The sequence below is a fragment of the Tenrec ecaudatus genome, chromosome 2 (genome assembly GCF_050624435.1).
Source record: "Tenrec ecaudatus isolate mTenEca1 chromosome 2, mTenEca1.hap1, whole genome shotgun sequence".
Lineage (NCBI taxonomy): Eukaryota > Metazoa > Chordata > Mammalia > Afrosoricida > Tenrecidae > Tenrec > Tenrec ecaudatus.
The window spans coordinates 25237461-25525509 of NC_134531.1; the positions used below are offsets into that span (position 1 = coordinate 25237461).

The window sequence follows — 288049 nt, forward strand, 5'->3', positions numbered from 1 at the left end:
GTTTAATGTACCTGTAAAATAAAAATTATTAAAACTATGTTTTCTTTAATCCAACACAGCAAGACTTGACCTGAATTGATTAAAGATATTTGTCACACAGAGAAATATTCAAGTTTCATTTCACATGGATTAAAATGTTTGGCTAGGGGGTACAAAATCAATATGTGGTATATGCACTTAATAAAATTTCTAAAATACTATTTTACATGGAAAATATTTGCCCTTAAGAATTTTTAACAGTGAACATTAGACCAACACAAGTTAAAATTTTTCTAAAATACCTTATCCTTTCTTTGCAGTTTATAATTATAGCTTTTGAGTTCCTCCTTTAATTTTCTAATATCTGAAGTTGAGGGTGAGGGCAAGGTTAATAATGCCTACTTTAAAAAGAAATGATCTACATCTAACTAATTTCATATGAGCACAGGTATTAACCCCTCTCGACAAATATAAAGACTGAGAATGTGAAAGATCACATAGGTCGCTTACTGCCACATTGTTAAGTCACAGCTTAACCATAGCTCATGTCATTCCCTAGTGATCATATTACTGATTTCATTTTTCTCATCTCTCCTCTCTGTAGTATGCTGCTCAGATATAGTATTCTTAGACCTTAGAAATGAAGTCAAGCTGAGGTGTTAGCATCTGACAATAGCTTTAAAACATCGATATTTTAACAGCAAGTTTCAGTTGTCTATAATGTGATACCATGTCAACTCCCAAGGCAGAAATATATATATATATATATATATATCTTTAATGTTATTTCACTGAGGGAACTTACTAAACACCTTCTATATGTCCCAAATATGTTTTGAAAAAGTGAGTTTGTAAGTTGATGGTAGAATGGGGTTAGGAATAATTTCTGTGGAAATAAAAACCTGCACATGAATTAATTTAAAATGAGTGGTTTTACTTTCTTATAACTAATTTAAACAATAAAAATGTTATATAGAAAATTTTTAAAGAAATTGAGGAAATGTCAAGTGTGATAACTGTTACAATAGATTTTGGGGGAAAATTTAGGCACTTGGCTTAACATAAGTTCTGAAAATAATGTTCTACATTGGGAGAACATCCGGCCCCAATTGTCTCTAGTATTGAAGTTTAAGAGCAGCACCAGCTGAATTGCATAATACACAGGATCTATTTTGGAAGTATACCTGAGTAGTTTGTGAGGTCTTAATGACCTTTGAGTGGCCATCTAAGATACAACTTAGGATTTTTACATCTTTGGAGCAAAAGAGAATGAAAGAAATAATAGATTCAAAGAAGAAACTAGTCAACAGGACCAGTGACCTACTTTAACTACATCTCCTGCTTGAGACAAGAAATGTTCGAAAATACGAAATTACTTCTACTGACCATCTGAACCATCAAAGGTCACAGTAAACTAGAAAATGTGAAACAACAATAAAGCAATTTTTAAAAATGTCAAAACCACACCTAAAGGTAACTCTGAGACTATTGTCCAAAAATATCCTTTGAACTTTCACTGGAGCTATTTATCTGGGTCACTATCAGTCAAATTATAGATTGGCTTATCACACACATGCATAAACACACAGTGCGCATGCATGCACCAATAAGTAATGTGTTACCTTAAAACGTTTCCCATATAAGACCAAATAGTAAACAGGTAACCAGAAAAAGAGAGGGTGAGAAGGGAAAGAAAAAAGAGTAGGCAAATCAATGCAAACCAAAGAAGTAGAATATAAATTTTGAAAATGTTATAAAAATTGTAGGCAGTGGCATATGACATTTTCATTAAGAAATACTAAATGAAAGAATAATTTGCTGTTGAAATTTTCACTGAAAACACAATGCAATAATATTTCACTGATCCTTTACTTAATCCATCATAGTCTTTACAATGTTATCCACAATTTAATGTTGTTGTTGGTGGTGGGGGTGGTAAATAGAGGTCTGGAGTTCCTTTACTCCTGCAGGTGTGACTCCATCCCCGTCTAATGGTCTGTTCCACAAAATGAAACACTACCCACTCGTGTGTCAATCTCACAATATTTCAGCCTATTGTGTCAGTCACTGTGTCTATTCATCTCAGCATCATTTCCTACCATAGATGTGGTCAGTTTGATTTCTTTGCATTCCACATAAAGAAGTATATGTATATAATCACCATTTGTGCTGTTGAAAAATGTATTTACTATGAAGAAGTCATTGATTGTTGGTCTTACAAAACGTTATCATCTGATCTCTAGCTTCACTTCTGTCACAAGCACCATATCTTCCAACCACCGTTCCCTCCAGTTTTTTCATTCCAATCACCAATGGTTATCAATGCATCTTAAGTGCATTAAATGAATCAAATTCAGATTGAAGATGGTTGAATTCTTCAATTTCTGCATCATTACCTATACTGGTTGGTGTATATGTTTAAATAATGGCTACATTAATTGGATTTCCTTCTAGGTGAATATATATTATCCTAAATCACAGAACAGCATTGTACTTCATGAAAGAACTTGAACTAAACTTTTTGAAGGTGAATGCCATGCCAATCTTCTTAAATCTTTATTTCCTGCTAATCAGAAAAGTATATGGTTTACTGACTGAAAATGGCCAATGCAAGTCCATTTCAGCTCATGAATATGTAGAATATCAATCTTTATGTGTTCCATTTTATTTTTAATACGTTTCAATTGTCCTACTTTGTACTTTCCAAGTTTCAATTATTATTGAGGTCTGTGCTGCTTCTTCTCATTTTGAGTGATGCCTCATCAACAAATGAAGTGACTGGCGTTCCTGTACTCCTGCAGGTGTGACTCCATCCCCGTCTAATGGTCTGCTCCACATTGAGCAAGTAGCCCTTCCTCCACATTGAGAGTATTTTCTGATGTGAAGGATTCATCTTCCAGCATGAAAATGTTCTGCATTTATCCATGACATTTTCAGTACATGACAATGTTTTGATGCTATTCAGAAAGTTCCTAGTGTCTGATTCCTCCGAAGTGGACAGCCTATTCTTTCTTTGTAGACTGCTCTTAGTCTGGAAATTCTGATAAAACCTGTCCAGTTTGGATGACCCTGCTGGTATTTGAAATACCAGCATCACAACTTCCAGCATCACAGCAACACACATGACACCAGAGTATGACAAACTGACAGATATGTGGTATGTACAAACCAGTCAAAATCTATTGAATAGTCAATAAAAGACGGATAAAAATATTGTTTCCTTACTTTTAGTGAGATCTGTCTGAAAACAATAGATGTGTGTATGATGACATAGTGGTTACATGTTAGGCTGTGATCCACGTGAGAAGCAGGAACAGCCACCAGCAGCTCTGCAGGAGAAAGACTGGGCTTTCTACTCCTGTAAACAGTTACAGTCTGAGAACTCCACTGGGGGTCACTTTGAGTCAGCATTGACTCAAGGGTGGTGAGATGGTTTGTTTGTTTTCGTTTGATACATATCAGTACATGTATAAATATATAAAAATGAGTATATGTTTCTGTACTCATTGCCTTTAAGTCAATATACCCTCTAGTCATCTGCTGTGAGTTTCTGAGACTGTAGCTGCCCAGTCTTTCTCCCTCAGAGCTGCTGTCAGTTTAGAACTGTCAACCATGAGGATTGAAATCCCACAAGTGCTCCATGTGTTTAATTTATATATATATATATATATATATATATATATATATATATATATATATATATATATGAAAATATTGCTCAAGTATCCCATATGTAATAAAAATGATGGTCAGATGCATTGAGGAAATCATCTAAATTATTGATGATAGAATGAGGGGTTGGGTTGAGTATAGGACTTATACTCCAAGACTAATTGAGTTTTATGGCCTTTCTCGTCTTAACTCCGTTTGTGATGTACTATAATTCTGGACTCTATGCCTGTGGCTATAGTACTATTTTGGAGATAATTCTCTGCTAAATTAATGGAGAGAGTTTGAGGATGATGTTAAGTGCTGCCCTTAGTAGAGGGTGGAAACTAATTTATCCCTTTGGTTTCCTTGGATGTATCTTCATACTCTACTAAGGACCATAGGAATACAAATTCACAATACAGATCTCTGAAGTAGTGGAGGCAAGTACTTCTGCTTTTAAATTCATCATCAATTTGATCCACCTATATCTAGTCAATGATTTACAAACACTAAAGTCTAACTTGGAATTGTTACGCCTCCAATCACCACAACAAATTGATATGCCTCTAATCCCCTTGCCTAATCCTGTAAAAAAGAAGAAAGAGTTACTCTGGGTAGACTAGAGAAACAAATGCACAAAAACTCATATGTATATAAGAGAGAGTTTTATATAAAGGGTAAGTGTACACTAAGAAATTATCCCAACCCAGTGCTGCTCAAGCCCATAAATCCAACATTTTCCATATGTCCAACACCAATTCACAAAGTCCGCCTCAATTTCACAAAACACACACAATGACACTGACTTCAAGAGGAAAGCTGAATTAGTGAGTGGGTAAGCATGTCAGTGCCGGCAGGGGTCTCCGAACGGCTGATCCCGCACACAGGGCTGCATCAGGGTAGGTCCATGTGGCTTCTCCTCAGGGATGTCTCTCAGGAAGTAAGCCTTGCAAGCTGAAGCAGGGAATTGGTTAAGGCAGCTGCACCCTGGTCCAACCATCAGATAGCGAGAGACCCGAGAACTAGAAAGGTGAGGCTCACTGAGCCATTTATCTCTCTGCCCTTCAATTAATCCCACATGTTTATTGGCCAGTTTGACACAATAAGCCTTAACTATCTCAAAGAAGAAGAATATAATGATGTTACTTTCTGATTTTTGTCTTATAACTATACTCACAGAGCTTTCTCCCAGTATTCTTGTTTTCGTTTTGTGGACTCAACATTTGATTGTATCATTTAGATATTTTAATAAATTATACATCATCAAAGTCTAGAGTCATTGCTCTGTGACATGCTAGCATACACAATAAGATCTGAAGGACTCTTCATGCTGTTTACCCTAAGGAATTATGGATCAAACAATGTCAACATTCATGAATACATCTCTGCACTCTGAGACTTTATTGAGCCTTTTGCTTTCACTTCATTTTATCATCTGGAGCTATTTGACAGAATACCGTCTGTTTTTGCTTAACATCATAGAAAGTATACAGGTAATCCTCTTTCAAAATTCCTGAGTCACTTTAGGCTGCCAAATCTTGAAGATTAGTCAGGGAACCCTATTAGAGTATCTAGCATCTACACAGGCTCTGTCTTATATGACAGAGAAGAGGAGTCTTGGACATTGTGTAGATGACCAGCAATTTCTTGCACAACAGACTACCTTAAGCAAAACATTGTTCAAATTTGGTGGCATCACTTGGTAGTTTAGTCTGTAAACAAGACAAAACTGAAAGTGGTTCTTTGAGTAACTACATGCCCCTGAGCTCTTCAATGTTAAACTTACTAGATCACTTAAGCACCTACTTGGAGTATTTTGTATCTTTGAGGACACAATGTGCTTGTTTAATAGTTTTGTAACCTCCACTTATTTAATGAGAGGGGCAATGTAACTTAACCACTAAGGAACAGGGCCGTGTGTGTGTGTGTGTGTGTGTGTGTGTGTGTGTGTGTAAATCCCAGAGCACATCTAGTTAAACATTACAATCCTAGTTTAATGTTGTACGTTAACCATCAACATGTTTTCACTAAGAAAAGCCTTGTGGATCAGGGTCAGCTCTATTATAATTGAATTTGTTTTTCTGCACCATAAGTTAGAATAAAAGGTTTTAGAACAAGCAAGATGAGTGTGAGACTTATTGGCTTATTATAACTTTTTTTAGAATAGATATAAATGTGGATCTCTTCTAATCAATTAATCAAGTAGCTATCTTCCAAAAAGTTAGGGCTTCCAGGGCTTTGACAGCTTGTTGGAGTATTATGATTGGTATTCCATCAATTACTAAAATCTAATGTATGGCTAATACCAGTACAGAGAGGTGAGCCAGAAGAATGTTTAAACTATAAAATAGTATAATTGATATTTTATGCAACTAAAATTTGTAAACTAAAACAGTTTCAGTAGTACTTTAACAGGAAACTGCCAGAAGTTCAGGATGTATTCAAAAGAAGACATGAAACAATAAATATCATTGATGATGTTAGATGGCTCTTGGCTTGAAACAGAGTGTGTTAGTCAGGGTTGACTAGAGAAAGAAATTCATAGACACTCTGCTTGGTAATCCCGATGACAAGACACATGGAGTAACCCTAGTGCCCTGGAGCTGGAGGAGCTATGATAATAGGTGTAATTGTGATTTCATTAATGTTTTGAAATTATATATGGCTAAAGAATTGTGTACAGGTGCCAAATTGGCAAGGGGTAGACTATGATAGGTAGATCTATTGTGCCAACCTGGCCAATAGGAACATGTGGGATTTATCAGATAGCAGTTTGATTGGAGGGAAAAGTGATAAATGGCTTGGTAAGACCCAATATTAATAACATTATGTTAACTTTTTCATGGAACTGGGTTGAACTGAGCCCTCTGTACTGCTGTGTGGAGTAATTAGCTCTTATATTTCTTATATTTCTTTGCTCCGTATAAATCTATCCATATATATATTTATATTCCTACACATCCTGGTTTTGTTTCTCTGGAGAACCCTGGCTAACACACAAAGAGTAATAAAATATGTTTACTTTTGTTTTATAAACTATGCTGTGTCATTCAACTGTAGGGAACATAATAAACTCTGGATAACCTTGAGAAAGATGGGAATTCTAGAACGCTTCATTGTACTCATTCGGAACTTGTATATAGATTAAGAAGCAGTATGTGAAGCGAATAAGGGAATACTTCATGGTTTAAAATCAGGAAAGTTGTATGACAAGGTTGTATCCTTTCACCATACTTGATCAATCTTTATGCTGGGAAAATCATCAGAGAATTATAAAGAAGATTATACAAGTAGAACATGGCAACAGGATTGGAGGACGGCTTGTTAACAACTGTAGTATGCAGATGGCACAACTTTGCTTGCTGAAAGTGAGGAGGACTTGGAGCACTTGGTGTAGAAAATCAAGGATTTCAGCCTTCAGTATGGATTACAGCTCAATGTTAAGAAGACCCAAATCCTCACAACTGAGCCAGTAGGTGACACTGTGATAAAAGGAGAAAATGTTGAAGCTGTCAAGAATTTTCTCTTGCTCAGATCTACCATAAATTTTCATGGAGGCAGCATTCAAGAGATCAAAAGACATTCTGCATTATGTAAATCTTTACAAGACATCTTGAGGCTATTGGAAAGCAAAGAGGTTTCTTTGGGGGCTAAAATGTCCGTAACCCAAACCATGGTATTTGCCATTGCCTCAGATGCATGTAAAAGTTGAACATTGAATAAGAAAAATAGAAGAAGAATCAATTCGCATGAATTGTGGTGCTGGAAAACAATATTGAAAGGACCATGGACTGCTAAATAGATAAACAAATCTCTCTTGGGGGAAGGAAGGCCTGAGAGCTCCTTAGAGGCAATGATGGTGAGACTTTATATTATATACTTTGAGCACATGGACAGATGAGAAAAGTCTCTAGAGAAAGACAGCATGTCTGGGAGAGGGGCAGCAGAAAAAGAGGAAGGCCCTTAACAAGATGCACTAAATCAGTGGCTGCAACAATGGGCTCAGCTACAGGAATGGTTGTGAAGCCAGTGCATGACTGGTCAGTGTTCAACTTTCTTTGAGAATAGGACCACTATGGGTTGACACTTACTGGATGGCACCTAACAACAACAACAACAACAATTATGTCTAGTATAGCAGAAATGCCGTCCAAAATGAGATTATAGCCACAGATACAGAATCTAGAATTAAAATACACCACATAAGAAATTATATCAAATGAGATTGGGCTAGAAGGTTTATATTAAGTAATTAACTCTATCTCACTGGGCAGATGTGTAGCAGACTGTTAGAAAGCTATTCTCAGAGAGGTCATCAGGAAAATAGGTTAAGCCAATATTCAAAATGGTATGGAGGAAAAAGATAATAGTATTCATTATCAGTAGGGCAGTCTTACTAAATACTTTGTATTAGTAAAAATACATGAATTTTACTTGAATTATGCTGTGTGGTTATCTCTGAATGAGCATGGACCTGAGACTATTTTCAACCTGTTAATAATGGAATTAATGTAGAAGTAGCCATTTTAGTTAAAGGATATAGATTGAATTTAGAAATTCGCTATTTTCCTAATCTGTTCCATAAGTTATGCAGAGCCCTAGAGCAGAAGCATAAAGAATCTCGGCAAAGAGCTAAGGCAAGACAGAATAACGTGATAGCCCTGTACCTACAACAGTTAAATACTCAATCCACAAATGAACTTCAAATATATTAATGCACTAAGGCAAGGAACCCAGGGTTCATTGTAGCAGAAGCCTCTTTTACTATAAAACAAAACCAAAAAAATGGGTATTTTAAAACAGACTGGGTTTAAAACAGATTGGGTAAAACACAGGAATGGGCATTTTATCATCTACTGCTCTATCTCCTAAGGCCACAAAACCTTGTTCTAAGGCAATAAGTGATTCCCCCCCCCCACACACACCCAATGGTGGCCTTGGACCTTAAGTACCATTATCATTTTACATTGTTGAAAAACTTCTAAAATTATGAATTTAACTATGAAATATTTTGATCTATTAACAACAAATGAGTATTTCTTTTTTTCTCCCATTTTATTGGGAGCTCTTACAGACAGTATAACAATACATAGTTCAATTAGATCCAGCATGATTATACAATTGCTGCCACCAGCACATTCAAAACATTTTCTTTTTTCTTGTACTCCGTGATAGCGGGTCCCCTTTATCCCCACTCTCCCCCACACTACCCCCCACCCCAGGAACCCTTGTTGTTATATTAAATACTATTATCATTATTTTTATTTTTTGCCTGTCTTAGATCCTCCAAAGTATCCATTTGCCTACCATTCTGTTATTTGTTCCCCTCAAATGAGGTTCTATAGTCATCATTGCTATCAGTTTTCCCTCCCCCTTCCCCGCCCCTCTCTTTCTGTACCTTTAGGGAATCTTTACTCCTGTTACTATTTCTGAAGGGTTTATGTGTCTTGGATATCATTAAGATTTCAATCTTGATTAAATAAATGAATATACATAAGTCTAATGAGATTAACAAAGTAAGACTAAGACCATAATAGTAGGGGGAGGAAATATTATAGAACTAGAGGATAGTTATGATCTTCAACAGTGCTATATGCACCCTGGATCTATCATCCCTTCTGTGTGGTCCTTCTGTGAGGGACTGTCCAATTGTCTTACAGGTGGTCTTGGGTCTCCACTTTGTCCACACACCTTTGCATCAATTTGGTTGCTTATTTTTGAACTCCTGAGACCTCTTCCTGTTGACACCTCATGATCACACAAGCTAGTGTGTTTCTTCCATGTGGACTTTGTTGCTTCCATACTAGATGACCACTTGCTTAATTCAAGCCTTTAAGACCCCAGACACTATATCTCTTAATAGCTAGGCACCATCATCTTTCTTCACCATGTTTGCTTATGCACCTATTTTGTCTTCTGCAATTGTGTAAGGACGGTAAGTATCAGACATTGTTACATTACTAGAATGAACCATTCTTGTTCTGAGGTAAGATCAAAGTATATATATGTGTGTGTGTACACATATATGTGTATGTATATATATACAATACCCCTATGTTTATATATATATACATATCTATACTTATACCTACCTATATAGTTTTGCTTTCTAGTTATTCCTTCTATTTCTTTTCTCCTGCCCCATCATCATGCTTACCCATCATTCACCTCTCAGAAATTCCTCTCAGATACCTTTTAGTGAACAAACATGACCAGGAATGCTACCCTCTTCTTACAATCACTTTTAGATTCCTTATAAGGTGTGCCCCTCAGACACGAATGCTGAGTACTACAGGGGTATATGTGCTGTTAAAAAATGTGTCAGGAGACCCAGCCCATGAAAACATCACAGGTCAGCAGGCACAATTGTATGGCTATACTATATAAAGACTGTAGTAAAATCATAAAGAATAACAGAGATAGGAGAGAAAGTAAAATAAAGGAGTCAGACACATTTAATAGTAACATGCTCACCTCAGCCTCTCTTGATGGCCCATGTGGAGGTGCAGAAGGAGGAGAAGGAGCCAAAGAGGGAAGAGGGAAGAAGGAGAGCCAGAGGAGAGAGTTTTACTTCTAACCAAGGCTTGTATATACTTGCGGGCGGGCAAGCCCCCTGATTACAGGTAATGCCATATGTCACAGAAAGGGGTTGTACCATACGCAATGCAATACTTCAATGGGAGGGAGATGATCATGATGTGAACACATGATAAGAAGGGGAGGTATTAAGGGTACACATATAACAAGATGGGCAGATCCTAGATTAAGATGACAGTTTACCCATGATTGTCCTTGACTGGTGGTTTGATTTATTCTGAGCCCTCCAGGGAAAGCAATCCACTGTCCTCAACAACAGGGAGTGAGCCACACCTACAGTGGATCATGCAGTAATCTGATTGCTCTGGATGGCTGATGCCTTCAGGGAGGGAACTTGACAATCATTTACCATTAGTTGCAAGCAGTATCTGAGGTCTGACATATATTTGGGATAGACAAACTTGGGAAAGGCTTTTGTTATTTTCCACAGAAATGGGTCCTGGATATGGATCCCCCCCAAAAAAGGGGGGGGATGAATGCATTGATTTATCAGGGCCTGCTCACTATTAACAGAGGAAAATTCCTCTACTTGAGATAAGGACAATAGTTTGGCACAGAACCATTTGCATGGGCTCTGTTTTTCTTCCTCTTTTGGTGTCTATTAGTCAAGATAAGCAGGATAAACAATCCCAAGGTGAGGGCAACAGGACCAAAGTTTCCAGTTCTGGGGCGGGTGCAGGGAGTGGGTGTGGGTGAGGAGAAGGCTCAGTGGTGGATGGTGAAACAATGAGTATTTCTTTAAGAGAGTCTTCCATTTTACTTAAAAAAACCTGGCATACCTGTCAAATTTATTAGCTAGCGACTTGGAAATTCAGCCTCCAATTACAAAGGGTGTGAGAAATTGTGCAATATTCTATAAATAGTCAAACCTATTATTGTGACATTGATCAGGAGGGTTCTTTCTGCTATGATCAGAATGTATCCAAAATAGTATTCCTTTCAGCAGTGCCTCCTTCCACAAATCACTTTTGTATCCCAACATCCTTGAAGTCTGTGGGCAACGTCTTCTACCAGTTGTAAGATGAGTGTTTTTAGTTTAACCTAGGAAAATTCAAATGGATAGTTTGTTGGTCTGGGTTGACTAGAGAAACAAATTCAGTGACACTCCTATGTATACAAGAAAGAGTTTTATATAAAGAGCATTTGTATATTAAGAAAACATCTCAGCCCAGTCCAGATCAAGTCCATAGGTCTGATATTAGCCCATATATCCAATACCAGTCTATCAATTGCTCTTCAGACTTACTCAGCACATACAGTAACACAGAGCTCAGAACAAACACAGTCAGTGGGTAGAAAGTCTTGTGGATACAGTGACAATGGAAGCATCTCAGCACTGGCATGTGTCTCCATGTGGCTCTTCCAGCTCCAGTGTTTTGACTTCATTAGTATAGTTCTATGTGTCTTGTCAACAAGAAGACAAAGCAGTGAATGAGAGTATATCTTCCCTCAAGTGAGCCATGTATTTCTGTCAAATGAGGTCATTAAGGTGTGACCTGATGGGAAGGTTGGACTCCACCCTTTGACAAGTTGACAGGAGATTATGTAACCGCCACAGGCAGTTATAAATATGTAGAACAAATTATAATATTCAATATAGTATGGGGCCAAGGAATAGTTGATTTTCCTCAAAAAATTTTAGCCAGAAGACATATTGTTCCTTGAACTAGTCATTTTAGAACACCTGTTATTCCTACATAGAATGACAATAACCAGGAATGACAATTTGGTCAGTGGGTGTGGGCCATCGCTTAGATTTTGTCTATCAGGATTTCAGTTGTGCCGTGCTTGCATTATTCACTACCCTATGACCAAGACCAACTCTTGGAGATGATCTATTTCATTTACCATGGGGTTCTATGTCGCATCTTTTTTAGCATCCCTGAATTTGCTAATTATTGTATTTAACTTGGATCTGCAATCAATGATCATGGAAGCAGCAGTCAATAAATTGCAACGCATTGGGAAAATATAATGCATATAATCTATTTAAAGCTTTAAAGAGCAAAAATGTTATTTTGAGGACTAGGGTGGACCTAACCCAAGCCATGGTATTTCCAATTGACTCAAGTGCATACGAAAGCAGGACAAGGAATAGGACAGATGGAGGAAAAGTGATTCAGTTGAATTAAGGTGTAGGAAAAGCACAATGAACAAATCACAGAATGCAGGGATGACTAACAAATCTGTCCTGGAGGAAGTAGAGCCAGAATGCCCCTTAGAAGTGGCTATTGGAGAGTCAATAAACATGCACCAAATTCAGACATATCTTTGGGATTTTCCATGATTTTCGAATGCTTAAGAAACACTGAGTATTTATTACCTATTTTAGCTCTTTGGAAACCCTACTGCCCCCATTTGCAGTTATTATAGATAATTATAAGCATAGCGGTTTTAGAAAATACCCTAAGGTACACTAAATAAGTTGACTGATGAAACTGACAAACTGGCCACTCCAGTGGAGTTTCAACTGGTAGCAATATGTGCAGTTTCAGGATTGCGTTTGAAACCCTTAGATGGGAAGACTACATCTTTGTACAGGATGCTGCTTCTAGTGGCACAATTTGGCATAGTTTTTGCAGTCATGGAATATGATTGCCAGTGAGAAGGGTAGTGGGAAAAACAATGATGTTACTTATGCTCCAACACCAAAGTTTAGACCGGGTCTAAGAAGAACCTGATTTTATTCAAATATGTGTATATTACCTTAATTCATACTGTATACGCAGAAATATCAGAGAAGAGCGAAGCTAATTGACATTTTCTCTAAACTTTGGTGGGCAATTTCTTGAGTCACATTGTTCTATCTGCTCTCAGTTTAATGCTTGCCAAGCCTGCCTGGGAGTTATGTCTGACTTCTAAATTCATCAAGGAGAAGGAAATCACCGTTATCAACATCAGCTGCTTAAGGCTGTTTTTTATGTAGCTGAGGTCTGTAACAATTCTGACATCAATTGTTCCTCCCACACTTCTTGCTCCTCCGCTAGTTTTGATAACTAATTGAAATGGCTACACATAATTCTTCTAGTTTACTCTTGATTATAGTATCTTTACAGACGTAATTAGTACATTTAACAAGTTCAAAAAGAAAGTACTTAGGATGCATTTTTTTTATTAGACAGCCTCTAGGAAACTATGCTCCCAGCAGGCCTCTCTGATCTTTGGCCTCTCAGTTGCATATCCCCTGGGATTCTGTCTCTCTTATTCAATGTTTCAAAGTACTTTTAGGGTTGCCAATCAATTTCCCATGGCTATACCACTCTACTGTAAGCCTCAGCCTGAAGATACTTTACTTTCATCCCTATCTTTCTTATATGTTAGCCTTTTCTTTTCATCTTTAATTTCCATGACTTCCTGGTATCCAGACCTTCCTTCTAGTATCATGTAGATATTTTCCAGATTCTTTTATGTCTTTTAATTGGATGGTTTGTTTATTGTTATCCACTTTATTTGTCCTCCAGGTGTAGTTTGAATTCCAGTGTTTGCTCCAGTCTGTTAGGGTGCCTTGTACCATGTGTCTGGCAATTGTTTCTACAGGATAGCTTGGTGGTGTCCATCTGGTTGGTAATTTGGACAGTTTGGGGAACAATTGCCAATTGTCATAATCTAAGTCCATAACATAAACATCTATTTCTGATTTGTTTATTTTTGCACAAACCATGAGATACATGCCTAAATGTACTTTTAGGTTTGTTGGTTTGGAATTTTGTGACATTTAGCATTCTTGAGTCCATGATTGTATCAGAGCAGATGTGGCTTATGTTGGCACATTCATGGTTGCCTACGATTGAATGGATATTATTGTAGGTGAATCTGTGCTGTGGTCAGGAGCAGAGTGAAGGATCATGGGTGGTAGAAATCTCTGTGTCCTGTTGTATCTATATAAGTGGTCAGTGTAATACTCTTCTGGCATGAAGACATCATGCACCTTTTTTAGCTCATTCACTTCTGGGCACTTAATGTCTTGTTTAATACAGAAGTTTCCAAATGTGGAAACTGCATACTCATCTTTCATTATGTGATCTATTCTTAGCTTGTCCTGACCTCCTGGTCTCGCTAAACTTTGGTATGTTTTGAAGTATTGTTTTATCTGCCTCAGGGCTTCTTTTTGCTCTGTTCCCTAATAAACATCTTCACTATTTCTTGTGACTTTGTACATTGGTCATAGTAGCCACTGCAGAAATGGTATGTGTGTTTTCCAATACCCAAATATTCCTATTAGCCTCTGGGCTTATTTCTTGTTTGTTTGTTGTTTTTGTTTCCGGTTTGAGTTTTGTATCCATTTTCTCTAAAATCTTTTCTGGTACCTCGTGTCCCATATTGGTCTGTTCTATTCCTAAAATCTTTACGATTGTATTTGGTTTTTGGATTTTGTCATTTGTTGTCAACCCAATGCTTTTTGAAGTGTCTACTAGTTGTATGAATTCCTTCTTTATGTCTTCTATGTTTTCATTTGTCAACAAAATATCATCTAAATAATGATTATTTTGGATTCGTGGTTTAGCTTTGGAATGTGGGGAACCAATATTGTGTTTGCAGTGGCCAGACTATACTTGTGGTAGCCTTAAAAGCTTGTACTGTTTTCCTTCCCAAGTCAAAGAGGTGTATTCTTGGCATTACTCATCTAGAGGAATTTCAAAGAACATATCTGACATTTTAATTGCTGCATAATATTTACTCTTTTCTGCTGATAATAAATTTATTATTTCTAAGGGGTCTCGTAGATTACTTATAATCTTAGGTGATTTTTCATTTAAATGTCTGTAATCTATGGTTAGCCTAAATTGCCCATTTGGCTTCTTTCCTGGCCTAACGTCAGAGTGGAATTTGAAGGTGGGATGTTGCTTTAGTATTCCTTCCTTTTCTGATTCTTTTATTTTCTGGGTGATCTCTTGGCGGCCCCCCTTGCACGGGTATTGTTTAGCCCAGACTAAACCTCGGGATTTGGGTACTACCAATGGCACTGGTTTACCTTCGTTCATCATAATTGTAACTTGTTTTATCCTTTTCTGATTTACCCATCTAGGAATGATTTGGGGGTATAATATCCATTCCTATAATATTGTGTAGCCCTATTCCTCCTGCTATCTTACATTTAATGCCCTTATCATATATTCTCCAAATGATCTTTCTGAGTCATAGTTATTTTCTTTGCTGTAATTCCCTTAATGTCAACTGTGGTGTTTCCATTTACCCTTCGGTTGATTGTGCTGATTTGGGACCTTGTCTCAATGAAAACTTTTTCTAAGTATTCCCAGTTTTAGTTTATATAGGGTATGTTGTCTGGGGAAACCCAGTTTAGGGAAGGTCCATTCCTTGGGTAAGCCTCATTATCCCGGAGGGCCCACTTTATCTCCTGGGCTTCTGATTCAGTCTGTAACCTTGTTGGTTGGGGGTTTTGGGATCTCCAGAGTGCTGATTTGCCAGGTCAGAAACTTTGAGTCCGTCTACCCCCTGACCCTTGTTTCCCCAGGTTTCTCCTGGGGGCCTCCCCATTTTTGGAGGTGAAAGCCTGCTAAAGCTGTTGTAGTTCCCTGGTTCACTAGTAAAATTGAAAGGCCTCCGTGTTGGCTGTGTTTTCTACATGGTCATCCACCGTGCAGGTCCACCCCTCTGTGTTCCCACCGGTGGGTTTGTCCTTTGTGCCGAAAATGGTAGTTTTGATTGGCCTAGGCCTAGGTCTTTTGCAGCTGCAACTCTTTCATCATTTCTCCCACTGTTGGGCATCCTTGTAGGGCAGCCCTGTAGACCAGTTTTGTGTTTTAGGGTGCACCCATGAGAAAACTCCTCTTTAGGCGTTTATCAGCAGGAGTCACTGTGGGAGTTTTACAGTTTCATCATACATCCTCTTTAACAGTGCTGACTTTCTTAGTGTCTGAATTCGTTCTTTGTGAGTATGTCACTTTAGTTTCTCAGTATACCTGGACACAGCTATGTATGGTAGGCCAGGCACACCCAGGACAGCAGGGATCCTACTTCTGCCATGGGTCTCACAACATCTCCTCAAGGTATCCTGTAGCTCATGGTTCTCACATATTGAAATAATGTTTAATAATCCTCTTCTGCCTAAATGTATGGTACTAGCCCCTTTATCCCAAAGGGTTCCTAGCCATTCTATGTCTGTTTTTCCCTTTTCCCATTCTTGTCTCATGTTGACATAATCTTGTCTGGCATATTCTGATATTTCTGTTAGCCTTTCTTCAGCTTTGTTCCCCCATTGGTCCAGGTTTTCCTTTACCTTAGTGACTGTGCTTGGGTTACTTTCTTTAGTTTCAATCAGGGTGGTTTCCCTAAAAGGATTTTCTCTCCCACGTTTAATTTTTGTAAATGTTGGGTGACCAGTGCCTTTCTTTTTGTTAAGTCATTGTGCAGTTGGTCACTGACTTGTAATAATATGGAAGGAGCCTATTTAGGCTGGGCCCTTTCTATTACAGGATTCGTATTCCTAATGTTTCATAGGTCTATTTCTAGATCCCAAGGTTTATAAGCTTTCGTTTCTTTTTATGCTTGTTTTACTTCTGCCCAGGGGCTTCCTACTGGGTAATCTCATAGCTTCTCTTTCTTAAAAATGTGAAACATGGTCAAAAAGATTTTGAACCCACACCACTTTTGTAGTTTTCTCAAGTAGTAATCTAGTAGGGCTAGATTGTTTGGTGGCATTCACTTGATCATGTAATAATTCATATTATTATAATTTAATATATTTATTTGATCAGATAGTAATTTAATTTCTGCTTCTATTTTGTGCTTCATTGGCCGGGTTCATTCTCACAGGCATGAGAAACTGTCCTTATTGTTGCACCTGTCTCAGGGAAAGGCAGTCATTTCCAGCCACTCTTAGTACTATGGTGGAGGTATAATGTCCGTCCGCGGTGCCCTTTACAGGACCCTAAGTTCCCATATGAGTTTGCTGATCCTCTGTGGCTGGGGTGGCTGTTGCTCAGGCTGAGTCTCGCTCCCCGGGCTGGGTACCACTGGAATCAGCCATCTTATGAATGGAGTTGAACGACTAGAGACCTTTCAGACTCAGAGAGCCCTTCCCTCAGTGGGTCACAGCCCAGTGAGGCTTGATCACATGACTACATAAGAATTCTTGCCGGCTATGCCATATCTCATGAGCAGCCTGATCAATAAATACTTAATGCTCATGGGCATTTTCAAAGGCTCGGTTTATTCACTTCAAACACACATCAAATATTCTAGCAATCTTAAAATTAATTTGAGTCATTAACTATAAGGGTAACACAAGATCAATTCAGCATCATATCAGTTACTGGCACTTAGTCCCATTAGGCATTGTCTTCATCAGTGTACTCACCAGGGTAGAGTTAGAGAGAGCAGGAGCTGATGTCTCCTCCTCGATTCCTAGCTCTCTCAGTTCAGTCTCTCTACCCGGGCCTTTTATAGATGGTCTTGCTGGTTCTTTGACATCATTCTGGCATTCAGTCAAGGATTTTGCAGGGTCCCTTCTATGTGTCTGGGGAGCATCTAGGTGCTGCCCTCGTAGGTGGTTTACTTCCTTTCAGTGAGTGATTCAGCATTCCTTACTGGGCTTATAGTCTCCCTCAAAATGAAGTCACTTATGTTCATAGGTGGTATGTAATTCAGCATCTTGCAAGGCAGTTCCTCATCTTGTAAGGCAATTTTAACATGCTCTCATCAATTAACCAAAGAAAAAAGTGTCAGATAATATCTTCAGTGACATGAAAGAAAAAAAAAATAGCAGGGAAAACAGCCACACTGCTGCAATGAGGACATTTCTACTTGTGGTCGTCTCCTACATGCTAGAGTAGACCTGTGCTCCACAGGATTGTCGCTGGCTGATTTTTGGAAAGAGTACCTCACATCTCTTTCCAGGCATCTCTGTGTGAGCTGGGATCACTTTCATTAATTTATTTATTGTAGTATACAGCTATTGTACAATAAATTAACACTTGTCATCAACCAGTGATTATAGGAGAGTTAACCAATCAATAAGAAGGAAACAACACTAGAGTGATTCATAAATGGGTAACCATTTTTGGAACTCTGGTCTCATGAAAGCGAGAAGGAAAAGCAAACTTCCTGTCAATTTATTCTCTGTGACTTGAGGCACTAGTAGCAGTGTCTCAATTAGAGCTATAAAAATTGAATTTACACCTGAGCATAATAATCCTTTTTTTAAAATGTGTCAAAATATGAGTGAAATATCTAATCAGTAAAATGCAAATTAGTAGCCTTAAAGTAATTTCCTCCCTTTTGCCTTATATGAAGTGTTCTTTCCCCTGGGCAAAGGGCTGATTAATAAGAAGTAATCCCAGATTTTTTTTCTTTTGAAGAAAGACCTGGCACTCTACTCCCATAAAGATTAAAGTCTATGAAACCTCATGGGGAAATCCTACTCTGTTACATGGTCTTTCTCAAAGTCAAAATTGAATTTATGATACTGAATAATAAAAAAGTGTATAAGTGTAGCCATCTGAGAATAGTCTTCTTGATTATATACGCACAAATTTCTCTAACATGTTATAAGGAAAATTTATCCACTGCCATCAGTGTGCACCATGAACCTAGAACATTACAACCCCAGCACATGTGTTTCTAGAGATATTTTGAAGATTTTATTGAAAATTAAAATCCCATTTTCCTCTCTGGCTGTTAGAAAAATAAGAGAAATTTAGTATTTTAATTCTCAAGTTTAAGGGCTGTTCTGTAAACTGAATTTTGAACCAACCCTATGTGGTGGTTTTGTGGATAAAAATGGGGGAAAGACATGTCTTTGTTGCTTGTGGTAAATTGGAAGTTCTATGCACAAGAGTTATTTTATAAGGCAAATTGTCATGTTAATTATCTTCTGGTGAAATTGGGTTTTATTTAGTCAGTCCCTGCATGCTAAGGCAGAAATTTGCTAAGGACATTCCCAACCAAATTCCTATATGAACATTCATAGTTAATATTTTGAATACTTTAGAAAGCCTAATTAAATATAATCTAAAAAGGGATCTGAAACATTAATATAAAGGGTAACAGAGACACTAAATCCAAGTGTTGATATATGAAAAAACAAATTGATACGAGCACAAGCCAGTAGATAAAGAGCACATGCAAATATTCACAATAACACCTAAAGAAAGAAGTCATGTCATCTCACAAACACCAAGTCCACTCCTATTCAGTCGGTTTGGCTCATTTGGGCTTGAAACAGAGTGTCTGAAGTGGCAAATCTTTAGGGAGTAGATTGTGTATTCTGAACATACAGTAATATATCATTATAATGGATGATAAAATTCATTACAATGTTTTCCAGCAAAATAGTGGATCAGAGTAGGTTCTCTCCATGGTTAATACAAACACAGATTGAATGCTGTATCTTTAATTCCTGTTACTCCCAAAGAGAACAGCAGGGATTGGTAGTCAGCATTCAAATGAGTAAATTCGGTCTTGATGAATTAACCTGACTTATTATCACTGGAAAAACAAAGAGGCTATTTAACTGATTGCTTATATATGGTGGGGCTGAATAAGATATATGTATTTGAATATTTTACCTCCATGTACTGGGGCTAGATGTATAGTGGTTATGCTTTGGGCTGCTAACTGCCAGGTCAGCCCTTCTTTCTCCTTTGCAGACAAGGCAGCTACCTACTCTAGTCAACAATTAGAGTCTCAGAAACTCACATGGACAGTTCTATCAGCATCTGCTGGTAGTAGTGAGAGTTTATGTACTAGGGGTTTTCAAAATGTTTGATAAAAATGAAATTAATAGATAACAGAATTTTCCTACAAAATTTTAAAAGCCATATATATGTGTGTAGAAACAACAAATACTATATATATTATATAATTTTTATTTGAAATATGGACATGGATTCGTATTTATATATTATATATACATTTTATATTTCTGACTTGCAATATGGACATGAATTTTAAAATTATTGTAATATATAGAAACATGAAAAATATTCTAGTTTAAAATAGATGAGATGTTGATTTTTGCTGGCCTTCAGTTCCCTGCAGAGGTGCTTTTTAATTTTTTCCCCTTTCTCTCTCCTTTATGGTCGCGAAGGAAAGATAATGATGCTATATCCCTGAGCGAGTATCTCATCATGAAAGAGCACAAGATTATAGTTTTTGAATGATAATGAGTTTGAATTAAATTTTGGCACAGTAATGAGTTTACACCATTTCATTCTTTGTCCTTGCTTCAATCTTTGTTTTGAAAAGGAAGTGCAAGGCTGTTAACAGCTGATATTGTCAGCACCAATAATGGTAATATAGACTTCTTTTCTGATGAGTTTTGACAGAATGTGTGCCATGGAAACAATCTCTCAGCAGCAAAAGCGTCCAAATTGAGAAATGCTTTCCAGGTCTACTTATCCTTTTTCACTTTTACTTTTGTGATTTTCTTAAAGCTATTTTAATTTCTCCATTAAAGAAACAACAGGGAAAAGAATCTATAACTACATTAATACTGTGTTTCATTTGAATTAGAAAATCAAACCATGGAATCATGGCTTTGAATGTTCCCCCTGAAATAATCAAGAGTAGCACATTCATTTACAGCAAGATTCTGTGCATTGCCCACGGGCAAGGAACATGTGACTGGAAGAGCCTCAGGGGAATGCAGTTCTCCATTTTATTTCCAAGGGGTTATCTTCCTTAAACTGTAACCCATCTAGACTAGAAATGGAAATAACTATTCACATAATTTTGGATGAAGTATGCTTTTTTTTTTTTAACCGTCTTAATTCTAACAACTACTTGTGATCTTTTATCCACTGTGACATTTAAAAATCCATATTATTAAAAGTATAATACTTCTTTTCAACATTATAGTGAATAGTCCTAAAATCTATTAAAGACAGGCTCATTATATACAGCATTTCCTTTTTTTCCTCACTATAGAACAAAACAGAAAATAACTACATAAAGGAGGCATCTCTTTTTTATTGTAAAATAAACATGTCTCAAAATAAACCAAGATAACGAGAGTTGTACAATGCCTTAAGGACAAGTATCAAAAGAATAAATATATCTTCTATAGTGCATGTATCATTAGTATAGATCTACTTTGTTATATTTAAGTATATTTTAATTGTAACATCTTTATATATAAATAATATTTTTCTTATATGAACAGCAGTAATCTGCTTAAAAGAAAAACATTTTTCCCCAAAAAATACTCTTTCAGCAATTGATTGGAGCTACCTGCAGCGCCTTGCTACTGAAAAAGAAAAGAAAAAAAAAAGTTCAGTTATTTAAAATTTTGGTTGTTCCATTAGTTTATAATAGCTTGGTCTTTGGGAGATTACTATATATTTTATGTAGTGTTGTTAGGTAGCTAGTATAGGGCCTGGGATGTCCATTTTGCATGCTCAGAGGTTTGAGCTCCTGGCCAGGAAGGGGCGGTACACCTAGGGGGGCATTACACCTGGATTGGCCCAGCTAGGCCAGGTGAATTTTATTCAGCTAATGAGGTCGACCAGAATTGTCGACCACACCCCGCAAAGGGCCCCTGAAAAGACCATAGATTTTGCTCTGGCTCTCTCTCTTTCTCAGCTTCCGCTACACATTGCAGCACAGCCAGCCGTTGTGGTCCATGGTCCCGAGCAGCAAGGCCGCAGTTCGGCAACTGTGCTGCGGACTCTGTGCGGCTTGTGTTCCATTTACTGTAGAACTTGAATTCGATACTGCTACTACTCTCCCCAGACCCGCTTGGATCACAACCCAGGCTTCGGCATGAATTCTTTCTCAAGTGGAGCCAAGGACCAAGGTATATCTCTCCCCTGAGAAATTTGGTTCCGTTTACCGATTTTGGGCACCTCTGGACTCTTCTTCACTTCACCACCCTCAGGAGACAGCACATAGCTGGAAAGGAAGCCAGGCTGAACCACTCCCGCCAAGCACTGTGGAGGCAGACGGCTCTCTGACCGACTCACGGGGTCACTCGATGCAGTAGTACCGCAGCCCCATCCCTTTGTGGTTTCTTTTTTCGCCTATTCTTACTGGGGTAAGGGACACTATGTTTGCCTTTCTGTGCCTGTCTTTCCGGGAACCTGCATGCCTTCCACAGTCTGGATTTCTGGAGGGGGCTGGGACGCTGTTACTTGCAGAGTGGGAGGATTTCGATTCCTAAAGGCTTTTTGAGTCTCAGTGGTCTGCTTTGTTCTCTGGCCAGCTGATGGCTGGATGTACCCGTTTAAATCCTGCTGGTTTCTGCAGGACTCTGGCTCTGGTGGCTGGCCCCTGATGACTTACGGCTCGGCAGCAAGCTATGGCTGCCATTTTCCCTAGTAGGATGGGGTTACCAGGTGTCCACCATTTTGACTGTGAGGCAACAGAGCACGTGGTCCTGGCCAAGGTGGTGCCCACTGCTCCAAACACATGGAGGAGCGGTGCCTAGGTAGCTGATTGATTATGCCAGGAGATTAGCCACACCTAGTCCCGGGAACAAAATGTTGCCCTTTCTCCTTCCATTCCCTTTAGCTTGCTCTTGGTTTTACAAACAAGCTGCCTTAGTGTTCTACCAGTGTGGGTTTACTCCTTGCTACCAGCTGGTTTTCCATTGCCCAGGCCTAGGTCAAAGACATTCAGAAGTCTAGCCCAAGTAACTTAACTTTTGCCTTTCACTGAAGCTGCCCTCGGCACTTTTTGGGACAACTCTTAATACAGCTCCGCTGCCACAACGTTACAGCCAGAAATTCCAATTTCCCTAAAGGTTCCCCAAGCTGCTGGATAGACATCCTTTCTCTTCAGAGATTTGAGAGTCTGCTCCTGCCCAGCAGGCATCTTTGAAGGCCATGGGGCCACACCAAGCAGTGGCCCTCCTAAATTGGGGTCTAGAAAATGGTCGGACATAATGTCAGCTGCGGTGACTGGTCTTTGACCCCTTTCCTCAGGCAGGAGCACCTTCCTGAGGCCTCAGATCCACAGCTTCCCAGAGGTGTGCACTGAAGCTACGGTTATTGACCTTGAGGCATCAAGCTCTTGATAACCTCCTTGTAGTGTGTTTTCTGGATAGGATTTACCAGCTCCATACCCAAGAATTTCCCCCTCAGATGTATCCTGTCCAATTGGGATAGATTTCATCCAGAAAGGCTGGACAAACAGAAGCTGGTTTTGTTTTGCAGCTCTATTTGGCCACAATAGCTTTTAGCAAAAGGAGAATCATGGCCTGAGAATGGCACACTCTGCCTTCAAATATCCCTTCTGCTGGAACATTTCTGTGCAGGGATGGGGATGTGGGTGGAGCTCCCGTATGTTAGAGCATTTTTCCTTTCGAAGAGCAGTTGATACCTTCATTCCCAGTGCACCCAAGATCCCCTAAGGGACCCTGGATTTAGGGGCAACTCTTCCCCCAGCCCTGAAACAGCCCTGAACATTCTACCCATAGTTGAGGCAGCTGAGGAATTTGATCCCCAGACAGTGTATAAGCCTTTTACTCAAGCAAATTAAAAATGACTTAGGCAGTTACTCTAACAAACCTAATCCCAGCACCTCACCCTAGCCTATGATTTAACCTGGAAGGATATAGTGGTCATACTGGGACAGACTGACAGATTTTGAGAAAGAACGAGTGCTCAAAGGTGCTAGGAAGTTTGCAGAGGAGTTACATGTGTTGAATGGTAATTACCCCGTAGAGAAAACTGCTGTACCTTTAACTGACCCTGCTTGGAATCACAGTGAGCCTCAGGACAAGTGGGCATGAGAACACTTCCTGGTGTGCATCACAAATGGACTACACTCAGGCAGGCAAAAGGCCATTACTTATGCCAAAGTGACAGCGATTCACCAGGGACCTGCAGCGTCTCCTGTAAGTGTTTTAGAGCGGCTAACGGAGACCCCGAAGAATCATATTGCTATAGACATTGCTATGAGGGACAAGTCTCACTCAGGGATAAGTTTCTCACACAGGCTGCCCTGGATATTTGCAAGAAGCTCCTGCAGAAACCTGAAGGAGCTACCCCAGAGGAGATGGTTGCTCGTGCTAATACGGCCTTTTACAATAGGGATCGGGAAGGGGAGGTTTGGGCCAGGGAGGACAGAAGGAAGGAAACCCCGCATGCCCAGCTATTGGCTGCACTTACTAACCAATGCCCGTCGAATGCCTCCAAGCTTTCTCAGACCTTTGAACCAGGTACCAAGTGCTACATTTGCCAGTGACCGGGTCATTGGGCTAGGAACTGCCCTGACCGGAATAAACCTCCTCAGATGCCATGCGTCCATTGCAAGCAGACCGGTCACCGGGCTGGCCTCTGTCCTAATGCCAAAAACCTGGTGGAGAGGCACCCACAGGCCAACGTGCACCTGCTAACAGAGGATTGAAGGCTCCCAGACTGGATGGCCCAGCAGCAGGAGATAGCTGTTACTGGTCTGGAGCCTAGGCTTTCCAAATGTTCCTCCTGGTGGAGGATCCATGGGAACGAACCATAATTTCTGAAGTTTGGGACATGGACGTTCCCTGCAAAACTAATTATGCTACTCCTGTAAAGATTTTCCTCAAAGATCCTACCCAGTTTCCCCTCAGCGACAGTATCCTTTGAAACCCGAAGCCATAATAGGATTACAACCCCTTATTAGTAAGTTCCTTCAACATGGACATTTGGTCCCTGTTAACTCCTCCTGTATCACCCCCCCCATATTACTAGTTAAAAAGAAAGATGGGTCTTATCACCTGGCCCAAGATCTCAGGATAATAAATGAAGCAATGATCCCACTGCACCCAGTAGTGCCAACCCCCCGTGCCCCCCTAGGGGAAATTGTGAATGCTTTAACCCCATTCCTATGTTTACAGTGAACCAACACTCATGCCTATTATTCCTAAGATTTCTATTTATTTCCTGTGACACTTACCTAAGTCCAAGGCACTATCACCTCACAATTTTACCCTTGTCTCACTTAAACTGTTCGCCTGTTTGTCTGTTTATTTTTCTAGAAGTTCTCAGGTTACCAAGACCTCTGAACCAAAAGTGCCAGCTTCAGGACCACCATCTCTTGGACCAATTTAATCTTATCCATCCTGGGACTTTAATGGACAACCCCTTCCAACAAAGTCGAAAGAGTACGTACCCAAAGCCCCACAACACCCTGTTTGTCAGCAGAAAGTAGCTAGAGATGTCGTTGCCCAGCACTTCAAAGATGTGGGTCCATATCTCTTCAGGGGGAAAATGTTAGGTAACTAGCATAGGGACTGGGGCTTCCATTACACATGCTCAGAGGTTGGAACTTCTGGCTAGGAAGGGATGGTACACCTAGGTCGGCATTACACCTGGACTGGCCCATTTGCGCCAGGTTAATTTTATTCAGCCAATGGGGTTGGCCAGTATTATTGACTAATGGAGCCCCTGAAAAGGCCAGAGGTTTTGCTCTGGGCTCTCTTTCCCAGCAGCTGCTACACGATGTAGCACAGCCGGGCTGTGGTCTGGAGCGGCCAGGCCACAGTCTCACAACTATGCATGGACTCTGTCTGGCTTGTGTCCCATTTACTGTAGGACCTGAAACTGCTAGTAGTCTCTATAAACTCACTGGGATCACAAACCAGGCTTCAACATGAATTCTCTCTCACATGGAGCCAGGGACTGAGGTATATCTCTCTCCTGTGAGATCTAGCAGTGTTACTGTTCTACTTTAGGGTACAGTGTATTTTCATTTGCCATTTGTTAAAATATTTAGTGGGAATATTTTATGTACTTGTGTAGACATTATGAGAATTATTATAAGGAGAAGTATGCCATGTTCTTAATATTTCATGTATAATTTCAATAGAATGGATGACAAATATTAACAAGAATATACAAAGACATGAACATTATCAGCTCTACTTAGTGATGCTGTATAGTGCCAACATGAAAGGCGGTAAAAGGAAGAGTTAATCTATGCAAAACACTAAGAGGTGAAATTTAACTTAAATTTGAAAAGAATAGTACAATTTAGCTAGGTGGATGACCATGCATGGTACAGAAAGAGACATACTGTTAGATTCCTTGGATGGGAAATACCTCAATTCTTGGCTTCACACAAGAAAGAAATTCACATCAAAGCCTAATTTGTGATCGAAGTGAGTTTTTATAAAGGATAGAAGAAGTTTTAAAGTCATGAACAAGTGCATCCTGTAGCACTGCACACCCACACATGGCACTCCTGAGGCCAGAGATAGGAAGAAAGACCACAGCACTACAGAGTGAAAGGCAAAGGCACAGCGGGAGTGTGGTGATGTCACGTGAGTGGGGGAGGGGTGTCTCCAAATTCCAGTTTTTAGGTCCTTCTGCTAGGAGGCACGGTCGACAGTACTGGTTGACCCCATTGCCCGAATTAAGCCCACTTGGTGTAGATTACGCCAATCCAGGTGTATCGCCCACCTAGGTGTACCACTCCTTTTTGGCTCAGAGTCTGAATTGGTGCATGCCTGGTAGACACCCTGGTCCATTTTCTGCTACCTATGAAAACAATGCAGGGACAGTAAATTATTTAATATGGCCTTTCTAGCCAAAGCCTGTAACTGTCACCAAATAACGTTTTCCTGCATGGATCTGGTAAGAATCTGGAGAGAGATACTGATAGGATTTATGGGTTAGTAATTGCAAACAGGATTCCCTAGTGTACTGTGCTGAGGGAGGGGAAATGAGGAGCAGGAACCAAGGGCTCCAGTAGAAAAGAAATGTTTTGAGAAGGATGAGGGCAGCAGATGTACAAAAGTGCTTGACACAATGGTCAGACGTATGGATTGTGATAAGAATTGTACGAGTCCCCAATAAAATGATTTAAAGTAATGTGGCACAATTGTTAAGCCCATGGCTGTTAACCAAAAGTCTGCAGGTTGCGGCTTGGCAGTAGAATGAGCCCCTCTACTTCTTTTCAGACTTTGATAACCTAGGGAGCAGTTCAGCTCTGTCTTAAGTGGTTATTCTGATGCACAGAATTGGATCTACTACCACCAAAGGTTTGGTAGTTTAGGTTTGGGATTAAGAAAGTATTATAAATATTGAATGAAATAGACACATTTAAACACTTTTTAAGAGTCATGAATGGACAGGAAATGGTAACAATTTGAATAATGAGGGCCATAGATGTATGTATGTTTAGTACTCTGGTTTTAGATTTTTGTAACTGAATGAAAGTAGTTATTATTTACAAAACATGGTTGGCTGGGAGCTAACGACATTGAAGGTGAAAACACCATGGTTACCATTAGCTATGTTAACCTTAGTGCGTGCTCAGTAAGAGATTCATGGATTCAGACGTATTGTAGGTCAAGAGCTGAGAGTATTTTGTGATTAAGAGTCATGTTTAAGATGTTCTAGCTACAGAAAATGAAAAATTAAGTATTTTTTGGCTGACAAAGCAGGCTTGTGATGAAAACGTTCAGTTCATGCCAATTTAGTATAATCACATCCTTTCAAATATGACTGTTATGAAAATGAGCAATACTTCCTCTAGTGTGAAATTAGTGTTGATCTTCAAATTGCTCTTTAAGTATATATTAAAATTTCATGCAATTACAGTCTAATGGAAAGCAAACAAATAACAATATATGAATGAAAATCTCCCGTATACTTACAGATTCAATTATATGAGAAATAAAATTCATCACATAAGAAAGGGAAAAAAAGATCTGTTCTATTACTGAAAGTTCAGTCTTCAGAATGACAAATGACAAAATTGCTCTAAAAATATCATTGAAAACACTGTTCCTTCTATTCTAAATTTCTAGGCTTATGTCAATAGTTAAATTTGGGTTATTTATTAGATATTATTGTGTGAATTTCTTCATGTCTCAAGTTTATGGTGAGGCTCTAAAATGGTATTTCTTAACTGTAACTTCAGCATAGTATAACATAGCGGTTGTTTCTGATTTTTTAAAATAAAGCATATGTGGAGAGTATAATGTGATAGGCCTTGAATATTTCCCCAAATATAGCACATATCTCTTACCCTTGAGACACTGGCAGTTTATCAGAGTAAGAGCACTATATATAAAGTCAAGTGTCAAGGAGATGTTATAGAAGCAAACTGGAATTCAGGATCAAGAAATAAGACAAAGGTGATTTTAGTCAATCCTAGCAGGAAGTGAAGGTCTGATTCTTAAGGGCAGTGAAAAGAAGTTGCTGCTTTTACTTTAGATTTATTGAAAATTAAATAAATTTAAGCACAGCTATGGGGAAAGATGTACCCTCTTAGATAGCTACATTAATTATTTCTTTTAGAAGAATCAGCAAAAGTTTGGGCTCTTGAGGTAGAGGTTCAAGAAGTTCCAAATCCCTGTTTCCAAAGTGTGGTACACTAGGTTCATCTCTGATATCAACCCCCAGGAATCCTCTCAGTATGCTCCCTCAGATCTTGTTGCTAGACCCCTGGCAACCCTGCCTACAATGTGACAGAGCGCTGTCCAGCCCCGCACCATCCTCATAGTGGCGTTTGAGCTCACTGCGCTAATTCACTGCATTGTGTTTTCCTCTTTTTCACAGATTGCTCCTGAAAATATTTCTCAAGCATATGAGACTAAGTCTTGCCATCTCCCTGCTAAGGAGAATTTCAACTACAATCTTTTCCAACGCAGATGTGTTTCTTAGCTGGAAGTCAACGGTTCTTTAAATATTTGTTTGCAAGCACTATAGTTCAGATGCAGCAATTCCTTTGCAGTTTTCCTCATTCATTGTCCAACTTGTACATGCATATAGGCTAATTGAAAAATACCATAGTTTGGGTCAGTTGATTCTTAGTTTTCAGGATAAAATTCTTGTTCTGCAGCACTTTAAATATGTCTTGCTTATCAGATTTGCCTAAGGGAATGTGCCTTTTGATTTCTTGACTGTGGCCTCAATGAGCACAGATTGTGGATCAATGCGAAATGAAATCCTAGAAAACTTTCATACATTTATAATGATATTTTCTCAGTGCATTTGCGAGATGTTTTCTTTCTTTCTTTACATTGAGTTTCAGACTGTTTTGAAAGCTTTAATAGCCCGTGGTTCAAGTTCTCTTTACTCTCAGCAAGCAAGGTTATGTCATGTGTACACAGTTATGAATCAGCAATCCTCCATTTTTGATGCCTAATTCTTTTTCATATATTCAAGCTTCTGAGACATTTTTCCTTTCACGTTTTAGGTTTCCCTGATTCACTGCAACATCTCACAGAACTTACGAACCATGAACCTTTGGGAAATGACCTGCTCATTTTGACAGCTGGAAAGACACACATTCACAGTCATGTGTCCCTCTGGAGCAGTCTCCTCCCTCACACAGTTTCTTAGGCTGGTGAACCCAAACTGACAGAGCAGAGAGTGCTGCTGATTCACAAGTCTGTGAAAACTGTTGAACCGAGTCAGGCAGCGGGTGCCAGGTACGTGTGAGCCCGTTGCAGGATCCAGAACAAGAGGGAGAACTCTGCCAATGTATCCCCTTGTTTTCTGGGGTCTCACTCAGTCTGGTCACAAAGATGTAAAAGAACCAGAAGTTAAAGAAGAAGCACTTACCTAGTTGACCAACCAAAGACGTGGACAGGGATATAAATCGCCAAGATCTCTCTCTCCCCATTCTGGGCCAAAAGTCTTTTATTGGGGTTTTCTAGGATGTTAACTAATGTTTGGTTTTCGTCAGAAGGGTTAAACACTAGAACTAATCTTTTACACATCCTCAGTCAAGGAGTGTCAGAAAGACAGTATTTTACCCATTTCTGAGACATGGATGGAGGCTTTTTTCCCGCCTAGTACACCAAAAGACTCTCCATGAGCTGGATTGATCTCATTATTCATGGCGATGACCCTGTGATCAAGCCAAACAATACTAGGAGCAAGTTCGGGGGCAGGGAGCGTTAATTTCCCGTGTGCGCATGTCCACTCCTAGCTGGAGTTGATGCCAGCGTGCCTAACAGCCAAACAACACATTCCACTTTCCACTTATTATCAACGGTTGCAGTGGCTACTTCTCAAATTCAGCCAGGCCGTATTAACAAAGGAAAGTCCCTACAATGTTGCTCCATTCCTATCATTAAAATGAACTTTACTTGAAGATAACTTTCTTCTTCAGTAAGATTTTAAGTACCTTTTATCTAAAGGAGATTATCTTTTGACACTGTGTCAGAGAAGGTTCCTTGGCTATGTTAAGGTTTAATTGGCCAGCATTTCCAAAGTGTATGTGCAGGTTCTTCATCCGACTATCCTAGCCTGAAAGCTCCACTCATACCTGTGTACCAGGGGCGGCACTGCTGGCATTTGAAATACCAATGGCTTAGAGTCAAGCATTCAACCTCAGGCCGCTGTAGTACTGACAGATGTATTGTGGCTTGGAAAAATAGTCTCTTGAAATATGCAAACACATTTTCTTAATTTTATTCTGCTAGTTACATAAATATTGATAAATCAAAGATAATTTTAAAAGCTTCATATGAAATAATGTTGGCAAATCCTTGAATATTATTTTGCTTGGCATGTTATATTTAATTCACAATATTTATTGATACCTTATTATACTATGTAATTGATTATATAATTATTTTGTCTTTACTTTTGACTAGAAGATGAGATTAATGCACTAAAATATGAAGACAGCGCGTATATATATTATTACTAGAATACAGATAGGTTATCTAATTACAATCAAACCTGTCAAACTCGCACTATTTTTTTAAATAAACAAGCTATTGGTATATTCAATAATGGAATGAATAAATAATAGAAATTGAGTGAATAAAACTCCATAAATTTTGGGAACACTAAGAGGTTTTGAAAAATGGAAGTGTTAAAACATGATTTCAGAGTAAAGTTAGAATTTGCTGAATAAATGTATTTTATGTTCTAATTATTGTCTATTTCCACATAATTTGTTCCTATTCTCCCCAGGACTTTCTACAGAATTTAAAATATTGGGAATTTATGATTTTAAAAATGTTCTGTTATATTTTAATATTTTGAAGTATCTATCATACGTTTGACCTTATATTAAGAAATTTGCATATAATAACAAATTAATAAGACGAGATGCTGTTTACAATGGAGAGCAGCCATAATGTCATTTTGTGCAGAACAAGTTCTTTGACAGAATAAAAACAGAAATTTTATGCGACATTTAGCAGAAATGTTGTATACATTCTTGGCTTTGCATATTTACCCATTTGATAAATTAAACATTTGTTTAAAATATCAACAAGACAAATGTATCAGTTAAAAATGAAATTTATTAAATTCCTTGGGACCTTAAAAGGCCTCAGAAAAGACATTTATATTGTCACTAATCTCTTGCTTCTCTGAGTGGCACACATCATGAATGTCTTTAACCATATTTTTATAAGGATAAATCTACATTTTTAATGATATTACCATGCCTGCAGTACTGGGGCCTTGTGTTTAATGTTTATAACTATAGTCATCTAAAATCTGGAAAGAGCAATATTGAATGCTGATGGATCTAGCCATCTGCCAAAGCAGATATAAGATTATGTTGTATCATTATGTTTGTACATGGGAACTAAAAAGTTAAAATAAAATAGTCATTGTTATTCCATATATTTTCCATGACCCTTGTATCCTTCAAAAATATCTATCTATCTCATTCTCTATGTATCTATATTTGCTATCAAATCTTGCCAATTCAAATTCCCTCAAGAGGACAAAGCTGCCATATAGAGTTTTTAAAGATGTAGATTTTTAGAGAAGCAGACTGCTGCATCTTCCCCTCAGAGAAATGAGTGCCACCCACCACTTTTCAGTTATCAGCCCAGCTCTTCATCACTGTGCCACCAGATTACAGTGGCTAAAATTGAGTAACTTGAATAGATAGCAGTAAGTCCATATACAAGGGAGTTATTCTTACAAGAACATTTTAAAAAATGTGTTATAATTGAATGCAATCAGTGGATTTCTCTGTAATCAATGTAAAAATATGTCATAGTTCCACTTGCCAAAGCGAGTACAACAGGGATTCACAACATGTACCTGGGCAAAGTGATGGCGTCCATGATAGAACAAGTGTTTTACAGTGCTGCTAGTACTGTGACAAGTCAGGCAGAGGATGAAGAAGGGGCGGCTGATCAATAGAGGTGAAAGGGACATCCCCAGATAGCTAAGTAACAGTGTCAGTAGTAAATCACAGCATATAGAGAATTTACAATAGTCCTAGTGAATGGGACAAAAGCTAAATGAAATTACCATTTTTAGACATTAGAGAGGGGCAGAACAGAAAAAGTGTTTTCAAAGCATCCAGGACAAAGTGGAAGTTTATAAAAGGAACAGTGGAAATAGAGCAGAAAAAGGAAAGAGTCATCCTGAAATAGAACTCAGAGCTCCTTAGTGCCTAGATTGACAAAATCCCAAGAGCCTTTATTTGACCTACTAATATGGCTTTAAAAACTTTTTACAATGTTCAAAATTTCATATAAATACTTAATAAATTTAAATATATTTAATTGTACTAAAGTTTCTGCAAACGCATTCATAATACATGCTTATATGGCTTAAAATGAGGATATATGAATAAAATTGAGATAAACTGGGAAAATAAAACTAAAGAGGTCTAGTAGATGTGGCAATAGTTTTTTAAGAATTAATGCCAGACTAATTACAAGGAACTGGAGTTTAAAGATAACCCAAAGGTCTAACTCTTCCAGTATATTAATCTGCTCCATTTCTACCACTATTCTTCCCATGATATATTACCTAATATCCTTTGGTTCTACAATTCCTGCTACATCCCATAGAAACTCACGGAACTTTGAGGAAATGTCTCAAGTAGTAGTGGGTGTTCTTCCATCCAAAATCCTAGGGTCAGGAAGAAGAGACTCAAATGCAGGGTAAAGACCAAGAAGCTAAAAACATCTTAAAGACACAGCAGGTGTTCTTGCTTCTACCAATGGCAGGTCAGAAAGACAGAGTCCTGACTTCCAGGCGAGGCCACATGTGTTAGAACCAGTACTTTATGTACCACCAAAAATGATGGTTTAAACCATGTCCTCTTCTAAGGTAAAATCAAAGATGCCCCCACAGAAACAAAGGGGGTCTAGGCTGGTGTGCCCTAACCGTGGGTGTTCTTAGCGCCTGAGTGACATAGTGGTTATGCATTGATCTGCAATCCAAAAGGTCCACGGTTCAAAAGTACCCGGTACTCCAAAGGAGAAAGACAGGGCTTGCTATTCCACAAACAGGGACGGTCTCAGATACCCATGGGGGCAATTTACACCCTGTCCAATAGGGTTTCCATAAGTGAGAATTGAATCAATGGCAGTATTTCGTTAAAGTGCTTAAAGATATTCTCAAGGGAACCACGGCTGTGCGTTCATTCACCTTCTGTTCTATGGTGGAGGACTATGGACAGCCAAAGAGACAAACAAATCTGACTTGAAAGAAGCATGGCCAGGGTGCTGTTTAGAGGCAAGGATGACAAAACATTGTCTTCTTACTTTGGACGTGTTGTCATCAAGACCAGTCCTGGAGAAGGACATCATATTTGGTGAAGTTGAGGGACAGCAAACAGAGAGGAAGGCCTCACAGAGATGGATTGGCACAATGGCTGTAACAATGGACTCAAGCATAGGAAAAACTGTCGGGCTGACAGAGGACTGGCTCTCTGCGGGTTCTGTTCTTTTCTTTCTGTTATGCTTGGGGTAAATATGGGTTGCAATTGACTCAAAACCTAACAACAAAACACTATAGGAAATTATACAAGAGAGAAATTGTATTACTGTTTATTAAGGGCTGACAAACAATGAAACAAAAAGAGAATGATGACTAAGGTCAAGGTTTGTTTGTTTTTGGATAATGATATGCAAACCAACCCAAATCTGCTGTAATTGATCCAATTTTGACTCCCAGTGACCTCATTTCTTCAACTTCCCAAACTAACCATTTATGGGAGCAGTACCATCGGTTTTCTTCCCCAGATAAATTGGTGGGTCTAACTGTTGAACTTGAGGTTAACAACTGTTTGCTTACCCAGTAGGGCTCCCAGAGTCCCTAAGACTCCAAGTGGAGACTGATAAAGAATTCTGTGAATATTGGGGTTTCAAAAATTTCCTGAAAAATGTTATTAAAAGATAACAAAAATTTTCCACACACTCTTTGATTCTCATCTTAAATGAAAAGTCACTGAATCATACACTTAAATGGGTTGATTGTGTGGAATGTAAATTATGTTGTTGTCAGTATTATTGTTGTTAGATGCCAACAACTTGACTCCAACCAATAGTGACCCTATGCACAACAGAACCTTCAAAGACTGTGGCACACAGACTATAGAGCAGAACTAAGGAGCCAGGGCAAGACAGTGGTGTAGGCAAGAAACCTATTATCCAGAGCAGAGGAGTGGCCCTTGGACTATGGGACTGTGAGGTCGAACAACAGGCCGGCTTCCTGGTCCATGAAGGCAGAAGCCAAGAGACCAGGCTCACATGATGAAAATGGGAGAGATACTAGACTGTCAACTGAGGAGAGGTATTGCTGTGGACCAATGATTGCATCTTTAGTGGTAGCCTGTTAACTCTTCTGCTAAACCCCCTTAAGCATGAGTTGTCTGTGATTTCTTCAATTAGGTATTGAACACAGTTTAGATGTAAATGCCATAGAGGAATGACAGATATCAGAATAGGTAACAAACGATGGACCATGGAGGCATAGCTGACTCCTGCCTCATGGCAAATAGGGAAAACAGAGGATGTCAGCTGTAGCACCATGTTACATATTCAGCATTGGGCTGCTAAACACAAAATCAGCAGTTTGAAACCACAAGCCACTCCATCAAAGGAAGCTGAAGTTTTTTACTCCTGCAAATATTTGCAGCCTCATAAACCCACAGGGGCAGTTCTAGTCTGACCTATGGGGCAGCTATTAGGCCAAATATACTTGATGTGCATGAGTTATATAGATATAGTTTATTATATATAAAATATATTTTGTTTAATATAATATAATATATTTTGTTATATTTATTTTTATGGAAGAAAAGATCTAAAAGTTACCACAGCCCACAAAATTCCTAAACTGTGTGTTATTGGAATACTATAGATAAGTGTGTAGTATCAGCTCTTGTTCTTAGTTAATTTTTTACTTAAGACCACAAAACTTATACAACTTGTTTCTACAAAATTTTCTGCCTTATTAGTAATATTAATTCTTGAATTATCAATTCAATAGTCAGATGAGTCTATCTAGATACATTAAAGAATGCATTTAATTATTTTTTTCAGTGTTACATGAAATAGATATCTGAAAATGAATACTATCAGCCTTTTTTTCTAATCTGGGAAGTTTGTTAAATGATTTTAATCACGATCAGAATTAACTAAATGTTGTACTATTTTCATAATTTCAATGCATATTAAAAGTGAAAATATTTTATACAACAATTTTAGTAGATGTTGACCCTCTTATGAATAGAGAAGGCTGAAAAGAGAGTGGAGATGCCTTTGAACTTTAGTGATGGTGAAGAATAATGGAAGTCAAGAGCTATGGTCATATAATGGTTACATGTAGGACTGCTAACTACAAGATCAGGAGTTCAAAACCCTCTGAGGCTCTGAAGGAGAATGATAAGGCAGTTCCTATACCCGTGAAGAGGTACAGTCTCAGAAACCCACAGTGCTCTCCCCTTTTATTAGGGTCACTAGGAGTCCACATCCACTCGATGGCAGTGAGCATGGTTTCAGTGTGAACTACGAAAAGAATGAACAAGCCTCTTAGACAAGACTGGCAAGACGTCTCATATTTTGGGACATGTTGTCAGAAGAAGTCAGTCTCTGGAGAAAGGCATCGTTTTGGTAAAGTAGATGGAAACAAAGAACAAATCCTTTGATAAGATGAATTGACAGTGACCGTATTGATGGGTACAAACGTAAGAACAATTTTGAGGATAGCAAAGGACCAGACAGTCCTTCATTCTGATGTACATAGGGATAGTATGTGTTAGAACCAATTTGACAGCACCTAACATCAACATTCTAATATAAAGACATGACCTGAACTATTTATACAATACATGTGCATGTAAATAAATATTATTTATTAATCATGATCATGTGAATGGAGGTGCAGTGATTATGTGCTCAGCTGCTAATTATAAGGTCAGCAATTTGAATCTCTCCTCAAGAGAAACATGCAGCAGTGTTCTGCCACAGCAATTGTTGATGCTGATAAATGCAGTCTTGACTCAATAGCAACCCCATGTACAATAGAATAAGATATCTGAATGTTCAATACCCCATAATCATTGCAAGGTCAGAAGTTGGAAACCCCCCGATGATCCACAGAGAAAAATGGGGCTTTCCACTCCTGTTGACAGTTACAGTGTCAGCAACTCTCAGAGGCAGTTCTTACCCTGGAGGGTGGCTATCAGTCAGCATGGACTTGATGGCATGGGTTTGTTTGTTTTTGTATAATAATGGTTATGCTTGAGACCATTGTGCAGCCAGTGTCCCACTCCATTGGCTCTAGGGTCTTCTTGTCTGCTTACCCTCTACCAAGCATGATGTCCTTCTCCTAGAAATGGTGACTCCTGATGATGTGTCCAACACATCATCCCTACTTCTAAGGAAAATTACAACTGTACTCTTTCAAGATATCTAACTGCTAAAAGATGTCCATGGTGTATGAGGGACCTTCGAAAGGTATATGGGAAATTTATGTCCATTTTTAATTCTATATTTCAGCACCTTTTCAAAGTTCCCTCATACCCTTAGCACCTTGGCACAAGGAAACACAGTATTCATTCTACAATCTTGATTGCCTAACATTCCTGGAACATAGAAAATTCTGATATATTTGTGTAATTAATGTATCTCAGAGAGTGTGCTATGAAAGTTTGTACATTTACTTGTTTAGAACTATAAAGAACCAAACATTCAAAACAAGATTCCATTTAGTTGGCATAGTTTGTACTTGGCAAACTTAAATGCAAACTGGATCTGTCAGGATTCGAATGTTGGAACTGCCACTTCCTAACATTTACACACGTGTCTACGCCATGTATGCATATGCAGTAAATTAGAGTCAATAACTGTTGTCACTGTTAGGTGCCCTGGATTCAATTCTGAGTTAGAGACTCCGTGTATAAGAGAATGAAGCACTCTCTGGTTTTATGCCATCCTCACGGTCATTGCTGCATTTCAGCCCATTTTACAGCCAGGGTAAGCCCGCCTCATTGAGAGGCTTCCTTTGCTTTGTTTAGTTGACTATTGGATGCTATTTTGAAGACTAAGTTTGTGCCACGGTATTTTTTTTAAGGACCCGAGGCATGGTATATATATATTTTAAGATAGTTTTACTGGGGCTCTTTCAGCTCTTAAAACAATCCATACATCAATTTTATCAAGCATATTTGTACATACAATGCCATCATTATTTTCTAAACATTTACTTCTTATTTGAGCCTTTGGTATCAGCTCCTCTTTTTTCCCCGTCTTCCCCCTGCTTCCCACCCCCCCATTGTGACCCCTTGATAAATTATAAATTATTTTCATATCTCACACTGACTGGCCTCTGTTGGTCATCCCCCTTGGGGAGGTGGAGTGGTAATGTGCCAATCATTAGGATCTGTTCCTTCTTCCTCCTCACTACCCTTCTGCTCAAGCCCTCCCTCAATGCAAGAACACTTTGTTCTAACAACCTGGCATTCTGTGATGCTCACCCTTCCAATCCAATCACTGAAGATAAAACGGGTACATAATAAACAAATGTGATGAAGAAAGCTGATGGTGCTAGGCTATCAAAATATATAGCACTTGGGGCCTTAGATGCACGAAGCTAAATAAGTGGCCATCTAGCAGAGAAGCAATAAGCCCACATGGAAGAAGAACGCCAGCCTGTGCGATCATGAGGTGTTGATGGCATCAGGTAACAGACATCAGCAGATGCCCCTCTCCCCCACTGAAAAATCACAAACACATTAAAAATATATATTGTTGAGAATAAGAGGCTTTGGAGCAGAGATGCAAAATCCATTTGTAGACAATGGGCCATCCACTTACACAAGGGGCACAAGGAAGGGATGAGTCAACCAGGGCAAAGCATAGCACAGATGAAACACAATATTCCTCTGGTTCCTTAATGCTTCTCCCCCCCACCCCCACCTCCACTGTCATGACACTAGTCCTGCCTTTCTTTCCTGGCTGGACTGCGGCAAGTAGATGTACAGATAAGAGTTCAGTCACATTGCTGTCCTAACCTTTCAAATAAACCCTTCAGGAACAGAGAAACCGTGGTATGTTCATTTTCCCCATACACAGGTGAAAGCTGGACATTGAATAAGGAAGCCCGAAGAGGAATCCATGAATTTGAATTATGCTGTTGGAGAAGTATATCAAAGGTACCACGGACTGCTGAAAGGACAAGCTGATCTGCCTTGGAAGAAGTACAGACAGAGTGCTCCTTAATGGCAAATATGGCAAGACGTCATCTGTATATACTTTGGACATATTGTCAAGATATTGTCACCAGTCACTCTAGAAGGACATCTTAATTGGTAGAGGGGCAACAAATAGAGAAAGGCCTTCACTGTGATACATTGGCATAGTAAGTGCAACAATTAGCACAGATATAGGAAAAATTGTCAGGACAACTCAGGACAGGCCAGTGTTTTGTTCTTCTGTGCATAGGGTCACTATGGGTCTGAACTGATTTGGTAGCACCTGATAACAACATCATTAACAAGCATGATGTCCTACACCATAATCTAGTCCCTTATGTATGATAGCATATCTCAAGTACTTGAAATGGAGTCTTGACTTTCGCTTCTATGGAACATTCTGGTTGTACTTCTTCCAATATATAGTTGGCCATTCTTCCAGCAGTCCATGGAGTATTCAGTGATCTACTCCGTACGTCCAATGTATTCTTCTTCTTCTATGTGTCTTATGACTTACTCAGCTTTTGAATGTGTGGCATGGCTTGAAGGAGGCACGTTTTTGTCCTCAAGCAATGTATAAAAAAGTCTTTGCAGTAGATTGTCCAGTGCAATGTGGCGTGTGCTCGCGTGACTGCTGCTTCCATGGGCATGTGTTGTGGATCCCAGGAAAATAAGATTTTTGAAAGCTTCAGTATTTTATACTGTCATGACTGCGTATTTGCCTGATCACCTAGAGTGCCTATCACAAAGATTAGAAAAAGACGAATGCCTGCATTATTTTTTCCTACTGAATAACCGCAGGAAGTGTAGGAGTGCTCGCCATGCTGTAATTACATTAACATTCGCTGAAGCCGTCTTTATACCCTTGTTGCTTTGTGTTTCATTAACTTTTAAAATGCTTGTTTCCCAAGTCGATATGTTTCATACCATTTTATATTCCATCTGCTCTCACTGGCATATGATGGCAATGAATGCCAACTGGTGATTCATCCTAGTGATTTAGAGAAACAATGTTCTTCAGCTACAAAATCAAGTAAAACAGTGTCTCTGAGATCGATTTCTCGTGTCTTTCTTCGTTAACACCAGCCTTGTTGAGCAGGTCTGCCGCTTAGGAACCACTCAGAGACAGGGTTTGCAAGTTCTCTTTCATCTCAGTGAATGGTGTTCTACATTTGTATTCCAGAAGAGGAATACTCCTCACGTACCGGCTCACAACTCTTGTAATCTCCGTCACTCTCTTCCCAGACTCTTTCATAGTCATCGTTTTCCCGCTATTTTCACACTGACAAAGAACAAACAGGTAAGCGTTGGCTTAGTTGTCATTATTCAGTAAGTCTTTAGGGTAGTGACTGTCTCTTTGGAATGATTCTTGCTTGTCATTTAATCATTTCTCTTTAGTTTTCAAGATCATTTTCAACACTATAATATTTACAAGGTAAATTTTCTAGCCTGTTTTACTTCTTTAAACAAGGAATATTCATCCTAAAAATCTGCCAATTATATAACGTATACAAACATATTAGCTACTCTGCTAGGCACTAAGAATAAATGAGTAAGATAATGGGTGACATTTTCAAACAATAACGGAATTTATGTACTACACTAGGATGCTAATTTGACTGACCTTTGAACTCTATAAATGCCCTCTACTGTCAGTCACTGTGTTTTAAAATACAGCCTATTTCCTAGAAATAGGAATCAATTATTTTAGACATATGTGCTTCTTCTTTTTCATTTCCCTCCTACTAAAATAATGACAAGATGAATAAAACACAAAATCCCACTAAATCATCGAAGAGATCACATCATAAAAATTTATTAACTCTCAGACTTTAGAAATCCAATAATCTTTACATTTCTGGAGGTTTATTAATGTTAAGTAGTCACTGCCATATATGCTAAGGTCTAATATTTCCAAAATGACCTTTTTGTCTTCAGTATTGCTGTGTAGTTCTTTCTACCAAAATTGGACATTTTATGAAATAATTGTATATTCATAATTTGACCTTCAGAATGCTTTATACTAATAGGGTTTTATATAGAAAAATTGATTATTTTTTACATGTTTCATTATTAAAATGCTAATAAGGAGACTTGGGAGTAGAGTGATTCTGACTTGGGCTACAATATACCTGGTGGGCATTTCAAAACCACCACCAAATCCTGAGGAGAAAGAGTGAGATTTCTACTCCCATAAACAGTAATAGTCTGGGAAACCCACAGGGAGTCGCTATGAGTCAACATTGACTAGATGGCAGTGATTTTTATACCTCCAGTCATTTGGAATTAGAGACAAACTAAATTCCTAAATTTCTCATAAATGTCACACTCTTAAGACTGTATACTAATTTTGACAGTGCATACAAACCACCAACTCACTGTCATTGAGTTAATTCTGACTCATAACAACTCTAAGAATGATGGTAGGCCTGTGCCTTCATCCTCTGACTTCAAAAAGGGAAGATGAATCAAAGTCCACAATAGCCTGAGACTAATTCCACAGTGATTAGACAAGATTGGACCTTATAATTTTCTTTACTGATTTTGACATCAAGCTTCTCTCCCAATTCAAAAACCAGACTCACTGCCATCCAGGCAATTCCGATGAATAGTCATCCTCTAGGAAAAAGTAGAACTGGTCCTGTGGGTATCTGAGACTATAACTCTTTAGGGAGCTGAAAGCCTAATCTTTATTTCATGGAGCAGCTAGTGGCTTCAAACATCTTACCTTGTGGCTAGGAGCCTAATGTGTAACCATTCCAACCAATAACATTTTCCCAAAAACCACTTCCTATTTCTCCACTGAATTGAATAAGTAATTGCTCTGGCCACCCAGAACGCACAGATCATACTCCATTACAGAGTTTATTAGGGAAATGAACAGGTTACAAATCAGGTTAAGAGGTACTTTGGTTACAGTTCTTCAGGTCAGGAGTGCCTCTGCACAGTCACTCCCAATTTTAATCCTGGCCTCCCTCGTCCCTGGCCACATGGCCTCTGTCTTCGTAGGAAAATATTACATCATTTCCTGGGTGCAGCTGATAGTTGCCCGAGTCGCATGGCATTTAGTAATAAGCTGGAGGCATTTGGCTTTACCTCTGTGGTCAGCAAAACCGACTGCTGTGCCCTCCACCTCAGCACGCTGGCTTCCTGCCTGCAGGACTCAGCTTTATTCCCTGTGTGCTCTATCTCATGCTCTGGATGGTAGTTCTGCTGCCTTTGCTCCTCCACTCCTCTGTCATACAGCTTTGCCACCTGGATTATGGGACTCAGCCCATAGGAGTCTCAGGATCAAGAGCACAACTTCATGCCTGATACTTCTTTCTGGATTGTGGGGAGTAGAAGCAGGAGTTCCTGCTTCTAAGATGATCCATTGTATATTCAACAGGATGGTAACCAATACTTATTAGAGATTCCTATGTTATATTTGTATGTATCTGCCTATCATTAGGTAGGAATTACAGAGGCTCTGGCTTCAAGAATTATATCATAAAAATCATTGCAATATATAAACCTTATAACGGTTTCTGAAACTGTAATTTTATACTTGAATTTACAGTGTAAATCCTTAATGGAGCTGACAAAGTCATCCTTCTCTTTGAGAGTGTCTGGTGGTTCGAACTATTGGCCTTGTGCTTAGTAATCTAATGCTTAAAACAGAAAAACATCAGGGCTCCTCTTTTAGGGTAATATAACCCTTCAAATTTTTGAAATATGTTTCTCTGAAAATATTCTTTAATTCAATAACCAATATGGCAATTTATTATAAAGTTACTTAAGTACATTGCTCACTGCCATCCAGTCAATGCTGACTCATAGGGACCCTCTGTGGGTCTCATAGACTGTAACTGTTTACTGGAATAGGAAGCTCAGTCTTTCTCGCATGGAGCTGATGGAGGCTTGGAGCTGTCAAACAGCCCAATTCATAATAGTCAGGGTTCTGTACTCTGAAAAAGATTGACACAATGTTATTAAGATTGTTCAAAACCTTATGTGACAGAATTGTACTGGCAAGCATCAAATTAAAAACCTGAAACTCACTGCCATCTAGCTGATTCAATCCATAGGGGCTATATTAGGCAGGATGGAACTGCCCTGTGAATTTATCAGGCTATGACTCTTTATCTAAGCAGGTAAACACACCATTCCTCTGAGCACTTGCTGGTTAGTTTGCCCTTCACAGTTAAGAGTGAGCAGTCCCACACTTGCCCAGCAGTGCCACACGGGCTTCACAGAATAGATGGCAGAACAGTGCAAAATTACCTTCATAGCCATGTAGAAACAACAACAAAATTCTGAGAAATGCTTTATAGCATTAGTCACTATAATAAAGTACAATGAACCCGCAACAACCATATCTTCATGGTATGGCTCTAAATTATACACATTTCAAGCAAAAGGCTATACTGTAGATTCTCTTAATGTATATGGAAGGGTCTAGTGCAATCTCCAGTCGTTGAATGGAGACAGGTAATAGATTGTTCCCCATCTGACTGAGAACATGTTTGTTGGTGAGTCCTCGCCATTAAATGAGTCTGCTCATGTTTTGTATAGAATGAAAAGTATGCAGTGTATATATCCCTATGTGTCCAAAATAAATTTTTAAAATATATTTTACTTATGTCCATGCAATCCAGAATGCTAATTAATCCTAGGTTTCCAGTTCAGTCACTGCTGCATTGAGTCTACTTCTGGGATATTCTTCAGTTGTCTGCCGGTTATAGTGCTGTGGTAAGTTGGGTGTGGCAGTGATGCTGGTACTAGGTCAATGGAATTTCAAATACCAGCAGGATCACCTAAGGTGAACAGATTTCAGCAGAGCTTCCAGACTGAGAGAACACTAGAAAGAAGGATCCGGCTATCTATTTCTGAAAATTAGTCACTAGAAACCTTATGAACATCAGTGGAACGTTGTCAGACTCTGAAAGCATCATGGATAGTAGGGATGACATTGTCAGTTAGAGCCGGGAAGAAAGAGCCTCAGCTCTCAAGTTGGAAGGCACTCAAAATATGACTGAAAAAAGATACTTTCTCAAAGTAGAGTCACACGTAATGATCTGGATGGATTAAAGGTTTAGGCACCTCCATTTGTCAATTAAAAACAATTAAAGTGGGAAGAAACAGTGGTAAAAATCTGTTAATAACTAGAAAATTGAATGAATGTACAAAATAGGAATCTAGGAATATTGCAATTCTTCAAAAATAAAATAGAAATCATAATAATCTATAACTGAGGTACTAATGAACTTAATGAACTGAAATGGACTGGTGCAGGCTAATTTTAGTCAGAAAATCCTATGGTTTAATATACCAGAAATAACATTAATCACGAGGAATGATCATACATTCATAGTCAAAAAGGACATTTTAAGATCTATTTTTCAGTACAATACATTATGTGATAAAATTATATCTATCTGCCCATAAGGGAATCCAATCAATCTAACTATTATTTAAATTATGTACCAACCACTAAAGCTAGTCACCAAAGAAACTGAAGGATTCTACCAAATCTACAGTCTGAAATGTATCAAACATGAAATCAAGTGCATTTACAATTATTGGTGATTTGAATGCAAAACTTGGAAACAAAAGGGAAGGAACAGTAGTTGGAAAACAGGTCTTATTGACAAAAACAAAGATAGGGATCACATGATAGAATTTTGCAAGAGCAATGACTTGTTCTTAGCAAATAACATTTTTTCAACAGTACAAATGGTGCCTATAAGCATGGATTTCTCCAGATAGAATACACAGAACACAACTTGGTTCTATCAGTGAAAAGATGCAATAGAGAAGCTAACACCAGACCAGGGGCTCATATGTAATTTTAGATTGAAACTGAAGACAATGAAAATGTGAGTGTGCCAAAATATGACATTGAGTTTGTCCTCTCTGAAATGAGAGAATGTCTCCCAAATAGATTTGCTGCATTGCGGACAAATGATGGCCTCATTGCAGCCATCGTTGATGAGGTTTGGGCGGGGGGCGGGTATCAAGAACATCCTGCAAGAAGAGAGCAAAAGGCCTTTTCAAAGATAGCAAAGAGAAAACCCAAGTGAGGATCAGAAGACACTGAAACTTGCTCTCAAGCATAGAGTCGCTAAGGCAAGTGGAAGCAATGATGAGGTCAAAGAGCTCTATGGACAAATTTAAAAGGTCACATCAAGGAGATAAAGTCAAGTATTATAATAAAAATGTTACAAAGAAACTAGAGTTAGAAGACTAATAAAGAAGAACAACATCAGCTTATCTTAGACTGAAAGAACTCAAGGAAGAATTCAAGTCTTGAGTTGTAGTATTGACTGATTTTGAAGGATAAAATATTGAATGGTACAGGAAGCATCAAACAAAGATGGAAGGAATGCATGTAATCGCTACATTGGAAAAGAACTGGTCAACAGTGCACCATTTCAGGAGGTATCATACGACCAAAAAGAAATTCAAGCTACACTGCAAGAATTATCCAAAACCAAATTTCCTTTTATTTATGGAGTGCCAATTGAAATGTTTCAGCAAGCTGATGAAGCACATATTTGTACCTATTCCAAAGAAAGGTGACCCAAAAGAACGCTCAAATTATAGAACAATATCAGTGACATCACATGAAAGTGAAATTTTGCTAAAGATCATTCAATAATGGTTGCAGCAGTACATTCCCAGGGAACTTCCCAAGGGTCAGGCCAGGTTCAGGAGACAAAGTAGAACAAGCGATATCAAACCTGGTTTCCGATGGATCTTGACTAAAAACGGAGATTTTCAGAAAGATGCCAGAAACATGTGTCTTTTTGCTTTTCTGTTTTTTTAATAATCCAAGACTTTCGACTGTGTGGATCATAGCACACTGTGGGTACCTTATGAAGAATGAGAATTGTAGATCTCTTCATTATACTCATATGGAACATGTATACAGATAAAGAGGGAACTGTGCTAACAAGAACAATGGATATTGTATGGTTTATAATCCGGAAAATTGAGAGGCAGGGTTGTCTCCTCTCTCTCACTATATGTATTCAATATGCATGCTGAGCAAATAATCAGAGAAGCTGGCTTCTGTGAAGAAGAATTTGGCATTAGGAAGGCTTATTAACTGATGATACAACCTTCCTTACTGAAAATGATCAACGATTCTAATCTTAAGTGTGGATTAAAACTCTGTATAAAGAAGATCAAAATCCTCACAACTGGATCAATAGCTCACATCATGATAACTGGAGAAAACCTTGTAGTTACCAAGGATTTGTTTTGCTTGCATCCACAATCAGTGTTCATGGAAACAGCAGGCATGAGATTTAAAAAAATGTATTGCATTAGGTCAAGGTGCTACAGAAGACTCTTTATTAATGTTCAAAGGTAGGATGTTACTTCAAGAACCTAACATGTGCCTGGCCCAAGCCATAGTACTGTCAATTGACTCGCATGCATTTGAAAGTTGGACAATAAATAAGGAAGGCAGACGAACTGATGTGCTTATGTTGTGGTGCTGATGAAGATTATTAAAAGGACTGTGGACAAACAAGGGATTTTTTTCTTTCAGTTTAAGATATTATGATCATATTCTCCTCTTTTGGCTTTATAATTCTAGGTTTTTCTTTCTTTTTTTACATTTTATTAGGGACTCATACAACTCTTATCACAATCCATACATATACATACATCAATTGTACAAAGCACATCCATACATTCCCTGCCCCAATCATTCTCAAAGCATTTGCTCTCCACTTAAGCCCTTTGCATCAGGTCCTCTTTTTTCCCCTCCCTCCCCCCTCCCCCCTCCCCCCTCCCCCCCCTTCATGTGCCCTTGGTAAATTATACATCGTTATTTTGTCATATCTTGCCCTATCCGGAGTCTCTCTTCCACACCTTCTCTGCTGTCCCTCTCCCAGGGAGTAGGTCACATGTGGATCCTTGTAATCAGTTCCCCCTTTCCAAACCACTCACCCTCTACTCTCCCAGCATTGCCCCTCACATCCTTGGTCCTGAAGGTATCATCCACCCTGGATTTCCTGTGCCTCCAGCCCTCATATGTACCAGTGTACAACCTCTGCCCTATCCAGCCCTGCAAGGTAGAATTCAGATCATGGTAGTTGGGGAAGGAAGCATCCAGAGTCTGGGGGAAAGCTGTGTTCTTCATCGGTACTACCTCACACCCTGACTGACCCATCTCCTCTCCTAAACCCCTCTATCAGGGGATCTCCATTGACCGACACTTGGGCCTTGGGTCTCCACTCTGCACTTCCCCCTTCATTCAATATAGTATATATATACACACACACACACATACATATATACACACATATATATACACATACATACACACATACATATACATACATACACACACACACACACACACACACACATATATTTGCATGTTGCCTTATACCTGGTCCCTTTGGCACCTCGTGATCGCACTGGCCGGTGTGCTTCTTCCATGTGAGCTTTTTTGCTTCTGAGCTAGATGGCCGCTTGTTCACCTTCAAGCGTTTAAGACTTCAGACACTATCTCTTTTGATAGCCGGGCACCATCAGCTTTCTTCACCACATTTGCTTATGCACCCATTTGTCTTCAGCGATCCTATCATGGAGGTGTGCAGTCAATGATATGATTTTTTGTTCTTTGATGCCTGATAACCGATCCCTTCGGGACCACTCGATCACACAGGCTGGTGTGTTCTTCCATGTGGGCTTTGTTGCTTCTGAGCTAGATGGCTGCTTGTTTATCTTTAAGCCTTTAAGACCCCAGTCACTATCTCTTTTGATAGCCGGGCACCATCAGCTTTCTTCACCACATTTGCTTGTTCACCCACTTTAGCTCCAGCAGTTGTGTCGGGAGAGTGAGCATCATAGAGTTCCAATTTAATAATAGAAAGTATTCATGCATTGAGGGAGTGTTTGAGTAGAGGCCCAAGGTCCTTCCGCCACCTTAATACTTAACCTATAAATATAGACACATAGATCTATTTCCCCATCCTCCTATATATATTTGCATGTTCATGTGTTTGTCTAGACCTCAATAAATGCCCTTTGACTCCTAGTTCTTTCCATATTTTTTATTGTTTCCCTTCACAAGAAGTCCTTTGAAATTTCATGTTCAGCTCTTTCACTTCATTGTTTATTCAATATGCCTTTGCTACTCTAATTTTTTTGCGACTCTAATTTTAAGAACAAGTTTGCGTCTCTTCTAAAATCCATTTTTATTTTTCTTTCCTTCTTATATCGATGACCTTTTTATATCTTCATGAACGACGGTCTTGATGTCCTCCCACAGCACACTTTGTTTTTTTTCATTAGTGTTCAATGCACCAAATCTATTTTGAGATCGTCTCAAAATTCAGGTGGGATAGACTGCAGGCCATAGGTTAGCTCTCGTGGACTTGTTGTATTGTCTTCAGTTTCAACTAGAGCTTCCAGATAAATGACTGATGGCCTGTTCCACAGTCAGTCCCCAGCCTGGTTTGAGCTACTGATGGTGAGTTTCTACACCATCTCTTCCCATGTAGGTAGGCAATTTGACTTCTGTCTATTCTATCTGGAGAAATCCTGGTGAATAGTCACTATTTGTTTTGTTGGAAAAAGATATTTACTGTGAACAATCTTTGGATTCTGCAAAATATAATCATGTGATCTCCAGCCTTTCTTTTACCACCAAGATCATATTTTCCAAGTACTATTCCTTTCCCTTTGTTTCCAAATTTTGAATTCTGATAATCAATTATTATCAATGTTTCTTGATATCATGTTTGACTCATTTCACAAGGAAGAGTTGGTAGAATTTTTTATTTCTTCACTAGCTTCTGTGGTTTGTGCATACATTTAAATAATTGTTGAATTTTATTGTGTTTCCTTGAATATGGACAGATATTATCCTATCACAGACAGTACTAAACTTCTAGATAGATCATGAAATTACTCTCTCTTTTTATGATGATGAATGCATTTCAAGCCAAGTAAACCATGTGCTTGTCTGATTCATTCCTGAAGCTCCACCAACGCCTGCTGACATTTGTAAGACCAGTGGCCACTCTCTTTTAGCACGGCAACACAGAAGCACCACAGGTTGGCAAACTGACAGAGAAGCTGTTGCAAGACCTTAGATTATTGAAAAGCAGGGCAGTCATTTTGAGGTGTGGAGTACATCTGATCCAAGCCATAGTATTTTCTACAGCTTTATATGCATGCTAAGGTTGGCCATTGAATAAGGAAGACGGAAGGGTAATCAATGGATATTGAATCTTGGAGGCACCACGAACTGCCAAAGGAACAAACAGATTTATCTCATAAGAAGCATAGCCAGGATGCTTGCTAGAGACAAAGAGGATGAGACTTCCGCCTGCAATGATTTGGACATGTTGTCAGGAGAGACTAGCCTTTGGAGGAGGACTCTGTGCTCGGGAAGGGAGAGTGGCAGTGGAAAAAGAGGAAGCCCATCAATAAGAAGGGTTGGCACAGGGGCTGCAACAGTGGGTTCTAACAGAAGAATGATGATGAGGCTGTCATAGGACTGGGCAGTGGCATTCTGTTGTGTCACTAGTTGTCAGAGCAACTGGATAGCACCTGGAAACAATAAACAGCCCAAGGAGTTGGGGGTTGAAGATACCCTAAATATCCAACTCTTCCATGATGCTATTCAGCTCCACTTCTCCCACACTCCTCCCTGGAGTTCTTTCCTCATGTTCCCAGGTTCGGCAAATTTCTGCAGCGTCTCACAGAAACTCCTGAGTTCGAGGAAATATGCCATATGGTGGTGGTTTCTGTTCACTCCAATATGCAAAAGGGAGGTATGGACAGAGCAGATCCGAGGTTCAGAAGAAGTGCTCCACTCTTGGTTCTCGATAGTAACAAGATCCCACCCCTCCTTCTCAGAGGGCTTCTTTTATATGTAGCAGTGGCCTTGCAGGGAATCATGTCTGCAATCACTCACAGGACAATTCTGTCTTAGCAGACCTATGCAGTGACAGGTCATTCAGTTGGAGTTACACTGAGTATAAATAAAAACTCAGTGCTATAAAACCAATTGACTCATGACAACCCTACAACACAAGGTAGAACTTCCCCTATAAATTTCTTTGACTATAACTCTTTTTGATTATAGAAACTTCATATTTTTCCTATAATGTGGCTGGTGATTTCAAACTACTCACCTTGTGGTTAGCAAGTCCAACATGTAACCATCACTCCACCAGGGCTCTTATTGAATAAAAATAATGTAATATATTAACATATATACATCTTTTCACATTTAATCATGCCCCAATATAATAATCCATTCTTTAGCCCTGGACTGTATCTTATTTATTCACATATGACCTTGACTCCTCAAAGGATGTTTCCAGGACACCTTGGCCTCCTATTAGTCTGAATCAGACAGGCTTTTCCCCAGACCAACCTAGAAACAGCTTTACTCCTCCTGGCTGTAGCATGTCATTCCTTACATCCTTTAAAAACAACATTAACCCCCCAAAAAATAATCAATTAAAAAGGGTAGCCCAATTCACACCCTCTACAAATTTCAGGTCTTAATCTCATTCTATTTCTCTATGTTAGCATATGGTATCCTCTAAATGGACTCTAGCCACAGGTGTATGAAATGCAGAATTAAAATATATCATATAAGGGTAAACGACTGCAAGGGCCTTATTATTTAACTATAACGCTGACCATAAGTGTTATTGTTACTACTTTCACTGTTGTTGTGACCCATAATGGTCCTATACACGTATGAACAAAACACCGCCCAGTCCTGCGCTCTCCTCACATGGGTTCCTATGCTGGAGTCCATCATTACAGCCACTGTATCCACCCACTTCCTTGCAGGCCTTCCTTTTTAGCTGCACCTCTACTTTTCCAAGCATGTTGTCTTTTTCCAGAGAACAGTCTTCCTGACAACATGTCCAAAGTATGGAAGACTGAGCCTCGCCATCCTTGTCTCTAAGGAGAGCTCTGTTTGTACTTTTCCAAGACAGATTTGTTCGACTCTTTAGCAGCCCATGGTACTTTCAACATTCTTCTTAGTCGCAAACATTTTGGAAAGATTATCGAACAAAATCAAATTCTGTCCATTGAGTAGATTTCAACTTATAGTGACCTTATAGGAAAGGTTAGAATTGCCCCTGGGAGCATCTGAGACAAGAACTCTTTACCAGAGTAGAACGCCCTGTCTTTCTCTCATGGAATCGCTGGTGGTTTCGGGTTTCAGATCTTACTTGTAGTTCATCACTCTATGAATAAATCACCACTGTGCCATAGGGGATCCTCATGAGAAAAGACTAATCCTTGGAAAAGGACATCATGCTTGGCAGCTTTCAAGAGAAAGACTCTTGGAGAGATGAATTGACACAGTGATGTAACAATGGGCTCAAAAATTGTGAAGATGACTAAGGACCAGCAATGAATCATTTTTTTTATGTGGGGTCACTATGAGTTAGAACCGACTCTAAGGCACCTACGAAGAACTTTTAAGGTAGATCAGACACCAGGAAGGATTATTAACATTTATCTTGTTGTTGTTTGGGTTCATGATTATTCATTTTAGCTTACCCATTTCTAGCACAGGTATTGTGAATTTATTCTGGGGGACAAATGTATTAAACCATGTGTCCATGAGAAAAGTTACAATATAGTATGGTAATGTTTACCTTTGTAACTGAGTATTTATTTCCCCTGAACTTGCCCATTGTAAGACAATCATAATATTATAAGATACAACATATTATTCTGTTAACATTAAAGAGCAAACATATATTGATATATAGATATATGTAGACACACACACGCATGCGCGCGCACACACACACACACACACACACACACAGGCACACATATATTTCCCCCTGGAAATTTTACCTTTCCTATAAGGAAATGTCCAAGGAGCTCTCTTAGAGTGTAAATCCAAAATTCATTTTTTCCACATTCTGTTTAGAGAGCCCACATTATGTGCCTTTTTCTATTCTACTCATGCTAACCACTTTCCAAGTGGCAGATTAATTAATTGGCTGCATTAGTTACTGAGGATGCTCATGAAATTGGAACACTGGACAACTCCAAAAGAGGAAAGAGTAAAAATATACTTTTTCAAAGATAGGCAAGAAAATCCAGGGTGCAATGTGAATTCTTTGCCATTGTTCTCTCTTTCCTTGGTTACTTGTCTTTTTTGTTATCACTACTCATTTTTAACTATTGTTGTCATAAAATACATTAGCCAGGAAGATGCTGAATGCTCCCACAGCACATAGGATCTTTCATGTGAGCATATTATTCCTTAAATCATTGTCATTTTACTTCTCACTCGATTAGAAGTGAACTCATTTGGATGGTTGATTTTGCTCTATTTGAGTCTTAATATTATATTAAATTTTAATGAAGTAATTTCCTTTCCTTACAAATTGAAATAGAATGAGGATGAACTCTTCATTTTACCAGGGCATAATTCTTCTTAAATACTAACTAACACTACAACTTCCCCCTGAGATTGTTACATACTTCTTAACTGGGGGCTTTTTTCTTCTTTAGCCACATTTGCTATTTTCTCTCTTGGGCACTTTGGAGGAATGTGTAAAAATAGAGTTTTCTTCAAACAAGAACAACATTTCCACTAATCTGAAATTTACATTCTTTATAGGATTTCTGCAACATATTTATAAATCTATCAAAAATATATGCCTAAAATTGATAAATACACATTTGTTTTTCAATTTAAATAGTATTTTAATTATAGGCTTCTCTACCCTGGTGACATGCATATTTATTCTTAAAGCCAAGATTAATATACCTTTTAATGAAAAAATATAACATACTTTTTGGTTAATCTGCTGAAAATAAAAACATGTCATGATAATTAATTAATTTGTCACATATGAACTAACAACAAGCAGTTTACTTCTATTAGTTTCAACTGAAGTAGAGCATCAGTTTAAATAAAACTTTTCAAGAATTCAGATCACTCCTACATTTAACATGGATTTGCATTTAAATATCTTTTAGCATTGTTTCTAAATTATTTGTTATGCAGTGAGCAAAACTGATGGTTATTACATTGAAATTTTAATGAATAAAGGTTGAGCATATTTAATATAATTTCATGAGAATAAGTATGAGGGTAGATTAATAATGAAAAATGGAGAATACAATCTTTCTTTATAGCTGGAAGGTTAAAAAATTAATTTTAAGGACCATGAAATAGAAATAACTCTTCCACTATTTTATTAACAAACGCTTGGATCAGTATAATCAGCTCCTCTATTCGGAGCATGGCTATTCTCTTATTTGGTAGCCCTAGATCAACATTTCCATCAGTTCATTAGGTTAATATAATTCAGTGAATAATATCCAAGTAAGAACTAGGTCGTAAGAAATGATTACTTCTTGATACACGGCCTTACTTCATTAAGTACATAGATCAACAGTTCTGAAACTGAAACAAGTGTGAAATTGTAAGCCACAGTCTCTACAAGTTAGGTAGTTTGTTAGCGTGATAACATCAGCCTAGGAAGTTACCAATCACAAGAAAGCAGACAATATTTAGACTCCTGTTAAGTCTCCCAAACAGTTCTCACCTATAGATTGTCTGCATTGTGTTTTAAAATATATTTTAATAGAAATATATGAGAATACATATACAGAAGCAAATACATGGGCAAAGATAACATATACCTTATACATGTTCAAAAGATTTGTATATCATTATATGAATGTCAATCGCTACTAGGAACAAACATATGAACGTTTTTTAGCACAATGATATTCTAATTTTACTATTGAGAATGTGCATCATTGGGAAACTCACCCACCTCTAAGGACAATTTTGTAGATTTGACATATTTAAAGAATTTTTAAAAGATTATTTTATGAAGGTGTTGATAGAAATCAACAAAATATGTAAGGGTTATATAATTAGGTTTTCTTCACTGATGGGTCCAAGTCATCTGTCAGCGCAATGGACACTGCCAGACATTTAGCATTTGTTGAATAAAAGAATGCAGATAAAAGGCAGGACGTCATTGTGTATTTTGTTATGTATGAGAAAATTAAAGTAAAAGAGTTAAAACTGTTACCAGCTCATCTGTAATCCAGGTGGATCTAGATAATTACCAATTACACTGTTCTGTTGTACGCATAAGAAGCCCTGGTGGTACTATAGGTTAGACGTTAGACTGTTTGAGGTTGGTGGCTCGAACCCACCAGCTACTGCAGAGAAAAGCCAGCCAATCAGTCTATTTGTTTCCATATGGAGTTGCAACTCTAAGACATCATAGGGGCAGCAAAAAGCGAAAGGCCCCAGACAAGTAACTGCAACAATGGCCTCAAACGTGAGAACAATTTTGAGGATGGAACAGGACTGGCTAGTGTTTCGTTGCTCTGTTGTATAGGGTCCTTATGAGTTGGAACTGGCTTGATGGAAACTAACATCAACAACAAAGTATTCTACAGTGCCGCTATACATCAGGCACAATGGTTGCAAAAACGGGCTCCAACATACCATTTATGGGAATGATACAAGACTGGGTCATGTTTTTCTCTCTTTTACAGAACTGACTTAAAAGCACTTAGCAACAAGAGAAATAGGTGTTGGCATAAGGGTAATGGCAGCATAGCAGGGTAGAACTAATGATGGATGTATGCAACATGTATCTATTTGCCCCTCCAGGTAGGTTGATAAAAACAACCATGCAGAAAAGTGATTTTGTAGAGTTGATTCCCATTGATAACAACCCAATAGGAGATAGGAGAACTATCCCTTAAGATTTCCATTGTGATGTTCTTCACAGAAACTGACAAGACATATCTTTCTCCTCGAGAGTAAATGGCGGTTTCCGCCCTCCCTTTCTTCAGTCAGCATCCACTGCTTAACTTGTGTGCTGCTCATACTTCTGGACAATCAAAAGCCTGATTTGCCCCTTAAATTCGCCTGGATTGTAAAATTCAAACATTTGGTCTGCTATTTATTTTTGCACGTCTTTATGAATAGGCTAGATTCTCATTTTTCTTGGCTTAATGTGTTATAAATGCATTCATCTGTTCTGTATTTTGTGTATTTACGTCCATTGTATTTTTTATTATTTCCTGCAAAAAAACTCTTTGAGTGTTTCAAAAACTAAATAAAGAAGAAAACAAAGAAGACTAATGTATATGAGACTTGTACCACTTTCACAATCATATCGATATTTGAACCCAATGCTTCAGTCACTGTCTCAAGCCACCGTACTAAAGGTGTTCCTTCTTTTCTCTGACCGTTAGACGCACTTGACATTTTCTTCTCCATGGACTGGTCCCACCTGAAAACACATCCAAACATATCACTTGTATTCTAACAGCCCTTGCTTCTAAGGAACGTTCTGGCTGTTTTATAAAAGACTTGATTTAGATTTGTCTATTCTAACTGTATTTTATTTTATACATGAAAATGTAAGTATATTTTCAGTTAAAGTATATTTTCAGTTAATTTTTGTTTCAATTACTCATATGTAGGTATTTACCATTTATTTACTTTTTATAGTTGTTTTCAACATTTCAGTCTCCCGTGAGGATCATTTTCCCTTCTTACTAAACTATTGCCAGACCTATTCATTCATACAATTATATGATAGTTGATGCCTTAAAATTTATAAATTTTTGAAAATATTTATTTTACCTAGGTTTTATAATTCTTAGTTAACAACAACATATTGTGAAATTTTTGAAAGTATTATTTCTATTATCTTCTGGATATCATTGCTTTTATTAATAACTGTGGTAATTATGTAATATGCTGTCAATTTAAGAGGATTAAGAGTGAAGCGGTGGTATTTAGCCTGTCAATCAGGTCATAGCTTGATGACCTCATTTCGAGGTGCTAAGGAGATAAATAGCTTGCTGGAGGCAGGACGATGGCTCACTCCTTGGGAGACATACCTGCGGACAAGACATATGGATCTACACTAGTGCCCTGAACAGAAGTTGCCATGTGGAGATCCCTGTAAGTACTACGATGCTTACAGTGCCACTGGATCCACAAGACTTCCCACCCACTGGCCTGTGATTTTCCTGCATTTGAAGTTATTTCATGTGTTTCATGAGTCTGAAGAGAACTTTATAGATTGATATCAGATATATGGGCTAATATCGGAAATATGGACTTGATCAGGACTGAGCTGAGATATTTCCTAAATATATAATTACTCTTTATATAAAGTTCTTCCTTATACACATATGAGTGCCTATGAATTCATTTCTATAGTCTGCCCTGAAACAATAACTCATTTTTTCTCTTTCAACTTTTTTTTATCAATCTGCATTATGATTGTCTTTATTCTTGTTAAAGTTTTCATTGTTTTATTGACACACAACTCACATATAATACAATTTACTGGCTAAATATATTAAAAGTGTTCTGTTGTCACAATTAATTTCAGAAAAATTTATTCATGAAAAAATGTTAACAGTTCTATTGACATGGAATATACATCATACTACTCGATAGTTTAAACATATTAAAAAGAGTTGTATAATTTTCTTCATTTTTAGTATTACTAGCTTCCCACTTCCTTTAACCTCCCTGTCCATAACCTTATGAAATTATTAATCCAGTTTCTGACTGTACAGATTATTTTACTAGATTTCATATTAAGTAAATTATAACAAAAAACAAAACAAAACAACCATCATTATCACCACCACCAACAACAAACACACAGAAAAACCTCAATCCAAAGTAAAATAGTAAATAATAAGAGTTAGAACAAATTTAAATTGGGACAAATGAGAAAAGATGTTCAATGTTAATTTAATTATGATTCAATTGGTGTCTGCATTAATGCAATTTCCAATCACTTTGAGGGTAATACTAGTCACATCCTGGTAATGTTCAAATAAGACTCGATGGAGGAGGGCGTAGGGAGACAGGTAACAATAATTCAAAAATGGAAACTCAGTCCCTCTTCTTTGTCTAGAAACTCTTCTTGAAACCTCCTCACCTTGTTTACCTTGTTGGTATTTGAAATACCAGTGACATTTGTCTAACTTCATAGAAACATGCAAACCACTCCAATAAAACAAACTGACCAGAAACGGTAGCACTAAACATTAAGGATTTATTATTAATGCATGTATTCAGCTACTGGAGTTCTGATGGCATAGTAGGTTATGTGTTGGGCTTTGTTGGGTTACACTAACTTCTCTGTCAGTCAGTAGTTAAAACCCACTGGCTGCTCTGAGGGAGAGGTTGAGGGCATTTGTTTATGCAAATATTAAAGTCTTGTAAACCAACTGGTTGGCAGTGGGTTTGTTTGGTGTTTATTAAAGTTCTGAGGAGTCCTGGTGGCACTCTAGGCTAAGCATTGGACTTCTATTTGCAAGGTTGACAGTTACAAACTACTAGCTTCTTCCTAGAAAGATGAGGTTGTCTGATTCTGTAAACATTTTCAATCTCTGGGAACTTACATAGGATCACAGTGAGTTCTAATTTAATCAAAAGAAATTTTTTTCATTATTACTCTATAATTCAAAAAGGAAAGAATTTCAGCAAAATGGATTGACAAAAATCTACAATGCCCTCAAACATAAAAGCAATTGTGATGATGGAGCAGGAGTAGGTGGTATTTTGTGTCTTGGTACAGAAGGTCTCTGACTCTGAATTGACTCAACAGCATCTATCATCATCAATTCTGTAATAGATAATAAGATAGCCAGGAGTTCAATCAACTTTATAGTAATGTTTTGCTTGTTAAAAATAGCATGTGTCTATATTAGTATATATATATATATATTTAGGTGGCATCAAGAGGGTTACTTCTCATGATATGTACAATACATACTTAAGTATTTTTCATATAAATGTTGTTGCATTAGGTGCCATAGAGATGGCTCCTACCCATCACGACCTTATGTACAACAGTTGGAAACATTGCCCAGTCCTCCTAGATCCTCACAATTCTTATGTTTCAGCCATCTATTCAGCCACTGTGTTAATCCATCTTTTGGGAACCTTCCTCATATCCATTGCCTCACTACTTTACTGAGCATGATGTCCTCCTCCAGGGACTGGTGTCTCCTGATAACATGTCTCAAGTACAGGAGACAAAATTTCCACATCCTTGCTTCTAGGAACATTCTACATTGGACATCCCCTTTCAGAAGGTTCACAAGGAAGAGACGAGCCAGCCAGGATGCAGTACAGCACAGATGAAACATACAACTCTTCTTTAGTTTTTTAATGCTTCCTCTCCTATCCCCACCCCCACCATCATGATCCCAGTTCTACCTTACAGATCTGGCTAGACTAGAGCATGTACACTGGTACAGATTAAAGCTTGAAACACAGGGAATCCAGGACAGATAAACCCTTCTGGACCAATAATGGGAGTAGCGATACCACGAGTGTAAGGGGAATGTGGGGGGGAAAGGAGGAACAGAACAAAATTATCAACATATTACCCCCTCCAAGGGGAATGGACAACAGAAAAGTGGATGAAAGGAGACAGCGGTCATAAGACATGAAAAAATATATAAATTATCAAGGGTTCATGAGGGAGGGAGTGGGAAGGGGAAAATGAGCTGACACAAGGACAGAATTAGAAAGAAAATGTTTTAAAAATGATGATGACAACGTTTGTACAAATGTACTTGACACAATGGATGTAGGTATGGATTGTGATAAGAGCTGTAAGAGCCCCAAATAAAATGATAGAAAGGAGGAGGAGGAGGAGGAGGAGGAGAAGAAGAAGAAGAAGAAGAAGAAGAAGAAGAAGAAGAAGAAGAAGAAGAAGAAGAAGAAGAAGAAGAAGCATTTTAGCCATACTTCTTCAAAGGCAAATATTTGTTCTTTTGGCCGTTCATGGTACTATCAATATTCTTCATCAGAATGATCGTTCAAATGGATCAATTTTACTTCAGTATTTCTTATTCAATGTCAACCTCTACATGCATATGAGGTAATTGAAAATACCATCTCTTTGATCAGGTACAACCAAGTGTTTGCTATTCAACCCTTCAAAATATTTTGTGTATTTCATTTACCAAAAACAGGACCTATTTTGATATAGTGTCTGCAGCTACAATGAATATAAATTGTGTATCCAAGAAAGCAAATCCTTGACAGCCTCAGTCTTTTCTTCCTTTACCATAACATTACCAATTGGTCCAGTAGTGAGGATATTGATTTTCTCTGCTTTGATACAATCCACACTGAGCACTAAAATTCTTGATCTTAGCAAGTGCTTCAATACCTCCTCACTTTAAGCAATAAGACAATGTTATATGCATACAAAAGTTAATAATCTTTCTTAAATTGTGATGCACATTCTTCATATAAGGTATCTTCTCTGATTATTTTACCAGCATAGAGATTTAATAAGTATGGTGGGAGAGTACAGTCTTAATGCTCATCTTTCTGATTTTAAATTGCGCAATGTGCCCTTGTTTTGTTCCCACCATGTTTCCGGATTCATATATAAGTTCTACATGAGAACAATGAAGTGTTCCCAAATTCACATTCTTCTCCAGGTTATTCAGAGTTTGTTATGACCCCAACAATCAAATTCCTTTGCAAAATCAATGAAACACAAGTAAACATCTTTCTGGTATGCTCTACATTTACCCAAGATCCCTCTGACATCAGCAATGATATGCTATGTTCCATGTGGTTTTCTGAGTAAGATCTGAACCAGCTCCCTGTCCATGTAAGCTGAAGCCATTGTTGAGTGGTCATCTGCAAAATTGTGATTTCGTGTGATATTAATAATGGTACTCTCTAATTTAAGTATTCTTTTGGGTAACTTCTTTGCAATGGGTGGGAATATGGACCGCTTTCAGTTGTCCAAGAGCTGTATTTCACATTTATTTTCATAAACAAATGAGTGTTTCCAGTGCTTCATCAGCTTTTGAATATTTCAATTGCTATTCCATAGACTCTAATGTTTTAAGTGCAGCTTGGACTTTATCCATGAGGACCATTTACTCTTGCTCTTATTCCACCACTTGAAATGGTGGACTGTCGACCAGTTCGTGTTGGTCGAGTGACTGTATTCTTTCCTTCTTCTTTGGATACTTGGTGCAATATTCATTAATTTGTCCATAGAAGGTTTTGATAGTGCAAGTAGAGCCATGATTTTAATTTTGAGTTCTTTCTGTTTAAGATTTACTAAGCATATTTTTCCATTTTGAATTTCTAAATCTAAATTGTTATATACTTTGTACAGGCTAGGTTCAGAAGATATCTTCTCTCAGATGTAGTCAATTTGCTATCTGTGTATTTTGTCTGGGTAAATCAGCATATATAGTCACTATTTTTATTGTGGAAAAATAGTTTCGTGATGAAGAATTGTTTGTGTAGCAAAATTCTATCATGTAACCTTTAGGTTCATTTCTATCACAGGACCATATTTTCCAACTACTGATCATTCCTATATGTTCAAACTTTGCATTCCAATCATAAGTAATCATCAAAGCATCTTGATTGCATTTTTGATCAATTTCAGGCTGATGATGCTGGTAGCATACTCCAATTGCTTCATCACTAGCTTTAGTGGCTAATGCATACAATTGAATCATAGTTGTATTAATTGCATTTTCTTCGATGCGGATAGATTATCTCTCACAGACAGCATTGTACTACAAGAAAGATCTTCCTTTTGAATGATGAATGCAATGTCACTGTCCTTGTATCTATCATTCACCACAGAGTAAACGATGTTATCTTCTGATTTAAAATGGTCAGTCACAGACTGTTTCAGCTCACTAACATTCAGACTAACTTTATGAGGTCTATTTCATTTCTGACCATTTCAATTTTACTACATTCATACTTCATAAATTCCATATTCTGATAATTAATTGATATTTGCAGATATTTCTTTTCATTAAGGACTTTCTCCATCAACAAATCAAGTTCTTGGAGGTTTTATTCTAGCAGGCTTTACTCTTTGCAAGCGATTATGTTTGATCTATTTTGACAAGGTAGTTCTTCTTCAGTCATTGTGTGTCTCTTTGCCTGAAGGATTCATCCTTTGGCACTATCTCTGAAAATGTTTTGCTTCTGTCTTGAGGTTTTCAGTATTTGACAGTGTTTCCAAGCTATCCATAAAGTTTTCAGTGGCTAATTTCTCTGAAGTGGGTAGCCTATTCTTGCTTTGTAGTCTGGTTTTTTTTAGTCTAGAATCTGCTGAACCTGGTTCACTTTGGGGGACCCTGCTCATCCTTGAAATACCAATGGCATAACTTCTACTATCACAGCAACACATGAGCCACAACAGACATGTTGCAGATAGATACGTATAGTTACGTATACTTTGGATATGTTATCAGGAGATACCAGTCCTTGGAGAAATGTCAAGTGGAGGGGCAGTGAAAAGGCGAATGCCTTCAATAAGATGGATCGACACAGTGGTGCACCAATGGCCTCCAACAAAAGAACAATTGTGCAGATGGCCAGGGTTGGGCAGCGTTTTGTTCTTTTGTACACAGGATTGTATGAGTTGAAATGGAGTCTAATAAAAATCTATAGACTGTATATATAAAGAAAGATAGATGACAGATAGATTAGATAGATAGATTAGATAGATTGATAGATAGATGACAAACATGAGGGCAGTATATAGTGGTAAAGTGGCTTTTTTTATATTAGAAACTCAAAATCGATCTCTTGCCTATGCAAATGGAGTGGAACCACCATTTCTGACCATGGAGGTTTCTATATTTCTGTAATGCTTTTCAGTAGAGTTCCTGATTATGGTAATCTAGGGAGAAAGACTTCTGAGCTACTTCTGAAAATCAACAGAATTGTCAAGATGCTAGAAGTTGTGTCGCCAATATTTTAAATACAAGATCACCGATGGTGGGTTTGTTTCATTGGCTCTCTCATACATAGATTAGGAAGAAATATCTAGCAATCTGCTTTCAAGAATTAGCCAATGAAAATACTAGGATTTACAAGTAACTACTGTTTTACACCCAATCACATGGGAACTCATTACACCAAAAAAAAAAAAACAAACCCAAAAAACTTAAAATGGCAACATTTTCGAAAATAGCAAACGATTGGGAAATATTTTGTTATACACATGGTGCCACCGTGACTTGGAGTCGGCTTTGGTGCTTAAATAATCTTCTTCTTCATATTTTATTATATCAGTATCTATTGTTTTTCACTCACTTTTCTTTCATAAACACTATTATTTCTTTATATTCAGTTTAGTCATTTTAAAGTTGTGTTCTTTAGGATTTTGCTTCTGATCCTCCCAATTCTGGATTTGAATAATTTACCTAGTGCTTTGACTTTAGCATAGAGTCCTTGGTAACTGGAAATGTTTGCAATGCTAGGATGCTAACCAAAAGTTTGGAATTTAGAGTCTACTCAGAGGAACCTCTGAGAAAAGGTCAGACAATATCCTTTCAAACTCTCAGACTCTGAACATCTTTCTATTTTGACGTACATGGGGTCTCCATTGGCAACTGAAACTGTTGTACTTTGTCAACACCTCTATCTTTAATGAATTCCAAACTTTCAATAAAGACCACTGTTTTGAGTTCCATGACTGAAAATGTAATGATTTATAGACTATCTCCCTAGAAATGTATTACAGGAACCAAGAGCTCAAAATATCAATATTGGATTTATCATCTTTTGTATTTTGCCATGATATTGCCAGTATTTTCCCCTAATAACCATCCAATATACTTAATCCCTGAGACAGATGAGTTAAATTATTGTGTGTGCTGTTCTTCACGCATCACAAACAACAAAGTGAATGTTGTTGAATTTGCTATTAATTGATTAAAACCTAAAATTTCCTTTTCATTCTTAATAGATACATATTTTATCTCATTATTATATGCAGTCTATGGCATTCCTTTCATTTAAGCACTTTTCAATATCCAGTCATCATTCTGCTTCTATATCCAAATTTTCTTCCACATTACAAGAACAATTATTTTTAACACAGACCAAAAATAAAACTTGATTTTTCTTCCCCTTTATGATACACACAACTCAAATTTGTTTATTTAACTTTTGAAATTGCTCTAATATTATTTAGTGTAGCCTAAATCATATACCTACTTATTTTTTGTTTTTAAAATAGCATGTTCCATGATGCACACCTTCCCGACATGATCACTGAAGACAAATGTGTGCATAAGCAAAGGTGGTGAAGAAAGCTGATGGTGCTTGGCTATCAAAAGATATAGCTGCTGGGGTCTTAAAGGTTTGCAGGTAAACGAGCGGTCCTCCAGCTCAGAAGCAACAAAGCTCACATGGAAGTAGCACACACGCCTATGTGACCATGAGGTATTGCGGGAATCAGGTATCAAAGAACAAAAAATCATATCATTGTAAATGAGGGGTAGTGCAGAGTGGAAACCCAAAGTCTATCTGTAGGTAACGGTACACCCCCATACAGAAGGGTCGTAGGAGAAGAGTCAGTCAGGGTGCAGGGTAGCAAAGATGAAACATACAGCTTTCCTCTAGTTCTTAAATGCTTCCTACCCCCCACTATCATGATCCCAATTCTACCTCACATATCTGGCTATACCAGAGGATGTATACTGGTACAGATAGGAACCGGGAACACAGGGAATCCAGGACACATGATCCCTTCAGGATCAGCAGTGAGAGTGGTGATACCAGCCGGTTGGAGTGAAAGTTAGGTAGAAAGGGGGAACCGATTCCTCCCCCCTGGGGGACGGACAATAGAAAAGCGGGTGAAGGGAGATGTTGGAGAGTGTAAGACATGACAAAATAATAATAATTTATGAATTATCAAGGGTTCATGAGGGAAGGGAAAATGGGGAGAGAGGAGGAAAATGGGGAGCTGATACTAAGGGCTTAAGTGGAGAGCAAATATTTTGAGAATAATGAGATCAACGAATGTCCAAATGTACTCTACACAATTGATGTATGTATGGATTGTGATAAGAGTTGTATGAGCTCCCATTAAAATGATTTTAAAAATATGTTATCCCTAATACATTTTGTAGTCAGGTCACATCAAATTCATCCTGACTCACAGTGACCCAATATACAACAGAGCAAAACACTACACAATCCTTTATCTCCTTCATAATTGTTGCCATTTTTGAGCCTATTTGTGGCAACCATTGTGTCAGTCTGTCTTCTTTATCTTCTTCCTCTATTTTGCTGATTGTATAATTTACTAAACATGATTATTCTGCTGCAAGGACCACTGCAGGGTTGGCAGTTCAAACCCACCAACTGCTCTGTGGAACAAAGATGAGGGTATCTGCTCCCGTAATGATTTCGAACCCAGGGACACGTATATTGGGTTTATATATAAAACCTATATACTATGTAAGTGATAAATAGTAATAGACTCAAGGGCAGTAATTGTAGATGGAAATACTTCTCCAGGGGCTGATATATACTGATAACATGTCCAAAATATATCACAAATCTTTCATCCTTGATTCTTAGGAGCATTGTTGTCCTATATTTTACAAGACAAATTTGTTCATGGAATCTTTAATAATTTTTGGCATCACCATAATAAAAGAGCATAAATTCTTTAGTCTTCCTATACATTGTTCCATTTGTACATGCCTATGAGGCAATTAAAATACCAGTTGGTCACCTGACATCTTGGCTTTACATCACTTGATTTTTCCCCAACAGATTTGCCCAATGTAATATGTTGTCTGATTTGTTGACTGCTTCTTGCATAATCATCGGTTTTGTATACAAGTAAAATGAAAGCCTTAGCAAATGAAATTTTATCTCTATTTATTGCTCCAGTTATGATGGTTTTTATTTTCATGATTTTGAAGTGCAATCCACCCAGAAAGTTGTGTTATGTGATATTTATCAGTAAGTGTTGTATCTTCCCTCTTTTCAACAAGCAAGGTTTTGTTATCTGCATATTGCAACTTGTTAATTAAATTTCCCCAATCCTAAATATATTTTCTCTTGCAATAATTCATTTCCTCTGATTATTAATAAATTTGCAGATTGAACAAGTATTGTACACTTTATTTTATGATCCTTGGGGTGTTTTGGGTTTTTTTTACACAACATATCCCTTTGCTTTGTTTGAGGAGCAGGTTTGTTACCTTAGGTGCAGGTTCCATATGAGGACAATTAAGTGCTCTGGGACTCCCATTCTTTTAAACGTTATCCATCATTTGCTGTGATTCACTCAGTCAAAGACATTTGCATAGGAACAAAACATGAGCAAATATCTCTCTAGTCTTCTGTATCTTAGCCAAGATCTATGTGACCAGCAATGATCAACCTTTTGCTATATTCTTTTCTACATTTAGCTTTAACTTCTGGGTGGTTCATATCATTGTACTAATACTGCCATTTTAATGTTATTTCCGGCAATATTTTATCTGAGTGAGATACTAATGACTTTGTTTGCTAATTTCCACATTTGGTGGGATCACAGTTCCTTGGAATTGGCTGAATTGATCTCTTCTAGTTGGTGAGTCATATGAATGTCTTCCAAGTGTCTTCATGTGAACAAGTCACTGATTTCCAGCATTGTGTCTATGGTTTTTGAAATATTTTAACTGAATTTGTCAATTTCTAGAGTCTCACCACCACCCTCCCCCTGCCCCCAAACACACACACACACACACACACACACACACACACACACACACACACACGGTTTGTGCTGTTAACTCCAAGATTCACAGTTCCAGCAGCTCTCCTACTGGAAAAAGATGAGCTCTATCTCATAAATATTTAGTGTGTCTAAAAATCAGTGTAGGGTTACAATGCACTCGAACTGGTTCATTAACAGTGAGTTTTCTTTTAATGGATTTTTGTCTTTCATCATTAACTTTAGAGTAGCTTGGACTTCATTCTTCAATACCATCAGTTATTGATAATATGCTACATTCTAAAATAATTGAATTCTGATCTTTTTTTAAAATGCAGTGACTCTATGTATGTGAAGCATTCAAACATTTGATTAATACTTTGTGATTATTAAATTATTTTCCTAAAATATAGAGTTAATAACTTATATGTTCTTTTTCATATTTTAGGTTTTGTTTTAAAATACATTTTGATGATACTCTGATATGTAATCTGAGATTTATGTACTCCAATTTATTTTTACAAGTTATGTATTTTTTATACAAGGTGCTTTTATCTATCTATATTGTTAAATCTGTCTGCCCTGCATTGCCTTTACAGATTTACCATTTCCTTGAGATTCGTGCTGCTGAACACTGGTAATGCAGTATTCATTCCATTCCTGGCTCACCATTAGTGCTCAATAAATCTCTATGGCTTGTACATTACCGAAGCTACCTTTTTTAGATTACACTAGAAGATTTTCTTTTAATATATGTCATTTTTGAGACATTTTTGGTATATATTAGTAGACACTGCATGGCTTCAGATTTAGGTACTCTTTTTATTTAGACATTTTTAGTATAACTTCAGGTCCTTTGATTTATAATAAAAATATTTTAAAGTATTTGATTTATAATAAAAATATTAAAACATCTTTGATTTTTCAAATGCTAAGATTTTGCTGGATCTTATATGTTTATCTTTTTATTCCTTTCTAAGATTAAACATGATTCATAATATATAGTTGACCGATTCTGTAATCATTCAATCAGTTTTATTAAATCCAGATGTTTCAGTATAGCATATTGGTTTAAAGGGAGACCAACTGAAACTGTTGTATCAATAGTTCTTAGTGTTTCTCCCTTTGGAACTAAGACCTGAAACTCTGAGGAGCTTAGGGTTGAAGTGTGAACACTGTGGATGAATGAGCTTGCTCCTCGCTGGGCCTGGATCTGGCTCCTCAACCTCCAGCTTGAGCCAGGGACCTGCCAAAGTGACTGTTGATCTTGGTGGTCACCAGCAGCCCACCATCTTCCCCGCCAGCCATGGCTTCATTCATGGGGACAGCCAGAAGCCTGCCATCTGATCTGATAAATCTTGAGCTTATCAACTCCTGCAGTTACAAAGTCAGGAGAAGAATACAGCTGCCTTCTAATTCAAGGAGTCAGAGCATGCCTGTCTCTGGAATTGTGGAAGCTATTTCCTTGATATGAATCTCTGTATACATAGATAGAGAGCTTCACTGGTTTTATGTCTCCGGAGAAGGAAGCTGAAGACAGTAAGACAGATGTCTAAGACAATATTGTGGAAAAAATCTACAACTGTATGAAGTACGTTGAATGATTTTTTAGGAACTAGACAGTGAACATGTATTTAATTGATTTGATAAAAATTGTCAACATTGAAATAGAACAGAGAAAACATGAAGAAGCCTGTCCGTTCGCTGTATTGGGGTGGCTTAGATGTGCCGCAATGCTCCAACCTACGTTCCCACAGTCTCAGAGGCCAGCTGGATCACACAAGTTTAACCAGTTCCAGCAGAGCTGTCAGGTTGAATAAGGTGCAGGGAGTTCACTTTTGTGAGATTAATCACTCAAAACTTTTGTGTAACAGCAGAACACTGTCAGACGTCATGTTAGAAGTTGGGCATTTCCAGTTGTAAGGCACTGAAATAATGACTGCAGGAAAGCTGCCTTCTCAATGTATATCCAGAGTCCCTGTACCAAAAAGAACTGGATGAAATGTAACCATAGCAAGAAGAAATATATGATCAGGAATCAATGATGTTGAAGGAAATAAAAACAACCTGCACTGAAAGTATTAGCAAATACTAATGATAAACTAAAATATCTCATTGTCATCAGGTCAATCCAACTCTTAGTGACTCAACAGCACAAAGTAGGAGTTCCCGTGTGGTTTTTTGAGATTGTAACTGGATACAGAAGAAGATGTCACTTTCCTCCTATAATGTGGCTGGTAGTTTGAATTGATTGCTGACCAGCAGTGAGCAGCTCAATAATTAACCCTTTATGCCACCTAAAGTGTCCAGAAATTGAAAAATATCAATTGGAGTGTTTTTACATATATATAGGGTAAAGATGATTGGGCCATTTTTTGCTGATGATGTATTACTCAATATGAAAAGAATCAACTGCACACATCTATTAAAATTTAATATGAAGGTGTGACTTATGAATCTAGGGAACATGGATTTACTAAACATGAAATGGAGCCACAGAGATAGATCTTCTAGCCATTGGTGAACTGAAATGGACTGACATTGGCCATTTTGCATCATAAAATCATGTGACTTATATGTCTGGAATGTCAAATTCTAGGGAAATCATATCACTATTGTCATCAAAAAGAACGCTTCAATATATAGCTTAAAGCACAAAGTTGTCTGTGGTAGGATAATATCTTTACCTGTGCAAGGAAGTCTGATTTATTTATACATTTACTATTCTCAGATGCTCTTGCCAATCACTAAACCAAGTGATGAAGAAACTTAAACATTCTACCAACTTTTTCAGTATAAAAATTGATCAAATATATAATCAAGTTGCATTCATAATTATTGGTGATTTTATATGAAAGTTGGAAATAAAGAGGATGGACCAATAATGAAGAAATATGGCTTTGGGGAATATGGTGATTAAAATGAAGATGGAGATTGTATGATAGAATTTTGCAAGACTAATAAATTTTTATTACATTACAAATAACATTTCTCAACAACACAACTATTAGCTATCTATGTGGATTTGCTAGATGGGACAGACAACAACCAAAATAACACCATGGCTGACTGTACAATAGACCATCATAGGTAATTTCATGTTTAAAATAAAGAAAATTAAACAAGGCAACAGAAGCAGAAATACAAAATTCCATATGTTCCACGTGAATTTTGAGAGCATCTCAAAAATAAATTTGGTGCATTGAACAATGATGATAGAATATCTGACCACATGCGGGATAACATGAGGCTTGAAGAGAGCAAAAGGTTATTAAAAGGTCAGGAAAGAAAGGAAATAGCTAACGATGACAGAAGAGACTGAGAACTGCTTGGATCATAGTACAGCTATAGCAAAAGGAGGAAATGAGAGAGTGTAAGAGTTGAATAGAAATTTTCATAGGGCTGCTCAAGAAGACAAAATATTATAATATAAAGTGCAAAGTGTCAAGTTAGTTAGAAAACCCAAAAGAACAGACTCAACATATCTCAATTTGAATAAAAAGTGGAAATAAATAAGCCTCAGTATTGAAAGTTGTAAGTTGCATTATTCAAAGATTCTATGGGTAAACTATTGAATGATGTAGGAAGCATCAAATAATATGCAAGGGCTACACAGAGTCACTACCAAAAGAACAAGATGACATCCAACCATGTCAAGAAGTAGCATATGTTTAAGAATTTATGATACTAAAGAAAGAAATCCAAGCTGAACTGAAAGCATTTGGAAAAAACATGCGTCCCCAAATGGACAAAATACCAATTGAAATGGTTCAGCAGCTGATGAAGTACTGGAAGTATTCACTCAACTGTGCCATGAAATCTGAAAGACAGCGCCATGGTCAATCAACTAAAAGATAACTGTATTGTGGTTCATTCCAGGGAAAGGTGTTCCAAGAGGATGGGATAGAATAATCTCATCAATATTACATGTAAATAAAGTTTGCTAAACGTCATTTAACAATGTTTATAAAATGTGTGCATAAGCAAATGTGGTGAAGAAAGTTGACAGTTCCCTGCTATCAAAAGTTATAGCATTTGGGGTCTTAAAGGCTTGAAGATAAACAAGTGGCCATCTAGCTGAGAAACATCAAAGCCCACATGGAAGAAGCACACTAGCCTGTCTGACCATGAGGTGTAGAAGGGACCAGTTATCAAATATCAAAGAACTATACATCATTTCAATGGGTGCCCACCTCCCTGATATGATCAATAAAGACAAACGTGTGCATAAGCAAATGTGGTGAAGAAAGCTGATGGTGGCCAGCTATCAAAATATAAAGCGTCTGGGGTCTTAAAGGCTCGAAGATAAAAAAAAAAGTGGCCATCTATCTCAGAAATAAAGCAACAAAGCCCACATGGAAGAAACACACCAGCCTGTGTGACCACAAGTTGTCAAAGGGATCAGGTATCAAGCATCAAGGAACAGAAAAGCCTATCATTGAAAATGTGTGTGAGTGCAGAGTAGAGACTCAAAGCCCATTGGTAGCCAATGTGACACCCCTTACTGAAGGATTGTGGGGAGGAGATGAGCCAGTCAGGGTGCAGGGTAGCAATGATGAAACATAACTTTCCTCTAGTTCTTAAATGCTTCCTTCCCAATTATCATGATCCCAATTCTACCTTACAAATCTGGCTAGACCACAGGATGTACACACGTACAGAGAGCAACTGGAAACAGCAAATCCAGGACAGATGATTCCTTCAGGATCAGTGGTGAGAGTTGTGATGCCGGGAGAGTGGAGAGAAAGTGGGGTACAAAAGGGGAACTGATTACAAGAATCTCCGTACAGCCTCCTCCCTGGGGGATGGACAGCAGAGAAGGTGGGGGGAGACATCAGACAGTGTAATATATGAAAAAATAATAATTTATGAATGATGAAGGGTTCATGAGGTGGGGAGTGGGGAGGGAGGGGGAAATGAGCAGCAGATATTAAAGGCTCAAGTAGAAGGCAAATGTTTTGAGAATGATGCTGGCAACAAATGTACATATGTTCTTGACACAATGGATGGATGTATGGATTGAGATAAGAATTGTATGAGCCCCCAATAAAATGACTTTAAAAAATAACAAAAAACAATGTTTATAGAGTCCATATAATTACAGAGTTCAGAAGGATTTTTACTAAAAGCAGAGAACACCAAAAATATGTGTCCTTGTATTTTATTAACTCAGAAAAGTAAATGAGTGTGAATTAGAACTATCTATAACTAGAATTGAGCACAATGGGAATTACGGAACACTTCATTGTGCTCCTGATAAACCTCTACATTAAACGAAAGACAGCCTTTTCAATTGTTCTGCCATTGTTAATGAATGTTAAAGGGAACTGTACTCTATTCAGCAAGTCCCATTCTATATGTAAATAGTGTCCAGTCACTTAAGAGTTTAATCTCTAAAAGTCAACAAAATATATATTGATGTTTGTGTATGTGTTTGATTTTTTCAAAAGCTTTTATTTAATTATTATTTTATTGGAGGCTCTTACAGCTCTTATCACAATGCACACACATATCCATTTTGTCAAGCTTCTCTTTACATGTTGTCATCCTGCTTTTCAAACCATATTTTTTGCTACTTGAGCCCCTGGCATCAGCTCCTCATTTTCCCCCTCCTCCTTCTCACTTCCCTCCTTCCCCCATTCCAACTTCATAATTTATAAATTATTCTTATTCTCCATGTTTTACACCAACTTCGGTCTCATTTCTCCCACTTTTCTGCTGTCCATCCCCCTGCGATGGGAGCCATTCATCGATCACTGTGATTGATTCCCCCTTACTGCCCTCCCCACTTACCCTCCTAGTATGACTGCTCCCCTTATTGGTCCTGAGGGGTTCATCTGTTTTGGATTCCCTGTGCTCCGAGCTCTCATCTGTACCAGTATACATATTCTGGTCTAGTCAGATTGGTAAGATAGACTTGGAGTCACTGTAGTGGGGGAGCAATAAAGAACCAGAGGAAGGTGGTGTGTTCCATTGGTGCTAGACTGCACCCTGCCTGGCTCTTCTCTTCCTTGTGGCCATTCCACAGGGGTGTGTTCAATTGACTACTACTCTCCTCCTCATTCCCATTCTTTGCTGATCTACAATAATATAATAAATTTTTCTTAACAGTGTTCTGTACCTTTGACTAAATTAATGACACTATCAATAGAATTAATTTCTACCCAGGGAGAGGATTGATAATATTTTCTAACATAAAATGAAAATGATGCCTCCAAATTGATATATATATGTATATATCATAGATATATTAATGGATTAGGGGCTCACACTTAAATTTAGCCTCAATCTGAGAACACATTAGTTTGGATGACATGTACTTGCTTCGTGCTCACCCACATGAATAAATCTCTGAAGTTAAAGATGGTATAGCAAAGATAAAGATGAAGAAGCCAGACAATGCCTAAGTATTAGAAATAATAGATCTGGGATCTTAAAGGCTTGCCTTTGAACAAGCAGATATCTGAATGAAGCATCACCTGGGCCCACATGGAAGAAGCATCCCAGGCTATATGATCCAAGGATTATGAATAATAAAACCTCAAAGCAAAGGGAGAGAGAATGGCTGCAGAACTTAAATTGTGACCTCCAGTTTTGTGGAAGGTGACAGACGATAAAGGGAGCTTGAAATCACACTTGGAAGAAGCCTTCACTGAGTTCCTTCAGCCCACATACCAGATGCGAATAGTTTTGCTATCATACAGAGTTCAGTGGGTTTGTTTGTTTGTTTGTTTCTGTTATTCTGCATATGAAATCCAGGATGGGTAAAGCTATAGAAGCAGTTAATGAATTGATGGTTTCTTGGTGGGGAAGACGGGGGAGGGCGTGGGGAAGAGGGAACGTGTGGACAATGAGGACAAGAGAGAAGAAAATCATCTAAAATGTGTTGTGAAGACACTTGCTCAGCTCTTTATTATAATTAAATCATTGAATTGTATTTTTTGCTTTGAGACATGGTCCATTGGACATCCGTAATGATTTTCTTCTGAATCTGGCCAGTTCTCTGTTCGTGTAGTGCTGTGGCCTCTTGTTGGATGAGCTTCAGCAACATTTTGCTTGCAGGTGATATCAGTGATATTGCTCGATAATTTCAGAATTCTGTTGGGTCACCTTTATTTGGAATGGGTATAATTATGGATCCCCTACAGTCAATTGACCAAGTAGCTGTCTTCCAAATTTTCTGGCAAAGAGTATTTAAAAGCAAGTATGTAACAATGAGGACTAAGTTGTGCCTGATCCAAACCATGGTATTTCCCATTGCCTCACGTGTGTGTAACAGTTGGATACTGGAAAAGGAAGACGTGAAGAATGGATGCTTTTAAATTATGGTGCTATCAAAAAATATCAAAAGTACCATAGACTGCAAAAAGGACAAACACATCTACCTTGAAGAAGTGAGTACTCCTTAGAGGGGAATATGGCCATATTTCATCTTTCCGCTTGTAGATATCTTGTCAAGAGAGACCATTCCCTGGAGAAAGACATCATTCTTGTAAAGTAGAGAGGCTCTGAAAAAGAAGGCTCTCAAGGAGATGGACCGACACAGTGGCTGCATGATGCCCTTCTCACGGGACTGATCTCGCCTCACAAAATAGACAATAAGAGCAGCTGGCGTCATTAGAGTGTCACCCAGCATCATCTAGTAAGTCATAGCCACCCACCATCGTGGACTTCTTCCAGTTTATTATAAATGTTAACCATGGTTGTAAATTGCATAAATGTAATATTTTGAGATTATACGATCGTCCTTGTGGGAAAGTGGAACTCCCTGAACTGCAGAAGCACCAGGCACTCTGTGGGAGAAAGAGGAGGCCGTCTAAGTTTCTAGAGTGACCGCTCTGAAGCCCACCAAGGCACTCTGTCCTGCAGGGTCTGTGTCAACTCAATGACAGTGACTTTGGTTTTGGTTTGAATAGCGAAGTTATTTTTGTAAAGTATTCTTACAATCGATGATAACATGACTATTGATGACATGACTAGAAGCCTTTTTTGTCTTCACATTCCTTTCCTCGAATTGCTACTTCATTCCCCAAAATGTTCTTGCTATTGGTTCAAAATACTAATCACCACAGTCTTGTATCTAAAACACCAGGCAACGTGACAAAATCATTGAAAAAATGGGGGCAGTGAAACAATAGTGCATGCATGTGGAATGCACAAACAAAATCATCTGGTTCGAAGCATCGTGATAAATTGGTTATGAAATTCTCACAAAAGCATATTAGGAAGTTAAACATGTATAATAGCATAGAGTATTAGGCATGTAATTCTATTAAATATGTAAAACTAGCTTTAGGACAATGATTTTGTTATAATCAACTTCAGAGATAGTTTCCTAAAGAGAAATCATTTTGCTATTACCCTCGGCCGACAGTGTTCTTTTGTTGATGTTCACCCCCAGCATCTAGTGATGCCACCGAGTACAGGCAAGTGCTAGAAAAGATATGACACATTGCGACGATCTCCATGCGCTTTTCAGTCTGCCATTACACAGTAGAGGTGATGAAAAGCCCTTCTAATTTGGTTATATGTTACAGATCTAATGAATGGGACTTTCTAAAGTACTAGCTTTGGAGGATAATAGAATGAAAGTGGTAAAAGATAATGGCAAGATTTTTGGCCTGAAACTAGAAGAGTCATTCTTCAGCTAAAATGTGTTAATTTGATGTTAGATCAGATTTAGGGGTGTAAGCAGGAGTTCAATTTCGTACATGCTACTTTGAAATGTCTATTAGATAGTCTAGTGGGAATTAAGAGTCATTTGTTAAGTACATCTTTAGATTTTAGTTAAGAGGCAAAGATGTGTGGTATACATATTTCAAATATCAGTATTTATTGGGAGTTACAGACTGGGAAAAAGAATAGGGTCGTCAAGAAGCAGAATTTAAGTAGAGAAGAGAATATCTATTTCACTGTCATTAATTATTCCAATACTAACCAAAACAAAACAAAAAACTCACTATTATTGAGTCAATTTCAACTTACAGTTTCACTGTGGGACAGGACAGAATTGCCCTGCTTGATTCCTAAGACTATAGGTCTTTATTGGTATAGAAAGTCCCCTCTTTTTCCTGCTGAGAAGATGCTGGATTGAACTGCTGACCTTGTGGTTAGCTGCCCAATACATTATAGTAAATACTAGTAAAGAGTAATAATAATGATAAATACTTATGCAAAAAACTTAAATTTTATTATACATACTATATTTATATTATTTCCTTTTCCAAATGTGTTTCATATATTGATGGACAGACATCAGCAGTTCAAAAACCATTCATGCTAAATTATTGAGACAGAAAGTTACAGACTTTACCAAAAGTTTGTTTTGTTTTTGTTTTTATAGTTCCACCGTATGCTAGTTTCAAATCCAAAAGAGTAACTTCTTAGTTGCTCCTTCCCTGAGTAAATCATAATTTGTATTTAAAGTTTTAAAATGTCAGCTTAAAGTGATATCAGGACTGTCTTTAAGAATTAAATAAAATAAAATTTATTTTATAAATACCAGTTTATTGCATAAAAATACAAAAATATAAATATACATTTATAAAAATATGAATGAATTAACACAAGGGCATTCTTCAACAAATAAATATGGCAGTAATAGTCATTGCTAATCCTTTAGGGATATATTTTTATGTCAATTTACAAAGCAGTTGCACAACGTTTCATTTAATAGTAAAGGCGGCTATAAGTCAGTTAGGAAAACATTTATAAAGTTATTATATCTAAGAAAAGGCACAAAAAGCCTTTTTAGCATTTTTATTGATTATTCATGTGATATATTTTCCTTTTGAGATTGTTAGGCAGAGAGGGTGAACTGGTTATTATTATTGGTATTAATATCTATATCATTCATATTCATTCACAGAAACTTACTGATTAAGTAAACCTTTACTAAGACAACACCTACGTATTGTTTGTTATTTTGAGTTTGTTTTATTTCTTCCCAGAAAGAGAATGCAGGCCACTCAATCTAGTAACAAAGACAGTACGTCCACTCACATTGATGAAGTCATACAATGCTCTTAGTCTCGGTCACTGTCATCACCCCCATACATATCTGCCAATTTTTTAAAACGTGGTCCCCAATCACTGAGATAGTCATAATCTTGGTTACAATCTGCTGTGAGAGATTCCAAGGAGCTGAGTGAATCTGCTATGGAATCATCCCCTTCATAAGCATAGGTTGCCAAAGAATCGTAAGGAGGTGCACTTGGGTCTGAATCATTTTCTTTTAATCTTCGATGGATAAAATCTTGAACATCAATATTTTCCCACAGAGGCCCAGTCCTCCTGATCTGAAAAATGGCTTCAGGCATAACATCCCTTCGGAGTTTGCTGTCTTCTCTGGCTTCAGGGTTCCTTAACGTGCCAATGTCAAAGGCTTGAGTATCCTCTTCCCCACCGCCCTCGTCGTTGTAGGTCACGACATTGTCCCTGACGTCATCTTTGGAAAGTATCAGAGGTTCCTTTTTCCTTTGTCTCTTCAACGCAGCAAACAGCACAACTAAAACTAGTGAGGGAGAAAAAGAAAAATCGTGAGATTCCATCATGCTCCATTAAATTAAATATGGTATACTTCTGTGAAAATGCTCTGTCCATGAAGTTTATGAGGTGTAGGTAAAGATTATTATGGATAAAAAGAATGTCTTGGATGAAGGATTGTACACACCATACTGAGGGCGAAACACATCAAACAGCACTAATAATTCATTCTTAGGACTCACTCTCCTATGAAACATTTTACTCGATAAAAACTTATGCTTTTATTCAACTCAAATCCTTTGACCCTTCACTGCTCCCAAGTGTACCTTTGTTTCCAAATATTTAAATGCTAAAGATGAAATTGGTGTCTCAAGAGAAATTAGGCTCCAGTATGTATTTTTTGACTCCATGGAATGTATGCAGCGCCATCCATTAAACCTGCAAAAGCCAAGCATGTATGTGCAGAAACCTATCAGAGAAAGAAAACACTTTTTACTTTCTCTCTTTCCCCCCACTAAAGTGAATGACTACATACTGCAAAAAGCAACCTGCATAAGACTTTGAAAAATGAGGCAGTCGAGTTTATATCTGGCTCTCACAGATTTCACTTTATATGATAAGTCAGGATAATCTTTGAGATGCTTTTTTAACTATTTATAAACATGAGACATACTTGTCTCCTTGTTGAAGGATGAATATAAAGTCAATCCAGAGCAGACAAAAATATCAAATAGTCGTATATCACATTTATACCATGAAGTAGAAAAAGCAGGTTTGTATTAAATATGGAATGCATTAATTTTAAGCGCACTACTTTTCATAAGTAAAATGGCACTAACAAAGTGTCATTATTGTGTTATGTGACCATAATCTTTATGAACTCTCACAAAGGAACCTTAGAATATGTTGTGAATTGTTTTTCCATGCACTCATCTACTGCGATCTAGTTGATGCCGACTCTTAGCAACTCACCAGTGTAATCCTGCTCTGGTGTATTTCTGAGACTGTACCTGTTTAAGGGATTAGAACAAGTCTTGTTTTTCTCCCATGGAAAGGCTGGTTTCGACCTGCAGATTTAGATCACAGCCCAACACGTAACCACTATGCCACCAGGATCGTGTTTGTCCACGATTAAAACAAAGCAAAACAACAAAAAAATCTTGCTCACTCTATATATACTGACATTATCTAGCTAGCTAATGTGAACATGATTCATTCAGACTAGGACAAGGGTAGAAACAAGTTCATTCTCTTTAAAAGTAAACCGAAACTTAAATTTAACTTTTTGTTTTATTTTGAATACCAGCAGCAGGCTAGGATTGTGACTGTTTGCTTCACCGTTAAACTGAGAGTAATCACAGGTTGTTCTCTCTGTGATGGACACATTGTCAGATCACCGTTCAGTGCAATTATGGTAGTCACGAGCCTCGTCTCGGGTACGTTCAGTCCTTCACAAATAAGCTCAGTATGTTTCTGTTTTATATGTTTGAGATAATTTTATTTATATTTTGTAGATGAATTCTATTTTTATTAATATAGAGTATTGCCCTGAGACAGAGTTACATAAACTTTGTCAAACTACCAAAAATGTTAATGGATCTAAAAAAAAAATGTAATCGCTCCTTTTTGCCTACTAACATAGATTTAAAAAAAAACACACTTTTAAATGGAATATGGTAGCACTAAAGGATTATTCTTCATGCTAGTTCACTATCTTGCAACGAGCATGCTGTCTTGGAGAAATGCAATAACTATGTTCAATCATGAATATATACAGTCAACATAAGAGCAAGACGGCCTTAGTTTCACTTGGTAATGAAACTCTTTGAATTAGAACAAATTTTAATGAAGAAAATAGAAAATAACTCCATATGTAGGTAGTGAATTGCAAAGGTTAAAAAAACAAGGTTATGCATGCCTTCAAAATTGCCCAGGACAGAAAATCGACACTTTTCACAAAATGAGCTTTCTGGATTTATGTATAGAGAAAAAGAAGTTACAGAATTCAATTTGCTAGTCCTGTACCATCTAAACTTATTTTTCGCCTGGTGGGTGGCACCATTCTCTTCACCTATTTTTGACTGTATAGGCGTTTGGTGTGTGAGAGGGGAATGTTTACAGTAATGCAGAATTTTAAAAAAATTAATTCCAGCATATTTTTTATATTCTCCTATATTAGAAAAATATTGCTATGAGCCAATCAATAACATGAAATCTGAAACATTTAACTCAAAGAATAAGCCAAATTTGAATCTCCACAGGGATCAAAATATTTACCAGGGAAGTTGAACATTCTAGCAGCAGGTGGGGGTAGGCACCGATGATGGCATTGACCATGGTGTGTGTGTGTTTTGAGTGTTTTGTTGTTTACACCAAAATAGTTGGCGTATTTCTACTGAGATGAACATTTTGGTTCTCTCTCTCTCTCCCTCGCTCTTCACTTCTATCAATCCCCTCACTGAAGTCCTGAAGGATATCAAGCCAAATGAATTTCCTCCAGATTGCTTGAAAGGATTGGGAGGGAACAGGAGCCAGCACATAGTAGCATCAGGACATAAGTTTGGCGAGCTTCCCTGCCCTGAGCATAAGCATTTTTGGACGGATATTTGATGGAAGCGATTTTTAGAATTTTTTATAGTAGAACAACTGTTTAATTGAATTAAATATTTGTTCTGTTAGGGTATGCTCGATAAAACATTTGCTATTGGAAGCATGACATCCTTTTGAAAATAGTGCTATGGTGAGATTTAAAAAACTAGATTTTCAGTAGTGAAACTAGAATTTTAAACACTTGGATATGTTTTATATATATATATATATATATATATATATATATATATATATATATATATATATATATATATATATATATATATATATATATATACCAATACTGTAGAGAACACTTAATTTTGGCCACTTCAATCCGTTTGTCCATTGGACATTTGATTTACATAATTGAGTGTGTCATAAATGTTTTGCTTTAAAGATAAAGGAGTCTTTTGAGAATCATGGCTAAGAATTGTGAAGTAGGACACTCTAGTTGAAACCTGGCAAAGGCACTTTCTACATGAGTGATTTTTCAACACATTATTTAACTTTCTGGGTAAAAATCATTTTAGCGTAGAGTTAATGCAAAATTAAATCCATTATTTGAGCCAATGACTTTAGGACAGTCAGCACGGTTACATAGCGCTGAACAGTTCAGATAGTCAATGTATTTTAAAATACCACTTAGCTAGATCATATGCATAACCCTTATTATTCTGCCTTCAGTTCTAGCCTCCGGAAAGCTAGGCCCACCTCCATCGTGCGCGTATTGTTGAAAGAACAATTTCCTGAACAAGTTAAACTCTTGCCATTTTGAGCGACAGAGAAGTGTTCTTCCCTGGACAAAGAGGGCATGGATTTTCTAGGTCAAATGAGCACCGGCAGCGCTCTTGCTTACTCAGCAGTATGAGGACACACAGAAGAATGGCCACCAGGGCCCCGGTGCTCAGCCCAGCAGCGAGGACCAGGGCCTCCGCGTGGCAAGACTGCAGGTTGCCGTGGCTGTCGCAGGCGCACACCCGGATGGTGAGCGTGCCCGTGCTGCTTTGAATAGGATAATCGTTGTCATATATTAAGATTGGCAATAGATAGGTGCTCATTTTGCTCCGGCTGTACCCGTCTTTTCGAGTCATGATTCCTGCAGTGTTATCTGGGGGAGAAAAAGAAAATCAACACACTCAGGCCAGCATTTCATGATATATTTTACAGCCTGATTCATATTTCTTTTCAGAAATGTGCTCTACCTTTATTGTCAACGATGGTGAAGTTGGGGTTGTGGGGGAAGTCTGGCACGGGCTCAAAGAAGAATTTGTGGCCTCTGGGAGGGTCATCCCTGTCCATAACACTGATGGTCTGAATCAACTGGAACAAGCAGTATCAATAAAACAAGACAAACAAAAAGAAACAGTAAATATAGTAGTTCAGTGAAGCACAGGGGGTGGGATGTGGAGGCCTTGTTCAGATAATTCTATCAAGGTTTGTAATGCTTGTGTCAAACGTAACTCACTTAGATAAGAAGTAAAAAAAAAAAACATGATTATTGGCAGAGCCTCACCATGCATCCTTGTCAGGTTCTCTGTTTACAAATATCCCCCAGCCTTCAACTAGATCGGACCCATAGGGACTCTAGGACACTTTGGGGAAGCAGATTGCCAACTCCTGTCTTTCGTGGACGGCAAGAGGGTTCCTTCCGGCAGCTCCCACACCTCCCTTAGGTTAGCAGCAAAGCATTAGAGCTCAGGGGACTCCAATAAGAAATTTTATTTTATTATAAATTGATATCAATTTCTTGCCACTACTAGGGGACCTTTGTCTCAAAGTCAAAGAATTCTTCATTTTTTATTCCACCTGGTTGACACTGTCACCCTCACAGTTTAAGAATGTCATTAACTAATAGCGGGGTGGGTGTAAATAATGTAGTTTATTGGTAGGCAACATAATTGAAAGATAAGATGCAATATTGCTATTATATATTTAATTTGGCTACATACATTTTATTAAACTAGCTTGTCTTTTTAAAAGTCATTTACAAAGTTTAGATAATCATATAAATTATTCGTATTACGGATGTGGCATATCATCAACACTGAAATGCTGCGGCACATCTTGGCTATGTCCACTACAGGTCAGCTGTGTGCTAGGTGACATACGTGACTGTGGTCAATGACTCAGAGTCACCCCATTTCACAGGGAGAAAAGCACTGAACTGCCCCTCACGACGCCTGTTTATCTAGTCCTGGATCTGCAGTTTCTGTGATTTGAAATGGTTGTCATTTAATTACCGGTATTTTCAAAGTTCCCTTCTACAAAATCAACATTTCAACACTTCCAGGTGTAATCATCCAACATTTTGTGCTGAGAAATTACTTGAATCTCACAGCACTTTAATCTAATCAGGAGCTTTGGGGGCAGAGCGAGTTCATGTGTTGGGCGGCTGGCAGCTGGCACCCTCTAGCCAACGCTGCTGGAGAAAAATGAGGCTGTCAGCTGCCCTCAAGAATTGCAGCCTCAGTAACCCTAGGAAATACTTCTACGCTCGCCTAAAATCTCAGTATGAGTTGGAATCAACTTGATGACTGGCTTGTTTAGGTCCATCTGCCATTTTCTTGATTTAGCCACCCCTTGTATAGCTAATACCTTTCTGCATATTCATTGACTCGTTAATTTTGTATTGAAGTCGCAGGCATTTTGTTGACAGAATGGCATGTGTTTCTCCACGTAATAGTTCTGAAAGTGTCCAATTATAAATGAAATTTAATATCCTTATATAAATACATAGCCTTAGAAAATTGGAGCATAACATAAGAACAAAATGTAAAATATCTAATATTCTCACTCATTTGCTTTCTTATTTTAATTAGAAAATTCCAAATCTAATTTAAAGTACTATTTTAAATTTAAAAATGATATTTTTACTTTTTTTTAAACACTCTGGATTTGAAGTGATTACATGGGCTCTTGTTTAACCATACTTTGAAAAAGTATATATTATTTCTTAATCTATTTGTTTTATTTTAGCCCTGTTCAATTTAACAGAAAACATTTTCTCCTCCAACTATATGAATTTGGCACATATGAATTTAATAGTGATGTATTCCAAAATTGATTGTGGTAACGATTATACAATTCTTGATATTGAAATATTGAATCATATGATATGGAGATGAAGTGCCAATAAGCCTTTTTATTTTTTAAAAGTAACTCAAATAGGTCAATAAAAAGTAAGCACACTAATAGACAGGTATGTAATAACACAAGCATATAGTATAAAGATTTTTTTCTCATCTCCACACTTTTATGAAAAAGAATTAGCCTCAATGGTTTTGAGAAAATTCAAATTGCAGCTATCATAAGATATGTACAATTTGGTAAGCAATCATGTATATTGGTGAGAATACATCTTACAGTAGGGGCCTGGTGTAGCAGGGATTAATCTCTAACCTGTTCATCAGAACATCACAGGTTCAAACTAATCATCTGCTCGCTCAGGGAAATGTACTGGCATTGTGTTTCTCTAAAGATTTACAGCCTTCACAACCTACTTGGTCAGTCTTTGTTGTCCCACAGGGTTATTGTGAATTGCAATCAACTCAAAGACAATCGATTTTGATCACTTTGTAGATATGTTTAGAGAACTTACTTGACAACATTTTTAGTATTTGTAGCAAATATATAATTCTTACTTTGAGGATTGTGTCTAAAGAAAATAATGCCCGGCGCCATAGAGGTGTAAACACAGTGTACTCTTCACTGCAATCTGGTACCCTCCGGCCATATCTTGTTGGGAAAGCAAATAGTAGGGCAGTTGAATGAAATCGCTGTTGTGAGGTCATGACAATAGAGCATCAAATTAAAAACCATGTAGTGAATGGAGACAGTGTCAGCTGCTGGAAAGTGTGTGACGGAAAACCCCCAAATCAGATACAATTGTCCCTCAATAGCTAGGTAAGACTTCACACTGGTAAGAAACCCAAAACAAATTTCTATTGTCTTTGTATATCAGAGGATAGTATCTAAAATGGATCCCGTCGGCAATAGAAGAGTTATATTTCCATTTATTTACTTTTGAACTTAAAAGGGTATGATGGATTTCTGTGTATGTGTGTATATTGTAATAGTAAAATACTACACTATTGTTATTGTCAGAAATGTTCATTATAAATTTACTTTTAAAGTGGTTTAGTGATGTCTGGTATACAACTTTATAAGAAGCTTAATATCAAAATTAGAGATACATATGTAGTGTCACAAAAGTGTACTGACAAAGCTATTTGAGCTAGCAACATGTAATCAACCAAACTGTGACACCCTTCTTGTTATCAGAGACCCATTCATCAAGGAATATGCATTATATTTTATTTTATAGCTTATTTCCATTCTATTCATGAGTATAACTCAGCATCAGCCTAATAATAGATAATAAACCTTTTTATATGCATGATTCCATTTACATATCCAGTATATTAAATCACATGATGCAATTTTCCCTGTTGTATCAGGATTTCTTTAAAAACTTTAAAAAATGTCTTTTGTAAAAAATCACAATCAAGTATTTGGCACAGGCAGATAAAGAGGTGGTAAGGATGAATGGCAAGTCTACATGGAAAGAGTAGAATAAATAAATTCATGCATTTCCCTCTGCTTTGTGTAGAAAAGTGTCAAGCAAGTTTATAATAATTTTATTTACCTGCCCAGGTTTTGCATTTTCACATACAAATGTTTCATAGTACATGGCAAATTCCGGCGCATGGTCATTTATATCTAAAATTCTGATGAAGACTGGAATATGGCTACTTTGTTTTGAGTTATCTGGAATGAGAACATGTGTAAGATTTTAGTCTCACATACAGAGAAGCAGTGATGTCATTTGTTCCATTTGCAACTTAGCAACGGATAGTTACTGTGGTATCCACCCTCGGGATGGGTGGTTTAAGAATATTTCTAGCTTACTTACATGGTCCAAACAGAAGCAACAGTGAAAAGAGGCAGAATATAACTGAAAACTAAAGTCTCTATTTGTACTGGGTGTAGTAGAGAACTTCCTTTGCCTATATCATTATTTTCAGGACGTTGTTATATTTCTATCGTATAGCAAAATGGAAAAAAGATTGAAGGTAAAATAAATGAATGAGTTGAAGATAGTTATAGTAATATAAAAATCTAACTTACTCTAAATTATTTCTATTAGATTTTCCTAAGGACAAAATAAAGTCACTAAAGATAAAGAGGCTACGTACCACCCCCCACCTCCCGTTTTGTGAATTGCAATATGTTCAGACGGGTTTATCTCCAACTTACTTATTTCCGTGGCTGTGATGGTGATATTGTGCCAAGGGTAGGATTCCCGATCGAGGGCCTTCAAAGTGAAAATAGAGCCATTTTCTGAGTGGATGTTAAAAATCCGGTCCATATCCGTGTGCCGGTCCACAGTGTATCTGGCAGAAAACAGCTTCGTTAGGCCAACATTGTCTTCTGGTCATTAGTTCTTCCATTTGTCCTTAAAATTATAGGCTATGTACATAATGAGCTGAAAGACACACAATCTGGAAAACGCCACAAACTTTCTTTTATATTTAAATCGAATGGTCACTTAAACAATTGGTTACATTTTACTCCTTCCATCATTTCTATCCTATGATTACATACAGTCCGGTTCTTATTTTTACTCCTGAGCCCTTGGCGCAGTTCTCACGTTGACTTTTGAATGGCATTGGATTTGCTTATATCCAACTGAAACTACTGCAGTGCTTGAGACATGCTAGCATCGGTAATCACTGGGTGGAGTCAAAACAGCATTGAGTAAATAAAAATTATATTTTAAAAAGAAAGGGTAGAGGGGAAGTGGGAACTTGTAGCAATGGTGGATGTATAATGCCCCCCCCCCCAAAGGGGGGTTGAATAACACAAACATGGCGGAATGGATATAGCAGAAAGTATAAGATATGAAATATATATATACAAATAAACATAAAGTTTATCAAGGGTTCTTGAGGGTGGGAGGGTGGGGAATGGGGGATAAAAGAGGAGCTGATAGTTAGGGCTCAAGTAGAAAGATAAAGTTTTAAAAATGATGATGGCAACATATGTACAAGTTTGTCTTGATACAAATGATGTATGGATTGTTACAATATCTGTAAGAGCTCCCAATAAAATGATTTTTTTTAAAATAAAGGAAAGGAAAAAACACATACAAGAAGGTGTGTACAGTCCTATTGAGTATACATGAATACGGAGAAGCTTTAGTAATATATATTGCTCTTGAATTAATGTTATTAAGAAAACACCTCAGCTAAATCATAGGCTTTTTCCAATTTGTCCCTGAACCTATGCTAAAAAATAAATAAAAGAAAGCAATGCTATCAGAGAATTCTGTGATTATCATCATATGAAATCAGTTTCTGGAAACTTTTTCTCACTCTGTGGAAGACAAAAACAGTGACCATCATGACCCCAATTCCCCAAAGATGCCGATAACTTAACAGCCAAGCCGAGGAACGCATTCCTTTGTACGGCATCTGCCTTTGCTGATTCAGGTAAGGTTAAGGCCATAGACATGGAAGATTGTCCTTGATTACTATGATCGTCTCAGTGGAATCTCATGAGTCATTAAAAGTAGCAGACGAGAAAGAAAGTCACAAAAATATTACAGAAGGAAAAAAAATGATAGATTTAAAGGTTGAAAAGGATGGAGGCCACCATTGGTGGATTTGAAGATGAGAAAGAACCAGCAGGCAGCAATTGAAGGCAGCCTGTAGAAAACAGGATGGTCCATTAGCACATAAGCCGGCGAAGAAGCAGGGACATAAAGGCTAAAAGTGCTAGAAACAGTTGAGAGCACAAAGTGGATGAGCAAGGCAACTGTTCCCTGTCTACTTGTCAGAAAGGTCCCGGGAGGCCAGGTGGCATTTCAGGTACTTCGGACATGGGATCAGAAGAGATCAGTCCCTGGAGAATGCCATCACGCTTGGCAAAGTATAGGGGCAACGAAAAAGAGGCAGACCTTCGATAAGATGGATTGACGCATTGGCTGCTACAAGGGCTCAAGCATAAGGGCAATTCTAAGGTCAGCCCAGCACTGGGTGGGGTTCATTCTGTTGTACCTAGGGTCACTATGAATTAGCACCCACTTGGCAGCACCTGGCAACAAGGCAGTCAAGGAAAGTGTGCGCTGGTGCTGCTGTGCGTTACATGTTACTGCTACCCACAAAATTAGCGGTTCATGGAAGACAGATGAGGCTCACTGCTCCCTTAAAGGCTTGGAAACCTACATGGGCAGTTTTCTGTCCCATAGAGTTGCTAAGGAAAGGAATTGACCTGATGGAAGAGAGTTTGTTTATTCGTGTATTGATTAGTCCTTTGAGCTGTCAAACAGCTGCACGTTGACTTCAGAAAGGCTGTCCCAGTATCTCCGACCTACAGAACTATACATTTATGGATTTTTGTTGCTTTGAATACAATTGCTTATGGCAGCAGTGGAAGACTAACATGCTTTCGAGAAAGTGGTATATTTAAAGGCTGCTTATATGAACATCTTTCAGTTAGGATACCAAAAGCGGTGAGATGGCTCTGTTTGCCGGTTCTTGTATTTTGTTATCTGTTGGGGTTCTGTAATGGAACCATATAGGAAATGAGTGTTACTCACCTATTTATGTTCATATGTATCACAAGAGAATGTAGTTAAACATAGAAACCACTGATTCAGTAGGTTTATGTGGGAACTGGGATTCTAAAAGTTTCTTTTCTCAAACTCAGGTTGTAAATTCATTGGGCAGGGTTTGTGTGGGTAAGGCTCTAGAGCATGGAATAAAGTGTTTGCACGAGGGCCAGAAAAAGAAGGAGACATAGAGGACAACAAACAGACTCATTCAGATCTAGTCCATTTCTCACTCTACTAGATAATCCAGCATGGGGATTTATACAATTAAAAATAATTAATAATTCAGACATCCATGCTCACATTGACACATTTGGAACTGATATGGAACCCAGCACTTTTGACTGACCTAGTCTTAATTTTAAATTTGATAGGCATTTTTCTTGCAGTTAAAAATTTAGACATGAGAGTCACTTTAATGACTTAGAAATAGTTCACTTAACTTAAAAGTGGCAAATGCCCAGGTCTATATTCTGATATCTTGTCTCAGTGCAAGTAATGTCTCACAAGTCGTCAAGGCCCCCCAAATGTTCCCTTACTTAGCAGTCAGAGTTCTATTTTCAACATAGAAAAGGATACCCTAGTTTACCCGTTAGTAATGAATACACCGAGTTCCACTAAACAACCAGAGAACATCTAATAAATACTTAACACAAGAACAAAGCCATCTTTCTGTCCCGGCAGATGGTCTACTATAACAATATTTAATTGATCTCTCCACATTGAATTTTAAAAAATGATAGCTAATGTCACTGGCATAGTTTTTGCATGAAGACCTTCTGCAAGAAGAGAATAAAAAATATAGCCAGCAAATAATCACTGAGAAAGGAAACAGGAGAACTGTCTCTGGAAGCAGACCTCTGTTTTGTTTGCTGTTTGCGTTTCATGTTTATGTTCTTTAATTAAGAGCACCACACATATCAGTTCCCAGTATTTTACTCACTCCAAGAAAGCATCTAAGTTAAATTGTAAGAAGATAAGCAGAAGTATGTCAATAAAAATAAAATATGTCTTAATTGAATTCTAAGTATTTCTTTTCACTGTCAGTCAACTTATGTAGGAGGTTCAAAAAGTTCATGGAAAAATGGAATTAAAAGACATACCCCCTCATAGTTAGATTATCATTCTATTTAGATTGTCATTCTATTTCTTTTGCAGATCCTCCATCCCATAAATGTGCTTTCGTCAGCTATGGAAGCTAAGACAAATAAGTAGTTCAAATAGTTTTCCCTTCATAAAGAGATACTTGGAATTATTTATTATTGCCATTATCTTACTTCCAGCCATCAAACATTGCATAACTATTACAGGGTTTCATAAAGTTTATGTTAAATTGGAATTAAATATTATGCAATTTTATAATATTTTGAATATTAGTAGATACATTATAGATATGGGAGCATTTTTCTGAATCAGCTGAATGTGGGAGAATATGCATTTTATTTGTGGATTATTCGATTTCTTGCAGCAACTGTGCTTTTTTATTTTCAATGTGTCAGTCATAGAAAAGGTAACTTCTAAAAATAATTAAACATTAAATATTTTGAGTAGAAAGGAAGTGTGAAATGAAACAGCATGTTCTTTCAGAACCTGTAAAGCTATAATGAGCCCTATAACTTGGGGTATCCATGATTACTAGTGAGGTGAAGCAGAGGTTACAACAGCTGCTAATTGTGACCAGAATCTCTAGCTCCAAGTGCCAGATGGACTTGTATTACCGAAAATATGTCTGATGAATAGGTTTCTGGTGAGTAGGGAATAGTTCTTAAACTCTGCATTTAAACGTATTACTCCATGTTTATCATAGCTGGTTCTGCTTCGGGGATCAGACTTCCTTTTAAATTCCATCAAAGCATACCAAAAAGATTCATGTTACAATGTCACACCTTGCTGAATTGTTACTCATTTACCTATGTGCTATAATTGATTTTAAAGATCATTTTCCCCATTACTATTTTGCCTGAATTTTGTATGCTAACTCTTCTTTGTGTTTGCAGGTATGGCCTTATTGACTGACAGAATTTGCAGCATAATATAAGGAACATAATTTGTTCTCATTATTTGTTTTTGTTTTACTTAATTTTGACATTTTAAAGCTGAACATACTTTCTATTGTTTCTTCAAAGGTGGAATACCTTATTCAAACACCTAATCGAGGGTTGCTATAAATATTGTGTTTTTGTGTATATATATGTATATATATGCATACATGTGATAGCTACTTTTATTAACTTGGAAGCAAGATTGAAGGTTTTACTATCAATCATTCACCCAGAAATGCTACTATGCTACTCTTTAAAATGTATTCTGAGGACAGATGTAGGAAAGGTTATATATATACATATATATACACACACGCATATATATACATATATACATACACACATATATCATTTGCTTTATATCTATAGCCACTGCTATCAAGTTGATTCTGATTCAGTTAGTGTACAAGTCTACAGAGTATAACTGCTCCTGTTTTTTTAGGCTGTAAGTCTTTGCAGGGACAGATAGTCTTATATTTTTACTACAGAGTGACTGAAAGGATTGAACTACAGGTCTTTCAATTAGCAGTCTAATATCTAATCCATGTGCCACCAAGACTCTCTCTAATACATATATCTTCATAGAATCACAGCAATACACATGCCACCACAATATGACAAACTGACAGACAAGTGGTATATATATTTTTTTCATTAACTCTTTAAAAATTATTTTATTGGGGGTTGATACAACTCATATCACAATCCATACATACATCCGTTGTGTGAAGCACATTTGTACATTTGTTGCCATCATTATTCTCAAAGCATTTGCTTTCTACTTGAGCCCTTGGCATCAGCTCCTCTTTTTCCCCTCCCTCCCTGCTCTCCCTTCGCACACGAACACTTGATACTTCATAAATTATTTTCATTAATTTTTTAGTGCCTCTAAACACAGAGAGAGAGAGAGAGAGAGAGAGTGCACGCACGAGAGAGAACCACAAATGACTCTGAAAATGCTCCTTGAAAAAGAGGGGTAAAAGAAAATTAAATGGTCTTTGAATTTTCTGAAGCTGCCTGGTATATCCAATCTAAATGTTCCTTTCTGGTATATCTCCTATGTAAAAGTGTGCTATTTATAAAACAGAAGTGAATTAACAGTTGTTGGCATTGTCCAACATTCATGAATATTAAAAATCATAGACCTACATGTACTTAATCTCAAGCAAAATAATTGATTTTAAAATTGAAATATTTAATGTGAAATGACACTGGTATATCTGCTGAGGAAGAAATTATGTTATTTACTAAAAAATTATTGAGACATCATGTTATTTAAAATAAATTACTGTGAATATATCACAAAAAATTTAAAAATATTTGTTTCAAATTTTTTCCTATGAAAAGTATAAAATAAACAATGAATGCAAAAATCCTCCAAAAAGGACAGCAGATGTGTGCAAAACTGAGTTTTCAAAAAACATTGTACATTAGAAAACAAGAAGAGTAATTTTTTAAGAAAAAAAGAACGTGAGATAATCCCTACAACTTCCTGACCATGTTCCTTGGAAAGGGTTTCCAGAACACAAGGCTAGAAATGGGAAAGCAGACGGAGCCACTCAACCTGCTCGAGTTCAGAAGATGCCGCTGAGGGCTCAGTGAGGCGAGAGGGACTGGAATCTTCATACCACTGGACTGAAGACAGGAGAATCTCACAGAGTGAAAGAAATGCCAGGAACCAAAGATGGTCTCACTAAACTTTTCATTAAAATAAGAACCCAAGTAAGCATGGGAACTCAGGGCATGAAGGGACCAACCACAGGGTGGGATTGAAGAGAAGTATGAACTAGAGTGTCCTTAAAAATAATTCCAAATATAAGTGAAAAATCTCAAAATTCAAAGGAATTTGGATAGGTTACCCAGAAATGTGCTGCTCGATTAATGGCCTAACTAATCTTAAACAGAAGATTACTAGATTTGCAGCTAATGAGTTACCATAGAGTCAATTTGGAATCGTGACTATTCCAGATGCACAAAAGTTTAGTCTATGTTCCATACGGTTTTCAATGGCTGATACTTTATAAGCAGGTGATCAATTTTATTTTTACACATCTCTGGGTAATCTCAAATAACAGTTTTTTTGTTATCAGTCAAACATAATAATCATTTGTAGTTCCCCAGGACTTCAGGTTGCAAGTAATAAAGCACAAAATAAAGATCTAAAATGATCACGCTACCTCAAGCTCCAGAATACTGATAAAAATACAAAACAAAAATTTACAATGTCTGTAAATGATACCATCCGATGTCATCCAATAATATATGAATGGAAATAAGCAACAGCATTAGAGTGCATCAATAGAAGAAACATCAATCAAAACCTAACAACTATTTACACAGTTTGTAGATTTAGCAATAGATGGCACTTAAAAAATCCATTTTAAGTACATTCATACATTTAATAAGATAGAGGTATTTCAGGTAACTAAAATACTGAGTATTTTACCTAGGGAAATACATATATTTCAAAACTTCTAGAAAATAAGTGATAATGTTTGGGATGAAAAAATATCCTGGATGAAATTAACAGAAGCTTTTTAAAATTTCAGAATATAAGATAAACTTGAAGATGAAGAGTTTCCAAAAAATATATGAATTTGAAAACTAAAATCAACTTAATGTCAGTAAAAGTGTTTCAATTATCACACATAATTGAATGAAATGTTCTGAAAGAAATGAGTGGAGACAAAAAGGTCAGTAAGTCAGTCAGGCATTCACTGCCCTAGAGTTAATGCCGACTGATGGTGAGTAGTGACTTTACAGGGCAGAGTAGAAGTGCCCCTTTAAGGTTCCAAGACTGTTTATGAGAGAAAAATTTTTTTCACTTGAAAAATAATAGAGAAGCTTAAAATTTTCCTATGTTGATCTATCTTAATCTTTCACATTCATAAATTTGGTGAACGCCAATTACAAGGGAGTCATAATATAGCAGAGCACATTGTAACAAAATTCCTAAAGACAGGAGAAAAAAATTAAAAGAACCCTCAGAACAGTTAAGGGATTAGAGATGATAGAGAAGGGCTAGGGAATAGAGTCTAATTATAATTATACTGAAATAAAATCAAACAGAAGTTCTCAAATTAAATTTCTTTTCTAGCAAATAGAGACTATATGCCTATAAATGAAATCACATGGATTTCCCCAAACACACCCCAGCAAACAAGATTAAATTTTAATGGCCTAAAAAGGACAAAAATAGATGGATCAATACAGAAAATAGTTATAATGTGGCCTTTTAAACTTAACCATATCAATATAATTACCTTAAAGATAAATGATTCAGTATTTCAATAAAAACATTGAATGTCTACTTGTATATAAAAATCTTTTTTAATATATACATGCTGCCTACAAGAAATAAAGTTTTATATAAAGGAAGAAGGAGGTTTAAAGTAAAAAGATCTAAATACTTTGAGTCAATATATTATAAAGTAAGCCCTAGATAAACATTACACACAGTATATATCTTAGTAACCGAGGATGCTGATAGCAAAATATAACAAAGCAGGTTACAAATGAAATACCACCGGTAATGAAATTCCACAAATGGACTAGAAAATTATAACCTACTGTTTCATAGTCTGCGTGCCAGAAGTTCAAACTAGGGTATCAGCTGTTTTGACTCATTCTGAGGACTTTGAGAAGGAAAATGCTTTCTGGTCTTTTGCTAGGTATAGTGGCTAGGTTCCGTGCTTTACAAATGTCTCCAGAGGTGTTTGGCCACCATTCTGACTCTCTAGGGCTATTCTCTTTTATAATTTATGATTCAAATGAATTAGGACACATCCCACTCTGCTATAAACTCCTGTTAACTGATAGAATCTTCAAAGAGCCCCTCTCCAAACAAAATCACTTTCTTTTTAAAAAATTTTTTATTCACGCCCCCCCCTCCAAAATCACTTTCTTAAGGAATATAATAGCATGTTTTGGTGGTTCATAATTCAAGCTAGAAGAGTAACTTTCAGAGCAAAGAAAAAAATCTATAGATAAAATAAATGATTCCATAATGAGGAAGACTTTAATACTTCAACTTTCACAACAATCATAGACATTTAAGCATCCAAGAGTTTCAAAAACTTTAATAAAAACTTAAAAATCAAGAAGAAAGACTTTTATAAATATTATTGGAGATTCCATTGTACCTCTATTAATATCTAATAAATCATAGACAATAACTCAATAAAGATATAGATATATTAAATAATACTTTCAATCATCTTGATCTAACTTTCAATCATCTTGATCTAACCCTGGTAATAGAAACCAGGGTGTAGCACGAGAATTTCCACTCTTTACAAGAAAATACAATAGATCTACGTAGATATTTTTCTTATTCAAGGGGAAAAAGTTTAAGTAAATCTTGAAATAATAAGTAGTGTCTTTGTGTGTTTCTAAACTAAGAAAAAATGAAAAGCTGATTGATTCTATAGTTGCAACAACTGTTTAGAAATTCAAATTATATGCTTGCAAAAATTAATAATTAATAGATCACAAAGAAATAAAATAGAAATTGGGAAGAATAAGGATTGCTCAGGGAATACCCATAAAAAACACAATTTATACAACACAAGACAGGGCTCAAATTCATGACTTCAATTTCCAACTGCAGTAAAATACAACAAAAGAAAACAAAGAAATTCGAAAGAGAAATCAATGTAATGCACAATAGAAACAATATTAAAAGCAACAAAAATAGTGGAGGTAAGAAAGATACTGAGAAATTTGCAAGAGTTGAAGGAAACAGAGGCAAATAGAGTTATATATACACTCCTACAATAATAATAATAATAATCTGTTAATAAATTCTAGAACAGAAACCCAGATGAATAGGTATATGAAGGAGATTGGGCCTATACATATATGTATGTGTGTATGTATGTGTTTTAAAGAAGATATATGTTTTCATATATTTATCTTCATTGCAATAGCCATTAATGTGGTGAAACAAATGGCGGGTGTGTTCATTATGAACTCGCTTGGGGTTCAGGCCCATATTCTCAGGGGATGCCAAGGTCAACTGGCATAACATAGTCCACAGAGGCAATGGTCTACATTCTACTCTGACAAGTACAAACCAGGATCCTATTGGTCTTTCTGTGTCCAGAGAATAGAAAGGTGTTTAAATTTAAAGACATTTGGAAACAATGAGTGCAATGACATCATCAGTGTCCACACACTGAAAGAAGAACTAGATGGTGCCACAACCAGCTGAATTTTAAAGGATCACGCAAGAAGGTCCTCAATAACTTAAATCTCACTGACATTGAGTTGATTCCAACTAAGACCTAACACACAGAAAACTGCATTGAACTGACCCGGTGGGTGTCTGAGACTCTCTATTAGAGTAGAAAGCCTCATTTATCTCCTGAGAAGCAGCTGGGGATTTCCAAACTGTTAACGTTGAGGTTAGACGCCTAATGTGTTACTCACTGGGTCACAAGGGCTATTTGAACGGGAGGAAAATGTGAGAAATAACTCAAAACAATAACTGAAAGCAGACTTAGGTATCAGAGAGAGTGGTAGGGCCCTTAATATTTTTCATATCCAGTCAGCCTACAGGTCTAAAGTGAATTCAACTCTATGTTAAAATGAATCAACTATCGAAGAGTAAAATCTCACCATTACCAAGGAAGAACAATTAAAGGGGAAAAAAGAGGGAAGGGAAAAGGAAACATGAAGAGAAATAAGACAAACTCAGGCCCATCGAACGAATTGGATTGGATGAGTAGAAATAAAACATGGATAATCTATTGCATGTAGAACTGATTATGTGTTCTAGAAACTGTAACGCTAAAAGTTAGTTTTTGAGAAGTTAATAAATTAAAATTATTTAACCACTCTATTCATGACCAAAACTGGAAAATGAAAATAGAGAGAGGGAAAAAAAACAGATATCAATATGTTAGAGGGATGCGATCATTATTGGCAAAAAGAGATTATGTTTAAGTATGTTAAACAACCTTTATCAATACAATTTAGTTAGATGAAATGTACAAATTTCCTGATTGGTAAAAGTAAAGTGAAATCTGAAAAGGAGTGAGAAAAACAGTACACACAATTATTATAAAGAATCCATAACCAGGGTATACTGAATAAAGAAATAGAAGTGTTTCATCATTGCTACCCTGCACCCTGACTGGTTCATCTCTCCCCACAACCCTTCAGTAAGGGGTGTTCGGTTGGCTACCACTGGGCTTTGAGTCTCCACTCTGCACTCACCCACATTTTCAATATTATGATATTTGTTCCTTCATGCTTGATACCTGATCCCTTCGACAGTTCGTGGTCACACAGGCTGGTGTGTTTCTTCCATGTGGGCTTTGTTGCTTCTGAGCTTGATGGCCACTTGTTTATCTTTGAGTCTTTAAGAACCCAGATGCTATATCTTTTGATAGCTGGGCACCATCAGCTTTCTTCACCACATTTGGTTATGCACACATTTGTCTTCATTGATCATATCAGGGAGGTGGGCCTCTATTTCTTCCTTCCCCCTTCTATCATAATCCCAATTCTACCTTACAAACCTGGCTAGACCAGAGGATGTACATAGGCACAGATAGCAACTGGAAACACAGGGAATCCAGGACAGATGACTGCTCAGGACCAGTGGTGAGAGTGGTGATGCCTGGAGGGTGGAGAGAATGTAGGGTGGAAAGGGGGAACTGATAACAAGAATCTACCTATAGCCTCCTACCTGAGGTAGAGACAGCAGAGAAGAATGTGTGGGGAGACATTGGACAGTGTAATATATGACAAAATAATAATAATTTATGAATGATGAAGGGTTCATGAGGTAGGAGGGAGTGGGGAGAGAGTGGGGAAATGAACAGAAGATATTAAAGGCTCAAGTAGAAGACAAATGTTTTGAGGATGATGCTGGCAACAAATGTACATATGTTTGACACAATGGATGGATGTATGGGTTGTGATAAGAATTGCACAAGACCCCAATAAAATGATTAAAAAGAAAAAAGAAATAGAAGTGGTCATAAGAACCACTGAAAAAGAAGTACTCTAGTCCAAGATACTGTCATTTGTTGATTCTACAATTATTTGAGAAAAAACAATGCCCATTTTACAAATACCTTTTTGTAAATTAAATAAGACATGTTGTTTTCTGTATTATTTGAGATATAACATTGATATCAAATTAGAAAATCATGTAGCATTATGGCTTTTATGACAATTTTAGCAAGAACTGTTTTAAGATGAAATCATGACCAAGTAGATTTACTCCAAAGAATGCAGAGACAGTTCAACATTTGAAAAATCATCAAATTAGTTCTTCATATGACAAACCATGTGTTATCACTTGACAAATTCAAAATTTCCTTCCTGAAAATAATTATCAATATACAATGACAAAACTTCCTCAACCTTATAGCATTTATTAAATTATGGGGAAAAAGACTTTCATAAAGCAAGATGTCACCTTAAAAACTAAAGTACACCCCACTGAAATTCATGGTATTTTCAATCACCACGTATTCCTGGGGAAAGGAGACAATGAATAATAAAAGCCAAAGAATTGATGCCTTTGCATCAATGCACATCACCTTGTTGGTGAAGAATGCTGGAATATACTGAGGGCAGTCAAAAGAAATAATAAATTTATTTTGGAAGAAAAATAGTCAGAATGTCCGTTAGAAGCAAGGGTGGTAATGTTTTTGTTTTGTTTTTGATTTTCCCTCATATATTACAGACAAGTTATCAGAAGAGCTTAGCCTTTGGAGAAGTTCTTCATGAATGGTAAAATGTAAGAAATCAGAGAAAGAACCTTAACAAGACAGATTAACATGTGGGCTTCAACAATGGACTCAAACCTAGGAACTGGTAGAATCATAGACAATGCACAATGTTTTGGTCTGTTGTACATAGGTTTGATATGAGTAGAAGTGACTTGATAGCACAAAACACAAACAATAAATAATATGTTACATTATACTTAATGGAAATGTTAAATTTCCAATAAAATGTACAGAAAGGTAAAATTAATATTTTCATCATTTGTTTTCATTATTTCTGGATTTCCTTGACAATGAAATAAAAGAAATCCAGAATGGAAATGAAAAATAAAACTGTTCTGAAACTAAAATGACATAATCACTCATGCAACTCATCCTATTATAAAATCTGCAAAATCAAAAATGCAAATAACTAAGATAAGCAATTTGTGAGCTAAGCATAATTATGAGAAAAATTATATAAAATAAGTTTTTAATACAAGCAATCTACTAGAAATTATATATAAAAGTCCATCAAATTAATAGCATCAACAGGGGAACAAAAATATTTATTTTTGTACAAAAAACAAAACAAGACAAAACTTGGGAGAAATAAAATTCCAAATAAGTGGAGTGATAATTCCTATTTACACATTTATATATTCACTCGCATATATTTTCAATTTTGCCTATATTGGGCTTTACATTCAATGCAATCTCAATAAAATTTCCAATGGCTTCTTCCATTGTTGTGGATGTTACTCTGTTGTCTACAGTTCCAACTCAAAGCAACCCTATGTACAACAGAGAGAAATAATGTCTAGTCCTGTATAATTGTCACAATCATTTTGTGTCCTTTATCAAAGCTACTACATCATGTCTTCTTCTTTATTTATCAAGCATGGGGTTCTTCTTCGGAGACTCGTCATTCCTCGTAGTTGAGTTAAAGAATATTCCCATTCTTGCTTCTAAGGAACATTCCAGCTGTACTTTCCTTTATAAAGAATTGCTGGTGCCTCTGTCCGTCCATGGGCTGTTCAATATTCTTCACAAACAGCATAATTCAAAGGCATCAGTCATTTTTAGTTTTCCTTCTCCATTGTTGAGTTTTTGCATGCATAGGAGATAATTGGCAGTACCATGGCTTGGGTTAAGCCTAGCCCCCAAATCACTGCCATCCCATTGATATCAACTCCTAGTGAGTGACTCTATGGCGCAGGGTAGGACTGGCCTTGCGCATTTCCAAAAGGAGCAGCTGTTGATTTTGAACTCTTGACCTTGGTGTCAACTTTGATCTTATTTAGACACAGACAAATGCAAACTTTCCGCAATAAAAAGGTTCGTCATTTGAAAAATATAATATACTACCACTATCCATAACTTTGGATGACTTTACTTGAAAGATGTTACAAGCAAATATTTTTTCAGGAATATAGGCTTTTACTCTAAGAATTTTTGCAACAAATATTATGGAGGAATGAAAGTGGAGCCACAGTATCATCCTGTTTAGAATTTACTGGGCTTTTATATATTAGCATTTAAGTATTTTAAAAATACAGCTGAGACTGTCTTCCCATGTCAATATTGCAAAGAGCCTTAAATTTTTTTTGAACTTATTTTTATTGTTATTTCTAAGACTTTCAAGATCAGGCTGCAAATTATTCCCAAATCAGTCTGTCTTATATTGTTTGAATAAAATACAAATAAATAATGTTGAGGAGTGACCTGAGCAAACAAATAAACATAGACAACTGGAAAACTAGATTACTTAATGATTTCATTTTTAGGAATTGTGCATTAAATAATGTAGATAGTATAAATTAATACTTTATATATGTTGATAAAATCCAGTTAGAATAAAATGATTTTCTATTGATTGATATTAGAAATGGTGTTTTAAAAATGTTAAATAATATACCACTATATTTTATTTCAATCTAGCCATTTACTTTAAAAGAGAAAATTCAATGTACTATATTATAATTAACTAAAACTTTCCAAATAGTTCAAAGTAATATAAATACTATTTTATCAACAGATTAAATATTTATGGGTTATTCTTTTAAAAGATTAACATGCACAACTGTATAGTAATAGGATTGTTGAAGGAGAAAGATGGGCTTTCTACTCTACAGCTATACCCCCTGGACCTAGAGAAGCAGATCTACCGCTATGAGTCCGAATCGAGTCGATTACAGTGAGTGAGTTTGACCAATTTAGGTAAGCAGATATTGTTGTATGAGTTAATACACTTTAATAGTAATTATATGCAAATTAAAATTAAATAGTTATTAATATCATCTAACCAAAAGCAAACTAACTGCCATTTCATTCAAAAAAGAATTCCGGGAATAGTTACAGTTAAAAGTTTAAAATGTAAAGATTATCTCATGGCAGAAGTTTGGATTTCACCTATCATCATGTCTCTGTAAAGTCTGGATTACACTGAGATTTTGAAATTCAATTCCATATTCACCTTTTGGGCCTGTTTTCTGCTATAGAATCTTTGATCAAAATGTTCAGTTTGCTAGTGGGTACTAGAGGAGAAAGTGGGAGAAATGGAGTCATTTGGGGAAGCAGTGATTCAAATTTTGACAGATTAAAGGCAGTGTTTGCACAGACAATTAATTTAGAGGGTGTCACTAGCTGCACACCTAAATGTTGAACTGACAAATAAATTTTAAAAAAGAGAAAAAGAGATTTTGAGACTGCTTAGAACCATCAAACATTTCATGGGATTTATATTGTTGGTTTGGAAGTTTATCATCATGATTTCCAGGGTGATCTCAACAATTGGCCTAATATTGTTTCTCAGTATTTTCTTCCTAACTCCTAGGTTGTTGTGTGGTAACTGGTTTGAAAACAACTGATTTCCATTGGTCTGTGTCAGCAGAGGAAGGAGAGTCAGGAATCAGAGGAAGAAATTGAATGCGTGCCTCGATGCTTCCATAAACAACCGTCTCCTTTGCCAGGAGAAGAGAACTGGATTGACCTAGGCACCATGACTGGAGAAGTATTTGTTTCATTTTCTCAGACTACTTCAATTATATTTTAAGAAAGAAACTGTGAATAATACCAGCGCTAAAGGGATTAACCTACAGACTTTGGAGTCAGGATGCCTGGTTCTAAAACACAGCTTCTTCACTCGCGGACACTTAAATAGTTCCTTTAAATGCTAAGGTAGATAAATGAGTAAGATCTGACTTTTGGAGTAGTAATTAGAGGCAACTAAAATAATACATCCCAAATACTTAGAAATTGTACTACAAATAGCTTTTGCTAGGAAAGTGCTGGTATCACTATTGGATTTGATCATGACCTGGGGACCTTTTTCATAGTCTGTGTGTTCAATGTCCTCCTGAAAATGATAACTCTTCTCAAAGAAAACATCTTCCCCAAATACTTACTTTATTAAATTGTTCATGGCATCTGGGTCATATGCTGTAACCTGACCAATGATGCTGCCTTCTTTTACATCTTCATCTACATCTATCAAGTAAGACATTTTGCTGAACACAGGAGGCTCATCGATGTCTTCCACAGATATTCTGACCACTGCTGTGTCTTTAAAAGATCCCAGGTGTAAGAATCTTGGATCAGGGTGAGTGTTACTTGCATCCACTCTTAGAGTGTACAGCATTTTCTTTTCAAAATCTAAATTCTGGAGTTCACAAAATAATTTAAATTAGCATATTGCAGGACAGGTTGATACAACACAATTGCAAAATTTGATGACTTGTTCTCCTAATAATGGCAGAACTATGATAGAACAACTCTCTTAATTATTTTTCAAGATGTCAAATAAATTAGTAAACATTTGCTTTGCCTTTCACTTATTTAGGGAGTGTTAACCTAATGCAATGATAAACACATTACGATTGACTCCCACTTAGTTCAGTTTGTATGTGTTAAAGTATAAATTAAGCATTATCCATGTGGTATAAAGCTATGTGTTGTTATTCAATTAGACACATTCAAATATTATAGCAAGAAGAATATAAGGACATTAGAAAACTATTTATAGGGTTTGTTTGCTTCCTTAGGTTCTGCTCTCCGGAATCGGTATTCTTTTAAAAGTAATTTTTATTTCATAAATTTGAGCAGCTGTGGAGGGTAAGATGTGTATGAAATGACAGAAAGTGAGACAATTGAAAAGAATCAATATTATTGAATTGTATGCAAATTACAGAATACTTTCTCATTAAAATAAAGCACATAATGCATCTTGCCTTCAGTTTCATCTATTTTAAAGGATTATTATATATAATTTTAAAAGTTTATAAGTACAAGGCATGATAGGAATGACAGTTTTTCTTCCATGGAGAAATCACAGAATATACTGTTGAGTTTAGATAGTTCTTACTTGCTCGTTGCCTACCTTCTGCACAGAGAACAGAGCTTTACAGAATTTTTGCGTGTGACACTCCGCACCTTATTTGAATTGCAAACATAGTGACTATTCCGTTATAGGAGAGGTAGAAAGCACATGAGAGATAAGGAAATTAAACACTACACTCTCCCCCCTTTAACGGAACAACAACAATCAACTTTAGAAGACTAAGTGAAGAAAGTGCAAAGAAACCTGTTTGACAGTTATTATCCCTTCCTGTGTGTCCTTGTCAGTGATGACTTCGAACATGTCTGTTCCGTCTCCTTCGGCGATGCTGTATTCCACCTCTGCGTTTTCCCCCACGTCAGGGTCATCGGCTTTTATTCTTCCGAGCTGGGTCCCCAGGGGTACAGACTCCAGTGAATTAAACTGATAGGAACCTGTAAATCAAATATTGTGTGACTTTTCTTCTTTAGATAACAAAAAAACTTCCATTTACTCTGTCTTCTTCACTTCAATAAATGTACTTGAAATCAAGAGAATGTTTCATCATATTGAAATATAAACTCAAAATTATCAATTTATTAAATTGAAAAATACCTTATAAAGATACAACACCCTTGAGTTTTTAAATGAAAAGCTTAGCTCCCCAAAAAGTCAATGTCCCAAGGTCAATATATTTGGAATAACTTTGCTACACAACTGGAACATTTTGAATTGCCAAATATCATGCTGCATACATTTTTAAAAAGAAAAAAATGCTACTATTGAGACTTATGTACAACCAAACGTGTGTGTGTGTGTGTGTGTGTGTGTGTGTGTGTAAAGCTTGGTAAAATTGATACTAGCATCCAGAACTAGTGACCTAAAAAGGCAAAGATAAATAATTAATTAAATAAAATTACATACTGCTGATTTCATATTTGGCATTACTTTCCCTAATATCGGGTTATCTAAAAGATTGTGTATTTATTATTAATTTCTGTCAAGAATAGAGACATAAAGGAGAAAATATCTTTTAAAAGACCAAAAATATAATAATATTTATTTTTTAATAGACGCTACATACATACATTTTGGGGTTGTTTTAATTTTACTAACTTTTATTAGGATATAACTTCTGTGTTCCTCATGATCAACTATTTATTTTAAGACATACCGATTTTCAAGAAAAAATAGTGACAGTCATACAAAATTGCTAAGAAATGTCAGAAATATTTTTCAATGATGGTTATGTGAAGCACTCCATACAAAGCCCAAAGCGTTGTGTGCTAATTTTCCTAATCCTTTCAATTGTGCCAGATAAGTATATTATCCTCAAAGGCAGGGCTCAAGGAAATCCTGTAGTCATGAGAAAAGTGGAAGGTAAAACGAAATCCCTCTGACCCTGGAGTCTATTCTGTTTCTAATTTCTTGGTGGTTAAAAATAGGGGCTTATAAATCCTTGTGCCTTGATTGAAGACTCCCTACTGGGAAAGTTAACTTCATCTCAATTTCAACTCTCAGTGACTGGATCATCAGAATGAACTTTAAATCCCCTATTACATTTCTTAGTTATAAAATGTAGATGAAATGATATTAGCACATAGGGGTTTTGTTGTTGTTTGCTTGTTTTGGATTTTTAATGAGAATTGCATGTCATTATTTCTGTAATAGTTGTGGTAGTGTCATGTGTTCCCATTGGGAATCTCAACAAGTATATTGTTTTCAAGCCTTCCTAAGATTGTATTAGATCACAGAATTGCAGTGTGGCAGGCCAGTTTTGAATTCATCAAATCATATTCTTTTAGTTTATATTTAAGGGAACTGACTGCAAAGTTTAATATTATACTTTTTAGACTTACTAATCATTTTCTAAACAAAGCCTTTGTTTATAGTTTGTAATATGCATCTATCTGCCAGCTCGAGTTCAATCATCAAATATGTTTAAATTGGGCAGTCTGGAGCAATTCTTTATCAAATTCTAGTTGATGGCATAAATTTCAATATTAGACCCATTAGTCAACTATTTTAAGATAGGGCATTTAAAACTTTTTTTTAACTGTATTAGCAATTGGAATCTATTTTTGTAGAACTTAATGGAAGGCAAAGCATTTAATTTATTTATGACTTTAAATGATGTTAGTTGAAAAAGTATCAACATTTCAAACTTTCCAACTTGGTAAAGTAGATAAGATCACATTTTACTATACCTTAGCAATCCTCATATTTGAGACCATCATAACTATGGGCTCATAAAGAGGAAGTAATCAAAGTTGCCATGGTGACATCGTGGATTATAGGAACTCTAAGGTTAGCTGTTTGAAACCACCAGTGGGCTCTGAGCATGAAAGATGTGGCTCTCCACTCCTTTAAAGATTACAGTCTCTGGAACCCACATTGGCAGGTATGTTTTGTCCTGCAGGATTGCTTTGTGTTGGAATTGACCCAATGGCAGTGAGTTTTGGTTTAGTAATGACTATTATAAACTACGTAATTTCAGATAATAAAGCGCCAAGTCCCTGTTTTAGATTCAGTAAACTAGGAATCATAAGTTCTTATATCTGGAATAAAATAAGTAAGATAAAAGCCAATGTCAGGTACAAGTTTCAATTTAGACATGTGTAATTCAGAGCCCCCACAAAAGGAAGAGAGAGAAAGGAAAGAGAGGATGAGGAAAGAGAAGGTTGGAAAAGATATTCTAAAAACATCCTAACTCCTGAAAATGTTGGACAAGATTATTACAGTTGGGAAAAAATCCTTGTCCTTTTTATCTCCCATCACCCCCTCAAAAATGTACAGAGCTGTCATTGCCATTTTCAACCCGGGGGCAACTGGTGAATTCTGTTTTGTAGATTTGATTGTGTGTTTTCTCTTAAGCATGGCAGTGAAACAGTGTCCTAAGTGCCATATCTGTTAGGAGCGCTGAAGAGGTTGCACAGTGAGTAGGAATCACCAAAACGTCCCTTACTCTGGGGGAATCGAGGAGGATTGTTGTTGACGTCTGTCAGGGTGATGTTCACTGTGGTGGTTCCCGAAAGGCCTCCCATCTGGCCGCCCATGTCTTTGGCCTGGATCACCACCTGGTATTGCGCTCGCTTCTCTCTGCTCATGTCTGGTAATGCGGTTTTTATTATTCCTTTTGGAAAAAGAAGACACATGTTTTGCAATGTATTCCCTAATCTATCTCTATATCTATCTCTATCAATACCTATACCTATATCTAATCTATATCCATATCCATATATATATATCATCTATCTATATCTATATATACAAGATCCATTTTACTGAAGTTAATCATAATGCATATGTGTTGATGGATTTAAATTGCTCACTCAAACAGTAATTTAGCATGCTTCATGAAAACAAAATAATTCAACCATGGCCACCATTCATGAAAGAGGTTTTATGAAATCAGTATAATTAGTAATTTGATACAAAGCAAAATCTTCTATCAAAAATATTGCAAACTGATCAGCTGCTTTAACGTAAATGATTTAATATCCAGCTTAGAATAGTGCGTATGTCTTTTTGGTGAAAATAGTTCTGTGACATTTAATGTTTCTGCTGCAGTGTTTCATATTAAAACTTAATAGATAATTGGTGCAAAAGATGATCATTTAAATTGTTGTAAGTTTACTTCTCTTTCCATGAAATATTTCTGGGTTACAATTTGAAACCAATTTCTCAAAGGATACATTTTAGACTGTGTAAAATTCTATGAGGTAATTATGCATCCAGATATAATTCAGATAAAATATAATACATTCCCACCTGAATCTGGATCCACTGAAAAATATGGCTGTCCTTGCAATATGCTATAGACCACTTTGGCACTATTTCCATAGTTGGCATCATCCGCATCTGTTGCAGTCACTTGTATAACAGATGTACCTACATAAAATCCCACCCAAATATAGACAATTAAATAAGTATAAATTTAAAATTATAGCTTACTGAAAAATCAGGGTCAGAAGAGTGATATGTTAGTAAACAGTATATCATATTAGATCAAAAATATATAAATATTCTCTTTGTTAAAAACAAAATTTAATCACCGTTATCAATTTACTCTACTTTTTTAAAATTTGAACATTCCTTTATTGTACTGTTAGTGTTAAATTTTTAAGGTGACAAATCTCATGAATATTATATCACAATAATATATAGATTGGGAATAATGAACTACATGTTTAAACAATTAGAGATGTCATGAAGGCCAGAAATATTCCAGTGAATAAAATACATGTGTGATTTCCAAGTAATGCATTTATTCATAATTGTAAAGATATATAAAAGTGTAACATTTGTAGCTTGAAATTGCCCTGTGAAATATTTTATACACATATTATAGCTGATCAAAGCACATCTGCAAATTTCATTAAAACATAGATTATACAGATATGATTATGGTTCCTTTTTCTCACATCATCAGTTATTTCCTAAGCATAAACAAATGAACAGATAGATTAAAAATATAAGAAACTCTGAAAATATGTCACCTTAAATAATAATTTGATATTCTTTCAATTTATAATTCTATTTTATGAAATTTATTTTATTTTTGCTATTTACTTTTACTATTATACATGTTATCAGGAGAAACTACTCCCTGGAAAAGGACAGCCTGCTTGGCAGTGAAAAACAGTAAGGCTCTTGGTAAGATGGATCGACACAGTGGCTGCAGAAATAGACGCAAACCTAGAAACATTTGTGAAGATGGCATAGGATAGGGAGGCATTTCGTTCTGATACGTAGGGTCACTGTGAGTCAGAAACAACAACAACAAGACCAAAAGTAAAATAGCTTTAAAGGAGTTAGTTACAGATACGAAATGAAATGAAATCTATTGGTGGACCTTTTCTTATGTTTCCATGGGGGTTCATAGACTCAAGGAATACTGCTAAAGCCATTGTCAACTGAAGCCTGGTGAGTATATGAGTTTCTTGGACATTTTCTCATGGATTAATTACAATTGTTTTCAAGTTTGTCTATTGCACAGAATTCTACATTTCTTAAAGAAAGGACCACTTCATACTTTATTATTACCCACTTTAATACCCCAAATATTAAAGGGGAAAATCAAACAAACAAACAAAGCACTGCCATTGTTTTCATTTTGACTTATATTGTCTGGTATTACATGTGCAGACAACTTTGTAGTTCTTTTTGGTTCAAAAATCAGTGCCTAACACTCAGCATTATCATATCATATAACATGTTAAATACGTTGTATTTTAAGAACAAATAACCTTTCTAATTGAATTTTAGTGTATGCTTCTCAAACTGTTTGTCAGTGCTTATATAAAGTACATACATTAATATATTGTACATTGATAATAAATAACTCATTTCTCACAAGTGTATTTAAATATGAAGAAACATACGTAGCAACAGACGTGGTTCTGAATAGCATGAGTTCTGGTGGCATAGGAAATTAAGAGCTGGGCTCCATCTGCAAGATTAGCAGCTAGACCCAAAAGCAAGTCTTCAAGAGAGAGAGGATTTCTGCTCCCTAATGATTTATAGCCTTGGGAACCCACAGGGCCAGGCCTACTGGGATGCTGAGTCAGAATCAACTTGACAGCAGTGAGTCATAGTTAAGTTGTACCTGAATATATATGAATATTCAAAGAGATATCAACATGAGATTGTTGTTAGATGCCATTGACTTAGTTCTCACTCTTTGGGCCATGTGTACATCACAGGAAACATTGCCCAGTCCTGGGCCAGTCACATAATTGATGTTAGTTTTGAGCCCATTGCTGCAGCCATTGCATCGAAGAGGATGGGATTAAGCTCTTCCTTATGAGCCTTCTCCTTTCTAAAGTGCAGCAGAATGGACTTACCATGTGAGATGATAGGCCACACAGTCTCTCGTTCTATACAGGCTATAATAGTTGTTAACTTACAATCCTGTGCTAGTAACACAGAGACAAAAGCATAAGTGATAAAGTTCCTTGTTCCCCACAATAGCACGAAATCCTTCAACTCTAAAGGCGTTCTCTGGTTTACATTTATCAGAGCTCCCTACCTAAACCACACTCACTGCTGTGGGGTCAATTCTGACTCAGAGAAACTCTACTGAATAAAGTAGAACTGTCCCTGTGGGTTTCTTACTGCCACTTGTTATGGGAGTAGGAAGGTTCATCTTTCTCAGTCATAGTGGTTTCGAACTACTAACCTACTGGTTAGCAACCCAATGTTTAGTAGCCATTATTTCCCCAAGCTCCTTAAATAGGGAACTATAATAAAAGAGGAAGACTATTTCAGATTATAAAATATCACACTGTATTGATTAGTGACTCTGTACTTTTCACGGTCTTGTTTATGAGTTCCCTAAGCTGACAAGAGAAGGCATATATACGAGGTCTAAATGCTTTTCCTAGTTTGTTAAAATTCTAGTTGTAGAGGATACCCTAAACATAAAAAAAAAATAGAGGAAATACAGGTTTTCTGAGGTTAACTATCAATATTGTCTAAAAGAACGAGGTTTTTAAAATGAAATAATGCTTTAAATTATTTTAATGGTATCCATAAATAAGGGTGAAATAGAAACAAAATTTTTCATAATCAAATATTTCTAACATCTTCCTTGTGCTTTTTTTCTGGTCTTTTCCATGACTATTTATTTTTTCTGGAGAAACTAAGTTGAGGTGTTTGCTGATAGTCGACAAAACCTCAGGCAAAGTAACACAACTATAAGAAAAACAATGTCTTGCAAAGGTTACAAGTGTTAACCAGAGAAACAAATCCCTCTGTATGCACATTTATAGAATGCCAAGTTAGAGAGTATAATGTAAGTTGAAGTCTCAGCTATAATGCCAGGCAATCAAGAGCCTGTGATGTGTATCTTAATTAGCTCATGACAAAATATTATGGATCAATCTAGTACTTTCCATGAAACTGTACATGGTAAAGAGACATAATTCAATAAATAAAAATTTTAAATAGATCTACCATATTCTTTATGTTATTGCAGTATTTTATGACTTTACAATTATCTTATATGACTTGATAAGTCATTTCACATTTTTTGACTGAATACATGAACTAGTAATAGACCTGTGTGCTTCCCAAATAAGAGTTGATAAGAGATTGATAAGATTGACAAGAGATTTAAGGGAAAACACCTTTGTTTTCATATCCCTAAGTGCTTCAGGCTGGATAACATGCACAATTACAAAACTTCCTTCCACTAATAACCCAGTCACGTTGTATATAAGTTTGATTATCTCAATATAGACATTATCTCTGACTCAACTATATTAATCATGACCATGTTGAAATCATATACTTAAAGATTTCTTTTTAAATTCAAGTAAAGTGATTATCAGTTTTGGAAAACAATATATTTAATACTATGTTGTCACTGTTGAGTGCCTTGTAGTTTATTCTGACTCAGCGAGACCTAATTGGACAGAGTAGAACTGACTACCCATAAGGCTTTCAAGGGTGAAATCAGATGTTTTTAACTTGCTCTAGACAAGCAACTGGTAGCTTCAAACCACTGCCTTGTGGTATAGAGTTGAGCACTTGGCAACTGTGCCGATAGGGTTTCTTGCATATTATACTGTTAAAATCACCATCGAGTAGAGACATGAAAGTTTTAAGAGTCCGTTTCATTATTGTTAATAAATATATACCTTTCACATTAGTAAAGTTGAAGTCTGTCACAGGGAGGAGAATGTTTTACATAATAAGTGGTATCTCAGGAAGTAGCTATCCTTAAAAAAATTAAACAATTTATTTTGATTTGCATGAAAACCTCAGTGTTCAAGAGTGACATGTGCATTCTAATATTAAAACACCTTGAAATCATTTTATGATATAACCAGATCATTTGATTCTTATTTATTTGCTTATATTTTTTCTGAATCTTAGGTTCCTAATTTTAAAAAGGGGTGTGGAATTCTATATTTTGTGCTAACTGCATAAGGTTATTTCAATGATCAAATGATAGTGTTTCAAAAGAAATATTAAAATGCCAGCAATAGACATTATTCAAAATAATGTATGCAAAAATTCCCCAAGCTGCTGACATTGTTTGCATAGCCTTTTGATTTCAGACAGAAATATATTTCAACTTGACTTCCATTTGTCTGCAGTGAAGTAGGGGTGAGGACACTGACTGTACTATAATGGAATAACTACTCTCAGAAATCATCTTATATACCAGCCAAAAGATAGCAAGCAGCATTAAGACACATGGAATGGAAAATAATGAGACGTGAACTGCTTAACTCTGACTGGTTCCCATTTATAGCTCTTACCTTAAATGTTATCACGTATCGTATTCATCTACTCATGATAATTGCTTTGGAAAACAAAGGAACAGTTTTGCTTAAACGGATCATTTTATACCCACCGACTCCAGACATTTCGGGAACACTAGCAGTGTAAACTTCTTTGGCAAACTTTGGCTCGTTGTCATTGATATCATGGATTTTAATAATGAATTCAGATTCAGGCTCCACCTGCCTTCCAGTCTTCCTGTCGATAGCCTTGGCTCGAAGAATGTATAGGGATTTTTCTTCTCTGTCTAATTTCTTTGCAGCGTGAATATCACCTGTGTTTTCATCTATAACGAATAGATTGCCAGCCCCATCTCCTGTTAATATGTATTTTAAATTTCCATCTCCTTTATCTTGGTCCGTGTGAAGCTTCAGATAGTAGAAAAGAAAAAATGTTGTAAATACATGCATCGTGATTACAGAGACAGAAATGGTGAAAGTATGAATTTGTCTTTACATACATCACAGTAACAATATCCCCACCCAAGGGTTATCTTAGTGTTCTCTGAGTAGAAACTATATGTTTCAATTTTGATTATGCGACAACAAACCAACCAGCCAGAACCACCACCAACCACCAAGGCGAAAGAAAACCCTCTATACAATTGTATTTGCATACAGTAAACACCAGCTTTTAAACAAACTGAAAATGAAGAGGTTCCCTCAACATAGTGTTTCAACGATATTTCTAAATGGGATGTTAGAAGGATCTAATCCTCTAAAGTAATGGAAAAATAATAACTTATGATCCTAGACCACGTGTGAAACCTTGATATTATTATAAAAAAGAGATCTAAAATTCAAATAGCATTTAAAGATATCCATTTATTAACACTTAAAACAGATCAAAGGACAAAGCAAATCATTGATGTGAGAACGCTCATCAGCATGGCACCAAATGGTGCCCCAGGATTCACAGTCATGAGGAGTAGAAGACAAAGGAAACTGCAATCAGATCAGGATTGGCAGCAGATCAATTCATTACAGTGATGGGCAGCACTATTGCATTGACAGAATTACCATGCTTGGGATAGATACAATATTGTAGACTAGAAAAACTTTTAATACTAGTTCAGGACTCGCTTTGTTAGGGAACAATCACCATGTGAGCTCAGAACTTCAATTTTAGCAAGAGTAGTCCCAGGTGAGTTCCTGAAGGCAAGATTGCCCCTTCCATGGCTGCACAGAAAGGAGCCCTGGCAGTATACTGTTCGTTATACCACCAGGATGGGCTATTGATTAATAAAATGCTATCATCCATTCCTAGAGAGAATGATGAGGCTTTCTGCTCCTTTAGGTTTACAGCCTTGGAAACCCAAAAGTAGCAGTTCTGCCCTGTCCTGTGGAGTCACTATGAGCAAGAAACTCCCCAAGTAGTTTAGACTTTGGTGTTATGCTCTGGCAAGAGTGGTCACAGCAAACTCACTAAGGGCCAAAGCTATTTTGCACTGCTGCTCAATTGCGGAACTCACTCAATGAAGGACGGATCTCTGTAGGTACTTAAAATGAATCTAAAGCACAGCGGGCCTTCCCTCTCTTGGCCATTAATTAATTTCTTAAGAAAATAATTAAGATACACACACAAATTATGTTCCTTATTTGATTTGTTCGCATCTATAACACTTGGCTATTGAAGTAGAAGGCTGATTGTAGCTAATGTTAGTTTACTTATTGTAGTTAGAAAGATTCTACTTACTAAATGCAGTTAGCCAGAACTACGTTACATAGTTAACTTTTGTGGAAATTTTATAAATTGCTCAAATACAAACATTTGCCTGTGGATGTTACCTAGAGGAAGAGCAGCCATACAACATCGAGAGTCTTCCCTTATCCCCTTACACGTAGTAATGAAAAACTTGGCCCTGATATCGAGCTAGTCAACACAGACATCCAAAACTTGAAGAACCATATTGTTCTGTTTGTGTGTTCGTGATCAACAGTGGATTTGCATAGTCACTCTAAATGTGAATTAATGTAAGTGATCTATATGTGTCTCCCCAAATTGTAAATTTCAAAGAGAAGGATATATGTTTTCTATGTATATTTAGTTAACTCAGGACACAACAAAGAGCCAGTGATACCATTGCTGGTACCTTCTAAATAAGCTTCTCTTTCTTCCTCTAACTCAGGGTGAGTAAAATTGGCTGCTTTGCTTCAGAGTAAAATACCTACATTTCAGGTGACATGATTGATCACTGAGTACATCAAATAAGCAGACTAGCCATACAACCATAGGAATTGTGAATTTGAAGAATTCTTTAATTGTACACAACTGTACAATTCAGATATTACTATAAAACTAGTTTCTTAACCAGCCAATCTTTGATATGTTGTCTCCATCTGTACACTTCACAAAATGCCTTTGATATCATAGTTTCCACTATTTGTGTGTTGTTCCATTCCATCATTGAATTATTTTGAGTGCTTGGGTGCCCTACTTTTTTGTTTGCTGGTTGGTTTTCCATTGTAAATGGAATTTTAATCATCCCTTCACCTTGAACGCTCCTTCACATTCAAGCCCAACCTCACAATATTAATCAAGATAGCTTTTACTTCTGTGAAATATTTACCCCATACCTGTACCTATCTCCATCCCCCTGACCACCACTCTAGTATTGTCCTCACTATTATCAAGATTTGGACACTGTAGAAATGTCCTGCTGCCTCTACTCTTACTTTATTTTAAATAACTTTCAGCACTGCACAGAGATTACGTCTATGCATTGCATATCTGTCAATTTACAGTCTAGATTAAGTATATTCATTAAAGCAAGCACAGTGCTTAAAATACCTGAGTTTATAAGATTTTATCATGCAACTTTCTATGTTAGAATTGGGAAGGGTATTTATTATTCTAAGCCTATTTCAAAAAGGAAATAACAAAAATAAATAAGAAGAAATGTTTACTTTTTAATCATGGTCACAGAAATTTTGAATGGCAGCAAATGTTACAGCAAACAGACTCCTAATTGCTTGAGGGGTGACACACCTTCGGTAGCCTTACTTTGTAAGTCCCTGATGATCTCACTAATCACCAGATTCATTTCTGTCCCATTTGCTGGTTTGCTTGCTTTCTGTACAGACCAATGGATTTGTTGGCTTGATGTCCATCACTTCTCAAAAGGCCCGTTCCAGCTCTATTTCCTAATGCATCTGTTCCACGAATACTTCAATATTCTTCTACTGGCTCTACACTTTTCTTGAACTAAATGCTATTTTTTATCATATAAAATGTGCAAGTTTCATTCTGAGGGACTCCCATTTTTTGACTGTCTGTATGAGGGTACATGTGCTTGTGCGGTAATTCTTAGCAAACTTTCCTGCCCTATCATAATATGTTGTACATTTTATGTAATTGTTTGCCATCCTCAGTAAACTGTAAAATATAAGATAAAAACTGATATTCTTTTCATGTAAACTTCATCTATAGAATTTCAAAATAGTGTACTTAAAACATCAAATTTTCTCCTTCTGTTAACAGTATACTTTTACATGCATGTATACTTTTTTGTCAAAGATTATTAAAATAAGAATCTCAAAAATACAGCTTTTACTGAAAATGCACATCAGATATTTCTGTATAAAATAACATTATATTCTTGACTGCATATTTTCAAAATAAATTTTTGGACAATATTATAATACATATTTTCATATTTATATACATTCATTGATCATTTTATAGAAGTGAACATCAATAAAAGAAGGAAACCATAAAATAAGACAGATGTGTAGATAGATAATATGCATTAGAAGGTCTATTTAATTTATTAAAAAATGGGAAAGCATTAGAAATATAGAAAGATTTAACACTATTGGGTTTGATTAGACCAATTAATATACCACAGAGTCCATTTGCAGCCACTAAACTGATGGTTTACTTAAATACCTACTTCCATTGAGTGTTTTCCAACTCACAGGGACCATACAATTCAAAGTAGGTCTACTCCACGTCATATCTGAAGTTGACAGTCTTCATGGGCCCTGACAGTCTCATGTTGGTCCTCAAACCAACTGTTGGGTTTGAACCTAAGATCCTTGGTTGACAGCACAAGGCTGAACCATGGTGTGTGTGTGTGTGTGTGTGTGTGTGTGTGTGTGTGTGTGTAGCCATATTTTAGATTCATACTCATAGTGATCCTATGAAAACAAAATAAAGCACTGGTCAGTCCAGGGCAATCCTAAAAGTGATTATGTGTTAGCCCTTTGCTACAGACAATCTGTCCTTATATCCCTAATGATCTTCCTATTTGATGCTTCCTTTACAAAGTATGATGTCCTTTCCTGCCATTGTCTCCCCTGAACACATGTCCAAAACACATGAGATGAAGTTTCCCCGTCCTTGCTTTCAAGCAACAGTCTGGCTGTATTTATTCAAAGGCAACTATGTTTGTTCTTCTGACAGTTCATGGTACTTTCAATAGTATTCGCCAGCAAGCTAATTCAAATGCATCAATTCTTCATGCATTATCCAACTTTCACATGCACATGAGGTGATTGAAAATGTCATGGCTTGAGTGTGACGCACTTTAATTCTAAAAGTGGTATCCTTACTTTTGAACACTTCAAAGAGATCTTGTTTGAGATAGTTAAGATTTACTGAGCCAACCTAATAGATAAACGCATGTGGGATTAACTGAACGGTAGAGAGATAAATGGCTCAGTGAGCCTCACCTTTCTAGTTCTTGGGTCGTTTGCTTTCTGATGTTTGGACCAGGGTGTAGCTGCCTTACCCATTTCCCTACTTCAGCTTCCAAAGCTCACTTCCTGCAAGACATCCCTGATGCAGCCCTGAATGCTGGAGCAGCCTTGTGGAGTCCCCTCCAAGTGCTGAGATGCTAACATGCTCACTGATTCGGCTTTCCTCCTGCAGTCAGTGTCATTGCGTGTGTTTTGTGAGATTGAAGAGGACTTTGTAGATTGGTGTCAGCCATATGGCCTGATGGTGGACTTATGGGCTTGGACAGTACTGGGTCGGAATGCTTTCTTAATGTACATTTACCTTTTGTATAAAACTCTCTTTTATACATATGAATTTCTGTGGATTTGTTTCCCTAGTTTACTCAGATTAACACATTTGCCCAAAGCAATATATCCTTTGATTTACTTAAAACTGCTTCCATGAAAGTAGAGTAGCTAAGCAAATGGAAGAAATTATGATGTAAAAAAAAGACTTTAAAAATTTCAAAGGGCAGCACTAGAAGAAAAAAATGAATTGTGCAAAGACATGGAACTAGAAAATCAGATAGGTAGATCACAGTCAACATTTTGTTAGATGAAAGCACTGAAGAAAAATCCAATCTTATGTTACAATATCAAAGGACTCTATGAACAAATAATAAACACAGGAAGAATTCAAAGATGATGAAAGGGATGAACAGTCACTGTACCAAAAAGAAATGGTGGACCTGCAACCATAGCACGGAAAAGAATATTAACAAGAGCTGATGGTACTGACGAAAGCAATTCAAGCTTCACTGAAGGCAGTTTTGCATGAGGGCCCAGGAATTACAAAATACCAATTGGATGTTTCAACAGATAGATGAAGCATTGAAAGTACTCATGAGACTATGATAAGAATTTTGAAAGACAGCTAACAAACTCAATGAGATCCATATTTATATCCATTGCAAAGAAATGTGACCCAACAGTGTGTGAAAATGGAATAATATCCTTAATATTAAATGCAAGTAAAATTTTGTTGAAATACTGTTGCAACAGTATATTGACAAAAAGAGGTCAGAAATGCAACCAGACTTCAGATGGGGGATATGAAGAAGGAAATCATTGTTGAGGTCAGAAGGATCTTGAATTAAAGCAGAAAATACCAGAAAGATGCCTAGTTGAATTGTATTGACTATGTCAAGCCACTTGACTGAGTGCATAATAGTAAAGTATGACTAGCCTTGAGAAAAGTGAGCCTTCCAGTATGCTCTCATCAAACATGTACTTGAACAGAACAAGGAATGATGCATGAGTAAAAACCAGCAATAGTGTTAATCAGGGCTGTATTCTTTCATTATACTTATTCAATGTGCATGGGGACCGAATGCTAGACTATACGAAGAACAGGGCTTCGGGATTGGAAGATGCCTTAGAAATCTTTGCAGATGACACAAACTTGCTTATTGAAAGCAAGGAGGACTTTAACAATGATGAAGATCAAGGACTGCAGACTTCAATATTTACAGGTCAAGGTAAAGAAACAAACATTCTCGCAACTGGACAAAAGGAATAAAGAAAGAATGAAGACTAGATTTGTCAATGATTTCATTTGCTCTTGTATATGGCACCAGTGTGGGTCAGAACTGATGGAAGGTACCTAATACAAGGCTAGATAGCTAGTATGAGAGATAACATTTGAGCTCATTGTTGCCTGTTTTGAAGGCAGTGTTCGTTTTTAGTCAATCTAGGAGTGATTGCACTCACATAGTGACTAAATATTTTAAAATGATAACCCTAAATTTTGCAAGTACAGCTAAGACATGTGAACGATTTTCTTAAAAAAACAGGAGCAAGATATCAGAGGGAATTTTTTGTTATGTTTTCTTGTTCACTAAAATATGTTACTACAAAACTATGTCAAGATGACCAACATATACTATCCAAAACCTTCACATTTACTCAAAAGAACTTCTGGAGTTTTCAAAAACTTCTATAACTCCTTAATGGTGAAAATAAAAAATAACAGTTGGTGATCATTGCTTAAGTAACAGTTAAAATTCAGAGGTATGGGTATTTAAAAATTGTTACAATAAACAATCAATTCATCCCCAAGTATATGATGTTGTACTTTATCCTTAAAGTTAGATTATTTTAGATATGTGTGAAGGTTAGCATTTATGCCAACTGAACACACCTGTGTGAAGGTAAGGGTGGAGTTCATTCAATCAATCAGGTTGTAGCTGATCACCTCTCCTTGGGGTGAGGCCTTTTTATGAGAGAGATCTATGACAGAGGTGAGTACTCTTGCCTCTTTGTCTTTTACTAAATCTAGATTCTGTGTCCAGTACATAGACTTTCTGTTTCATTGCCTATGATACCAGGGATGATCAGCAGACTGCTAAACTTGGATTTTATTTCAACAAACTTTAATTCATTTCCTTCTGCATCCACCAGCCTGTGTCCTTCCAGTTTCATCATCTTGCTTCCTGCTCATCAGTTTCCACATCTACACAGTCAGGAGAAGCCTCCAGCTGACATCTAGCCTAGGGATTCACACTAAAGTGGATTAACCTAATTCTACCAAGATGCAAGTAAATTCTTGATATAAATGTATTTTTATAAACAGACTAATTTTGCTTCTCTAGAGAACTTAACCTAACACAATATATGTTTACTATCTTTTATTTTCTTGAATTTGCTACTGGCTAAACAATGAATAAATATTGCCTGAGCTAATATTAAGGAAAAATGGATATAATGCTACAGATCTTCAAAATATTTGTAGAACACATATTGGATAAAGTAAACATAAACTATGTGAAGAAGTCTTCCTAGGGCTTGAGTAGCAGAAGAGAAACAACATGGTAGCTGTATCTCCATCTATGTAATCATAGGTGTCTGTCTTGAAAATTATTATGCTGTACAGAAGTGTTGTACGTGGAAACAGTGGCAATCCTGGCTTGTTCAAGCAAATAGAGATTCGAGTTCAGGACTGCTATTGCAACATCAATTTACTAGACATGTAGAAGCAGGATTTGTAGTAGAATCACAAGTGTGCGTGTGCACTGGTGCCCAGAATAGAAAGCAGATGGAAAGCATAGGGGGAAAAGCAGGAGTTTTGATATAATCAGACTTGTTCAATCTTAATTGAACAAAATTCATTTGTTTTTCATATCAGAATTTTACTGGTCAGCTAACATGGATTGGCATTGGTGATTTTTTATTAGAAAAATGAATGCTTTACCATGCCAAGGATATCAGATTGAGGAGGAATGCTGCTGTATTCACTGTCAAAATTAGGAAAGGCGTATGCCAAGCTTGTAGCTATCAAGATACGTATTCAATCTGCATGCTGAGCAAACAACCAGAGTGGCTGGATTATAGGAATGAGAATGCTATAGCCACACATGGGGAAGGCTGTGATGTGTAGATAACACAACTTGGGTTGTTGAAAGTGTGGAAGAATTGAAGGTCAAAGATAGAGGCTTGCAGTATGAATTACAACTCACCATCAAAAAACCAGATCCATCATAACTAGACCAATGGGTGGTATGATAAATGGAGAAGAGATTGAAGGGGCATCAAAAGACAGGAAGGCCCCAGTAAGATAGTTTAACACAATAGCAACAACAATGGGCTCAAGATAGGAACAATTGTGAAGAAGGCACAGGACTGTGAGGTATTTCTGTTGTGCACAGGGGTGATATGAGTCAGAACCCACCCAATAGCACTTGGCATCCATAACAATTGTCATATTTTTAGAAGGTCTCATTCCAATGTGTTTCCTTTGGTAGTGTGAGTGGTTTATTTATTTATTTTTAGTGTGGGCGTTTTAAAATATACTTGACACGGGGTTTATGCTTTGTATTGATGTCTTTAAGTTTCAGAGTTCTAGAGTTTATATTCATATTGATACCCTAAGACCTGTTTAGAGTGCTGAAAAGCAAGGATATTACTTTGATTACTAAGGTGGACCTGACAGATGCCATAGTATTTTTCACTGCCTCATATGCATGTGCAATTGGACACTGAATAAGGAAGACTGAAAAAGAATCCCTGTGTGTGAGTTGTGGTGCAGGTAAAGAATATTGAAAGCTCTGTGAACTGCCAAAAGGACAAATCTTGGCAATATCGAGCCAGAGTGCTTACTAGAGGCCAGAATGCCAAGTTTCAATCAATTCCAGCCATTTTTAAAATGAAACATTGATGATTCCTATACATGAAATCATATCACCTGCAAACAGTGAATTTTAACATCTTGTCAATGTGGATGCTTTTAATTAGTTTATGTTTTAGAGCTCTGGCTATGACTTCAGGATTATATAAAATAAAAATGTTGAAAAAGGAAAACCTGGTTTGGTTCCTATTTGGAGGAACAATGTCTTCAGTTTCTCTCCATTGAGTGAAATGCTTCCCATTGGCTTTGCATATATGGACTTTATTATGTTGAGGGATTTTCCTTCTATTCCTGTCTTATTGATAGTTTTTACTTAAAAATGGATGTTGGATTTTGTAGAATACTGTTTCTACCTCAATTGATATAGCCATATTATTTCTGTGATGGTTAGGAATTATGTCAATTAGACACTCCTTTCTGTTTAAGAGTGAGCACCCCTGGGAGCTCTCTCTCTGCCTTTGCCCTTTCCGCTTGCTGGGAGCCGCCCTGCCTCCAGGAGTGACCCCATCTGGCCTGCTCAGTCCTAAACACTGTTGGCAACCTAAAATGCTCCCATTGACAAGACACACCCAACTCTGCATCCAGTAGCCTGTGACCTTCTTGCTTCACCTTTCTGCCTCAGTGTGCAGCTGAGTCCAGGGAGGCCTTCACTTGCATCAAAATTATGGATTTGAGTTTGATTGAGTTGGATGCTTTTTTATCATGATTACTTCTTAATATAAAGTTCTTTCTTATACATATATGACTGTTACTGGTTTTGTTTCTCTTGACAACCCAGCCTAATACAATTATCTTTTTTTTGTTTCTGTTATTTTGTTTGTTTTTATTTTTGTGATGATTACATTTACCGTTTTTCTAATATTGAACCATATTTTTATATGTAGTATAAATCTCACTTGATCATGATGCATTTTTAAAATGTGTTGTTAAATTCTATTAGTCAGGAATTTGTTGAAGATTTTTGCATCTATGTTCTTCAAGGATATTGTTCTATAGTTTCTATTCTAGAGATTTCGTCTTTTGGTATTGGTATCACGGTTGTAGTTGCTTCAAAATGAGTTTGTTAATGTGTTATCATTTTCTATGTTCAGATAGTTTACATAGAAGTAACATTAACTCTTCTCTAAATGGGAGTCCTAGGGGTGTAACGATTATGTGGTCGGTGGCTAGCTGCTAGGTCAGCAGTTTGAAACCACCCACCACTGAGCATGAAAAAGACAGGACAGTCTACTCCTGTAAGGAGTACGTTCTCAGAAACCCACAGAGACAGTTCTATAGGGTCACCATCAGTTACAACTGACTCCGTTGCAAGGAGTTTTGTTTTTTTCTAAAAATGCTTCATAAAGTTATAAAATAATATCATCTGGTACTAGATATTTTGTTGGTTTTATTTTAGTTCCTTGATCTAATTCTTCTTCTGTTATATGTCTGCTCAAATTTCTTATATCAATCTGTGTATATATAATATTCTAGAAATTTTTATATTTCTTCTAGGTTTCTAAATGTATTAGGGTACAGTCATACATAATATTGTGCAATTATCTTATTAAGATTTTCATTGGATCTGATGTAATGTTTCCCATTTCATTTTTCATTCATAATTTCAGCTGCTGCAATACATTTCTTTTGCAAAATTAGCTAGTGGGTTATCAATTTTTAAATACTTTCAAAGAATTAGCTTTTTGTCTTATTCCATTTTTTTCTAAGTCATTTATTTCTGCTTCAAACTTTATTATTTCTCTTCTGGTGGCCAAGGGTTACATTTGTTGTCTTTGTCCTAATTGATGGAGAGGTTCAGTTAAATATTTTATCAATCTTGTTTCTTTTCTTTTGGAGCAGTACATGTACTGCTAAAAATTGTTTTCTGCATCCTGATTTTGCTATGTACATGAAGTTTCAGTGTGGTTTATTTTGTACTCATGTGTTCATTGGAATTTTAAAATTATACTCTATTTTTTTGGACTCTTTATTTCTTACTCAGTGGTTTTAAAAGATAATTATCATTCAATTCCAATGTGTTTTGTTGCTTGATCCACCTATTATTGACTTCTAGCTTATAACATTTTGATCTGAAAAGTTTTTTTAGAATCTCAATGTTTGAACATTTACTGATGCTTGCTTTGTGATATAACATATTCTATTGTGGAACCATTCACTATGTACTACAAAAAATTCCATTTTCTTAATATTAAGAGATCAAGTTGATTAACTGTGCTATCTTGTTCTTCTGTATCTTTGTAAATTTTCTTTCCAGTTGTTCTGTCTTTCCTTGTTGATATTATATTTAAGGGTACTGCTATTATTGTAGTCTGGTTTAGTTCTCTTTACAAATGGTTTGATTAATATATTATATGGATCTTTCATTGGGCACAGATATGTTTATTATGGTTCTTTTCTTATGTTGTGGCATTAATCAATATACAAAAACATTCCTTATCTATCTTGTTGGACTCTACATTGATGTCTATTTCACAGCAATAACTATTGCTACTTCTGCTTTTTGTGGCTACCTAGAGCTAGCTATATTTTTTCTATTCCTTGATTTTTAGTTTGCTTTTGCTCTTTGTGTAGGAGGTTTGCTTCTTAAAAGCACCATATTGATGGGCACTGCTTTCTTATCCACTCTCCTAGTCTCTTACCTGGTGACCTAACACATTAACATCAAATATCTTTACTGACACGTATGATTTTATAGTTGTCATTATGTAAAACAATTTAATGGTTTTATTCATTTGTTTGTTTGTCATGGTTTTCTATGCTGATTTCATTTTGTTTTTTGGATCTCTTGTCTTTTCCTTCCTTTGCTTCTTGATTTCATTATTACTGTTCAAGCTTGATTTATAGTTTTTCTTTGTTTTTGCTTTTGTTGAGATTTTACTATTTTCTTTGAAGTTAATTTAATTTTCCCCCTAAATTTAAAGACATGTGTACTCTTTTGTGATCTGTTTTGTTTCTTCTCAATTCACCCATTTTATATTCAATCAGTTTCCTACATTGATGTGTTGTGTAGTCACAGCAGACTGTTTGTAACTGCTTCCTGATTTTGAACTTTGTGGCTTCTTTTTACTCTGTGTATTGCTCCAGTCCATGACTTCACTATCAGTTAGTTGCACAACGGTGTGGCTTCTGTTTTGCTGTGCTGCTGGAATCTGCGCCCCTATAGTTTTACTGCTGTCCTTCTGTAGGATAATTTTAATGGTTTTATTGGTTCATTGGTTTGCCATGACTGTCATTGCTGTGTTCATTTTAGTTTTGGATTTCTTGTCACTTTCTTTCAGCAGGGTCACCCAAAGTGAATAGATTTCAGTAGGATGTATAGACTGAAACTGAGTACAACGAAGGAAGAGGCTGTCCAGTTCATAGAAATATACCACTGAAAACCTTACTGATGGCATCAAACAATGTCAGATACCGAAAACCTCATGAATATAAGCAGAACATGGTCACAATTATTGCCCTAAAATGAGAACTTCTGGTTGGAAGACAATAAAAATATGACCGTTTAGGGCCTGCCCTTTCAGACTAGAATCAATGATAATGAAGTAGATGGAATAAAGCATGTGTAAGTAAATATTTGGGGAATACATAATCACTCTATCAAAAGGAACTAGGTTGGTAATCATTTAAAGAATTAGCATGTAAACAAGAATCCATGTTTGAAGGAAGAATTTTAAGCTCTACTGAGAGTATTAACAAACAAACAAACAAAAAGTCTTCAAATGCTAATTGATGAACTACCAACTGAAATATTTTAACAACCTGATGACAAACTGGAATAACTTCCTCATTTATGCCAGAAAATTTTGAAGACAGTCATTTGGCCCAATGAGTACCAACATGTGTACTCATTCCAAATAAAGGTGACCCAACAGAATGTGCACATTATAAAACAATATTGAGGGTATCATTTGCTAAAGCTCATTCAACAATGTTTGCATTATTACATTTATAGGCAGCTGTCAGAGATTCAGGTGGCATTAGGAAGAGGACCTGGAACAGAGATATAATTGCTGATTCCAGATGCATCTTAGCTGACAACAGAGAATAGCAGAACTATATTTATGCAAAGTCTCTTGACTTCGTTGATTAAAACAAATTCTGGATGGCCTCAAGAAGAGTGGAAATTCCTGAACACTTCATTGTGCTCTTGTAGATGTAGAACATAGATCAAGGGGCAGTTGTGTCAAGAGAACAGGGAATACTGCCTGGTTTAAAAAAATTTTTAAAGCTTTGTGTCTTGGCATTTTTTTCTTCAGTTTTAAATTATCATTTTCCATTGCCTTCTTCCTTGTATCAAGTTTACTGAAAAACCCAAGTCTATTCTAATTTCCCCACCATCCACACCCAATTTTCTCTCCACATATTTATGGACAGATATATAGATTTCCGTATAGATCTAAAGATAGATATAGATATAGTACAGAAAGTGTGACTATGATGTATCATATTGATTTTCTTTTGGGATAATTCTATTTGGGTCTTTTTGGGGATTCTTAAATAATTCTTTTTGTTCTTTTATGATATTAGGAAAATTTTATCTCAAATCTTTGACTTTTCTCTGTTGTTGTTTTTATTATTATTTCTTTCTGTTAGGTGTGTTTAGCAAAATGTTATTCATTTTTATAGTGTTGGAAAGGGTTTTATATTTTCTGCTCTTTTCTTTTTTTCTTCTTCATAGACTGTTCTTGCAATTTTTACTCATGAGACTTATGTTTGAGCTCACTGTTATTCCCTTTAATTATTTCAGTTTTGCTCTTTTTTATTTCAGAGTGTACTGAGTGTTGGCTTTCTGGATATCAATTTGGATTGTTAAATTATTAATAATGCTTTCAGTTGTTTTGTGAATATATTCCTTTATTGCTTTCCTGACTTCTTCCATTTTGCCTGTTTTGGGGCATTTGTTGAATGTTTAATCTACCCACTTAAAGCAGTTGAACATCATTCATCAGAATTCATTCAACAGAGGAGCTAATGATTTATCTTGATCTATTAAATGAAGGTTCATGTCACTGCATAGGGTAAGGTCACTGCATTGTGACCATGTTTGTGCTAACTTTCTTGTTGTTTTCATATGCACTGAAATTGATCATTGGTTCTGAGATATGATGATGTGTTTATATTGGTTTTTCATTGTTAATTGGGAGATATTGCGATGAAAAATATTCTCTATGCAAAGATTATAGTTACTGGAGTTTCAAGGATGTTGATTCATATTGCAATGTCTTATTCTGAGCAGGTGTTGATAATAGATGAAAATTATATATTTCCGTTTAGGTTCCAGACTTGAGGTCAGATTTCTGGCCCGAATAGGTGCAGACTAAATACTGATACAAGTGCTATGATGGGAAGGAACATACAGTTAAAAACAAAGCCAACTGATTGAACACCTGTTCATCGGATTTGAATATCAGAGTAAGACCTAATTTCAATTTCAATTATCCTTTACTCGTAGGCTCCAATATGTGAACTGAGTCTTTGTCTACTCAAAGGCTTGGAGAAGTTCATGAGCTTTGATTTCTACACAGCCCTCTCCAAGTGGCTTCAGCCAGGTTTTCCCTGCATGAACATGTGTTCAACCACATCTACCCAGTTTGGTCTCTCTCTCTCCATGCAGGTTGAGAGAGAAATGCCACTTTTTTCCTGTAAAATTAGATTAAGTCTCGGGCTTGGGTTGCCCTGTCTTGGCATGCACATTTTACTCTTAGAACTCACTTATTACTGTGGAGAGCGGGGATCAACTCATCTCTTCCCTTCCACAACTCCCAAATTGCTAGCAATGGGAGGAGGAGTTGTAGTGTTTTGTCCCAGGAATGCACATCATTTTTGGAGTTTTATGTGAAAATTTCCTGAATCTGAGTTGTCCACGTGTGTCTATTTATGACTTGTGCTCTCCTAGGGGATTTTAAAAGAGTCTATATAATCTGTGTCTACGTTGAAGTTGTTAGTATGAAGAGGCTATTATAAAGTACTCTGTTACATGTGGATGTTGTCCCCTTCTCATTGTTACATAATGAACATTGGAACGCTTTAGTTAAGACTGGAGACAAATCACTAACTTAGGAGTCATAATTTAATTCTACGTTTAAAAAGTGCTTCCTGAGATAAGGGTAACAACGACTTTTCAGCTAAGTAACAATATAAAAGACTTTTAAGGAGTTTCAATCATCTACAATTTCTAGAATACAATGATAAAGTGAACAATACTATGCTTCCATAGCAGGAAAATATGATCTGAAGTTACAAGGAACAAATCAATAGAAATAGACTAACATTAATTAAATAAAGTAATAACAGACAAGTGCAATTGAAGTTAAGTTATATACATATACTTAATAATACAGTATATATGTAAAAATAAAATATTCTAAAAATGATTGTTACAATGATTATAAAACTATTGTTGATATTATGAACTTGGTATTGTATGATATGTGGATTATGTCCTAGTGAAACTATAAAAATTTTATGAGTAAACAGTAGAATATATTTTTGTAATGTTGTCTTAGGTAATAAATTCTTGCATATGGTGTAAAATACCAAAAATTATAAGACAATTTTAAACATGTATACATATATGAGGGGTTATGCAAAAAAGACAAGAAAAGAGCTTTTCATAGTACACATTTTTTGAGCATGGAGAAACTCACTCTGAGTTAGTGCAACCATTGGGGTCGTCTGGGGAGGTTCTCTCTAGTCACAGTGAATTTATTTGTAAAAGAGGTTTCACTCGAACCGTGTTTTTGTGATGGCCAATTTAAGTGAACAGCATATTGCTGTGAAATTTTGTTTCCTGTTTGGGAAAAGTGCCAAAGACACTGTCGTGATGTTGAACACGGGTTACAAGGACAGATGTATGGGAAAAACTCAAGTACAAGAGTGGTTTCCTCATTTTGAAGAAGGAGAAATGTTGATTGATGACAAAATCATTGTGGACATCAGTCAACTTCCCGAACGGAGGAAAATGTCAATTTATGGTGAATTTAGAGTCAGTTCTACCTGGTCAGATTGTTTATCAAGTTTTTTATTTAGAAGTCCTGAAAAGATAGCTTAATATTGTGTGACCAATAAAGGTATGATTAGAGATAGATTGGTACTTGTTTGTAAAAAAAATTAAATACATAGCTTTGAAAAAGATTCTGGATTTTTTTTTAGGTAGCACCTCATGTGTGTATGTGTAATTTTTCCAGTTGACACACTTTTTCATGGTACTCAGAACCCAAAGCACAAATTTTATAGCAACCATTCCCATTCCCAAATCTTTCATTAAAATTCACGGAACTGAGTTTCAAGATAGTCCAGATAACGTTGCCATCTCTTTAATGGCTGTCATTTGTCTTCAAGCACAAGTGCATTGTTTTTGTCAGCATTTCATCCATTCAGGAAGCGACATATGTCCAGAATGAGGTTTGTCATCAATGACCATTTCACCTTTTTAGAAATGAGAAAAACACGTGTACACTTGAGTTTGTTCCATAGTATAGCCCTTGTGAGCTGTGTTCAACAACGGATTTTTTTTTTCCTGATCAAGAAACAAAATTTCACAGCCGCAGGTTGTTCTCTTAAATCAGGGATCACAATAAAACAAGTTTTGAGTGAAACTGCTTTCATGAGAAAATACACTGTGATTAGAGAGAATCTTCCCAGGTGAGGCCACTGGGTGTACTAACTCAGAGTGAATTGCTCAATGCTCACCTTGCAGAAGAAATGTATGCTATGAAAGCTCCACCAATTGGAGTTTTTTCTGCTTTTTGGGGTGTATCCCCTCATATATACATAAATGCTTGTAGTAGCAATGAGAAAGATTAGCTTCCAGGTAGATGGCAGTGAGGTATGGGGAAGAGCGTCAGGAGCACCATGGTATTGCTGGGTTTGAAGCCTGGGAGGCTGAGTGAGAGCTTGGAGACATGAAATAAGGGGTCACAGCATACTACGGGCATCTTGGGCCATTCCAGCTTGCACCACCTACATAACAGGGTTTATCCCAGTGGCCCCTTGCTGCACCAAAAGTGTCCCTTGAAAGCCCCTGCACTGTGTGGAAAAGCTTCCCCAAATGGCCTCCAAGCCACGCATAAAAGTCTCTTTTGGCAGCACTTTCGCCACACAGAGTAGCTTCCCCTGGTAGCCTGCACCATGTGCTTCTCATGCAATTGACCTGCCAACACCACTCTCACTACCATGATCACCCTGTCTGTGCTGCCTGAGAAGGCCACCCATTCTGCCCTCCAAAAATAATCGTGGCTATCTCGGGAGAGAGTAAAGAGAAACAGTGAGAAAGACACACAGCTCTATTCCACAGTGCAGTTGAGTCCAGGAATTCTTAGAATCATTTTTACTGCCCTGAAGGAGAGAGAAAACATAGGAATCCTGGGCTCCCAGGAAAATGGCACCAAGCTCCATTAAAATGTCAGACCAATCCATATCACCAACCACTACAATAATGCAAAAGAAACAAAACATAATGTCTGAAGAGGACCAGAAGCTAGCACCACACAAGAGCAAACAGACTTTGAATGGCCACAGAAAATAAGACTTCAGAATGTTGCATACCCATACAGGATATGAAGGAATCAATACAAAAAAAAGAAGTAATAGACAGGATAGAGTCCACATACTGAAGGGAAATACAAGACTAAAAGGACAATACAATAGAATAAAAGAGTATGGTAACTGGCCACTCCCAACACTGGAAGAATTGGAGAACCATATGAGCGAACTAGAAGATAACCAAGCAGAATTAAAGAAATGAGAAACAAAATCAAATAAGATAACCCAATAAATTAAGGAAAATCTGAGAACAATGATCAATGTTATGAAGAGGAACAATATTTGAGTGATTGGGATACAAGGACAAGATATAGCAAACAAACTAATAGCTAAAATAGTGAGGGAATTCCTGGAAGAAAACTTCATTAATTTAATGAGTGAGAACCCCTACAAAATACACCAAGGCACATAGTAGTCAAATTATGCAACTTTGAGTAAAATCAGAAAATAAATATTAGCTAGAGAAAAAATATGCAATCACATGTAGGGGTAATCAGAAAAGAATATGCTCACACTTATCAGAATAAACCATGAAGAAGAGGAGAGAGTGGAGTAGCATCTTCCCGAAATTGAAGGAGACTGACTGAAACCCAAGAATCCTCTATTCCAGCAAATACTCCATCATAATAGACAGAGAGGTAAGTGATCCTGGTCTCTGAAAATCTTAGAGAATACCTTAAAACAAAACAAAAGCACTACAAAAAATTATGTCCAACTCAATTTGTATAGAAAACCAAATCCACATAGCACAACCATGAGAATACCACTTAGTGTAACCCTATCCAGAAGTCAACACACTGAAAGTAATGCCCAAAATATGATTGAGCCAAAGGTGAAAAGAAGGCAAGAATTAATAATCCCCCACACACACTGCTAAGGAGAGAGGTAGAAAAATATCTAATACAAAAGGGACAAGATGGTACCAAAGAATCCCGATGGATATAATACGTCTGAACATCAATGTGCTGAATACATCCATGAAAAGACAGTCTATACAAATGTGCTTGACACAATGGATGTATATATGGACAGCGATAAGAATTATATGAGCCCCCAATAAAATGATTTTTAAAAAAGACAAGAAATAAAAAAATCAAAGTGGAGGTCAAAAAAAAAAAAAGACAAAGTCTAGCAGACTTGATTAGGAAACAAAACCCATCAGTCTGCTGTCTGTAAAAGACAAATCTCAAACTCACAGACAAAACCAGGATGAGGATCAAAGGCTGACAAAAAGTATATCAAGCTAATGGCAATTTAAAAAAACAATAATTCCTATTCTATTCCTTGACAAAATTGATCTCAAGGTGCAGGACATAAAAAGAATTAAGGATAGGGACTATATAACATATACATGCCCAGTGACAGACCCATGCTATTCATCAATCAAATCCTTCAAAAGATGAAAAAATAAATAAAAGGATCAACAATCATAGTAGGAGACTTCAATATATCACACTATGAGATAAACAGATTAGTGGGAAATATGCTCAAGAAGGAGACGGCAGAGCTAAATTCTTCAATTAGACAACTCGACCTAATAGATATAATCAGAGCTCTCCACCCAACTGCAAAAAAAAAAAAAATTCTACACGATCTCTTCCAGAACATAAAAAAGAATGCCAAACTCCCAAACATAGTCTATGAAACTAGTATAGCACTGATATCAAAACCACGAAAATAGAAAACTACTGATGCCAAAACCTTAACAAAATGTTGGCCAATGGAATACCCAAATATATAAAATGAATGATTTATCATGATCAAGTGGGATTCATACCAGGGATCTGGGATGGTTCAACATCCAAAACCCCATCAACCTTATCCACCACATTGACAAGAGCAAGGACAAGAACCAAGTGATAATATTAATACATGCAGAAAAAGCATTAGGCTACATTCCAATATTGGAATTCAAGAGCACTCCATTGGGCTGGAGAAACTGGATATCTACCTCCAGAAAACTGAAGTAAGACCCACACCTCACTACATAGACAAGAAAGAACTCAAGGTGGATCACAGACCCTGAGGTAAAATCCCAAACCATCAATATCATCAATAAGAAAATTGGGACAATGGTAATATTATAGCACAGGTAATACATGTCCTATCAGAAATAAGAAAGGAAACACACTCAGACGAAGCAGAAGTAGATGAGTAGATAAACATTTGTGTGCCTCGAAACATTTCATCAAGAGTAAGAAGATTGCTCACAGACTGGGAAAAATATATTTAGCAATGAAATATCAGACAAAGGGTTTATTACTAAAACATACAGATTTTTCAAGCTTACAATAAGGAAAAAATTGTCCACTGAGGAGGGAGGCAAAAGACTTGTATAGAAGATTGACAAGGGAAGAAAACAAATGGTCAATGAACATATGATAAAATGTCCCCAATCATTAGCCAAAAGGGAAATGCAAATTAAAACAACAAAGAGATATGTCTCCACAGGAAAGGAGGAGAAAGTCTTTGAGGGTGATGTTCCTGCTTGGAGCAGCACTTTCAGAGAGAGGACTGTAGGGCTGGCCTCAACTTGAAACAAGGCATCCCCTCCTAGTTGACAGTGCTACAGAGGACAGTACTAAAGAGTCAGTTCAGGGCTAGTGGCTGGTCTGTCTACCCCACATGGGGGCAAATCAAGAAGGGAGTGCAACAGACCAGCAATGGGAGGAAAGCCACAGAATCCCTGAGGAATCCTGATTGACATTCCTGACTCAGGGGCAGCATTTGGCACCTCATCTGAACTGGTGGGAGTTACTCACAACGGGGCCACACTGAAAGTCCAAAGGTGTAACAGCATGTCGGGGGGCGGGAGTGGGGGAGTGATCCTAGACTGTTCCATCCTTGATGGCAAAAAGAGCAGTGCGTCTTGTAGAAGGCATGCCCCGCATCAAAAATGCTGAAGACTAGAAGGTAGAAGTTCTGTTAGATAAGCGGTTCCTGAGATATAGATCCCCGAAAGAAAGAAAAGGATTGAATTGATGGATCATAACAGGGCCTGCTTGCTATTTAACATAGAGATGATTTACTGAACATCTCAAGAACAGATTTGCTTCAGTGAGCACTGAGAGAGCACCTGCTGAGCTGTGGGAGGACATCAAAAAACATTCTAAAGAAAGAAAAAGTCACTAAAACGACAGGAAAGAAAGAAAACACCAAAGTGCATGTCAGAAGAGATGCTGATGCTTGGTCTTAATTATAGAGTAGCTAAATGAAGTTGAAGAAATAATGGAGTCAAAAAACTAAATTAAAATTTCAGGTTGTGTAAAGAGCTTTGAACTGTCAGTAGGAGGACTGATATTCACTTACTACATCAATGCTCTACTTACTGTATTGAGATATGTATTATCCTGGCAGTCCTGTGTCTGATTGTCAGTGACTATTATTGTTTAAGTTTTGCCTGACAACCAGCTTCTGTTGTTTGTGTAAACAGTGTGCAGTCATGTAAGGATTTGTTCTACATGCATTGTAATTTGTAGTTAGCTTACACTTGTTCAATATCCCATTCACAATAGTATTTAAAAATGATTACAATGAGGAAAATCAACAACATTCAAAAAAACAAGTCATTATGTGCCAGGGAGATGATTGATAAGATTCTCTATAAAATAACAAGGATATCTCTAAGGTGAAACACAGGAAGACATAAAACATAGATTCAGGAATGGCTTTGTGGTTCACACGTAATCTTAGCTCCAATCTAAGAACATTTACTTCTTATGACCTGGCACTGCTCCCTACTCAACCTATTGAAGGAAATATGAAAGGTGTGGGTGCTAGAGCAAAGTGTGGTGAATTAATCAGATGGTGCCTGGCTATCAGATATACCAGCATCCAGGGTGTTAAAGGATTGTTTTCAAATAAGCAGCTGTCTAGGTAAGACTTCAACTAGGCTCACTAACTTCTGTGACCCAAAGATTGTAAATTACATACCCAGATGTGAAACAATACATAGTGTGTTGTAGGTATTATGAGTTTCCCATTTGCAGGAGGCTATGGATGACAGTGTAAGCCTAAAATATATTTGCAAAATCAACACAGAGTATAAACCTCTTGTGATTTCCCTCTGATCAGAATAGAGTAAAAGAAATAACCTGATGATTAGACAGATTATTGTAGAGATTACTAGAGCAGATTAAAATGATAAATGTGAAAAGATTATTTTTAAAGGGCAGTGTGAGAAGGTTAAATGAATTATTAGATTTAATATGCAAAGGCTTAGAGTTACAAACCAAAATTGAAGAATACACCGAGCATAGCAAACTGAAAGAATTCCAGAAACTATATCCAGGCTCCAGTGAGAATAGTGAATGATTCCATGGGAAAACTGGTGAGCGATGCAATAAGTATTGAAGGAGATAGAAAGAACATACACGGAAAGTACCAAACATAATGTGTCAACATTCCACCATTTCAGGAGGTAACTTATTAGCAAAGGATCAATGGTGGTGAAGGGAGAAGTTGAGCTGCACTGAAAGCATTAGTCAAAAGCACGCCTGAAAGAATGGATGGAATACCAAATTAAATATTTCAACAGGCAGATAAAGCAATAGAAGTCCCTAATCTTCTATCCCAGGATATTTGAAAGACAATTCTGCAGTTAACTGACTTGAAGAGATGTATATTTTTACCCAGTCCAGAGAAAGGTAACCTCCAAAGAATGCTCTAAGTATAGATCAATATCATTGGTAACACATGTATGTAAATATTTACTTAAGATAATCCAACAATGGTCGACATAGTATTTTGGAGGGAGCTTCCAGAGATTCAGACAGGATTCAGAAGAGATCACAAAATAAGGGACATCATCACTTATGTTAGTTGGGTCTTGGCTGAAAGCAAAGACTACCAGAACATATTGGGTTTTATTGATCATACAAAGGCAATGTTACTGTGTAAAACATAACAAACAATGGAAAGCCTTGAGAAGAACTGGAATTTGTGAACACTTCATGGTGCTCAGAGCAACTTTTACATGGATCAAGTTACAGTTGTTCAAACAGAGAGAGAGAATACTGCATGGTTGAAATCACAAACGATGTGTGTCGTGATCATACGCTCTCACCAGGCACTAATCTATATGTTGAATAAATCATCAGAGAGACTGGATTGTCTGTACAAGAATGCATCATCAGACTTGAAGCACTTACTGATGAAGATAAAGAAGTTCAGCATTCTATATGGACAATAAAAAAATGTGAAGGCGGCTAAACTTTTCAAAATTGGACCAGTGGGTTACATCATGATAGAGAAAAGATTGAAGTTGTCAAGGACATTGTCTTGCTTGGATCCACAATCAATGCTCCAGGAAGCAGCAGTTAAAAATTCAAAGGACACATTGCATGGGGTAAATCTCCTGCACATGTCCTTTTTAGAGTATTGAAATACTCTGTTGCTTTTTTAAGGTGCACCTGAGCCAAGCCTGTATTTGAAATCCCTTCATATGCATGTGAAGCTCAACATTAAATAAGGATGATCAAAGTAGAACCAGTGCATGTGAATTGTGGTGCGGGTGACAAACACTGAAAGTATCATGGATGGCTGGAAGGACCAGTAAATCTGCTAGGAGGTACAGCCAGAGTGTTGGACAAGTTGTCAGGAGAGACCAGTCTCTGGAGAAGTACATCATGATTGGTAATGTAGATGGACAGCAGAAAGGAGGGAGGTTCTCAGTGGGATGCAGTGACAAAGTGGCTGCAACAATGGGCTCAGATATAGGAACAATTGTGAGATGGCACAGGTTTGGACAATGTTTCCCTCTGTGGTGCATCGAGTCCATAAGGGTCTGAACTGACTCCCTGGCTCTTACTAATACAATTAATTGGAAATACAAGGGGGCAGTCCATTCTAAGAGACAGAGTTAAGTCAATGACATCAGGCAGTCTATGTGTGTGAGTTAAGATCACACACAGAGATACTTTGAGATTTTATCATATAAGGGTACCTCTTTCCAACATGAACTGTCACTGTAAGGTTAATGATCACTATACTGGTTTTGGTTACATTTCTTCTATAGTCGTAATTAGTGTTTTCTGCATTGCAATGGATACACAGAACTCAGAATTTGTGATTGAAGTGATTTTTACGGAAGGTAGCAATTTGCAACACCATTGAGAAATGTTTAGGCTTGAGTTGTGATCAATGTTACAAAGTTTTGTCAAGTTGCCTAAAATATACCCAAAGCATACTACTATAAACCTCAACCAGAAAGCGTTCAATTTAGGCTATGTGTGTCAGCAAACCTAGCTCCCTGAATTAAGTGCCCAGAGGCATCCCACTGCAGTCAGCTTCAACCCAAAACTCTGAGCTCCACTTCAGTGTGCCAGTGAGTTCAACCTCCCCACGGCAGTGCTTAGAGACACCCACTCTGCAAGTCAGCCTCCTGCACCAAAGCTCTCAGTCTTGCTTCCTCCATGAGATGGAAAGTCCGTCACTTAAAAAAAGAAGTCATTTTATTAGGGGGCTCTTACAAATCTTATAATAAGCCATTATCCAATTGTATTAAGCACACTTGTACAGATGTTGCCATCAACATTTCCAAAACAATTTCTTTCTACTTGAGTGCTTGCTGTCAGCTCTTCTTTATCCCCCACCCTTTCAAAACTTTGATCAATTATATATTATTATTGTCCTTTGCTGTCTTACATTGTCCGTTTTCTCCGTTCATCCACCTTTCTGTGATTTGTTCCCCTGGGGGTAGGGGGTATATATTCAACCTTGTGATGGGTTCTCCCTTTCTTCCCTTCCTCCTGTCCCCACTATCCCCCTACTCCCATGATATCGCTACTCCCACTACTGTTCCTGAGGGTTTTAGCTGTCCTGAATTCCATGTGTTGACCGTTCTTATCTTTATAAATGTGTGTCCTCCACTCTAGCCAGATTTGCAAGGTAGGACTGAGTCATGGTAGGGAGGGGGGAGGAAGCATTCAGGAACTAGAGGAATGATGTGTATTTCATTGGTGCTATGATGCAACCTGGTTGAATCATCCCTTCCCTAGAACCCGTCTATAGGGGGGTGTCCAATTGTCTACAGAGGGGCTTTGGGTCTTCACTCCAACCTCCCCCCCTTTACATAGATATAATTGTTTGTTTGGGATCTTTTCATACCTGATATCTGATGCTGTCGACATCTCATGATCACACAAGCTGGTGTGCTTCCTGCATGTGGGTTTATTTGCTTCCCTGCTGGATGGCTGTGTATCTTTTGATAGCTGGGAATGATCCACTTTCTTCACCACATTTGCTTATGCACCCATTTTGTCTTCAGTGATCGTGTTGGGAAGGTGAGTATCAAAGAGTGCCAAGTAATTAGAACAACGTGTTCTTCTTCTAAAGGAGGCTATGAGTAGAGGCCTGAAGTCCATTTACTAACCTAATATTTAACATATAAATATATGTACACTGCCCTCTATCAGTTTCATTATAAATTAATATATTTACATATATACATGCCTACAATTATACCTCTATAAATAGTGTTTGCTTTCTACTCCCTTCCTCTATTTCCTTTCACCTTCCTCCTATCCCACTATCATGCTCACCCTCTATTCGGCTCTCAGTAATTCCTCTTGGATACATTTCACTTGATCAAACCCCGCTATGCATTAAACGGCCTTCTTGCCATCAATTTTAGATCTTCTGTTATTCCCTTATCCCTGACTTTTTATCATACTTTGGCTCCTGGCTCTGCTGCTGCTTCTCTAATGGCATAACTATTCTGGATCCCGGAGGTTCACGGCACAAGGATCTAGGGTCCAGAGCAGGGACTCAATTCCTGGTTATTGCTGGTAATGAGCTCTCTCCTCCTATTTCTCAGAGGGCTCGTGTTATACATAGCAGGGTCGCACTACAGGGAATGCTGAAATTACTTGCAGGTGCATTCTATTAGTTTCTTCCTCCACCTTCCAGACCTGTGCAGGCAAAAGTCTTTGATGGAAGTTAGAGTCTTTGCTTAGAAGAACCACATTAAACAGTGCACTGCTTCTGCACTTCTCTCCTTTTAAACGATCCTCTTTTAAAGGAAGTCAAAATGTGTTGACAGAGGACTGAAGTTGTCAAGGACTTCATGTTGCTTGGATTTATGAATAAAGCTCATGGAATCATCAATCAAGAAATCAAATAATTCACTGTATTGGGCAAATGTGCTGCACAAGACCTTTGTACAATGTTGAAGAGCAAGCACATCACCTTCAGGAGAAAGGTGTACCTAACCCAAGTCATAGTATTTACTATTGCCTTATACTCATGTAAAAGGCTCACAATGGATAAGGGAAAATGAAGAAGAATTGATATATTTGAGTTAGGGTCTTTGTTAAGAATATTGAAAGAACCATAGATTACCTGGAGAGCAAATAAATGTGCCTCGAAGGAAGTACAGCCAGAAGGCCCCATGGGAGCATGGTGAGACATCTCATGTTCTTTGAACATGTAAGCAGCAGAATAGTTTCAAGTAAAGATACACTCAGTAAAATGGAGGTTCAGCAACCCTCGGTGGTATGGATTGACACACTACCTGTAACAATGGACCCCCAATTGAAAATCATTGTGAGGATAGTGCAGGACCAGGCAGTATTGTGATCTGTTTATTACAAGGTCACTATGAGTCTGAAGAGATGCCAGGGCACCGAACAACATGAGTGACCTAAAGCTAAGGACTAAGGCATTAATACCTAATTCTCTAAAACCAAATATCAAGCCCACTGCCATCAAATCAATTGTGATTTATAGCAATCCGAAGTGATAAATTCTTTTAGGAACATATAGCCTCAACTTTCGCCCTAAGAGTGAGGTGTGTGATCGAATCACTGACCTTGATTAGCAGCCCAGTACTTAATGGACAGCATCACCAGGGCTCCTTTGATGCCTTTGAAGGCATAGTATATAAAATAATTATTTAGATTCTTCCACACAGGTTGTTTTTTGTACTTTCCTACCTTTATTTATTAGCATAATCATTGGTGGATCCTTGCACATCTGAAGCAAGTCTTTTCAGTCAGTAATTGTGCCATTTGGATGTATTATTACTATCATTGTGTATGCGTGTATTTGATTTTATTATTTTGACTCAACAAAATTCCAAACTTGTGCATTTCCTGTTAGAATCCTAGATTCTGAAATTTCATTATATCATAGCATTGTTATTGTTTCTGTTGTGGTGGTGGCTGTTAGATGCCATCTAGCTGGTCCATTCTTATGTACCATTCTTATGATTGTTCCTATGTTTGCGTCCATAGTTGCAACCATCGTGCCAATCTATTTTGGTGAGGTTCTTTCTATCTCTGTACCTCTACTTTACCAAGCATAGTGTTATTCTCCAGAGACTTGTCTTGCCAGAGAGCATGTCCAAAATGTATGAGTTGAACTACTGCCATCTTTTTCTAGAATTAGAGAGAATATTATTGGGTGGGGAGAATGACAGGTGCCATAAAATTAACAACAACAAAAATAAAAACTATTTGGGTGCCTTATGTGCTCATGGTCACCAGGAGATAAGAGTTACATACTTGGAAACTTACAAGGGCAATTCTACCCTACCATGTATGGACCCTATGAGGTGGCATTGACTGGAGTGAGTTAGCTGACTCAGCATGGAAATGCATACAGTTAAATAAGGCTATAAACAGGAAATCCCAGGACTATGATTAAATTCCATTCCTAAATCAATATTTGAATTGAATTTGCACATAAGTCCAAACATTTTGGTATGATTTGTATCTAAATACAGTTCATCAAATGATTTGTATCTAACTACAGTACAGTTGACACGAATTAAAAGTATATATATAAAAACATACTTAACATGGCAATATACTGATAAAGTAATATTTTGATGAGTGTTGCAAAGTAGTGCTTGTTTGTTTTGACAAACATTGTATGTTCCTTGAATTTTTAATATAATTTACAGGGGTGGGTTCATCATTACTGATTATGCATTCATTGGATATTTATAACCAGGGAATGCCTCCATCTACATATGTTGTTGATATTTTGTGCCATCTTGTTAATTCCAATACATAGTGACACTGTGGTCCAGAATAGAACTATCCCATATGGTTTTCCAGACTGTAATCTATATAGGAGCAGATAGCTCGTTTGTGTTGCCTGCAAAGCAGCTGGTGTCTCAGAACTGCTGGCATTTGGTTAGCAGCTAAGGGGTTAATCATTATTTCACCAGGGCCCCTTGCATATGCATATTTCCATAATATTTCTATATATGATTATATTATGAATATTAGGTTAAACAGGATGTCAGAATGAGAACTATTGTTGGATATTTTAGCATTCAAATTTCAGAATTGTTAGACCAGCACACAGATATGATATAGAATACATGGACATTATTAACCAAATCAGTGTGACTGACATTTTGCAGCACAACACCTATTACCTAAATAATATTTTCCAGTCTGTATGTTTTTATAATCCCTTACTACACTGACAGTACTACATGCAAAGTACTTTCCAGGTGTGCCTGGAAAAGTCACCGTTATATTATGTTTTGGGTCAGAGTTAAGAAAATCTGACCGACCAACTGTTTTATGAGATTATATTATGCTTACTCTCTCTAAATAAATATATGGTGATAATTAACTTTCTATCAAAATTTCAGAAGGCTATGTATTTAAAGTAAGTTGACAAATAAAAATGAACAATTAGTCTTAGTATCCCACATTAAACTAAAATATGAAAAGCAAACAAATATAACAACACTATCCAAGGAAACTAAAGCAAATAAGGATGTTTAATTATAATTATTAATCAGAAGTTATTGAATGCATAAGGAGATAGGAAAGCTGACACATTACTAGTTGTCCTGCAATGACGGCAGCAAATAAAAAAATTAAATTAACCAGATGATTATAAAATAATACATAAAATTAAATTAAGTTGGAGGCTCAATAAAGAGAAAATGCAATACTTCCAAGATGGAACAAAAATGATCTGCATAGAGACACAGGTTTACTCTGTTATTAGATATAAATATTTTATTTGGTACCTATGTCTACATATCAAATTAATTTTAAATTGTGTGTCCTAAAGTTATCTAAGTTATATTTAAGCTTGAATCTGTTCTAAATTTGGGGATAAAAATAAAATCAGCTACTGTAATCTAGAAAATGCAAAAAAATAAATGCAGAAAACACAATTTAGTGAAATGTACACATATTTACATGTACAAAAAAGACTGAAGTGTTTGATATTTTCCTTTTACTTAGATCTATAATCAATACCCAAGAAGCTGTAGTCCAGAAATACAACAATGTATCAGGGAAATTTGCAGCAAAATATCTCCTTTGAGCATTAGAAGTCACTGACTAAGATGCACCTACTGAAATCATGTTATTTTCCATCAATTCATCTTCACATGAAAGCTGAACATTGCATGAGTAACAATGAAGATTTGATGTATTTTGTTGATGGTGCAAAATATTAAATATACTATAAACTACCCCGCCACCCCCAAATGAAAAAGTCTATCATGGAAGAAGTATAGCTAGAATGTTCCTTAAAAGTGTGGATGGTGAGACTTTGAAGGATATCACACTTGATAAAACAGAAGTTCAGCAAAATATAAGATCCTCATGAATAGATTGACAAAGAGCCAGAACAATGATTGTGAAAATAAAGCAAGATCAGGTAATGCTTCGTTTTGTTGAACATAAATTGCTCTGAGAACTACCAGACATTTTGGCAACTAACAATACTATATATATACAGACATAACACTGCTGCTATTAATATAAAATGATGTTTCACATAACAATAAAAGTGTCTTGTTAAAATGGATTAATCACATTTCAAAAAATGGGAGACAGAATAAGATGGTGTCCAGTTAGAATTTACTCGCCTGGAGCTCCTGTTGCCAGATCAGAAAATTGGGAGGTAAGGTGAAGGAGACGGTGGTGGCATCCTGAAATTTGAATCAAGGTACTAACAGGTATCTGGAACCCTGCTTGTTATGCTTTTTGCTCACAAAGTGAACTGAGAATGCACTCAGTCACTCTAGGGGCGGTGCGCTGGGCTCAGGGTCTCTGGCTGAGCAGCTACCAGCACCCTAGTTTGACAGTGAGTACTGATTTCCCCAGGGTGAGACCCCAAAGCAGACATGATCCCTGACTTGAGGAGAACCTCTGAAAGCTAGTCACAGGACCCTACACCAGAGCTCCCCATGCCGTTCGCTGCCTTGAGCTCAGAGCCTGGGGGTTGGGGTCAGCAGGTAGTCATAGATTTAGAGCAATTGAAAAAACGCAAGGAAATTTCCCTGAGTCAGATCATGGAGTGGCAGAAAATAAACCAGTGGTCATAGGCCAGGGGGAGAATTCAGTTCCAGTTTGCTGAAAAGAAAACAACCTTTCTGATAAGCTAGATATACTCTCTGGGGGTCAGTGTGACAGCCCTGAAATCAGGGTACCCTGTAAACCCAATATAAAAAAGAGAGAAAAATATTTTCTCTGTAAAAATTGCAAATCCCAGGCTCATTTTTTAACTTCAAGACAGCCAGTAGAAGGAGTCATTAAACCTGCTAGGATAATAAGGGAGCTCAGGCTAAGGAAGGCCAGAAGTTAGCTACTGAGCCCAGAGGCTTTCAACATAACAAAGACCCCATGCAGCAAACCTCCTTTTCAGAATAAATGAATCCAATTCCAGCTGGGGCTGACTATGAAGCACAAAACATAAAGACCAAGCAGTCAGGGCTCCTGAATCAAATTATTGGCCCCTTGAGCATCATAAGACAATTTTGCTTTTCTGGGTCTCAAGCACTGGTGGTGTAATGGTTACTTTGGGAGATGCTAACCACGGGGTCAGAAGTTTGAAACCATCAGCCACTCTGTGAGAAAAAGACAAGCCTTTCTATTCCCATAAAGAATTTCACTCTGGAAAACATAGAGGAACAGTTCTACCCTGCCCTTTAGGGTCCCTATTAATCAGCATCTACTCGATGGCAGTGATTTGATTTTTGATATCACTGAGTCTTGGTGGTATTCCCTCAGAAATTTGTTTTCCCCCAGCATGTCAGGAAGGATTTCTGGTGATACTGGGGCTAAAGTGCTCCACTGCAAACAGAAAGGTCATCAGCTTTAAACCCACCATTTTTTCACTAAAAAGAGATATGGTGTCTAATTCCATAACTATGAGGGGTAAACCCAGCTCTTCCACCCCCCCCCCAAAAAAAAAAAGGAAAATGTTCTGCTGGGTGGAGGTTGTGTGGCATGCATTTTCCCCAGGCAGTGAGCATGAGAAACTATCTCTGATTTGTGCATGCAGTGGCATCCCTGGGAAAGTTCTCTCTGGTCACAGTGAATATTTTCATAAAAGCAGTTTTGCCCATATATCATTTTTTTTGTGATGGCCAATTTAAAAGAACAGCATGTGGCTGAGAAATTTTGTTTCCTGCTCTTGAGAAATGCTGCAAACAGAGTGGACCATATGGCTGATCCCACTATGAGACACGATGGCTCTTGCTGACCCCTGGCCCTACGGGGAACAACACTGGAGACTCAGTGTCAGCATTGGCCCGGTCTGACCCTACCACACCAAGGCAAAACACTAAGGTGTGCATGAGAACAGTGGTGGAGCAGAGCAGGGAGCTCCCAAGGGAGTGAAAAGAATAAATTGGGGGGGGGGGTATGGCACCCCATCGGACTTGACTGGAGGACACTCCTAGAGGTCACAAATTAGTTACAGGTTTTTCTTTTTAAACTGGAGATCCCCTTATAGAGGGGTTTAGGAGAGGAGATGGGTCAGTCAGGGTACGAGGTAGTACCGATGAAGAACACAGCTTTCCCCCAGATCCTGGATGCTTCCTCCCCCCAACTACCATGATCCGAATTCTACCTTGCAGGGCTGGATAGGGCAGAGGCTGTACACTGGTACATATGAGGGCTGGAGGCACAGGGAATCAAGGGTGGATGATACCTTCAGGACCAAGGGTGTGAGGGGCGATGCTGGGAGAGTGGAGGGTGAGTGGGTTGGAAAGGGGGAACTGATTACAAGGATCCACATGTGACCTCCTCCCTGGGAGAGGGACAGCAGAGAAGGGAGGGAAGGGAGACTCCAGATAGAGCAAGATATGACAAAATAACGATGTATAAATTACCAAGGGCACATGAGGGAGGGGGGAGCGGGGAGGGAGGGGAAAAAGAAAAAGAGGACCTGATGCGAGGGGCTTAAGTGGAGAGCAAATGCTTTGAGAATGATTGGGGGAGGGAATGTGCAGATGTGCTTTATACAATTGATGTATGTATATGTATGGATTGTCATAAGAGTTGTATGAGCCCCTAATAAAATGTTTAAATTTTTTTTCTAATTAATTAATTTTTGGTCGTTTGTTTTCTTCGTTGTTGTCATCGTTGTGTTCCCTTTATCGCTTTTTCTTGCTATGATTTTTTGTGTGCATGTTATTGTCTCTGCAGGTCTATCTAGATAAGATAGGCTGAAAGAATACTCTGGAGAAGAAAACAACAGGAACGATGGTTCCAGGGGGACATTAGAGAGGGGGAGAGGGGAAAGGAGATGGTGTTGACAAACCCAGGAACAAGCAAACAACAAGTGATCCAAAATTAGTGGCAAGGAAGATGTGAGACGCCTGGTAGGGATTCAGCCTGGGCAATGTAAGTGAGAGAAATTACTGAAACCCAAATTAAGGCTGAGCATGATAGGGACAAGAGGAAAGTAAAAGGAAATAGAGGGAAGAAATAGGAGGAAAAAGGCATTGACAGAGGTCTAAATAAAGGCATGCACATATGTAAATATGTTATATAAGATGATGGGTAAATAGATCTACATGCATATATTTGTAGGTTTTTTTGTATTAAGGCAGCAGATGGACACTGGACTTCCATTCAACTACTTCCTCAATGAAGGAACACTTTGTTCTGTTAAATTGGCATTCCACAATGCAGACCTTCCCGAACATGATCGCTGAAGAAAAACATATGCATAAGCAAATGTGGTGAAGACATCCGAAAATGCCCGGCTATCAAAAGATATAGTGTCGTGGGTCTTAAAGGTTGCAAGTAAACACGCAGCCATCTAGCTCAGAAACAACAAAGCCCACATGGAAGAAGCACACCAGCCTGTGTGTCCAGGAGTTGTCTGTCTAAGGGACCAGGTATCAGGCATCAAAGAATAAAATATCATATCTTTGTAATTGCAGAGGAGTGCAGAGTGGAGACCCAAAGCCCATCTGTAGGTAACGGAACACCCCATTTACAGAAGGGACGTGGGGAGGAGACGAGTCAGTCAGCTTGCAGTGTAGCAACAATGAAACGTACAACTTTCCTCTAATTCTTAAATGCTTCCACCCCCACCCCACTATCATGATCCCATTTCTATCTTAGAAACCCGGCTAGACCAGAGGATGTACACTGGTACAGATAAGAACTGGAAACACAGAGAATCCAGGATAGATGGATGATCCTTTCAGGACCACTGGTGAGAGTGGTGATACCAGAGGAAGGAGGAAAGGTGGGGTGGAAAGGCGGGGACCAATTAGAAGAATCTACACTACACATAACCTCCTCTCTGAGTATGGACAGGAGAAAAATGGGTGAAGAGAGACATTGGACAGTGTAAAACATGACAAAATAATAATAATTTATAAATTATCAAGCGTTCATGAGGGAGGGAGAAGCAGGGAGGAAGGGGGAAAATGAGGAGCTGATACCAAGGGCTTAAGTGAAGAACAAATATTTTGAGAATGTTGAGGGCAACAAATGTACAAATGTGCTTGACACAATTGATGCATGTATGGATTGTGATAAGAGTTGTAGGAGCCCCCAATAAAATGATTAAAAAAGAAAAATTCTGCAGAAACCGTTGTCATATTGAGAATAACTTACAAGGACAGGTTTATGGGGAAAAACTCAATTGTATGAGTGGCTTTGTTGTTTCAAAAAAGGTGAAATGTCAATTGATGACAAACCTCATTCTGGACTTCCATCATCTTCCCATATGGATGAAAAAGTCAACAAAATCGGTGCACTTGTTCTTGAAGATCATGAAAGGACAGAGATTTGATAGCATAGAAAGGTTGAAGGAAAAAACGAGGGAGGTGCTGTCAGCTATCCAAACAGATGAATTTAAAAAATAAATGCTTCCCCTTTGTATTACAACCTTATAATCCTCTGTGATATAGATTAGGATTTTACTCTACTGCAATGTATTTTGTTTGAGGTTTGTATACCATACATATTTGTTTACCCATCTTCTTACCGTTATGTGGTATAGAGAACATGAATAAGACTATATTGCTTCCTAGAGTAGAGGATGGATGGCAAAGTACTCTTACACTCTACTTTGAAGTCTCCAAAATCTTTTTGAGGTGTAGTATTCTGAATGCAAGCCTCAAGTCAAAATTTAGTGGAATGAGCCCAAGAATGAGAAGCTATTATGACACACCCAAATTCTATTCCTTTCTCAAAGAGCTCCTTTTATTTGAGCAATGGTCTCTGTAGGTCTGAATTATAAGATATTGCAGGGATGACTGAGCTCCCTTACATTCTGTGCACGATTTTACTGGTAAGTTTGGACAGACCTATGCTTGTCTACAAGATGCTTACAAGTCTGCCAAGGAAGTCTAGTCAACAGAAGATGAGAGGGCCTAGTTATTGATTTATAATATGCTGCTTAAATTTGAAATTACCCTGGAAACAGGTTCAATTTGTTTACATTATTTAGCACTCTATAGATAGATGAATTTCTTTTGGCTTCACTGGTTATGCAGGCAGGGTGCCTTTGCTAAATTACCAGTGAAATATAAATGACTCTGCCCTTAAATTATTTAAACCTTGTTGTTGATTTATAATGTGACCAAGATGTTGGCACTTTATTGTAGTTTGTTTTCTTTGCCTTTTAATAATCTTAAGGCAAATGTTATACTCTTCCTGAGTAGAAGTTCCTGCAGCAGGTCTGTGGATAGAATTAAAGGATAGGGCTAGCGCTGCAGGTCTATGGATAGAAATGAGGGAATGCTAGCTGAGGGGCTGTATCAATTGACATGCTCTGGTGTAAAAGAAAAGACAAAACCAAGCCACATGAACAGGGATGCAGCTACCCTTTCCACAAATATGCCATCAAAGTTGGCATGACACACTGGAATGGAAAACAAGCACGCAACCAAGCAAACAAATGTGGTGAAAATTTACTCCTGACAACCTTCCATAAGGAGCTCTGGTGAAAACGATATGAATTTCAAGAGTGCCAATAAAAAGCCTCACAACTGGCCCAATAAGTAACACCATGATAAATAGAGAGAAGATTGAAGTTTTCAAGGGGTTTAGCTTGCTTGGATCCACTATTAATGTTCATGGAGGCAGTAGTCAAGAAATCGGATGAAACATCACATTAGTCACATTGTATTTGACACATTGCACAAAACAAGACAACTTAAAAGTGGTGAAAGTATTGGTATTACTTTCAGGACATAGGTGTGCCTGAACCAAACCATGGTATTAACAATTACTTCATACACAGGTGAAAGTTGGACATTGAACAAGGAAGAGTGAAAGAAAATGGGTGCATCTGAATTGTGGTACTGACAAAGAATATTGAAAGTACCATGGGCTGCCAAAAGATTAGTGTGTGAACAAAAAGAACCAAAAATGTCTCAGAAGAACTGCAGCAAGAATGGTGCTTAGTGGCAAGGGTCGTGAGACTCGGCCTCAAGTATTTTGGATATAATGCCAGAACAGATTAAACTCCAAAGAAGTACAGCATGCTTGATAAAGTAGAGTGATAGTGAAAACCAGGAAGGCCCTCAAGGAGAAGGATGGACACAGTGGCTGAACCAATGGGATCAAACGAAGTAGCAATTGTGAGGATGGCAAGGACCGGGCAGCATTGCATTTTGATGTGCGAGTCTGAACTTACTCGATGGCACCTAACAACAGCCAAAAAGTGTGTGGGGGGGTGGGGGTGGGGTGAATGTGAAACTATCTGCTTTTACAAAATTTTAGTCTCCAAAATCCACCAAAATAGGTTGCTATGACATGGAATCAACTTGAATGACTGAGTTTGAAAGGGTTTTTTGGTTTGTGTTGCTTTTCGCTTTGGAACCCAGACATCTGAGTCTAACCTATCAACTTGACAACTACTTTTCAAAAGAGGGCTTACTGCCACAGAGTTGATGCTGATTGGTTGCAATCCGGACAGTGTAGAAATGTCCCCTGTGAGGTTTTGAGGCTGTAACTCTTCCCTGGAGTTGAAAGCCCTGTCAGTATCCTGCTGAACTACTGGTGCTTTTACACTGATGACCTAAGGATCACAGCCCAATGGGTAACCGTGGGCTCTTGGACTCTTGTGGATGCTTCTATTCTGTCCTATTGGTCATTATGAGATGCGAATGAATTACTAGCTCTGATAAGTCTCCTCATATGTAACAAGTGCCAACCCACCAGGATGAGTGTGCGTAATAGACTCACAGGAATATGAAGGAGCTCAGAGGAAGTAGAATATCTTGGGTGAGAACGGGCTTAGGAGGGAAATCGGCCAGAAAAGGACGAGAATAAGTCAAAATCAAGAGGAAAACTATTTCAAACAGAGATTTCAACAGAAATTTTGAGCTTATACAAATAGATGTACATTTACAGCAAGTGATATTAGAAAATAGCTGGGATATGGGAGCAGGCAGGATGATGTGAACAAGAAAAGGAAAATTGTGTGATGTACAATATATGCTCCTGCAACTGTTTTTAAGAGACACGTGAATAGAGTTAAAATGACAATCGGGTTATATTAATTACTTCCCAACCTTAATTAAAGTTTAAATTGCATTAAATTTGTTCTTCACATGTAAACTCAGACCTTCATATATAGCAAGTGTTCAATAAATAAGCATTCTATAAAAGTCCTCTCTTCATTTTCACATTGGAAGTTGCCTATTAAAGTTTATTACAACTACATTTTTTAGGTTTTTTTGTTTTCTCAACCCAAATTCTATTCTCCGAATTTCTCCATATCACATTTGTTATTTTCATGTTTTATATCTTTGATGTCTTTTTTACCCTCTGAAGTTATTACTTTTTACCTCATCTAATGTAACATTTAGAATTTCAGTTGATTGCTGCTTTATTTTCCTAATTTTCTATTACCTTTTTGCTTTAATTTTATGTAGCTGCTTCTATTTTGTAACTTGCTTGATTCTTTTTAGTAGAGAAAGTTTTCACCATCTGGAAACCACTAGCCATTCTATAGGCAAAAGATGAGGCTTTCTACTCCTTTAAAGAACTACAGTCTCAGAAACCAACTGGGGCAGTTCTACTCTGTCTTCTAGGGTTGCTAAGAGTTGGGATCTATTTTATGGCAATAAAAGAGAATATACAAATGGGATATGATTCCTTTATTCTTTAGTCAGGAGTCAGTCTTCACATAGCTCTAATGGGAATTTTTGAATAATTCCTCATTAATGTAAAATATTAAGCAAGCCTGTATTATGAGAGTTAACCAATAGGTCAGTACTAGTATGACAGGGATCTTTGGGATTAGTGGTTTGATTCTAATTAAGTCAGGTTTGACTCAACTGAACTGAGTTTTTTGAGAACTCTGAAGCTGACACAGGGAGCATGCAGTAACTTCACTGTTACTCAAAGATTCACTATGAAATCAAGCTGAGTTGGACAGTAAGGATAGTTTGTGGATGTTAAAAAGAGATTATTAAGTATTAATATTATAAAATATTCATGGATATTGAAGAGGTGATTTTTTTCCAGATTTTTGATGTTTCTGAGTTGACTCTGATATGTTTAATATTTTTTCACTTGAGCCTGATATAAAAAAATAATAAAAAGTGATCATCAAATTGGCAATGCCTTCTTTTTATCTCAATTGTGAAGGCCAGTCAGAAGTAATCTGAGTTCTTCTTGAAGGGCTTTTGGTATGAATTTTACAGTTTTGTTTTAGAGATAGTTGAATGCTATGCTCTATTAATGATAGGCTCCAGTGATGGTTTAATGATACTACTGTCTCTAGTGACTACCACCATCAAAAGAAGCATCTCTGAATGATTTTTAAGTGTTGGAACCAACCATATGGTAAAGATACAGTGACTCATCACTTGAGTAACATTGTAGGTCCATGAAAATCTATAAAGTTCCTGAGAATTATGCAATTTGGAGCAACCACAAATATTTTTCAAATAATGGGAAATAAAATACTATTTCCTTCATAGTCTTCTAATGTTTAAGTATCTCAGAGACTCGTAAAATTCACTGGATTTTGTCATAATCATAATTTAATCCAGGAATTATATTGACTTCTATTCACAAGAAAGACACAAAAACTGAGTGAAACCCTGAGCAGAGAAATGTACTTAATTGTTTATTGAGGATCACAGCACAGACAGTCCAAACGAACCTTGAAATTCAATGACTTAGCCATAGTGGAATTATCTGCTACCAAAATATACAGACACTGAAGGCTCAGGAAGAAATCAGTCAGATTCTTTAGTTCACAACTAGTGTGTTTGGGCCCCAAAGTCTGCTTAAAGAAACTGTTTGTTCTCAATTATTTGAAAGACAATGGTTAACATTGACTAAAGCCCTCCCATAATTGAGTTTCATCAATAATTCTGAGACTTAAAAATACAGATACTGTCTTAAGTAATGACAGAGTGACATTGAATTAATAAGGAACAGAACACTAAAATTAACTTATGAAGCAAACTTATGAACAAGTATTAAACTGTATCCATTATAAAAGGAGGTTCAGTAGGAATCTACAAGGTTCCCTGCTTCCTTAGCCAAAAGCTGAAGCTACCATCTCTTAACAATATCCTTTCCTTGTCACTGAGGGATACAAACACCTTGGTTTAATTCTACCAAACAGAGTAGGTTTCATTCTAGCCAAACACTGTGATACAAAAACCTTGGTTTCATTCTACCAAACAGTAGGCTGCCTAGTCCACTTTGGAAATCACATGAATTGAAGGTGGTCTTGTTGTTTGACAACCAACAGAAACACTTCATCAGAAATGTCCTTTACTGATGATAAAAACCCATGATTGTCGAAGGCAAAGGCAATTCTCAATAATGGGGACAATTGAGAGTTATTGATTGAACAATAACAATATTCCCAGATTTTCATTTTCAGAAGTGTTTAAATATCCATCAATTCTTAGAATGTGCTCTATTATCAACCTAATCTAAAGAAAAAATTAAAATGATCTATCCTATAATGAAGCTGTAGAAAGAAACATTGAATAAATTAAAGAAATAGACAAGAGACAAATGACAGATAATAAAGACATTGGAAGGGCATTGCCAAGGAAAAGCCTTAGTCAGAACTCTACATCCAAATGGGTTTTGTAAAATGTAACATCAAGCTGAGAAATAACATATCCATAGCACCTAATAAAATAGCTAATTGGTAAAGAAATTCCCTCAGTAGCAAGAAGAAAAAAATGCTTCAAATTTTACTAACATCCTCAGAGAATAATTTTAAAGTAAATTACACTTAATCTCTACTGGTAGTCATATGGGTTACAAATGGGTATTTCAGGTGTGGTAAGAATGTAGCACAATAACATAAAAAAGTGCATTAAAATGTAAGAACCGTACATTATCTGTCATAAAATATAAGAACAGTACAAGTATGTCATTGTGGTCATACTTCTTCTATTGACGTTCACCCTTTACTGTTACCACTGTACTGTTAGCAATGTACAAAAGGAACCAAGGGAAAGAACACTGACCATACAACAATATTTATTACTCTCCTGTAAATGCTTGATTGAAATTTTAGGTGGTGTTTAAACACTTATTGAAAAGAAGAAACTAAAAAGGTTCTAAGAGTTGGCTCGGTCACTTGAACAAGTATGAGAAGAGGTAAGGTGAGATGTTCACTTACGGGGAGAATGAGGTGGTGTGTTAGTTCAAGTCTGCAATTCTCCATATAGCCATCTATTTTTAAGATTTTATCATTCCTTAATCTAATAGTGCCAGGGCAATTTTAACAGTCTTATATTTACAAATTACAAATAAGGCTGAGTTTTTATGCCCTTGAATTATCCACTCACATTTTAAAAGTCTTATGGTATGAGTCATAACTACATCCCTTGTGATCTAATTAGGGTTACCAATAAATATATGTTCATTGCCAAAGAACAGAGGCTGCCCTATAATTCTGCACCTTGGTAAGTCTCAAGTCTGCTTACACATGGGCCTGAGAACTGTTAATAAGACTGCTCTTATTACCAGCTCTGTGGGTAAATAATGTGTGTGTTGATCGTACAAGCTAATCATAAGGGGAAAGCAAGGTAATAAAAGGAAATGAGAAGATTTTAACAACTAGAAGAGGCACTAATAAATTAATTATTATCCAGAGAGGGTCAAAATAAATAAATTCCAACATAGTGCCTCAGAGAAGAAAATAATACTCTTAGCTATCTCTCCCAGATATTTTGTTGACTAATGTCAGGTCGTGGGATAAATTTCAGATTCCCCAAGTAACAAGGAGCTCCTTCTGCATATATCATAACAAGAACATATGAAATGCCTTGAGTAACACAGATGATATTGTTTTACATTTTCTCTGGGATGTTAAAAGCTGATCTAGCTGATCAAAGACCAAAAAAATCGTATCATTGTGCATGAGAGGACTGCAGAGTGGGAACCAGGGCCCATCTGTGGGAAATTGGACATCCCCTTACGAAAGCCTGCGGGGAGGAGACGAGCCAGTCAAGGTGCAGTGCAGCAATGATGAAACCTACAATTTTCCTCTAGGTCATCATGATCCCAATTCTACCTTACAAATCCAGCTGGACCAGAGGATGTGCCCTGGCACAGATAGGAATTGGAAACACAGCAAATCCAGGACAGATGAACCCCTCAGGACCAGTGGTGAGAGTGGCAATACCAGGAGGGAAGGTGAGGGAGAAAGAGGGACCAGATTACAGGGATCTACATATAACCTTCTCCCTGGGGGACGGACAACAGAAAAGTGGGTGAAGGGAGATGGCAGACAGTGTAAGATATAATAAAATAATAATAATTTCTAAGTAATCAAGGGTTCGTGGGGGAGGGGGGTGGGAGGGAAAAATGAGGAGCTGATACCAAGGGCTGAAGCAGAAAGCAAATGTTTTGAGAATGATGAGGGAAACAAATGTACAAAAGTACGTGACACAATGGATGTATGTTTGGATTGTGATAAGAGTTGTACAAATCCCCCATAAAATGATTTAAATATTTTTAAAAAGAAAAAGTCATTTCTGTCTTCTTCTGTATATTGAGAGGTAACCAGAGACGACATTGCAATGTTGCCCGAGCAGAGAGTTTTATCTCGGGAGTACGCGGTGCACCGGCAGGGCCTTATTTCCTCTGGAGACGCCAGGGAAGGAAGGCATTGCGCCTCATCCCTCCCCGCTTCTGGAGTTGGACAGCATCCCTGGGCCTGCGGCTGTGTCATTCTGATCGTTGTCACATGGCATTCTGCTCTTCTGTACATGTCAAATCTCTAGTTTGTCTTTCTTGGATTATTTTGATTGTATCTAGGGAATACTCAGAACACCCAGGATGATTTTCCCTTCTAAAGAGTCCTAATCCTTCTTTAAGATCATTGATCTTAAAAATATATTAATAGTTTTTCAGAATGAAATTCAAAACCAATAAAACCAACCTGGTGTCACTGCATCAATTCTGATTCATGGCCTTGCGATTATTGCCGCATGTTGCATCTTTTCTGCGGAGGATCTGGCAGGTTTCAACCACTAACCACCTTTCCTTTAGCAGCCAGGTACTTAAACATGATAGCTGCCGGAGTTGATATATTTGAGCGACTTTTATTGTTGGATGCTGCAAGTTGAATTCTGATTCATTGTTAACACATATGACGGAGTGGAAGCTGCTCATAGAGATCCCTGGTCTATAATCTTTACAGAAGCAGGCTGTCATGTGGAGCCTCGGGCTATTTTCAAACTGCCAAATCTTAATTTAGCAGTCAAGCACATAACTCTTTTAGCAGCAAATCTCATCAAATTCTGTTCTCAACAGAATGTCCAAAGTTATATCAATTCTTTCATCCTGTTCAATTGGCATAACGGGGTCCACAGAAACAATGTTCTACATCCTACTTTGGTGAGTAGTAACTGGGGCCTACAAGTGTCTTGAACTGCTACATAAAGTATAACTGTTGGTGTCTCCCTGTCAGAAAAAACAAGAGCAACGAAAATGGAAATAAGAGCAACACATGGAAACAATTAGTCCAATGGACTAGCAGACCATGGAAAATTCCGTCTTCACCAGCTGAATACAGAGGATCTACATGGTACCTGGTTACCACTACCAACTGATATGAAAAAAAATCACATAAGAACATCCTAGAGAGTGTGGGAGACAATGTGGAACAAAATTAAAAATCATAAGAGAAACTAAGTTTACCATTCTGATAAAGATTGGGTGAACTCCACAGACCATGGCCCTAGTCATCCTTGAAGTATTGAAATAAACTTACTCAAAACAAACAAACAGCCATAGAATTGATTCCATTTCCTTGTGATGCTGTGGGAGAGGGTAGAGCTTCCACTTAGGGGTTCTGATATGGAGCATCTTTAAGGCAGTACAAGGCTTCATTTTTCTCTCATAGACTGCCTGGTGGTTTTGAACTACTGACTTTGTGGTTATCAGCTCAATGCATAAACCATTATGCACCAGGATTGCTTACATTTACTCTAATGGCTCTATTTTCAGCCTGAAAATTAGACTTTTAATAGAAATAGAAGGTCTTGTGGTATAGTGTGCTATACATGAGTTGCTGACCACAGAGTTGGCTGTTTGCACCTGCCAGCAATTTTGCGAGAGGAAGATGAGGTTGTGTCTTCCTCTAGAGATTTTTGGTCTCAGAAACCCAAAAGGGAAGTTCTACTTTACTCGGTAGCATCACCGATTCAGGATTAAGTTGGTGGCACACAGGATTAACTAGCATGTACATGTTAGGATAATCAACTGTTGACTCAAGAACTAAATTCAGAAGGATTAGAGAGGATAGATGAGTGGAAACGAGGCTACATTACCGACTCTTCTTAAAACCAAAATATATACTTCTGGTATACTCTAATCAAACGACGTGCCCTTGCAGAATAGTAGTTGCTGTTATTTTATTAGGTGCCAGAATCTGTTCTAACTCATGGTGATAATATGTTCAACGGAACTAAACATCACCCAGCCCTGCAACATCCTCGCCATGTTTTTATGTTTGACCCCATTGCTGCCGTCGCTGTGTCAATCTGTCTTGTAGACGGTCTTCCTCTTTCTCATTGCCCTGCTACTTTACAAAGCAAGAGGTCCCTCTCCTGGAACTGGTCTCTCCTGACAACGTGGTCAAAATATATGTTGTGTGGTTTTGTCATTCTTGTCTGTAAAGATCAGTCCGATGCTATTTCTTCTAACAGATTGGTTTATTCTTATGACAGTCTCTCATGTTTTCAATACTTTTTCACCAGCACCATAACTCAGAAGCAGCAATGCGCCTCCATTTAATCTTATTCAATGTCCAACTTCCACATGCATATAAGGCAATTGAAAGTAGCATGGCTTCTTTCTGGGTTACGCTAGTCCTTAAAGTAACATCCTTAGTTCTTAACACTTCAAAGAGGTCTTATGTCAAAGATTTACCCAATGCAATGTGTCCTTTGATCTCTTGGCTGCTGCTTCCATGAACATTGATTGTAAATTGAAGCAAAAAGAAATGTTGACAACTTAAAGTTGTCTCCATTTTTCTATCATCTCTGCACATATGTAGGTCTGCATTATCTATCATCTCTCTATTTATATATCTATATACCAAAGATTGATCATCTCCATATGAATATGAATAATTTTGCTCAATTTTGCCCAAAGTACATAAAATGTTTATTGCGTTGCAGAGGATTTTGTATGCTAGATGAATGTCCTATAATAATATTAATATTAGAATTACAAAAAAATCTAATACTGTATGTTCTTGATGTTAAAGTACTTTTCTCTGTCAAATGCCTAGAATTACTTACAGAACCTATATTGATATGTTTTTACACCAATGGGCTTTTGAATCTCTGTTTTTTAAATGCTCGTGTTAGGTGCCTTTGAAATGATTCTGAAACACAGAGATCCCACGTACAAAGGAGAGTAAACAATGCCTCTTTGTGTTTCAGTCTCACCCTCATTCCTGTCTTTCAGTCTGTTGTTCCTGTACTCATATGGGTATGATTTTCTAAAGATATTTTTCATTGGTTGGGTTTATATCAGCATCATTGACATTTCATTTTCTATATAAACAGTTTATCAATTTTTATAAGCACAATGATTGCCATAATGAAATGGAAACTGACAACTAAGTCAATTTATTTCCCTAGTAAAAATCTAATTTCTTTGAACAAGTTAAAATGTATTCTGATTTCACAATAATAAAAAAAGCCAAAAATTACTCATGTATGTTATTTGCCAAATTAATAACTATGCTACAGATGACTACCTACAATTGATCAGATTTTATCACAGTAGAATTGATCACTTAGAATTCCAACAATGATATAATGTTTTGTTTATACAGCCTAGAATTTTTTTGGTTGGTTTTTCAGATGAATAATTAGAAATAGAATAGTTGTAGCATAAGGGATAATGATTATAACATATTTATCTGAAGGACATCAGTGGATTTAGATGTTGACTTCTGTGCCTTTCAGGTCCTCTGCCGACCTGGATCATGAAAAAGCCAGTTATGTACTAGACACCCTCAAAGTGGAGACATAAATTAAGACTAAGCCCACAGTCGGTGAATCTCCACTCCATCGTTCCTGATTTCTGGGGAACTGTCCATTGCTGTCACTTGAGCCAAAGCAGAAGGGTACAGAAAATTAATTATTCTCCTGTTAAAAGTAGTCAGTCAAATAAGTAAACAATTGAATGAATCACCACCACTAACCCTGCCTAAAAGGTTCTGACATAGAGAAAATAGGTTGCTTTTGCTTCATTATTTTCTTTTTATTTTCCTAGACAAAACACATTATTTTTTTCCAAAATAAAACATTTCTGACCTGTCGATTTGACTTATGGCCACACAATAGGGACCCTGTGGGGTGTAGTGAAACTGCCTCATAAGGTTTCCAAGGCTGTTGTATTCATGGTAGCACACGGACACACCTTTGTCCTACAGAGCAGCGATCATTTGAAGCCACGGACTTTTTAAATGGAAGCCTCGCACTTAAACATTATTACAATGAAAGCTATGCACATGGCTATGTATAACGTATAAACAGTATGGAGGGTCATATCCGACCTCCTCTTGCCTTCCCTATTTGCAAAAGGCACTATTCTGACACCAACTGTTCTTCCCACAGCACTCTGCTTCTACATGGGTTCAATAATTTGTATTGGCCACATCGAACTCACAGACAATAGTCAAAACTCTAAGGATTTATTAGGGAAGCTAATAGGTTATCACAAGTCATTATCACTAGGTAAGAAAGACATAGTCATTGGTCCTAGCGATGTCTCTTCTTGGTCAACAGCTGAGTCTCTCTCCTGTCTTCAGACTTTCTGTCAGGTAGTCTTGGTTTCTGCCTCCATGAACTAAGAAACCTGGCTGTCATTTTGCATCACAATCCCGTAACCTTGGTGCCCCTCCTAAGCTTCTCTCTGGTCTGAGTTTAAGAATTTTGCTCTATCACGCATTCTCCTTGCCACAGTGTCCCATTCCCTGGACTCGACCTCCACCAGTTCAGACAGATTTTGTGACGGTGCCCTTCCTCTGATGATCCTGGTCATTCTTTCTGCGTTCAAGAGGGTTTGTATACACAGAGGACTGATTTTGCTGGAGGTGTGATTTTTGTCTTTTAGCAGGTCATACACCCAAAGAACCAAAAGGTGTAATTTTATTTACATCCCTTACTAAGGTCAGAACCTAATCCCATTCATTAGCATGGCAGAGAACTCCCTTCGAAATGGAATTATAGCCAGACATGAAATCCAGAATTTTAATACATCATGTAAGAAATTATGACTATAAGAACTGTATTAATTGACTACATTTCAATACTTGTGTCATTCGTTAACGAATGATACATTATTATCATACAAACAATCTTTATTGCTATCGGTTGACTCTGTCTCATAGAGATGCTATAAGACAGACTGTCACTGCCCCTGTTGTTGGCTGAGACTGTAAGTCCGTATTGGAGTAGGAAGCCTGAGCTTTCTGCTGTGGACTTGCTGTGGTTTCCAGACGACCGACCTGGTGATTAACAGCTCAATGCATTATGCCATTAAGGTTCCCATTTACTAATGAACACTGTGAAACAATGCCTATATACGAGGTAGCTCTTTGAATGGTCATTAAATCACCAAATAATAAGTTGGAAAATTTGCTTATAATTGAATTTTTAAAGATTAATACAAAGAAATAAAAACACTAGTTAGGAATGAAAAAATCTGTATACATATTTGCATATGCTTAGAAAACACAGTTCTTTTTTCCAGTAATTTGAATATATTTTTACCAAGTGATTTTAAAACCATACCTTTAATAATATTATTTTTCATGAAATAAAAATAAAAGCATATGCCTATACTAAATATAATAAATATAATATGTATACAGATATTACAATAAGGCTATCATACTTATATTTTGAAGTTTTGTTCAAGAATAATTATTTTTCTTTGTATATAAGAAAAATCTCCTATAAGTCAGAAAATAGAATATGTAATGCATAGTTCGGGAATAATTCTTATAAAAATGTCCATGAAGAAAAGCATTCACACATGTACATATATTAATTTTAAATCATGGAACTTGGGAGGTCATTTTTAATTATATTACACACACAGAGTGAGAGAGGGAGAGAGAGACAGAGGGACGAAGAGACAGAGAGAGAAAAAAAGTGAGTTTATTTTAATACAGACACTTCATTTGGTGATGCCAGATAAAGTTTCATGGTTCAAGGTGCATCATGTTGCCCATCTCATGAGGCTAAAAGGTAGTGGGAGTAATGAAATCGCTACAGCAACTTCTAAACAGTTGTTTTGTATGGGACTATTGACTTGTCTTTCACTCATGGGTAGCCTACTGATCCAAATCACCTGCTTTGAGTCCTGAGCCCTTGTTTCAGTCAGTGTATCAATCCCCTTCCTTCTGGGTGTTCCCATTTCTTACTGAGTTTTTCCTAGCATGTCCTAAAGGGACGGATTCCTCCTGATCATAATTCCAAAGTACGAGGGACAAAGCCTCACCATCGTAGCTTCTAAGGAGCATTCTGGCTGCATTGCTTCCAAGACAGATTTGTGTATTTTGGCCCCAGTTTAGCCTCCATCCAGCATCATACATCATATGCATCTTTTATTTTCCATTTTCCTTATTTATTGTTTAACTCGCACATGAATATGTCATAGTTGAAACTACCACTGCTTGTGTGAGGAGCACTTTCCTCCTGAAAATGACCTCTTCGCTTGAGAATACTTTAGAGTTCTTAACAGCAGGCATTACCACTGCAGTAAGTCGATCAATCTCCTGTTTCTTCCACGAGCATTCATTGTGGATCCTAGTAAAATTAAATCCTTGAGTTCTCCAAACGTTCTGTTTATCATGATGCTTTTTGTTGATTCAATTGGAAGGACTTTAGTTTTCTTTCCAGTGAAGTATAATCCAGGCTGAACTCTGCAGTCTTTGATCTTAATCAGTAGGTGATTCAAGTCGTCTTGGTTTAAAAAGTAATAATGCACCATCTGTAAACTCTAATTGTGGGTTGTTAACGAGTCTTCCTCTAATGCTGATGCTGCTTTTCTTCCTGATGTCATCCATGTTCTCCTATTATTTGCTGATCTAAGGAGAATGGTAAAGGAACACACCTCTGGCACACACTTTGCCTCCTTAAAAAACAAAATCTATATCTCCACGACTCGCTTTCTTCTCCCATGTAGTTTCCACATGAGCAAAATTTGAATTTGCTCAGTTTTCTAAAATTCCCATTCTTCCCAAAGTTTTCCATAAGTTGCTATGATCTGCACATTCTAAAACCTTTGCATAGTCAATAAAACACAGGTAACCATATTTCTGGTGTTCCCTATTTTTAGCCAAAATCCATATGACGTCCACAATGGTAGCCTCGTTCCATGCATTCTTCTGAATCCAGCTTGGATTTTGGGAGTTGCTGTGAACATACAGCCATAGGTATTTAAAAATTTTCTTCAGCGAAATTTTACTAGCAAGTAATAATAAGGATAACTTCAATCTTTTGTATAATGCTAGCATTTAGATTAGAAACAGATCTGGAACACCTACAGTTGTTTGGCAAGGTAGATTTTTCCCAAATTTCTTTGCATAGAGATGTGAGGGCTGCCAACTTTTCACCCTTTTGTTTGAGCAATTCAGCTGGCCTTTCTAAATTTCTGGGGAATTGTCCTTTAGGAGTGCCTTCCCAGTACTTTCCCCATCACTGCCAGTACCATCAGTAATTGGTTTAATCCGGTCTCCCTGTTTTCTTACAACTATAGAGTAATGTCTGTTCTGTAGGGCTCGCTTTATATGGGATTTTCCATTGTGCTCTAAGTCACACCTCTTGAAATGACTGAACATCATCCAATTATTTTGTACCTTTAAACTTTTCATCTTCTTTTGATGCTTACTTCGTCTATATTGTTCGCCCAAAGACACTATCAATATGGTAACTTGAAGCTTTAGTGTTTTATTCCACACTTTCAGGATGAGAAGTGACTCACATGTCCTATTCTTTGATTTGCTAATGTTGAAGTCGCTTCCTGAAGTTTGTGCAGTTTTAATCAGAACCTGCATGGCACTGCCTGAGCTGAATTCCTTTATGTGTATTCATAGAGACCGTAATTACTTATAAACATTAAAGCACATTTTTCAAAATTGGTCTTGTCCAGTGTGGTTGTTAGGTGCTGTTGTGTTGGATCTCATTCATAGTGACCCCAAGTACAGCAGAAAGGAACACTTCCTGCGCCTGCACCCTCCTCACAATTGCCATTGTGTCTGTCCTGCCTGGGGTGGCCTAGGTGTTGCTGTGCTGCAGAAAGCATGTCACTGGTATTTCATACACCAGCAGGGCCACCCAAAGTAAACAGGTCTCAGCAGAGAGACTGTTTAAATGTTTAGACCTCTCTTAGTCTTCCGGTCTGAAAAGACTCCTAGGAAGGAATGAGCTGTTGAATTTTGAGGAACTTGCCACTGGAAACCTTGTTCTGTACACCTAAATAAATACAAAACGATTTTTCTTACAAGCATTGCATGTTACTATGATTCACAGGTCTTGTGTGACTATTGTAATGAATGGTCCTGGTATTTTTGTATATAATTCAAATTGAATTAAAACATAACCTCTGCTTTCACCTACATTTTCCATTTTCCTATCCAGAGTGTGTGTGTGTGTGTGTGTGTGTGTGTGTAGGGAGGACATGGTATTAGTAATAAAAAAGGCAGACATGTTTCTGACATAGAAGAGGCCGCTCTTATCACCATTTGCATATTTCAACTCCCTTTTATTCCATGAAGTTCTCTTTGACATAACTGCAAACCCTACTTCTTTTCAACCTTTATGGAAAGCTAAAATGGGAGCCCCTAATCGTGGCCTTGACCAGCACGTCAGGAAATAGAATGCCTTCTCCATGATGCTGACAGTGCTGCCCATGAAAATGGTCAAGATGAAGCACACATACCAGGAGTCAAATTCATTCACGGGCTGTGGGATCTCTTACAGACTATAAATGAAGGTTATAGCCTTGGACACATCATTTTCGAGAGGCAATTTATACACTGTAGAAAATGCTAACTACAATAATTTATTATTGGTCTCACTATTTTAATCCAACTTTAGAGCAATACCTGTTCAGTAGGACTGGCTTTACGTAGGATTTTTCTTTGTGCTCTCTGTGCATAAAATTCATTAAATATCATGCCTGCAGTCAAGAGGACTGAATCGTTATCATGCAATATATTATTTGAGCATGTTGTTAAAATCAAACACATTGTTGAAATATCTTTTGACAAGAGGATTTCTTTTTCCCATATTTGCTTCTGGAATTTAATCTCTTTACAATAAAATTGATTCGAGTGCTTTAACTCACATGCAGTGAGCTGGGGCACTTGAAATGCAAGGGGATTATATACTTTTCATTTCTCAAAACCTGCACACAACTGAACTCATACAGCTATATGATAAGTAGTAACAAAAATACTAGAAATTACATAGCAGCAAAGCACAAAGGAAACAGGAATTTTTTAATAAACTTTAACTTTTAACATTTGAACACTGTAGTTTTCCCAGTGTTGAATGGAAGGAGGGTATAAAGAAATCCTAGTAAGTTGTGTGGATTAGTAAGAAATTACAAATAGAAAATATGATGTAATTGTGATGTGGAGAACAATAACATCATATTATAAAGAACTTTATTAGAATTGTCATCTTTGCATATTTAGCATTTTTCCTAAGAAATACTAACTGTGTTAACGGATGAAAATCTTGGTGCACAAAGTAGAAAAAGTACTCTAGTAAAAGTATAGGAAGCAATATTTGGAATAAAACAAATAAGCAAGTCAGAACAGTGGTTAAAATCCACTGTCAAGGAGTAAATTCCAATCCGTGAGTCTGCAGAGGATTTGTGAAACTTGAGTTGTTTATTGGAACAGAAACCTGGTCTTTATCCTGCACAATAGCTCTCGATTTGCATGTCAACCTTGAGGTTAACAGCCAAATGCCTAACCACAGTGCCATCGTGTCTTTAATACTGTAATGTTACAAAGAAAATGGACAACAATGAATACTTAATTACTTGCAGAATCGACCGATAGGTAACCACAAATATGTATTTAAAAAGTAACTCAATGTATTCAGAAGATTAATCACATCAGAAGAATGAACGAGGTGCCAAAAGTAATAAACCCAATACATTTTTAAGATCATTTTATTTCTGGCTCTTATATCTATTGTAACAATCCACACATCAATTTATGGATTGTAACAATGCATCAAGCATATTTGTACATATGCTGCTATCATCATTTTCTAAACATTTACTTTCTATTTGAGCCCTTAGTAGCAGCTTCCCTGTCCCCTCAGTATCCCTAGATAAATGACCAGTTATTATTATTTTCATATCTTACACCAACTGCTGTCTCCCTTCACCCACGCTTCTGTTGCTCATCCCCCTGGGGGCGGGGGACCGATCATTGCAATCGGTTCCCCCTTCCGCCCTCTTGCGGCCATCTTCCTCCCACGCTCCTGGTACCCCCATCCCCATTTCTGTTCCTGGAGGTTTATCTGACCTGGGCTCCTCGTGTTATGCGCTCTTGTCTGTACCAGTGTATAGGCTCTGGCTTAGCCAGAACAAAAGGGCGGGACTGGGTCAGGATAGTGAGGGGTGAGGAATGGTATGTTTCATCGGTGCTATACTAAGCCATGGATGACTCATCCCTTCTTTGTGACCTTTCTGTGAGGGGATATCCTATCGTCTTTTCTTGAACACATCCCTCTCTCTTCTTCTTTTTAAATACAAGGAAATCTGTTCAAGCCATAAATCCCCAGGACCGTTTTTCATTTTTTTTCTTTTCTGTATTTCACTTCTCTTGTCTCGCATAATATGCAGCTTTATCATTTCTCTAACAGGCTCTATTAGTGGGAACTATTTTGAGTTTTCCTTCTCTAGCAGGTTGACCTTACACAGGTTTTACTCACTCTTCCCCTCATTTGGCTTTAGTGGTTTTGTCAAACAGAAGTGGGAGAAAGATGAGAGGCCATCTCGTCTCGTAATGATTTGTAGCCTCATAAACCTTAGAGAGCAGTTCAACTCTGCTCTACACGGTCTCTCTGAGTCAGAAATGACTTGATGGAAGTTGGTTTTCGTTGATTTGGAGAAAGTAAAATATTCATATAATTGCCGTAAAGATGTTGTCAAAAATTTAAAGTGTCGTCTTGTCCAACACTTTATTTACAGCCAGCAGGTACGAGAAAGAACGCAGATAGGGAATAACTCGTCATCCTTGTGATTGCTAAAAGAATCCATATCTGTTTTTATTAGCTGCCCTCCATTTGGCCCCTACTTGTGGTACCTTATTTATAAGAAAAGGGCATGTTGTGTGGTCCTGCTCTCTCCTGCTGGGTCCATCTTTGTGCCTGTTGTATTCATCCTTCTCCTTGAAGGTTTGCATCTTTCTTGCTGACCCTTTGATTTACCACACAGCTTGTTTCCAGCAGTTGTTCTTTCCGGATATTGTGTCCAAAGAAAATTAATCAGTCTTACCATTAACCTTTTAAGAATCATGCTTTCTGTAATTTTCTAAGAAGGATTTATACATTCTTCTGAAAGTTGATGTATACTCACTATTTGAATGCATGAAATCCTCTGTCTTCCTCTGATGCTCATGAGGTTATTGAAAAGACCACATCACAAACCAAGTACACCTTCATCATCAAAGGCATATCTTTGCATTTGGAATTTTAAATAGGTTCTTCAAAGCAAATTTGACCCAAAATGTATTGTTTGATTATCAGTTGTTTTGTAGTTAAATGATTATATTTATATGACAATTATGTAATGTTTTCCCCTTGAGGTCATCTGATGTGTTGTGCTAATCTGTTGTAAATGGATTAAGAGTGAATGAGAGACAACACACTTAATCTCAGTACAACCGTGATCGGTTACAAAGACAATTTCACTAGGGGTGGCCGACGATATTTTTGTCTTATAAGACACAGAAGGAGAGAGAAGGGTGTAGATAGGGATCTACTAACCCAGGAACATAGTCTGATGCAAAGCAGATCCTTTGGAACCAGGTTCCTATGCCAGGAATCTCCAATATGTAGGAGAAAAATGGATTCTAAGACACAGAAGTTTCCAAGGAATGCTGGGCTTACAGATGAGGAATCAAAATAAGGGCTGTCTTTTTAAACTGTGAATTTGGACTTCTAGCCTCCTAAACTGAAAGATCATATGCAAGTAAAATGTTTCTTAAAGTCACCACCCAACAGTGGTTTGCAGTGACAGGACAGAATCAGAAGAGAACTGAGAACAAGGAATCGCACAATTGATGTCTGGTGTACCTTGGTTTATAGCAGAGGATACCAAAAAGATGTTTGTGTTTTATCCACTATGCCACTGGAATACACGTAGTGCAGATCATAACAATCTATGAATAGCATTGAGAAGAACTGGGATGCCACAATATTTCATCATGCTCGTGCACAGCATGTCCATGGATCAGAAGGCAGTTGTGCAAACAAAGCAGAGGGACATTGCCTGGTTTAAAACCAGGACAGGTTGTAGTCTCTCACCATATTTAGTCAATCTGTATGCTGAGCCAATTGACTCTCAATTTTAAAAAAATGGAATTTATCTACCTGTAAATAAATTATTGAACTAAATAAACTAAATAAATAACAAAATAAGTTAAGTAAAATATTGAACAAATACATTTACATAATTAAGAAATAATTATCACACTGTTCCGCTTCCTTGCTTAACTAAGATTCCAATGTAATGACATGAAGAAAAAACTAAGAAATTATATGACTATATTCAAATTAAATCGAATTGCAAGTAAAACTGTGAGGAGCCTAGTGACATAGGAGTTACTAGTTGGGCTGCAATCCTCAAGTTCAGCAGTTTGAAACCACTAGGCCCTCTGCAGGAGAACAAGTGGGCTTTCTACTCCCATAAACAGTTACAGTCTCAGAAACCCACCGAGGCAGTTGTATCTGTCTCATTAACTGGAGACTCCCTGTTAGTCTTCATTGACGCAGTGGCAGTGAGTTGAAAAGCAAAGCCATAGCTAATTAATAAGCAGAATAGAGCACGATGGAATATAATTTATATAGTAGGTACTTTTGTGGTGTAAGGGTAGTTGCTAACTAAAGATCTGTAGGTTTGAATCTAGCCAAAATTATCTCCCAGAAAAGGGCTAGATAACTTCTTCCAAAAAGGCAGCCATTGAAAAAGACCAAAGTTCTTCTCTCACATCCTTCTCACCATGAGAAGTGAATGGACTCATTGGCAATTGTAACACAAGTAAGGTCACGTAGAAAAAAATCTATTGTAGTTGTATTATTTTGGGGAGAGACAATGTTTAATATAATTGAGCTTTTTATATAGAATTTAGCAAGTCTTCATAACATTTTCATTGATCACATGAGACATTTCAGGGCCACCATAGTCAGCTAAAAATGATATGGCCACACAATGAAGTTTCAGCATATACACACATGAAAATATAGACATTTGAAGAAAAATGCATTTGAAATAAGAGAAGAAATGTCAATAAAACAAGGGAAATCTAGAACATAGAAAAAACTGAAATGCCCTCATTTACATACCAGTCAGATTATTTTCTGGCAGAAATAACATTATGAATGAAATAAAAGTTGGGTTTTTTTTTAGCACAATTGCTCCTTTCTGCCTAAACTCTCTTATGAGAGTTTGCAATGCATGATCACATAAAGTCAGTACCTATAAAGAAGGGAAATCCAGCTGTATGGCGTCATGTATTGAATGTATCGGTTTAATCATTTGAAATAGCAACCGTAGCAACTCAATGACTATAAAAAGCAGGTAGTGCAGCCCCAAATGGCTATGCTTGATGGAAGCTGACAACAATGTTGCTCTCCCAATGGATGTAATGCCTAACTACTTATTTTGGAACATCGTGACAATTCCTGCACTTCATCTGTATGAACTCATTTCGTTCTCATAATAGCCAAACAGGTTACTGTAGGCACATTATGGATTGTTGTGTGTCCTCTGTAGATATATGCTGAAATCCTACCCACTGGGATCTCTGGATGTGAGGTTGTTTGGAAGTAAGACCTTAAAGAAACTGGCAGTTACACCTGGAGTGGAATGTAGACAGATTCAATCTAACTGGTGTCCTTATTGAAGAGGAGAAGGAATGCAATACGAGAAAGAAATGACGGGCATATGAAGATGTATCCAGAAGCCAGGAACACTTAGAACTATTATAAATTGGAGGTATAAAAAAGATCTGCCCACAATGAGTTAGGGAGGAGAAAGGAGCTTAGCATGACAATTTGGCTTGTGTCCTACAAAATGAAGACAATCACTGTGTTCTTTAAGTCACCTAGCCTGTGACAACTCATTAGGGTTGTCCAATCCAAGAAATATACTCTTCAACATCATTTTAGAAATTAAATCGAGGTACCAAGAGAATGTGTAATCTTTACTTATACAAAAAGGTGCAGCGTGCATGTTGTTGTTAGGTGCCATTGAATCAGTTCTGATGCAGTCAGCCTATGCACAGCAGAACTAAACACTGCCCTGCCCTGCATCATCCTCAGCATTGTTCTGATGTTTGAAGCCCTAGAGGTAGCCACTGTGTCAATCCATCTCGCAGAAAGTCTTCCTCTTTTTCACTGTCCTGCTACTTTACCAAGTGTGCTGGTCTTCTCCAGGGACCGGTTTCTCCCTACAAGATGCCCAACGTACTTGAGAAGATAGGTATGTACCATGCACATCTGTCTAAAAAGTGAACAGATTTGGAGTTTTAACTTAGGTTTTCTAATGCCAGCACCATTAAAGGAGGCAAGATTTTCTGGTAAATACTTGAGGATTTGTGCTCCCCAACGCAACTCGTCAAAACTGCCTTTGTAGCATGAAATCAGCCATAGGCGATATGTAGGTATTAGTAAATGATTGTGTTCCAATAGAATTTTATTGGTGGAAATCAAAAGTGAACATAATCTTTTAGGTCTAATATTAATATCTTATTCATTATAAAACATGAAAGCATAAGGAAAATTTACTCCTGTTCTATGCAAAATGAAGCAGATATTCCCCAGAATCCTGATGTGTCAGCATATATATGGAAGTATGTGCAAGAAGTCCCACAAGCAGGTTGAAGGGTATAGACACTTGGACTACATCAATTAATCAAGCCATGTTGAATATTTTACATCTTGAAATAGGGTAAATATATTTTAACAAATGTATACCTGCTAAAGCTCTTCTAATGAAAGTTAACATATATTTTTATATTTTTGAAATTAGGAAGGGAAAAATAATTTTACATCCCTTCAATGTACCAAAATCTTAACTCTAAGAAGCATTGAGGAGATTATTCACCATATCACTTATGCTCTCAGATATTCTACTGACATAAAATATCAAGAAGCAATATTATAATTTTGAAAAATGAAATCATTATTTTTATCTAGATATTAGAAACACTTATTATGTAACAATAGTAAAAGCCTCAGTAGAGAAAAAACCTACATATCAAGTGCCTTGTGCTCTTCAAATCAATCTGTACATGCAGCTTTTATTTATAAACAAGAAGCTACATTTGAGTTGGGTACATGGTGGAAGCACTGACAAAAGTAAATGATCAAAAAAGGCAAACATAGAAGCAGAAAGATCAACTGATGACGTGTTTCAATCAAAAGGGAAGGAATTACTGAAGATGTGACTTACGTTGTGCTTCTTGTGGCTTTGAGCATTACTAGCGTTTTCAGTTACGGGGAATAGAGACTATCTAGATTTGACAACAATGAGAGCAAGACAGTTTATTTGGGTGGTCGATACAGAAGAAATTGAATGAACCAAGCCTGGAAGAGAGACAAAGAATGGATCCCCCAAATCTCTTGTTTAAAAAAGGGCTAAGGAACTGAGAAGAGATTTCATCAATAGTAGAACGAAGTTAGAGTTCAATCCCTTCCAAGTTAGTGTAGGTTCACAAGGACCTCATTTCTTCCGTTAAGTTCAAGAAGAGTTCTAGATGTAATGGAAAATAAAATGGCTTTGCCACATTAAACCTTCATATTGACACAATAATAGAGCAAAGGATCACTACGCAGAATAGAATCATGCACACACATTAAGGCAGATACACACATACACATACAGGTGCCTGGATTACCAAAAATTTCCACTAAAATGAGATACAGAAAGAAAGCTGTGCAGACACCAAGGAACAAAAACCATCATTGTGTGATCACCTTCCTCGCATAAATGCTGAAGACGAAGGTGTGCATAAGCAAGTGTGGTGAAGAAGGCTGATGGTGCCCGGCTATTGAGAGATATAGCGGCCGGGGACTTAAAGGCTTCAAAGTAAACAAGTGCCCATCTAGCCCAGAAGCAACAGAGCCCTCATGGAAGCATCACACCAACATGTGTGATCGTGAAGGGCAGAGGGGACCAGGTCTCAAACAACAAAGGCAGGGGTAGGGTGGGGTGAGGTGGGGAAATCACATCACCGTGCATGAGATGGAGTGCCTGATGGGGACCCAATGCCCATCTGTAGACAGCTGGACATCCCTTGCAGAGGGATATTGGGGAGGAAATGATTCACTCAGGGTTCAGTGTAGCAACAATGAAACTCAAAACCTTCCTGTAGTTCTTGAACGCTTCCTCCCCTCCCAATTATCGTGATCCCAATTCTACCTTGCGGGTCTGGTTAGACCAGAGGATGCACAGTGGTGCAGTAGGGATCTGGAAACACAGGGAATCTAGGACGGATGAACCCCCAGGACCAGCGGTGGGAGTGGCGACACCTGGAGGGAAGGAGGTGTAAAAGAGGAGAACAGATCTAGGAGATCTATGTATAACCTCCTCTCTGGGAGATGGGCAATGGGAAGGTGGGTGAGGGGAGACGCCGGGCAGTGTAAGAGAAGATAAAATAATTATTTGTAAACTATTAAGGGGGTGGGAGAAGGGGGGAGCGGGGAGGGAGGGGGAGGGAAAAAAAAGGAAAACGAGCTGATTCGAGGAACCCAAGTGGAAGGCGAATTTTGAGACTGACGAGGGCAACGAATGTATAAGGGTGCTTTACTCAATTGACATATATATGGATTGTGATAAGAGTGTATGAAACCCAATAAAAAGATTTATTAAAAAACATAGGCAACAAAAAAAGAAAGCTGTTGAAAAATTATAGAGTACAAATTACAGTACTGTGAAAATGTATCAATGTGAATTGAAGTCCCTAAAGTGATGCTCTCTTGATAGTCATTTAAGATGAAACAAATGACACATCATCGCTATGATGCAAAACATTTTCTATATTTCATCTTAAGCAGTGTAACACGTACATAATGTAAGCCTTCCAGAAGGCTTGCAAGTGATATATGAATGTATATTTTTAAGCAATTGTGATAGACAATATCTCAACTTTGCTGGGCCAGGATTCTCAGTGGTTTGAGAATTAAGGCCTTGTAATTTCCTGTGGTGTGACCTAGTAAAATGAATCAATTCTTAATGGAATCTGCTGCAAGCAGTCAAGTTATGGTGGGAAATTAGGATGGAGCATAATCCCTTTACTCACACCCAAATCCTCATGCCACAGTCTCTGGCCAGCATAACTCTTCTTGGACTGGATTCACTTGTGCACTTCTCTAGAGAGCTCAGCCTAAAACACCTAGCAATGTAGGCATTTCTGCACATATGTACATATGGATGCACACATGGGTAAACCAACATGTATTTCTACAAAACCACAAATGCATTTTTATGTGAAAAACTGATACCTCGGTTATCAAACTCAATTTGTTTCAAATTTGTGTTCAAACACTGGAAAGTTCCAGGATCAAACATGTTTTTCTCATAAGAAATAATGGAAACCAACAAATTGGTTCTGAGGCCCCAAAAATTACACTTATAAATCCATTTTTTCCCTGGCTTTTAAATCACTATGGAGGCTGATACCCTTTGGCATCTCACTTCTCAGATAACACTATTGCCATCTACTTATTTCTGATTTATCCAAATTAAAAGTAACTTCTTTCATGGTCTGGGTTCTTTGATTAATGGTTAGCAAGTTTACACCTTTTACTACATTAGATGCTTTAATCACACTTTTAAAAAGTCTTATAATGCCGAGTTAGTCATGTTGTAGTCATTCACCAAATCAGACATACAGTGACCTGATTCACATTTCTCTGTGATTGCTTTCTTTAACACTGCGGTTGTTCTCACAGGTTTCCTCTTAGCCTTAATCCTGGTATCACTCATTTTCCTTGGAACCATGGTTCTGATATTTTGCACAAACAAAGCACAACCCAAAAAAGCACAATGACATGTTTTAGCACACTAACAAGCAACATGTGATTCACTATCAACTCACAGAGATTTTCAAATTGTATTTTCTTTGGAGTACAACCATGTCTGCACTAACTGGAACACTAGTAACTGTATTTTTAATAACCGCAGTGTGTATGTGGTTATATTTAGGAACATGCATTCATAAAGCCCATATTAATTGATTCAGAATTACTTATATGTGATAGTTGGGTAGTTTTCTGTGCACTTGAAGATATATAAAAATGCCGGGGTGGTAACAATCTGTTAAGAAGGTCACAGCCTGATGGTGCTTCCTTGTGGGCATGGCCTTCTCATAAGGAGGGCCCTCTGGCTCGCGCTCTGCCTTCACTCTCTGCCCGCTGGCCACTCTGAGAGCTACCAGAGACCTGCCCGGTTCACACCGACTTTGGATCCATACAACTTTGCACCCACTGGCTGTGAGGTTCCTGCCTTCTGCATCACTGCATGTGAATGTGAGTCTGAAGAAGGACTTAGGGACAAATGTAGGACTTATGAACTTGAGTTGGACTTGGTTGGGATGTTTTCTTAATATGTAATTACATCTTGATATAAAGCTCTTTCTTACACATATATGAATGACTTTGTACTTGTTTCTCTAGTCAACCCAGTCTAACACATTATATTCACTGTCATTTATAAAGTGCTTCTTAATAACAGTAGTTTCTATCTGACAATATTTCATACCTTTTTTAATCTTTCTAGAAAAAACATTTTAAGAACACAAGATATGATCATACTTCAATCATATTACAAAAGACAGGACAATATGCATGGGGTGGAATATTAATTTTGTAGATATTTACCACATATACACTTTATGTCAGGGAAATATTACAGTAAAATTTATCATATACTAAAAATAATTATTGATGAGCTGTCAGATCAGATATTTTATATTATCGTCTTTACATCATTATTACTTCCTTAATGTTTATTATAAGTGTACACTTAATTTTTGCATGCATGTTTTGAATAAAATAGTGTGTATTATATGAAAAATGTCATTTCATTATTATTTCATTATTATTTTAATGTTTTAGTTCTATTTTTTCATTCCAATCCCATATATTCATATTTTATATTCTTGCCTTTTAACTTAGACCTTTAATACATAATCAAAGCAAAAAGTGAAAATGACTGAATCGTCCACAGTAACACAATTTATATGACAGAAACTATAACGCCAATTTCCTGGGATTGGCATAGTTAAGAGCTGTTTTTTAAATGCTATTTTTGACTTGTCTGGACTTCTTTCAATGTTCATAAAGCTCCTAAGAGATGGTCAGTAAATCACCCTATAAAATTAATTCTAAAATGATATAAGTGCTCAGAATCACTCCAGTGCTATCATCTTGAGCTTAATGGAATTCTTAATGTCACACAGTTTCAGTACTTTTATTACTATGACATTTTCCATGACTTGGGCACAAAAAGCACTAGGTGACTGAAGTCCTCTAAAGAGATACATGCCAGGTACTTACTAAGAAGGTGCCTCATCTTTGGACTCTGTCTTCAGAGTAGCTATAATTGGTGCGAGAAAATCCAGGAATGTAGATGCCACCGAAGGCAGCTCAAAAGCCTGCCTAGCTAGCCTCCGTTGGCTACATTGTAAATAGATTGGGTGAGAGTCCAAGGAACCCCCAAAATGAAAAGGATGACAGTGAAAATTGATCAGATATTTTAGTAATGGCCAGGTACTAGGAAAGAGTTTCTACTTGAAGCTTTCTTACATAGTGTGCTTGGTAAAAAAAACATTGGGTTTACTAAAGAAACACTAAAAGGGTGATCACTTAGTGAGATAAAGTTTATTGTGTCAACCTGGCAGATAAACACATGTGGGGTAAATTGAAGGGCCTTTCTCGTTATCGGGTCTCTTGCTCTCTGATGGTCAGACCAGGGTGCAGCTGCCTTAACCAGCTCCTGCTTCAGCTGCAAGGCTCACTTCCTGCAAGACATCTCTGAGGAGAAGTCACATGGACCTACCCTGATGCAGCATTGGGTGCTGGAGCAACCATGTGGAGACCCTTGCCAGCGCTGAGATGCTTACACATTCACTGATTTGGCTTTCATCCTGCAGTCAGCATCACTGTGTGTGTTTCATGAGATAGAGGGGGGTTTTGTAGATTTGTGTCAGACATATGGGTTAATGTTGGACTTGTGGGCTTGAGCAGCACTGGGTTGGGATGTTTTCTTGATGTGCACTTACTCTTTATATAAAATTATCTCTTATACATATGAGTTTCTGTGGATTTGTTTTTCTAATGTACACAGACTAACACACTTAGGGAGATATATTTAGGAATCATTTTACAAGGCATTATTTTGAGGGGGATCAAATTCTACTTATTTAACTTGTAGTACATCCTGAAATATGAATAAGATTGTGAAGGGTTTTATAATTATACAAACAAATAAAAAACCTGAAATCAAATAAATATGACATGTGATACAAAAATAAAATACTATAGAGGATGATGAAATAATAAATTAGAATGGAATTAACAGAAATATACAAATTCATGCACAGAGAAAAATAATGGAAAATAAGTTTTTTAAAATGTCACAGAAATACGGGATTTTTTCATTTAGCCAAATATTTAAATTTGGAATACCAAATGAAGAGTGAAAGTACAGAAATTTTCATTGAAAGGCAAAATACAAGAAAAATTTGGATATACAAGGAAAAATTGAGAAAAGCGATGGCACACTGGAGGGAATTGCTCAATAAACAAAAATTGTATGAATTGTTGAATGTAGTATTGATGATTTCCTCCTTAAACCTTCACCAAATTCACAATAAAAAACATTTAAAAAATACAAAAAACTGTACAGCCAGAGAAATAAATATCTTATGTAATGGGGGAAAATTATAAGAATAATTCCTGGCTTATTATGACAACTAATTGAATTCAGATGACAATGTTACAACAGTTTTACAGTACTAAAAGAGAATACAGGCACAAAGAAGTTCACGAACATGCACAATTTTCAAGTCAAACTAGATTTTGATATCCAGTAAAATTATATATCCAAAATTAAAGTAAAACTTTTTCATATAAACAAAAGCTAAGAAAATGGATATTCAACAGACCAACACTACAAAAGGAAATTGAGACCTGGTGGCATAGTGGTGACACATTGCACTGCTTGCCTCAAGAGAGAAAGACTGAGCTGTCTACTTTCATAAATAAGTTATAGTCTTGCAAGGTAGTCTAGATAGAGCAGAGGTTGTACACTGGTGCAGATAGGAGCTGGAGGCACAGGGAGTCCAGGGTGGATGATGCCTTCAGGATCAGGGGTTTGAGGGGCGATACTGGCAGAGTAGAGGGTGAGTGGGTTGGAAAGAGGGAACCAACTACAAGGATCTACATGTGACCTCCTCCCTGGGGGACAGACAACAGAAAAGGGGGTGAAGGGAGATGTCGGACAGGGAAAGATATGATAAAATAATAATTTATAAATTATCAAGGGCTCATGAGGGGGGAAGCGGGGAGGGAGGGGAAAAAAGAGGACCTCATGTAAAGGGCTTAAGTGGAGAGCAAATGCTTTGAAAATGATAAGGGCAATGAATGTACAGATGTGCTTTACACAATTGATGTATGTATGGGTTGTGATAGGAGTTGTATGAGCCCCTAATAAAATGTTTAAGAAAACAAAAAGAATAACAGTTCACTAAAAACAGAAAAAAAAATTTATAGTCTTGGAAATCCACAGAGGCAGTTCTTCTGGATCTAGTTCAATTTAGAGCCCGGTCTACTGGATCACTATGAGTCAGAATGGAAACGACGACATTGCGATGCTACAAAACATGCTGGTGAAATGACTCAGATTGAGGGGAAATAGGTTTTGTTAGGAATACACCATACCACCACAACATACCACACTGATGGACACCCTAGGAAGGAATGACAAGCACTGACAGGAAATATAAATCACATTTTTAAAGATTTAAAGCAATAAACAAATATTTAAACAATACAACTAACATACAATGCCCCCCAATACAAACAAAAAACAAACAAAATAAACAAAAATGGCAATTAACCAGATTCCAACATAGGGACATTGTAGTACAGACCACTGGCTGGGTGGAATTAGCAAAGCTGTAGTATTTAAAGAACCAGGTTCCCACATATTTCTCCCACAGAACAGATCAGAAGTTTTATCCTGACTTTAGTTTTGTAGCTAAGTGTGTAACCACTGTACCAGCACCATTCCTTCAAGTAATAGAAATAACAATATGCCCTACAATTTGCTATTTTATAAAGAAGGAAAATATATGACACAAATAAAATATATGTAGGAAAAATGAAAGTAAAGTTTTGTCCACTTATTTTGTGCTAAGATAAGTAATATTAGTGATCCAAATGGTTACATGCTCCATGACAAGCCAGATGTTAAACCCACCCAAGAAGGCCACTGAGACAGCCCTAGCAACCTTCTTTGAAAACCGTCTGCACTATTTTATTCTTCACTCAGGAGGTCACCAGTACCCAGAACTGACGTAACAACAATGGGCAAAAATAATGTATTTTTAAAAGTCAAGGAGGAGCATAAACTAAGATAGTAAAAACTGCTTTACAATAAAAGATAGTAGAAAAGCAGAAATAAAGATTAAATGACAACATAAAAACAGCTACAAAATTGTAGGCTTTAAAACTAAGTATATCAGTGTTACAGCTCTTTTAGAAATTGTCTGGCAGGTTTTCTGTTATTTCCAGAAAAAACCAGAAAAAAAGTATATCAATAATTATATTACTATAAATGAAAAGTAAGAGTTCCTGAATGAGATGGATTGACACAGTGGTTGCAACAATGAACTCGGACATAGCATAATGGTAAGGCTTTTGCAGAACTGGGCAGAGTTCACTATATTAGTGCATAAATTCACTATGGGCCAGAACCAACTTGGCACCTAACAACATACATGTCTGGATGTTATCATTTCAATTAAATGGTAAAGATTATAAGAGCAGATTAATAAAAAATCAACCAAATGTGAACAGTTTGCAAGAATTCCTGCTTCCAATAAAATTCCATAGAAGAGGCCTGGAGTAAAAAAAGTAGGAGAAATGAACAGACAAATGCATCATAAGAGTCAGTTGGTGTTAAGACAGTTTCAGGCAGACTAATGTATTTTGACAGCTATTAAAGTGTTTCAAAATAATAAAGGCTTAATCCAGAGAATATGAACCACTCAGAAATGTAAGTATAACTGAATATCTACCTAATGACTGTATAAAAGGTTTTTTTTAAGAAATCAACAAAGTTTAGCAAACATTAAAATTTTAGATATTAAAATGCTTCTCTAAGAATTAGAATGAGTTAAAAATATGTAATGATTCAGCAGTAAATGATACCATCATCCATTAAGATTATCAGAATATTCTACCATGCACATTTTTCTCAAGTACATATAAACATTCACCAAAATATGTTTAATTGAAGTTTTTATTAAAATATTTGCAAAAGAAAATGTTTGAAATAAATTATAGTTATAGAGTAAGAGAAATTAAATATAGAGTGTGGGAGAATATAATTTTAATTTTCCAGGGGAAAAAATGCTCACAGATGAAAAAATGCAAATGTATTAGAGTTATTACTGTTGTAAAATGATTATTCCCACATATCTGCCTTCACTCACTTATTCATTAAATTCTGCTTTGAATCTAAATATTGGGATAAAACTTCCTAAGTTGTGAATAAGATGATTTATTCAAATTACTACTGCAAGAAATTCTGGAAATTAAATAGTTACCGTGATAATTCAACTAAACGCATTTTGAGTTGTTTATCAAGAGCAACTCCATTTGCCCTATGGAGTCAGCATAAAGAGTGCTAGATAATTTTAGAACATCTTCTAAGCATAATTCTGTGCAAAATGTATATCATAAATACATAATCTTAGTTATTATGATACACTATGGACAGATTTGACTTCCTGTCATTTGATGGTTCACATATTACTAAGATGATAAAAGTGCAGCAACTGAAATTTTTAATACTAGCAGGACCATTAATGCTGGTCAAGTTGCAATGGAGATTCCAGAAGAAATAGACTGAAAGACGCTAGATATTCACTTTTGAAACTAGTCCCTGAAAACCTGATGGAGGCAACAACCACTTTCTGATACAGTGCTCGATTGGAAGATGCTATGTAATAGCTTATTAATGAACTTAAATAACAATGATTATGAAGATGGTATGTGACTAGTTAATGTTTTGATATGTGATAAATTAGGTTCTCCTGGTGAATGGTAGTTCATGAAAACAAAACTAAACACAATAACATAGACAGATTAGAAAGGTTTGACACAAGGAAACAGAATATTTGTAAACATCCGTGGTACATTTTTACAATCGTTGCTATAGAGAAACGTTTTAGGTCTATTAGGTACGTCAGCTCTGGCTCCTAGAAACTGTCTCTAAAACTGAGCAAAACGCAGCATAGTCTGTGCCAGTCTCACAATTATTGCTGTGTTTTAGCCCATTTTGGAAGCCACTATGCAAACCCATCCAGGGTCTTCCTCTTCTTCTCTACTGCTTTACAAAGCATCTTGACCATAGTTTGTTAGGATATAGAACGGTGACTGACTTTGCTTACTTTATAAAACAAGAGTAAATATCATTCTGGTAATTCTTACTTTTAGACAAGAGCCATGTGTCATCAGTTATGAAATCCCTTGTGCCACCTTCTCATCTAGCTGTACCCTGTCAATGTACAGGGTACTGCAACCAGTTTTGGATAATCTTTAGCAAATTTTTACTTGTGTGTGATATTGGTAGTATTCTCTTATAATATTCACATTGCATATGTTACAAATATTTTGATAGCAAATATGAATCGCTTCCAGTGTTTAACAAGTCAACTGTCTTACAAATTTCTTGGCATTCACAAGTGAATCTAATCTATCAACTGTACATTTATTAGTTTAAGCGTGTCATTTGGTATTTTGACAATTACTTGAAAGTGATTTTTCACTAATTTCTTCAGTGAAGTTCGGACTTCTCCCTTCAATGCCATCAGTTATAAGAGGGGGTACCCCCACAAAAAAATGCAATTTTGCTGGGCAGGGCAGAGCTTTTACAGTACTCATGTTTCCCACTAAGTGAGTATCCAGAAACTTTCTCAGAGTTAGTGCACCCAGTGGTGGAACCTGGGAAGTTTCTCTCTGGTCACAGTGAAGTTTTTCGTCAAAGCAGTTTCACTTGAACCACATGTTTTTGTGATGACCGATTTAAGAGAACAAGGTACCGCTGTATAATATTGTTCCCTGCTCCAGAAAAATGCAAGAGAAACTGTGGTGAGATTGAACAGATTTTACAAGAACTGCACTATGGGGAAAACTCAAGTGTTCAAGTGTTTTTCTCATTTCAAAAAAGATGTAATGTAGATGGAAGACAAACCTCATTCTGGATGTTCATCAACTTCCCAAATGGAAGAAAATGTCTACTAGCAGTGCATTTGGAGTTTTGTTCCACCAGGTCAAACTGTCAATCATGCTTTCTATTTGGATGCTCCGAAAATGTAGCATAGCAGTGTGCCACAAAAATGGCCTGTTTGTGGTAGATGGAGAACTAGTTTTGCCACCACAAAAATTCACCTGCTCATGCAGCCATCTCATTGCGCCAGTTTTGGGCAAAAACCATCATGCCTTTCTTGCACCACACATTACTCACCTGACCTTGTTCTGCTCAACTTCTTTTTGTTTCTGTGGATGAAGAGGGACATGAAAGGATAGTGATTTCATGATTTAGAAGAGGTGAAGAAAAAGATGAGGGAGGTGCTGTCAGCCATCCAAAGAGATGAGTTTGAAAAATGTTACCAAGTATGGGATTGCATATTTTCACACACATATTAAGTATAATGGAGAGTACTTTGAATGTGATAAGGTTGCTTTGTAAAATAAATAAATAAATAAATGCATAGCGTTGAAAAAAATGTCCAGTATTTTTTGGGGGGAGAGCCTTGTATAACATGTCCTAACCCCTGAAATGTTTGGCCAATTCTTGTGGGACAGTGGCTTAATGCACTTTTTCACGGAGTCAAGGAATGACCGATTATTTTTGCAATAGGAATTGTTTACTCTTTCCATTTTATTTTGGTACTTCTTGCATCTTTTATATTTTTCCTACAGAATGCTTTAGTTTTTGAACCTGAGGTATTACTTCTTTCAAGTTCAGAAATGGCAAAAGTGTTCACTCTTTTTAGCTTTCTCATTTTAGGTCTTTGTACATTGTATGAAAGTACTTTATTTTGTCTTCTAGAGTTTTATTTTGAAAATTTATGTTCAGTTCCATGTCTTAATCATTTCTTTAAGTCATTTTAATTTCATTATATTTAAGAGAAAGTGAGTCCCTTTTGACATTATTTTGCTCTTTTCTTTCTTGATTATCTTTCACTGACATGTTGGTGTTTCTGGCATTCTAGATAACCGTTTTTATAGTGGTCACTAAATTTAGATGAGCTACACTCATTGCTGTATCTCCTGGGTTTTTAAAATTTTCCTGCAGGTTAAACTTGAATTTACTTTCTCTGACTGATGACATTGAGCTACCCCACTGTGTTTTTCCACATGTGTAGTCATTTGGCTTGCTTTGCGTTACATCTGGTGAAGTTAATGTGTGAAGCTATTATGGTGTTTTTTAGTCCACATATATAGTTATCATTTATTTTGTTTTACATGTGGTGAGGTACACATGTACAGTGACATTTCATGCTGATTAAAAAAAGTATTTTCACTAAATAATTGGCTTTGCAGAATTTTATAATGATTTCAAATTTCATATCTATTACTGTACTCTTATTTTTCAAAAACTGACCCTTTTTATTTCCAAGATTTTCATTCAAATGGCCAGAAATTATCAATACACATTGAATATATGTTTGATCGATATCCGAACACTGAAGGCAATAGAATTTAACAGCTTGTTCTTTGTTAGCTTATGAGAACAGAGGGTCAATTGGACAATATTGTGTTAACTGGCATTCCTTTTAAATAGATAGGTATTATCATATCACTGACCATTGTACTTCAAGATTGATCCTGACATATTCTTTTTGACAGTGAATAAAATGCCATTACACTTCAATTTTCCCATCCGGGCATCCTAAGTTATACGATTGCTCAATTCAAAATGGTCAAGAGCAAACCATCTCAGCTCACTAATGCCTAGGGCAGCAGTCTTTTTGTGCTCCATTTCATTTTTCATTCCAGTTTCCTAGATTTATACCTTATAGATCCAACTATTAATCAGTGTTTAATAATAACAATGATAGATGTCATGAATGCATATAATAATAAAATATAATAAAAGAATAATTACTTCTGAATCCTAATCTTGCTTAATTTATAGTTCTATACTAGGTCCTTTATAATATTTATTTATATCAGTGAGGAGTAGGGTAAATTTGAAAATTTTGAAGTAGCAGAAGAATAGATGGAATTTAGAAATAGTTTTGCTGCCTGCAATGCAGTGGAATGTTTCAGAAAATATCACAAATATTATGTCAACGTGATTTTGACATAATATTTATAAACATTCTCCTCCACATTTTTAATTTTGAAAAATAGTTTAATCATCACTTAGAAAGCAATAAATATTTTAGTTAAATTGTATAAGACACAGGAAAATTTTGTCTAGGATGGTGTCAAATATCACAGTCAGTCAAAATGTGTTTAATTTAGTATTTCAATTCTTAGGTCAAGCAACATCTATGTTAAGAACATAGGTGTTTTAAAATTAGAAGTAAGTTTAAATCAAGTGATATTTGAGAATCAAAGCACTGTGAGTCAGAATGTGTTAATTTAGTAGTTTCATTCTTCATGCCAAACAATATCTATGTGAAGAACATAGAGATTTTTAATTGAAAGTTTGAATCAAGTGATATTTGAGATGTCAGAGCTAAGTAGCAGGGCCCTGGTGGTATAGTTCGTTTTCTCCCCAGGGTAAAGACTGGGTTTTCTACTCACAAGATCAGGTACAGTTTTGGAAGACTTTAAAGGCCGCTATGAGACTGCAGCAACGTGATGGCAATGGGTCTAGTTTTGGAGCAGTGGCTTGGCTGCAATTAAGTCTCTAATATTAAAGAAATATAAGAAAGAAAGGGGAATAACAGGAGAAATATATCACATATATCAGTACAAAGACATTTAGAATTTGATTAGAAAAAGAATGCATTTTTTCTTGGCTCTTTCTTTTTTTAAAACTGTCAATTCTTCAGAGTCCAGAATATTGAATCTTTTAGCTTATTTATTGAATTATTTGCCAAATTGTTATCCTGAGTGAAAGTATGTTTTCAACTTTGGGGGGGAAGGGAGGAGGTGCTGTAAATGTCATATTGTCTGTCATTTATCAAATATATGACATAACTTGTAGACTTTAATAAATAGTTTTATTGGGGGCACTGAGAGCTCTTATAACATTCCATAAATCAATTATATCAAACATAAATTTGTACATATGGTGCCTCATCATTTTCTAAACATTTAATTTATATTTGAGTCCTTGCTATCAGCTCCTCTTTTTCTCCCTCCCCCACCACCCTCATGACCCCTTGATAAATTATGATTTATTATTGTTTTCATATCTTATACCGACTGCTGTTTCCCTTCACCCACATTTCTGTTGTTCATCCCACTTGGGGATGATTACAATTGGCTTTCCCTTCCTCCTATCCTCCTAACACCTTCTCCCTACTCTCCTGGTACTGTCACTCCCATTTCTGTTCCTAAGGGGTTTATCTGACCTGGATTCTGTGGTCGAGAGCTCTGATTCATACCTGTGTTCTAGCCAGAACTGAAAGGTAGACCTGGGGTCCATGACAGTGGGAGTAAGGAAGCCTCAAGGAACCAGAGGAAAATTGTGTGTTTCATTGGTGCTAGACTGAGCCCAGGTTGACTCAACCCTTCCTGTGACCCTTCTGTGAGGGGATGTCTTATTGTCCGCACTTCCATTGTAGGTCTCTGCACTGACCCCCTTCATTCTCAACAATATGATTTCAAGCATTTATTGGAGAAAATAACAAAATAAAAACACAAACCTAAAAATCACAGATTCTAGAAGATGAAATAAAGGATTTACCAATATAATGAAATGTCTGCCAAGTATAAGACTTTGACAGATGATCTCAAATGGTAGGAGGCATTGTAGTTGTAAAGATAAAGATAGATTATTTGTAAGAGGAACTATATATGTGATGGGGTAAATTTAATGAGAGATTAAATTATGAATAAGAGGCTGGGATATTCCCTAGGAAATGGCCTGTATACAGGATGCACTAGAGACCAAATTAATGGGAAAGTGTTGTATTTTACCCAGAAATAAGGCTACAGCCATTGGAAATTAGAAGGTAATCTTTCATATTCAAGGATAATGAATACTTTGACTTCTACTTAAATAGATTTAAATAATTTTCAAATAGATATTTTGTGCAAGTCATTGCTGTTATTCAAGCAACAAGGTGTGATTTTTGTTTTGAGAATTAAAAATAAATAGAAACTAAGATTGTAGTTCGTAAGTGTATTTAATAATCCAGAGAATGGGTAATACAGTAGTATTTGGAGTATAAGTATACAAACTCAGATTCATATTGTGAAAGTAAATTTCTATAAAACTCAGGGCAAATGCAACTTTGAAGACTACAATGAGAACCTAGTCCTATCCTTAACATCGAAAGATATAATTTACATCTATAAAGTGGAAAGACACTGCTGAATAGTGCTGTAAATCATAGCATTCAAAAACTTCCCTAGGGACTTTTTTTTTTTAATCATTTTAGTGGTGGCTCGTACAACTCTTATCACAATCCATACACCTATTGAGTCAGGCATGTTTGTACATATGTGGCCTTCATTCTTTTCTAGACATTTACTTTCTATTTAGCCCTTGGTTATCAGCTCCTCTGCCCCCGGCCATTCTCCCCGCACATCCTCATAACCCCCTGATAGATTGTACATTGTTATTATTTTCACTCTGACCGCTGTCTCACTTTCCTCATGTTTTCTGTTGTTCTTCCCCTGTATAGGGGTGTGTTGACCATCGCAATCAGTTCCAGAGACATTTCTTTTAGTACAGAAAATGCTATAAAAAGTCACTAAACATTCATCAGTAAATTTGAGATTTTATTTATCTGATTTATCTTTTGTATATTATTTGTGCAGATAATACTGTCATAACTTAAGGCTGAAGGAGAAAAGAAATTAATTAAATACTTTTTTGTTTTAGATATGGTTCTGGAGAACATATTTAGTGAATTGCCTATGTATCAACCTAATTAAATGTAAATGAGGCAATCTGAATGCACAGTTGAACAAAATACAGACATTTATAAATTTTAAATTTGATACTTGTTTTTTCCCTTGTTTCATTGCTGTGAGAGACTGATGAGTTGGCTCTGACTCAGACTAGAGCTATCTCCAGTAGAATAAAATGCTGCACCATCTTCTAGCATCCTCACAAAAACGGCTATGGTTGATTCCAATGTTGCTACCTCTGTGGTAATTCATTTCCTTGAGGACATCCTTGTTTTAATCTTTCTTCTTAACTCTGTACTTCAACATACTTTAAGTCCTTACACTTCATATGAGACATGGGTCCAACATGCATGCATGCTCCATTGTTCTTTACCTATTCTGATACTAACCTTCCTCCCTCGTCACTGTACATGTAAGATTGGTTCCAGAATTCATTGCAATAGCCAGTACTCAGAGTTCACAGAACTCATTATTAGGGAGTTTATTAGGGGAGTTATCAGGTTGTCACAAGCTAGCATCAGTAAATACTTAGGATACAATCATTGGTCCACAACACTGCCTCTCCTCAGCAAGCAACCAAATCTTCCTCTCTGGTGCTCAGTCTCTCAGCCATATGGCCTTGGCTTCTGTGAACCTATCTCTCTGCCAGATGGCAGAAAATGCACTTGACACTGCCACTCTGAGCATGTTTGCTACAATCTCTGGCGCCTCTGATTTTGTCCTTCAGCACTTCAGCGATCTGAAACATGCTCTCTGATGGCATTGGGGATTTTATCTCTGTGTCTGAAATTGATTTTATACAAAAAATAATCACTTTAATGTTGGTGTAGCTACTACTTTTGGCATATCAAGTACCAGGACACAAATGGTGTGACTTGGTTCACCCCCACTACTGAGGTCAAGACTTAACTGTCCCTTAATCCTGGCCTTAATTATCATAGCTGAGAAGTCCCTCCCAAGTGAGATTACACATACAGGCATAGAATCTAGGACTATAATATATCACATAAGGCGGTATGGCTATTAGAGCAATATTAGAAAAATATACATCTCAATTGTCTTCTCAAGTCACCCTCTGCAATCGCTTCACTGCTTTTTCTTCCTCGTTTTAGCAGTCATTTTACATACGTATGTTCAGGAACATTTTGCCTAAGGGTTGTATCATCTTCTCATACTGATTCAAACTATATGCTGAGCAAATAACCAGAGAAGGATTGTATATGGAAGAATGTGTCAGTATTGTTAGAAAGCTTATTACCAACCTGTAATATGCAGAGTTCTGGTGCCCAATGGTGCTACCTTGGGCTGCAATCAGCAAGGACAGCAGTTCAAAGATACCACTTCTCTGATGAAGGTGGGGCATTCTAATTCCACAAAGTTTACAGTGTCAGGAACCCAGCGACAATTCCACCCTGTTCTAGAGGGCCCCAAATGTCAGCTTCGACTGGACAGTGAGTGACAATGAGCTAATAGCATGACCTTGCTTGCTGAAACTGAGGAGACCTTGCTGATGAAAATCAAGGACTTCAGCCTTCAGTATGGATGACATCTCAATGTGTAAAGAAGACCAAAACTCACAACTGCACTATAATGTTTCATAGAGAAAAGACTGAAGTTGTCAAAGATTGTGACTTGCTTGGATCCACAATCAATGCTCATAGAAGCAGCAGTCAAGAGATCAAAACATGCATTAAGTTGTGTAAATTTGCAGCACAAGACCCCATTAGAGTACTAGAGAACAAGGTGTTACTTTGAGGACTAGAGTGTGCCTGACCCTAGCCATAGTATTTTAAATGGCCACTTATGGATATGCAAGTTCAATAAGGAAGACCAAAGAATTGATGAATTTGAATTGTGCTGCTGGGGAAGACTATTGAAAGTGCTATGGACCACTAAATGGACAAATCAATCGTTCTTGGAAGAAAGACAGCCAGAATGCTCCTTAGAGGATATGATGGTGTTGAGACTTAATCTTACATACTTAGGACATGTTGTCAGGAGAGTTCAGTCCCTGGAGAAGGACAGCATGCTTGGCAAATTAAATGGAAAGTCCAAAAATAGCTCTTGAACAAGATGATTAATACAGTGTTTGCAACAAGGGAATCCAATATAGGAACACGTTTGAGCATGGCACAGGACAGGAATGCGTTTCATTTTGTTGTATATACCTAACAACGGAAACAACAATTTCAAAGGGACTTTTATGTGCGATAGAGAAACTGATGACCTACATCTTAGAAAACACAATAACAAAAGCAGCAAAACTGGTCAGTTAAAACCTATGAACAACAGTGAACCATGTTCAGACACAGTGTCAGCCATGAGGACTTTCAATATGACTTGGAAAGAAGTACCTCCCCAAATCACAGTTGACCTTAATGATGTGACTGGAATAAAGCAAATGGGACCTGACTCAAATGAGTATAAATGGCTTCAAATACCCAATAACTGCCACATGGACTGTGTTAAATATGAATCTAGAAATATTGTAGATGTAAATATATATATATGATTAGAAGATAGATATTGTAAACATTATTAAGTTGAAATGGATTGATACTGAGCATTTTGAGTTAGGTAATTATATGGTATGCCTAAAATATTAAATTGAAGAGGAATGGTAGCCCATTCATTGTCTAAAAGAAGAACATTTTAAGATTTACCGCGATAAACACAGATCCACGTGATAGTTTAAGTTCTAAATGATAGTTCAAGATGCACTGTTAATTATTGGACATGGGGTCTCAAAAGTTGTAAATGAAGAGGAAGGAACTAGAGTTGGAAATTATAGACTCAATGAGGGAAAGGAAGCTGGGGATTGCATGATAGAATAATGAAATTTTACTAGCTATTTGTTAAACAGCTAGTAAAATTTCATTAAATTCTATTTCATTGTCTATAATTATTGATATCATATCAAATGATTCTTGTTACAGGATAACAATAAATATTTTAAGACAGATTTGACACAAAGAAAAAGAAAAATACATGAAAATTGTTTGAGACCAGTAGGAGTATTTACTAAGATTTTTGTTAAAATTATTTTAATTCCTGTACAGCTATATGGCAACTCTGTTTCATTCAGCCTTATGTGTTTATTCAAACTATAGAGAAGTTTGGTCAAAATCTTTATAAATGTGTAATCCTCTTGAGCAAGAAAAAATTATTTTTATTATTTAAAAACACAATTTGTGGCAAACAAGTGACCATCTAGATCAGAAGCAACAAAGCCCACATGGAAGAACCACACCAGCCTGTGCAATCGGTATCAGGCATCATCAGAACAAAAAATATTATCACAGTTTATGAGGGGAGAGTGCGGAGTTGAGATCCAAAGCCCATTTGTAGGCCACTGGACATTCCCTTACAGAAGGGTCTCAGGGAGAAGATGAGCCAGTCAGTGTGCGATGTAGCAACGATGAAACATACAACTTTCCTCTAGTTCTTAAATGCTTCCTCCCCACCCACTATCATGATCCCTATGCTCCCTTGCAAGTCTGGTTAGACCAGAGGATGTACACTGGTACAGATAGGAACTGGAGACACAGGGAATTCAGGGTGGATGATCCCTTCAGGATCAGTGGTTTGAATGGCACTAATGGGAGGGTAGACGGAACATAGGTTGGAAAGGGGGAACCGATTACAAGGATCTACATGTGACCTCCTCCCTGGGGGACGGAGAACATAAAAGTGGGTGAAGAGAGACGTTGGACAGGGCAAGATATGACAAAATAATAATTTATAAATTATCAAGGGTTCATGGGGGGGTCGGGGAGGGAGGGGAAAAATGAGGAGCTGATGCCAAAGTCTTAGATGGAGAATAAATGTTTTGAGAATGAGAGCAATAAATGTACAAATGTGCTTTACGCAATTGATGTATGTACGGATTGAGATGACTTGGTTTTAGTAATCTGAGACCAATCAAATCTCATAGAGTATTATTATAAGAACCAAACTCAGATACTAAGTTGAACATTTTCCTTTTTCATTACAAATATATATATCTATTTTTAATGTTTAAGAATCTACAATGCTATTAATGCATGATATTAATTAGTTTACTTAGTTCTGCAGCTAAACTAAAATGAAGCAGATTGTTTTGTTTTTTAATAGTTATTAAAAAACAATGGGGAGCACAACAGGGTTTCACTCCTGAGCACTGCCCAGCAAACAGCCCCCTCTGTCAGTGGAGCCTTGCAGACATGTTCAACAGGTGTCCTACGGGTTGCCGGACTAAAGCAAGCTCCAAAGGTAGTGCTGGCCACTTACTTCTGAAAATAACAGCAGACACAAAGCATCGGGATCACAAGGCTTGATGCTTTACGGATGGAATTTTCATGATGGAAGGCCTGATTGATTGTCACTAATAAAAACCGCTCTATGCCCTATCAGTTTTCTAAAACCAGGTCCTGTGAACTTGAGGACTAAGATGTGTTTAGCCCAAACCATGATATTTTTTTAATCATGTAAGAAGTTGAACAGTTAATAATGAAGATCAAAAGGAATCCGTGTATTTAAACTATTATATTTAGAAAAAAGAACAAACAAATCTGTTTGGGAGGAAGTACGACCAGGATGCTCCCAGGAGTGAACATTGCAAGACTATATCGCACGTGCTTCGGACCTTGGATCAGAGGAGAATATTCTCTGGAAAAGGATATCAGACTCGGCTAGCATAAAAGAGGAAGTTTGAAGAAATGAAGTGGTACAATAGATGCAGTAATGCACTTAAATATAGCAATTGTGAAGATGGAAACAGGCCAGGCAGAATTTTGTTCAGTTATACACGTGTCCTCTCAGAGTGGGAAGTAACTTGATAGCCCCTAACAACAGCAGAACAAAATTGTTAAATTAATTTCCTCGTAAAGAAAGTAAGACTTTCTTTTGGTTTGTTGGTTTAGTTTGTTGAGCTTGAGATTCCCAAAGGCATTATTTTACAGCTAGCAATAAACATTTTTCAAATTGTGGTTTCCATTTTTGTCTTCCACCTCAAATTTTAATGACAGTGATTGGTTTTTCATTCTAGGATTGTCCTCTCCCTCTCAATGATAAATATCCATAACTCAAAATTCACAGCCATAGAGTGAATCCAGACTCACAGCAACCTTATAGGAGAGGGTAGAACCATCCCTGTGAGTTTAGGAGTCTGAAACTCGTTAAAGGGATAGAAAGTCTTGTGTTTCTCCAGTGCAGAAGCTGATGGCTTCAAACTCCTGACTTTGCAGTCGGTTGGCAACCATGCCTAACTATACGTGTGAGCTCCTATCAAAAATAAATAGGAATAATCAATTGTACATATTTGATATATCCTTGAGTGAAAAAAGTATTGTGTTCCAAAATAATAATGCAATTCTGTATGAAATGTACCTAAGTAAAAATATGTACACATATTTTGACTTTGTTTATTATGAATCAAAAAGTCCTATAAAAATTAAGCAAAATAGCCCCCAAATAGCTAACATGCAATTTGCATAACAAAAGTTCAGTTCATTAATGGTAGCCATTTGGGGAAATTAATAAATATACATGAAAAGTTTAGAATACATAATTTTAACAAGAAAAATAATATTTGGATCGGGTTTGAGTTTCTTAAAATTGTATCTCTTTTTCTCTGTGGCTATTATTTTGTATCTATGAATATCTGAAGATAAAACACTTATGTAGGACACTGTGACCTGAAATTGTTCTTATAGAGTTTCCCAAAAAAGAATCATGGGCAATTTCCTGTCCTTTAGACAAAAATGTTTTACAGTTGAAGTTGAAATATCCTCATGTTAGTTATTAACCACAGTGTGAAAATTGATGTTAAATGAGGGATGTTAGAGGATACCCTATGACTAACTGGAGGAAAATAAGAGAGAAAAATAGGTAAGTGAATTGTCTGGGCCAAAATGAGAATGACCTATGAAACTAGAAGGGAAAATATCAGAATAGAAAAAATAGGCTTTTTATAAAGAAGGTTGCATTTGAAAACTATATTGTATCACCACATGCAATATTAGAAGAAAATATGCTAGGGAAAGGAACTGACAATTCCACAGAATAAATATATTTCTGTTTTAAAAGCTACAGACATACTGTGATTTACCTACTGTGATTTACATTTGCATTTTGGGTCTTGTCTATTTTATTTTTTCAATAAGACTAATGGATCAATAATTCTACAGCTACTTCTGGTGCTTAAGTGTCAAGAACCAAATAACAACAAGGGAACTTCAAAAAGTCCCAAGAAAAATGCAATTAAAAGATAAAAGTTTATCCATGGACATTTCGGACCCTCCGTTCATGATCTGCAGACAGTAATAGTGTTCATAATTATCTATCTCCCCCTAGATTTTGATAATAACTGTCAGAATTGGGATTATGCTGAAGAAAATTCCAAGTATGACTATTGTGCAGCATCATAAAAGGATAATAAATATTAGAAAATCATTTAAGTTGGAAAGATTATTGCATATGCTTGAGCAAAACTGAGTTCAAGAAGAGAATTATTTATTTACTATTTCCACTTGACCTTGATTGCTAACAAACAACTCTTGCCTTTGCATCTTACAATTATAAATATGCTTTCTCCTCTTTGTTTGCCTAGAGCTCTTGAGTCTAAAAAAAAGGCAGGAAGTAGTCAAGTTTGGTTATTATTAAGAAACAGAAATAGCTAGCTATAGTTATAATCATTCTTTTATCTCATACAGAGCATTCTAAGTATAATAATAAATTGATACCTAATTGAGTGTTGGTGAAAATATATTTTAGTTTTTCACGTGTTTTTTAGTACATTGCAGTTGGATATTTTTTTGCTTCCTGTAACATACGGTTATTAATGACCCACTATTTTCAATTAAATTCAAAATCAATTATTTTTTATAATCTCTAACATATATACACATATAATTAAGCCATGCCAGGTTGATTAATAATCAATTCCATATATCATTAATTTTATTGCTTATCATAGGTTTTGACCCATATCAAATATTAATTATTTACACCCGTAAAGTAGCATCAGAAAAAAAGGCTTGGAGATATGTGTCCATAAAAATTACAGTCTAGGATACACTATGTGGCTTTACTACTGTCATTTCAGGTCCCCACGAGTCAAAAAGCAATGAGACAGCAGTTTAACCACAACATAGATTCTGAGCTAGCATCAATGATGCAAATAGATCACATCCTCACCTTAACCAAACTGCAACACCACACTATGATATTAGTCAAGCGTTTTTGCAGACACATTGGTCATGTAGCTTCTGTAAAAACATAAATAACTCTTTGATTCAGCTCTCATATTTCTTATAGAAAGACTTACCTTGCCTACATATTGGGTGTCTGAACCTGTGTACTCTTCCAGCAAGAAGAACTGATTCCACATCCAACCTCGTTTGCGGCGATGTAGCACGTTTTCATTCTCTTTGGTCAGATCAACTGTCCTTTTGCTTGGTAAGTAATTATTCGCTCTTTCTTCTAATGGAAAGGCATCAAGTGTATAGCACGCACAGGTCCAGATGAATAATGGTAGATAAAAGTACGTCCACATTATCTTCAATTTCAACAAGATGTCAAGTTCCATATATTTTCTGTTCCCCTGAAAAATAACAAGGAGGCAAATTAGTTTCATTGGGCGGTGGTCCAATTTCATATTACCTGTAACCTGTAGATTTTGCTAGAGCTTATTAAAATTGGATAAACACATATATATATACAAATTTTAAATATGATGTGTTGTAAGTGACATTGATTTTGCATCACAGCGGTGAGTAGTAGACAGAGGACAGGTGAAGAAGAGCAGACATCCTCAGTTGACTTTTCATCACTGCACCATGTGTATTACATGGGGAGCCTGGGGGTAGAGCGGGTTCTGAGGTGCACTACTAATCACCACATTAGCATTTTGCAAACACCAGCCATTCACAGGAGAGAGAGGACGAGTTCTAATCCCATAAATCTCTAAGAGAACCAACAGGATCGGCTCTAACCTGCCCTTTAGAGCACAATGAATTGCAATTGAGTCAAAGGTAAAGATTTGGGGGGGGGGGGAGTGTTTAAAAATATATCCATCAAATGTGGACATTTTAAATTTAAACTTCTAAATATAAAAATTACCCTCTACAATCCACAAGTTAACTTTTAGTTTTTGCATTGAGACTCCAAAGGCTCTATTATCAATGAAAATAGAAAAGAGTTTCAGATCTGCAATCTACTTCTCCCTGTTGACATCAAGTTGATTCCTTTGAATGTTGTTGCTTCAAGTGGCATCGAGTCAGTTCCAAACAACAGGACAAACCACCGTCAGGCCCTTTACCAACCTCACAATCATAGTCTTTGAATCCATTGTTGCGGCTACTGTGCCAACACATCTCTTTGATGGCCTTCCGTTTTAGTTGACCTGGTACTTCACTGAGCATGCTGTCCTTCTCCAAGGACTAGCATTCCTGATAGCATATCCAAAGTACAAGCATTCCTGATAGCATATCCAAAGTACATAGGCCAAGTTTCACCATCCTACCAGCTAAGGAGCATTTTGCCTGTATTTTGTTCTAAGCCATTTTTTCTTCTGACACTTTATGGAACTTTCATTGTTTTAGACCACTACCACAATTCACACATTTAATTCTTCTTTTGTCTTCCTTATTATATAATTTCTATAAGCACATGAGACAATTAAAAATACCCTGGCTCGCACCAAATATACCTTAAAATTTCAAGGTGGCATCCTTGCTACTCAAAACTTTAAAGAGGTTTTGTACCGCAGATTTGTCCAATATAATATGTCCCTTGATTTGTATTGATGCTTACATAAAAACTGATTTTAGAAGCAAATAACTCTCTCTCTCTCTCTCTCTCTCTCTCTCTCTCTCTCTCTCTCTCTCTCACTCACTCATTCTCTCACTCTCACTCTCTGGGGATCGGAGCACATTGGAAAAAAAGAAAAAAAAAGAAGCAAATAAAACAAAAGTGATAACTCCAATCTTCTCTGCATTTATTATCTATTGTCTATTGGTTCAGTTGTGAGAATTTCAGGTTTCTTTACATTCACTTTGAATCCATACTGAATGCTGAAAGCATTGATCTTCCTTGATAAGTGCTTCAAGTCCTCCTTATTTCAAACCAGCAAGATGGTGTCATTTGCATATTTCTGGTTGTTAAGAATCCTTCCTCCTACTCTGAAGTCTCATTTTAAAATAAAATTATAAAAAGTAATAGATTGCAAAGATTCTTGATGATACAGTGGGGTAAATGTTGTAATGTTAACAAGTTAATACCCACTGAGACTGTCTGTTCCCAGGTTTTTACAGTTGCAAAAGTCCTATATAGGATCTCTGTGAATGAGAAATTTTATTTAAAATACAAGAAATAAAAGTATGAACACTGAGTATGTAAAGGCAATGGAAGACATGCTTGATTAAAACCTTGAATAGAAAGTTTTAAAGGGCAGTTCCAGAATGCCAAGGAAATCATTATAGTGACATGTACAAAGACCAATGTTAAAACACCAAATGGGAAGTCCATAGTCAGCATATCTTAGTTGTCTAGCATGTATGCTTCATTTTCTTCTCTTTAGGGTTTGTCTTGGCCATTGCCTATGCTGGTGAGCCTTAGGAAGGAAATTGAAAAGCATTCCTCTTTTCCTGGAGTCTTATATAGCATGTTTAATCTCTCTGTTGGGCATGTAGAACTTGGAATAGAAAATGGAATTGTACATTATAGTACCAGAGATTAAAGATCTTAAAAGACCCAGAGCATTTATGTATGAGATAAAGCGCTCATTTTCACTTCCGGTGCAATGGAAAAAATATTGGTTCTATCATGGCATGATCTGAAAGTTTATAGAAATGAACAATCTTGCTACTGAGTTTGACTCGAGGGTAGGAAAAGATTTCACTAAAGAAAGTCTATATGGAGTCTATTGCTGTCACCAATAAGAGATAATGCTGGCATATTGTAACGTGGTTTAAGGATAAGGAATTATATGGTTAGATTGATTTCAATCATTAATATGGTCACAGACACATACATGAATATATATATGTACCGTGCATGCATAATAGTCACCACCTGCAATTATCTTGGGGGGACATCCCTTGTCACTAATATCCATTTTGCCTGCATCTTTAGAAAGACTAAAGTGCCAGCAGATTTACAGTACAGACATAGTCTCCCCTCCAAACTCCATTAGTCAGTGCCTAGCAGGTGCAAATATGAATATTCTACAATGTTTAAAACTGAGAGCACCCCTACAGACCATGTTATGGTTCAGATGTTGTCAAATGTCATACCCCTGTTCAACTTCTTCCCTTCGCTTCCATTCCTATTTCCTACTCTACTTCCTTACCTGGGAAACATTCTCTAACCACCAAGGCCAGAGCTTGATGTCCCTGCATGAAAGTGCGAGAGCACTCAGAGGACAGTAGGGTTGACAGCAGCTGAAGACACAATGCCCCTCACTGGAGGAGCCTACTGCGACAGAGGAAAATACTGGGGATACACGACAAGGAGTTAGTCTGGTCTGAAACCCCCACATAAGGGCAAACGGGAACATAACATCAGCAATGTGAGCAAAACAAAGTCACAAAGTCCCTGAGGAACCCCCAAAATAAACTTCAGGCTAGGAGGAGAGGTTCCCAGAATTCCCCTAGAACCAGTGGGGAGATAGTCATAAAGGTCACCCGATAGACCTGGAATTATGTATGTTTGGTTCTTTTTCCTACTTATTATTATGCATTTTCTTACTCTTTTTATTCAATATTTTGCTTTCTTTTTGTTTTGTCTCCGTTATTGTTGGTTTGCCTACTTATATAAGATAGTCATGGGAAGTAAGCTTGAGGCAAAAGCAATGGGACCAACGGTTCTAGAGGCACTTGGAGGGAGGAGGAGAATGAGGAAGGGAGCAGTGAGCAAACAATGCAATACACAGGGGAACAACAAGAGAATTAAAATCAGCAACAAGGAGCATGTAGAGATCTTGGGGGTGTTGTGACAACAGCAATCTGGCCGAGAAGAATTACTAAGAGGCAGAATAATGGCAAGCATGATTGTGGGGCAGGGAGAAAGTAAAAGGAAGCAGAGGAAATATCTAGGAAGCAAAGTTATGAATACAAGCTATAAACAGAGGTGTGTACATATGTAAATACATTAATTCATAAAAAGAGAGGTATTGGCCTATGTACATATATTTATATGGCAATACACCGAAGTAGTGGATGGACTTGTGCCTCTGCTAAAACCCTGCTGCAATGCAAGAAAATTTTGTTCTAATAACCTGGCATTCTTTGATACTGACCCCACCCCCACCCCCAGCATAATCGCTGGAGACAAAATGAGTACACAAGCAAATGTAGTGAAGAAAGCGGATGGTGCCCAGCTATCAAGAGATTTAGCATCTGGGGTCTTAAAGTTAGATATGTGGCTATCTAGCAGAGAAACAACAAGTCCACATGAAAGAAGCACACTAGCCTGTGTTATCATGAGGTGTCGACAGGATTGGCTAACAGGCATCAGTAGACCCAAAACAAACAAACAAACAACCATATATTGTTGATAATAAGGTCAGAGTAGAGACTCCAAGCCCATCTGTAACCAGTGGGACATCCCCTCACAGAAGAGTCATAAGGCAGTGATAAGTCAACCAGGACTGAGCCAACCACAATATTTCTCTGGTTCCTCAAGGCCTCCTCACCCCCCACTATCATGACCCCAGTACTGCCTTTCAGTTCTGTTACACTGGAGCATGGACACAGGTACAGATAAGAGATAAGAGCTCATGACACCTGAAATCCAGGAACAGGAATGGGAGTAGCAATACCAGGAGGGTAGGGGGGAGGTAGAAAAAAGGGGATGAAGGGGGAACAGATCACAATGATTGAAGCATAACCACCACCCCTCCCAGGGGATGAACAGCAGAAACCATGGGAGTAGGGAGGCAGGCATTGGTGTAAGATATGAAAATATCAATAATTTACCATTTAACAAGGGGCACATGAGTGGAGGGGGCACTAGCTGATACCAAGGGCTCAAATGGAAAGTAAATGTTTAGAAAATGATGATGGCAACATATGTACAAATATGCTCGATGCCATTGATGTATATAAAAGTTGTAAGATACCCCCAGTAAAATGATGTTTTAATTAAAAAAAAGAAAAGTAGATCCTCAGATCAATAAATTGTTTATGGACTTTGAAAGGAAAGTGAAATAAAATATGACCCATAGAATAACAGTTTATGACCTATATTGGTGACTGAAACATTTATTGAATGATATTCATTTTAGGAATGAAGGGGATTGATTAGAAAATTGGTAAACAATTTCTTCTATATTCTAAATCCAAGAAAGTATTGGTTCTTATGCTGCTGTTGCCAATGGCCATTTTGAATAATAAATGGAAAGGAGCAGTACTAGAAGTGATTCACTGCATAATGGCATTATATAAATTCATTAATATATTTACTACAATCTTTTAAGACAGATTCTCCTTTACTACCTCAAAGAATTATTATGAGGAAATGGAAGCACAGGGAGCTTAATAATTTTCTTAGATTACCTTACTAATGAACAGAAGACAGTGATTTAAATCCAGTCATGCCTAAACTCTTCGTCTTTACTGTTACTGAAATTGTCTACTAATCTCAATCATGTTAATAAAAAGCAAAGCACTTTTGTGTTACTTGTTCTCTATATTGTAAGGACTGCTGTAAATTTTAATGTTCCTCTATACAACACTTATTTAACTTTTTCCCTTGCAATATTATAAAGACTATTTAATACCATTAGTCAGAAGGCAAACAGGCAATTAATTGAAGTAATCTGCGAATAGCACAGTGTGAGCCACCAGCCATCTGTCAGCTCATCACACTCTGGTAGTTTGCACATGGCTATTCCGCTGCCAGCTATGCCACCAGTATTTTAAACTCCAGCTTGGTCATCCAGAGTGGAGAGGTTTCAATGGTACGTCCAAATTAGGAAATAAATGGAAGATCTAGGAATCTGCTTTTGAAAATTTGCCAAATGAATCTCAACAGAATATTATCTGATCTAAGGAGGGAAGATGAGCTTCTTAGGTTTGTAGTTTGTAGGCACTACACAATAACCACAACAATGAGCTGAAACATGACAGATGGGGCATGATTTGGTAATGTTTTGTTCTGCTTTGCATAAGGTCCCCGTATGCCAGAGCCAAATCCAGGCAACTAGCAAGTAGTGGGGGATGGGAGGAATTTATGATCTGAGTAATGTAAGAATGGAGGGCAACTACAAAGAAGAAGCCACTCGATAGAATGCGTTGGCACAATGGCTGTAATGATGAATTCAAATAAACATGTGAGATGCACCTGACACAAGGCATGGTATTTGCATGTGAAAGTTGAACAATGAATAAGGAAGACTGAAGGAGAGTAGATGCATGTTAATTATTGTGTTGGAGAAGAATATTAAAATTATCCTGGGCTTCCATAAGAAGAAACAAATCTGGCTTAGATGAAGCATAGCCCGAATGTTGGACTTTAGACATGGTATCAGGAGAAACCAATCCCTGTAAAGGGACATGATGCTTGCTAAAGTAGAGAGTCCATGCTAAGGAGGAAGACTCTTGATGTGATGGATTGAAACAGCTATTGTGACAATGGGCTGAAACAATAATAATTATTCAAGTAGCACGTGATGTTTTGTTCTGTTTAACAGAGGGTTGAAATGAGTCTGAACTGACTGGATGGATCCTAGCAACAACACAATGCACAGCTCAGGCTGCTTACTATATGGTCTGAAGTTCAATGGCACCAGTAGAAAGAGGGGTCTTTCCACTCCTGTAAAAAGTTCCAGACTCAGAAACCCACAGGGGCAGTTCTATCTTGTCCCATAGGTTCACCGTGAGTCAGCATTGACTTGGTAGCAGTGAGTTTGGTTTTTTGGAGTTTATATCCCTGGTGGGTAGCATTGTCCCACATATGCCCCCCTAAGGCTCTTTTACGTGCATTAAACAATTGTCTAATGCAGGACTTTTGCTTTACTTACACTCTGAGCTGGATCATTATTACCAAGACCACTTATAGTCCTCTTGTTATTATTTTTTGTTATATGTTGCAAATATATACCATAACCTACAGAATATATATTTTGCTTCCTTGAGAAATCATATCATATTTTGTTTCCTTGAGAAGTCTTCTATAACTATTTCCAAATTCATTCACTTCATATTCAGTAGCTACTGCTTTCTATATCATCCACTTATTTTCTCTATATTACAAGAAGCATTTTAATTATCTATTCCATTTACTAGTTAATATATTTTGACTATTTTTCCCTAAATGAGAATGTAAGTTGAAAGATGTGAGCTGTTTTGTAAATCATTCTGTCTTGTATAAGACCATGATTGACACATAGTCAGTACTTGCTATGTAATTATAAAATTAATTGTCTAATTGGTGAGTGTCTGATTTGAATAATTTGTAATGTGAACCTGGGGTCAATGATGAGATTGAATTATTTTCCCATTATGTAATGAAGTTAATAGATGTATTGTAAATAGTTCAAATGGAAAATAATAGGCAAATAATTTGAAATTGTACAATTATATTCAAACAGATGGTATATTAATAAGAAAATTAATATAATATTCATTAAAATGTGCATTGAATGAAGTTATATTTAACAATCATATAGGTAAATAATACATATTTGTATGAACTTTGAAGTCTTTAATTAAATATCTCCTTCATCTTTCTCTTAATTCTGGCCACATTTCTGGATCATTTATGGAATATACATGCAAACCTCCTGTGATCAATTTAACACCATCGAACACCTCTACTCTTAGACAAAGTGCATATTTTAATCAGCATTTTTAGTATTTTATTTTATTTTAAGTTAGCAAGCTTATTATATCCCATGGGGTTTATTACAAATTCTTCAAATCCGTTATTCCTTCAATGGCAACAAGCTGATTACTAAAATTGCATCCTTAATTATCTCTATCAGCCTTAAATGCTCTGCATTTTAAACACATTTTGTTGATAAATAAAACCATCAGATGCATTATAAAGTACAATATTTTAAATTTGGTTTAGCTTTGATTTTGTAATCAGGGAATTCACTTGAATCTTGTAAACTTTAAAAACTGAAAATTGTTTTGCTATTATTCCCTTGTTCCCTTAATTATATTTCAATAGCATTTGAGAAAAAATGTCTGTTGGCTATTTGTGAAAGATGAAAAATATGCATTATTGTAATTAAATAGAATGGTACAGAATACAAATTCACATCAAAATTAAATTGTGCCTGTTTTCTGATCTTTATTTCTATCTATACACATAAAAAATTAACTCACATAAGGCATTTTAATGGCTTGAATCTTATTAAGGCAAAATTTCTGAGATAAACTACATGTGATACATAAGTTTTATAAGATTCGTGTGCAAATAACAGCACACAAATTTGCTGTTTACATGGCATGCTTACAAAAATTTGTTGGGGAGGGCAATGTTGGAAAAAATGTTCATGCGCATTATTTGTTCAAAAATTGCAGTAATTCAAACTATAGAAAATGCTGATGTAATTAAATTCTTTTATAGGTGAGAAAGCAGAGTTTTGGGAAGATAAAAAAAAATAATTTATGATCCACTGTTTATTTTAAGGTTTTGTCAGAAATCAGACCTAGTGTGTAAGTCCTTAATCAGTGATCTTTATACTGTCATGTTTTTCATGTGAGTTGGAGAGAAAATTCTAATAGTGTACTTAAGTATATTACACGCATATAAAGTTTATGTCTTGTAATATGGGAAAATACTACATTTGGGCCATTACCTACTCAAGAAAATATTTGGAGATATGTACCTTCAAAATATATTATTCATGCTAATTGATATTTACTTATGTTTATGATATATTTATATGTGGGTACATGTTATACATAGCATATGTAATAATCACTTTGATATTTTCATTTGATAAGAAGTGGTCTGTGAAATTATCTACATATTCATTTGTTTTAAGAACTATAAGTTTCACTATTGTCATGTTTTGTTTGGGGATTTTATGCTTATCTAAGTAAATGTCATAAAAATAATTCCATAAAATAGAACTAGAAGGTACAAATATCCACTAGTATAAAATGGTATCTTAAACCAGGTTTAGCCAATACCCTAACAAAATAACAGTAAAAATATACTTGCTATTGTCCGAATCTGGGGGAAACAAAACAAAACACCCACTCTTTTTAAGAATAGTGTATCCAAATTAAGAAAATAAATGATCATTGATGAATTTCCTTGGCATGTAAAGAACATCTACTTTCAATAAAAAGGATATTCATTGACTTCATGAATGGGCTAAAAGTAGCAACAAATGACAAAAACCTCCTATGCCTCCTCTACGGCACAAATGCTCCCTTGGGAGGTGTCCAGGATGTTATAGACATTCAATTATTGGACCACCTAGAAAATCGAATACAACAAACAAGAAGAACAATGGAGGGGTGGTTTATTTTCAAGATATTTTAGTTTGGGTACATGTTTTACAAGTGAATCATTTCAATCAATGTCTTAAATGGAACAAACACTGCTGAGAGAAAAGTGTATATATTCCATGACTTTAAGAATGCTCACTACCCCAATTTTACTTCTTTGTGATGTGGGAGGGGGGGAGGTAAGGAGAAAGTAAAATTTAATATTGCCACCGATGGTGATGTATTCATGAACTGAATTCTTAAACAAATAGAGAGCAATCGATTGCCAACAGAGTCAATGTAGTATATTTAATTGGATGATACAGAAAGCCAAGAAAAATCCATGATTAGCCTATCTGTGTTGGCGATATCTGCTTGAGGAAAAAAAAGATTTACGGTCTTAAAAACCCCCTGGTGGGTCCCTACAGGTGGAAATCTACTTCATGACAGTAGATTTGGATTCGTTTTTGTTCTTTGACAAAACAAACAAACAAACAAAGCAAAGACAATTCAATTGAAAAGGATGTTCTTGGCAACAAAGACTGGAAACAATTGGACATCCACAGGTAAAACGATCTGAAAGATAACCTAAACCCAACCCTAACACCTTTCACACACACAAATAATTTAAAATGGTAAAACTATAAAATTGTTGAAATAAAGTAGAAGGAAATCTTTTATTTTGATAATGTTTCAGATCTATTATTGAAAGCACAAAAGGAAAAGATGGATACGATCAAGTTAATAATAATGTTTTCATTATAATCAATTCCTTGCAGAATGAGGAGACAAGGCACAGAATAAGACAAATGTGTGCAAAGCACATCCTAATAAAGTGTCTGTATGCAAAATCTACAAAGAATTCTTATTACTCAATAATAAGAAAAACAAAATAATGAACAAAGGATCTGAACAAACAGGAACCCTAAAAAGATATACATGATACATAAGCATATAGAAATAGATTTAAATTTTTTTCATCAATTAATTGCAATATCAAACAATAAAACAGCTCACATCCATCATGCCAATTCCCATCAACCCCTTAAGACAAGTGTCTGGAAGTTTTCAACGGCTAACTTGCGGTTAGCAGCCCAACTCGTAACCTCTACACCACCATGGCTAAATGCAGACATAAAACAAAATGCCTAGCAATTATAATTCTGTTGAAGGTATGACACAATGAGGACTCTCTTTCATTGATAAAATGATTATAGACTCTACTATCATGTTGGAAACTGGTGAGTTTCCTACAAAATGAAGCACATTCTTCCATCATAATTCAATAATCATGTATCTGATCATAAGTTCAACAGATTTTAACAACTATAAACATAAACTTGTATGTATATGCTTACAGATTAGTTCATAATCATTAAGCACTAATAAAAATGAAAATAAATAATAAAATCCTCTTCCTAAAATATTAATTAAAAATGAGAGACACATAAAACTCTACCAGATTAGTGAATACAAAAGTGTGGCAAATACTCACAATGGAATATAATTCCAGGATAAAATAAAATGAGTCATAAATTAAAGAAAAGACGTGGAAGAACTTTAAAAGCGCATTACTAAATGAAGGAAGACAATCTGAAAGATTAAAGACCAGATGATTTACTTTGCACTGCATTCTGAAATAGGGAAAATTACACAGACAATCCATGTATCAGTCTCTGGAAATGTGGGCGGAAATGAGCAGGTGAAGCACAGGAAACCTGAGGGACAAAGAAATCATTCTGCATATCAGTTCAGTGTTCAATGCATGACATCAGTACTCTTCAGGACCCATGAACTTTACAGGACAAAGAAGGAGTGGATCTTAGTATATTTTTTAAAAAAAAACATCGAAAGGCATTCTAAATTTTGAGGATTCTAGGAAAGATAACTTATTCTGACAACAGAATCTACCCTTGCAACAAATGTTGAGTCCTGCTGGCATGGTGGATTCAGGGTAATGCTGATAACCACAAGGACAGAAGTCCAAAATCTTATAAGCTACTCTGCAGGATAAAGATGTTGCTTGCTAAACTTGTAAAGAATTTGTCCCAGAAACCCATATGGGCAGTTGTACCATGCCCTATAGGGTGCCTAAGAGTTAGAATTGACTTGAAGGTGGTGAGATGAATGTAAAAAGATAGAAATGTATGAAATGTTAACAGAGGATTGGCAGTGAGGTGAGGGTAATTCTATAAAATAAGTGGAGTCTCTAAAATGAAATACAGAATGAACAGTGTAGAGATACTGTAACCTGGGTGATGCAGTTATTTCCCACAAGGATAGTACAGGTTGATTTAACCTGTACTGCATGCATACTGAACTTGATGAATTTTAAAAAATGGAGGGTGGGCATTAGGTTTCTGACTGTTAACGCAGTAACTTACAGCAAAAGGAGGAGGAGGCTGGGATGCTCCATAATATAAGTTTCTAATAACATTTTCCATTAAAATATATTAAATTTCTTGAGAAGGTGATGATAAGAGCATATTCATACAAAATGAGCCTGGAAAATCTTGCTGTATCAGAGCAGGAAGTAAGGAAGTATTAGAAAACAGAAATAACTAAGTAAAATGTACATGCTCTATACACGTACAAATATTATTCAAATTTATGGACCAACCCCAAAACTAGTGATGATGAATTTGAAGAATTCTTCCAACCACTTCAGTAAAAAGTGATCAAACATGCAATCAAGATGCATGGAAGATTATTAGCCTCCAGAATGCAAAGTTGGAAATCAAGAAGAAGCAACTGAGGTTGGAAAGTATGGACTTGGTGACACAACAAATTTGAGGATCACATGATAGAATCGTGTAAAGCCAATGACGTGATCACCGCACATACCTTTTTACAAGACAAAAGATGACTATACACATGGACTTCTCCAGATGAAATACACAAAAATAAAATTAACTACATTTTTGTTAAAAGACAATGGAGAAGCTCAAGCTTAGCAGCCAAAACCAGACTAGGGACTGACTATAGACCAGATCACCAGTTGCTCATATGTAAATTCAAGATAAAAATAAAAAAATTAAAGTGAATCCACTATACCATCTGAATTTCAAGAATACCTCAAGAACAGATTTCACATTGAACACTAATGACAACAGAGCTGATGAGCTGTGGGAGAATCTCAAGAACATCGTTCATGGAGAAGGAGAGAGATCATTAAAAAGAGAGACAAGAGAGAAATGGTCAAAATGGGTGTGAGAAGAGAGTCAAAGACTTACTCTTGATCCTACAGTAGCTAAAGCAAGTGAAATAAGTGATGACGTAGAAGACCCGAGTAGAAAATTCCAAACAGCAGTTTGAGAAAGAGTAAAACATTCTAATGAAATGTGTAAAGGCCCACAATTAGAAATTCAAAGGGGAAGAACAAACAGCATATCTTAAATAGAAAGAACTCAAGAAAAACTCCAATTCTTGAGTTGAAAAAGAAAGATTCTATGGACCAAATATTGCACGTTACCATAAGCATCAAAAAAAAGATGTTAAGAATACAGAGAGTAACTATAGCACAAAGAAGTATTTGGCATTCCAATACATCAAAAGTTAGCATGTGCGCAAGAAATAATGATGCTGAAGGAAGATGAAGCTGCATTGAAAGCATTAGCCAAAAAGAAACCTCCAGGAATTGATGGAATACCAATTGAAATGTTTCAACCAGTTGATGAAGGGTGGAAGCACTCACTAATCTATGCCAGGAAATGTGTAAGAGAGCTCCTTAGCTAAGTAACTGAAAAAGATCTGTATTTGGACTTGTTCCAAAGAAAGGTGGCTTAACAGAATGCTCAACTGATAGAACAATATCATTGAAATCATATGCAGCTAAAATTTTTCTAAAGATCACCCAAAAATGGCTGCAACCGTAAATTGATAGGAAATTGCCAGAGGTTCCGGCCTGATCCAGAATAGAATGTGGCAGAAATATCATAGCTGATGTCTGATAGATCTTGGTTGAAGGCAAAGAAAACCAGAAAGATGTTTACTTCTGTTTTATTGACTATGCCAACACATTTGACTGTGTGGATCATAAAACAAACAAACAAAAACTACGGATAACCTGAGAATTGGAATTATAGAACAAGTGTTCTGAAATTAACAATGCTTGTGCAAGACTTGTACCTGGATCAAGAAGCAGTTGTGCAAATGGACCAAGGGAACGTTGCATCTTTTAAGATCTGGAAAGGTGGTGTGAATGTTGCATACTTTCACCACACTTATTCCATCTGTATGCAGAGCCACGATTCAGAGAAGCTGGCTTACATAGAGAGGAACATGGCATCGGGATTGCTGAAAGGTTTCTTAACCATCTTCACTATGAAGATGACATAGCCTTGCTTCTTGGGAGTGAGAAGGACTTGAAGCACTTGACGAAGATCAAGGATTACAGCCTTCGGTATGGAGTATGACACAATGTGAAGAAGACCCACCACCTCAAACCTGGACCAGTAAGTAATGTCATGATAGATGGGAAAAGGGATTGAAGTTTTTAAGGATTTTGTCTTACATGTGAATCCACAATCAATGCTCTTGGAAGCAGCAGCCAGAGATGACGGCTGCAGACACATTGCATTAGGTAATTCTGCTGCTCAAGACCTCTTTAGACTGTTAAAGGGCAAAGACATTACTTTGAGGACTACTGTGTGCCTGACTCAAGCCCTGTTATTTTCAGTTGACAAATATGCCTGTGAAAAATTAGACCTTGAAAAAGAAGGCTGAAGAAGAATCAATGCATTTTAATTGTGGCGCTGGATAAAAATATTGAAAGCACCACAGACTGCTAAAATGACAAACCCATCTTTATTGAAAGAGTGTGCCTTGGAGGCAAAGATGGCCTGGTCATTCTAACTTACATATTTTTAACACAATGTCAGGGGAGACCAGGCCCTGGAGAAGGACATCACCTTTGGTAAAGTAGATGGGCAGTGGAATAGAGTAATTCCCCTAAGGAGATGGATTGATGCCGTGGCCACACATTGAACTCAAGCTTAGGAGTAATTGAAAGGATGGTTCAGGACTGAGCAGTGTTTCATTCTGTCATGCATAAGGTAGTTAAGGGTTCAAATACGCTCATTGGCCCCTAACAACAGCAGCAACTATTGCTGGGGATTCCTAAAGGTCACAGTACACTATAAAAGAGCTCTAAGCGATCAATGCTGAAGAATTTTTAGCGGTGAAGTGAAGATGTATAGGAATATAATCTAATTTATAAAGTAAATATCCAGGACCCCATACATATTTTCATAAATTATTTGAGTTAATTAAAACAGAGGGAAGAAAATACAAACACTTTATGTAGATAACGCACCTTCAAAGAGATTGGTAAATCCCCACCTATTAAGTGTTCTATGCACTTAATGATTTCCATCCAAAAAGGGCAGTGTAGAATAAAAAAATAAACAAGTAACTTCACAGTGAATATGCTTAGCAAATACTCCTCCACCAGGTAGTCAAGGGCAACAAGAATATCATCACATCCTATTAGTGGTAAATACATATTGTGAACCCTTATCTAAGTTACCTTCCATCAAAATATCTGTACATTAGGAAGATTCCAAGTGAGTAAAATCCTGAAACTGCATTTATCATCTAGTATTCTTTATAACTGTCAAGGGCATCCAAAAGTAGAACAGGCAGAGAAACTGTTTTAGCGAAAAGAGCTTATGAAGAAACGACGCCCAAATAAAATATGGTATCCTGGATAGAATCCTGGAATAGAAAAAAAAAGTCTTTAGACATTCACTAACGGAATCAAGCTCCACTTGTCAGTCTGTTTGTCATACTGTGCTCGTTTGTGTGTCTGCTGTGATGCTGGAGTTTTAGTGAGTGATATTTCAAATACTGGCAGGGTAACCCAAACTGAACAGATTTCAGCAGAACTTCCAGACACATAATGGATTACCAAGAAGGAATAGACAGTCCACTGAAAATTGTAAAGATAGCATGTAAACATTGTCAGCCATAGTGCCAGAAGATGAGTCTCCATATTGAAAGACACTCACAACATGACAGTGGAGATGAAAGCCTTTGGGACCTTATTGCTCGTGGGACATGATTCAAAAGGAGAAGAAACAGCTTCTCACATCAATTAAAAATTGGAACATGGAGTGTATCAAGCATCAATCTAGGAAAATATTAAATTTTTCAAATGAAATAGAACACATCTTTTTTATCCTTTGATCTTGCTTTTGGTCCATTTTAAAGCTGTTTTAACTTTTAATATTTTCTGCTTTGTTCTTGATAGGGGTTTTCCTAATCTTTTTCTTTTTTAAGTCATCGTTGGTTATGTTTGTCTACTTCTATTTTGTATCATTTTCTGTATATGAAATTCAGGATAGGTGGGTTTATAGACAGGAACTAGATTGATAATTGCTCACAGCATAGCTGAGGCTTAAAGAAGAAATGAGATGACAAGCAGTACCAGAAGAAAATGTTCTGAAATTATTCTGAAATTGACAATGATTACACAAATCTTCTGAATATAATTTAACAATTACCTTGCATGAAATGTGAGGTATAATCCAATAAATTATTAAAAATAAATAAAAATGAAAAAGTAATAAACATATATATATATCACAAAATATTTGCCATTATAACATTTTCATGTGCGATCCAGTGGCATTATTTATGTTCATAATTCTGTGCAACCACCAATATTATCTTCGTCCAAATTTTCCTTTATCCCAATGCCTCTTAACTCAGGGCAGTAATTCTTTCCCTTCAGTGAACCCTATATTTGGTCTCCATGTAATTGTCAGTTCTAGATATTTCATAGGAGAAAAGATGGGATTTCTACTCCAGTAAACAGCAACAGTCTCAGAACCTGACAGAAGTGGTTATACTTTATTCTATAGTCACTAGCAGACACCATCAACTAGATGGCAGTGATTTTGGTTTTTGTGAGGTAGAGCTTCATGAGAGATTTTTTTGGTGAGAAAATTGTAATTTTGGAGAAAAATTTTCTTAAACTTTTAGGCAAATATTTTTATCTGATGTATTCAAAGAACAAATAACAAAAGAAAAATCAGAAATGAATGCTTTTCAAAAGACAGTAAAGCTAAAAGTCGATGTCAGAAGAGACTAGAAAGCTTTCTTATTGGTATAGAAAAGTTCAAGTAAATAGAAAAATGATGAAGTCAGAGTTGAACAGAAAATTTTAAAGGGCAGATTGAGGATATACATTAAAATATTATAATGAAATATGAAAGGTGTAGAGTTATAGAACCAAAGGGAAGGACATGCTCATCATGTCTTAAACAAAAAGAACTCAAGAAAACATCCAAGCATTGAGTTACAATATTGGAAGAAAAAATTCAAGCGTGGAGTTACAATACATGGACAACATAGTGAATAGTTCAGAAATCTTAAAAGAAGTAAAGAATACACAGAGTCACTGTACCAAAAAGAAATAATCGACATTTAACCATGTGAAGAGACAGCATATGAGCAAGTACCACGGTACAGATAAAAGCTAAGTTAGCACTGAAGGCATCAGCCAAAAACAAGGTCCCAAGAACTGATGGAATGCCTACTGAAGTGTTTCAACAAGTTGATAAAGGATTGGACGCACTCACTGATTTTTGGAAGAGATCTACTAGGCCAACTGACTAGAAGAGAGCCCTATTGGTACACAGTCCAAAGAAAGGTGACCCAACAGAATGCTCGTTATAGAACAATATCATTAATATAAAACACAGGAAATTTTGTTGAATATCATCCCATAATAGTTACAGTACACTGATAGGAAACAGCCAGAGATTGAGGCCAGGTTCAGAAGATGACATGGAAAAAGGGATACCATTGCTGATATTAGATTGATCTTCATGGTGCCTCCTTGTGGGTGTAGATTTCTCGTAAGGACGGCCCTGGAAACCTCCCCCTCACTTTGCCCTCACCTTCCTGCTTGCTGACCCTATGATCCATTCGAGCCCTGCCATATTTCCACCTCCATTGGGACCATGCAACTTTTGCACTCACCAGCCTGTGACACTCCTGCATTCTGCATCTTTGCACATGATGGCATGAGTCTGAAGGATGACGTAAGGACTAATTTGGAACTTACGGACTTGCTGACTGGGGTGTTTTCTTGATATATAATTACTTTTGATATAAAGCCCTTTCTTGCACTTATATGAGTGTCGCTGAATTTGTTTTTCTAGTCCACCCAGCCTAATACAAGGACTAAGATAACCCTGAGCCTGGCCATTTTATTTTCGTTTGCTGCAAAGGCATGTGAAAGTTATGCATTGACGAAGAAAGACTAAAGTAGAATAGAGGCATTTATATAGTGGTGCTGGCTGATGAATATTCAAAATATTATTGACTGCCAAAGAACAAACAAATCTGTCTTGGAAGAAATATTGCCAGAATACTCCTTTGAGGCAAGGATGATGAAATTTTGTCTCGCTTCAGTTGGATAAGTTGTCAGGAGAGACCAGTCCCTGGAGAAGTGCATCATTCTTGGCAGAGTGCAAGGGCAGGGAGAAAACCCCTGAGGATATGGACTGACACCGTACCTGCAACAACGAGCTCCAATGTAAGAACAAGGTGAGGATGGTGCAGGACCAGGGAGTGTTTGATTCTGTTTGATGTAAGGTCACCACGAGCAGGAACCAACTAACGAGTACTTAGGAACAACGACAAATGAACTCTAAAATAAATGGTTATTATATGAAATGTAATATCATGGTAACAATGTGAGTATATATGTACATAGTTAATAATTATTACTTTTGTTTCATATGTTACTACAACCACCATTGTGGCTCTTATGTAGATCCAATTCCTAACTCATGATGACCTCAAGCAGCACAGGTGTGGACTATTATGATCAGTAAGGCTTACACTGACTAATTTTCTGTGCTAGATCACCAGCCTTTCTTTATGAGGTCCTTTTAGCTTGGGAATTATATCAAAACTTGCTAAGAAGATCACTTTTATGGTGACATTTGAGTAGAAAGATGAGAAGTGTTCACTGTCTGGATTTCACTGGTAAAAGCATTCCAGAATAAGGAAACCAGAAAATAAAGATCATTAAGTACACTATGCTAGAAACCTTGAATGCACAAAAGAGACATTGAGTGTATTACTTACAGTTAATAGCACAAGGGGGGAAATTCATAGACAATGAATTCAGACAAGCATAGGTCTTTAAGAGCCTTGCAAGCCATGAAGAGTTGTAATCTTATTAATACAGAGATCATTGGAATCTTTGTGTCAGAAGAAGATCATAATATGACTTACATTCAAATGGACTGCTTTATGAAGAGAAAACAACATCACAGGGAGAATAATTATAAGTGATTGGAATAATCCTGATGAAAGAATATGTTCATTGAGATTGTTGCAATAGATAGAGTGAGGGATAAATTAGTCATTTAAGATAAATATACTCTCTTTTTTTAGTTAAAAATCTTTCTTCAAAAGCGTTTTCCTAGGTTAATAGAACAGACCCCTAAAGGCATGTTTCTTTCAGAAATATAGGTCTATATAAGAATAAATTTATGATATGTTTATGAATAGAATAATGTCATTCAAAGTCATTTATTAAATGATATTTAATAGACTATTAAAATTAAATATTAACTTCCAGTTAGATAATAAAATATTTATCAGTGGATAAAGGCACATATGAAATTTCACTCTTTGGCTCCATTTCAGTTTCCAGAACCAGAAATAAATGATAGAATTTACCAAATAAATCCAGTGTCTCACATTAAACATAAATAAATAAATAAATTCCCCAAACAAATTCATTACCATTAAGTCAATGCCAATCCACAGCAACCCTACAGGACAGGGTAAACCTGCCCCTATGAGGTTCCAAGACTAACTCTGGAGATGGGCAGCCTTGTCATCTTCCTATGGAGAGGCTGGTGATTCTGAACTAATGGCTTTGTAGTTAGCGGTCCAAAGCACCAACTCATGTCAAATATCCCAGGGGAGAGTATGGGTTGTGTCCCCACAGAACTGGAACATGCATACAGACCCCACCATGACATATCAGACCTTGAGGGCAATGTAATGTGTGGAGGAATCCATAAAGAGACTGGACCATACGCTGGCCTAACCAGAATTAGCCCGACCCACACCATTGAAAGAAGTACCACAGAAAATGAAAATACATTGTCGGGTGTGGGAAAGGAACTGACCCACCACACCACACCCAGAAGGAAACTGAAGCAAAGGAAGGAGGAAGAATGGAGCGGAGCACACCTGGGCCCACCAAGCTCAGAGGACCATAGCCCAGCTCAGAGGGCCCAAAGAGGACCATATAGTCGGCCCCACAGTGAAATGCGACATCCTGCACTGACCCTTGGCCTTACACGGGATAGCACCTGAGACACAGTGGAGGATGTGTGACTGTGCTGACCCCACCACACTGAGGCAAAACACTGGGGGCATGCAATGGAGCAGCAGGGGAAGCAGAGCAAGGAGGTCCTGAGGGAGTATAAAGGATGGACTTTGGGGCCAGGATACAGCACCTCATCAGACTGGTCTGGAAAGCACTCCTAAAGCTCAACAAACAGACCTTGAACTACTAACAAGCTTTTTTTCTCTTTCTTTCTTTCTTTCTTTCTTTCTTTCTTTCTTTCTTTCTCTCTCTCTTTCTGTCTCTCTGTCTTTTTGTTTTGTTTTTTTCTTTTTTTCTCTTCTTATAAATTTTGTATGACAGTGGCTTTTTTGTTTGTTAGCTTTTCGGTGTTGCTGCCATCGTCACCATGTTCTTATGTGGCACTTCGGTGCTGTCAAAGCCATCCCAATTTTATGCAATATTCATATATCTGCAGGTCCACCTAGATAAGATAGGTTGGACAAATAACATGAGGAGAAAATAACAGGACCAATGGTCCCGGAGGGACATGAGAGTGTGGGAGGTAGGGGAAGGGAGGAAGTGTTGGTCAACCCAGGGACAAGGGAACAAGGAGTGGTTCAAAACCAGTGGCAGGGAGGGGATGGGAGGACTGGTAGGGAGTGACCAAGGGCAAGGTAACTGAAAGGAATTACTGAAACCAGAATGAAAGCTGAACATGGTAGTGGGACAGGAGGAAAGCATAAGGAAATAGAGGAAAGGAGTAGGAGGCAAAGGGCATACATAGAAGCCTAAATACAGACATGTACATATGTAAGTATATACATGATTATGGGGGAAATAAACCTATGCACATATAATAATGGGTTTAATAGTAGGGTAGCAGGTGGACATTGCGCCTCCTCATGAGCATCCCCTTAATACAAAGCAACTTTCTCAGCTAAACGGTCATTTTATGATACCCACCTCCCTGTCATGATAGCTGAAGACAGACGTGTGCATAAGCAAATATGGTGAAGAAAGCTAATGGTGCCTGGCTATCAAAAGATATAGCATCTGGGTTCTTAAAGGCTTGAAGACAAACAAGAGGCCATCCAGCTCGGAAGCAACAAAGCCCACAAAGAAGCACACAAGCCTGTGTTAACACCAGGTGTTGAAGGGATCAGGTAGCAGATGCCAAAGAACAAAAACCATCATTGTGTGATCACCTTCCCCACATAACGCTGAAGCCAAATGTGTGCATAAGTAAGTGTGGTGAAGGAGGCTGATGGTGCCCGGCTATCGAGAGATATAGCGTCTGGGGTCTTAAAAGCTTGAAAGTAAACAAGCGGCCATCTAGCCCAGAAGTAACAAAGCCCACATGGAAGCAGCACACCAACATGCGTGATCATGAAGGGCCGAGGGGACCAGGTTTCATGCACCAAACGAGGAGGGCTGGGGAAATCATATCATCAGAATGAGGGGAGCACATGATGAGGACCCAATATCCATCTGTAGACTACTAGACATCCTTTGAAGAGGGGTAGTGGGGAGGAGATGAGTCACTCAGGGTTCAGTGTAGCAACAATGAAACTCACAACCTTCCTCTAGTTCTTAAACGCTTCCTCCCCACAACTATCATGATCCCAATTCTACCTTGCAAACCTGGGATGCACAGTGGTACAGATGGGAACTGGAAACACAGGGAATCTAGGACAGATCAACCCCTTAGGACCAGCAGCGAGGGTGGTAATACCGGGAAGGAAGGAAGGAAGGGGGATTAGAAAGGGAGAACCGAACACAAGGATCTATATATAACCTCCTCTCCGGGGAATGGGCAACAGAAATGTGGGTGAAGGGAGACGCCGGGCAGTGAAAGATAAGATTAAATAATAATTTATAAATTACTAAGGGTTCATGAGGGAGGGGGAAGTGGGGTGAGGGGGAGGAAAAAGGGAAAATGAGGAGCTGATTCCAGGAACCCAAGTGGAAAGACAACTTTGAGAATGATAAGGGCAACGAATGTATAAGTGTGCTTTACACAATTGATGTATGTATGGATTGTGATAAGAGTTGTATGAGCTCCAATAAAATGATTTTTAAAAGGCAGGAGTATGTAAAATGTGCACATTTAAAGCTATTAGGTGTGGTTTTAGTATTAGATTTGAAAATTTTTTTTAATTAGTCGTAAAAAGGAATCATTCAGACCAAAATTGTGGCCAATTTATTTCTGCTGGTTTTGGTGGGAGAGAACAGGGGTGGAAAAATGTATACACTGCCTTTGTTCTGAAAAGGGAGAAGAATGTGAGATTTAGTCAATTAAAACATGGCCTTTCGAGCCCAAATTCCTTATGTGCTCTAACTATGGTTATGATCTCATTTTGAATGGAGTTCTCTGTTATTGGGTCACAGTGATGGACATAGTCAGGCCACTGTTTGCCAGTGAGTCGTCTGCATGGCAATGTGATTGGTTGTAGAATTAAAGTGGGGTTATGTTCTGTAGAGTTAGAGGTATCTTTACAACTGCTTCTATAGATATAAGGTGTGTTCACCCACTAACAAAGACACCATTCCTCATTTTGCTTAGTATTATGGCTGGCTAAAATGACAGAAACTACATCTCGATCAAAGTCATTCTTCTGTGTACAAGAGCTACCTGAGATGCAAAGAGAAAACCAGGGACCATTGGAAAAGTATGTCCAAGATCTCTGTTCAAAGTGGCAGAGGTTGGCAAGACCAGATGAACCGGGCAGAGATTGAGGAGAGCAACAGAGAGACTATGAAATGCCTTCTCTTCGTTTGGCCCAAGACTATGGGATTGTGAGGCAAAGCTAACTGCATCCAGCCCATGAAGGCCAAGAAATCACACAGCTGATAAACTGTGAATCAAAGAGAGGAGTGCCGGATTGTGTGGACTGATCACTGGATTCTCACTATGCACTGACCCTTCTTGTAGTGACCTGTTATGTCCTTAAGAAATTCCCTTAAACGTGAGCATTGTCTGAGTTCTGTGTGGCCATTGCAGTGAATGCAGGGTCGTCCACGCCAGCATAAATGCAGGGTGGCATGGGAGGCATGGTTGGTTCGGAATAGTCTACAGGATGGACTGCCAGAGGAAGTCAGACACGCCCACCCCCTGACATGTATTCAAATAGAATGGCTAAGCATGGGCAATAATAAAATGATACCATCTTTCATCGTAAGCCAAAGTAGACATGTGAATACAAGCAATAAATAATACTTTATATATTTAAGTGATAACTAATGCTTTAAGTAGAAATATCAAGGTATAGTTTGTTCCATGAGACATTTTGTTAGTCTGGAGACAAAATAATGTTTTAAAAGTACAAGGTACATATAGAATTTCAAAGGAAATGAATTTTAGTAAGAAACAATTAACAGTTTTAAATGTGGCAAAATAGCATATGTGCTGCTTTACTGATTATTAAAGATCAACTGAAGATTTGCTTATTACCATAATTACAAATATTAATGAACACACAAGATAATTACATTATATGCAGTATCGACAATAAATTGACAGACACTGCTAATTCTCCTTTTGACAGACACTCATAGTCATTGGGGGATATGACAACATGAAGTAGACATTAGCACAAACATTATGCAATGTTTTTCAATTCAGATGCATGATCTCCAGATTAGAAAGCCTTAGATAGAGGGGACAAATTATGAAAATTATGCAATTTTATAACAGGATCACTGATCTCTTCTTGTAAATAGGAAAGTGGAATGAACACTAGAGCTGGAATAGTGTCCTGGGTTAATATTCCATGTTTGCCACTTTTGCAATGTGCTTGGGTAAGTTAATTAACTGGGTTTTATTTCATTAAGCCCAGACTACTCTTAAAATTGCCTTATAAGAAAATAAAATAAGTAAGTAGAAAAATATAGAGAAGTTATTTAATTATAGTAGAATCATAATATGTGATTATATTATTTCATTTAAACTGTTTCAAACTGAAACTATTGATTAGATCATTATGTAATTATACTCTCTTAATGTAACAAAACTTTACCTTACACACTTTGGACATATGATCAGGAGCGACCAGTCTCTGAAGAAGGACATCATGTTTGTTAAAGTGGAGGGATGGCCTAAGAGAGGAAGGACATGAGCAAGTTGGACTGACACACTGGCTGCATTAACGGGCTCAGGCACAGAACAAGGGTGAGGGCGGTGCAGCGCCGGGCAGTGTTGAGGTCTGTTGTACGTAGGGTTACTATGGGTCAGAGCAGACTGGACAGCACCTAACCAAAGCCACAATGTAATAAAACAATGCACATGTCTATGAAACAACACATGAGGTTTCAGAAGTTATTTAAAACTATTAACCATTTTAAAGGCAGAAAACATCGCTTATAGCAAGACTCAATATGGATTCTACAGTAGGCACCATGATGGTCCTTGCAGGTCCCATTCACCAAGTGAATGCATCACTGACTAGCTGCTGGGGTTTAGCTACAACTTCCTCATAACTACCTGCTTTTGAAAAATATTTCTTCTTAGTTTATGAGAACAGTTAAGTGATGTTTTAACCAGAGATTCAGTGCTCGACTTACTGAGTGACACAATAGAACTACCCGCATAGCATCCCCGGGTGGTAATCGTGTTACAGTCAATCACTCAGCTTTTCTCCAATAAAGTGGCTCAGTGTGTTCAAGTCATGGGCATTTTAATTAGTAGCCAAACACATTAAGTTTGTACCAAGGAGGGCATTGGAGGGGACTGATTTTGTAAGACGCTGTGTTTCCAACACATAACGACCCTCAGTCCAAATGCAACAAAATTCTCATGGATCTGGCTCAAGAGTCACATTTTTTGTAATACGGGAGCCCATACCTGTAGCTGCTGTGTCAGCCCAGCTCCTAGAGGCTCTTGCTCTTTTAATGATAGCCTTCTACTTTACCAAACACATCCTTTGCCAGCGATTCATCTCTCCTGATAAAGTGCTCAAAACATGAGATTTATCTTATCATCTTCATTTCTAAGTGGCATCCAGTTGTATTTAACCTGAGATAGATTTATTTGGTCTGCTAACAATCTATGTTACTTAGTGTATTCTTTGCTGTGGTAGTTACATAATCTGATGTCAGTTGGGGACTTGAGAGGATTAAGAGTGAAGGGGTGGAGTCTAGTCTGTCAATCCGGTCATAGCCAATAGGGCCTCTGTGTGGCCATGGCCTTCTCCTGAGAATTCTGGGAATTCCTGTATTTTCCTTCTTGGAGGCAGGAGACTCACACTCTCTCTGGACTCACTTCCTTGGAGACTCTCTACTGACCAGGCTGACTCTCTGCGAGACATTCCTGAGGAGAAGCCACATAGACCTACCCTGATGCAGCCAGAACCCTGGTCCTGGAGAAATCACATGGAGGCCCCTGCCAGCATTGAGATGCTCACAGTGCCACTGGATTTATAAGACTGCTCACCACTGGCCTTTGATCTTCCTGAATTCAGCATCATTACATGTATTTCATGTGTCTGAAGAGGTCGTTATAGACAGTTATCAGATATATGGCCTAATATTGGACTTAAGGGCTTAGACTGGACTGGGTTGGGATTCTTTCTTAATGTACAATTATCCGCTATATAAAACTCTCTCATATACACATGAGTGTCTATGCATTTGGTTCTCTAGTTTAACACGTTTGCCAATATCATCATTTAAATACATCAATTATTCTGTGCATTGTCCAATTTTCACATGCATATGAGGCTGTTGAGATACAATGGTGTGGAACATCAACATTCTGTGTCACATTGGATGGATAAAGTATTCAGTGATTTAGTGGTTAAGTCACAAATAAACTCCCTGTTGAGATCTTCTTGAAGGTGTGATCTGCTTCCAAAATAAATGGATGCTGCAAAAAGTTTGTGTGTGTGTCTGTTTGCCAAAAATTATTTTTTTAAATGTGTAATGACTCCAATTTGTTTCTAGGAGCACTTGTCCTATTGCAAATATCTTGGGTAAAATCGGGACAGGAGTCGAAAAAACTCAGTTCTAGAGAACATTAAACACATGGTTTGGACAAAGTGTATCTTAGTCTTGAAAGTAATTTCTTTGTTGTTTTAAACTTTAAAGAGATCTTGTGAAACAAATTTGCCTCCTTTGATTTCTTAAATGCTTCTCCAAGAGTGTTGATCAAAATAAAACCCTTGAAAATGTCAATCTTTCTTCCATTTATCAAAGCTTTTGATCTTGTGAAGATTTTATTTTTCTGTACATTGAGTTGTAATCCCTACTAAAAGCTGTGGTCTTTGATCTTTATCAGTGAGTACTTCAAGCCTTTTTCAGAGGCAATAAGCAGTCAAGACCTCTACATATCCCAGGTTTTTGCCTTCTTTTCATTTGATGTAAAGTTCTTTGCTATATAGTCCAGCTTCTCAGATCTTTTGTTAGCATACAGATTGAATAAATACAGCGAAGCAGTACAACCTTGAAATATACCTTTCCTGGTTTTAAAACACATAAAAGTCATTTGTTCTGTTCAAATGATCACCTCTTGGTCTATGTACATATTTGTTTGTTTATTTTGTGTGTGTGTATGAGCAAAATTCTCATGGTTTCTTATTTTATCAATACTTTGTTATGAAACACACAGTTGAATGACTTTACATAGTTAATAAAACAAAATATAACACCTTTCTAGTATTTTCAGCTTTTAGAAAAGATTTATCTGATCACAGCAATGATCTTTTATCCCAAGTCCTTTTCTGAATCAACCATAAATTTCTCACAATTTCCTGTTAATGTATTGCTGTAAACATTTTTTAATTATATGCTCAACAGAATTTTACTTGCATATGATATTGTTGATAACTTCCACATTCTACTGAGTCACTTTTCTTTGGAATGGGCACAAATATAGGTCTCTTCCAGTCAGTTCATTGTGCTCATCAGAACTTGTGCACAAGGAAGTTATGCAAATGGATTAAGGGCAAATTGCACAGTTCAAAATCAGAAAAAGTGTGCAATAGGGTTCCTGCCTCTCAACATACATTTTTAATCTGTATGGTTAGATAATCATCAGAAAAATGATTATATGAAGAAGAACGTGAGATCAGAATTGAAGGAAAGTTTATTAACAATGTTCAAGATGCAGATGACACAACCTTGCTTGCTGAAAGCAATGAGGACCTGATGCACTTGCTAATGAAGATCAAGGATGTAGCCTTCAGTGTGGAACTGGAATTCAATGTAAAGAAGACCAAAATCCTCGCAACTGGATGATTAATATAATGCCATGATAAATGGAGAAAAATATTTTTGTTTTCAAGGATTTTGTTTTCTTAGATCCAAAATTAATGCTCATGGAATCAACAGTGGTGAGATCAAAAAGCAAGTTGCCTTACATAAATCTGCTACTTAATATCAGTTTAGAGTTTTAGGATGTTACTTTGATAACTAAGGTGCACCTGACCCAAGTCACGGTGTTTTCAAATGCCTTATATGCATGTCATGTGAAGGTTGGACATTGACTATGGAAAACAAAGCAGAATTGATGGATTTTAATTTCAGGGCTGGAGAAGAATAACGAAAGTACCATGGTGTGCTAAAGGGACAAACACATCTGTCTTGGATGATAGAGTGCTGCTAGGGGCAAGGATGGTGAGACTTGGTCTTATACACTTTGCTCGTGTGGTCAGGAAAGATCAGTCCCTTGAGATGGAAATCCTCTTTCATAAGGTGGAAGGTCAGTTGAAAAGAGAGAGGCTTTCAAGGACATGGATTGTCACAGTGGCTACAGCAATGGGTTCCAGCGTGCGGATGACTGAGGATGGCGAAGGACCCAGTCATGTTTCATTCTATTGGGAATTGGGTTGCTTTGGGTGGGAACTGACTCAATGGTACGTAACAGCAACAATAACTTCCAGTCTGTTGTCCAGGAAAATGTCTTCTAAATTCCTTGGCATAGATGAACATATGCCTCCCATTTTATAGGAATTGGTTGACACACTTCCATGTTTCAAATGATTGCTAATACAGCTTGCTTTTTGCCCCAGCTTTCAGTTGTAGCTCCATTACTCATTGGAATGTGCAATGTATGGAACATGAATTAGTAATATTGGAAATTGTGGAAAATTAAATGATACACATAAATTGCACTCACAATTTATTAGGCACATATTTTTAAATGCATATAAGGTAGAAAACCCTACAATGAAATCTTGTCTTCCTATTTTTTGTTTGAAAAGACAAGAAGCCAGATGTGTTTGATGAACTATTTTGATTGCTGTTTCACTAGTATATAAAAGTTCCAATTAAACGTTAATATTTATTATCTGGTTAAAATCCCTCTTTGTTTTATTGGATAAAAATGGGAGCTTCTTATTCTATTCTTTAGCAATAGTGACCTCATATAATTATGATAGAGTGTTAATGTGAGGAGTTTCCAAGAGACTGTAAACTCAGTATTGTTTCTGAGGAATTTCCTACATAATAGTTGTGTGGTAAGAGATTAACCTCTCTGTGCCTTTGCTTAATTTTAAAAATGGGGTATACTACAGAACAATAATATTCATGAGAATGTTGATAATTCATTTAAAAGAGTTATAACAATAAATACTTAAGGGATCCGGAGCATTTGTGAAGGTAATGGAAAAATTTGGTAATGGATAAGAATTATGATTGAACAATATTATGAGCACTAGTTAATGTCCGTGATAATCATTGTTCTTAGAAGATTAACACTAGGCTAGACCCACAGATTTGGAATGTAAAGGTGTTCCAAATGTCCACCTCTCCCAAGACGCTGTTCTGCTCCATTTCCCCAACTCCGTCTTTGAGTAGAGGTCCGACTCTCACTTGGCTCAACAATTTCCTATAACATCTAACAGACACTCACGAAACTTTAAGGAAAAATTTTCAAATGTTGATGAGTACTGTTAAATCCCAGATTTCACACTCAGGGAGAAGCAAGCAAAATGCTGGGTTCCCGAGCCAGAAACCCCAAACGTCTAAAAGTCGAAGGATGCCTTCCTGCTTCTAAGGAAGCTCCGTCAGGAAATGGAGGATGGCTGTGGCTGTGTCTTTTACAGACGGTGTCAAAAAGTCGCACCCTCAGGTGTACTCAAGTGTAAAGATGATCCCAAGGAAACTTGGTTTCCACCCGCTCTGAAAGTCCGTTCTTAATCTCACCGCAATCCTGTCCATTACTGTAGTAGAGAATGCCCTTAAGTGTGAGTAGAGCCACAGCACAGAGTTCAGAATTATAGTACATCATATAGAGAATTATAGAATATAGCTAGAAGGGTCATATTAATTGATGACAACCAAATTTCATTGGGATACTATATATTACATAAGACATAGTTTTACAGAGTACACCTAAGTGTTTTAAGATTATGTTTAAAGGAAATAAATAGCTTGGCAAACTTAAAATACTTAATATCAAGTATGCTTACATAAAATAGTGGGGGCTCATTTTTTATATTTCAATTAACATATGCAATAGATCCTGATATTCAAAGTAGTTTTATAATTAAATCACGAACATTTTCACTTGAGCATTTATATGTATTTTTCTTCTTTTCCACACACCGTATATTTGAAAGCACAAACAACATACAATTTATATTCTTTCTGTGTACTGGGAAATAAACCCTATTGTTAGATTCCAACTCTGAGAGACCCCGAGAGCAGCAGGATGAGACATTGCTAGAGCCTACGCCACCTTCACCACAGTTGTTCATACTTGAGTCCATTGTTGCTGCCACGGTGTCCTATTAGATCAATAGTAAAGATTTCCTGGCATCAATACCAATTTAAATGTTACTATAGCAATCACCATGGTAATCTTTTGAATTAGTACCAGAGAGACCAAGGCATAATGAACCTAGTGTGCCACTTGGCAATCAGTTAATTTTAGCAGCCAAACAAAATCTAAAGAGAGTGAATGTTCATCTGGAGACCGCCACGAACGTTCTCCATATTTCAGTTCCTTGTGAGCCAGTGTGCACGGACATTTAAAATATCTCATTGGAAAAATAAATTGGCATGATTCCCTTTGTAAATCTCTCATTAGGATGTATTGGAGTAACAAATAATATTTCCTTAATATATTGATGAGAAATAATAATATTAAATAACCAGTGCTTATTTCAGCTAGAAAAACCCACCCGAAAAAAATTAACATACATGGATAAGGCATTCTATCAGTGAAGGAGATAGTTGATAATGACAAAGTGATCATCTTTTAAAACTGCTTACCAATTGCCTGTATTAAGCATAGGTTATGGACCAGCACTGTCTTAACTACATCACAGCTTGTGGCCGTCACTTGTTTTACCCACAAACAGCTTTATGTCCCTCTCTTGCCAGCACATGGGATCATGCTTTGATAACATCTTTAAATTAACCTTGAATTATGACCTATGCATCTATATGTGTTGCATGCTAGAACTGTACTCCATAGGGGTTTCAAGATGCTGATATTTCAGAAGCAGAAAACCAGGCCTTTCTTCCATGATGTCGCTGGGTGGAATTAAGCACTGCCATTCTCTCAATTAGTAGTTGAATGCTTAGCTACATGGACTATTCTGGTGGGCTTATGTATTTATTGTATGTACTCGTGTATAAGCCGAGTTTTTCAGCATATGTTTAATGCAGTTGTTGTGGCAAAATTAGGTGCCCCAGCTGACATTCAGGTTGGCTTATACTACACTATATATATGGTACATAATCTGGTGTCAATTTGGGACTTGAGAGGATTAAGAGTGAAGGGATGGAGTCTAAACTGTCAATCAGGTCATAGCCAATGAGTCCTTTGCGTGCACATTGCCTTCTCCTGGGAATTCTGGGAAATCCAATATTTCCTTCTTGCAAGTGGGAGACACCTCTCTCTCTCTCCTCTCTCTCTCTCTCTCTCTCTCTCTCTCTCTCTCTCTCTCTCTCTCTCTCACTCTCTCTCTCTCTCTCTCTCTCTGCTCACTCCCTAGGAGGCATTCCAGCTGAAAAAACACATAGAACTATACTAGTGCCCTGAGCTGGAGGAGCCGCATGACCTACCCTGATGCAGCCCTGCCATGGAGAAGCCATGGAGACCCTCCCAGCACTGAGATGCTTCCACCGCCACTGGATCCGAAGACTTTCTACTCACTGCCCTGTGATCTTCCTGCGTTCAACATTATTGCCTGTGTTTCATGGGTCTGAAGAGGACTTTATAGACTGGTACAGACATATGGGCTAATATCGGATTTATGGGCTTGGACTGGACTGGGTTGGGATGCTTTCTTAATGTACAACTACCCTTTATATAAAACTCTCTCTTAAACACATTTGAATTGCTATAGATTTATTTCTCTAGTCTACTCAGACTAACACATGTTCCTACTTGACAAGTGGAATGTAAGTGAATGGATGTTATTTCTAAGAAGAAAGTCTATGGACAGCTGCCTGACACGGCCACTATATATTTTTTCTCTTAACTGCAAAGAAGCAACATTTTCCATTTCAGGTACCAAAAGGTAGCATGGAGCCAACCTGGGTCCCTTGCCAAGAGGCTTGTCATGAATATATAGTAAGAGCGAAAAATAAAACAAAACAAACATTTTGCTTGTCATAATCACACTGAGATTTCTACACTCGTGTTATCATTGCATTAAGAGGATCCATTATGATTGACACATGCAGTAAGTTATATAACTGCAAAAAATCATCAACTTGATGAAGGTACTATTATTACCACTTTATATGGGAAAGTATTGAAAATGTAAAATGTTTAAATGTAGTGTCCAAAAGAGCAGCTATATTAGGTGGTGTGTTAGGTCAGGTTGACTAGAGTACCAAATCCCTAGACCCTTGTGAATGCATAATAAATTATAGATCAAGAAAACACCCCAGCCCAGTCCAACGCAAGTTCTTAAGTCTGATACTAGTCCATAAGTCCCTCTTTAGACTCACACAGTAGCCACGTGCAATGATGCAGAATGCAGGAGTCTCACATGTTTGTGGGTTCACACTTGTGTAGATCCAGTGGCGGTGGTAGCATCATAGAGCTCTGGCAGCCACCAGGACAGCTACGGGAAGATGATGTCAGAAAGAGAGAAGGCGAGGCCCTCTAACCCTCCATTAAGATTGCCATGCTCACAAGAAGGCACCATCAGGCTGTGACCTGAGTGACAGTTGAATACCACCCTATACTCTTATATATCTTCAAGTTGACGTGAAATTATGTAACTACCACAGGTGGTGAAGAAGAAGAAGATGAAAAATACATTAACCTCTTAACTAACAGCTGTTGTTGTTGGGTGCTATCTAGTCAAATCTAACTCAAGGTGAGCCATGCACAACAGAATAAAACAATGCCTAAACCTGAACCCTCATCAAAATCATTGCTGTGTTTGATCCCACTGTTGCAGCCACTGTGTCAATCCATCGAGGCCAAGCACTCCACATTTTGCCAATATAAACAGCATGCCTCGCTGCAGAGAATAAATGCACTTGATATGGTTTGATTTCCACTATGTTCTGTGAGCTTTTGGGCACTTTTTCAGCTTTCGTTCTTTTTTTCCTCCAGCTATAGTTGAAATTATAGTCAGGAAATCTTTCTAAAATATCCATAAAGTAATCATTAGGCTGTAATACAAATAAAGCACCCTCAATTACACTCCCAATTCATAGGCCATAATGAGTGTTAGTACACACAAGGACCTTCCCTTGTTTCATTGATTTATTTTTATCCCCATTCATCACTCCCAATCCCCCCTACTTCTTTTTAAATTTTTTCAATAAATAAGAACTCGTTAAATCCAACATGTTCTACTCTTAAAATTAATTGTCCCCATGATGTCCTCAGAGGTTAGCAAAGAATTATGATCTGTTTTTGTAGCAGGAATAGCAATCAAGGGTCAATCAGATGTGCTCAGTAATTGTCTTTTAAGACTAGGATGTAGGGAAAAACCTGACTATACAAAGTTCTTTCAACAATTTGAATGCTTTGCCTTTCACTCTAAAAACACTGCAAATAAGTGGATTTCATTTCAAGGCATTGTGCAGTTTGAATTTTTTAAAAAAATTCAATTAGAGTTCCTATAGAACCAAAGAGGATCATTGAAGGCAAAGAACTGTCTTTTAACCCACTGAATTCCAAAAAGAGAGCAATTATTACTGTTTTTATTTAAACAATCATGCTTTCATTAGAAGGTTTTATTCATGCAGTTTTGCTTTGCTTTTAGAGAAAATCACAAAAGTGAAAATCCATCTGGACTAAAACATTAATATCAGGTCTTCTTAATTTCCTTCAATCTTTTGCAACGCATCTTTCTTGGCAGGAAGCTTATTTAATCCCATCTTATATTAAAACCAATTTTTCTTTTTCCCATATGTACTTACCAAATCAAGCTTTATTTGCTACTTAAATAGCATCAATTAGTATCAAAGACAGGAGATCCTAAGATGAAACCTATTCAGCAAAGCTGAGCTGTTTGATACTCAAATATATGCCTCTTATGAATATGTCTGCTCTTCAATATGAATTGAAAATATATGCTCTGTTTCCTTGGACATTACAAGTCATTCCCTTTATTATTTAATACAGTGGTTCTCAACCTGTGGGTACAACCCCTTCACAGGGGTCGCCTGATTCATAACAGTAGCAAAATTACAGTTATAAAGTAGCAACAAAAATAATCTTATGGTTGGGGTCACCACCACATGAAGTACTGTATGAAAGGGTTGCGGCATTAGGAAGGTCGAAAACCACTGATTTAATGCATATCCCTATTGAATAACATTATAATCACAAACTCTGCCAAACACGTGACCAAAAGGCTTTTGCAAAGGAAAACCACTGCTTGAGACAGCTGCCTTTGCTAGTGAGACTCTGCATATTAAAGCTAGGAGGGTTGCTTTTGTCAGCATTGCTAATCAGAGCAGCCCCTTTGCCAGGTTTCCTGAAAATAAATTAGTGAAAAGTACTTTTTGTTCTTTATATCATGATCCTAATAGTCATCATTATCATCAGAATTGATGCAGATAGAAAGACAGAGGGACTGTACACATAGGGATGAATAGAAATGTGCTCACATCATTCATACTTTTTATTCGTGAGTAAACTTTTTAATGTATGCACATATTTTGATATAAATAACCAGTGGTTTGCAACAGCTTGTTTTTCTCCTTAATTATAAATTTTCTCTAAAATAGTAACCCAGTAACACTTCCACATTGCCATGGTGAAACCACCCCCTCCATCTCCCGGTCTCTAACACTTTAAGCTTCAACTCTAATACATACAGGAATATATCACCTCCAAGCTACTCATTTATTATATATTTTCTTGCTCTGATTTTTCTTTGATTTCTGACATACAAATATCAGATTCCTTTTGCCCAGTACTAATTTTATTTTGTTTTTATTTTAGCATAATGAAAAAATTGTTTACATACCTTATAGTTAAAATTAATCTCAATTTGTCTTCTTAAATATTTTACCATTTTCTCTTTATAATTAATATAGTAAGAATTTTTCATTTAAATATTTACAAACTTGGTTTCATGTACAGTTTAATTACTGAAAGATATATAAAGTACGTAGTCATAGTGTTATATGTTGAAGTTGAATAGATGTTCATTGTCCATGTCACAACTGAAATAACTAATGTAGATAATTAAAAGCATGTTAAACAGGTAGTCAACAAATATAACTTGTGTTTAATAGTTTCAAAATTGTCTCTCTAGTCAGGAAATATTTAAAAATTAAGAGCACGTCATTTACAAAGTAAGTAAATTAAGCTATTACATTTGAAAACAACAGTAACAACAATAGCAAAAACACTACGGTGGAATGACATTTCTGCATATGGCTCTTCTACCCAAGTCTCTGGAACTCCCACCCAGTGATTGGGTGGGACTCTGCTGGCAGGGTGTATGAAGCACTGAGAGGGAACCAGTTAGTTTTTGTCTCGCCCTCCTGGATCTAAAGCTGTAAGTCATCTTTGAGAAGCAGCAATGAAGAGAGAAACGTAGAGGACGTCCAAAGCGATCTTTCGAGATCTCTGCGTAAGTGGTGGAGGATACTACAGAGCGTGGCCTGTTGTCTCAGAGGCAGCCTATGTGGTACCCTCTCCTTATTGAGCCCAAGACCATGGGACCTTGGAACAAAGTGACAGGCAGGCTGGCTCCTGCCCCTTAGAGGAAAGGTCACGTGGCTGAGAGACTAAGCATAGAGAGCGACTGGGGCAGCAGTTATTTCACCCTGTGGGTCCTGACCCCTTTGGAGGTCAAACGACCTTTTCACAGGGGTCATCCGGTGCATAGCAGTAACAAAAGTACAGTAATGAAGTCACCACAACATGAGGAGCTGTATTCAAGGGTTGTGACCTTAGGAAGGTTGAGAACCACTGGTTTAGATGCTTGTAACCAGAAAGAGACTTGGTTGCTAGCTGAGGAAACCAATGATTTTATCCTGATTGTTTGCTTATCTTGGCTTTGGTAACCTATCAAATTCCTTAATAAACCCCCTGAATTGTGATTTCTGTGTGGCCATTGCAATGAATCATTGGACCTGACCTAGATATAAAGTGGTGTGGGAGGAACACTTGATATCAAAATAGGTAAAGAATGATTGACCTGGAGATGGTCTGACCCTCGCCTCCGGGAGATAGTGAAGCCAGAGGTCAGCGATGACCCTCCAACCTGCTTATTGCAAAAATGGTATTTGAATTACATTTAGATAATAGCATAAAATTTAGTTTATATGAACTAATTAAAAAATACGAGGTGGCTTCCAAAAGTTCATGGAAAAATTGAATATAAATAAAATGGAGTTTTTCCAGGAACTTTCTGAAGCACCCTGTATATGTTAAGGAGCCCTAGTGGCACTGGGGCTTACCCGTTGAGCTGTTATCAGAAATATCAGCCACTTGATTGCACCAACTGCACTCAGGAATAAAGATCAGTATTTCTGCTCCCATAAAGATTTAACTGACTCTGAGGGAGCTCTCCTATCTTCTATAAAGTCACTATAAGGTGGAAGTGACTAGAGGACAGTAGATTTGTTTTTCCTGTTATACATGCATTATAATGTAAGACTAAAAATACATCACTGACTTTAAAATGAAGTCATAATCAGTGGGTATTCAACTAGTAACTTTTGTGATTTATATAGTGCAGGTTTTCATTTTGAAAGTAGTTAAGATCATTAATACTATACAACTAAATAATCCAATCAATATTGCTAAAAATGTTATAAATTCCAGGGTAAATGAAAATATATTAAGTTCTTTTTTTTTATTTTTTCATATTGGCATATTGTAATCTGGGACTTCCAAAAGAGGGAGCTATAGTATTGTGCTAAGTAGCAATGCTTAATGAATCAGATTTTAGAATAAGGTTTACATATGTACTACATTACAATTTCAGATATAAAATTTAACCCTATTAAGTTTGAACTATTAGCATTTCTTATTAATTAATAGTATTTAATTTATTAGCTTAAATTATTGTTTCTCACACAAAAATATCATTTTCTTTCTCTCAACTACCAACAAATATAATAATAAATACCAAATGATTAAAGGATCCTGAAACAAAACTTACTCTTAATTTTGAATTTTAAAAAGGAAGTGGAATCATAAACACAGTTGAGAATATGAATCACAAGATGCGTGTCTATATGTAAATAATATCAGTAATATTTAGGCTGTTTCTATGTACACAAATCCTATCAGAAGTTAAATGAAAACATTCTTCACAACTAGAAACAGACACCTCAAAAATGCAACTTCAGCAGGACAGCTGCCAGAGAAAGCCCAAATACTAATGAAGAGCACTACTCATTTCCCCAATAGGCTAAGATGATATGCCATTATATAACAAAAGTTCAATGCCAAAGAAAAATAGAATCTGAGGTACCTCATTGAAAAGTGGAACTTTATAAGTACATTTATTTAATTAGTGAATAGATTAAATTTCTTCCTCTACACATCAAAAAGATACCTTAAACACCAGTAGGAAATCACAAAAGGAGGAGGGAATTCACCTATACATAATTAAATTTCATGTAAATAGACTGAGAGAGCAAACTATTTATTTGGCTGTCGGATATGGTTATGTTTCCTGAAGACATTACATTTAAACAGATGGTTTTGCTCTTTTGTGAATTGAGAGGTTATCTTTACACACTAACACTTTCATTATTTTTCCCTTAGCACTAGGGATAAGTGATCCAACAGAATGTGGAAGTCATAAAAAATAGTACATCATGTAAATAAAGTTTTACTAAAGATAATTTTAACATGGCTGCAGCAGTATATCCACAGGAACTACCAGAAATTTAATCCAGATTCAGAAGTACAGAATGAGGGAAATCATTGTTGATGCCAGATGTATTCTGAAAGAAAGCTGAGAATATCAGAAAGGTGTTTATCAGTGTTTAGTTGACAAAGGATTTAACTCTGTGGATCATAATAAATAATGCAAATATTGCCAAGAAAGGAATTCGAGAACACTTAATTGTGGTTACTGCACATGGAGCAAGAGACAATCCACTGAACAGAGCAAGGTTTAGGTATGTGTAATGGTTATAGCCTTCTTACTAGACACTAAACCTCTTTGTCAGCAAATATTCCAAGAGTCTGGACCATATAAAAAGTTATACAGCATTAGGATGATAAGTAGATTGATTAACTTGTTATAAACAAATGAAACAACTGCAAACTAGACGTAAAGAAAGGTGGATAATTGCTGACGAAGATAAAAAACTCCAGCCTTCGAACATGGTAGTGGGACAGGAGGAAAACGAAAGGAAATGGGGGAAAGGAGTAGAAGGCAAAGTGCATACAGAGAAGCCTAAATACAGACATGTACATATGTAAATATATGTATGATTATGGGGGCAATAGACTTATGTGCAAATATTTATAGGTTCATTAGTAGGGTAGCAGATGGACATTGGGCCTCCTCATGCACACTCCCCCAATACAATAGCACCTCGCCCTGCTAAACAGTCATTGCAGGATACCAACCTTCCCGACATGATCACTGAAGACAGACATGTGTGTAAGCAAACGTGGTGAAGAAAGCTGATGGTGCCCGGCTATCAAAAAGATATAGTGTCTGGGGTCTTAAAGGCTTGAAGGCAAACAAGCGGCCATCTAGCTCAGAAGCAACAAAGCCCACAGAGAAGAAGCACACGACCTAAGTAAATACAAGGTGTTGAATTGACGATTTAGCAGACACCAAGGAACAAAAACAATCATTGTGTGATCACCTTCCTCACATAATCGCTGAAGACGAAAGTGTGCATCAGCAAGTGTGGTGAAGAAGGCTGATGGTGCCCGGCTACTGAGAGATACAGCGTCTGGGGACTTGAAGGCTTGAAAGCAAACAAGCTGCCATCTAGCCCAGAAGCAACAAAGCCCACACGGAAGCAGCACACCAACATGTGTGATCGTGAAGGGCAGAGGAGACCAGGTCTCAAGCAACAAAGGCGGGGGAGGGGGGCGGGAATCACATCACCGTGAATGAGGGGGAGTGCATGATGGGGACCCAATGCTCATCTGTAGACAGCTGGATATCCCTTCCAGATGGGTAGTGGGGAGATGAGTCACTCAGGGTTCAGTATAGCAACAATGAAACTCATAAACTTCCTCTAGTTCCTGAACGCTTCCTCCCCTCCCAATTATCATGACCCCAATTCTACCTTGCGGACCTGGTTATACCAGAGGATGTACGGCGGTGCAGTAGGGATCTGGAAACACAGGGAATCTAGGATGGACGAACCCCTCAACACCCACGGTAGGAGTGGCGACACCAGGAGGGAAGGGGGTGTAGAAAGGGAGAACCTGTCTTGGAGATCTATGTGTAACCTCCTCTCTGGGAGATGGGCAATGGGGAGGTGGGTGAGGGGAGATGCCGGGCAGTGTAAGATAGGATATAATAATTATTTATAAACTATCAAGGGACCAGGAGGAATGGGGGAGTGGGAGGGAGGGGGACGGGGAAAAAAGGGAAACCGAGCTGATTCCAGGATGCCAAGAGGAAGGTGAATTTTGAGACAGACGAGTGCAATGGATGTATAAGGGTGCTTTGCTCAATTGATGTATGTACGGATTGTGATAAGAGTTGTATGAGCCCCAATAAAAAGATTTATTAATTTAAAAAACTCCAGCCTTCAGTATGCATTACACCTCAACATAAAGCAAACAAAAAGCCTCAAATGCAACCAATAAATAACACAGTGATAAATTAAGAATATATTGAAGTTGTGAAAGGTTTCAGTTTCTTTGGATTCACAATCATAGATATACATATGTGTGTGTGTGTGTGTTTATCAAATGGCTCTTGGCTATTTAAACAAAACAAAAAACCACTATTGATTCGATGATGACTCATAAGGACCTCACAGGACAAGGTAGACCTACCCGGAGAGTTTCCAAGTCTGAAACTGTTTACGGGACTAGAAATCCCAGTCTTTTTCATGAAGAGCTCCTGCTGACCCTGTGGATCACAGCCCAAAGTGTAACCACTATTACACCAGGGCTCCTTTCTCATTGCTATAGATCTGGGGTGGGGAGCAGGGTGGGCAGGTGGATTGTTCAAAGTATGAAAAAGGCAACCAAGGCAACCAAGGTGGCTCTTTTTCCACCATCCTGTGTATGAGTTTCTCTTCTGTGTACTCTCCCAATATCTTCTCATAAGGGTTTCAAAATCAAGACATTCATGGACAAGAGATAGCAAAAGAGGGACAGGCCCATTCCCCAATGAATTTGAATGAAAAGTGATACTAAAAGTAGGTACAACTGCCAGAGAAGACACTGGAGGATAAACCAGGCATGGTCTGTAAGGAGTCACGTGTATGATGGATGGCACAGAGCATTTACCTGGGTTCCCTATCAGTCCATCATGCAGAGATGAAAGGCCACTGCACTCTCATCAATTGAACCTGCATTGGCAACTGCTTGGCTTCTCCATTTTTATGCTTCCACAGGAAGAACTTGACAACTGATAAATGTGTGACGCTTTTGTTTGGAAAACAAAGAAACTAAGATGGACCTAACCCAAACCATACGATTTTCAAGTACTTCCTGTGAATGCATGAGTTGAACAAGGAATAAAGAGGAAAGCTGAATTGATGTATCTGCATCGTGATGTTGGCAAAGAATATTGGGATTAGCAGACTTCCAGAAGCCCCAGAAACACACATTCAAGGAAATTTGGAAGAAAGCTACATGGCCAGCCAGTTGAGCAAGAGTCATATTTGTGTATATCCCCAGGGAATGTGGAAATTGAAAAATACCATTGATAGAAATAAACTTTTGATAAAGATAATTCAAAAATAGTTGCAGCAGTACATCAATATATAGCTGCCAGATATTCAAGTAGATATAGATGAGGAGGTCTACTGGATTGTCATTCCTATTTGCCGCGGTCCAGCGCAGTGGGTTCGGGTCCCCCGCTAGGTGGGTAAGGCTTTGACGCATGGGAGTCAGAAATCACACAATTCAAAGGTTGCGGTGACTCTTCCAATTTTATTCATGTAAAGCTTCAACTTATATATTCTTTTTCTTGGCTTAAAGCTAATGGTCTGAGATCATACATTAGGAAATTCTCAGGCCACAAGACCATAACAAGCTTCATCAATCACATCATGATTCTTGGCTAAAAATTAGTACATCTTGAAACTAAAACTTTCTCATACAAGGGTGATAGACATAAACCTTCTAACAATAACTGAGCACAGTTCATCCAACTAGGGTGCATTGTTCTAACTATGAAATCAATAAAGCATTAATACATTTCATTATCAAAAAATACTTGACAGGCTTTGGCTGTTCTTTCTTAGGCTGTTCCTCTAAGGCTTTCATTTCTTGTTCTTACTTTTCCACTAAGTTCCCATAAATTAAACTCCCAAAAGTCTTTCTGTACCAAGGGATGAGTTGCCTCACAATAGGTAGCTTTGCTTCAGTGGACTTCAAACATCACAGAGGCCCTCTTCTTGCTAACCGTTCCATAAAACTTAAACTACTAAAAGGAACTTGTACACCTTTCTTTGTTAACTATTCTTATGCCATTTTCATTACAAGCCCCTATAACATTTCAAAATCTTGCCACAAAAGCACTCCAAATAATTATGGCAAGGCCAATTGAACAAGTCCATATACATATCGAGAGCAGGTTTGGGCAGCCAACTCCCACCGTGCAGCTTCTCTGAAGCCGGGCCAGGCGTCGTTCAACTCTGTCGTCGACGTCACACGGCAGGACTGGTTCCCTCATCTCGCCCTTTATTTTTTAATTTTATGCTTACCAACTCAATCTGGAGTATTCTTTTTTTTTTTTTTTGCACACTAAACTGTAGGTCACCCCACATAGATGCTGTAATCTACCCTGAACCAGGCACCCTGGGATCACATCAGATCTCTGGGTTCCAAGGTTAGGGGCTAATTATCCTGCCCTGGACAACTAACAATCACACAGCCCACCATCCCTCGACTGACCCTGGACCTCTACTTCCCTTGCTGACCCAGGCACAATGACTCTCCTCCTTGCCCTCCCGATCACCTGGGTTTTCAAAGTTCAGGCTGGGGCCTAACACAAAGCTGCCTGACACTGGGGCTAGCTGAACCCCACCCTGCCACCTCACACTCAGGGTCCGACTGGGTCCTCACGCCCAACAGTGAATCTACCCCTGACATCAGCACCTTGAGATAATGGTCAGACTCCCAAGGCTTAAAGTCAGGGGCCCTGGAGTATTCCTAATGACTGGAAGATTCCCCGGATGATAACTGGATATATAAGGACAGTAACAATAATTATTACCACAGTAAATCCCATGTGGATCAAAGTTGTCCACCATGTTGTGGGATTAATTTTTCCAAATAGAGCTTGAATACCTTCAGCTAAGGATTTTCCCAAAGGACTAGACACATGAACCTGTCCCAAATTTTTTATTTATTTTTAATTTGTTAATATCTAAACCTATATCATTATCATGCCAAATTCCTAATAAATGCTTCTGAACACTAGACCAAGGTATCTGAGTTTGATTATAAATTTGCTGTGTGACACAAATATGTTTATATGAAGGGTAACATCTAGTGGCCATTTGCGTCTGTATACTGCTCACTGCCTCTCCTAAATATAAAACTGCTTCTTCAAGTGCATTTATTTTTGTTTCTAATTTTATATCAATGGTTTCTTGTATAGCAAAAGTTTCTGATACATTTTTTGCTATAGCATCCACTTGCTGTGCCAAATGAATTTCTTGTATTAAGGGAGTAGTTGAAGTGGTTATAGAAATTAGAGCAACAATTCCCAAATTGATTCCCGCTATCATTCTTTTTGGACGAGCCAATAACTCATTTAATTCCTTCAAAATTTTTATACCAATTTCTTCATTCCACTCCTCCTCCAAAGCCACAGGCACCATAATATGAGATGGCTGTCGAACAATAATCATGACTATATAATTCTTTGGCAATCCTGAATTAATACAATTAGTTAATAAACCATCAATACAAGTAATTTTAAAAGAATGTTGAACTTTAGTAACAGTCAAACCCCCATTTTTACCCAGTAATAATGCATATGGATGATTTACGCAAGCACGTACAGCATTTGGTTTTAAATTGTCATCATAAGGTCTTTGGAATAAAATAGTCTTTGCGGCTGCAAATAGCCTTAAATAATTCCTTATGAAAGACAGTCTCATTATCAAAATCCTTAACACGATACATAGGCTGCACCCATCCGATAGCATAAAAACGATGAATTACATCACCAACCTCAAATTTCGTCCTATTCAAGTTTGTATATCTTCTACCAACTCTGCAATTTTTTGTGGTATCAAAATAGCCTTTATAACTGTAATTAGGAGAAGAGGTGGAATAGTCTTTTACGTCAAAATTAGTATTGTGTGGCTTCAAAACCTAAAACTTATGATCAAAACCACAACCCAACCAATAGGGATATCCTGTTTTTGCATTGAGGTTTTCCATTTTTGCCATCCATTAGTATATCGATCAACACATCTATCTAACAAAAAATGTTCCTTCTCCCTATTAGTCATATTTACATAAGTTTCATTGGTTAGATAGTGTCCCATAATAACCATATCCGTTCTCCATAATTCCGGCTTTCCCTCACTGGTTTTTTCCTCCCCCTTCTTTCTGTCCTTACTTTCCCCTTTTGACATGGAATCAGTGATAAATATTCGGTAATTCAAAGGCAGACAACCATTAATAGGACGGGAAGTAGTAGGAAGTAGTATAAAAACACATTGGAACATTATCAGCATAAGCCGTATAATTAACCTTATTAGAGGTCTTATGCTGTAAAAAGATATCCTCTTCACCACCCAGCAGAGCAGTATTATTAGAAAAAAGCCTAATCCTTTGTTTTTCTCCCCATGAGACAGGGTGCAGAAATGGCGGGTTAGGCAGGAAGGCCCAATAGTGAAAGTTAGCTTCGCTTTTCGTCGCTCTGCTAGAAGGAAGAGGCAAGGACCGTACCTGAAGAGAGACGATGGCAGGTATTGCTAAAAACGAAGTCTCAGAAGTAACCGGCTGATGAGTCACGGCGATGGTCTCCTTTGCTTGGGAGACAAGCTTTTTAAGCTGTCCCCAAGTCGGAGGCTGAGCTGCACGAGTAGCTTGAGAAGGGGTAGGCTTTTTATTAAGGGAGAGCCTAGCTATTTTTTTCAGCCAAAAGTTGCATCACATCTCCTCTTCCGTCTGGATTGGGGTTGATGACTCATCGGGGTTAGGCCTCGGGGTTGTCAGCGACAACTGAGGCGGGCTGATGGGCGGCAGATGACGTTTCTTTGGTTGCTGGCCGGATGAGCCGATCCGGGACCCATATGGGGGCGTCTGCATCCTGGGGAAAAATACAAGCATACCCTCGCCCTGATGTCAAAAGAACATCTGGGCCTTTTCACTGTCCGGTCAGCAAATCTTTCCATTTCACATAGGGTTTCTGGTTTGTGTTTAAGTCTGATGAGTGAGAAATAGCAGAGGTTTGACAAGTGACATCCATCTTTAAATAATTTAGCACAAATAAAGCATGATTTAGATGATGAGGAGGAGAAAAATATTTCTTCTCCCAATAATAATTTCTGTAATTGTCCTTTTAATCTCTGATGTGTTCTCTCAATTATGCCCTGTCCTTGAGGATTATAAGGTATTCCAGTAATATGGACAATTTCAAATGTTTGACAAAACTTTTGAAAAGATTTACTGGTGCATGCAAGAGCATTGTCCATTTTTAATTGAGCTGGTTTCCCCAAATAGCAAAACATTGTATTAAATCCTGGATAACATCCTTCACTGCCTCACCAGTCCTAGCTGAGGCCCACACAAAGTGTGAGTAAGTGTCCACGCACACATGTACAGACGAAAGCTTTCCAAAGCTGCTCAAATGGGTCACATCCATTTGCCAGAATTTATTAGTTCGCAATCCTCTTGGATTTACTCCCATAGGCAAAGAACTAGCAGCGGGAGGGCACTTCTGACACTGCTTTACTATTTCTCTCACTGTTTCTCTAGTTAGTTTATACTATTATCTTAATGCACTTGCATTCTGGTGATGTAAAGCATGACTGGCCTGTGCCTCCTGTAATAAACTGCAAATGAACAGTCTGGTACGAAATATTTCTGACCTCTTTGTGTATAACTGTTTGTAGCTGAGTCAATAAAGTAAAGATGGTAGATTGTGAACCATCAGAAATAGTAGCAGTCTCTATATGAGGGAACATTCCTACTCTATACATAGAGTCAGTATACAAGTTAAAGGGATTCCGATCATAAAGCTCAAAAGCTCTAATGACTGCCACCAACTCAACCTGCTGTGCTCATCTATAAGAGGTATCAAAGGTTTGCGTGTGGTTTTCAGTATAAATCACGGCAGTCCCAGTGGAAGAGCCATCAGTAAACAAATCCATTCCCCCTTCTAGGGGAGTATGTGAATAAAAAACTGGAAAGATTATAGGGTTATTTTTTTACAAACTGTAATATAGGATCAGGAGGCAGATTAAAATAAATTATTCCTGCATAACCTATCATAGCCACAGTCCAATCTTCAAGAACTCTGCAACAGATATTCATATTGTGCATTATTGTCAGGAAGCACTAGCTCAGGTGGGTCTTTACCATAACTTCCCGGCTTCTTATCCTTGCCTTCATGATTAATAGAGTTACCATACAGGGATAGGAAGCAATCACTTTCTTAGGAGTCGATGGTAAAGGCATCCATTCTAAAGCACCCCCCCCCTGCCAAAAACAGGCAGTGGGGGTATAACTTGTAGGCAGGATGACAAGTTTCCAGGGCTTGTGGTATGATAACCTTTGCAGATGATGAGTCTGCAAGGCTCGCTGTACTATCCTCAGCACTTCCTTTCCTTCTGCAGTTAACTGTCTGACCGAGGTCGGAGCAGTATCCCCTCTTAAAATGTTAAACAATGGTTCCAACTGTGCTGTGGTCAATCTTAAAAAAGGCCTGATACAATTAATGTCTCCCAATAATTTTTGAAAATCATTCAATGTTTTTATTTATTTATTTATAATTTATTTTTTTTCATTCAATGTTTTTAAATGATCTTTTCTTATCTGTATGTTCTGAGGAGTAATGGTAGAAGAAATTTAATGTCCTTCCTAGATAATTAAAAGGAGGATTTACTTGAATTTTTTCTGGTGCTATTTTCAGTCCCCATTCATCCAGTTGCTGTCCCATATAAGCTAACACTTCTTGTAAAAGCACTCTGTCCTTATGAGACATAAGTATGTCATCCATATAATGTATTATATAAACATGAGGATACTTATGCCTTACGTTCAAAATGGCTCGGTCCACACATTTCTGACAAAGTGCCGGGCCATTTTTCATTCCTTGTGGCAAAACTTTCCATTGGTAACGTTGATAAGGTCTCAACAAATTAGTAGAGGGCAGACTAAAAGCAAATCTTTTACAATCTTGAAGAGATAAAGGGATAGTAAAAAAGCAATCTTGCAAATCTATAACTATTGTATTATCTTCTAAAGGAATAGCTGAGGGATTAGGCAATCCTGGCTGTAATACCCCATATCTTCAATAGTCTCATTCACTCTTCGTAGCTCTTGTAATAATCTCCACTTTCCTGATTTTTTCTTAATTACAAAAATTGGAGTATTCCAAGGACTATTGGAAGACTCAATGAGACCCATATCTAACTGTTCCTGTACTAACATTTGAGCTGCAATAATTTTTTTCAGCTGGTAACAGCCACTGCTCTACCCACACTGGTGTGTTGGATTTCCAGTTTATAGGGGCTGCTGTTGGTTGAGCAGTGGCCCCTAGCATAAATGTTTATATCCTAGCCCATGCCGATCATGCTTTTCTGTTAACGGAAACTGGAAACAAATTGCCCTGTCCTGATTTTCCTAGTCCCCTATGTGGATCAAATTTCATGATTATCATTTGAGCCTTGACCATTTCATTAGGGCTTACGAGCATCATTCTCATTTGGCCTAATGTATCTCTTCCCCATAAAGTCATGGGTATAGAAGGTATTACATAAGGTTGAAAAATATCCAGAATCCCCTCCCAGTTCCCATTTTAATTGTGCAGCACTTCTTCCTACCAAAATTGAAGGAGTTTGTTCTAAAGGCCCGTTCATTGGCCAGTCCCTAACAGTTATACATGACATATCAGCTCCAGTGTCTATTAATCCTGTAATTGGTTTCCCATTAACTTTTATAGCCCTAGTAGGCCTATTTTCTTTAATTTCTTGAATCCAAAAAGCAACATCACTAGACCCAAAACCCTTATTGCCCCTGGGAGCACAATTCATGATACTCCCATGAGCTACAAAGGGGAGTAAAAGAAGTTGAGCTATCCTTTGTCCTGTGCGAATCTGAATTGTCTTGCTAGGGGGAGACATTAACACTTGTAATTCCCCTTCATAATCAGCATCTCTTACCCCTGGAATGACCTGAATCCCCTGCAGGGAGGTAGAGCTCCTTCCAGTGATCAATCCTAAAGTTTTTTTGGGTAAAGGCTCATATACCCCAGTAGGTATACATACTGGTGGTACGTCTGGAGTTAATATTGTGTCGGTGGTGGAGCTGAGGTCCAGTCCGGCACTCCCTGGGGTGGCTCACTTGAGATCTGTGATTGATTTACTAGATTTTCTGAGAAATGGATTCTGCATTGGCTGTGCCCCAGTTAGGACAGGGGCCTGGAGCGGGCCCCTCATCCTGTTTCCCTGATTCTGATTACTTCTTCCCGCTAAACTTTCTAATGAGGAAAGGACTGTTCCATTTCTATGGAATCTGGATCTGCAGTCTTTAGGCCAATGAAATCCCTTTTGGCACCTAGGGCATAAAGCCTGAGGGCGAGTAGCAGGTGCGGATCCAAAGCATTTATTGGCTTGCTGTGCATTATTCTGATAGCTATTACTCTGCTTACTATTACTTTCCAGGCAGACCCTTCTGAATGTCCTGCTTGCCCGCACCCGAAACAAGCGTTTGGCCCCCCTTGTGCATTTGCCGTGCTGCCAGGCATGCCAGCTCCTTGTTTCAAGAGTTGATCTCGAGCTAACCCCTGCATAGCTGCAGCAACAGTCACCCCCTGTATAAATCCAGGGGTGACATCTATGCGCATCCTAACATAGTCTCCCACTGTTCCTGTCCTTCGAATGGGACGCAACAATGCCTGGCAGGTGCATTCTCAAAAGCCAAATGTTTTATAACTAATTCTGAAGTAGCTTTATCAGCTCTGATCTTTTCAGTGGCTTCTGATAATTTTGCCACGAAGGCCTGGAAAGGCTCCTCAGGGCCCTGTTTAATGGGACTAAGAAAACGTGCTTTGGCATCTAATGGTGGTAATTTCCTCCATGCTATGGTGGCCAATTTTGAAACTTCTTGTAGAATATCTTTAGGGATCTTTACTTGATCTTGAGGGCCATAATAAGTTCCTGCCCCATAATCATATCATTAGTAAACTTTTTTCCTTTTGTTTTAAGTAAATTTTCTTTCAATAATTGCTTGGCCTGGTCTTCATATTCTGACTTCCATAAAAGGAACTGTCCTGGGGGCAAGCAGGCACGAGCTACCTGGAACCAATCATAAGGGATGAGCCAATTGCTCCCAACATTCTCTACCAGCTGCATCATGAAAGGGGAGGTAGCACCTGTCTCTTTAACTGCCGATCTTAATTCTTTTAATAATTTATAGGATAAAGGCTCCCAAGAGGGGTCATCATCCTCATAAAACGTTACAGGGAAGCAAAAGGAGGTATCTCCTTCTTTCTTAGCTTGCTGCATGGCCCTAGCAAATCCTGGCCACCATCTGATCTTGTCCTTTTTAGCTGATTTTCTTTGCTTCTTTCCTGATGGCCATGGAGGTGCAGAGGAATTGAAAAAAGACCCTTATATTTACAAGCCTCCTTTTCTATATCCGACTCTTCTTCTAAAGAAGACTGATCACTACTCTCTTTCTCTGAGCTACTGATGTATCCTTTACCAGGAAACATCGATTCTTTTATATTATATTTCTGTGTTTCAGTACAGGCAGGAGGACATTTACGAATATTCTTTTTGCTCTTTCCCATAGTATAACTGTGCTCTGATGGTTTATCTACCAATAAACACAATGTTTCCCCTTCTGTAGCCTCCTCTTCTACCATAAAAATCCCCTTGTGGTTAATGGTAGGATCTAAACTTTCTTTTAAAAGACTCCATAGTGATAAAGTTTCCACGGGGAAATCATCACCCCCATGTTCATCATAATAATTCCTTATATCATCCCCAACTTTCTGCCAGGTTTCCAGATTCAAAGTGCCTTGTTCCGGAAACCATGGGGAGGTTCTTTGAATAAATTCTAAAAAATGTTTCAAAGTCTGATTTGTTACTTTCACTCCTCTCTTTTTTAGTGTATGCTTAATAATATCTATGAAAATACCTGAACCCTCAGTGGAGTTTCCATGTCCCATGATTACTCACCCTTTCGTACTTGACATATTCCTGTCAAGGAGCCTGCAGCGCTCAATCGGTGAGTCTATTCTTACCAAAAATTTATATCTTATATCATCAAAGTTTGACTCGTTACTTTCACTTCTCTCTTTTTAAATGTATACTTAATAATATCTATGAAAATACCTGATCTCCCAGTGGAGATTCCTTGCCTTATGATTACTACAATCTTCAGTATGGATTGAAACTCAATGCAAAAATAACAAATCTTCATGGTGAACCAATAGCATCGGGACAAACAGGGAAAAGCTGTGGTTGCCAAGGTCTTTTTTTCATCTTGTTAGATACACAATAAATAATCGTGGAAGCAGGAGTCAAGAAATCAAGTGACATATTTCATTGGGCAAGTGTGCTGCACAAGATTTCTCTAAATGTTGAAGCGAAAGGGTGCCATTTGAGAAACAAGATGCACCTCATCCAAGCCATGACATTGTCAATCAACTCATACATATGTGAAAGTTGGACATTTGAAGGAAACTTTAGAAAAATTAAATAATTTGAATTATGATTTTGGTGAACTTGAAAATTTTTTAAAGTACCATGGGTTGGTAGAGAACAAACAATAGGTCCTAGTACAAGAATGTAAATAACTTTGGATACGTTTCGGAAGAGATCAATCCCTGGAAGAAGACAGCATGCTTGGTAAAGTAGAGGGGAAACAAATGAAGGAAGACATTCAACAAGATGGATCGGCACTCTGGCTGCAACAATGGGCTGAAATAGAAAGGAAAATGAGGTTGGTGGAGGCCTGTGCCATGTTTCCTTCTGTTACACAATGAAGTGAATATGTTTAACATGGTGCTTCTATCCATTTACTCTGTAAATATCCATTTATCCATGGGTTTATCCTCTATCCATTTTCTCCCATCAAATAATTGGGTCATTGTTATTGTAAGATGCCATCAAGTTGATTCCACACAGAATGACCCTACGGACCACAGAAGGAAAGGGGGCCTGGTCCTGCACCATTCGCACAATTGTTACAATCAAGCCTTGTCAGTCTGTCTTATTAAGGGTCTCCCTCTTTTTCTGAGATGAATTCTGGCCAGCCTTGCTTCTAAGGAGCATTCTTGCTGTGCTTCTATGACAGATCATTTGTTCTTTTAGCAGTCCATTGTAATTTTAATATTCTTTGCTACAATAATCCACGTGTCATTTAATCATTTTCATTGGATGGAAATAACTTGGTGGGACTAATCATATACTCACTGCCATCGGATCAATTCTGACTCACAGTGACCCTGTAGGAAAGACTAGAGCTTCTTCCTTTGAGTTTCAGAGACTATAACCCTTCACAGGGGGTAGAAAACCTCATATTTCTCCCAGAGTGTGACTGGTTGTTTCAAGCTGCTGATCGTATGGTTTGCAGAGCAATATTTAACCCATTACGCCACAAGGATTCAGAGAGCATGTGATAAAATAAGGGGTTTGACAGGTATTCCCCTATGTTGAAGAGGGTAATCTCAGAAGCAGGAACAGGGAGAATTCCTGGGACTCTCAAAAAAGAAGAAGCACCTGTTGAAGACATTTGCCATCTCTGCCCAAGGGAACAGAGGTTGAGAACAGAGGTCCAGGAAAGGAGACCACAAAATAGAGCCAATTCGCAGCACCAAGACTATGAGATTCGGAGACTATGAGATTCAGAGGTAGAGCAGAGGGGAGGTTTTCTAACTCAAGAGAGGATGAGGCCAAGCAGAGGCTCGGTTCCTAAAGGAGGAGAAATGTTGCTATGTCCTTATTGTTTTCTGATCTGGCTTGCAGTAACATGTTAACTTTGCTCATGATGATCACAGTGGACTACAGTATTTAACTCAACAAAATTGGAGTGCGATGGGAAGTACTGTTAGTGTCAGAATAGGAAGAAGGCTGGAAGTTGGACACATGTGGAAATGAGCCTTGGGCTAATTTGGAGATGGTTTTTCCGCCTCCCTTGTGTAGCCAGAGGAAGTGAGAGGTAGTTTCCATGTCATTTTCCTAGTTACTCTGAGTTAGAACCAACTCAATAGAACCAACAACCATAGCCTAAAGGAACTCTAAGGCGCTGTAAGATGAACATTAGACAGCTAACCACAAGGTCTAAAAGGCAAGTTCACCAGTTGCTCCAAGGGATAAAGATGATACTAACTGCAACCATAAATCATTACAGCTTCAGAAATCTCAAATAGGGACAGCAGTGGGTTTTGCCTGGAATAATAGAATGTTTTGAGGGAATATGTCTTACAAGCAAGGATGATGAGACTTTGTCTCATGTAGTTTGGACTTGTTATCAATAGGGACTGGTCCTAACAAAGGATATTATGCTTGGTAAAGAGCCAATGAAAAAGAGGGAGAGCTTTAAAGAAAGCAATTGACTCCGTTGTTTGAACAATGAGTGCATATACTGAGGGTGACATATAACTGAGCAATGTTGTGTAACTAACACTCACATTACTCATGTTTTTCTTCTTATTCCCTTAAAAACAGAGATAGAACATGGTGAAGAAAATCTTTTTGTTGTTGTTGTTCCTTAAAAGAGGTGCATCCAGAGTGTATTTGGACACATCTTCAGGAGAAGCCAATCCCTAGAGGACGTCACGCTTTGTAAAGTACAGGCTCAAAATTTAAAAGAAGACCCTCAAGGAGACTGACACAGTGACTGTCACAGTGGACTCAAACACGGAAAAGACAATGAGGATCACATTGTTGTCGTTTGGTTTTGTACTTATGTGATAGTTAGGTTTCTCGTGCAAATATGGCTAATAGGAACATGTGGGATTAATCAGATTGCAGATTGAGTACAGGGCAAAAAGATACATGGCTCTGAAAGGCCTGTCCCATTCTCTCTCGCTCTCTGCTAAGCCACATGTGCTGAAGTGTGCTACTGCTTTAGCTAGTTCTCTGCATCTACCTGTGAGCTACACTATCTGTGGGCCAAGCCAACTCATGGGTTATGCCCTTAGAGCTTGAGGCTCTTTTGAGACCTGCTTTGCCATGCTGCTGGTGCATACGTAACTTGAGCCTGAGGGTGGTGGATCCTGTTGCCTTGTATTGCTTCCCACCCAGGTCTGCTTAGCTACGTGCCCAAGCTACTGACTGTTGACCCACACTGTTATTTGCTTCCTTGCCTGAGAAAGGATTCCATTGTCTGCTTCTTTGACCTTGGACCCAGCAGCCCATGTGAGTTGAAGGAATTCCAGTATATTAAAAGTTAGGGCAGTGAGTTGACCCTGAACTCTATGTACTCCTGTGTAGACTACTTAGCTGTTATAATCCTTTTCACTGTATAAGCCTATATCTCTATCTATCTATCTATATATCTATCTATCTATCATCTATCTATCATCTATCTATCTATATATCTCTCTATCTATAAAACACTGTCCTGGTTTTGTTTCTCTAAAAAACCCTGCCTAATACAACATAGGATCACAATGTGTTGAAACCAATTTGAAATCAATGTCAGACTAACTGTTTACATGCTCATCAAAGGGTTAGCAGTGCAAATGTGCCAGCTCCTCAGAAGACAGAGGTGAGAATATCTGCTCCCTGAAAGAGCTACATCTTCAGAAACCCTAAATAGTGTTGCCACGACAAGAATTGACTTGACTGCAGTGTGTTTGTTTGGGTTCTTTTCATTAAATAAAAAACAAACAAAAAACACTTCCTTTGGAAACACACGAGAAGCTTGGTTGAATGATTAACCTATATTACTTTAATTAGCTGATTTAAATTACTTTAAAATTGTAGCTGAACTTATTCTTTCTCTTAGGCATTTGATTTTGAGTTTGTTGATAGACTAGAAAAAAAGACTTGGCAATCTACTTTCAAAATTTGGGAACAATCAATAAGCATTCTCTTGTACATGGGACATAAGCCAAAGCCAACTCAACAGCAACTGACATCACGAGAAGCTCATTTTATACTTGCACACATAAGTTAAGGTATGAGTTCATATATTACAAGGAAAAGGTCAGTATAAAAAAAACATGATAGATCTGGTTCTACACTGAACACAAACTAGAAGAAACCTTATCTCAGAAATGACTTACAAGAGAATATGTAGACGAGAATGAGGTATAGGTATTTGGGACCTATTTCAAAATATGTGTAAACATTCTAAATATGCCTATTTCTAAATATGTCTATTATTTCTACTGATCATTTTCTCCCCTCAATATTAATTTTTTAGACTGATGAGTAAAATAACAATTGCCAAAAAAAGATTGAAAGAACTTTGATACTAATTGTGGTGTTAGATATCTTCTCCCTTATCTTAAAACTAATAAAGTTAAAATTCAAGTTGGTTAACAAGCCATCGATTCACCTATTTTTGGTCATTTTCTTCTCAGGTTTTGCTTTCTCTGCTATGAAAAATAGAATGAAATTTCACCGTGCAGCATTTGGGGGGAAAATAATTGAACACCTTTTGGTTTTTAAAGGTAGGTAGATTGACACAGTGGATGCAAGAATGGCTCAACTATAACAGTAATGGTGAGGTTGGCATGGATCTGGGCAGCATTTCGTGATGTTGAGCTTAGGGTCATGCTGAGTTGGAACAAACTGGATAGCACAGAACAATTACAAAGAGACCCTTGGTACAAATACATGCTGCTTCTGCACATTCGAGGGTCTGCTGATTTATTCAAATCAGCAGGTTCGTGCTGAAAGGTTCGTGAAGAAAGCCAAAAACATCCAGAGTGGTCAACTAAATGGTGGCTTACAAAAACAACAACAATCTTTTTTTCAACTCATGCTGAACATAATGCCTTATCTTACCTATAAGGGTGATGAATAAAAATAAACATTTAAAAATTATAAACCTGTATATTTCTATTATTACTCCCACTCTGTATTCATGACTATATGTTATGTTTATAAGCTACTGTCCATTTCTATCCAGTTCTGCTGGAGAAAATATTTTACCCAATCAAATGAAACCATAGCAGAGGAAAAGATTAAATTTTACACCAGATATGTGGAAGTTTAGTGTACATATGGGGCTGCTAATCACAAAGTCAGCCATTTAAAACCACCAGCCACTCTATGGAAGAAAGGTTAGGTTTTCTACTCCCACCGAGTTATAGTCTCAAACTCTGCAAAGGCAGTTCTACCCTGTCTGATAGAATCACTATGAGTTAAATAGCTCTGAGTATTTGCGGTATCTTCTTTTAAATGTTAGAAAAGAAGAGATCATGACACATAAAATATGGTTACTGGCTTTTTTAAATGAAATAGTAAACTTTTCTAAAGTTGTAGTACAGGTTAAAAGTAGTAAGAAAAAACAAGATTAATATTTTTTAAGTAGCTACTATGACATACATACACCACTATGAGTGTGAACCAACTAAATGGAAATTGGTATGATTTTTATATTATGACAAGTACTTTGATGCGATTATCATTGCAATTAATTTGAGAATAATACTATGAGTTATAATTATACACATTTTCACTTGAGTAAATTTTGATTTATGAAGATTAAATAACTTAATTTAGACATTAAATATGAAGGTGGCATTTCTGACTCAGAAACTTGACGTTTTTTGTGTGTAGGCAAATGCTTTATTTTTTAAAATAATATATTTTTGATAGAACTGATGTTAAAAAAGACAACCCATGCTACTTATTGAGCATACACTCGGTTCATCATTCTTTTTATAATTAAAAAATTAATTATCTTTGAACTACTGAATTTTTCTTGACTTAGCCTACACAATCCTATATATCCTCTCACACACACGCTGTTGTTCAATCCCCTCAAGAGGAGTTAAACAAGCATCGATGCTATCAGCTCCCAATCTCGCCCCCCTTCCTTTACCCTCAGGGAAACGTTACTCGTGCTACTGTTGCTGAAGGGTTATCTATCTTAAATTTCACATACAGAACACTCTTACATACAAAAATGGGCATGTGCGACTCTAACTTGATTGATAAGGTAAAACAAGTGCATACCTTAATAGTAAAGGGAAGAAATACTAAGGAACTAGAGGATATTTATGTGGCTCATCAATGCCATATTGCAGCCTAGATTTATCATCCATTCCTTATGGCCCTTCTGAGAGGGACTGTCCAATTAATTTGCAGATGAGCATTGGGTCCCTATTACACCCATGCCCCTTCATATCAAGTTGGTTGTGTGTTTTTGAGCATCTGATACCTCTTCCAGTCAACACCTCATGATCACACAGGCTCTTAATCGTTAGAGTTAATGTGTAAATAAACCTGAGTTTTACCCTTATCCATAACTCATAAATTCATACTTATCATGGCAATGGAGATAAAGAATTAGAAGGTATAGAGTTGGTATCATTTCCAATATTTAAAAGTCCATGCCATTTCCATTCTTATAATACAGCAATGCAGATTTTACTTAAATAATTTAACAAGCACGATTGGCCTAGAAAACGATGTGATTGGTGTGTTTTCCTTTTGAACAGCTGTTAAATAAGTGAGTTAGTTAGTTTATTGTGCCAACCTGGCCGATAAACACATGTGGGGTTAATTGAAAGGTGGAAAGATAAATGTCTCAGTAAGCCTCGCCTTTCTAGTTCTCTGGTCTCTTGCTTTGTGGTGGTCAGACCAGGGTATACCTGCCTTAGCCAGTTCCCTGCTTCAGCTGGCAAGGCTCACTTACTGCAGGTCATCCCCAAGGAGAAGCCACATGGACTTACACTCATGCAGCCCTGGTGCTGGAGCAGCAGTGTGAAGACCCCTGCCAGTGCTGAGATGCTTACACATTCACTGACTCAGCTTTCCTCTGCAGTCGGTGTCATTTAGTCTGTTTTGTGAGATGGAGGAGAACTTTTGTGGATTGGTGTTGGACATGTGGGTTAATGGGTTAATGTTGGACTTGTGGGCTTGGGCAGCACTGGGTTGAGATGCTTTCTTGATTCACACTTAACCTTTATATAAAACGCTCTCTTATACATGAGTTTCTGTGGATATGTTTCTCAAAAATACCCAGGCTAACACAATAAGTATGATACCGATTACAAGGATCTACATGTGACCACCTCCCTGGGGGATGGACGACAGAAAAGTAGGTGAAGGGAGATGTCAGACAGGGAAAGATATGACAAAATAACAATTTTTAAGTTATCGGGGGTTTATGAGGGAGGGGAGAGTGGGGAGGGAGAGGGAAAAATGAAGACCTGATGCCTAGAGCTCATGTGGAGAGCAAATGTTTTGAGAATGAGGAGGGCAATGAATGTACAAATGTGCTTTACACGACTGATGTATATATGGATTATAATGAATTGTAAGAGCCCCTAATAAAACTATTTTTTTAAGTATGATATAACCTTTATCAATCTGAAGTTTTCAAAGCAATATAAAGTATATTTTTTTTTCCAAAATGAGCATTCCTCTTAAGAGTTACTGTCTTCCCCCACCATCATGTTGAAGCCACATCACAGGGACCTGATATAGGACTGGATAGAACTGCCCGTGGGAGTGCCAGAGGCACGGACTCTCAATGTGAGTAGAAAGTCCAATCTTCCTTCCTGAGAGTTGCCAGTGAAAGCCTCTGGAATGTTAGCAAGCTTTGCAGTGCCTTTAAGAATAAGAAACTATGTACTCTTCAATGAATTAGCATATAGATTATATACTTGATAAGTACAAGAGACTTGTAAAAGGGACTACAAAGCTTGTTAATATTACCAGAAGCTTTACACTTGTCAGTTCTTCTACCTTTAATAATGTCCCTAGTATTCCCTTTCAGAACTCCATTCATAACTCAATTCAAACATCACCGTCCATCACCTTCTCAAAGGAACTTCTCTAACTATTCTCAAAACAGTTCTTCCCACCACTTCAGTCATGTCCCATCAAATTACCTATTTTCATGGCATTCATCAATGACTATAATTATCTTGTTGCTCATTTGTGTTATTCCTTTAGAAAGTAATATTTTTGGTAATTAAAAACACTTTTTGTCATATTTACCTGTAGAAGCAGAAAACTTACTTGATTGCCTAGTAAAGGTTAAATAAATATTTGGACATAAAAGCTAAACAAAAAAACCCAAAATGAAATAAAGCAAAACAAAAATGGAATCGTGTCCATGGACTCATAGAGGTTCTCTAGAAGAGAATAGAACTGTCCTGTGGGTTTCTTGACTGTAAATCTTCATAGGAGTAGACAGCCTCCTCTTTCTCCCTCAGAGTGGATGAATGTTTAGAACTGCTGACCTTACAGTTAGCACCCCAATGCATACCCTATCGTGCTAGCAGGGCTCCTCAATATTACCTCTATGCTATATAAGCATTGGTGATTCAATTTTACAATGTGTATGAATAAAATAGTCAATTGTTCACAATCACAACAGATATCATTTACAAATGATTTTTTCAGTGTAGCTAACAAGTAGGATTTCTTGGGTGGTACAAAGCATTAATTGCTTTCTTGGTAGGCCATTTTTACTTCTAGCTGTCAATGGCTTCATATATAAAATACTATAAACCAGAAGTTAGGACAGATACTGTTTGGTGGCTGTAAGGGTAAGTAGAGTCAGGAGTCAGTTTTCAAGGGTATAGATGCAATTTTATTATTTTATGCTTTGGCGAGTCTGAGAAAGTCCCTAAAGCCCCATGCTCTTGTAGTTTCCTGTATATAATTAAAATGTTAATATTTATCCCACGGAGTGTGATTGTGAATCTACCAAATAATTACATCCTAGACCATGCCATTGTTATTATAATATATAATAAATTATTTCTGTGATGTAATCCACAATTCTGAAGAAGGAGTAAACATTATTTCTGAACATCATTTTCTGCATGAAGATTCCATATTAAATTAGAAGTACAATATTTTTAGAATGCATTCTTAAGTTTTGAAACTTATATATTTGGACCTCTTGTTAAAATGATTGTCAAGGAATGTTTTCTGATTTTACTATATGCTACTCTATAATAAATGGTAGCTACCATTGAGACAAAGAAGTAGTGGGGAAGACATTTGAATTATAGGGAGTAACATGAGCAAAGATATATATCCAGAAAAATACACATAGTTACTATACAATGTATCCTGTATTGACTATAGTATAAAGTGAGGTTCAAATTATACTTGGACTATTGCAATTCTACAAATGTTAAATATAGTAAATGGTGCTTGCTTAAAACAGGGATACTATAGTCTCCTCCAAACTGATCAGAAGAATATTAACAATAAACAAATAGAGGGCAAAACTTATGGTGGAAATCCTTATTTTACAGTAGAGACATGTTGACATATTTCTGACTGGAGAGGTGACTTAAGCATATTCTTAATTCACAGTATTATAACTTGAAGAATTATAGTTAAATTGATGACTAGCTGTCTGTTTAAAATCTTATCGAGGAAGGGTGGCTAGATGACTAGAGCATTAAAGACCCACATAAGGCACACCAGAGCTTTAGCTCTCAAAAGAGTTCCAGCAGTGTAGCGGGCTTCCTTTCGGGCTGTAACTGCAGGTCGCTAATGCAGCCATATGGGCCTCCTGGGGAAGGAAGGTAGGATTTCTGCTCTAATAATGATGTATGAGTATTAGAAACTTACCAGACAGGTCTACACTGACCTATAGATGTGTTTGCTGGAATAAACCTGAGGGCAATGAATTCCATACTTTGGGTTTTATATCCCTCAGAATTTGTCAATTTATACTCAGTGTCTTTAAAAAGCACACAGATGTTTTTCTACATACAATTTTAGTTTCAGGAAGGCATACTAAAACCACAGCTTGGGATTACATACAAAAATCATTTAAATGGACATTACATTTCTAACTCTGTCATGCACTCTATTTCATATTCAGATTAATGAGTTTAGTGTCAGGGACAATATCAAGCAAAAGTTCACCTCTCAGAGAGGAACTAGTATGGCGCGGCAATCTGTAAAATGTTATTCACCTTAAAGTGGAAGTAAATCAGAGCTGTTTATACTGAAGAAAAAAAAAAGAGACCAAATAAAAGCTTCCTTCAGTATGCTTAATGCTTTTAGATGTGAAGTAAATACAATTTTGCCTCAAGCTGTATTGGACAAGACAAAGACAGAGACCAAGAAAATTTCCAAGCAAGTAGATTTTTTATATCATGACTGAGATATAGTCAATTAATATGGCCTTCTAGCCACCATTCCCTATGTGATGTATCATAATAATGTACCATATGCCTGTGATTATGCTCCCATTTTGGATGGAGTTTTCTATTACAAGGTGCTTTTGTAGGGTTATGGTTACACTGCTGGTCTGTGGTGAACCACATGCTCTTCCCTACAAGACTAGGCTTTCTACCCCATAAAGAACTCACTGTTAAGGGAGTTTACTTTTGGTGTTGGTTCTGTTACAGGATTAAATTGGGCTAAACCCTGACATTAGAAAATGGTGTGAACCAACGCACACATGCCTTCCTTGAAAGCATCGTTAAAGAGGAAGGATCCTTGATGACAGTGATTACACTTTGAGCTGCTAACTGCAAGGTCAGCAGTTTGAAACCACCATGTACTCTGGGGGAAATGGCTTTCTACTCCTGTAAAGAGTTATGGTATCAAAACTCCACAGGGGCTGTTCTACACTGTCCTAAAGGATAACAGGATCAGACTTGAATTGGTGACAGTGATTTTTTTTCTTGGTTACTAGAGTATGAGAGTTAAGAAACCATGCTCTATTTCCCTTGGGGTCTGATCAGCTAAAAGCCAAGCACGCTTTCATCAAAGCTCTTTGTCAATGCACCCCGTATGCTTACTGTTTGCTCATCCTGACTTGTGGTAATAAATGAACTCCTAAAATAGATCTCCATATTTGTGAGTAGTGTCCGTGAGTTCTGGGTAGTCACTGCACAGAACCATTGAACCTACCATTGCAGTAGAGGGCCCTGAGAGGAACAGTTAGTGTCAGAGTGGGTAAAGAAGACCGGAGCCTCGAGGCATGTCTGCTCCCTAGGGAAGCCAGAGGAGGTCAGCGATGGTCCGCCTTTTGCCATTCACCACAATGACAAGAAAAAACTAACAACTGAAAAGACTCACTGCCATCTAGGCAATGCTAACTCATAATGACCCCCTGTGAGCTTCTGGACTTCTAAGTGCTAATGGGAGTGGAAAGCCCAGTCTTCCTCCCACTAAGCTGCCGCCCATGTGGACCACAGACCAACGCTTACCCTCCAGACCACTCAGACTCCCGTAACCACTGCACTTATTTGGCAATGAACTTGGCTTCCATGGGAAGCTCCTCGAGTAACCACTGTGGTTGCGCCGCAGAGCAGCCAGTTCCCCACCCCAGCAGCGCAGTAGCAAGCAACTGAAAACGTTTCAAAACAGAACAAGCAGCCAATGGATGATGAAGGAATGATGGAATACTCTCAAGTGTTTGGAGCTGAACTTGAGTTTAAAAGAAAGAATTGGAACAGTGAATACAAAGGAGCTTCAGAACTTTTGCGGGGAAATTCCATGATGTTTCCATTCCATTTTTCACAAACCTTTTGAAGACTCCCTTATATAAGACTCTTAATTGTTTCCCAATGTGCCTTTGCTCATTTAGGAGATGACGCGTGGGTGGTGATGCCATGATAAATCAGTGCTTCTTCCCACATCTGCACACCATAACATGGTCTGATCTTTCTGCCAAATGCCTGGGGCACCAGAACAGCTTCGTACTCTGAAAGATTGAATCAATCAGTCATCGGACTCCTGGGACCAAGTAGTGAGCCTAAGAACACTTTGTCATTTTTCTTTCCCTGCCCCTTACAAGGGTTTTGTATAGAAGAATACAAAATTAACCTTTCAAACTTCAGATTTTGTTTTATGTTGTTAATGATTCTCTAAAAAGTTCATACAATGATAAACACTCTGGGTTGTATTCATGAATTTAAGACAAGATCTCTTGCTAGTAGCAATCTCTCACCTTGTTCAACTTACTGGCATTCAGTGAATTGTTATCTCCTAGGGAATAATTCTCTCTAGGCCCCTATCTTGTTTATAAGAGGGAAGGACAGAGGTGAAGAAAAGGAACGATGTTTCTAAAATTGTACATGGAAACAATTCACTTAATTTCATTAGCGCCCCTGTCTGCTAAGTTTCCCATCTTGGAAAAGCCGCTTTTTGTTACAGCTCGCTGAATCAATGCAAGGCAAGTTAAGAAGGAGAGGCATGTGCAGTTAATATATTCTGCCTTTGAAGTGGAGGAGGAGGGGGAGTGGGGAAGAAAGATAAGGGAAGAGAAGCAAAGTACTAGGTATGGAAACAGAAGCAGCAGCAAAGCTAAGGCTGCAATAAAGGTAAGAAGGCACAAGTAGTCAAAAGCAGCAAGAGAAACAAATCATCACCTTTCATTTCATGGAAACGATACATCTGCTTTCCACAAATCACCATAGTGATTACGTGAAAAGCACTGAACGATGCACAGCTTGAATAAAATTATTTTAGCCACCAAAGCATTGGACATTAAAATAGAAGAAGAGAAAAGCAACCAGAAGATGGGAAGTGATCTTTCCTTATAAATTGTAATAAAATATAAAAGGAAAAGAAGTATAGAAGTAAATTTGTCACTAGAGAAAGTAGCAGTATTCTACCATATCCACTGGTATTTATGCACTAATATATGTATGGTTTTAATTGAGTTTACACATTGTAATAAGTGTGTTATTCCTTTCTGCTTTCCAGGTATACTGTGTGTATATGCCGGTGAGCAGAGACAGACAGAAAGCCAGAGAGGCAGAGTGGTAGAGACAGGGGTTTAGCTAAAAAAAAAATAATCACAGATATATAAATGAAGACAAAAATCTCAAGAAAAAATATAAAATTGTCACTCATTTATACTAGTATTAATTTTAATTTAAAATATATTTTGGAAGATAAAATAATACACTTCTCTGTTTAAATGGTTGTATTCTGAACATGTATTCTGAAAAAAAAAACACATAAGAGATACATCAATATGGTTTACATACATAAGTATGCATGATATATATCTTTAAAAATAACTGTTAGTTATTAGCTATATATTTTCTTGGGTACTTCATTTGTGTTTTTATTGCCATGTAAAGGAAAGATTTTAGATATCTGAAATATTATCTTTAGTGTGAAACATTTACAACACATAATTATAAATATTGTAAAAATAAATGCCAAGTACATTAAATTATTCCAGTAACCTGCTTTTGTAGGAAAAAAGAAAAGGCTGAGAATACTGTGAGTAAAACCTCCCATTTGAAATCCTCTAGGGTTGATGCTTTAAAAAGTGGTATGCTTCACATAGTGGCATATTTGCTTTAAAAACACGGATTACTCTTGCTCATTTTCCTGTAAAGTAGGCACCATTATTTTCTTTATTATACTGCTTTCCTCTAATTTTTTTTCAGAACATGAGAAAAATTCAATTATGTCAAATGTGTCAACAATGGGCTGATCATAGTATCCAAGGTATGCTGAGGTTATCATATTCGAATGGAAATTCTGTTATGTATATATATTTCCTCCAATATGTTTGGGAAAATGATATACCTTTAAATGAGAACCAATTTTTTAAGTTAGGTTCTAGTAGGCTATTTCTGTTATAAGTTAAACTGGTGCTTAAAATGATTAATGGAATTAAGCCATCCAGTCTTTTCAGAGCAGTATGGCTACTCTCAAAAACTGTTAGGGGCAAGTGTTTCAATCTATACTTTATGAAACCATCATCTGTCATCATGTTTCTTTAGCTAATTTAAAAGACCAGGACTTATCTTACTTATCTCAACAAGAAATAGAGATTATGAGAGCACTCATCACATGTATTTGATTTTGTGTTTGACAAAGTAATGGAAAAAGAGAAAACAGTGTGGTGGGGGAAGGGGGCCTAGAATATTCCTTCAGAAAAGCCCAGAAGTTCTTTCTTTATATCCTTTATTTCTAGGAACAAACCAACCACAAAGGCAGTAACAATGTTCTGATCTCCCCATTTTCCTTCCACAGCTAGTAAGATCCATTATGATGACTTTATGTGTTGGGAGGGTTTTCTTGAGAGTGCTAATATAAAAGCTCTTTCTGTAGGCTCCAGAGACCTTGCTTTTATGCAAGCACTTTGCATTCCTAATACAGCTGTATGGCCATCTCTTACTCAGGCTAAATTTAAGGATTAGTACATTAGCAGGTAAGACTGCTATGGAAATATATAAAAAACTCTCCTCACTTGTGTGCGCCTCTCTAAATTTTCATAATAAAGAAAATGGTAGCTCTAGGCATAGATACTTGAAGTCACTACTGAGAAAAATATTTTTCTAAGAGAGTTAAAATCATCAAGGGGTTGTCTTGTGCAACTACTCTATATTTTATATACATACATGCATAATCAAATATAGGTTTACATAACACTCAACATATATACATGGACATGAGAGGTATCCAAAAGTTGGAAGGAAGATTAAATTAGCAACAATGCCATCTTTCCATATTTTTTTAACCCAACAATGCTTTCTATTACCTTAGAAAGTTAGTCTCAGAAATCCACAGGGGCAGTTCTATCTTGTCCTATAGGGTTGCTATGAGTCAGAATCAACTCAATGGCAGTGAATACTGTAATATACTCACAACTCAACATGATAGATTGCTATATAACATTGCTATTCACACATGTACAATTTGACTGATTTGACTAAGTTACCTGATTTTATTAGGCTCACTTGTCTCATATGTAAAATCAGAGCTGGAGATGATGAAAAATCCCTTTGCAAAAATTTGATAAATACCTAAGAAAGGAAATGGTCCCTGACTGCTAAGTAACTTTTATAGGATATATTGTGTGAGACAATTCACTGGTGAAAACAAATGTATACTTGTATGATATAAAGAATGAACCTGCCTTATGTTAGGAATGTGTTTCCTGTACATCAATAATAATTATTTTATTTCTAAATTAAAATTGGATTACAAAAACAAAAAACTCATTTTAAAACTATGCTGCTTTCCTCCTATGCATCTTATGAAAGCATAATTTTAATTAAGTTTGAGTTTTGGTATTTCATAATAAAGACTCTTAAGAAGTAAAATGCCCATTAGCCTAACTAGAGTCTTTATCATGAAATACCAAAATTCAAACTTTCACTACAGTAACATCATTATTGATTTGATAAAGTATAAATACTAGATATAGATAATTGAAAGGAGGAGCAAAATATTTAAAATATTACATAGAAAATTTTTAAGTGTCACAAACTTTTCAAATACAAGTTTTTTTCTAATTCATACTTGAAATGTGCACTTTAGCAAACAAATGGGTGTTTAAGACTATAGCAAACTAATGATCAGTTACATTGAAGCAGATCTATCAATGTTCACTTACTATCAATCTAATATATGCATGTTTATAATGAGCAAGACATTACCATTCTTAATTGGAGATATTGCTGCATACATTATTTACATTGCTTTTCCATTTGATTTGCATTTTCTTACACACATTCACATATACATTCCCACATTACTCACATAATTTTAAGCTATAAAATTTTAGGCATTACCCGAGCAGTCTCATTAACTTCATTGTGTGTTACAGAATACTGTGGGCAAGAGGTATCTTTCTTCTATCACTACTGATGCCTAAAGACATAAGCAAGAAATTAAAATATAATGACGTTTGTAATTTTTAGAAATGATCAAACAGTGACTATGTCATGGAAGTGACCCTATACAGGTAAACTTTGCATGTATGAGGTATAGGGAATACCCCATGTGAGCTCCTCATGCAAGGTGACATTCAGAAAAGCCTCTGCTCCAACACCCATTTTATCAAGGTGAGCGACACAACCTTTAGAACGCACTTTTTTAATAAACTTTAACGTCATCTTGCTACACACATACAGTCGTTCAAGGCATTTATACTTCAGTTTTACAGTGGATGTGATGTTGGTTATATTAAGTCTATGAACCATTTCAAAATTGCCTGTTTAAAAATGACCAAACACTACAATTAAGGGGTGGTGGTGCAGGATTTTCATCATAGAAAAAGCATTCCTTTAAAAATAAATTTTAAAATTAAACATATATGACCATTGCTTTATTAGTAGCACCAAGTTTACCTGGCTTAAAGTTATTAGATAAATTGCAGCTTAATTGATACTGTTTTATCTAATAATAACTACTTGACCTATTATTAAGCATCTATTACAAAAAAGAAAGAAACAGGTTATATTAACATATGCAGCATAATCAGACCTATAGCAGGAAGAAATATAAAATGGTCCATTGGTCATTTATAGCAGTGGATCTCGAAACATCATTTACCAGGGCCAAAAGAAGTGCCTTCTAAAACCATGAATATAATCTAAGACAAACTATGCTTATTGTGATTTCTCATATAGATGTACAGTGAAGTTTTAACAGAAAAATATGAAAAAATATAGCTTTATTTTAAATGGCTTACATTAAAACTCTAATCTAAAGTGTTTTATCTTTATTAGTACAAGAATTAATTTGCTCATAATATTTATTTGATCTTCACTTACAGTTTATCATTTACAAAATACATTGGGGCAATAATATTTCAACATGACTATCTTTTTTATTAAGCATATTTCCAAATCTGTGAACTCTATCATTGAGATAACTTAGTTGAACCCATGGCAGGCTTGCTGATAAAACTAAAAATGCATACCGTTCGTGTTCATGTTACGTCCAGGTCCTCTGCTGCTGTGCGCTGGAATAGCACACTATTTCAGACTCTATCTTTTGAAAGATCTCTGGTACATATCTGGATTAGCCAGTGTCTTAGTTACACAAATGCCTCCCCACTTGACATAGCAACACCTTGGTAGGGAAACAGTGCCTGAATCTGAAAATGAGTTATGTTCTCTATTCAATGCAGGGCATTTTTACATCACATTTTTTTCTCCCTAGGAATACTGAAAGCTCACATTCCTTCTTGGCTAGGTGTGGGATGAGGTAGGCAACCTCTTCAGAATCCATAGCCATAAAAGAAGGACCAAATCATGCAAAAGTTACCACTTGGGTTTGTTTTGTTTTGTTTTTTAATGTCATAAACATCACATCACATTTCTCAAGCTGTATAGATTTCAGAAAATTGTGAGAGAAAAACATGTACCAGAATAATAGTAAATATATTATCATGATTAGAAAACCATCATTGGCAAAATAAAATTTTAAAAACCCTGCATATTAGAGACTTCGAGAAAAATATGCAAAATTTTCCCTAAATCTACCATCTATTTATTTAAAAAGTTAATTATACAATTAAGTATAAATTTATCTACAACAGATTTTAAGTATTCTTTTACTGCTGTTATTATTTAATACACATTCTTATAGCATATCCTGTTTTAAAAAATGACATAGAAAAGTGGCAACTTTAGAGTTGGTATTTATTATTCCTTTTTTGAGATGCATGTACTTATAAAAATTTATTGAATGTGAAAAAACTGGCAAAATGAATAAAAATCAGTGCTATATTGATTGCTTATATTTTGCATATTACTTTAAATCTTTTAAAAAGCAACACTTTTGCCTTGGAACTCTCCGCCTCCCATGGATCTCATCTTCCTTATTGCATTGCAGTAGCAAAACTACATTTGCCAGGGGAATAGAGAACAATTAAAAGCTAACAGAGTTACATACGGAATGTTGGCCTGGGTGACACCATCTATAGGACATGAAACCTCTTTGATCAGGCAAGCCATCGCCTCAATAGCAATTCCCAGGAATGAAGTTTCTGCTGTATCTATTATTATGCTTGTAATAATAAAAGAAAGAAATTACGTCTTAATGTATCAGGAATAAAGATGTGTCTTATTTTGACAGGTTTTTTTTTCAGTTTTGTACAGAGTTATTAAGAAGACCAAGATCCTTGTTCAAACTAATGTAATTATAATATGCATAAACACATTGATATTTAAGGGGCTCAAAGGCATCAATATTAAGCAACAAAATTAGAAGTTTGTGATTTTAGAATAATGTTCCACATACATATTTAAGAAATGTATACAGAGCTTGAGTATATATCCCCTTTGTGAAAGTAAAATGCGAAGCAAACACTGTAACTTTTGTTCATTAAGCATCGTAATATTTTATTCAAAGGCAATACAACGTATTTTACCTGCCTCCGAATGTTAAAAGAAAGCGAGAGCAAGTGATAAAGCAACTAGCAAGAAAGGAATATTTAAACCACTTCCTTATAAGAAAACAGAGATTGATATAGCTCAGGTTGTCAGGCCAAGTAAACAACACTTACCTGGTTTCGTGATCAAACTGACTTCAGCCCTGCTCCACACCGACAACGCGGCGATGCTTCCGTCTCATTCCCTGTCTTGGCTTTTTATGGCACCTTCACCGCTGAATCTCCATGCATCTCAGTGTGCCTCTCTCCGCGAGCATCACTTTTAACTCCGACAGGCAGGAAGCTGAAGCGAAAGGAACTCTCTATCTGATTGGTTTCCATTCAGCGTCTCTGATTAATAAGAAAAGTCCCTCACATAGGAAGACACGGCCGCTGATGGCGCTGCAGGGCTCCAGGTGGTGGGATGGGGGGAGCGAAACTTCTCTGGGCACAGTGATTTGCAAGCGAATAAAATGGAAGTGCTTAGAGAAGAGGGCTTTGTCCATGACCCCCCTGAGAGAAAATAAGGCAGTGTTTTCAGTCTTGGTTAATCAGCTCTGCTTAATCTGTTCGCAATTGGGAGAGAAAGGTCACAGCTTGTCTGGAACCTGTAAATCATCTGCAGGCAATATTTACCACCTGGAGAGCGCTGCTGTTCAAAGAAATACTGTACTTAAGCCCCTCTGAGTTCACTTCTTTTACTGCAATGTCAAAACTCCAAGTTCAAGTCAAGGAAGAGAATGTACTCTGATTATAACCATTGTTGATAATATGCCCTTTCCTCCAGTCCTCTCTGGGTTTGCAATCTAAAATACTCTTCAAAGACAGTTTGTTTAAAACATGTATTAATTTAAATCCTGGAATGGGCTCTTTCCGTGAAGAACCCACCTTCACATGGAAGCTCAAATTGCAAAAACACTTTGGTTTTCACTTGATAACATAATTGCGATATTCTCTTTCTTCAATTGTGTGCCAAAATAATGATGAGTATAAACACATTGCACAAGTAATATGGTTGCTTGCATTTTGAAGATTGCAATCAATGAGATAAAACAACGTGCACATGAATTGTTGCGGTAAAGACTGTTCTGTTTGGTGAGACTTCACCCAATTCACGATATTTTTAAAAATTAAAACAAACAACAAAAGCTAGATGGTTGGTTCACTTCACCCATTAGATTCACTGCTGTGCATCTTAAAAGTGCACGGGAGTAACTACAGTAGAGTGAAGTCCGGTTTCAGAAGAGAAGTCTTTTCAGTACTTCTGGAAATGGCACAATAAGATGGATATTGATGATTAGATAAATCCTCTGAAAAGAAGTTCTAGTAATAGTTGTATGAAATGCACAGTGGGAACATGGCTCACTTTATAACGGCTCGTTAAGTCACAGTAAGTAAATAGCTTAAGTGCCAAAAAAACATCAATACCTTATTTGATACTTCAAAGGAAAATGGACAATAAAAAAATAAAATTGCCACTTCTTTGTGTTTTCAATGCTAAAGTTTATCCTTGAAGTGTAGATAATATAGCTGCCTAACTGAGCTATGTGCATTATGGAAATTCACTTCACAAAAGGAAAACAAAACTGAGAAAAGACAAGCCTGCATATCCCAAAGTAAAATGTGACACTACTCATGCCTGGTAATTAAATTCGCAGTGTATGCTTTTAAAGTAATTGTGAATTGTAAATGTATCAAATTTTCCCAATCAAAAATTAAGAAACTTATTTTCTTTTAAAAAATAACCTAGACCCATCTGTGGGAAATTGGACATCCCCTTGCAGAAGGGCCATGGGGAGGGGGATAAGGGAGGTGGAGGTAAACTAGCCAGTCCAGGTACAGTGGAGCAATGATGAAACCTGAAATTTTCCTCTAGTTCTTGAATGCTTCCTCCTCCTCACTATCATGATCCCAATTCTACCTTACAATCTGGACCAGAGGATGTACTCTGGTACAGATAGGAACTGGAAACACAGGGAATCCAGGAGAGATGAACCCCTCAGGGCTAGTGGTGAGAATGGTGATACCAGGAAGGTAGAGGGAAGGTGGGGTAGAAAGGGGAAACAGACTACAAGGATCTACATGTAACCTTCTCCCTGGGGGATGGACAGTGGAGAAGTGGGTGAAGGGAGACGTCTGACGGTGTAAGATATGGCAAAATAATAATAATTTATTAACTATCAAGGGGTTCATGGGGGATGGGGGATGAGGGATGGGGGAATAGGGAGGGAAGGGAAAAACTGAGGAGTTGATGGCAAAGGCTCAAGTAGAAACCAAATGTTTTGAGAAAGATGAGGGCAACAAAAGTGCTTGACACAATGGATGGATATAGGGATTATGATAAGAGTTGTATGAGGCCCCAATAAAATGATCTAAAAAAAAACTACAAAGAAGGAAAAGGAAACAGAAATACATCTACCTGTGTATTTTGCTGGACTAGACAGATTCAAGGGGATAAGAGCTGGTGAGTGAATTCTTCACAGAGGATAACTGTTTTCTTGAGACATAGAAAAATTTGAAAGCCACAGGCCCCTTTAGACTTACTTCTTCTTGGTCTACTTTAATCTTAAATTTCCATTTAATATAATTACCTATTATTGAATCCTCCATGTTAATAGTGAGATAAAATGATTTTGGTAGACGGAAAAAAAAAATAGTACCAAGCAAAGTAATTTATCATAGTTTAAGATAAAGTTAAATAAATAAATCCTTGAATTCTCTCAAGTTGACAAATTTTATGTCCCACTGAATCCCAGCTGTCGGCAAAGACTCTTTTGTGTGAAATCCACAGTCCAACAGAGCATTCCATTAGATGTTTTGAAGTTACTTTTATTGTTTCTAGAAAAAAAGATAAAGAGAACAATGAAAAAATGTTACCAAATGTAGAATGGTTATTTTCTGAAGAGTTTTCTTCTTTTCTCTGGCGTACAATGTTCATGATAGGGAAGGTGAAAGAAAAACCTACACTTTGCTGTTATTCAGACGTCTTTGATATCAGAGGTATAGGGATTTGCAAGTTTGCCAAAATAATACTGACCAAATTATCCAAAAAGTTTGACTATACAGAGACAGACATGGCATCATAATTGGGAAATGTCTTTTTAATAATCTGTGTTAGAAGATGATACCTCTTGCTTGCTGAAAGCTAGGAAGCACTGAAGCACTTGATAATATTTAGCAAAGACTCCACCCTTCATTGCGAATTACATCTCTGTGTAAAGAAAACCCAAACCCCCACAATCATACTAATTGATACATTATGACAAATGGAGAAAGACTGAAATCATGAAGACACTTTAATTTTGATTGGATTAACAATCAAGGTTCATGGAAGCAGCAGGCAAGAAATTAAAATATGATTTCACTGGGCAAATCTTCTGGATAAAATTCCTCTTTCAAGTAATGAAGAGCAAGGATGTCACTGTGAGGTAGACTTGACCAAGTCCTGTTACTTTCAATTGCATCCTATCTATGTGGATGTTGGACAACGCATCAGGAAGACCGCAGAAGAGCGTGTACCTCACAATGAGTGTGTAGGTGAAGATCATTGAAAATACTGTGGCCTGCCAAAAGAGCGAATAAATCTGTCCTTGGAGAAGTACATCCAGAATGCTCCTTAGAAATAAGAATGAAGAGACTTGGCATCACATACTTTGGACGTTATCACCAGAATGAGACCATCATACAGTGAGGACCACACTGAATGCAAGCCTGTCAGGGACTGTGAGGCTGGTGTTTCATTCTATTGCTGTGAATCCAAAGCACCCTGACTACACCTGACAGCAACAAGCAGTGTTCGACAGTATAGCAAGCTGTTTTTAATACTTGGAGATGAATATGGATAACTACCCAGCCTATTTAAGTAAAATATTTACATATTTACACATGATACACTGGAGCATAAATATAAAGAAAACATTCCAAGATTGACCAATCAACTATATCAAAACAAAGGGAAAAAATCAATAAATTCATACCTATCAAAAATGATATTGAACACACTGTAAGTAAATGCACAAGAGTTCGAGAGCAACACAGTGGATAAGAGATCAGGATCCATCAATATGCTGTCTACAAGAGACACACTTTTGACACACACATAAAAAAACAAAAGATGGATAAATAAAGATTCAGCTAATGGCAATCCAAAAAGAACAGGAATGACAATATATATTTCTAATAAAACAAATTTTCAAATAAATCTCAACATAAGAAACAAAGAAGGATACTATATGATAGTTAAAGGATTCATTGAGTAAGAATATGACAGGGAAGCCAGCCCCTAACACATCATTATGGGTCCGGTAGGTGCAATTGTACAGCGATAATAATTAAAGATTATTGTAAAGTTATAGAGAGCCTGAGAGATAGAAGTATTGAAATAAATGGAGTCAGACACAATTCATGGTAGCATGCTCACCTCAGCCCCGCTTGGTGGTCCACGTGGAGGAAGAGAGAGAATATTTATTGCTAGCCAGGTTTTTATATTCTCTGGGGAAATGCAAGCCCCCTAATTACAGGTTGAGGACCCACATCACAGGATGGGGTTGTGCTATAGGTAATACAGTAATAGGAGGGGGTGATCTAGGGGTATCCGCACAATAGGAAGAGGAGGGATTGGGGGTATACACGTGGCAAGATGGGCTGATGCTAGATACAGGATGGCAGCCTAACTTTGGAAGTCACAGATTCGGGTTTGGCATGTTCCCTGGCTCCACTGATAGAGACCATCATCAGTAGGGTGTAAACCCCACCTACAGGAACCAAGCTAATGGTCACAAGCTTCAAGGAAGGTAATCCATTGTCTCCAGCAGCAGGGAACTGGCCCACCCCTGTGGTGTGAGGAGACAGCAGTCTGGCAGGGATTGCCTTTAGGGAAGATGCCTGTAAGCATCTTACCTCGCCCCACAAGAGTACACCACCATAAGAAATATCTATGCACCCAATGAAATGAAACATTTACTGTCATCTAGTCAAGTCCAAGCAACTTAAAACAGGGTAATACTTCCTTTGTGGGTTTCTGAGACTGTAACTCATTTTAAAAAAATCATTTTATTGGGGCCCATACAACTCTTATCACAATCCATACATACATTCATTGTGTCAAGCACATTTTTACATTTGTTGCCATCATCATTCTCAAAACATTTTCTCTCTACTTGAGCCCTTGGAATCAGCACCTCATTTTTCCCCTCCCTCCCTGCCCCACCTCCCTCACAAACCCTTGATAATTCATAAATTATTATTATTTTGTCATGTCTTACAGGAGTAGAAAGTACCATCTTTCTCCTGATAAGTGACTGCTGGTTTTATACCGCTGACCTTGCCATTGGAAGCCTAATGCATTGTCTATTCTGCCATTGGGGCTCCAATGAAAGAACCTCATGTAATCTAATTATTCTAGAGACTTGAAGATAAAAATATGCACCTGTAGAATAATACCAGGAGTCTTAAATACACCACGGTTGATGAAATCTGTGCTAGGAAATTTGCAAGACAGCTACCTGGCCAACAGACTGAAAGAGATCCATACTTATGCCCATTCCAACGATAGTTAATTCAACGGAATGTTCAAACTATAGATGATATCATTTGATATCACACACAAGTAAAATTTTGCTGAAGATCATCCAACAGTGATGGCAGCAGTACATTGACAAGGCACTGCCAGAGTTCAGGCCCAATTTAAGAGAGGATTTGAAACAAGCAATATCATTGCTGATCAGATGGGTCTTGGTTCAAAGCAAAGGACACCAAAAAGTTGTTTACTTGTGTTTCGTCGATTATGCAAAGACATTCATTTATGTGAGCTATAATACACTGTGGATAATGGGAGATAATTGCAATTCTGAAACACTTCATTGCACTCATTCTGAACTTGTACATGGATTAAGAGGCGATTGTGCAAACAGAACAAGGGGATTCTGCGTGATTTAAAAATTGGGAAAGTGGAGCATCAAGGTTGTATCTTTTCACCATACTTGTTCAACCTGTACGATAAGCAAACCATCAGAGAAGCTATATTACATGAAGAAGAGTGGAGCATCGGGAGTGGAAGGTGCCTTAGAAACCAGAAGACACAACCTTGCTTGCTGAAAATGAGGAGAAATTGAAGCATTTGATGGAGATCAACGATTGTAACCTTCAGTATGGATTACAATTCAACGTAAGGAAAATCAAAATCCTCACACAGTCACCAATGTATCTCCAACATAATAAATGACAACAACAAAAAAAGATTGAAGTTGTCATGGGTGTTGTCTTACTTGGATCCACAATCAATGCTCATGGAAGCGGAAGTCAATAGATCAAAAGATATATTGCCTTAGTTAAGACTGTTGCACAATGTAGCATTAGCGTATTGAAGAGCAAGATGTTACTTTGAGGATTAAGGATTCATTACGTCATATGCATGGGAAAGTTGGACATTGAATAAGAAAGACTATAAAAGAAGAGGTACATTTGAAATTACCATGGACTGCTAAAAGGACAGTTATCTGTATTGGAAGAAGTAAGATCAGAGTGCTCCTTAGAGACAACGACAGCAAGACTTTTTCCTACATGCTATGGACATACTTTGGAATGGACCTATGCCTCGAGAAGGATATCATGTTTGGTAAGTGGAGTGGCAGTGAAGAGAGGAAAACTCTGGACATGATGGTTTGACTGAGTGGCTGCGTTAATAGTCACAGGAAGAGGAACAAGTGTGAGGATGGTGCAGGACTGTGTAGTGTTTCGTTCTGTGGTGCTTTGGGTTGATAGGGGTCTGAGATGACTCCATGCATCTAATACACAGGATGGGATTCTAGCCTATGCTAGAGCCTTACCTAGTGTGCCCAGGATGCACGTCAGTCTCCACGGGACAGAGATAGCTCAGGCATTAAATTTCCTGTTTCATTTTATTTATCATAGATACCCTTCATACACCCAAAATCACAATCTATGAAAGGGTTTATGGGTTTTCTCAATAGTCATACATTTCAGGCAAAATGAGCATTTAATAACAGCACTTGATCTTTTTTATTAAATAGATTTTCAATTTAGTTTATAAGCAAACAGACTGGGAAAAAGTAGAAACAAAATAAAGAGAGAAAAGAATGAGGAAAAGAGTAAAACTACTTGAAACCACACCAATAAAGACAATTATATATTTTCTGAATTTTACCTTGCTAATACCATCATTTCCTCAATTAATTTAAAATAAATTAGATATCATTCATTCTTTTTTCACAGTGGATACTTTAATTTTGTTGGAGATACAGTGTTGTTTTTCTTTAAATACATCAATTCAAGTTTGTTATTTTCAAGTGCCTCATATGCACATAAAAGTTGGACATTGAATAAAGAATACTGAAGAATTAATGCTTTTGAATTGATAGGCTGGAGAAGAATATTGAACATACAGCATCTGCTGAAAGGACAAACCAATCTGTCTTGGATAAAGCAATGGCCGGAATGCTCTCTAGAGGCCAGGGAGAAACCTAATCTTCCATTCTTTGGAGATGTTGGAAAGAGAGACCCGTCCCTGGAGAAGGGCATGCTGCTTGGTAGAGTGGAGGAACAGCACAACAAGGACGGGCCCCGAGGAGATATGTTGACACAGTGGCTACGACAATGGTCCCTAGTACAGGAACAGCTGTGAGGATGGTGCAGGACAAGGCCGTGTTTCATTCTGTTGTACAGAAGGGTGCTGTGAGTTGGAATCAACTTGATGGTACCTAACCACTACAGCAACATTTCATTGATTTGCTTGTATCTTGTTATTCTCTTTTAAAATATATTATGTAAACCTCTACAACTTGGCTCATAAATATATGCCATTGTGTTAGGCGTTGATAAAGATCTGATTTTTATTTACTATCATGGACATTTCCTTTTCTCATAATTTATACCTCTTTTAAACATGCATAAAGCACCTTATAATTATTTTAATTAATTTTAAAAATCATATTCAGAAATGTTGTGAAATTATAACTACAATCAATTGTAGAACATTTTCTCCTTTCTTACAATTGTTGTTAGCTCCTCATTTCCTTTCCACCTCCCCCGCCATTCTCCTATGTAATTATTAATCTACTTATTATCTCTATAGATCTACCTATCCTATATTTCACATACAGAAGAACAAATAAAACAAAACAAGAAACCAATAAACAGAACCCAACAACAATGGCAAAATAAAATGGAAAAACCTCCATAGAAAATAAATCAGAAAATATTAAAAACTGGAACACATTTAAATCAATCAAAAGGGAGATCAAATCACAAGGTGACATTTTAACTTCATTAATTCTTCCGTAATTGACTTTACAATGCTCTCTGTCTGATAGCAAGACTGTTCACATAACCGGACAATAGTCAGAGGATATTTACTGGAGTCTTAATACATACCCAAACCTCATTGTTTGTGTAAATACTGTTAACATTTATGTTTTTAATTTCTACAAATCTACAATTCAGATGTGGCAGTCTAAAATGCTGACTAAACAAGTACAGTTTCATTTTCTCAACAGTGTTTTAAATGTTATGCAATTGGCTAAACTAATGATAAAATATTGTTGTTGTTAGGTGTCTTCCAGTCACTTCCCACTCATAGTGACCCTGTGTTCAACAAAACTAAACCTTATGTAGTCCAGCCCATCCTGACAATTGTTCTTCCATATTTGCCCAGGGTTGCAGTTACTGTGACAATCCATCCTTCAAGGGAGTCCCCCCTTTTATTGTCCCCCTTCACTTTCCAAGCCTCATGTCCTTGGGACTGGTCTCTCCTGGCAACATGTCCAAAGTACTGTAAGCAAAGTCTCACCATACTTATCTTTATCCAAGATAGATCTGCTTGTTCTTTTGTCTGTTCTTTCAGTATACCTTGACCCTACCACAATTGCATCAACAATTCAAATAAATCAATTCTTTTTTAGTCTTTTGTGGGGGAAGGTCAGATGCTCACAGACATCCTCCCAGAGGAAGATCAGTTGCCAGATTATATTGCAGGCCCCACTCCCTGCTGTTAAAGACAATGGACGCCTGCAGACATCTATTTGGTTCCAGTAGGTGGGGTTTACACCCTACTGATAATGGTTCCTATGGAGATCTAGGGAATAGGTCAAAGTTAAGCCACCATCCTAAACCTAGGATCCGCACATCTTGTCACATGTATATCCCCGTCCCTCCTCTTCCTATTATAGCACAGCCCCTTCCTGGGACGTAGGTCCTCACCTGTAATTAGGGGGCTTGCAAGTCCCCAGAGAATATAAATATCCTGACTAGATTTAAGATCTCTCTCTCTCCCTCCATAGGGACCATCAGCGGGGCTGAGGTGAGCATGCTACTATGAATTGTGTCTGACTCCATTTGTTTCAATACCTCACTTCTAGCTCTCATGCTCTCTATAACTTCACTATGATCTTTACTTATTATCGCTGTATAATTGCGCCTACCAGACCTGTAATGATGTGTTAGGGGCTGGCTTCCCCTGACAGTCTTCTTTATTAAATATCATACTTTTATATGCATATGAGGCAATTGAAATACCATGGCTTGGGTCAGACACAACTTATTCCTCCAAGTAACATTCTTCCTTTTCAATACTTGAAAGAGTTCTATGTCGCAGATTTACTCCATGGACCATGTCATTTTATCTCTTGACTACAGCTTACATCAGTATTGATTGTACATCCAAGCAAGATGAAATCTTTGACAACTTCAAACTTTTCTCCATTTATCACGATGTTACTTATTGATCCAGTAGTGAGAATTTTTGTTTACATTGAGTTGTAATCCACACTGAAGGCTGCAGTCAGCCCCATGTGAATGCTTTATAATATTTTCCAGTGAAACGATAATGATATCCCTAAAGTGAACCAGGAGCATTATGAACAGCAGATCCATGAGTGGGTGTGGGGTATCAAACAACCATAGCCCTAAGCTGAGAACAATTAGTTCTTGAGACATGACTCAAATGGATAGTCACCTTCCTGAAGAGATCCCGGATCTCTTGGCCCTATGGGTGCCATAGCAAAGTGTGGCCAAGAAATCAGATAGTGCCCAGCTATCAGAAAGAATAAGCTTCGGAGGTCTTAAAGTCTTGCCTCAAAACAAAGAGCCACCAAAAACACAAACAAACAAACAAACAAAAAACAAAACAAAGAGCCATCTAAGTGAGACATCAACCAAGTGCACATGAAAGAAGCACAGGATCTTGTATAATCTAAGGTTTGTAAATAATAAATTTCAAATCCAGAGAAAGAAACAGTGTCAGAGCATACATTGTGAATACCTGTTTGGCAGAAAGCTCTGAATGACAGTGGAAGTCCAAAATTCATTTACAGGGCCTTTAATCCATGTTTTCTATGCATTTATTTGTAATTTATATGATATAACATCAAGAACTAAGCTATCTGGACTAGGGAAACAATATGGAGACTGTTTTCACATTAAGAAGTTTATATTTCCTATAATATTGCTTAAAATTGGCTCATAAATTCCTCAGGATTTAGTATTTACTCTTGATGCTTTTCCAATTTGATAATTCAGAAAATTCATTGTTACTTAAGCTAAATTTTCATGGCTAAGAACTTTTCACTGGCATCCTGAATTACAGTTTCAGTGCATTTTATATTTGTAAGCTTAAAAGCTTATATTTGTAAGTTTAAAAATTACTTTGATATATAACATATTTTCTCAAATAAACTTGTGGAATTGATTGTGCTTTATAAATTAGTGATTTCACTCACTATCAAAGTTTATAGACAATTTTAGAATAAGTTTAATAGTAAGAGTTCATTGAAACAAAAAGAGCTCTGGAACCAGTTTTTTTGTTTGTTTGTTTGTTTGTTTTCCCCATTATATTTGCCTGGTCCAGATTTAACATATTAAGGCTCCACATAAAATAAATGACTACACTAACTACACAGAATAGAGATTATGTTTGTTTGTTTTAATGATTCAATAGCTATTTTACATAAACTCTGTGCTTGATGGTGCGGTTACATGGGCTATAGATTTGTTTGCTTTACTGATCTTTGAAAGCCTGGTTTATTTGCTCCATGGGCCAGAAAGTCCACTGTCTGTCTTCTGCTCTGGCCTGTGATTCAGCTGATAACCTCTCCTCTGTGTTACTCTGTCCCACCTCTGAATTCACAGCTTTTGGTCGCTTGTGTTGATGAAGGTCAGTGGACTGGTATCGGATGCAAATTACTTGCTGTCCTCCTGGCTCTTATTTGATGATAGTGAGATCCTCTGGCCCTGCTTCTGAGGTGACACATTTTTTATCCAGAATCCTGATATAATTGGCCTCTATTCTCATAAACGTTGCAAGATATTACAATCACAATTAACCTTGTTAACAATCACTCAAAACAGAATCATATAATCCTAATAGCTTCTTTACCAACCTTATCTTAAGCAGAGACATAAGGAAAAGGGAAATTAGACATGATATTCAAGGCCCCACCCAGTTGCTTAGTGGGAGTTACAAATAGGATGGCTAGAAGAGCCTTATGTAAGTCAGTGTACCACAAGAATGTATACTACTTATCAAACTAAAAAACATGAAACATAAAATTAAAAAAGCATGCTGTGTATATCCATTATTTATTGTTGGTTTAGGAAATAATTCCTGCATGAAAATTGCTTGGAATTTTTACTTTCACTATGAGTTAGTTTTATCTGGTTATCAGAAAGAAGTATGAAATTGCTTGAAAGAGTTTGTGGAAAGTGAAGTGAAATGATAATAGAATATTTTTATATACTTTCAAATGGAATGGAACTTGTTGATGCTCCCTCAAATTTCATGGATGGTTCAAATCTCAGATCAACTCATTTTAAAAAAAAATTTTACATTTAATAAATGGGAAGAACACAAGTATGACATTAGTTTTAAAACATTTGAAAATAATTATATAAATTGACAAACTCATTAAAAAAGTCTGATATTCACCATTTAAATGGAAAGATATTGACCCTCAAGTCAAGGAGCTTTAAGATAATTACTAGCTGAAATCTTTACAAGAGAAGACTTTGGTGAAAGTACCAGACATTAGAGAGAAGTCACACAATCGACATGTCTACACAGTGAGAAAGCAAGTCATAGTATTTTCCATGGGCATGTGAAATTTGGGCATAGAATAAGGAAGATCAAAGAAGAATCAATGCATCTAAATTGTGGTGTTGGAGAGGAATCCTGAACAAACCATGGGCAGTTCAAAGGATAAAGCGATCTAGTTGGGAAGAAATATGGCCAGATTGCTCCTTTGAGGAAAAGATGGAAGACTTCATCTTACATTGTTGGGACATATTGTCAGGAGAGACCAGTCCCTGGAGAAGGCTTGGTCCTTCGTGTTTGGTAAAGTAGAGGGAAAGAGAAAGAAAGGAACACGTTCAGTGAGATGTACTGACACTATGGCCACAACAATGGGCTCAGGCCCAGGCATGATTGTGAGGCTGGTGCAGGACCATGAAGTGCTGTTGTGCATTGATTGGGTGGCTATAGGTTAGAACCAACTCAATGGCATCGATCAAAATGAAAAGTGACACTGGAGAGGAATGTACTCTTCAGCAAAATGAACCCTAAGAGACCAAAATAGAGGCATCGAATGTCATTGAGTTGGATTTAACTGAATGGCACCTAACCTCATGAGAACAAAAAGTCTACTTATTCACATAATACATTAGTAATAGTCATGATCCATCCCTTCAAACAAGCAGAGGATTCCAACATCACAAACTCAATGTCTTCTCATCAATTCTAGCTGACGTTGACTCTATAGGGTACGGTCGAAACTCCCTTTTCCCAAGGTTGTAAATCTTTTTTTTTAAGTGTATACGAAGTAAAAACAGATTTAATAATCCATCCTGCCAATTTTCATCTGTCAAACACCATACATTGAAAGGTAACAAAGTACAGAAGATAGTGTGCCATTCTAAGATGTATTGCAATTAAAAATACCAAGTATACATTGACTTTTAAAAATCAGTTCAGAACTTCGTGTATGTATGAATAAAAATGCATTGAAAATGTTGTATTTTTTTCCTGAGTAGAATGAAAACTATTTTCTATCAAATGAAGCTTCTGTGGGCTTTGGATATGCAAATATAAGGCTCCTTCACAGTGGCAAATAAGAAAAGTAAAGCTCACTTCACATTAAAAGAGGAGTGTTCAAGTTCACATCCAAAGGAAAACATTCGTGTAGAGGTTCAACAAACCTCAAGGCCATCTCCCCGTTCAGCCGAACTCTCCCATGAAGACCTTGACAAGCAGGACACCATGGAGCATGGAATTTGACCGTCCACTCTCCTTTCAGCCACTCTCTCCAGCTCTCGTCGGTGATGATGCACCACTGCCCGTGGGCCCTGGGAGCCCCGCAAAACCTTATCATCAGGATGGCCAGGGAACCCACGAGTGACTTGATTAGAGAAGAATGCTTCTTCTTTCTCTTCTAGAGCTATTGAAATGCTGACCTTGCTGTTAGCCGCCCAATTTATAACTTGCTATGCCACTAGGGCTCCAGCAGAGTTTTCGTGAAGCATTACAGTAGAAAACCCGAATAGTTTCTTATATGCCCTGATAGATGGTGTTGGATAGAAGCAGGCTAACTAAGGTTCAAGAAGCTAATTTGCTTTTTACCAGTTGTCCCTAACTTGGAAGCAGTAGCAAACATAAGGAATACTGCCGTTCATGGAACAAGTCCAGCTCATTGTGCAGTGAATAGGATATAGGTTGTGGTCTGGTTTCCTGGACTTGTTCTTGCAGATTCCACTAATTTCCCAGGCTCCTTTTGAACACTGTCTGTGTATTTTAAAATACATATGTCACTAGTTTCTTCCTTTTGTGATAATACATATTTAATCTAAAAAAATATTTTCCCTTACAATCTTTCTTACACGTACAGTTTAGCGATGTTACGTCATCATCACCCATCACCATTATCTATTTCCCAAATCTCCCTTTAGTTTAAGCAGAAGCTCTGGTTCCCCTAAGCAATCAGTCCCTCTTTTTCCCCTTTCTGGTAACCACTAATTAACTTTAGTCTCTATACACTTGCTTATCCTAGATTTTTCATATATGTATAATCATACAATATTCCAACTTTTATGGCTCATTTATTTCATGCAGTTTAATGTTTTCAATATGTATCCATGTTGTAGCATTTAAAATAGAACTCATGATCTTCAAATAAAACATTAAAAAACTTAGAATAAGTAAATAATTCAGATGCATTCAGAATATTGCAGAAGACAAAGATACAAATGGGTGTGCCTAACTACATGTAGTATCATTAAAAGCTCAACTGTTTAAAAGTAACATTTAAAAGCAAAAAATTATTACCAAACAAGTGTCTTAGAAATTTTAATCAAAGTTTTCTTTAAAAGTCCATTTTTAAAGATTTTTATACAGATATAAAGAATGATTCAGTTGGAATAGCAATTTGTAACATCATGGTAAGACTGTGACTTTGCTATTCACTAATTTATAAGCAGAAAAGGCACTTGTGACAATGTATTTAATTATGAACTGTACAGTGAGACAAATTTAGGCAGAATTACATATCTCCCATTGTTCTACCCTGAAAGGAGAATAATACTCCTTGCTGATCCTGCATTTGACAATAGAATTAAGTTTTCTGTTTCGAATGGGTTTTATCAATCACACAGTTATTAAGTCAAAACTGTTTCTGATTTCAGCACCCTGAGTCTTTTCTCCTATCTTACATAATTCTGATTAAACTAAAGAAGTAGACATGTGTTTTGTAAATTGTTATCCTAACTCAAGCTACCAATTGCTGGTCTTACTAATACACTGATTTCTTCAAGTAACTGACACAGTTTCAAATTCTTTTGTACATAAGTGTCATTCTTTCTCACTCCTCCTCTCTCCTATCTTTTCTCCCTTTTCTGGTTATCTCTTTGTTTGAAGTGATTCTAGTTTGGGACACATGAATGACAAATACCAACTAAGCATGAAATCAGTGCATCTAGGTTGGCAACTAAATTTCTTTGTACAAATAAAATTGTCTTTCTTCAATTTCTTAGCTGCACCAATTTTTGTACAAGCGTACAAAATGTCACAACAATAAATTGTACAAACAGTTGCTGGTGTAACAAAGCATACAATTTATTATTTTTCTTCCTCTGTTCCTTACTGAATGGCCACCGTTTTCATAAAATCCCGCAGCAATACTCCCCAGATAGAAAGAATAAAAATTAGTAGACAAGAGAAGAAGACGTGGTATAGGCTGTGTACGTCTCCCTGATGTATCAAAACGCTAGAGGGACATGTATACACCTCTTCCTATCTGCGGGTTTGCTTGCCCTCAAGCAAACAGGCTAAAACTTTTTATTATACTGTGTTTTATAGAAAGTATTCTCCTCTAAAGTTGTATCTGGCCATTAAACTCAATTTCTTTATCAGAGTGTACTTTCCCACTGTCTTAAATCAGTCATGCTTTGAAGAGTGTCAGTTTGTAAGGAGAAGAAGAAAACAGCCTGTGTTCCTTGCAGCACAAATGGATAATGATCAAGATGCTAAGAGCCTGTCAGCCATTGCATTATGAACCTAACTTTAACAATGACTACAATTGAGCTGAAAAGATGTTCATCTAGTTGCAACTGTTTGCAATAATTAAATTTTAAGTTAGCATATTGTGAGATTGTAATAGTAAGAAGTTTAAATGGCAATACTTTTAAACAATAATAAAATTCTTGGAAACACAAAGGATTAAAGGGAAAAAATTCCAATTTGCAATTTAAACTTAAGATATATTTTGTGAAATGGTTTTATAAAAATATTTTTAGTTAATTTTTTTAGCCAATAATCAACGTTATTTACCCATGACTTTTTAGGTGTAGAACATCCACAAGACTCTCTGTATTAATTTATTAAAGTGAATAATATGCCTAATGAGGAAAAAAATATTTTTAAAGCTACAAAAATAAATGATCAATGAAGTTTTAGGGCTTGAACCTGCTCAATGATGAATAGATGTGTAATTATGCGTTTAACTGGGAAAAGAAACTTGCATGCCTGTTGTAACCAAAGTGTCCTTGAATAAAGGTTCTTATTACCATAATTAAGAAATCCATGTGCATATATTATTTAATTTGTTTTTTTTAAATTTAAGTGTGATTGTATGATTATTTCTGTTTACTTTTCATGCTTTTGTTTTGTTTTTACTTTTGCTTTTCTGTTTGTTTATCCTCTCACCCCCGGAGAAATAAAAAGATAGCAATTTGGTGATTTATTCCAACTTTACAACTCTTCCCTCCTCTCTCCTTACACGCACACATGCATACACATGAAGGCAAATTGAAATATTTCAATAAGTGATTGCAGTACTTCCTAGTAGTACTGCTTCATCTCGGCAAAGACGTTTTAGGAAGAGTTACTAGTCCAAGATACAGGAAAATTTATATATTCAGGACCATTCCACAAAGAGGTGATCACATATTTTTAAAACAATTTTACATTAATAATATAACAGAGAAGTAATGTTTATATATATCTATAACAGGCACAGAATCGTATTAACAGAACTGGCAGAAATTCAATCTGGATTCAGACCAAAAACATGAAATGAAGGCCTTCATTGAAGATATTAAATGGAATTTGGCTGAAAGCAAAGAAACACCCCACCCGCCCCCCAAAATGAATTTATTTGTTTTTAATTGACTATTAGCAGTCATTCTACGGGGTTAGTTATAACAAATTATGAATAACATTGCAAATAATGAGAATTCCAGTACCTTTCATTGTGGCCAGGTAGAAGCAGTTCATAGGCCTAGAGGTAACTGTTGATATAGAATACAGGGAAAGTCCATAGTATAAAATTAAGAAAGCTGTTGATCAAAAGTGTAAAAGGCAGCTTCAAAAAGTTAAGGAACAATTATATTTTAATTCCAATTAGCCCAAAACATTTTTGCATGCCCCTCATATTTAATATTTTTCTTAACCCTCTAATTCAGCACTTAATTATAATGTATCTAACAATGATTTATGACTGAGCTATCAAATACATGATCATTATTCTATAAAGAGTATGATTATATTTAAAAAAATGTGTCTTCATTCTTAGGGAAAATGCACATTCAGCATTAAATAAGTAATCATTGTATCAAGTTTGACATAATAATACACTTTTAAGTCTATTTCCATTCTATCCGCAATGCTACTTGGAGCAATGTCACAAAGATTTCTTAGACTCAATCTTAAATTGGGGTTAATACTAACCTAATGATGCTTTGAGGATTATATAAAATAATACATCTAGAATGCATATTATGGTTAAGTTCTCTATGATATTAAAGTATAATTTATTTCACCAGATTCTTTTTGTGTAAAAAGCAAAACTGTAGATGAACATAAAATATATCAACATGTTTCAAAGGGAACATAATGTTTTTAATTATATGGATAATCTTTAGAAGAATGGGAATCCCAGAACACATCTTTGAGCTCTTAGAGAATTTGTACATGGATAAAAAGGCAGTGATGTAGATGGAGCAAGGAAAATCTATGTGGTTTAAAATCAGGAGGATGTGTGTCATGTTTACACCCTTTTACCATGCATGTACAATCTGTAAATTGAGCAAATAACCAGAGACTCTAAATTCTATGAAGAAGAATATGGTACCAAATTGGAGGAAGACTTATTAACAACCTGAGATATGCATATGACACAGCCTTGTTTGCAGATAGAAACTGAGGAGGACCTGAAATGTTTTCTGATGAAGATCAATGATTGTAGCCTTCAGTATGGACTATTACTCAATGTGAAAAAGACCCAAATCCTCACAAATGGATAAATAAAAAACATCAGGATAAATGAAGAAAATTTTGCAGTTGTCAAGGTTTTTGTCTTGATTGTATGCACAATCAAGACGTTTGGAAAGCAGCCAAAAGATCAAAAGATGAGTTGCAGTAGGCAAATCTACTGACAAGATCTTTCTAAAATATTGTAAAGCAAGGATGCTACTTTGAGGACTAAGGTGTGCCTGAATCAAGCTATGGCATTTTCTGTTGCTTCCTATATATATGAACCTTGGATATTGAATAAGGAAGACTGAAGTAGAATTGATACCTTTGAATAGTGCTGGAGAAAAATATTGCAGTGCCATGGACTATTAAAGGACAGACAAGCCTTTCTTGGAAGATGTATGCCCAGAGTACTTCTGGAGGCAAGGATGGCAAAACTTCATCTTATATAGTTTGGGTGTATTCTTGAGAGAAACCAGTCCCAGGAGAAGGGCATCATGGTGGTAAAGTGGAGGGGCAGCAAAAAAAAGAAAGGCTTCCATGTGATGGATAGACCCAGTGGCTGTAACCATGGGTTACGGCATAGATAACTATCAGGAGGATTGGCACAGGGCCATGTACAATTAATTCTTTTGTGCATAGGGTCCCTACAGGTCAGAATTAAGAACAAAAACAACAGTTGCTTAGACTTGTTCTAAAGGACATATTTATTAGTGGTGGCACTGTGCTTCTCTGCTAACTACAAAGTCAGCAGTTTCAAACTACCAACTGATTCAAAGGAGAAAGATGGGGCTTTCTATTGCCATAAAGTGTCACAGTCTCAGAAGCTCACAATAGGCAGTTCTACCCTCTCCTTTAGGGTGGCTATGAGCCTGCATTGATCTCATAGGTCCACAGGATAAATATTTGGCAATCCACACCTGTAAAGATTATAACATAAAATATTCTACAGGGCATCTACTCTGACACATGGGGTTACTGTGGTAGTTACATAATCTGATGTCAACTTGAGACTATTAAGAGTGAAGGGGTGGAGTTCAGCCTGTCAATCAGGTCGCAGCTTGATGACCTCATTTGGAGATACTATGGAGATAAATAGCTCGCTGGAAGTCAGACACACACTCTTTCTGCTTGGTCTTCCTGTTGACAAGCCACATTGAGTTATGCTGATGGAGCCAGAGCACTGGAGCTGGAGGAGCCAGTGGAGACCCATACCATCACTTAGATGCTTTCATCACCACTGGATCTACAAGATTTTCCACCCACTGGTCTGTGATCTTTCTGCGTTTGAGGTCTGAGATAGTTAAGTTTCATTGTGCCAACCTGGCAGATAAACACATGTGAGATTAATTGAAGGGCGGAGAGATAAAAGGCTCCGTGAGCCTCACCTTCCTGGTTCTCAAATCTCTTTCTTTCTGATGGCCGGACCAGGGTGCAGCTGCCTTAGCCAGTTCCCTACTGCAGCTGGCAAGGCTCAGTTCCTGCAAGACATCTCTGAGGAGAAGCCACATGGACCTACCCCGATGCAGCCTTGGGTGCTGGAGCAGCCATGTGGAGAACCCTGCCAGCGCTCATATGCATATACTCACTGATTTGGCTTTCCTCCTGTGGTACGCATCATTGGGTGTATTTTGTGAGATGGAAGAAGATTTTGTAGATTGATGTTGGACTTATGGGCTAATGTTGGACTCATGAGTTTGGACAGCACTGCCTTGGAATGCTTTCTTAATGTACACGTACCCTTTATATAAAACTGTCTCTTATACATGAGTTTCTGTGGATTTGTTTCCCTAGTTTACCCCAACTAACACAACATCTTTTCATGTGTTGTGTGTGTCTGAAGAAGAATTTACAGACTGGTATCTGACATATTGGCTAATATAGCACTTATGGACTTGATCTGGACTGGGCTGGGTTATTTTCATAGTATACAATTACTCTTTATTTAAAGTTATTCCTATGTACATATGCGTGTCTCTGGTTTGTCTCTCTAGTTAACTCAGACTAACACAGCCACTGAGTTAAGCTAGAGTGGATAGTATCCAACAACAGCAAAGTATGTCAAAAGAGAAAGGAAAAAACAACACAATTTTGGAGTCATACACTTTGAGGAAATAATAGCACATGCAGCCAGAAATGTCCTCTGTTACTCAAGAAATTACATATGAAATCAGATTCATATATTATGTCAGAACTGGAGCTTTGGATTGGAGCCCTATGGTAGTATGGCATGAAGTCACTTTCTGTAGTCTGTGTTGCTTGGAGTATAATTTGTCAACATCCGTGAATACCAGACTTCAACAAACAATAATAAATTGTGTTTTTACTTTACACATTTTTATAACCTTGTTCATTACTAATATTAGTGCTTATGCAACTTTTCTTTCTTTTTTCAATGTATGTAAATTAGCTACTATAAAATACATTCAAACAAATAACAGGTCATGTTAGATATGATTAGTTAGTTTATTCTACATGAAAAGAGTTTTGTTTGAAAGTAGCTGCCTATTGACATTAATGACAATCATAAATATATAATCTTAGATATTGAATAGCTGAAATTGGGTGAAAATTATAAGATTCATTTTAAAATTATTAATTATTTGTATTGCATTCTGATTATTAAAATAACAGCAAATGATAGGATAATATTTACAATTTATAAAGAAGGTATTATAGTCATTAGAGGTAATTTGGTGAACAAAATTCAAGTAATAATTGATATATCATTATTTATTAAGTTGAGTTGTATGCAAAGTAAAGATTTTTTATTGTATTATAACAGGTAAGCTATTCTCATATTTATGTGTGTTAATAAAAATAAATCTATATTCTGTAAATATTACTTTGCTTAGCAAAAGAAAGGTCTATCCAACATAATTGTCATTTCTAATTACCTGTATGCAGAATGCCCTCAAGAACAACATCTCTATTTTATATTGCACTCTCAATGTGCTAAAGAACAGTTCCCAATGTGATTTGTTAATGGAATGTTAACAGTGAAAAATTACAAAGGTTTTTGATTAGAATAAGAAATATTAGAAGGCTAGAAAGAAATATGAATATTAATACCACAATTGACTACTAAAACAGCTTGTAATTTTCTGAAATAAATGTGTTCTAAATAACTTTATGCAAAAGTTTTAAAAAGCTAAATTAAAATGACGTGCACTGATTTGGAGACAAATTCCTCAGAAATACATATTTATTGAGAATTTTTAGCATAGCATTTTGTTTTGTATGAGTCAATATATCTAATTCAAAACCGTAGAAAACGTGTTCACACAGCATGTATTTTTGTCCTGTCCAGCAGGACATCAACAATGTGGACCTGAAAGAGGGACTGGGAATGTAGATGGGCAAGGGCGCGGAGAGATGGAGGCAAGACAGGAATCTGATCAAGCCTCGTTTTATTGAGCTGAGAGGAGAGGTTTAAATAGCCAGCGAGGGGCTGGCCCCATTACGTCACATGTAAAATAAGGTACAGCTGAGGTAGCCAATAGTCATGCATCTTCAAACAAGGAAGGAATGGCGGGCAACTGATCAAACAGGTAATTATGCTAATGAAGCATTCCTGGTGAGCCTGGGGGGAGATGCCCTCAGTCATGTATGTATTGACCAATCATAGCAGCTGCTAGTGAAAGATCACCAATCCTAGCAAGGGTTAGGGCAGCCACCCTCTGGCGGGAAAGAAACAAAGGGCAGAAAAACCTCTGGGCAGTTTGTATGGCAAGAGTAAATTCATGGCTAAAATTCAGGGTGGGGAGACACACAGCTCCCTACATATTTTAGTTTAAAACCTTCCATTAAAAATATAGATTCAGACGGAAACAGAGACAGAGAAAAACAGTGATAATTGTAGGGATAGTTACAGATATGAGGAGATTTTTTAAATTTGTGAAAAGTAATCAGTTATCATATAATTCACTTTTTCATTCATGTTGAAGCACTCTCCTGTGTGTGGTCAGCTGTCTAATCATAAAATATAATTTTAAAAATACATAGCCCTGCACCATCTTCATGCCTGGAGCCATCTTTGAACCCATTACTGCAACCATCATACCAATCTATTTTATTGAATGTCTTCCTCTTTTTCTCTGACCTTTTATTTCACAAGCAAAATAGCCTTCTCCAGAAACTGATTTCTCTTGATAATATGCTTAATGTATATGAGGTGAAGTCTCATTCGTTGTGTTAAGTTGTGTTTTTTGTGAGTTTTAAGAGGACTTTATAGATTGGTATCAGACATATGGGCTAATATCAGACTTCCAGACTTAATCTAGACTAGGCTGGAATCTTTTCTCAATATCCAATTGCTCTTGTTTATAAACCTCTTTCTTGTACACATTTGAGTCTCACTGCATCATTTCTCTAGTCTACCCATTATGGTACCTTGGGAGTGGGGTATTAGAGAAAGAAATCATAAAGATGAAGAGTGAATGCTTGTTTGACTCCTAACTCATGGTAGTTTTTCTTCTTTGGCTAGCCAGGAGTCAGATATGTCCATGCAGTTTACTGGGTTGTTTTCTGGAAAGAATATGGAAAGTTTTGATTGTTTTGTTTGGTTGTTGTCTATGGCTTTCATTTGTGAAATGATGAAAATGAATGTGATCAATGTATTTTTTGGTTCAGGGGATGAGCTCACCCCTTGAATTTTCTCAGAAACCATGCTGTTTAGAGAAATTGGCTGACAGAAAGTCTGGCTCTGACTTGATTCACCCAGAAGCCTAAGGTCTTATCTTGTATCAATGGAATAGTTTAGATAAATATTAAGATAAGCTAAATAAGTATAGAACCTGACTCTTTTAAGAGTTGAGTTTAATATCTGATTCTGCTTTCTTTATACTGATTTCTTCTGCTTATTATTGCCTGTATAATGATCGAAAGAAATGATTACTGGGAGGTAGGAAAATAAAGTTTGTAGGCCTTGCTTTCAGCCATCAAAATTTTAATTTTTAAATGTGTTAGGACATTGTCTTCAAAGAAGGCTCTAAAAAGATAAGCCCCACCCAGTGCTTTGGTGTACTCAGGACATTTGCATTCTAAGAGACTTGTCTAGGGAGCTGTCCACAGAATTGGGGGGGGGAAAGGAACTCTTTGGATTTTTGAATTTTGAAATAGTGGTTTGCACTTGAGGATGGAAAAATTCTGGAACCATGAAGAAACTCTTCTATAAGAATGAATGTGTTTTTTTTTTGTATGTATGTGTATATGTATATATGTATGTGTATGTATGTATATATATATATATATATATATATCATATTAAATGAAGGGGGAAGTGCAGAGTGGAGACCCAAGGCCCAAGTGTCGACCAATGGAGATCCCCTCATAGAGGGGTTTAGGAGAGGAGATGGGTTAATTAGGGTGTGAGGTAGTATCGATGAAGAACACAGCTTTCCCACAGATCCTGGATGCTTCTTCCCCCCAACTACCATGATCCGAATTCTACCTTGCAGGGCTGGATAGGACAGAGGCTGTACACTGGTGCATATGAGGGTTGGAGGTACAGGGAATCCAGGGTGGATGATACCTTCAGGACCAAGGGTGTGAGGGACGATGCTGGGAGAGTGGAGGGTGAGTGGGTTGGAAAGGGGGAACTGATTACAAGGATCCACATGTGACCTCTTCCCTGGGAGAGGGACAGCAGAGAAGGGGGGAAGGGAGACTCCGGATAGGGCAAGATATGACAAAATAACGATGTATAAATTACCAAGGGCATATGAGGGAGGGGGGAATGGGGAGGGAGGGGGGGGGGAAAGAGGACCTGATGCAAGGGGCTTAAGTGGAGAGCAAATGCCTTGAGAATGATTGGGGCAGGGAATGTATGGATGTGCTTTATACAATTGATGTATGTATATGTATGGATTGTGGTAAGAGTTGTTTGAGTCCCTAATAAAATGTAAAAGAAGAAAAGAGAAAAAAATGATTAGGACAAAAAAAAAAAAAAGAATGAATGTTAAGGGAAGCCCCTTGGCAGGCTGAAATGCTTACTAGGTGACCACCTGGATCCATTTGTTCAGTGGAATTAAGAGAAATGCAGCAAAAAAGCGACAGACTGAGTCTAGCCACTGACACTGTGGACCTGATTTACAGGAACTAGAGGAAATGAGAGCAGGTTGACTGGTCTGAAGTTCATGACCTAGCTTAATGGTTCTTGACCTGTGGATTGCGACCCCTTCATGGGGTGGGGGGTGGGGTTGTTAACTCGTTTACAGGGGTCGCCTAAGACCTTCAGAAAACACATATTGCCGATGGTTTTGGAACCGAGACTGCTCCTCTATCTGTCTCCAGGAGGGTCCACCAACATGCAGATGCACCCATATATGAGTACTCAGCATAAAACCTGTTACCCATGATACACCATGCTTCAAGACAAAATTTCATTTATTTTTAATTAGAAATGAGCTATACTAGAGCCCAGGAGCTGGAGGAGCCACATGGAGACCCATGCCAGTGCTGAGATGTTTATACCTCCACTGGATCCACAAGTCTCTCCACCCACTCGCCTGTGATCTTCCTGCATTCAGCATCATTACATATGTTTCATGAGTCTGAAGAGGCCTTTATAGGTTGGTATCAGACATTTGAGCTACTATCAGATTATATACTTGATCTGGTGTGGGCTGGGATATTTTCTCAATATTCGATTGCTCTTGTATATAAATCTCTTTCTTATACACATATGTGTCTCCCTGGATTTGTTTCTCTAGTCTACCTGGACTGACACAATGTGGATCAGGGTGTCATTCTCTCACCACTCTTATTCAATCACTATGCTGAACATATTATCAGAGAAGTTGTCATCAACCTGTGATAAGCAGAGGACACAATCTTGCTTGCTGAGCATGAGGATTCATAGAACTTGCTTATGAAGACCAAAGATTGAAGCCTTCAGTATGAATTACAATTCAGTGTAAAGAAGACCAAAAGCCTCACAACTGGAGGCTTTGGAGATAGTACCATGATAAATTGAGAAAATATGCTGAAGTTTTTAAGGATTTTATCTTGTTTGTATTCACAATCAATCTTCCTTGAAGCAGCAGTCAAGAAATCAAAAAATGCATTGCACTGGATAAATTTGCCATACAAGACCTCTTACAGTAATGAAAAGGAAGGATATTACATTGAGGATTAAGGTCTCACCTAAGCCATGGTATTTTCCAGTGCCTCAGATGCATGTGAAAGTTGGACATGGACTAGAGAAGACTGTAATAAAACAATGTGTTTGAATTGTGGTGCTGGGGAACAGTGACAGTACCATGGACTGCTTGCAGCATCGATCAAAGAGCTCTGGAAGATGTTCGGCCAGAAAACCCTTTGGAGGCAAGAATGACAAGACTGTCTTATGTACTTTGGAAAGGTTGTCAGGAAGATCAACTGCTGGAGAGAGACAGTTCTCGGGAGAAGGGAAGTGATAAAGAAGGAAGCTCTCAGCAAGATGCATTGACTCCGTGGCTACAATAACGGACTCCAACGAAGTGCAATTGTGAGGTTGGTATGGGACAATGCTTGGTTCTGTTGTGTATAGGGTCATTATGGGTTAGAACAGACTTGATGGGACCTAACAAAAACAACAGAATCCTAATGTAAATCATTCCAATAGAGTACAAAGTAACAAAAATTTTCTTACAGAACAATCTATATTAATTATTGACTGTTCATCATCTGGACTCATTTACAATATTCAAAAATATAGAATACAAACAAAGAATAATATCTCTGCAAAAAATATTAATAGCTATTTCAAGTGAAAATATTTTCAGTGGAAAATTCTATCAGAAATAGTGCTTGAAGTCCTCTTAGCTATCAGCAATTAATAACCATAGAAGCAATTGTCAAGAAATCAAAGGAGGTATTGCACTTGGTAAATCTACTGTTTAATGCCTCTTCAAGGTGTTAAAGAGAAGAAAAAAAAACTTTGAAAACTAAAAAGGGCCTGACCCAAGCCTCGGTATTTTCATTCACCTTATATGTGTGTGAATTTTTTGGAAATGAATAAGAAATGTTTAAGAAGCCTTGATTCATTGACTTGTGGTGTTGACTAGGAATATTGAATGTACTGTGGAACATCATAAGAACACAGGAATTTGTCTTGATTTAGTACACAGAATTCTCCTATTCGCAAGGAAGTAAAATTTTGTCACCTGAAATCTGGACGTGTTATCAGTAATGAGCAATGCCTGAAAAATCAAAAAAGCATCATGCTGGAGAAGCAGAGGGTCAGAGAAAATGAGGAAGATCCTTATTACACTGGATGGACACAATGGCTGTAATACTGGCTTCAAATATAACAAAAATTGTGAGTAACATATAGGACCAGGCATTGTTTTGTCCTATTGTACATGGGATTGCTATGAGTCAGAGTTGGCTTGATATCACCTAACAACAACTGTTTATATTTCTTGTGAAGCATAGTTTAATTTCAGATTAAATAAGATTTTACATCATTCAAAACTACCAGCTATACTTCCTTTTAAAAAGACAGGCAGCAGGGATCTCTCTCTCTCTTTCTCTCTCTCTCTCTCTCTCTCTCTCTCTCTCTCTCTCTCTCTCTCTCTCTCTCTCTCTCTCTCTCTCATCAATCTATATATCTTTAGGTAATATACAAATGAATTTTGAACTTGGAGTTATTCCGTAAGATGTGGTCTTGCTTAGTACTTATCTTCATGAAAAGATTAATGAAAATATGGGAGCTGCAAAAACTGTGAAGAAACAGTTGGTGCCTGGCTATAAGAAAGAATAGTATGTGGAGTCTTAAAAGACTTATCCTAAAATAAGCGGCCTAGTAAGTGAAGTGTCAGCTAAGTCCACAGGGAAGGAGCACATGAGCCTATGTGATTCAGGGAATGTAATACTAAAGCCCAAGGTCAGAGGAAGGAATTGGAATAAACTTAAATGTTGAATACATAGTTTGCAAAAGGGTATGGTTAACAGTAAATGCCCAAAATTCATTTTCAGAATCCCACGTGGAATAAATCTCCATTGACCTTCCTCAGACCATCAACTAGGCATGTGAATAGTCTTGCCTTGAAGGACAGAGTGCATCAAGAAGTAGAGTACTTCAGATAGAATAAGGTTAAAATGTAACATTATCATTTGATTTAATTTTAATTTGTTCTAATTCCTATTATCTTCCGCTTTCACTTGGAATGAAGTTTTACTGTATTTTGTTGTCATTCTTAGTTTTTTGTTTTCTGTATGATTTAATTTATATGTAATCCAAGATAGAACATGGAAGCAGTAACTAGATAAATAGTTCCTTATAGCTATAGACAGGGAGGTTGTTGGGGGGGGCACTAATGAGAAGCTAATACTAATTGGTATAAGAGTGAAGAAAATATTCTAAAGTTGATTGTAGCGACTATTGCAGAACTATTTTCTATGTATTTAAACCTTTGATTTATATGGTACATGATTTATATACCAATCCAAACCATACCAAACACACTGCCATTGCGTCAATGCCAACTCACAGTGACTCTACAGGATCGGTCGGAACTCCCCCTGTGGGTTTTTGAGACTGTGACTCTTCACTAGAGTATAAAGTCTTTTGTTTCTCCTGTGGAGGAGCTGGTGGTTTCAAACTGCTGACCTTTCATTTAACAGCCCAATGCACCACCACTAGACCTCCATATGCCAATAAAACAGGGTTTGGTGTATTTTTTGTAAGATTATCACTTTAGACTAAAATACATTTCATTATTTACCTATAGGAGTTATTTCTCCCATTTGTCAGTTTGTCCTCCAGTGGTTGCTTGTGTGTTGTTTTCAGGAAGAAGTGATGCGTCTGGTATTTCCAGTGCTGTTAGGCTCACACACAGGGACAGCTTTCAGCAGAGCTTCCAGAATAACAATTGACTATGAAGAAGGAATCAATGGACTACTTCAGATGATTGAGCCCCTGAAAAATGTATGCATGGCATCAAAACATTATTAGATACTGAATTAATGAGGAGAAGCAGGACATTGTCAGAGATAGTGCCAGAAGATGAGCCCTTAGGGTCAGAAGGCACTCAAAATATGACTGAGGAAGAGATGACTTCTGAAAGCAGTCTACAGTAATGAAATGATGTACCTGTAAACACATTGGGACCTTTAGCTGCCGATTGGACATGACTCAAAATGAGAAGAAACAGCTGAAAAATCCTCTCATAATTTGGAATATGGTATGTACAAAGCTAGTCAAATTGGGATTTGATACAAATGAAATGGAACATGTAAAGATTAATATTATAGGTGTAAGTGAGTTGAAATGGACTAGTATTGACCATTTTGAATCAGATCATAAAAACATGGTTTACTGTGTGGGAATGAAATAATCAAGAGAAATAGCATTGAATTCACTGTCAAGAAGGACATTTTAAGACAGATCTTGAAGTACAATGCTGTCTGATAGAATTATATATAGGCAATTTCAAAGAAACCCAGTCAACACAAGCATTATTCAAATTTATGCACTGACCACCAAAACTAGTTACAAAGAAATTAAAAAATTCCACCAATGACCTTCATCTGAAATTGTCCAAATATCAAATCAAAATTCATTGATAATTATTGGTCATTGAAATGTAAAATTTGGTAACAAAGGAAAAGGGGCAGTAAGTGCTAGAAATGAAGCTGGAGGTCACATGATAGAATTTATCAGACCAAGACTTGTTCTTAGCAAATAACTTTTTCAACAACACAAAGGACATTTTACCCATGGATTTCTCGAGACAGGATTCACACAAGTCAAATTGACTCTATGTGTGGGAAGAGATGATGGTGAAGTTCAATATTAGTAGCTAAAACCATGCCAGGGGTTGATTGTGGAATAGACCACCAATTTCTCATATGCTTATAAAATAATCAGAGAAACTGACTTATATGAAGGGACAATTGTAGAATGGTACAACATCAGGCAATGTTTTGTTCTGTTCTGTTGAGCATAGGATCACTGTGAGATGGAATGTACTAGATGGCACCTAACAAGAACAACACAAAGGTCTAATGAAAAATTTAAAAATATTTACAAATGTAAATCTACAAGACACTTGTATTTGTTTACTTATTTTTTATAATGTATCCCAAGATACGAACTGCTCTTTAGTTTATAAAGGATTAACAACTGTTGAACTTGAACTATATAAGTCTAGAATCAATTAACAAGATACATGGAAAATAAGTAGGCTTGTGATTTTGTTCTATGCTTCCTAAAATGACCTAGTCAGTAGCTATATTGTTCTGTTATCAGGCACTGGTAGGAACACATATCATCATCACATCAACTACATGAAACATTATTGTTGTGTTTTCATGGCAGTCCTGATGTCAGAGCAACTTCATGCACAACAGCATCGGACAGTGACAGAGCCTGTGTTCTCCTTGCAATTATTGTTATGACTGCGCCATGGATGCAGCCACCACTGTGGTGGCCCTACGTCTTGAAAGTCTTCCTCTTTTTTACTGCTCCTCTGCTCTTGGAAGCATGATGTGCCTCTGCAGGGATTTTTCTCTCCTGGTAACACGTGTGAAGTCCCACCGCCCTTGCTTCTCAGGAACATTCTGGCTGTACTTCTTTTATTTGTATCAGACCATGGTACTTTAAATATTTTTAGCCAGCCCCTAATTCAAACGCATTGATTCATCCTCAAAATAAATGAAAATGTTCTTTTATTATTCTCATTTTATAGCTGAGGAAAATGAAACATGGAGGTTAGCATCTTGCCTGAAATTACATACTTTGTAACTTAGCAAATGTAATCTAACTACATAATAATTGATTTTTAATCATTATACAGTTGCTACAATTACATGGAAAAAGATGTGCCTGTATTTCAGTCAAACCCATAAGGTCCACATTAAAAACCAGTAGATTAAAACAAATGAAGGCAGTTTCCATGGATTAAATTCTGATCAAGGGAAATCCCATGTAAAAGTGTGTTCCACAGTGTTTGTAATGATTGATATGTCAAAATTAGACTCCAAGACACCTCTCATAGACTCAATCATCAGCATTTTAGTTAGCAATCAATAGCATTAACCATTCACTACCCATGAGCTCCAACAAGATTGGTGCTCTATTTTTATATTTATTGAATACTTGCTATGTTTTAGAAATTATTCTAGGCATCAAAGACAGTTAGAGCCAATGGAGTGGTAGACTGGCCGTATTTGATGTCCTCTGGCTTTCCTATTGATCTGAGGCAAGGGTCAGACATGCCTTCACCCTCCCTCCTTCTTTTCCATATTCTGACACCAACCACTCTCTTACAGCACTTTACAGTTGGGTCAATAATTCATTGCAATGGTCACACCTTCTAGTAAAAAGCTTTTAAAGATATCTCCAAGGAAATGAAGCTCTACTAAACTCATGAGTTAACCCCACCCTGAGCCCAAGATAACTTCATCCAAAACAGAATCACAGCCACAGGAAAACGTTCAGAACTGTAACACATTACACAAGGAATTATGTCTAGAAGGGTCCTATGGTTCAATGACTACATTTCAAACTTCAAGAGATAAAACTCCAGTCTTTGTAGATCTTAGTTATGCAAGATGTACTCTCTCAATGCGTGTTTACTCAAACCACTGAACTGGTCCCATTGTAATCTGGGAAACTCGTCCCAATGTAATTGGTGGTAGAAATGAAAGTGGAGATGGCAGGATACAATTATATAAGAACAACAGTTTAGGTATTTCAAAGTTGTTTGTTAGAATCTGATGAACTCCTGACCAAAGAAAGGGCATTTTAAAATCACTTTGCATTTCTTTGAAACCTGGACAATGAATTACAGGGACTGGAAAAGAAGAGGCTTCCTTGAACTATGAGATTTGCAAAGTAAAGATAAAGCTCATGGACTTCAAGAATAAGCAAATGTCTTGGAGAAAATACAGTCAAACTGCTCTTTGGAAGCAAGAATGATGAGATTTTTTTCATGCACTTTGGACATATTATCAAGAAGGACTAGTCTCTGGAAAAAGACATCATGGTTGAAGAAGTAGACATCAGCAAATGAGAGGAAGAGCCTTATCAAGATGGATTGGCACAATACTTACAACAATAAACAAATGTAACAAGAACTATGATCATTGTATGAGACTAGGCAATGTTGTGTTCTGCTGTGAATGGCTTTTCTATCAATTGTAAATGACTACATAAAATTTAACAGTGATGACAGCCTATAATATTTAGTTGCACTTGGTACTGTTAAGATGATTTTAAGGAAATGATGCCAATGAGAACCTGAACAGTAGGGAATATATCTATTCCTAAATAGAAGTTTTGAAAAAAATCTGTATTTTGAAATTATTTTCATTGTGATCTTAGTTTAATATTAATTTTCCCTCAAGAATTGATTCTACCATTGTAATTGGAGCTCATCACTTTTCTGGTTCTTTAATTTACTCTCTCAATGCTGTTTCTCCTAGTCAATTATTTCTATTTTGTGCTTTCTGTTCGCAGTTGGAAAAAACTTTAAAAATACTATGGATAGAGAACCTTTTCCATGTTTCCTTTCAGCTAGACCAGCTCTGTAACATCTTGCCAAATATGGGGGCAGAGTGATATACTACTTTCGATGCGAGCCATTAAATGATCTCATAGTAGGACACGACTGTACCCTGTTGTCATGGTTGTTAGGTGTTATTTAGTTGGTTTGGATTCATAGGCACCTGATGTACAGTAGAGCATACTATTTCTCAGTCTTGAGCTATGCTATGTTTAGCCCATTGTTGGAGTCACTTTGCCAATCTATCCCTTTTTAGGACTGTCCTCTTTCGTGGTGGTCCTTTACTCTAATAATCACGATATTCTGCTCCAGTGACTGTTCCCTACTGATTCCTGATCCAATGCATATGAGTAAAAATATATTTACCTTACAGACCAAAATTCAAGAATTGTTTCAGTAGATTATGGTATATTAAGATCCACTATTTGCCTGTCATTTTTATCAGACTGTCTTGGGTTATGTGTTGCAATGATCCTGGAAGTTATTTCACTAATATTTTACATAACAGCAGAGTTATCCACAGTGGACAAATTTCAGCATCACTTGTAGATTTACACAGACTAAAATGTAGGACGTGGTGATCATGATCTAATTCAAAAACGTTTGATCAGTGATAACTTTATGAATATGAATGGATCATTGCCTAAAAAAAGGAATCCTTCTGGGTGGAAAAGATTATAAATGTGACTGTAGAAGTGCTACTCACTCAAAGTAGAGTCTACCTTAATCATGTAGATGGCATAAATATTTGGTGAATTATATCTGCTAATGTACAAGATTCAAAATGAAGATAAACACCTGCCAACATCCAATAGTAATTCAAATACATAAGTTATAACTTGTGAATCTAGAAAAAAGTATTCACTTGTCACATTAATAAATTTATTTAGTAAGCTGCCTGGTAGGGGAAACTTTTAATCAGAAAATTTCATTGTCTACTACGCAGAGAATACCTGACCAACCTATTAAAGAGTTCCATATTTATACTCATTCCAAAGAAAGGTGGCCCAGCAGAATATGAGCATTATAAACAAAATCACTGATGTCACATCCAAGTAAAATTTTGCTAATAATCATTTTATAACAGTTTCAGCAGTATAATTTACAGGGAGATACCAGAAATTTAGGCTAGATTCAGAAGAGGACATGAAATCAGCAATATCGTTGTCAGATGGGTCTTGGCTGAAAGAAGAGCATACCAGAAAGATGTTTACGCATATTTGATTGCCTATGCAAAGGCATTTCACTATGAGGATAGTCTTGAGAAGAATGGGAAGTCGAGAAAATTTCTTTGTGCTCATGGGGTACCTGCACATGTATCAAGAGGTCTTGTTTGAACAATGGAATTATTTAAACAAGGAAATGATGCATGGTTTAAAATCAGGAAGCATGTACAGCGGGGTTGTATCCTCTCAATATATTATTCCGTCTTTATGCTGAGAAAGTTATCAGAAGATGTTGACTAAAAGAAAAAGAATATGGCATCAGGATTGGAGGAAAATTTATTAAAAACCAACAATATTCAGATAACAGTCCTTGATGAAAATGAGGTAGATTTGAAGCGTTTTCAATGAAAGATTGAATTCTTCTTCAGTTCTTTCAGCTTAAGATACACAGAATGTGTTCTTCCTTTTCTTTTTAAACACCAAGTCTCTGTACATTTCTTTGTGGTTAATAGTCCAATGTGTAACTTGTCCATTAGCACATGAAGGCCCCAAAGATTAATCCATCATATTATTGTGTTATATTTGAAATTATAGTAGTATATTGTCTTCTAAGTCCCTCATGTCTCTTGTACTTACATCCAGAATGAAACATGATTTGTAATAGAGGGGAATCAAGGAAGAGAAAATAACACAATTTATTAACATTAAATAAAAGGCATTTGGTTTTGTAAATACATATTCTTTTCAATGCCAGAAATGGCAATGTCTGTTTTCTGAGGGGAAAAAAACTATTTAAAATATTTAGAATCAGTATTTCAGAGAGTAGATTTTAAAAATTAAGTATAGTTACCTGAAAATATAGCTATCTAAAGATATAGCTAACTATAAAGATGTAGTTACCTAAAGATATAGTCTAAGAAATACTCTACTAAGCAAGAGAGAACATAATCCTGACTTCATGACTAGAAAAGCACACATTAACATGAATTTTCATCTAATTTAAAAATGTATCCTTGGGTTACTGGAAGCTTCAAACATAAAATCTGATTTTGCTTTGAAGTATGTGCTAAATCCTAGATTCAGTTTTCTCTTTGACCTTGGAAATTCTAAATATTCAGCAAGTGATTGTTTAACATAAAAGTAGAAAATCTGATTCATCCTCCTTGTATTGCATTCTTCTGAATGCAGATTTGTGAGTTCATAAACGGCTTATATTAATATCTATCTCTAATTTTAACTTTTTTTGTTCCTGTAAAACTTAATCACAAAACTTCTTTATACTAAGGGATATTAGTGGAATATTTAAGCAAAAAGGATAGTAATTGGTAATTATAGGAAATGATTAGCTTGCCCTGTGAACGGTTTCACAATTTCCTCACAAAGTATACCAGGGTAAAATACCTTGAAATAAAGGAGATCTTCCAATGCTCTTTGGATGAATCACAGATACACCTTATCCACGTGCAAGTTTTCCTTAATCAGTACTTATAGATCATAATCATATTACATTCTACTTCCAGGGTTCAATTTGCTTGAATTGAAAATGTTAATCAGAAATTTTAAGAAAAGTAATGAGATTATCTTCATATGGTGGTTGGCAAGATGTCCTGAACATAATAGCTATTCAATAATTATATTTCATTTCTGTCATCATTTTACATTGTTGTATATCATATATAGTTATTTTAATAGAAATTACTTTGCCTTTACTTTGCTTTAGGATGATTACATAAACGTAAACTTCTTTTAAATATTGAGAAATAGTTCTTCAGGAACATTATGAACCTTAAGTGATGGAGCCAAAGCAACCTCCTCATTAATTACACCAAAAGTTCAGTACACAGACCCTGGCCCCCTCCCAGGTCATCAGTATTTTTTCTCTTCTGAATTGGCTTGGCTTCCTTAACAGCTTGCTCCCTCTCCAGGAAGAAATTTTACGAAGAGACAGAATCACACACCCCCACCACCTCCACCCCGTAAAATGTGTCTATCACTGCAACGGAAAATTTCCTGTGTTGTATTTTAAGGACCCACTCCAGCTTCTGTTCCCTACTCCACACTCTAAACTGCCTTGCTGTCATTTAATAAAATTCATTCCTGGGTTCTGTCTGACATAACATCTTCAAGCTTGGATCTTTGTATCATTTATCAATTTCAGTTCAGGTTCAAAAACCTGTCTGTCCTCCATCTCTGGGAGCCTTTCTAAATAGAAAACGAATAAGATATATTCAGTTTCTAGTGAAAGCTGTTGCACCCCACTCCCAGAAGGTCAGAGATTATAATATTCTTCTTTGTCCTTTCAGACTTAATGTTAGCTAAGAATTCTAGACTAGCATTCATGATGTGGAGCATAAAACACAGAGTCTGTGCCACAAGACTGTAGAATGTCAGGAAGGGACAGTAGTTTCAGAAAACGGTAGGGAATTCCAAATATAAAGACTCACAATTGAAAAAGAAAGAATGCACAAATAGCAAAATAACCAATATTGTAGATGATGTTGTGTATCATGAATATAAATAAATAGTAAAAAGTGAAGACATGAAATATAGGTAGGTGTTGAATTATGGAAAGCATGTATTTCATATTGTACATACATGTTTTGGCAATTTACCTGATGGATAAGAATAAAAAATGAAGCAATCATATTAGATTTGTGTTTAACAAAAAAAAAGTAATTGAAATGGACTGTTGTTTTAGAAAACAATATTTTGCCCAGTTTTCATTTTAGTCTTAACAGTAAAGAATTATTATACTATTATCACTCCTTATTGCTGCTGCCATCTTATTTCTGCTCCTGATGTAACAGTTCTCAGTTAGATATGAAAACATGGAAAAATTACTTCATCTGAAAGATCAATTTTAAGAGCAATGATCTATTATTTAAAACTACCTTTATCTTCATGGTCATCAAAGATGTTCAAAATATCCTGACAGGGTTGACAAATCAAGAGGTGTTATATTTGATTGCAGGTGAAAGGGATAGACCTATAACAGGTCACTGACTATGGAAAAGTATTGAAGTGGTTAGGTATTAACTGACTTTCTACCTGGATGAAAGTGTAGGGGTGGAGTTCAATCTGTCAATCAGGAGGTAGCCCGATGAAGTCTCCTTGAAGT

General features: G+C 37.1%; 1 protein-coding gene and 1 non-coding gene across 2 annotated transcripts; one reads left to right on the plus strand and one right to left on the minus strand.

Moving 5' to 3' along the window:
• Positions 1-74301: 74301 nt before the first annotated feature.
• Positions 74302-229200, minus strand: CDH9 (cadherin 9). Its single transcript, XM_075540889.1, has 12 exons — positions 228995-229200; positions 186098-186373; positions 108199-108493; positions 103605-103724; positions 102799-102966; positions 100101-100288; positions 98926-99179; positions 83397-83533; positions 82786-82907; positions 79343-79460; positions 78997-79248; positions 74302-75576 (listed from the first exon to the last, which is right to left on the minus strand). The coding sequence occupies exons 2-12, from the start codon at positions 186356-186358 to the stop codon at positions 75089-75091; spliced, it is 2403 nt and encodes an 800-aa protein (XP_075397004.1). The 5' UTR covers positions 186359-186373; positions 228995-229200; the 3' UTR covers positions 74302-75088.
• On the plus strand, positions 171204-171266 carry LOC142442048 (U7 small nuclear RNA). Its single transcript, XR_012783308.1, has one exon. It is a non-coding gene; the product is annotated as a U7 small nuclear RNA (small nuclear RNA).
• Positions 229201-288049: the final 58849 nt, after the last annotated feature.

Excerpts from the sequence above, each read along its gene's own strand:
- CDH9 (XM_075540889.1), bottom strand. The coding sequence starts at position 186,358 with ATGGAACTTGACATCTTGTTGAAATTGAAGATAATGTGGACGTACTTT. Across the intron at positions 108,494-186,097 it reads ACACCCAATATGTAGGCAAG|CTTCACACGGACCAAGATAA; the intron begins GTAAGTCTTTCT and ends TACTATCTGAAG. Across the intron at positions 99,180-100,100 it reads GGATAATAACTGTCAAACAG|AATTTAGATTTTGAAAAGAA; the intron begins GTTTCTTTGCAC and ends TGTGAACTCCAG.